At 40.3% G+C, this 288,358-nt stretch overlaps 10 protein-coding genes and 1 long non-coding RNA gene across 16 annotated transcripts; 6 read left to right on the forward strand and 5 right to left on the reverse strand.

The window, feature by feature from the left end:
• The first annotated feature begins 29,089 nt into the window (after positions 1 to 29,089).
• pleca (plectin a) lies at positions 29,090 to 71,101 on the forward strand. Its single transcript, XM_080296360.1, has 34 exons — positions 29,090 to 29,263; positions 35,502 to 35,563; positions 39,080 to 39,169; positions 41,163 to 41,240; positions 41,329 to 41,421; positions 45,164 to 45,330; positions 48,006 to 48,121; positions 48,464 to 48,570; positions 48,902 to 49,021; positions 49,130 to 49,225; positions 49,795 to 49,922; positions 50,502 to 50,595; positions 50,690 to 50,844; positions 51,004 to 51,370; positions 51,729 to 51,806; positions 51,988 to 52,149; positions 52,240 to 52,344; positions 52,447 to 52,542; positions 52,699 to 52,824; positions 53,007 to 53,159; positions 53,329 to 53,483; positions 53,576 to 53,702; positions 54,292 to 54,475; positions 54,645 to 54,665; positions 55,251 to 55,408; positions 55,498 to 55,676; positions 55,781 to 55,919; positions 56,007 to 56,363; positions 56,575 to 56,658; positions 56,744 to 56,848; positions 57,422 to 57,520; positions 59,531 to 62,878; positions 63,272 to 70,216; positions 70,309 to 71,101. Exons 1-33 carry the CDS (start codon positions 29,113 to 29,115, stop codon positions 69,467 to 69,469), a joined length of 13,698 nt encoding a protein of 4,565 aa, XP_080152486.1. The 5' UTR covers positions 29,090 to 29,112; the 3' UTR covers positions 69,470 to 70,216; positions 70,309 to 71,101.
• Positions 71,102 to 75,541: 4,440 nt separating this feature from the next.
• LOC113014970 (uncharacterized) lies at positions 75,542 to 78,428 on the forward strand. Its single transcript, XM_026156855.2, has 3 exons — positions 75,542 to 76,089; positions 77,825 to 78,012; positions 78,146 to 78,428. The coding sequence occupies exons 1-3, from the start codon at positions 75,681 to 75,683 to the stop codon at positions 78,290 to 78,292; spliced, it is 744 nt and encodes a 247-aa protein (XP_026012640.2). The 5' UTR covers positions 75,542 to 75,680; the 3' UTR covers positions 78,293 to 78,428.
• A 14,060-nt stretch (positions 78,429 to 92,488) lies between these two features.
• Positions 92,489 to 109,234, forward strand: eppk1 (epiplakin 1). Its single transcript, XM_026156773.2, has 3 exons — positions 92,489 to 92,606; positions 95,926 to 96,044; positions 96,735 to 109,234. Exon 3 carries the CDS (start codon positions 96,749 to 96,751, stop codon positions 108,497 to 108,499), a length of 11,751 nt encoding a protein of 3,916 aa, XP_026012558.2. The 5' UTR covers positions 92,489 to 92,606; positions 95,926 to 96,044; positions 96,735 to 96,748; the 3' UTR covers positions 108,500 to 109,234.
• Positions 109,235 to 109,463: 229 nt separating this feature from the next.
• On the reverse strand, positions 109,464 to 117,269 carry fbxl6 (F-box and leucine-rich repeat protein 6). Its single transcript, XM_026156816.2, has 10 exons — positions 117,167 to 117,269; positions 114,027 to 114,626; positions 113,211 to 113,369; positions 113,075 to 113,138; positions 112,207 to 112,338; positions 111,593 to 111,700; positions 111,375 to 111,488; positions 110,597 to 110,828; positions 110,137 to 110,377; positions 109,464 to 110,008 (listed from the first exon to the last, which is right to left on the reverse strand). The coding sequence occupies exons 2-10, from the start codon at positions 114,542 to 114,544 to the stop codon at positions 109,879 to 109,881; spliced, it is 1,698 nt and encodes a 565-aa protein (XP_026012601.2). The 5' UTR covers positions 114,545 to 114,626; positions 117,167 to 117,269; the 3' UTR covers positions 109,464 to 109,878.
• A 342-nt stretch (positions 117,270 to 117,611) lies between these two features.
• On the forward strand, positions 117,612 to 124,616 carry LOC113014929 (uncharacterized). 2 transcript variants are annotated; one of them, XM_026156791.2, is made up of 3 exons: positions 117,612 to 117,757; positions 120,778 to 120,844; positions 121,824 to 124,616. In XM_026156791.2, the coding sequence occupies exons 1-3, from the start codon at positions 117,704 to 117,706 to the stop codon at positions 124,379 to 124,381; spliced, it is 2,679 nt and encodes an 892-aa protein (XP_026012576.1). In that variant the 5' UTR covers positions 117,612 to 117,703; the 3' UTR covers positions 124,382 to 124,616. The 2 variants fall into 2 exon arrangements, with proteins under 2 accessions (XP_026012576.1, XP_026012577.1); XM_026156792.2 differs by having other exon boundaries at positions 117,698 to 117,850.
• Positions 124,617 to 125,712: 1,096 nt separating this feature from the next.
• LOC113014947 (solute carrier family 52, riboflavin transporter, member 2) lies at positions 125,713 to 132,909 on the forward strand. Its single transcript, XM_026156824.2, has 4 exons — positions 125,713 to 125,952; positions 128,528 to 129,398; positions 129,482 to 129,605; positions 131,500 to 132,909. Exons 1-4 carry the CDS (start codon positions 125,823 to 125,825, stop codon positions 131,707 to 131,709), a joined length of 1,335 nt encoding a protein of 444 aa, XP_026012609.2. The 5' UTR covers positions 125,713 to 125,822; the 3' UTR covers positions 131,710 to 132,909.
• A 1,454-nt stretch (positions 132,910 to 134,363) lies between these two features.
• Positions 134,364 to 140,490, forward strand: slc52a3-2a (solute carrier family 52 member 3-2a). Its single transcript, XM_026156820.2, has 4 exons — positions 134,364 to 134,495; positions 137,511 to 138,536; positions 138,856 to 138,979; positions 139,106 to 140,490. The coding sequence occupies exons 2-4, from the start codon at positions 137,527 to 137,529 to the stop codon at positions 139,313 to 139,315; spliced, it is 1,344 nt and encodes a 447-aa protein (XP_026012605.1). The 5' UTR covers positions 134,364 to 134,495; positions 137,511 to 137,526; the 3' UTR covers positions 139,316 to 140,490.
• A 9,929-nt stretch (positions 140,491 to 150,419) lies between these two features.
• Positions 150,420 to 197,269, reverse strand: nfatc1 (nuclear factor of activated T cells 1). Its single transcript, XM_026156793.2, has 10 exons — positions 196,859 to 197,269; positions 194,392 to 195,439; positions 193,927 to 194,086; positions 188,788 to 188,990; positions 186,595 to 186,767; positions 184,260 to 184,400; positions 173,314 to 173,369; positions 169,930 to 170,062; positions 165,225 to 165,842; positions 150,420 to 150,625 (listed from the first exon to the last, which is right to left on the reverse strand). The coding sequence occupies exons 1-10, from the start codon at positions 196,875 to 196,877 to the stop codon at positions 150,570 to 150,572; spliced, it is 2,607 nt and encodes an 868-aa protein (XP_026012578.2). The 5' UTR covers positions 196,878 to 197,269; the 3' UTR covers positions 150,420 to 150,569.
• A 16,541-nt stretch (positions 197,270 to 213,810) lies between these two features.
• On the reverse strand, positions 213,811 to 258,277 carry atp9b (ATPase phospholipid transporting 9B). Of its 5 annotated transcripts, XM_026156788.2 has the most exons (31): positions 257,743 to 258,277; positions 257,237 to 257,308; positions 249,382 to 249,555; positions 245,306 to 245,456; positions 244,062 to 244,175; positions 243,694 to 243,802; positions 243,042 to 243,100; positions 242,055 to 242,106; positions 240,664 to 240,758; positions 238,965 to 239,045; positions 237,109 to 237,184; positions 235,728 to 235,804; positions 232,748 to 232,908; positions 232,042 to 232,184; positions 230,222 to 230,334; positions 228,225 to 228,476; positions 224,652 to 224,813; positions 224,354 to 224,446; positions 222,672 to 222,755; positions 222,038 to 222,208; positions 221,463 to 221,561; positions 219,336 to 219,428; positions 218,880 to 219,024; positions 218,355 to 218,419; positions 217,985 to 218,140; positions 217,701 to 217,765; positions 217,412 to 217,520; positions 217,264 to 217,321; positions 216,164 to 216,367; positions 215,565 to 215,597; positions 213,811 to 215,320 (listed from the first exon to the last, which is right to left on the reverse strand). In XM_026156788.2, exons 2-31 carry the CDS (start codon positions 257,266 to 257,268, stop codon positions 215,184 to 215,186), a joined length of 3,363 nt encoding a protein of 1,120 aa, XP_026012573.1. In that variant the 5' UTR covers positions 257,269 to 257,308; positions 257,743 to 258,277; the 3' UTR covers positions 213,811 to 215,183. The 5 variants fall into 5 exon arrangements, with proteins under 5 accessions (XP_026012573.1, XP_026012567.2, XP_026012570.2 ...); XM_026156782.2 differs by lacking the exon at positions 257,237 to 257,308; XM_026156785.2 differs by lacking the exon at positions 257,237 to 257,308 and having other exon boundaries at positions 219,336 to 219,425; positions 257,743 to 258,276.
• A 450-nt stretch (positions 258,278 to 258,727) lies between these two features.
• On the reverse strand, positions 258,728 to 270,820 carry sall3b (spalt-like transcription factor 3b). The gene is made up of 4 exons (XM_026156781.2): positions 269,369 to 270,820; positions 262,534 to 265,485; positions 262,119 to 262,450; positions 258,728 to 259,580 (listed from the first exon to the last, which is right to left on the reverse strand). The coding sequence occupies exons 1-4, from the start codon at positions 269,448 to 269,450 to the stop codon at positions 259,188 to 259,190; spliced, it is 3,759 nt and encodes a 1,252-aa protein (XP_026012566.2). The 5' UTR covers positions 269,451 to 270,820; the 3' UTR covers positions 258,728 to 259,187.
• Positions 270,821 to 273,780: 2,960 nt separating this feature from the next.
• LOC145423470 (uncharacterized) lies at positions 273,781 to 283,259 on the reverse strand. The gene is made up of 3 exons (XR_013904514.1): positions 282,880 to 283,259; positions 274,472 to 280,207; positions 273,781 to 274,429 (listed from the first exon to the last, which is right to left on the reverse strand). It is a non-coding gene; the product is annotated as an uncharacterized LOC145423470 (long non-coding RNA).
• Positions 283,260 to 288,358: the final 5,099 nt, after the last annotated feature.

Consider the following 288,358-nt stretch of genomic DNA (forward strand, 5'->3'; position numbering starts at 1 on the left):
AGCCTATTACCACAACGTTGTCTGTGCTGACTCATTGCATTGTAAAGCAGATTTCTCCTTTAAGGGAGACTCTCAGGTTTAGACGAGGTTCTTGTACACATTGTGTTTCAGTGACTCATGAGTTTCACGTGTAGCTAAGCCGGCTCTCCTCGTAATCGTTACCTGTCAACTGTCATAATGCTTTGACACGTCAGCAGTAGAGAGCAGCACTGTTTCCACTCATGAACCAGAAAATGAGATTTTTCTCATCATCTTTTTTTTTTTAATGTCTTGCCATAATGTTCCCTTTTTCATGTTTTTCTGAGAACTGTTTATTGCAGCTCAGCAAATGTCTGACTCCTCACATCTGAGCACAATTTATTTCAAATATTTTTGAAATACAGTTTCCAGAAGTTCAAACAAACCCTGCAGGTATCATCACCTCCACTTACCCCCGTCCACTCCAGCCACTAGATGGGGCAGGCTCAAAGAAAAAGCCACGCAGTCATGTTTAGGCTCCCAGAGTTGCATTTAGTAGATCTGTTATCGATGTCTGGCAATTACAAATCAAAAAATAAACTTTTTGTGCTTTGCTTGAATAGTCTCACTTGATTATAGTGCAGTTACTCTGGTGTGATGCATGTCCTATCACCTGCTATGTGTTTTTGAGTACAAATAAAATCTCTTTGAACAACTAGAATTGTTCTTTATTTAGTTGCATGCATCTACTGGAATTTGAAGCAAGAAAGTTTCCTGTGCTTTTATAAAAGTTCACAGATTCTTCATACAGCCGTGTGTTATGCTGATCACTCGTCAATCCTCTGTCGGTTTATTCGTGCTTAAGCAAAAAGCATTTTTGCTGTTGCTGACTTCAGGCACAATGCAGCGATGTCAGCCGGTCACTGGAGGCTTGAGGAGACTGCTGAGTCAAAGTCAGCATAACCTTGCTGTCATCTTCTAAAATATTTCTGTCAAGGCTCTGATAATGTAAGCCCTTTGATTGTTGGTTCATTGACAGGAACTTTCTTATGCTTTATCTGATGATAAGATTGAATGCTGAGAATGGCTGTTAATCCATGAGATGAAATGATGTGATCTTAGTTTGTTTTGTGGCTTTGATTAATGACTTCATTACTGTGACCTCTGCAGAGTTGAATCATGGTAGTGCTTAAAAAGATGCACGAGTGCATTTTATTAAGGCTCCAAAATTCAGTTTCCTAAAACTGCTCTGTCATCCAAAGCACCCTGAGGTCCCCTCTGCAGTACATTTAATGAAAAATAGAGGGACTCTTCCAGTCGAGTAGTGGAATACTTTATTGGGAGATGCTGAATCATAGTTAATGTTTCAGTGCAAAAATGAACAACACAGTGACTCTTTGTCAAGTTTATCTTAATTTTAGAGTCTAGATATGTTTGCAGGGGATTTGACCTTCATTTAAAGGTTTTTTCTTCCCTCCTATCACTCACGACTCGAGTCAAAAACGCTCTGCACTGCCTGCTCGACACCAGCTGCTTGCGTGCTAGTGATGTGATGGTGGAGGATGACTGGTTGAGGCACCTCCCTGTGAAACACCACAAGGATGAGAAGGAACAGCAAGAGGGAGGGGTAGGAGCTGGAAAAGAGGGAGGTGTGCTTCCCTCTTTCACAATTTCTTTGCTGACAGGGTTTGTGTGCAAGTGGGCAGAGAGAGAGAGAGAGAGAGAGAACAAAAACACTGAGCTGCCAAGTCCTGTGGGAGCAGAGAGGGAGAGGGAGGGAGGCAGAGAGTGGTAGAAACAGACTGCCGTTAGCTGAGGGACGTTTACATCCTCCAGCGTGGTGCTTCAGGGCTGAGCTGACATTGCAGGGCTCAAACTGCTGTTTGGAGACTCAGCAGCCGTGAGAATGGATCCTGGAAGGTCTATCCAGCATGAGATCAGCTCTCTCAAAGGTACCACGCCTGACTTTATTCCATAATTTCTTTTTTTTTAACTTCCTGACTTGTCATCACCATCATATGCTTTCAGGACCGCCTTGTTTTCCCACAATCCTTCTCTGGTCAGGACCTCCTCATTTGTATAGATGCAGGGTAAAGAAAAAGTTCAGTCGTGAGCGTTTCTGGGAGTTAAATGGGGGAATTATAGTCCCCTGTTCTCCCGCCTCGTTTCTGCGGATAACAGAGGTGAAAAGCTTTTCTTCCCCTTTGATGTCCAGGCGTGACCACAGGGGTTGGAGCAGGGGTCACTGTGAGGCGGTGTCTTTTATGAGCCTGGCTGGGTGGGTGGGTGTGTGTGTGTGAGATGCTGAGGGAGGCTGGTGCTGCTGCATGCGGCACATTGAATGCGTCTGCGCCGGGAGATGCAGAACTCAACGCCTGGTGCAGAGCGGCTGCTGCATCGCCGTGGTAACAGCAGGAATTATGGTTAAGCGTGAGTCCTGAGATGGGACCGGCGATGGTGCAGAGACGGAGCTGATCACACACAGCTCTACAGCCGTAGTCTGTGTTCTGTCTGCTGCTTGTTTGGCTGCAGCGAGCTTCGGTGTTTGCTTATAATTAGTGCTTACATCATCAGAGTTTGCTCCACCCACCTTCTCTTTTCAAGTGTCTCACTCAGCTGTACTTCAGTGTCACAGACGTCATAAATACAGTACTGCAAAGTGTCATTTTAACACTTATTATCCCCATTTTGAAGATTTTGATTTTTTAAATAAATATAAAAGCAAATTCACATTTTCATCAGCTCTATTACTTTTCTTTTGTTCAGTTTTAACCTTATGTTTAATATTTTGTCATATAGAATATAATGCATCTAGATATTCCTACTTTTTAAGCAGTTCTGTTACAGATTATGATTATTAGTTTTGGCTTCTGTAACATGGGAATTTTACAGCTTTTGAGATTAAAATGAAATATGTCTTATCCTATAAATGAAGGGTATCAAAATCAACCTTTAAAAGGTTCCTAGTTATATTTTTTTGATGAGTAGTTCCTGATTTATCTAATAAATATACTCATTTTAGAAGGCTGGCAGATTTCTTGTGAAAATGTTACAGAACTCAAATGGCTTTAACACTTGAAAAAATAATAACAAGTGAATATTTCTCTCAGATTTCATCTATAAAATGAAACATATGATGCTACCTGCTGATCCTGTGTTACAAGGGAAAAGGAAAGAGTTGTAGCTTTAGCACTGATATTTAAATGTAGGTCTCGTTCAAATCAATAGTTTAGAAAATTAGAAAAAGAAAGACCTTGTTAAGTTTAGGAATTCTAGCTGCGGTTTCATAATTTATGCATTTAAATGAATGTACATTTGTTCAGGTCATGGATATTGTTGCCTACTTCATGTAAGAGACAAATATATTTATATTTAGAGAGACAGAAAGCCCCTAATTTGAGGAGAGAACAACCAGACTGTTGCAGCTTTTTCTAATGCTGGTGTCTGTGTGGAGCTGTGGTTTGTCTGCAGTATTCTGGCAAAATGTGGTAACGCTTTGGAAAAGTTTTCCAGGCAGCGGAGGCATTTAAATGATCCTGGAGAGGGATCTGAAGGAGTCCTGCCCATTTGGATAGGCTGAGAATGTGTTCCCCAGGGCTGTGGAGACAAAGGCTCTTCGCTTCACTGAGCGCTCCCAATGGAGTTACTTAATATGTCGAACACCGCTGCTTACTCAGTCAGACTGAGTTCATTTGTAAGCATGTCGTCACTGCAGGACCATCACTCCCATTGTCTCTTTGTGTCACCTATTCTCAGACACTTGGTACAGAGTCAGGAGCCTGCTGGTGATCTGCTGTATGTCTTTAGAGGTGCATAGCAGCTATTATAGAAATTAGCATATTTTTTTCCTGTCTGCTTTACTGCTTTCTACAAGCCGATTCTCAGTCTTGACCCAATTATTTTAGCCTCATTTCAGGCTTATGTTGCTCTCAGTTGAAGAAAAGTTCTAAAAAAAAGTTACATTGTGGTGCATTCACTGACTCACTGAAATCTCTGCTTTTTCACTACCTGTTTTTTTTTTTCTTAAGTATTCTTTTTTGTATCGTTTTGCTCTCTTATAAAACAGTTTCCTGGCTTACCACACTAAATAAAGTGTTACTTTTTGTTTTATTCAAAATAGAAAATAACCAGAGTGAAGACATTCTCCTTTACTTTCAGCACTTTTTCTACCCCAGGGTTTCTCAAACTCTTGTCAGCAGGTTTTCTGTTATGAATGATGCTTTCTGAAGGATACGTGCTGGTGAAAGAAAGATGGCTGTGCTTTTCAGCAGCACAGGTCCACAGGATATCCAGTTAAAAGGAGTTCGGTGCAGGAGTCAAAGTACTTGACCTCTTGTGGTATTGTGTTGCAGACAAAAAAAAAAGGTGAAGCAGGTCATTTGACAAGTCCCTACCTTTTATTAGAGGTTTATTTAATGAAATGGACTGTTATATTTTTACATAAAATAAATAAATGTGTTTTATATAGATTAGTGTTAAAATGCATTTTGGGGTATTGGGGAAATCATGACAAAGTGAGGATGTTTTTTTAAATAATGCCATCAGAAATACTTATCAGAAATGAAATAATCAAGAAAAACAACAGTTGAATATGTGGTTTGACCACCGTGCATACAAGCACACTGGAGGTTGGCGAAAACATTCACCAGAAACGTTGCTTTTTGTTCCTCTTGATGTTGAAGATAGCATCAAGATCTTATGATGTCTATGGAGATGTTTCCTTTCTAAATGAATTTAAACAGAACATGTGCTTTCCTGTTTGTAATGAATCAGGTGATCGTTATTAATCCACCAAGGAAAAGAGCTGCAAACACCACACAAGAATACAAGAAAACATTTGGAGATCCAGTGCTTAAACGGTGTATAAGACAAACTGTCATAAAAACAAAAAACATGAGATTTGGCATGATAATTCAAAAAAAAAAAAAATCTGCTTTACAGTTTTTTTTTTCTTGTTTTTTGGTAAAACAGTCAACTTGAAAATTCCTGGATGACAACAATAATTATATTTTAGCATTAAAAACATCATTTTAATTAAATGTCTTGCGCATAGTGGTGGATTTACCGTAACAGAAACATAAAACATGGCTTCGGGGTTACAGGTGCCGATGAAATAACAGTATAAACTACAACTACATCGAGTGGTCGTCTAATAAATATATAATTTGCAGTGTACTTGGCAAAAAAGCAGGTGTGCTGAGCTGCACTGTGATGTGCACTGACTCCTTAAAAACTTTAAAGCTGTCTAATGCAGTGTCAGCACTCACAATGAATGAATTTTACTTCTAATGGTCCGTAGCAACAGAAAGAAACTGATGTTCACACACATATCAATGCACCATGATGACCAACAGGTGATATTCATTAACTCCTTTAAAATAAGTATTTGAAAAAAACAATTTGACATACTAACAGAGCATGGACAGTTTGTTGATGCCCCATAATAACGCCAGCATATATCCATGTAGTGTGACTATATCCCAGCAGCTACAGGCCAGGCTGCAGAAATGTCCCTTCATTGCAATGAGACCAGGGTAGCACTATTTGTAAGCTAAAAGCAGGAAGGCAACCGCTTCTTTTCTTGACCCTGTTAGATTTATTCCTGTTCCGTCCACCGCAAAGTTATTGCTGTAGCCATGCGAAACACATAACACAACACCCACCAGTGCCGACAGCACAGCAATCCTTCAGAGATCTCACACTGCCGATGATGATATGTGAACATAATGCATAAGTGTCAAAAAAGTGCCCCAAATGCCCACATGTGTTTGTTCATAAGTAAATCTGACCATATTTGGGAAATATTAATGTTCTTAATATTACTGTAAAGAAATATCTAAACATGGTGAAGCCTTAATTCCTGATTATGGCAGAAATAATCCTCAAATGCAGGGCTGTTCAAGTGCATGTTCATTTCATGCACAGCTGCAGCATTTATGATTAATCTGCTGCCTACTTCTCCATTTCATTGACTATTTGTCTGGTTTTTAACACAGAAACAAACATGATAATTTCCCACAGCTTTCTCTGTAAAGACTAATTGTCCAGCGCGTAAATGCACTGAAATTGTTGCACCATGAATCAGGAAATGGTGCCACTGACTAATTGTTACATCAGGCTGGCACCAGTGTTGTGGGCCACATGATGCACATGGTCTTTGCTGGATTCTTGTAGTTAAATCCCCTTTTTTCCATTTACAATAACAGTAGCAGGCAGTCAGCGTCAGCCATTGTTTTTACTCTATAAAGAGTTATTTACTTTGTGTACAAAGGGCTGAAAGACCAGCAGCTGAAAGCCTGTTTGCCAGTTAGACCTGCGGCTGATCTAATCAGCAGATTAAAGGCCTGAGTGTAGATCTTTGTGACTAACGAGAACAGAGACATACAGGAGGTGCTATGTATGGTCAGATAAGATGCTTGGTGACATTGTTTTGACAATTTAAGCGACCGTAGCTTCAGTAAGACAGTAGAACATACAATAGGGACACATTTAACAGCTGGAATAAATAGATTTGTGTTGGATAGTTTGATTAGATTAAAAAGTGGACTGTGCTTCGGTGAACAGATCTGATTTCGTGAGGTTAAAACACCCTCGTCTTGATTGTCAGACCTGACTACCACATCCAGTTCAGTAATTAAACAGTACGTGGGCTCTCTTTGGCCAAATTTGACAAGTAAAATAACGTCATCATTGAGTTGTTATTAAAGACCTATATGATATAGATAGGAATCTGTAATTTAGGGATGAAGAAGTATTCCCCTTTGATTTGCTTACTCATTTTCCTAGTTTCCCGTGCTTGTGTATCTCCGGTCATGCTCTGTTTCATATCTGCAAAAGATCACAAATTTCCTCTTGCTACTGCACTTTCTGTGAAGGGTATAAATGAGGGGCTGTCATCGTTGGGACAGAGAAGAGAAGGAACGCTGTTTGAAATATTAGTTACTCATAAGTTTACATCCAGGTTTCTATACAGCTTCATTTATTCACAGTGTATTTGTGTTTCTGCACACATCCTGTCTATATTTTATGGATAGAGGGCTCATATATAGCTGTCTTAGTCTCAGTAGCTCCAAAATGCTTCAGCTGATATCTGAGCTGCAGGAATTAGTCGATAACTATATTCAAGGTTTCTCTCTCTGCAGCCAGAGTTAAGATTCACTGCAGATGTGAAATGGTAAATGGCCTGTATTTATATAGCGCTTTTCTAGTCCCTAAGGACCCCAAACCGCTTTACATATCCAGTCATCCACCCATTCACGCACACATTCACACACTGGTGATGGCAGCTACATTGTAGCCACAGCCACCCTGGGGCGCACTGACAGAGGCGAGTCTGCCGGACACTGGCGCCACCGGGCCCTCTGACCACCACCAGTAGGCAACGGGTGAAGTGTCTTGCCCAAGGACACAACGACCGAGACTGTCCAAGCCGGGGCTCGAACCGGCAACCTTCCGATTACAAGGCGAACGCCCAACTCTTGAGCCACGATCGCCCCATGTGAAGACTAGGCTTGTTGCACAAAGCATTCCCCCTACACTCTGTGCACAGACATATATAAAACATGAAATCTTTGAGATTAGCTAAACATATGTCAGTATTCAGAATTTGTACTTAAGGTTTTCTGCTTTCTTTTTTAGATGTATTTGGACTGTAAAGAAAGGATCACGTTTTATCTGAATGATCTTTAGACATCAACACACATGACAGAACTGTCTAATAAAAAAAGTTCAATCGCAAAATGAACACAAATCTCAAAATTGTTCAGCTATTATAAAATGTAATCACCCAAATTTCAGCTTTTCTTAAATAACAAGTAGTTCCAGTTAGAAACATTAGCTGACCTATATTAGTACAATTAAACAGAGGCAGTGTAGCCCCCTAATGGGGTCCTGTGTACTGAAGAGTGCTGGAGCTGTCAGCGAGGCTGTCAGTCATGCTGTTTGATAACTCTGGAAACGGTCCCCGCGAGTGCCCCCCTGAGTTGGCCGATGAGATTGCTTAATCCCATTAACCTTGGGTTTCCTGTAATTCAGAAGAGCAACTGCCTCCATAATTTGACACATCCTGTCTAATCATCCAATCCTTCCTCTAATCCCACTCTCAGTGGAGCGTAATTACATTCTTTATGCTTTGTTTTGTTAGGGAAAGGGGATTCAGCAGGGAAACTGAAACAAGGTGACTCCTGTGCCGCTTGTAAGACGGAGGGTTCACATGGCTAAGTTTCTTTCCCTAAAGTGGCCAGGAGGGGGCACTGTTAGTGCAGCTGCTGCGGCCTTAATGAGGCTATTGAGACGTCTGTTGTTAACATAGTTATTGCTGTTTGTTTGTTGATTCTTAAGATTTCAATTGTAATAAAAAATATAAAGGATTGGGTTTTAGAAATGGGAGAGAGTCTGCTTTGGAGGAAAGTTGAATTTCTCTTTTTTGCCTTTTTTTTCTCTCTTTCTAGGTAAGTTGCTGCTCCTGCCTTTTGTAACTTTGTGGGGTTCCAGGTGACAATAGGAGGCTGTCCGGTGTCACAGGACGGGTGAGCGCCTCCTGCTTGTGCATCAGATCTTTCTGTCCTTGCTTCTTACTCTAAAGTATCTTTTCATTTCTGTTAATGCAGGGGCATAATTAGACAAGCGAGTTTTGTATTTCGTTACAGTATGCAATTGTTCATTCCTCATTCCTTTGTGTGTGACAGTCTTCAAGTGAATGCTGCTTTTTATTTGGTATAATAGTCACTGGTACAACAGTGCTGTCGTTGTTTGTGGCACAAAGAGCTGCAGGCTGTTTGCCATCATGTCTTCTGTACTCTTTCTTCTGATGCCAAGCCAAGTGAGTAAACTGGATCTGCAGCTTGAGGCCATGTCTCGCTTTCCTTTTGCACTTTTATATCTCTGTCTTGTATCGTGTCTCAATCTCAATTTGCATCTCGCAATTATTTCAATATTCCGATATTTTTTGGGTCATTTTCTTGGTTTTGGTCAACAAGCAATTCCCAAATGTAAATATATTCAAGTTACAAGAGCATAAATTACTACTCCTTGAATTTCTTTCTTTATATACATGCACACACTATATTTTGCAAGTGTAAGAGTGGGCTGTATTCAAGGATCAGGGTGAAATCATATCCCTCCCACTGACATTTAACTTTGTCAGTAATTGTAAGTTTTAAAGCCCTCGAGCTTGGTGCCGTTTCCAGAAGTTGCCTGGCATGAGACGACGGTATAAAAGCTACTGAGGCTGTTTGTCCGCCAACCCTCACCGCAGGCAAAACAGCCAGCAACAGCCAGCAAGGCGCCCTGCTGTATGAAAAGCCCTGTGAGACCCCTTCACTGCCACTTTCTATGAAGCAGATAACAGTTACTATCATGCTTATTTTTTTCTCTCGTGGGAGTGACAGTCTGGGAGTGATCTAGAAAAGGCCTGAGGAGGTGGGAATGTGGACGGGATCTGGACAGAGTGGAGGTGAAGCCCCAGTCACATTGTGTCAGGGCTGAGTTTACGAGGAGGCCGAGCTGATTTATAGGACTCCTCTAATGGCACTGAACACACATCATGCTGACATGTTGCTTCGGGGGTTTCCTGAGAGCGATGTCTTGTCAAAGTGCTTTTAAGTTTTGTTCTTGCTCGCTTGGTAGTAAACAAAACCCCATTGTGGGACCATGGTGGATCTATCACCCATTACTTTAAATCACCTTGGTGGGTAACATCCCCACAGTGACTACATTTTTGGACTTCTTCAGCTGGTAGTTAGTTGGACCTGCCTGAGAAGTTTGAGAATAAGGGTCTTTTAATAAGCCATGACTGAATATCTAACAATAAGAAACACAGGAGCTGTCTGATTGAAGCCCTGCAGCCTCCATGGAGAGAAAGTCAGTGAAGCGTGACTGTGTGCTGCTGTCAACATAGAGGCCAGTGGAAATCGGCACACCTGGCTTTATACTGGACATGGTCCAATGACTTCCTTTGGTGTTGATATGCACACTGAAAAATGTTTTGGTGAATTTACTCAACGCACCAAAGAAAATCATCTACGTCTTTGCTTAGTGAGCAAAATATACATAATTAACATAGCTTTTAATATGACACACTGTCACAAACTGTGCTTTTCACACACAATATCAAGCACATGTGAAATATACTTTGGTTTTCTCGCTGATTTAATCCCTCAAACCCTTAACTCAGCCCTCAACTTGATGATTTTCAAAAACTGTTTGCATTTTATTATCAGCCGTCCCATTATTGCTCAGTACCCTTCCGCGAAAACCAGAAGCAACAACAGTACTTACAAACATGGCTGAAGAAACCTCAGAGTCTAACACTGATTTTGCTTCGGAGACCTGGGACTTGAGGAAAGGGTTTTTCCACATCCAGTTATGTGAGCACAATTCAAGGAATTTTAGTGTTTCAGCTCCTCGTCTCGTCGTGTTGTCTCCTTCAACATAATGTCCAATGTCTCCACTCTTCTTGATGAAGACATAAATATACTCGATGGTCTTATTATATTCTCCGTATTTAATTTAACTTTTAAAACACACTTTAAATGAGATTAAACGTTCCTCTCACCACACGTTTAATCTCCATGTTTTTATGGAAGGCTGTGTAAATTAAGGATTAAAATAATCTGGAATGATTTTTATCATAAAAAGAGAATAAATGCAGGTCAGCCACATTTTAACTGTTTGCCACTTGATTAATTTAATATTTGTGGTTTTGTTGGCATAATTTAGCTCTTTTAAAATGACAAAGCCCTTTCATTGCAAAGAAAAGCATCTACATCAGTCAACCACAACACTGACAGATTCAAAAGAGCCAAAGAAATGCAGTGTTATCCCTTGAATTATGACATATAATACCAGGGATGGTGTTAATTAAATTTTAGGTTCAGTTATAATTTTAGCTTTCACGGACTGTTAAAATAAGATATTAAAATAAGTTATCTTTTCGTGCTTGGCCTATTATTCTCTAAAAGTTCAAATTCACTTCCCATCAGGGTGTCGCACTGAGTTCACGCTTATTTAGTTCGTGTTCATGAAAATTTATGTAATTAAAAGACACATTTTACCTCTTTTTTTCTAATTATAATTTTTGTCACGATAAAGCACCTTGCAGGTCATCCTGCTGAAAACTGGTGCAGACTCCTAAAAACGGCTCCCCGACAGAACGATGCTCCCGACCACGCCCGAAAAACAGCTCAGGGAGAGCTTGAGGAACACAACAAAGAGCACAGTGTTGATGCTGCCTCCACACCCTCCAAGATTTTCATCCGAGAGTAAACTAGATACTCAGAGACCCCACTCTGCACCACATCAGATCTGTGTCCAGCTCTTTGATTGCACAAGGGGGTCCTGCACAGTATTTATTGTTTCTTTAACAAGGACGGTCAAAGTTATAGACATAAATATAAAATGCAAACATACCACATTTAATTGAAAGTGATAATTTAGACCTGTAGTCCCAATGCAGATCAGATAAATCTATGCAGGTGAAAATATACAGCTAATACATTACTTAAAAAACTAACATAATTAATTGTTTGAGATGTGCCTGAAGGGTTCGATCAATACACTGTCCCCTAATTATAACTGGTGAGAAGTGTTTGTTTACTCCCCTTTCCTAAGAACTTGTGGGTGATCTGTGTATAATCAGCTGGGATTCTCAGCAGTTTAAGTGCATTCCAGTGGTGAGCCAGTATCAAGGCAAAAGAAAAGAATACCAGAGAATTAAACTTGTCTCACAGCTTTTACACAGTAATCTCGATCGGTATGTTCAGTATGTTTTGAACAGTTCCTTCCTCGACAGTAAATCAATTAAAATGATATTTAGTGGTGATCCAGGGTTATGAGGAGGTCTGTCGATCCATGTTGAAGGCAAACGGAGCCTGTGGGCTCAGCAACAGGTTATATTTTAGGGGAGTATTCCTTTGAAATGCTCGAGTTGAGTTTCTTGGTTGGTGTGTGCGTGAATGGTAACGGAGCAACTCCAAAATAATGTCAAAACCAGAGTTTCTTTTGATGTTTTTATCACCTGAAACTTTTGGATCAGGTTGTGTGGTGAGCAGGAGAAGCTCTCAACATCTGGACGAGTGTGTCTGTTTCTTATTGTTGCCAGTAGCGATGCTATTGCCTCTGACCACTGTTCTGGCCTTGTACTCTATGCACTCATATTTCTTTGGTGCGTCATGTTACTGTGGCTGCAGGCATTCCTGGCCAGCCACGCCCTGCCATGGGTTTTGATGACTCATTGCAGTGGTCACTCACACACACACTTTCACATTTCCGTTGCTACGCTGTGGTTCCTCTTAATCATATGATGCTCCTATCTGATTTGGCGAAGTCTGGCGTTCATCCATTTTCTACTTTCCAAGTCGTCCATTTTAGGTTCAGGATTTTTCAAACCACCTTTGCACTGAGCTGCTTCATTCCTTCCCGTGTTGCCTCAGACTGGCTCAGAGGTCCATTAGTTTCTAACAGCATCAGCCATTTTTTTTCTCAGATGGTTTGTGATCCAAAGCTTTTATGCTGTGAACAGTATTTATAGTGGTTTGTGCATTACCAACAAAAACCTGTAGTCTAATAAGTTCGGCTTGACATTGTGATCCTTTAAAGCCAAATGAAAAACAATGCACTGATGCTGTTATCCATTTTGTGTTAATCAGTGATAAATATGCTTTTCAAATATTTGAATAGTTGCTACATTTTTCTAAAACTCACATGGTTTATGTAACCATTTCTTGTCTTAATTACATATTTGTCCACATTTACCTGTGCATGGTAGGATAAAGCATGCTACTATCAGCACTGACAAGATTTTTGCTAAAACAAACACCAGCAACAACACAATAATGTTCTGCTCTCAGGCTTTGGTCACATTAGAGATTGTGTTCAGATTAGAGATTAGATGCTACTGATCAAACATGAGAAACATAAAGCTACAGCCATCAAAAATAGCTCAGGAAAAAAATAAGGCCTTGCCAAGTAAAGCTAACATGTCACAAGTCTGCCACAGCTCTGCACAGTCAGTAGTTTCCAGTAACCATTAAATGCTTGAAATACCCTGATACCACTCATCAGCCTGCAGACCTGTTTGAGTGTCAGCGATCTTCCTCTTGTTTGTCCCTCTTCTGCAGTAGGATGCTGCAGCATCTCACTCAAGGACAGTTTGACATCGAGGTGTGAAGTCAGGAAAGCTTGAATAGCCTTGTTGGCTGCCCTCAACTTAGCTGTCTGCTCATATACAGAGATATATAATTAGTGTCAGTCCCAGGTAGGCGTAAATCAAGTAGTCATACACATTTAAGGGTGTCTAAAAGCTGTGAAAAAGTAGCTTTCTTTCTGTTATTAGCTAAGAGAACAGAAAAGTGGACAGTGGTGAGCAACAGCCCGATCATGTCTAAATTTACTTCAAACCCACGCTCTGCAACATGTATCTAATACACGTATCTAATAAACATTGAGAAGTTCAGTATATTTAGATGGTGCAATGACTCACAGGCTGTGACACAAGGCTGCGTTTCCTCTGCTGTTTGTTTACAGGCTACATCCTTCTTGGTGCTGTCATGATAACAGCATAAAGACACTTCATACAAACAAACTCCTGCTGCCACAAGCAGCTCTCTCTTTCTCCTTTGATTAAAACAATTTCATTGCAGTGGGCAGCTTTGACCTGGCCAGTGTTTGGAGCTCCATTTATAGCTTCATTCTTTCACTTTGGTTGTTTTTCTTCTGGGACAGGCCCAAATCACACAGTGTTTATTCAGCTTAACAAGGACTCGTTAATGCAGCAGAGACATGGCTCCATATGAAATTGATTAACTCCTCGCTGAGCACTGATAAAAATGCTTATGAGAAATTCTGCTTTCTCCTATGTGCATTTTTTAATGATGCTATCCGGGTAACAAGCATATACGTCCATGATGTTAAAATCAGATTTGTCAACATTAACCATCCATCAGTTCCCAAAAAACCTCTAGCTGTATTTTTGGTTTATATGGGATGTTTTAATTAAATACATAATCAAAAAGCAATATATTACATAGCCAACTGGATTTGTATTTGTATAATATTTCAACATTTGCAGTTTAATCGGGTGCGATTCATCTTTTTCTGATGAGATTTAAGTTTCCTTTTTCAAATACATTTAAACTAAACCATACTAAACTAAACTGCATTGTAGAGATTCCATCTCTAAAATTAGTATGAAACTGCTACAAGCTTTGTTGGTGAATCTTATCACTCTGTTTAGTTTAATGTTAGGTACACTTACTTTCTTGTGTGTGTTCTCTGTTTTTCACTCATATTTGTGAGTGGGCTGATGTGTAAGGGTAGAGATGTCCATATAAAGGTTCCATTATATGGAGTTTCCAGCAAATTTTAAATCCATGAGCCATTCTGCTAAAAGTTGACACCGTATCCATCTGCCTTGGGAAAAAATGTGCCTTTTAAATCACTAAAAGATTTTTGCACTCGTTTTACATGAGGTGGACAGATGTAAGTACTAACTCCAGAAGCACAGATGGATCAGAGAATAAGACGGATGACGCCTTTAATGCATACATTATCCAGAGGAATTTGGCCTCCATTGCACTGCAGACAGTTCAGTTTGCAGAATGTCCTCAGGACTTAACTGAACATCGTGTCAGGAACATGTTTTAAGTGCAATAGTTGCAGAATTTATCACCACACGTGTGTGTGAACTGTTTCAGCAATAGTCCTCCCAGCATTTTCCCACTACTCCATTTCCAAATGTCAAAATGCAGACTTGAATTTAACGACTTGGAAGACAACCATACAGCTTAAACGACTCGCTATAAAGTACGCACTGGAATGTGGAGAGCATTTATCTGCCAGTAGAGTTGAATAGGTTTATTTTAAAGCACCCAGTGTCACTTTGAGTTGTCTTCATTCCCTCGACCTCGACCATCGCCACCATGGCAATGAGCTTTCATCATGACTTGGAGAGAGCAACAATAAACATCTACATTATTTATATCCAGACAAAGGTTGAGGATGCGTATATTTTTTATTTTTCCCATCAGGCTTTTTTAAATAAGATTGACTGGAGATCGTCAATCTCTAGATTGCATTTAAGAAAGGCTATAACTGAAGCTGTTAGAGGTGTGACGCAGGTGCAGACAGCTTCACTTCACTCCATCTATGATTCTGTGTTTGAAAACCAAACAAAAACTCTATTGTTGCCGCCAGTGTGTTTGATATAGAGCCACGGACAGGTAATGGAGAACACATGGCGATTAAGTCTCTGCATCCAGTGAGCCAACACAGTCCTCAAGTTTTTTTGATGAATCCCAAGACCACTAAATTCTTGCGCTGTGAGAGGCCTGTTTTCTTTTACCAGAAGAGTTCTTACCAGCTGTGCCATGCAGCAAGAATTTATCTGTGCTAGCAAAAAGATTGTGATTCATTCTTCCAGACATCTTCACTTAACGCTTCAGTATATCATTTCGAGTTCTATGACAGCCTATCGAAATACGATGGAACTGGCAGGAGATCATTTGCCGGGTATGATCTGCAGTGGAGCCTCATCTGGCGCAAAAGTTATTTGCGCTGATTGTTGCCATGCCCCAAAAGGGCGGGGTTATATCCATCTCCAGAATTCTGATTTATCAGTGGCAGTGTTTATGTGACTGCATAATGTTGAAATAGCTTAATACTGTTTGCCCCAGACCTGCTAGAGGGAGTCATCTTCCCTCTCCTGCATGCTCTTACTCAAAGCGATTTCTTATAAAACATTGCTCCCAGTAGAGCAATCAAGTTTCTTGACAAATGGGTTTGACACAAACAGGCAAAAGCTGATTTTCATTAAGCAGATTATAAAATTGATTGTTTGGAAAAATAATTAAAAAGCTTGAACCTCTGTATTTATTTCAACACTTCACCCTAATAGGTTTTCTGTTCAGAGATTTTAATGTGATCAGCAGAGATGTGCTCCTATATTCATTATTATTATTAAATGACTGTTAAATGTTGCAGCTGTCAGAGAGAAGAGGGAAAATTAGGAAGAATTAGGGAAAATCACCATCTCCTGCAGACTTTTTCCAAACCTCCTGTTTGTATTTTTAGCTCCACTGGCAGCTGTTGTTACCCTGGACTCTTATAACTGCTGTTCAGTCTCATTTGGTCTCAGAGGAGGTTGAGTAACATGGACCTAAACACAGGCACAATTGTCTTTTCTTATGGGGAAATCCACGACTTGATGGCTTTTCCATTTAGGTTTGCAGAATTGGCTGGCCGGAGATGTGGGCTATGAGTGAGGAAAGGAAAGCATGGAGACCAAAGATTATACACTGTTTGTACTTAATGTTTGACATTTAGGTTTGGTGTCTTTGAATAGCACTGAAGAACCTTTGGAAAACATTAGTGACCATGACTGTATATTATATTGGGCAAATTCAGTAGTTTAGAATACAAAGAGAGCCTTTCATTCTGGAACCTTGTATTTCGTCAAAGTGACATTTTCAAAACCTCTTGCCTTTAAAAACACATGCCGATGATTCGCCACAGCTGTCCCTGTTTTGCACAGCATTGTATGCATGGTTGTTATCCCCTCAGGCCTGTTCGGTGTTGGTTGTGTCATCCCTGCCCCATATCAGATGTTTTAGCTTTCAGCTTGTTTTTTCCCTGTTATCTGTTACCTACACATCTGTTTGAATGTTAAAGTCTCATTTCATTCATGCATGTAACACGGTATATGTACTATTCTGCAGTGTGTCTGTCTTACAGATGATTGGATTACCACCCATCACCGCTAATTGTTGTATCCCTGTGTTATTACAGGTGTATTACTTCTAATGTCTGATGCTGTGTTAGAGTGCTGCACATTTTAAATCACCATCCTTTTACTGAAAATCTTCTGTGCAGTTATTTGTCCAAATGACTCTGAGGTATGCTAAAAGGCAGAATGTAATGTCTGGCTTTTTTGGTTTTAATTCTTTAGTTATTGCCAGGCTCCGTTTGGACTGTAGTCAACATACCACTAGCTCATTACAGTTACTCCAATCCTGCGTTATTAAGACCTTCAGTAAGTCCTGCAGTGACTTTACAAAAACTATTTTTATTGTTTTTGTCTCCAGTGCTGTTGGTAAACTCTTGTTGTTGTTCTCATCTGAGGCTGGTGAGGAAGGATTAAGATGACAACCTAGTGATGGTGAATTTGTGTGTGATGCACAGTTTTCTACACCATCAGCTCATATATGAAATAACTAATAGTACTAAAACTGGTTCACGTTAAGTAACTAGACATGAATAATATCTTGCATTTTAAATATTTATTTCATGATTATATATTGTCATACACTGTCTGATTTGTGCATAGATTTTGACGGATTATTTAGCAAAGAAAGAATTCATTGTTTGCGTTTTTATATATATAAAACCCACACTGTTTTAGCACTTTGTGTTGAAAGCTGGCTAAGGTAGCAGGGGTTTTGTAGCAGCGGCACTGCCCATTACCCACACAAGGTCCAAACCTCCTTTTCTCGTCTCTGTTTGGATCCTTTTGGTTTCTGTTTGCATCCTGTGTGCGCACACCCCTTTAGATTCTCCTCCTCTCTTCCCTCTCGCCTCTCATCCACACTGTTTCTGTTTCGACTGGGGACTGAGAAGGTAGGAGGGGTTCTGAGCATCGCTGTTTCTCCATGCTGACTCATGATGACAACTGGGTAGATAAATGCTTCATCAAAGTGAATCCAAAATTATGTAGAATTAAGAATTTTTAACAGGTCTTCTTTGTGATATATTTCTCTATGCAAATACTGCGCATTGAAGTGCTTATAGTATCTGAAGAAGGAATTCCTTGAGGATCTCAAAGAACACAAGGGAAGACATAATGGTGGCTGGAATGGTAATGCCATTAGCCAATCTGAAAGCAATCTACGAGCTTCTCTTCAAAGATGGCGTCATTGTGGTTAAGAAGGACAGGCGGCCACAGTCCATGCATCCTGATCTCAATGGGGTGAATAACCTAAAGGTGATCCGTGCCGTGGGCTCTCTCAAAACTAAAGGCTACGTCAGGGAGACTTTTGCCTGGAAACATGCCTATTATTATCTCACCAATGAAGGTATCGGGTACCTGCGAGATTACCTGCACCTGCCTCCAGAAATCATGCCTAGAACCCTTCATCGCATTTTTCGCCCTGGATTTTCTGCTCGAGTTCAAAGCGTGAAAGGCCCGAGATCTTCCATTTCAGAACTGAAGGCCCAAGGAAGAACCCAAGAGGGTGTTACGGACAGGCACGTTTACCGTCACAAGAGAGTTGAAGAAGAACAACCTGACAGACTTCCAAAAACCTTCAGAGGCTCCTACCAGATGTCCATTGGTCAGCCTAGAGATCAAAACACTACCTTGTTCAAGGTGGACAAAGACCTCTGCATAGAAGAGGAAAGTCACAGTAAAGTTTTCAATGCTTCTGTTCTCCACTATGAAGACAAAGCCACCAGAGGTCATTACTCAGTCGAGGAGGCCAAGCAAGGTTTTCATTCTCCTTCAGTTGTGATAAAGTTTCCAAAAGAAATCCAGACAGTTCAGAAGGTTCCTGGTGTTCCAGTAACAGAGGTCCTGCAGGAATCGTTTAAGAACACATGTGCTGAACCACAAACAGGTTATAAGGAGTCTGGACGTGTTGCTATGGCCACCATGAAGGTGCAGAAGACTACAACTGAGGAACCTGTAAAAGAACTGATCTTAAATGAGATGAGAAGAGAGACCAAATATCTGTTCTTGGGGGTTCTTGAAGAAGAGGTACCTGCGAGTGAATGCGGTATACAGATGGTAGCAGACCCCCAGGCAGTCCCTTTGATGGAAGAGCTTATTGATGATGAAGAGAAAGATGAAGACCTTCTCCATGAGGTTGTCAACTCAGCTCCGTTTGGATCTTCTGCTGACGTTGTGACAGAAGAATACCACAAGAAGTTGCCAGGTGATGTTGAGGAGATGAAACATGTGATGGTTGAAGTTTACAGCCCTGCAGATAAAAGTGAAACATCCAAGTGTGACACTTACAAATCTGTGCAAAATATTCCCGAGGAAAAAACAATGGAATCTGACATTACAGATACAGAGAATGAAAAAGACAGTGAGACAATAGTTTCTGCAGAAGTCATGATTTCTCATGATGCATCTGGAGCCTCCTCCACTGCAGCCACTAAAGCAGACCGTCCCGTCCCTATAGTCCCACCAGTTTACCCAGCTCTGAAGATCCCTCTGCTTCAGGTAGACTGCACCACTCTTACAGAAGAACCTGAAAAAGGTAAAGATGCTCAGAAGACCGGGCCTGACTTCCCTGAAGGTTTGAGCTTCTTCTAACTCCTCCTCCCGTTTCTTCCTCTTTCATTTGCAGTAAAGGCTATCTTGGTGTTGCTATGGCTGCTGGCTCTGTTTATGTGGATGAAGCAGAGATAATTTAATCTCGTCTCTTATTGATACAAATAATGGTCCTGTCATTTTTCATATAGCTAAATAACAACAGACTGTCAATTAGGTGTCATTTTACAGATGCGGATTGTGGCAACCAGTGGCCCACTTACACAGACAAGCTTTGTCTAAATGTGAATCATGCACATGTTTGCATACTGTATGTTAGTGAGGGTACAGTTATATTTTTAAAATGCATTAGTCCTCATTTTGTTTACTGTCACACATCTGCTTACGGGACTCACAGTAACTAAAACTCGAACTGTAGAAACATTAAGAATTTATAACAAATAAGAAAATAATGTGACTTTTATCCAACACTGATTATTGAGACACCTTGTAGATCATTCGTTTTATGTGGCCTGTGATGCTTTACCTCTGCTAGTCTTCTTAACTGGAAACACATATAACTCTTTCTTTGAGATGTTTCGAGGGTTAAAAACAAGCAAAAAGCAAAGATAACATATGAAGCTTCTACATGTTCAAACTGCATCTGTCAAGCAGATTATTACTGTCGTATATTCAGCAGAACAGGCAGTTTTGTTCTGCAGTGGTTGTGATCTATACTCAAACGAAAAACAGTGTGTTCAGTTCCCCAAGGAGAACAGCATCAACTACCCATTAATTCAATGAATATTTAATTAACGTCTTGTTATTTTTAAGGTAGCAAAATTATATTTATGTAGCACAGCAGGTACAAACTGCAGCACAACAATAGAGAGATCAAAACTAAACTGAAAGACTCACAAAAGCTCCTGAATTAATGAAAAGGGGTAAAGTTGATCATTTTAATTCATTAAAGAAATAGAAATTTAAAAAGATAATTATTAAATTAAAAATGTTTTTAAAAAAACATGTAAAAATAAAGTAAATAGTAAACTTGAGAAAACCAACAAATTAAATTAAGTAAAACAACCAGAACTCAGTTAAAATTATAATTAAGACCAGCAACTACATGACTGACAAACACAACCAAACAAGAATCTTTTAATTTCTTTTACTTATTTATTTTTGTATTTTTGAAGCCTTAAAGATCAAAGAGGCTTCTCTGGTATTGGTGGAAGAACCTGTCAGCCTGTTGAAGCTGGTTCATAGTTTACTGACACGTCTGAGAGATATTGAGATTCCAGACCAGAGAGATGTCTGCATCGTGTCAACAGACATTAAAATATTCAGATAAACTAAGTCTAAGTGGAGGCAGATACTGTAGTTACCTCTGTGTGGGTGTTATATGGTCAAATCTTCTTTTTTAACTTAAACTCTGGCAAACATGTTGTGGCGTTGTAGGGTATCTACAGGTGTCTAAACACAGTATTCAGTATTAAATCCATGCAAACATTTGTGCTGCTGCGTGCGCTACATCAATGTGGCTGATTCATTAATTCTGGCATCTGCAGTTCTGCAGCTGCATGCACTCGCGTGTCCATCTCTCTTCATCTCACAGAACATGCTGCATTTCACACGGCCCCCAAACTAGATATTAATACAGCGCATAAAGACTTATAAAAGATAAATGCTTCTGCAAATCCACGTGCTGAATTCCCTGGCTCTACCTTTTCAATATGACATCTGCCTGAGAACCTTCCATTGTCGGGCTGATATATGACTCAGCAGAGACTGGAAAAATGTGAGTGCCATTAAACCACACTCAGCTTTTCCTGTCTGTGCCTCCACAAAAAAGGGCGAAGCAGCAAAGCAGTCCAAAACACAGAGTGTGTGGCATTTGCCACCTTTCATCTAACCTCCACTTAGCCCAGCCTGCAATGAACATGAACTCCAACATTTAAAAAGACCATACTGTATTTGAGTGGGTTAGCTGCAGCAGAACACAGAGTGTGTAACCTGCTGACTCCTAATCTAGTGTGTGCTGCATTTTTCATATAATACAGTAAGAAAGAAAAATCATCAAGAAACCTGTTTTGGCTACGATGGAAATGAATTTTTCTAGAGACTTTATGGAGGCTCTGATTCAACACGGCCAAGGTAGGAAGTCTTTCTTGTTGGAACAGTTCTGTCTTCTTACCAAAAGGTGTCAGCACAGAAATACTTTATGGCCAGTCTCAGGTTATCTAGCGGACCAAAGAGGATGAAGCAGGTTAGGGTGTGTCTCGCTGCCGCAGATCAGATAACAGCTGAATACTGGCCATTGTGTCTGGGATTAAGTACACAATCTTAAACAGTGTTTAAGACGTTTTTAATATTGTTTTCTTAAAAAAACAATTGCATGTCTACCATCTAGTTTATTTTGATCCTAAAAGAACTAATGTGTTTTTTTTAAAGATTAAGAGTAAAATTTATTATAGTTCATAACTTTAACATTGAAGACCTTGAGTTAGACACCTCCCACGCTGCCTGCTGGCTGCGTCCGGGATCAAGTTTCCTGGTGTAAAATCCAGAGGGGTGTGGGCTGCAGGATGGCCCCTGACTGGCTGCTTCACCTCTCTCCTCTGCACAAAATGGTCACAGTGAAAAAGAGGCAGACCAGGCAGGGCTCGGGAGTAATGGGCAACTGAATAGATAACATATCTTAAGATGCACTTTTGCATTCTTTGTCTGTTGGGCTCTAACTAATGATCCATATCTTTATTGATTAGTTTTAGGCCACATTAATCAACCAAAAAAAGTTCAGAAAAGGTGAAAATGTTGTTTTAAAAGCAGCTTAGAATTAAAGATAGTCAACTTTTAATTATATTTAAGCCACAAAAAGAGCAAAAATGAGAGCTGGGGATTTTTTTTTGACATTTTTGTTGTGACACTTCAAACTTTTTGTGTTATTTATATCTGATGTATCATGAACATTTATTTCATTGACTTTGTCAGTTGGGCAGAACTTTAAATAGTATACGAACAACATCTTATATCGCAATTCTACACAACTACATGATAAGTGTGAAAATATTGTCCAAGAACTGAGCTAATATGTCCGACCTGTGTAGTTTTTGTGTGATCAGATTAAAATGTTCCATCTGTGACTTTAAAACAAAGCCGAGCTATAGTAGCGTAGAGTGATGCACATCCTGTGGATACGGCTGCATAATTGCACTGTTTCCAATAAATCTTTTTTTTAACGGCTTTCACAGAGCCGCCTTTGTTATAGCTGGCAAAAGTCACGTTTTCCGTTCTTTGTCTAAATCCTGTAAGAAAAAAATGTGAATGTGTCCCTGGGAGTCTCTCTGAAGCCTTGCACATGGATTCCATCCAGCGGCGCTCGCAGAAACCACCACGCATGAGATGCTGTTTCCACTGAGGAAAGCCTCACAAATTAAATCAAACTCGCAACGCTGTGTAGTTTGTACTTCCCAGCTGTGCCTCCGCTTTTCTCTCTCGCTCTCACTCTTTCCTTTTTTTTGGGTGTTTTTTCTGCACGCCCCCCCTCGTTTTTATCAGAACATAATGTCATGAGGTCAGCTCTGACTCCTTGGCAGTTCTGCATTTTCTCTAAAAGTTGTGAAGACGCTGAGAGAAGATGGAGTTGTGCTGTTGCTTCTGCCCAGGACCTCCCAACGGTAGGTTTTATTTTTACCGGAATCTTTTTTTAGACTCTTTATCAGTGAACTTAAAGATACCAGATCAAGAATAAACTATGCTGAGGTTAATTTCTTGAATTATGCTTGCCATCTGAGGACACTGCCACTCCCAGTATCAGTACTTTAGATTAAAAACATCTCTCACATTCCTCACATTGCTTCGCTAGTCTTACCTACGCTGTTATGTGAAAGTTGGGCATTAATATCGGAGGCTTTTTAAGTGAAATTCTAAGAACTTCTGAATTAATTAAATGTGTAACTTTGTGGATTTTGGCTATGTTGCTTTCGCGGGAGTATGTAGAATGTGTATCACAATATGGGAATCATTGAGCGAGTGCATACCATGTGAGAAGAGGGGGAGTGGGCTGGCTCCTCCCATGAGGGAGTGGTGAAATGAATTTATTCCAGACGTCTCTACTGCTCCCCTGGATTTATTCCCTTTGCTCAATCCTCACTGTAACTAATTGCCAAATTGCAGTGCCAGTTTCTAAGGCTTTGGGGATTTGGTTGACATTTTCAAACAAGGATCATATAAGGTCTCTCCCCAAATCAACTGCCAGCACTTTAGACTAACAACGCCCACTTTTTCTTCTACACTTTTGCTTCTGGTCTTTGTGCCTAAACATAGCTTCTTTTTTTTTTGTTTTAAATTTAGTGCAAACTATATTGTGTAAGACTATTCTGTATTCCCTTCTTTATATAGCATGACACAGTGCTCACGCTAAAGACAGCACGAGGTCGAGGCCGTCTCGACTATTTTTGCTTTCTCTATGGTGGCTGTTGGTGTGTGGCGTCGCTGTAAATGTGCGAGGGTGACACTCGTCTTGGTGTTGGGTTTCTGCACCACAGCTGATGTTCTTTTCATTTGTTCTGACAACAGAGACCTTGGCAGCGATGCTGTTTTGCCTCAAGCAATATTTTATTTTTTTAAACAGTGATGCAAACAGGTGATGTGTGCATATTTCTGCAGGTGCAGTTAGTGTTTCACAACTCTGTGTTTCGAGTTAGGCTGGTGAGGAGAAGCTCCCACAGAGGAATTTCATTGTGATCATTTAGTGACATAGAACTGTTTTAATAAAGGTGATTGACAGGTTTGAAAATGATTGCGCTTAAAGCGGCGTCCTTAAAAGGCATGCAGTCTGGTTCCAGAGGACATCTTCCCTCGAGGCTTTTCTCTGTTTTAACAACAGAGCCAGGGTAAGATGGAGAAAAATGAAAAACACTTTAGGATTTAGAGCTAACAATGCAGCTGGCAGTTCAGAGATGCTGAAACGGTTGGTTGTAAAACAGGATCCAGTTTAATCAGGTTCTAGGAAGCTTATACACACTGGTTGGGCTGTCCAAGCATAAGGAAACTATTAGAATTACGGGAAAATTGTGAAGTTACATAAGGAGAATGAATTGATAGGGAGCGGATGATTATGTGATGAGGGAAAATAAAATTGGGAGGCATGGCTTCAGTATAAATATTTGGAAAAGGCGGAAGGGGTTGGCCTGCGACTGTCTGTGACTCGTAAACCGCGATGGAAAATGGGCTTCAGTCGGTAAAAGAAAACTTATGGAGTGAATCAGTTGGAAACTTTGACTCCAGCTCACAGTGGATGTCCCTTAGTTTGCCTCTTATCAAGGCTGACCCGACTGAGCGTGCTCTGTGTGTGTGCTCGTCACACAAAACAGCCTCATATATTATTAACTCCTGCAGATAGTCTGCAGCTGGCAAGGAAAGCAGAGAGCAAGTTTCTGTAGGGCAAAACCAGTGGAGTTACTTGATCTGTGGACAAAGAGGACAAAACTTATTTTTAACAGCGTCAGAGCTCCTCGTGCTGCCAGAGTTACAGCTTTTACTTTTAAAAGAAGTGCAACTTAAACGTGAATATATGAGAAACAGAGAGAGGAATTGTAAAAGTGCAGAGGAAAAAGGGGGAGGGAAAGAGTGCCGGAGTGAGAGAGATCAGCCACTTCTGCCAGAGGACTGAGTCACAGAGCAGAGCGAGGTGTGCTCTTTCACTCGTGTCTTGTAAAAGTCGCGGACAACTTAGCTGCAGCGCTCGTTTTAAAGTCCGGGGTGACACCACACCCCTAGACGCTCCCCTACTCCTCCCCTTTACTCCCCCCCTCCACCTTACCTTCCAACTCCCCCCCCCGCCGCTACCCTCCCCAACCCTCCCACCTTTCAGAGCCTGGGACTCTCCACTTTGTACCAGGCCCGATGCCGGCAAGCCCCCCTGGAAATGTGTTCCCAGCCCTTGTGGCTGTGGGCCACATCGTTACCTTGATCGTTTTCTGGCAGTGGAGAGTACGCAAGAAGCAAGGTAAGAAAAGCTTGAAAAACTCATCGCTTCAAGGCTTGCGCAGGGAGAGCTGACGGCGAGATCGGCAGATCAAAGATTTTCCTTTGCAAACAGTTTGTTGCCGGCAGTCCTGTTCTGTCGTCTCTACTCTCTTTCGTCCTCTGTGTTTTTGCAGCACACGCTCCTCTCTCTCTCTTCCTCACTGCCCCCCCTCCTTTTTTTCCCCTCACACATCTCGGTTTCCTGTGCTATGGAGATGTTGCGATTAACCCTGTAAATGCTGGCTGGAAGGTGATGACGTCCCAAGAGCTGGAGTATTCTTGTGGAGAATGGGGTTTCGGCTTAGTCAGAGCTCTGACGGGCACTCCTCAGCTTCAGCTTTGCTCCTAAGTTGCAGTTTTTCCCTTCTGAAAACTATTCCATCATTTTTTTTTCCATCTTTGTTAAGATCTGGCTAAAGATCTATGTGTGCAGCTCTCTTAAAGTGACTGGATATAACTTTAATCTCTCCACTTTACAGACCTACCCCAGTTGTGGAGGCTGCTGTATTGTTAAAATGCTGGTTCAACCTGTTTCATCTTGGCACACTGGCGTTGTTAGGTTAACCATATCCTTTTGTTAACCAATCTTGCTGCAAGCATAGAAGAGTTACACGATGTTCAACTAAACTATGCAGCCTGAAGGTTGGTTGCATACTCTTTAATGTCATGACACACTCCTCAGGAAGGCCCACGTTATTGTTGACACAGCTTAACACTGTGGTGGTTGTCAGACACACCCCTGCAGGTGACACACCCTGAGGTGCTTTAAAGAATTTTTGACTGACAGTCTGCAGGTAAAAGAGAGAACAATTGTTGTTTTGTTTTTTTATTTTGTTTTGTCTTTCAAATGGGAAACCTGTTTGGCACTTTAAAACAACCGTGCACATTTACTGGATAATCTATTTGCACATAAAATAGCCTTTACATGAAATCTCTCTCACCTAAATACATTTTAAAAAACAAAACTAACATTTTGAAATAGTTGGCTGTTAAAGCTAAATTAGAGCACTACTGTACTATTATCTGACCAGTGCTCTCAGCTGTAAACTACACAATCAGGTTGTAGTTGGGTGGAGCAAGACACGCCTTGAGTAGATAAGAGCAGTTTTCACAACATTCCTCACATTGTTGTGAGCAGATGAATGATTTTCAAAGAATTCTGAAAAGTCTTTCCCCAAAAAGGAAAAGTCCCTGTCCAGAGACTTAATATCCAAAATATGATCAGAACATAAGCAAAACAGGAGAAATTAACAACACATGTATCCTCCTCTCCCTCTGTCTGCGTGACTCGAATGCGTGTGGTCTGTAAATTGCACGCAACTGAAGCCGCGATCAAAGGTTGCCAGGAAGTGCCGTTTGACTGGTAAATCGTGTGCCAACACTGCATTGCAAAACTAGGCCATGTATCATCACTAGCTCCTGTCGATATCAAGGTGCTTTGCATTTGGGGAAATCTGCTTTCAGCTCTGTTCTTGCCGCAGTGCAGACCGTAAGAGCTGCACATCAGGTGTGATCGTATTCCCTCTTTATAGCATATTTCTGGCGGCGGCAAGATCAATATCAGGCTGTCTGTTCATTGTTTACATTACAGATTCAGTCATTCAAGTCAAACATTTCGATTTAAGGACACAACCCGAGTCCACTTGTGTAAGTTGAACTGTAGTTTGCTGGAACACCAAGGTGCCTTTGACACAGGGGGAAGGTGGAAGTAGGTAAAAGGGACTTTACCCAGAGCCAGGTTTAAAAAAAGCTCCGTGCCACAGATGGTGACTGACTAATGGTAGTAAACTCGACACTGAGGACGGTGGCCTGCGTATCCTGGATACAGTCATAACAAACGATCATTTAGATCCTCGGGACGTTAGAAGAATCTAAGTCCTGCTTCATTAGAGGCTCCTGCTCATTTTGATCTGTTCTTTATGATCATTTAATGCCCTTCCCTGTTATTTTTGACTGCGTTTTTTTTTTTAACTTTGAGATTTCCTCTAATTGTTTTGTGCAAAGGTCTTTTTAAGACTCTCAAGATTAGGATACTGCATTCCCATCACAATAAAAGTCCTTAACAATATTGTCTAATCCATTTAGGAAACCACACCCAAATCTGCAACAGTATTAATGGCAGACTCAGACTGGCAGCCGTGTCTGCTAAACCGCGTGCCACAGACAGCACAGCGTAGGATCGGTTTCAGATTTGGTCTCGTGGTGTTCAGCCGTGACTCACTTTCCTGTCTCCTTTCACTGTGGTGGTAATAACAGACTGAGGAGGGAGGACGCCCCGCTGGGCAATAACTGAAAAACGAGAAAACATTCTGTTACTAAAGGACACAAAAACAATAAACAATGCACACCCAGCGTGTCCCTACATGCCCTTCACAATACCCAGCCTAACATAAAACACATTAGTGGTAAACCTCAATAGTAGCTGGGTTCATTGACTGTCATACACAGCATACAGTACAGCGTGTGTCTGCGCTGAGGGAGGGCCTTGGTTCTTATCCTCATCTCTGTCCTCGACTGTTTTTTCTATCTAGGCTGTTGCCGTATTGGCATCATCGTTATTAATGAAAAACGAAGCCACAGCCAATCAGATGCTTTCCGGATTGTACTGCATTCATTCTTTTTCTGCATTCATAATTCTGTCACTTTCGAAAAGATCCACAACACCACACAACACCACCTAACCATGTCAGAGCCTCCGCCATGTTTTACAGTTTTACAACAGACACTGTTGCACTGCTCTCCTGACGTCTTCAAGACCTGTTGCCACTGATTTTCAGTCTGGTTCTTGAGTAATTTAATCATAATAAAAATAATTTAGAAATAATAATTTGACATATCTCAGCCTTTCCCCACCTTCCTTAAGAATGGCTTCCTGACAGCCACCATTCACTGAGAACATTTCTGATGAGCTTCACTGAACAATAGTTGCATCAATTGAAGTCCAGATGCATCTATTTCACACCTGTCAACGTGTTGTCTTTGGTATTTTTCATAAATTAATGTAAAGAAATGGGAACTCACTCAGGCTGCTAGTAACAAAGTGCCTAAAGAAACAGTTTAAAACTTTGTTTTAGACACATCACTAGTTAATCCCGTGAGTTACTACTGGTATTATTTTATTGCTTAATCAGAAGTTTTGTTACCAGATTGTACCTTAACCCGCCCCCAATTAAAAGAAATATAACTTCTTCATAAATTAATTCATGGTCATGGCAGTTGGATTCTGTCACATGCGGATTAACGAGGAGCCAGCACCTTTTCAGTTATGTGAAGTATTTCTTAAAGTTGCGCAAAAACGGAGAGAAAATGAGCCTCCTGTGTCGGGGATATTTACGAGGCACAGCTGTTATGGATGTGAAGGGAATGTGATGATTTATTACCGGGGGTAATGTGCGCTCTGCCCTCCTGTGAACAGTCACTGCGAGACAATGCACAGAACCGTCTGTCACCGCCTGCAAGTTTCGCGCCTTCCCAGAAGTCATTCCTGTTTCTGCTTTGCATTTATGGGGCTGTCGGGGGTGTATGTTATGCAATCTTGTGAAAGGTACAGTTATCACGCGTGTTAAAATAAGGACGCGGTGTGCAGTGTCTCTCCGCGGCGCGTCTCAATGGCACAAGTCGTCTGACGGATCGGAGGAGGATGGAGCAGCCGGCAGCTCGCCACTTCTTCTCGCTAAACAAAACGAGTGGGTTGGGCTTGTGACAAAGAGTCTGCAATCTGACTCGACCCTGTTTTTTCTCCTCCATGTGGCTCTCATAGAGTACAGAGCGAAGTTTGGAGGGCTGGTACTACACACGCGAGAAACCCACGAGTGAGGGGGGCGTTTTCGAGAAAGTCCAGCGCGCTCCGCGTTTACGCGCGGCACAAACAAACCGGGATGGCCGAAGTGGACGATACGGCGCAGGCTGCCCGGCCGTCCTGGTACGGCGGGCTGGAGCGGGGATTTCTGTATCGACGGACTAATTACATCCATGAAATGAACTGCAGCGAAGTGGGGTCTCATCTGTACAGCCGAATGTGTTGCGCAGGTAGGTCCGATCACTGCGCCGCTCTATCCATCGCTCAGTGACTGTAATAGGAGGAGGCTCTGCTTGGGAGGGGCTGCTGGGGTGCTGATGGTGGTAATGTTAACCTTTTCCGTTCCTCCACCCATGATACAGCAAGCCCTGAGGGCCAAAACAGTGGACGTCCAGAACTAGATGATTGAAATTAGAGATGCTTAAAACTATTTTTAATTATTTCGTTTTTATTGTGATTTATTTCCCGCATTTAGAAAACAAACCTCAGCCTGAGATAATCAGCTTTAAAGTCTTCATTCAGGCACCACAAAATCGATGTGACACAACAGATAAACACTGGCTTGTGCCATGGTCAATACCATCCTGTTTGCTGCTGTGTACAGGCAACACTGCTTATATCTGCGTCCCTATTCAAATTCAGTAAATATATCAATGGTGTTTTAGACATATATAGAATTCAAAACTTGGAGAATGTTGTTTATTAGTAACATCAGTGATGAAAGTCTGATAATTAATTACTTTCCCACTGAGCAGATGATAAACTGTAAATCAGTTCGTCAACAGAAAGTTAATTTTGGATACTAAATCGTTTATTTAAGCATTTTTAGGTAAAAATAACTAAAAACCCTGTCAGCTTCCAGCTTCTTAAATCTTTAATTTTTAAGCCCTTTAAATGTCTCACGTTTGGCTCTTTTCAAATGTCTGCACTGGGCAGAGGTCTGTTATCTGAGAAAAGTTGATTTTACGATAACGAGGTTACTTCATGTCCTTGTATGCAGCTTCTTGACTCGATCATTTGTCTTGACGTTTGAATATAAAAGCGACTGAGTGACTCAGTACACAGTTAATTTGTCACTCTCCGGCTCACCCTGAATATTCTACAGGAATGGAAACTGTACTTGGTGTTTGTGTTTACCCTCTGATAACGCCCTGTGAATGTGTCATGTGTTTTGTGGACTTTGGCATTTTCAGTTCTAAGCAGAAATCCACTTTCCCCCTGCACTCGGGTGTTTCCCCAGATGTTCTGGGCCAAAATGGTGTTCTGATGGACTCTCAGCTTCTGTGTGTTTTTACTATGTTGTCACGGCAACCATGTACACAACACACTTTTCCCACACACAAAAATCATTTGCCCACTGACATATGTAAACACTGCAGGGCCCCAAGTGACCTTGAGCTTTCTTACCAGTAGTCTCAGGTCTCTTTAGGAGCACACAGGGATGATTGGAGCTACTAGTTGTTGTGACATTAAAATGGATTATGGCTTTAAATATTCAGCTTCCCATGTTTTGTGTTGTAGCCTTTCGACCAGAAGGGGGAGACAAACTGTGCTGAGCAGCAGTTTTCACATATGAAGATCATAAATCCAACAATTATCCAGTTCTCATCTGTTCATAACCACAAGATTGTAAACACCATGTGTGGCTGATTACGCATGTTTTTGTGCACAAAGTGCTTGCAAGTGATGCTGATATTGCAAAAGTGATGCTGAAACATAATACGAGCAAGTTTAAATGCAGCTCTAAATTGCAGTGGTGGTCAGGACATATTCCTGTGTCGCCTTTGGGGTTATTAAGTTATTTTTCCAGCTGTGTTTGCTTTTTAAAAGGAATTCATTATACCGTTCAGGTATAATAGCAGACACTACCCGGTCGTCTTCTCTGACATGTGCATGTTTTCGTGCACTTGTCATTGTCAGCTCCGGGTTGGATCTGCCCCACCATGCCCTGGGGCTTTGGCAGAGTTTCTTCGCAAGTCATCCAGCATTCGTACCATCATGAACCCTAACAGGATCTGCGAACCAGATGATACAAGGTGTTGATTAACATTCCTGTCCTCAGTGGGACTGACATCGCGTGCTGTCTCTTGCAAAAAACACAAATAGGGGTGTGTTTTTTATTTTATTTTTAAAATTCTTTTAGGAGAGAGGCGGCTCCCCCTGTCTGTGAGGAGGGTCGGCTCGCCCTCAGCAGGAATTTACAGACTTAACACGCTGAGCTGTCACCTTAAAACTCCTATCAGCTCTCACTGCTCAGGATTATCGCTGTGTGTTATCAAGGACAGGGAAAGGAGGAATATCCACACAATGCTGCACTGTGTGCACCAGAGCGTCATTTAGATACTGGATAAGACAACTGTTTTGCAGTCTTAGAATTGAGGTGCAAAAAAGCGCTTATATCTCTTTGCCACCTTTAAAGCATTTTAGCAAACTGAGCTTTAAATGAATAAATCTAGTTAATTCAATGCCGAGTTTGATTACACCAGGATTTGTTCAAAGAAGCACAAATTTAGCTTCCAGTGCTTTCATGTCTTAAAACAAATACAGTTTAGCAAGTTTGGAAACTGGAAGTGATTACTTGCGGTTTTCAGTTCTTAAGCCTGCAGACAAATACTCTTTGCATTTGAAATTGAAAACTATAATCCACAGATTTTAGATTTTAGTGTGTCGATCAAAAGCCATTTTGCACAAATTATGTTTAGCTAATTTTAGCGTTTCTGCCTAGAGTCTTTGCTTTTGTTTGTAGCCCGTTGGCGTTCAGGGTCTGTTTAAAGTCTGAAGGTGCAGTCAAGGAAGCTTTCATGCCTCAGGTCCCAACAAGTCACCTCCCTTTATAGGCATCCAAAAAAATTCCTTTTCTTTACAGTGTTATGTCGGTAACTGCACGTAAAATTGGTGTTTTGCAGGGTGAAAGGTGTTGAAGGTATTTTAGTGTGGAGGTGCTATTTGTGATCACCTGGAACCAAATGGAAAAACAAATTCTGCACCCAGTTTTTCAGGGATGTTTGACAGAAGTTATTTGCATGAAGAAGATGCAAATGATTGTTGTCATGTGCACACACTGTTCAGTCTATCCATGCGGAGCCACAATAGCTGCTTTGTGTCTCAGATAATTTTCTACTGTCTGATGCTTGTCCACCCCCTCCATCCCACACCCTCTTTTTTTTTTTTTTTTTTTGGTTTGTGGTATTGAACTGGCACGACAGGGTATTGGAGGTCCATCCAAGGGAAAATAGTCTAAATCAAATGCTTCAAATAAAACTGAAGTCTTGCAGTTTGTTCTCATTATTCTTTCTGGTGCTGAATTGTATCCCGAAGACGGCTCCCTCGGTGCCTTTTATTCCTTAATTATCTCCTGATGGTGGAAGAGCTTTCATGCTCGAGGTTTTCTTGTGATTGTACTGTTTGGGGAAATAGCTGAGGACGTTCTTTCTGATGCCTCCTGGCTTCGGCTGTGTGCTCGGGACAAGTTTTTCCATTGATGCTTTGTGGCGTTGTGGTATGTCCCGCCACTCTGCCTCTGACCACACGCTGGTTGGTCAGAGGCACCGCTAGCTTGAGCAGTGGAGTTCAGTTGGGGTTAACAAGCTTCAGTGGTCCGTTTCTGTACAGCTTAGTCTAAATGAGGGAATGTCTCCTGTTCTGGATTAGTGATCTGTGGGGTCTTTGTGAAAATGAATCTTTGAAAATGAATCTTAGTGCAATAGTTAGCTGTAGCTACAAGATGAGTGGGATTCTAAACTGTTTTTTTTTTTAATCCTCAAATTAAACAGAAAATAAAATTAAAAGTGCAAAGAATAATGTAAATTGAGGTCTGAGCTCTGGTTTGGGTGGGTGCTGTGTGAGGGTTTTTTCATGGGTGGGGTCTGGGTGTAGATAACAGGGCTGAACCAGGAGGAGAATCTTCCCTGCAGACCTCTCTGTGGTGAATGTCTCTGACATTGCTGCCTGCAGGCAGGCATTTTGCAAGAGGTGGTGAAAAAAAAATGTGGCGTTGAATGTCAGAGACAGCAAATGGAGATAGGGAGAAGAAAGGGAGCAAGTTCAGGAACTGAATCGGTGGCTTGAACACTCCCACTTAACTCCAGGAGCCCTCAGTGAGAAGCAGTGTTTCAGGCAATAAGAAAAAGTAGAAGTACACAACATCATCGCCTCTGAACCTGCAGAGGCTTCCGTGTGGTTTTGATAGCTGGCAGCATTGCGATGGAGCAGAGATTCAGAGCCTACTCCTCTGATAGTATGGGTAGTGATGGGGTGTTCGTAGAGGAGTCCTACTACCAGGGGGTGCTCAGGGCCATGGACCACAGAAAAGGTAGAGTTTATTCCAGCAGTGCTGCATTTTTGAGCTTTGTGTTTTTCTGCACTTGCATTCTTTGGTTTGAAAATGGTTCAGTCTGTATATTAGCTCTTGGCTTGGCTTTGTTGTTTCGTGTATTACGTAAAAGTCCAAAAGTTGTGTCTGGATGTCTGAATTTGCAAAGAGTCAAGTCCGGAGCCTCTCTTTTAACAGATGGGCCACACCCCTTTTTGTGTCACATCTTTTCCTTTTTTATTTTTACTGGTGAACGTTCCTGTCAGACAGAAGAAATCTGTTTTGCTTTAATGTGAAATCCTAATTTGAGGTTTTGCAGCACAGATAAAATGTAGCCTGTTAAAAAGACGTTTGAAGTGACAGAGCCACTGAAATTCTTTAGAAGAAAGAGAGCACCCTATTTTGAGCATTGCAACAAGTCCGTGTAATAACATTCAACATCCCAGTTGCAGGATTTGGCAATGTGGCTCATCCATGCACACTGTTTTTCAGGTGATCTAATATCTTGCACCTTTTTTTGTCACAAGGTGAACATATAAATCTGGGCTAAATCTGCAGCCTCAGGCTACAAAACTCAGCCAAGAAAACGCATTATTAGTCAGAGAGATCAGTAGATCTTGTGTTTCAGTGTGATGTATTCAGCCTGGTTATTTTAGGAATTTTTAGTGCTCCTTTCAGCCGACCTGAGAAACAGAAGTATCCCGAGCTGCTACATTTCATTTGTGCAGAAACGCATCTTTTATGTTTCGTAACACGTGTCCAACGTGTTTGCAAAGCCATATATGAAAAGCCCGAAATCAAAACCAGTGAAAAAGCAGAACTCATCTGTCTGCTTTTGAGGTTTATTTCACTTCTCTGTTGAGACCGCCTCGTGCGTGAGTGTGCCTGTGAGTCATGGACATAAAGCCACCGTGATTTGGGCGTTGGTGCCACGGGATGTCCTCTTCTTTGGTTCCCTCTTCATCTGATCACTTCTGTTAGCTTTGATCACAGAGCAGATAATACTATCAACTTCTTTACAGCATGTCACTGATGAGGAAAAAAACATTTGAACATTAAACATTTGTTTTGGTGAACTGCTCTGTATTTGACAAGCACCCTCATCGCCAACTGAAGCACTGCACCGAAGAGGTGAAGTGTACGTTTGATGGTTATCTCTTCAAGTGGCTGCTTAGATGGCAAAATTTAGGAAAAGCATTGCATATTATATGTTTGATACCTACTAGTATATGATAGGCTTGTTGGGAATAATCTGATTATGAAACGACTACAGCATTGCAGGCTGAAACATGTTCCAGCTGAGGTGCTGCTCCAGATGATGACAGAGATAATCTATTCAGTGTTCCCCTGATAAGCAGGGAATTCTTTGTTTTGCTGCAGTAAGTCTTCTGTAATGTGCTGTCCCTATTGGGCATCAGATGTCCGTGTCTGAGTCAAAGTCACATGTGACTTTTTGTTCTGTCCCTGGGCAAAACAAATATGTCTCACACTGTTTGTGACTCTGGGATGAAAAAACAGATAAAAAAGATTTGAAAGCGTTTTGCTGGAGGTTTTAATCTGAAGCAGGGCCATAAAGGCGGTTTAGGCTCAATAAACACAAATTATATTTAGTTTCGGCCATCATGTATCCAGGCCTATGGGTTAGATCAGCGGTCCCCAACCTTTTTTGTGCCACAGACCGGCCTTTAAGGTGTCGCGGATAAATACAACAAAATAAAATCATACGACCAAGACAAAAACTGTGGTGTTTTGTAAACATAATAATAAACGCGAATTCCCAAAAAGTTTGGGAATCATTGTTTCAGACTTCTCAAGCTTGATATGGATGTAGTTCCCGTGTCTGTGAGTTATTCAAGGAAACTAGCCTTTGATGAGTATGATATTTAAAGTGATTATCTGCCATTAAGCTAGCATGCAAAAAAGAATGACTCCTCCTGTCTGCTGGCAGGTTAGACAGTCGTAAAGTAGTTTGTTTTGGAAAAGCCAAATACAAGATTTCTTTTTGGGGGTTTTTAATAATTGTGCTTATGGTTTGTTTCCGTAAGTCTGGACCACTGAGTTTGTAATACATGATTAGTGATAGTTGTTAAAAATGCAAAATCCCTTAAATTAGCACCATAAATTAAACAGAGTGTATATTTGCTGTGTTTCCACAGATGAACGGGACAGAGTTCAGAAAAAGACCTTCACAAAATGGGTCAACAAGCACCTTGTGAAGGTAAGTTCTGCTTCAAACAACCCTCACCCATGAAAATACATACATTTCACTGCAGATAGATTAAAAATCTCCAAAAACCTATTAAAATGTTAAGTTTACGTCATGTGGAGTTTATAATTCAACTGTAATTCTCCATGGTAGGTAAAAAGGTCTCCTGCTGTCCTCAAATAACACCAAAAAGCTGGACTTTCTTTCATATCCCATCTGGTTTTAATAACTTAAATTACACAAAAACGTTTTCTTAGGAGATGCGGCGCTATCTGATCTCACTGCTGGGAAACATTACCTGAAGATAAAACTGGAAGAGAATCTGAAACTAAATCAGATTTAGATTCTCCACACCTCCTTTTAAAAGCTTTGGAAAAGGTGAACAACAGATACAATAGCAACCGCGCTCTTTCCGTTAACTGTATGCATGTGAGGGGGTGAGTCACACGCACCTGGCCTCACTTTAGCTTGGCGCTCGGGAAGAGCGGTATCGTTGCCTGGGCTCGGTCAGGTTACGCATCTGGAATCCAGATGGTCGGGGCGGCTCATCAGGACTGTGCAGGGGGACAGGAAACTCCAGGACTCCACGTTGAATTAGTATTTGATTCAGTGTGAGGCGATCAGTGTTAAATACGTCTGAAACAACACTCAACAAATGTTCTGACCCTTACCCTTAAAAGGAAATGCTTCTAACTAGGTGAGGAGCAAAGTCCTGTTACAGTAAGAAATATTTTTGGTAGCTATCACTTAGCAGATTATCCCGACTAAAACAGCTTTCATAATAGCAATAATTAAACTGATTTATTAAGCATAACACCAAGATAATAACTGGTTTCAGCTTCTTAAATCTGATTTGCTGCCCATAAATTTTACAGTCAACATAAATTTAACATATCTTAGTTTTGCACCGATGGTCTGACAAAATGAGTGATTTAATATCTAATAGATATTTTCAGTTCTGGGAACTTGTGGTTCTCTGTGTAATTCAGAGGATAATCAAGTGATTAGCAAGATATAGGAGCCCTGAGTTTCAGTTCACTTCAATTTAGATTTAGCCAAATCACAACAACGTCTCTAGGCGTGTTATGCTGGAAAATAATGGAGAAAACCTAGAGAAGGCCCCTATGAGCAGCACTAAGTGATGTGGGAAGGAAAGAACAGTGCAGAGCCAGGTTCTGGGAGGAGCAGCCATCTGCTGTGACGGAAAAGAAAAAGGAGAGCTTAGAAAGATACGAAAAAACACACACTGAAAGTGAGAGAAGACACAGTCTAATGCGAGGCAGCAGTGGTAGATAAAAACCTTGACAGAAATGCTCAGTGCATCATGGGAAGTCCACTTGCAGCCTAAGCCTAGAGCAGCATCAATAAGGGATGGCTCAGGGTCACCTGATCCATCCTTAACCACAAACTCCAAAATGAAAGTTTTTTTAAAATGTGGAGGGAGTCTGTCTCAGTAAAATGTAAGAACATTTTGAACTAATGAGCTACTGGTTCGTAATTTTTATGTAGTAATTAGAAATAAGAATAATTTAAAATGTATTTTTGCTGCCTTAAAACGTAATGATTACTTGTAATGAAATGATTTCATGGGTGCCTTTTAGTTCGTTAGTTTATTCCGAGCGACCATCCAAAACCTAAGGAAAGTCCAAATCGAATTTTCACATCTATGACATAAGACAGGAAATGTTTACATTTGAGTCATTTTATGAGTCACTGTGTTACTCATAAGTGGAGAAGGCAGGGATTTCTTAAAAGAATCCTTTAAAAAAACAAAAAAACTTGTCATGTTGCTATGACAACAGGAAAATAATAAAGAAATAAAACGCTAACTTTGTATGTTGGAATCTCAGGTTTCTAGTATTAGCAGGTGTTATATTTCTATAAGCAGATTGGTTCTGTCTCATAATTATTTTTTAAATAGCTGAAGTATAAACGTGGCCAAAGATTTAAATAATGAAGTCAGCGTGAGTCAAAAGCTCAGACCCAAGACTGCTGTAAACACTCAGCTTTAAGCATTTTTCTGCTCTTGGCTCCTTTTGATGTTAATAAGAGCTCCTATCCTTATATGATCATCCGTGTGCCTGAGGCCCCGCCCACCTGAGGATCACACCTACTGTTTGCAAAGAGCAGCCTAACAGAAGAAAGTTGCTTTTGATCAGGTTATATTAAACAAGTTATTTTTAATATTTAATTTAAAATTGAACCATCGATTAGGGAAAGAAAAAAAACCAGTCCTATCTGGGCGGTGTCAGCTGGACCTTGTTGCGTCTCTACAACACTTTCATGTTGATGAATCCTTGTTTTAACACGGGAAGTGAAACGTGTTAAAGAATGTCTGCTGACGTCCATGTGTATCCTGTGATACCGGGCTCCGTCCGAGATGACTCCCAGGCTTTGTCCATAGTCACTGTTTATTTCTCGGGTAATCCTTCTGATTTAGGTCCAAAAGACTTCAGGCAGTCTGGCCCTCGAGTCACTTTGGACTCATGGTCACAACAGAGTCATGAGATTAAACTATGAGGCCTGTAAGTCTCACGGTCAGCTGTCTGATAAATGCTATCTACTGTAGCTTGTTTTACACTTCACTTCAGATTGTGAGGAATGAAAAACAGATGCTGTTCTGTGTTTTATAAATCCTTTTTAGCTGGGTCAATCCCACTGAAACCAGTGCAGATCATAGAGAACTAAAGTACATATAATAAAATTAATACAGCGACATGCACATGTTTCTTTAGTTTGAGGGATAGAAGGAATCAAATTAAAGAATTTGAAACGGAAAGCAGCTGACTGTCCTTGTTTATCCATCAAATCACACCATCTGTCTCGCTGTTCCCACTGTCCTTTTATGTTTTACATCTTCTCACATCAAACTGTTTCTTCTTTCCATCCTTCACCCTGTCCTCCTGTTCTTTCCCACCAGCACTGGAAGGCAGAGGTAGGTGCTGTCTGTGAGCAGAGAGCTGCGTGGACACACACACATTTGTTCCTCCCTGCATGTTTGTGTTGACATTTTTACCCTCCCTTGCCCTCTCTCCCTTTCATCCACCCTCTTTTACTGCTAACCTCTGATCCTTCCCCTCGCTGACTTCAGCTCTTTTCTGTCTACTTTTGGAGCATTTTCTGCAGTGCAGCATGTGTCTGCATGTTCTTTGGCTACAACAGCTCAAAAGTGTAACTACAAATAATAGTAAGGAGCACCCCTTTTATTACTGTGGCAGGTAATAAAAGGGGTGAAATCCTTAAAAAGCCAGAGCAAATTGCTTCTGCAGAAGGCAGAGGGTAAAAGCAGTCCCCCCACTGTTGTGTGTTCACGTTTTTCTTTTTATCTTAATTTGTTTGTAGATGAGATTTGTGAGTTATAAAGTTACATTTTGTTTTCCGTTGTCAACTGTGAGGAACTCTCAGCAACTGTTTGTGTCGTGTGCAGTGATTCAGCACTGGTGCTGACATCATGGGAGTCTGAATGAAAAAATAATGTCCCTGTATGCATCAATACTGATAAAACTGGTTTCTTTCCTTTCTTTCCAGGCCCAGCGACACATCACTGACCTGTACGAGGACCTCAGAGATGGACACAACCTCATCTCCCTGTTGGAGGTGCTCTCTGGAGAGACTCTGGTAAGCTTTTGGTGGTATTTCACTTCCGATATTAGAATTTGTGCTTCTTCTGTAACCCCCTTGTCTTGTCTAGGCATTTCTTATCATCCCAGCTCTACTGCCCTACTCAGCGTATTTGCTGTAATCTTTGTTCTACTGTCCAGTCTACTCATTGTTAATTCAACCGCTTTAAATGTTTATAAGGCAGATATTACTCTGGATTTCTTCTTTCCACTTCTGCATGTGTTGACTTTAATTCTTTAGAGATTTTTGGACATTTCAGTACATGCTGAGGCTGTGCACACTCTTTTACTTTACTTAGCTTAGCACTAGTCTTTTTGGGAACACACCTTCTGGTGATGTAACCTTAAAACACTAATTTCATTCTTTGCTTCCATCGTTTAACCTCTCTGCACTGACTTGTTTGATCCCTGGTTTTTCCTTTGTCTAATTCCTGTTTGCTGACCTTTGCCCTGACCTTTCCCCCTTTGCCTCTGCCTTCCTCTCTTGCGATGCTCTTGCTGTGGTAGCCGAGGGAACGTGACGTTGTGAGGAACGTGCGGTTGGTGAGTGGCGCCTGGACTGTGGCTGGCCGCCTCCGCGGGCGTAGCATGTGTCACCACCCCAGGTGGCTGCTGGGTCGTGCATGATGATGGTCACACTCCCTGTGTATTGTCCCTTTCTGTGTCAACATTGTCCTCTTTCATTTTGTCAGTGAGTTGGCAGGTTCAGGAGCCATGATAGGAAACATGTGGTTAAATTGGTGGCTTTATTCAGAATATTTGTAGTAATTATTTTAGCGTTTTCGTAAGTAAACATTAAAGTTAGCTTTCTTTAAGAATAGAAAAGAATAAACTAGAAAAATATACTGTTTTTGTTCTTAATGTAGCTTTATGTCCTTACCTCGTTAAAGGGCTGTATCATAAAAAGTGCAAAGACTCCACCCATAAAAATTAAGAAACATGCCTGATTTAATTTGTCAAGTCTCACCTTCAAGATCTTCTCCTGGTGCACCTCTGGATCACTTCCAGGATGGATGTCACTTTTAGATCACTTCACCATGGAAACCACATTATGACTGCTCGTATTTGTGCATCAGCAGTTTCCCCAAAGACCTCAGTGTGTCAGTATGTTTAGACTTTTCATGTCATGTCTGGTCTCAGATCCAAAGACAATTATATCAATGGAAAATGGCTGAATATACCAGCAGCAGTCATAGCATGTGCTTGTGCAATGAGGATTGATTTTGAAAACATTGCTAGACATTCCTGTTATATAAAGGTTGATTGACTTGGGAGATTTCCAGGATAGAGAGTATGAATTTCTATCTTCTGTTATAATACTTATTTGTAGTTGATTGTCCTTGTCCTTTTAATAACTGTTTATTTTATTATCAGTTTCAAATGGTGGTTTCTTACACTGTAGTGAAATCAAAGTCACTACAACCTAATTCTGCAGCTTAGAACTTGGAACACGAGTGCATGTCAGGATCGCCACTCCTATAATTTCTAAGGCTTAAGAGTTCTTGAACCTTATGGAATCTGCTTGATTGGATTGCACTGCAGCTAAAAACAGAAAAGCAACATTTATCAGTCATCAGTTGACTCGGGGCAAAGTGTAATAATCCATTATCCAGGGAGCAGTGTTTGAAAGGTCTTGGAAAAAAAAGAAGAGTTGTGACTGATGATTGGGAGAATCACTGAGAATGTTTATCATTCATTATCATGCTTTCACCTGCAGACATCTTGGCTGGATCTCTGATGCACTTCAGGGTCTTGTAGGGTCAGCTCTGAACGCTTTGATCACAAACACGCAGAATTTGAATCACACTTCAAATTTGCTTTCTTTTAAATTTAAGTTTTCGAGTCCATGACTGTGAAAATATGTACAGTAGAGAATGGATCTTTGTGTTACTGGAGCCTGAAACACCTGTTCCTCAGTCATGGGGCTTTGCTGTTTGCTGACCTAAAGTGCTCCCTTCACTTCATGTTTGGTCTCATCTGGTCTCTTACAGCCTCGGGAGAAAGGCCGTATGCGCTTCCACAAGCTGCAGAATGTCCAGATCGCCCTGGACTTTCTCAAACACAGACAGGTAGTTAAGAAAAATAACAGTTTCATATTATGTTTTATTTTACTTAGTATTCAGCACAGTAAAAATATTTGTATCCACACCCTTTCAGGTCAAACTGGTCAACATCAGGAATGATGACATTGCAGATGGAAACCCCAAGCTGACCCTTGGCTTGATATGGACCATCATCCTTCACTTCCAGGTAATGTAGGACACTCATAAGTCATTTTGCTGTAAATTACTGTATGGCAGTAAAGCTAATCTAGAAGCAATTGGCAGTCACTATGATAATGCTTCTGGGCAATCTCACGTTAACAAAGCAACCTTTACTCAATGAATGTAGAGAGAACTGCAGTTTTTACTGTATATGGAACACAAGAGACACCTATAGAATCACAGGCCAAATCTAATTAAAAAACATAAATTAGATAAATGGGTAAAGGTAATTATTATCCCAAAATTAAGTTTTTTTTTGTTCCTTATTAAAACTTTATTTACAAACCACAGCTCTGACTCATTCCACAGCAGGTCTGAACAAACATGCTACTTCATGCTGAGGTTGCCATGATACCATAAATGCAGTGGTTAAAGGACTTAATGATAATTATTAGCAATGATGTTTTCACTCAAATTCATGAATAATTGCACTTAACTGTTCTTTGGAAAGGTATTAATGATTTATCATTATCAGCACGACTGTCGACAGCGACCAGCAACTGATTAGCTGTTAGCATGTCTATGCTAGCTACCTATAATTAATTTGGCTAATAACCAACAATGGGATTAGAGACCACACTTACTATTAGCTTCTCCTATTTCAGTGATGAACTGCACAAAGAAGCCTTCCTGTTATCTAAGGCTATTTTAATATGGCTTGTCTCTGTAACAGCACTCGAACACTTTAGTTCAAAACTTTCTCGATTTTTTTAGCACGAGTAGCAAAGCAAAGCAGCAGACAAACCTTATCTGTACTCTTGCATTTGTGCATAAATACAGTTGGGTCGAGTTTCCTGGCTTAGCTGTTATAAAGAAGCTGATTGTTTGTATTGATGGTGTTTCACTGTTCTGTAGCTTTACAGTCAGGATTTTGTAAGTGCCCTGGCTCTGCTCAAACTCCGAGTTCTCAGCATGTATTCAGCATGAACTGACTGATGCCTGATGGGACAGCTGAGTCGTATCTCCTCAGCTATGATGTGTTTTACTTTTAAACTGCACACTTAATAGATCTGATTATTCCACTGGATGAGTAACATGCGTTTTATACTTCATTGTAATTATTTTGCTTCTGTTTTCTGTTATTAGACGTTTGGCAGAAGATGGATTGTCACATGCCTGTGAATTTCAGATGCATTTTTATAGCTATATAGGTTTCCACCAAACTAAATATAAAGGTTTAACTTCCTATTTCATAACATAAACAGTATAAAATTGCTTATACTGCCTATAGCAACACATGCCACATTGGAAGAATCAGTCGGCAGGCAGATGTCTTCCTCATCTGGGAGAAAAGAGTGGGAGTACTTTCTTTGATGCTGTAATGACTGTGATGTTGAGATGTGCATGTGGGATCAGTCTCTGTGTCCCTCAGTATGACTCAGTGATTCCCATGGGAAAGCTGGCAGGAGACGTGGAAGCTCAGGCCTTCCTCAGAAGCTTTGCAGTGGGGAAAACAGAAATGGTCACTCACTGCTAATCAGTGCATAAAAGGTTGAATATTCTCTTTGCTGTAAAGCAGTAAAGCAAAAAAGTCATCTAGCAGACATTATTTCATCAAAACAAATCCAGAATTTTTTTCAGCACATGCTGTTATTAAAAACAATGGTGAATTTCCTCTGAGCTCCCCAGGTGCAGCTCACAGCTGACTAATGCACACAGGTGATTTGTCTATTAATAAAAAAAATAATGGTCCGGCTTCGTGACAGAGAAAGAGGAACGTTTTAAAACGAGAGGCAGCGAGGGTGGAGGTCCGATTTCCACCCGCTGTCTGAGTCATTTTGTGCCCACGTTGTAGCACAGGGGCTTCCCTCGTCAAGGAAAAATAACATAAGGAAGAAATGCCTTCTTTTTCCATTCTCCACCCTTTCCTGTCAAAAAAATGTAAGTAAAATTATTACTTCTGCTGTGACTCATCAGCCTTCCCCAAAACACTGGAAACGGATTGTGGTGGCGAAGCTGCGCTCGTTCCACTTACACACCATGAAATTTTAGAGCGATGGAAGTCACTTAACCCTAAAACAACCAAATGATTCTAGCGACTAAAACGACCAAGCGAGGTCCTGCAGGAACGCTTACTTTATGATATCCTGAAATTGTTGTAACGGCATTATGATTTTCAAGCATTTTTATGTATGAATATGAATGAACTGGCGACTCCGTAATACTTTTACTTTAATTTGATGTTGATCAAATTGTCATAAATATTTTAAATAATATGTACAGAATAAGTCAAAATATTTAAAAATACAGAAACATCTGAAAAATAGTCAGAACAAGATTCCTAGTTGAATAATTACCAACAATTACAATAAAATCGTTTAAAAAAGCCTACATCTCCATGATGACAAATGAATCCATAAAACTAACATTAGATTGACAAATCCATGGCATGTACATGTTTACTATTGAAAATATCAGAATTGCACATATGATTCCACCTGATCACTTAAAGCTTAATGCATCACCAGCAACTAAAATATAGTAGACTCATCATACTCTTGAATGTTTTCTGGGTCTTATTGTTGTTAAAAATCAGAAGGTTCTAATACAGAGACAACAAAAACTTGCTGATGTTTTGTTAAATCGTGCAGCAGGTTGTTTTTTCTGCAAAGACAAGAGGCAAAAAGAGTTTTCCAAAAGATTTCCTTTAATTGTTACAGCATGTGCGTAGTTTAGGCGAGACCTCCGCCCATCTGGTACGTGAACCAGGCAAACAAATACCAAAAACATTCAAAAGCACCATTTGTACCACACTGGGAAACTTCTGGGTGATGGATTCATGCTAATGGTCACACTCCGTCAAACAGCTTTAAAATGTGAGCAGTAAAATTCATGTCCAGGAATTCAAAAGCTGAAACTCTAAAAAGTGGTCTATTCTGTCCTTTCTCTTCTTTTATGAAGATCAACCATTTTGCTGTGGGAAACGTTGGTAGCATGCTCGTGTGACTCATGGCTTAGCCTCGCAGCTCTTAAAAAAAGACGTTTCCTGTGGTGTTTCTGCTGCACGGTCCAACTTTCGTTTACAGCTACTGAGACATTTATTGTAAAGTTTTGTTTGGCACAACAACACTGTAACTTTAGAAGATCATCAACTCAGTTGCTCATAAACAATTTCGCTCTAAAATTACTGTTTTCTGCTCGTGTAATTAAAAAGCATCCTCCAAAAAGCGAGCTTAGTGGATGTCAGGAGCTCTCCGAGCAAAAGTGCCGTGTAACATTTGAGGTTTAAAATGTGACTCATCTCAAATCTGGAAGAAATGAGCAGGGAAAGTTTTACTCTGCCCTCCAATTAGCATTTCAGTCTCAGTTAATCTTTAAATGTGAAACTCAAGACAAGTTGAAAAATAATAATCATCCCATCCATCCATTTTCTGCCGCTTACTCCGTGTTCGGGTTGTAAGCAAAGAAGTCTAAGCAGAGACATTAGAGTAAATGTCATCAGCCACCACCTCCAGGTCTTCCAGGAAAAGAAGACCTCTTAATAAATATCACCTTTTAAAATTCCTATTATATAGTGTTGCATCTCTGCCGCTTTCTTTAAAGGAAACAAGAACAGGAAAAAAATGGTAGTGTACTAGCTAATACCACCTTTGTGCAAGAACTGAATGGGAGAAAGTTGTCTAGAAAAGCCACAGACGAGCTGTGAGCACAGTAACACAAGTCTAACGGATATGAAAGGAGATCTCTGTAGTTCGTATGACTGACTGTTTGCCCGTCTTGCCCTACAGATCTCAGATATTCAGGTGAACGGTCAGTCGGACGACATGACGGCCAAAGAGAAGCTGCTGCTGTGGTCTCAGAGGATGGTGGAGGGATACCAGGGCCTGCGCTGCGACAACTTCACCGGCAGCTGGAGGGATGGCAAGCTGTTCAACGCCATCATACACAAACACAGGTGAGCAGCATCCTTAGTGAGGTGTTTTGATTTTAACTCGGCCTTGCGTGAATAGAAATCATGGCCATTTGTAGCACAGAGGTGTTTTTCAAGCGTCACAGACACATTTTCTAGTTGGAAAGACTTGCCTGGACTTGGGGATCTTGTAACACCGCAGGCAGGAATTTTACACGTTTAACCTTTTGCATATTTCACGTTGTTGTTTCTTCCTTTATTTATCGGCATAGATCCAGGCAGCAATCCTAAATTCATATTTGAATTTGGCATTCGTGCAGTGTTGGACTTGTCAGGACACAAATATGGAACACTTACTATAAATCAAACATTAAGAGAAAAGTCAAGGGAGACTTCATTCATTATTTCATTCATTCATTCTGAATTCAGATATTTTGTAACTAAAAACATTTCCTTAAACTCCAGTATTTAACATTTATGAGTTACATCTAAATGCATGATTTTCAGCAAACTGTAACTTTATTAGTATAATTTCATTAGTTAAATTATGTATTTTTGTTTGCGTCTTTAATGCTATGATTTACTGGGACACTTAATTTAACTTGTGAGCTCTTATTAAGTCCACCTGTGCGTGCCTTGCTGTGAAGGAGGTACAATAACTGAAGCAGTAATAAACTGTCTCTTCAGATATTCTGTTATGATATCTTTACTTTTCTTTTTCCTTTTTTTGTGCATCGTTTTGCACATGCTGCTTGTGCTTGAGTCACAACTGAAGAATTTGTGTTGACAGATACCTTAACAGTTGGTGATTAAATACAGTAATTAACACTTGCACAGTAAATGCTTTTAAAAGCACTAAATTTTACTTTCAGGCACAATAAACAGCTTTTAAATAAGGTAGTTTAGGCTAAAATGTGTCAGACGCTGTACTGTACGGCATAAAAGGATGCTTTAAAAACCATCTGTGGTCAGTTTGTGCAAAGCTATTTAAGTTTCTATAAGAGTAGAAAAGACGTATATAAAAGGATATAATTGACCATGTGGCTTGCAGGAGTTTTTATTGGATGTAACATAACTTCCAAAGAAGCTTAATCAGATTTTCTGCTGTTCAACATGTCCCAAACAATCTCTGGTTCATCAAAATAAGGTTAAATAGAAAGTAATTCGGATGGAAATGCTTTATTTTGTTGTATGTATGAGTAAAAAATAGAACAAAATAAACCATTTGCTGCTGTTCAAAACTGTCACTATAAGAAGTGTCGTGACTTTAAGTGTACTACAGCTGCCGTTGTCCTTGTCAGTAAGGAAACTGGTGTTTAACAGCCACCCATCAAACCCGAAGGAGGTGACTATACGCTCGAAACATGTACTTTGGGTGGAGTGCCACTTTGATTCTGTTTGCACAAACCTCCAGCTCCTGCAGCACATGGCAGACAAAACAGCACACTATTAGAAAGTCGACTTGAGCTGGCATTATTCTGTGAAATAAGAGACAGAACGGGTGTATCATATTAAATTGAGGAAAAAAGGGCTGCCCTGGAGGTGGAGGCTTGGCAGGTTACAGCAAAACGCTAGCACTCGAACTCCTCTGCCACAGTTTCTTTCTTGGTAGAGGAAGAGAAGGATGTGCTGAGGACTGCAGTGAGGACTCTAAAAAAACAAAATAAGAAAACGGACAATAACTATTTGGATCCCAGCAGGAAGCGGCAAGACTGGAATTTCTAACTGGTTTCCATTGCGTCACGTTTTGGGGTTTTTTTTAATTAGCTTCTGCTTTTGCAAAATCAAAGCTTGGAAACTTGGCTCTTACTACGATGCACAGCCTGAAGAGAAAGTTCCGCTCGAAGAGGCGTCTGAACAGCGCCTCCAGCAGCACGTTGGGCTCCCTCAGTGACCTGGATGAGCGGGTGATCATGTTCTGTGAGGATGTTCCCACCGAGAGCTCATTTGACTCGGGTCAAAGCTCGCACAGCTTATGTGCCCGCCCCAGTCGAGGCTCCCAGAGCGAGGAGCAGGAGCTAGGATCAGAGCGTCACGTCATGCACCTGAGCAGAGAAAGACACTCCTACAGACAGGCGCGCTATGGTGACAGAGAACCCCAAAAGGAGTACTACATACAGAGAGTTGTGGAAGTGTATGGAGAATTTACTGGATATTCTGTGTCCTTATGCAACCTTTCTCTCTGAAGTTTATTGGATTTTGATCCCTTAAGATGCTCTGAGCTTGTTCCCGCATGTTATTACATTGCGGTAAACTTCCTGGCAAAGTGCACAGAGAAAAAAAACTGTCTGTGTTGTTTAATTTTAATCTTCATTGTGGTAGCAAGTCTTGTCTTTGCCTGCCCTTCATATTGTAATAGAGATACTAGACGTGACCAGCTAGCCTCCAGCAACTTGACTCATGAAATATGTAACTTGTATCATTTTAACCTGTCAATAGAGCTTCAGAGATTATTTATCAATTAGTGTTTTCATGAAAAAAATGGGATTATTAAATAGTTTTCAGAAGCATTTTTGCTGATATTTATACTGAAAACCGATATTTTTTGCACATTTTAGGGCATTTTTTATAATTTAACACTCAGATTAAGCCCAACCTTGTTAATTAACCTCATGTTTTCTTGCCGTCATCTATCATTTAAATCAAATCTGGATCAGCAGTAATAAAGTGTATTGCTCTGATTCCGCTCACTGTTCTTCCTGGCTGATTACTGCCTGCAGACCCTCTCTGATCGATATGAGTCAAGTGTACCGACAGTCCAACCAGCAGAACCTGGAGCAGGCCTTCAGCGTGGCAGAGAGAGAGCTGGGTGTCACCAGACTGCTGGACCCCGAAGGTGAGCACAGTCACCCTCAAACATTTAGTTTAGGGAACACTTAAGCATGAGTTTAGTCACTTTTAATTGTAGGCAAAGCGTTTTCCCTTTCCTTTAATTCTCCTGCCTGCACTGCTGTACGAGTGGAAATCTACGTATTAGCTGTTAATAGTTTGATATTTATATGCTGCAAAACAGGAACGAATACATGAGTGAGTGTTTTTGTGTTTTAATATTTCAGAGGTCCCACAAATAGACTTGGTATTCAAGTTGGTAGCTAAGGAACTTCAAGTCACCACTCATCCATCTTTTTCATTTCCCTGAAACATGACAGTTTTTTTCCGTCTTTGTTGCTCTGTACAGATGTTGATGTGCCCCATCCAGATGAGAAATCCATCATCACATATGTGTCCTCTCTGTATGATGCCATGCCCAGGGTACCAGACGTCCAGGATGGTGTCAAAGCCAATGTGAGCCCACCTTTTTGTCATCACTGATTAATTATTCAGCAGCAGAGGCAACATCTCGGGTGCCGCCTTTTATCTGCAGCAGTAAAATGCAAAATATAAATGCAATATTAAGAGTTATTCTTATTTAAATGCCCTGAGCTTGCATTATAGTCATTATAAGCTTGCATTTACTTATTATTATTATTATTATTATTATTATATGTAAAATACATAGAAATGATCATCCTGTTAATTTTGAAGTTGCAGCCTGAGAAATTTAGCACAAAAGAAATCACATGTGGACAATCTGGAAAACATCAGCATGTAATTATTTTGAACATCTGTGCTTCAGGAGCTGGAGCTGCGTTGGCAGGAGTACTATGAGCTGGTCACCATGCTGCTGCAGTGGATCAGACACCACATCCTCGTTTTTGAGGAGAGGAAGTTCCCCACCAGCTACGAAGAGATTGAGGTGACTAGATCGCGTCCTACAATCTGAAAGAATCAGTGTGACACAGATCAAGTAGCTGACGATCAACGTGTTTTTTGTTCTTTTGTTATTTACGTTTATCATCTGCAGGTTCTTTGGCGTCAGTTTCTGAAGTTCAAGGAAACGGAGCTTCCTGCCAAAGAGGCAGACAAGAACCGCTCCAAACACATCTTCAAGTCTTTTGAGGTGAGATTTCCCAGCAGAACAAAAATCAGCAGTCACAAAAAATATGAAGGGATGAAAGGCTAATATTTTAAATAGTTATCCCACCAAACCGCAGCACATAACAAATAGTCTTGGTTCCAAATACATTTCTGTATTTGTAAACGACAGATAAAAAGAAGATAGATTTGCAAAAGCAAAGTGCAAAACAAATCAGAATCAGAATCAGAATACTTTATTCATCCCGAGGGGATAGAAAATAGTGTCCATTTATTTGCAGTAATAAACTAAAATCCCACCTGTTTTTCCACGCTTACAAAAGTCACTAAAAAAATACATAAATTAAAGGACATCTTTCCAAATACTGCTATGTCCACGGCCCACTGAGCGTACCCCTTCAGTCTGAAAATCTTTTAAGGAAAATCTTCCCACCATCAATAAATTAGACCCAGTTTTATAAATGTTTATTTTTTCCCTGGAGCACAGAATTATCGCTTAAGATAAATAATCTGAGACTGAGCAGAATTTGAGGCCTTAAATGATCACAGATATTATCTTATGTTTTTTTGTATGTTGTTTGTTATCTTTCGCAGGGTGCGGTTCAGGCTGGTCAGGTCAAAGTGCCGCCAGGTTATCACCCTTTAGATGTGGAGAAGGAATGGGGTCGTCTGCATGTCGCCATCCTGGAGAGGGAGCGTCTCCTCAGGACTGAATTTGAGAGGTAACCAGGCTGTTATCCAAACCTCATCACATGCGCTGTGTTGCCAAAGCACAAAACGGCAGCAAAACCACAAAGCATGAGGAAACTGTTCCAGTTTGACCACGAGCATGACTCATCTCCTAATGATAACGTCCACTTTGGCAATAAAATTAAACTGAGTCGGCTTTGTGGATTAGTAAGTACAGATCATATTAGGGCAAACACATGATGGCTGTGTCGTCTCCATGGCAATAGCCTTAGACTAAATAGTCTCTCATAAAGTTGTCTAATCACAAGGAAGGGAGGGCACAGCTTCTAGTTTAGTTGTTTCAGATCATCTCTGCATTGCTGGGCACACACAGCTCAAAAAGGAGCAACAACATGGCTTTCATGCATCAGGGATATGCGTTAAAGTATTTATTCCGCCAGAAGACGGAGTGAGTGCTTTAATATATCCTTTCAAAGTTTTTCTTTTTTAAATTATTATTAACATTTTTACTTTTGAGAAAGAAGAGAAAGTATCCTGTAGGGAAATCCCTGCTTGTCAGTTTGCACTGTTTGAATTCTTTTCTGACCTCTGACCTTTCATCTTCCCTGCAGGCTGGAGCGACTTCAGAGGGTTGTCAGCAAGGTCCAGATGGAGTCAGGGGTGTGCGAGGAGCAGCTCAACCAGGTGGAGACTCTGCTGCAGACGGTGAGACACAAACTCTTAAGGACAGCCAATAAAAGCATCTTTGTGCAAATTATTTGCAGTAAAATAAAGAGATGTGAAAACTTGTCTGTTGAAGGATGTGAGGCTGATGAGCTCAGGGAAACCTGCAAAGCACACAGCAGAGATGGAGGCAGATCTGGAAAAAGCAGAAGGGATGATCCGCCTCCTCTTCAATGACGTTCAGCTGCTAAAAGATGGACGCCACCTTCAAGCTGAACAAATGTATCGCAGGTACAAAAGAAATCAAGCTCTACAGACATCATGGGATTTAATCAATTTAATTAGTAATTTTTTTCCTTTCTAATTACTTTAGATGTCAAACTAGTGAATCTTAGAACTTTACATTTTAAATCGATGAACGTTTTTTTCATCACATGTTTCTGTCTTTAGAGTTTATCGCCTCCATGAGCGGCTTGTAAACCTCCGTAGCGAGTACAATCTGCGCCTCAAGTCAGGTGTGACCATCACACAAATCCCCATGACGCAGATCCCCATGACCCAAGTCCACACGACCCAGGTCCACAGCGCCCAGGTCCTGCAGCAGGCCCCCGTGAGGGTGCGGCCCGAGCTGGATGAAGTCACGCTGCGCTACATCCAGGATCTGCTGAGCTGGGTGGAGGAAAACCAGCGACGGGTGGACGAAGGGCAGTGGGGCTCGGACCTTCCCAGCGTGGAGTCCCAGCTGGGCAGCCAACGAGGCCTCCATCAGTGTGTGGAGGAGTTCCGCTCCAAGATAGACAGAGCCAAGGCTGATGAGGTATGTTGGCACCAAGTATCTGCGACAGTGTTGTAGATGAGGCAGAGAGAGATTTAATCTCAGGAGGAAAATTGGTATTTGGCAGTAGAGCGTTAGCTTAGTGTCCACCTCTGAATCGCTGCACACATCCTGGATTTTTCCGGCAATTTGTGTAAAAGAATGAGATTTTGCAAAGAGGTGGATTTAACCTGGAAGCCTTATGTTTCATAAATGAGACACCAGCAATGACAAGCAAAAAACGTGTTGGGTAGTTATGAACTGAAATGTGGACTTTCTGTGGAAATTGTTGAACAGACTGAACTCTCATCAGTAGTTCTTCTTAATGATCTCTTTCTACGGCGTCTCTCATCTGTTCCAGAGTCAGATTTCACCTGCCAGCAAAGCTGCTTACCGTGACTATCTGGGAAAACTGGAGCTACAATACGGCAAGCTCCTGGTAAATACGAACGAGTCGCTAAAATCAAAAAACACTGTTGTCTTGTAGAGAGGTCAAACTCGACAGCTGTTTTCATTGAAGTTCAGAAACACCCTGAAAAATTTCCTTGATGTTTTAAATACCATCCAGTTTTCTTCCTAACCCTGCAAAAATGTTTCCTAACGTGTCACCATTACTGTAGAACTCCTCAAAGGCTCGCCTGCGCTACATGGACCAGCTTCATGCCTTTGTCACTGCAGCAACCAAAGAGCTGATGTGGCTGAATGAGAAAGAGGAAGAGGAGGTGAACTACGACTGGAGCGAGCGAAACACCAACATGGCAGCCAAGAAAGAAAACTACTCGGTACAGTAATACTGAGATGTTCTTGTAGGTTTCTCATTTCTTGTTATGACGATGGTACTGATATGATTGGTTGTCGTTTCTGTGGAGCAGGGTTTGATGAGAGAGTTGGAGCTCCGGGAGAAGAAAGTGAACGGTGTCCAGACCACAGGAGACAAACTGCTGAGGGACGGACACCCAGCCAAGAAGACCATCGAGGTGGGACGCTGAGCACATGTTGTTGAACTTTAAATATAAATTATTATTTTCTTCTCATATGTGCTTTTTCTTCTCTCCCCTTCCATCCTTCCTCTTCCTCAGGCCTTCACTGGAGCCCTGCAGACTCAGTGGAGTTGGATCCTCCAGCTGTGCTGCTGCATTGAAACTCACCTGAAAGAAAACACTGCCTACTATCAGGTATGATTATCAGCATGACAAGGTATCCACACTTAAAGACTGCTCTCCGCATGTCTGGCGAGTTAGCTGGCCGTCACTAAATCTGTCCCTTTCTGCAGGTTTTTAATGTGTTTTAAACCACTGCAGCTTAATTGGTCTACTTTTCTCTCGATCCAGTTCTTCTCTGACGTGAAGGAGGCAGAGGAGAAGATTAAAAAGATCCAAGACACTATGAAGAGGAAGTACACCTGCGACCGCACCATCACGGTCACACGGCTGGAAGATCTGCTTCAGGATGCAGCTGTGGGTTTATTCACCAGTGTTTTGCTCCTTTAAGCTCATCCAGAAACTGTGAACTGGCAAACAAATCCACACCGTTAAAGCAGCATGAAATATTTACTCTTCTGTTTGTGGGAGCTTCGTTTTAGGCTGCATGTCTTTGAATTATTGAATTAGAGTTTGAGAATTTTATGTGCTCTTCCCAGGATGAGAAAGAGCAACTAAATGAGTTCAAAACTCACCTGGAAGGCCTGAAGCGGAGAGCCAAGACCATCGTCCAGCTGAAACCACGTAACCCTGCTACTCCGATAAAGGGAAAACTGCCCGTCCAGGCTGTTTGTGACTTCAAGCAGATGGAGGTAAGCCATAGACTTCCTAAGTTGTTTATGGTGAGTGTGAAATTCTTAATTGAGTTTCAACTTGTGTCCTGCTTTGGTTCACTTCTATTACGCTGAAAGGACATAACATTAAAAAAAATATACAGTAAAATCTAGCCAGTTATGAGCTGCTGTTTTCATCTTCTTCCAGATCACAGTCCACAGAGGCGATGAATGCGCTCTGCTGAATAACTCGCAGCCCTACAAGTGGAAGGTGCTGAATGATAAAGGCAACGAGGCGTCTGTCCCATCTATCTGCTTCCTGATTCCACCCACCAACAGGGACGCTGTGAACAGTGTTGCCGGGTGAGTCAAAGAACACCCGGCTGAATTTGTAACGCATGCGCACGTTTGTGTGTGCACACGCTGGAGACTAACCTCCACCTCACGTTCTTCAGGCTGGACGGAAACCTCCAGAGGCTGCAGAACATGTGGCAGACGCTGTTTGTGGACATGAAGAGCCTGCTGTCCTGGCAGTACCTGATGAGAGACATCCACATCATTAAAAGCTGGAACATCAGCATGGTAACAGCACAATGTGAAACCTTTCGGAAAATAGTTTTTGGTGGTATCAATGAAAGCAGGGCTGAAATGACTGCTGTTGGGGTGCATTTTACCTCATGTTGCAATAACATTAGATTTATGCCTGTGAGGCAGAAAAACTCTAATGGGGCTAATAATAGACAGCAAAACTTCAAAGATTACTCAGCTGCACATGTTATGCAGAAATGGAAGTGCGAACTGTGTCTAGATGGTATCTGAGGATACGTGGAAGGATATCTGGGTAAGACAGATTAAGATTAACTCAAGATCCTGTCAGTAGATCTGCTGAACAGAACAGTACACATTAGTTATTCTCTAGTATATCAATTTGCTGTCAAAACAGTTCATAAAAACTTCCCCCCAAAATATTGATAGGTAACGATTATGCATGTGCAGGTTTGTTGTTACGATCAATTGATTTTTCTTCAAAAACATTATGAAACATTATTTTTACTTGGTTTATAGTTGATAATTGCACTCTCCTCGGTACTGTACATACAGACACAGCTTTCTATTGAACTGCTGTTTTCATAATGTTTGATATCAGCCACCATCCTTGTTACCACTGTAGTTTAAGACGCTGAGGGTGGAGGAGTACCGACTAGCACTGAGGAACCTGGAGCAGCACTATCAGGACTTCCTGAGAGACAGCCAGGACTCCCAGATGTTTGGGGCTGAGGATCGTATGCAGGTGGAGTCCAACTACAACCTAGCCAACCAGCACTACAACACAATGGTCAGCTCTGCAGAGCAAGGTTTGCACAGTTTCTTTCTGAAACATCAGTTTCTTTTATCACCTCAGCATTTCCTGAAACATTTTCATGTCTGTGTTCTGTTTACATATTTTTAAAAAATCATTTCTCATTTGCACGAGTTGTGTTTCAGTCATTTGTGTGTAAGTTGACTGTTGCATTCACATTTCAGACTATGTGCCACCCAGAGCAGGTAAGGTGTTTCCAATAAAGTGGCCGATGTGCGCTAGGAGCTTTTGACTGGCTGAGAGCTGTTGTTCTGTCATGTTTCATTTCATGCTTCACCTCAATCAACTTAATCATCCTCATAGATTCTGGGAATCCCTCCTAACATCACTTATCAATGCATTCCTGTCTCTGTGCATGGATTTTAATGGCAGCTGATCCCCACTATTAATCAACGAATAGAAAAAGCACTTAATTGATCAAATTAACACATATGAAATATAGCCAACATGGAACAATTAATGCATGAAGAAGTACATTCAGTTTGCAGATCATGGAAAATTCTAATCTAGCTTAATGAGATTTATGATTTTTTTGAGAAATCAGAATTTTTTTTTATTCTTAGGAGATTAAATTGGTTAACAAAAATTTAACCATCCAGAGAAACACAGGCAATTCTGTGAAATAACTGCTTTAACTTTTAGGATCCTGAAACTAATACTGCACCTCTTACAGTTAGTTCAAATTCTTAAATTGCTAAAAATGGCTTATATAAAGAGATTTAGTCGTCTTTTAAATACATATAAAATCCAATATGTGTTGTTCCAACTAGGAGAGCAAGACGAGACTGTGTGCAAAACCTACCTGACGAAGATCAAGGACCTTCGGCTGAGGCTGGAAGGCTGCGAGAATCGAACGGTGACGCGTCTCCGCCAGCCTGTCGACAAGGAACCACTGAAAGCCTGCGCCCTGAAGACGGCAGAGCAAATGGTGCAAAACACAAAGATGAATGCAGAAATAAATATGAGTAAACAATAAGTGGTCGTCTAGCAAGTTATCTTCCTGTTTGTTTGTAACAGAAAGTGCAGTCTGAGCTGGAGGGCTTGAAGAACGACTTGAGCTCCATTGCTGAAAAGACCGAGGAGGTTCTGGCTTCTCCTCAGCAGTCCAGCTCCGCCCCGATGCTGCGCTCTGAACTGGACATGACTCTGAAGAAGATGGATCATGTTTACGGCCTCTCCTCGGTCTACCTGGACAAGTGAGGCTTAGCGATTCTCCCAAGAACTTGCTGATGGATTTTAAGCCACAGCTATGTGTTTGCGTTTTTTTGCTGTTCCTAAAGTGCGAACATCTTGTTTTCAGGCTGAAGACGATCGATGTCGTGATCAGAAACACTAAAGATGCAGAAGACACGCTGAAGAGTTACGAGACTCGTCTGCGCGACGTCAGTAAAGTTCCTGGTGATGAGAAGGAAGTGGAGGATCAGCGCAGTCAGCTGAAGGTATCAAGATGTTTCTGCATTTTCCAGGTTTGTTTCTGTGTCAGACTGCTTCATTTTTGTGGTAATTTTGCTGTTTTCTGTGTGCAGTCCATGCGTGCCGAAGCAGAGGCCAACCAGGTGATATTCGACCGCCTGCAGGACGAGCTTAGGAGGGCGACGGCTATGAATGACAAAATGACGAGGATTCACAGCGAGCGCGATGCTGATCTGGAGCATTACCGTCAACTGGTCGGAAGCCTCCTGGAGCGGTGGCAAGCTGTGTTTGCACAGATGGACCTGAGGCAGCGGGAGCTCGGCCTCCTGGGGCGCAACATGAACTCCTACCGCGAAAGTTACGAGTGGCTCATCCGCTGGCTCGAAGAAGCGAAGCAGAGGCAGGAGAAAATTCAGGCTGTGCCAATCGGGGACAGCAAGGCTCTCAGGGAGCAGCTGGCACAGGAGAAGGTATTGTAAAGGGAAAGAATAAGTTGTGTGGGGCAAAGCGTAGAAGAGTCATCATGCCCTCTGGTGTTCACTGGGGTGTCACAAAAAAATAAAAAAATTCACTCCACTTATATTTTTGACTCCCCTGGTGTGAATCATGCTTGGTTTGTGAAGTATGCACTGAAATAGTTTCTAATCATGATATATTCTCTGTTTTAAATCATATTTACAGAAACTCCTGGGAGAAATTGAGAAAAACAAGGAGGAGGTTGAAAATTGCCAGAAAAATGCAAAGGCTTATATCGACTCTGTCAAAGTAAATACTGAAAATTTTCAACTTTTAAAAAAATAAAAGTTTGCTGCTTAACTTAACATTAATTTTTCCCCCTTCTTGTTGTCAGGACTACGAGTTCCAGATTTTGACCTACAAAGCCCTCCAGGATCCCATAGCATCTCCTCTGAAAAAGCCCAAAATGGAGTGTGCATCCGATAACATCATTCAGGAGGTAGGCCTTACAAACACAGCTGTTGAGCTGCCAGCAGTAGGTGGACCAGGTGTTCCACTTCATGTGGACTGAACAGCGTGTTTATTTCTTATTCCTCGTCCAACATATCGGGACATGTTTTGATTGACTCTAGCTTTCAACAGTCAGACACAGCAGGACCAACAGTTTTTGAACAGTCTGGCTGTGAAGGAAGTAGGGGAAGCTTTCATGATGGTTAACCTGTCACTGTGTTTAGCTGCCAACAGGAAAAATCTGTGCAAATCTCAGCAGAACATGATGGAAACTAACAGAAGGGAAACTAAATGCAGCTTCAATAAAGATCTATAAGCTGCTTGTATTTAATTATGTTGAAGAAGACTGTTAATCAGGCATATTTGTTCTTTAAACATGAAACTAACTCAATGATTATACCGAAATTGTCACCTCTGCCCATTTTGGCATTTTGGGAATACATTCTGCTTTCTCCTCACATTAAAAGTCAAGAGGAGAGCATCGCATATGAGGATATATGACTAAAAAAAGAATAATCATTCATTCGATTTAGTGAAGTGAATTTTACTTTGTTTTTTTCAGTATGTTACGCTGAGAACACGCTACAGTGAGCTGTTGACTCTCACCAGTCAGTACATCAAATTCATCACAGACACACAGCGCCGCCTGGAGGAAGAAGAGGTAAGTGTGCACACTCAGTAGACACAACAGTGCAGTTAAGTCCTCACTAATGTAATGTATGGCAAATCGTTTTCCATCAAACAGCATCAAAATTGTGTGTCTGTTACCAAGAGTGCAGACATAATTTTAGGCATACAGTGCTGAAGCAAACAATTTCATCCTACTGTTACCGCACATCACATCCCCACTACGCTATATGTCTCTCATTCCCCGACACTATGTGTATTTAGCCAAATCATTTCACACGATCTGTAAACATGACTGTGATTTGGCCCTGAATTCAGTCACATTTTCAAACTGCTCGACTGCTTTTCCAACAATTTAAATTTGATAATCACTTCTTCATTTCTTCCTGAAACCCCCCACACTCGTATTTTAAAGGCTTCAGGCTTCCTACCTTCTCAGATGCATTATTTTAAAATTTACCTTTGCTTCCCCTCCCCGCCCTTTTTTCTTCCTTTCTAACTTTCTGTTTTGTTTGATCCCTTTGACCTGCTCGCCAGTGCTTTGTCATGATGAGTATTAATCACGTGCTTAAGAGATGAATTAACCCCAAAGCACCAGGTATTTAAAAACAATCCTCTCAGCCCATTTCATTCGTCTTCACGTCAGATTCGTGTCTGTAGTGAAGGGAAGGTTCACGCGTATTTGGAAATCTTTCATTATTGACGGTGTTCTTGGTTCAGTAATAATTTAGGAACTTTAATTTCTCTGGCTGAGCATCAGCTTACTGTAAGATGTTGGTTTTGGAAGTCTAGATATTGTCATTTAATGAGATTTGCAAGCTATTATAATTGTTTCTCTTGCCTTAATAAATCAAATTATAATGTAGCTGATTGTTGACGGTACTGTTTAGCACCACAGCAAATTAAGATTTCACATTCTGATTAGCCTTTAGATTTTTAAAATCCCTGAATGGGAGCGGTGTTTTCACACGTCCAAAACTCAAAGATTAGTTTTAAAGAGAAAGACAAGCAGCAAAGCCAGTCAATTTTTTTTGTTGTTGTTGTTTATGTTACTACTTGTTGTGCCCGATAAATCTGCCAAATCAAACACGCAGAGCTAGCTGCTGTGGCAGCCCCTTATGAACAAGGGAGCTTGATAAATGACAGTTGAGTGATTGCTTCTAATGATTTCCTCTAGCAAATAAAATGTGGAAACTATGTTCTATTACAAAAGAAATCAGCTCCTCTCTCAAACCAGACGTCAGTTTAAAGGTCAATGTGACAGGTTTCTAAAGTGTTGAACCTTCCTTGTAGGTATCAGTCACCACAACAACACCTTCTTATCTAACAGAACTCATCTCAGACTTGAGGGATCTTGGATTTGTGTCGTGTCACGTGCATTTAAATCCAAGCTTGCTGTGTTAAATGTTACATGAAGTCATGCTGTGTTTGCTGCATCACTACGCTCGATGTTCTTTTCATCCCGATTGCTGCAAAAATATATATGTTTGATTATTTAATCTGCACTCGGCACTTTTTGCATGCTGCTAATTATTTATCATTTGCCTATTTTCTTTCCTATTATTTTACACTCTTCAATAAACCTATTTATGTTAAGAAAATCAATGAGTGGTGGAGAGAAATGTATAAAATTGTGACTGAATTAAATTCTAGCGATTACATATCCAAGTTTTTCACTAAAATACATCACCAGCAACAAAACCTCCACACCTTCAAAATATTAACACTGTGATGAGTTCACTTGTAAACAGAATTTGCAGTTGTTTTTACCAACTCCACAATAATAATGACCGTATAATATTACCAGACTTTTTACACAGATTATGCATGAAAGCAACTTGTAGTGTTGTCCGGTGTTGTGAAGTAAAGTGTCATACATTGTGTGCCATACGTTAAATGAACGTGAAAAGCATTTCCCAATGCAGAATTATCTCTCCAGTTAAAAATCTGTGTTGTGTATATTTAGCCATAACTATGCCTATAGTTGTATTTTATAATCTAAAACCTCTAACATGCAGCTCCCTTCACTCTTTTATTAATGCAGAAAGCTTCTGAAAAAGTTAAAGAAGCGGAGAGGAAACGGATGGCAGAGATGCAGGCGGAATTAGATAAGCAGAAACAGTTGGCTGAAGCTCACGCTAAGTCTGTGGCCAAAGCAGAGAAAGAGGCCGAGGAGCTGAAGTTAAAGATGAAGGAAGAGGCCAATAAGAGACAAGACGTTGCAGTGGATGCTGAAAAACAGAAGCAAAACATTCAGCAGGAGCTGCATCAGCTGAAGAGTCTGTCAGAGCAGGAGATCAAGTCCAAGAGTCAGCAGCTGGAAGAGGCGCTCATCAGTCGTACCAAGATCGAGGAAGAAATCCACATAATTAGGATTCAGTTGGAGGCAACAATGAAACAGAAGGGCACAGCTGAGACTGAGTTACAGCAGCTCAGAGACAAAGCTGCTGAAGCTGAGAAGCTCAGGAAGGCTGCTCAAGACGAGGCGGAAAGGCTTCGCAAACAGGTGACTGAGGAGACTCAGAAAAAGAAAAATGCTGAAGATGAGCTAAAGCGTAAATCTGAAGCCGAAAAAGAGGCAGCCAAACAAAAGCAGAAAGCACTGGATGACCTGCAGAAATTTAAACTACAAGCCGAAGAGGCAGAGAGGCGCATGAAACAGGCTGAGGAGGAAAAACTGAGGCAGATTAAAGTTGTAGAAGAGGTGGCACAGAAGTCTGCTGCCACACAGTTGCAAACCAAAGCTATGTCATTCAATGAACAGGCAACAAAACTGGAAGAATCCCTCAAGAAAGAGCAGGGAACTGTTCTTCAGCTACAGGAGGAAGCCGAAAAACTCAGGAAACAACAAGAAGAAGCTAACAAAGCCAGGGAGCAAGCAGAGAAAGAGCTGGAAACATGGAGACAGAAAGCCAATGAAGCCCTCCGCTTGAGGCTACAAGCTGAGGAGGAAGCTCAAAAGAAGAGTCAGGCTCAAGAGGAAGCAGAGAGGCAGAAGGTTGAAGCAGAGCGAGATGCCAAGAAAAGGGCTAAAGCTGAAGATGCTGCACTTAAACAGAAGGAGAATGCAGAAACGGAGCTGGAAAAACAGAGGAAATTTGCTGAACAGATAGCCCAACAAAAACTTTCTGCAGAGCAAGAATGCATACGCTTAAAGGCTGACTTTGAACATGCTGAGCAGCAGAGGGGTCTGTTGGATAGTGAGCTCCAGCGTTTGAAGAACGAGGTGAATGCTGCAGAAAAACAGAGAAAACAGCTCGAAGACGAACTGGCTAAAGTCAGAAGTGAAATGGACGCTCTGCTACAGATGAAGACTGAAGCTGAGAAGGTGACACTGTCAAACACAGAAAAGAGCAAACAGCTTCTTGAGTCTGAAGCGCAGAAAATGAAACAACTGGCTGAGGAAGCTGCTAGACTGAGATCAGTCGCCGAAGAGGCGAAGAAGCAGAGGCAGACTGCAGAAGATGAGGCAGCCCAGCAAAGAGCTGAGGCGGAAAAAATCCTTAAGGAAAAACTGTCTGCTATCAATGAGGCAACTCGGCTAAAGACTGAAGCGGAAATCGCCCTCAAAGCTAAAGAAGCAGAGAATGAAAGACTAAAGAGAAAAGCTGAGGAGGAAGCTTATCAAAGAAAGCTGCTGGAGGACCAAGCTGCTCAGCATAAGCTAGAGATTGAGGAGAAAATCACACACCTTAAGAGCTCATCTGACTCTGAGCTGGTGAGACAAAAAACTATTGTGGAAGAAACTTTGAGGCAAAAGAAGGTGGTCGAAGAGGAGATTCATATCATCAGAATCAACTTTGAGAAAGCCTCAAAAGAGAAGTCAGATCTAGAGGGTGAATTAAAGAAACTGAAGTATCTTGCAGATGAGACTGAGAAGAGCAAACTTAAGGCTGAAAAAGAGGCAGACAAACTAAAAAAGCTTGCTGCAGAGGAAGAGAAGAAGAGGAAAGAGGCTGAGGAGAAGGTGAAGAGGATAACTGCAGCCGAAGAGGAGGCAGCTCGTCAATGCAAAGCTGCTCAGGAGGAAGTCGAACGCCTCAAAAAGAACGCAGAAGAAGCGAATAAGCAGAAAGAGCAAGCTGAGAAAGAGGCAGAAAAGCAGGTCATTGTAGCCAAAGAGGCAGCACAAAAATGCAGTGCCGCAGAGCAGAAAACTCAAGATGTTCTCAGTAAGAATAAAGAAGATAGCCTTGCTCAGGAGAAGCTTAAAGACGAATTCAAAAATGCTAAGAAACTTGCAGAAGCTGCTCAGAAAGCCAAAGAGAAAGCTGAGAAAGAGGCTGCCTTGCTCCGCCAAAAAGCAGAAGAAGCTGAAAAGCTGAAGAAAGCTGCAGAAGAAGAAGCCGCTAAACAGGCCAAAGCTCAGAAGGATGCAGAGAAACTGAGAAAAGAAGCAGAGGAAGAGGCCTCTAAGCGAGCTGCAGCTGAGCAAGCAGCACTAAAGCAGAAGCAGCAGGCTGATGCAGAGATGGCCAAGCACAAAAAAGAGGCAGAACAAGCACTTACACAGAAGTCGCAGGTGGAGAAGGAACTGACACTGGTTAAACTTCAGCTGGATGAAACTGATAAGCAGAAGAAGGTGTTGGATGAAGAGCTTCAGCGAGTTAAAGGTGAAGTAAATGACGCTGTCAAGCAAAAAGCACAGGTGGAGGATGAGTTGTCGAAAGTCAAGATCCAGATGGAAGAACTCCTGAAGCTTAAGCTCAAAATTGAGGAAGAAAACCGGCGCCTGATGAAGAAGGACAAAGACAGTACACAGAAATTACTTGCAGAGGAAGCAGAGAAAATGAAGAGCCTTGCAGAGGAAGCTGCTAGACTCAGCGTGGAAGCTGAAGAAGCTGCCAGACAAAGGCAGATTGCTGAATCTGACTTGGCTGAACAGAGGGCACTTGCAGAGAAAATGCTAAAAGAGAAAATGCAGGCCATCCAAGAGGCTACAAAACTAAAAGCTGAAGCAGAGGAACTCCAGAAACAGAAGGACCAGGCACAGGAAAAAGCTAAAAAACTTTTGGAGGACAAACAACAGATCCAACAGCGCCTTGATAAGGAGACAGAGGATTTCCAGAAATCCCTGGAAGCCGAGCGAAAGAGGCAGTTTGAAGTTGCAGCTGAAGCAGAGAAACTGAAAGTGAAGGTGAAAGAGCTCAGCGATGCTCAAGCTAAAGCTGAAACGGAGGCAAAGAAATTCAAGAAGCAAGCCGACGAAGCAAAAACTCGTCTCCAACAGACTGAAAAACAAACGACAGAAATCGTTGTGCAGAAGTTGGAGACACAGAGGCTACAGAGCACGAGAGAAGCTGATGACCTGAAGAAAGCCCTAGCAGACCTTGAAAAGGAGAAAGAGAAACTGAAAAAGGATGCAGAGGAGCTTCAGAAGAAATCTAAAGAGGTATTGTGGCCTGTATTAACACTGCTATTCAGTTTAAAGACGCTTATAGTTAATATTGTCCTGTTAAACATGTAAGTGACAGTAGAGTGTTTGTGTTAGCATGCTTAAATACATTACAGAAGGATATAGTAGCAGTACAATATGTGTGTGTGTGTGTTTTTTTTAAGGGGCTGAATTTTGTTTTTATTGGGCAAAGCTAGATTAGCAGTACCCAGTCTAGCTAAATTAACTAACTGCTAACCGTAGCTTCATAGAGACATGAAAGTGTTATTGATATTTTAAATATATAGATATACTGAGTTATTTCTTCAAATATCTAAGATGCATTTATTGATGAGTGATATTTCACTAACAGTTTACTGCCGTTTTAAAAAAATATATTTTTCTTAACAGATGGAAAATGCCCAACAAGCACAAATTGAGCAGCAGAAAGCTATACTTCAGCAGTCTTTCATCACTGAGAAGGATGTCCTGTTGAAGAGAGAAAAGGCTGTTGAAGATGAGAAAAAGAAGCTTGAAAAGCAGTTTGAGGATGAAGTAAACAAGGCCAAGGCTCTTAAAGATGAACAAGAACGTCAGCGTAAGCTAATGGACGAGGAAAGGAAGAAACTTCAGGCCATTATGGATGAAGCTGTAAAGAAACAAAAGGAGGCTGAAGCAGAGATGAAAAACAGAGAGAGAGAATTGGATGTGCTAGAAAAGAAAAGGATTGAACAAGAAAAACTTTTGGAAGAGGAGAACAAAAAGCTCAGAGAGAGACTTCAGAATCTTGAGGTTGCTTCAAAGCAGGGTTCATCAACAACAAAAGAAATCGAAGTTCAGACCGATGAGGTCCCGGAGGAACAGCTAGTTGCTATGACAATGGTAGGAACAACAAAGAAAGTTTTCAATGGCTCTGTTGAGGATGGGCTGAAGAAAGATGGAGAATCAATGTTGGCATTTGACGGAATAAGAGAGAAGGTTCCTGCTGAAAGGCTTCATGAAGTTGGTGTCTTGACCAAGAAGGAATTTGATAAATTGAAAAAGGGCAAAGTTTCTGTACAAGAACTCGGAAAAACAGAGAAGCTAAAAGCATATCTTAAGGGAGAGAGCTGTGTTGGAGGCGTCCTGACTCCTTCCAAAGAAAAAATGAGTCTCTATCAGGCCATGACAGAGAAGAAGATTACTCCAAACACTGCTACAATGCTCCTGGAAGCTCAAGCAGCATCAGGCTTCATTGTTGATCCAGTGAAAAACAAGCTTCTGTCTGTAGATGAGGCTGTTAAGGAGGAGTTAATTGGCCCTGAACTTCATGACAAGATGCTGTCTGCAGAGCGGGCAGCCACTGGTTTTAAAGATCCTTTTACTGGAGCCAAAATCTCTCTTTTTGAGGCCATGAAGAAGGGACTTATTGAGAAGGATCAGGCCACCAAATTCCTAGATGTACAGCTTGCAACTGGTGGCATTATTGACCCCATCAACAGCCACAGAGTTCCCCTTCAAACAGCCTACAAGCAGGGTCAGTTTGATGCAGATATCAACAAAAAACTCAGCGATCCCAGCGATGACTGCAAGTTATTCATTGACCCAAGCACACAGGAGCAACTCACTTATAAACAGTTACTGGAAAAATGCAAGAAGGATGCAGAGACTGGCCTGCTGATATTACCAGTGACAGAGAAAGCAGCTCAAACAGAGAGAACATACACAGATGTGGAGACTAAAGACATATTCAGTAAATCAAACGTTGATGTTCCTTTTGGAAAGTTCAAAGGAAAAACTGTCACCATTTGGGAAGTCATAAATTCAGAATACTTCACAGAAGAACAAAGAAGAGAGCTGATCCGTCAGTACAAGACTGGCAAGATCACAGTGGAAAAGATCATCAAAATTGTCATCACTGTTGTGGAAGACAAGGAGAAGAACAAGGAAAATGTGTTCAATGGCTTGAGGGCTCCAGTCTCTGCCAATGAACTGCTAGAGTCCAAGGTTATAAACAAAGATGTGTTCAACAAGTTGAGTAATGGAAAGATAACAGTTAAAGAGATCTCTGAGATGGATCCTGTGAAGAAAGCACTGAATGGGACGCCCAGCATTGCTGGACTGTTCTATGAACCAACCAAGGAGAAAATGCCTTTCTATCAAGCTATGAAAAAAGAATTACTTTCTCCAGAAACGGCCTTGAATCTTCTTGAAGCTCAAGCAGCAACAGGGTTTATAATTGATCCTGTAAAAAATGAAAGAGTCCCCGTTGATGAAGCTGTTAAGTCGAGTCTTGTTGGCCCAGAGCTGCATGAGCGTCTTCTGTCAGCAGAGAGAGCTATCAGTGGCTACAGAGATCCATACACAGGAAAAAATGTATCTCTATTTGAAGCCATGAAAAAAGGCCTTATCAAGAGAGAACATGGCATCCGTCTGCTAGAAGCACAACTTTCAACAGGTGGAATTATTGACCCCATTAAAAGCTATCGCATCCCACATGAAATCGCCTGCAAGCGTGGGTATTTTGACGAAGAAATCGGCAAGACCTTGAACACAAACACAGACGAGACAAAGGTCTTCTGTGATCCCAACTCACAAGAGGATGCAACTTATGCTCAGCTCTTGAATAAATGTGTCATAGACAAAGAAACTGGACTTCCATTGCTCTCTCTCTCAAAGAAGGCTCCAAAGCCAAAGGAAGACAAACAGATTACAGAAGCTAAAACAAAGGAAGCTTTGAACCAAGCCACCATGGAACTGGAGTATGGACCTTTCAAAGGGAGGAAAGTCACAATCTGGGAAATCATACACTCTGAATACATCACTGAGGAACAAAGGATAGAACTGATTCGCCAGTACAGAATGGGTTATGTGACAATTGAAAAGCTGATAAAGATTGTGATAACAATGGTTGATGAAAAAGAAGACAAAACAAAAGAAGAGGCCTGCTTTGAAGGCTTAAGGGCTCCAGTCACTGCCAGTTCATTACTTGATTCCAACATCATTGATAAGGCTACATTTGAGCAACTCCAAAATGGTAAAAAGACACCCAAAGAAGTCAGTGAAACTGATAAAGTCCGGAAGTACCTGCGGGGCACAGACCGCATTGATGGTATCACAATGGGAGATTCAGATGAAAAGTTAAGCATCTATCAAGCAATAAAAAAAGGTATTTTGCAACAGAGCACTGGGCTCACATTACTTGAGGCCCAAGCAGGAACTGGTTTCATAACAGATCCGGTCAAAAACCTGAAATACTCTGTAGATGATGCTGTGAAAGCTGGAGTCGTTGGTCCAGAACTTCACGAGAAACTCCTCTCAGCAGAAAAAGCAGTGACAGGATACAAAGATCCATATACAGGCAATAAAATTTCTCTGTTGCAAGCCATGAAGAAAGAGCTTGTACTGAGGGAGCATGCTATTCCTCTTCTTGAAGCCCAGTTTGCCACTGGAGGGATAATTGATCCAGTTAGCAGCCATCGTGTTCCCAATGATGTGGCCATTCAGCGTGGCTACTTCAGCAAACAAATGGCTAAATCTTTCAGTGAACCCACAGGTGATGTTAAGGGCTTCACTAATCCCAACACCAATGGAAGAGTGACCTACAAGGAGCTGCTGGAGAAATGCAAAAGAGAGCCCAACACTGGTCTGTGCTACCTCCCCCTGTCAGAGGTTGAATCTCCTGCTCCTGTTGAGAAGTCTTACCAGTACTCAGAGGAGCAAGCCCAAACAGATCTAGCTAATACTCAAATTGACATCCCACTCAAGAGTTTTGCAGGAAAGAGTATGACCATTTGGGAAGTCATGAACTCAAATTTTCTTCCAGCAGAAGAGAGGCGCCGCCTCATGGAGCAGTATCGCTTGGGGCAAATCACAAGAGAAAGAATGCTAATTGTCATCATTGAAATAATTGAACAAAGGGAGACACTAAAGTCTGAGCAGAGTATGTCATGTGATGTAATCAGAAGAAGGGTTACGATTGATGAGCTGTACAATGCCCGAATTATTGACTTGCACACATACAACCTTCTGAAACAAGAAAAGATGAATATTCGGGAAGTAATGGAAATGCCAACAGTAAAGCAGTACCTCTTTGGCACTGGTTGTATTGCTGGAATTATGTCAGACAGTCCTCCCAAGATCAGCATTTACCAGGCTATGAAGAATGGAAAGATTAAGCCCGAAGTTGCTTTGAATCTCCTTGAGGCCCAAGCTGCGACTGGATTCATGATTGATCCAGTTAAAGACGAACTTCTAACAGTTGATGAAGCTGTACGTAAGGGGCTTGTAGGTCCTGAACTCCATGATAAACTTCTCTCTGCTGAGAGAGCAGTTACAGGTTACAAGGATCCATACACTGGAAAAGTGATTTCTCTCTTTCAGGCAATGAAAAAAGACCTCATATCTGAGGATTATGCCTTAAGGCTTTTGGAGGCCCAGAATGCCACTGGAGGACTGATGGATCCTGAATACTACTTCCATCTCCCCATAGATGTTGCCATGCAGCGTGGATACATCAACAAGGAGACACTAGAGAGAATAACTGAGCCTACTGCGGATGTGCGAGGTTATACTGATCCAACAACAGATGAGAAACAGTCCTATGCTCAGCTGCTGAAAAGATGCAGAGTGGATAAAGAAAGTGGTTTGCGGCTGCTTTCACTGGCAGACAGAAGGCTTCTCTTTAAGGGTCTAAGAAAACAAATCACTGTGGATGAGCTGCTCCGCTCGCAGATTATCAACCAAAAGACATACAGTGATCTCACTGAGGGGATCATCACAGTGGAGGAGGTCAGCAGGGATGTGAAGAAGTACCTTGAGGGGACCAGCTGTATTGCTGGTGTGTTTGTAGAATCAAGCAAAGACCGTCTATCAATTTACCAAGCGATGAAGAAAAACATGATCAGACCAGGGACTGCCTTTGAGCTTCTTGAGGCTCAAGCTGCCACAGGTTATGTAATTGATCCAATTAAGAACCTAAAACTAAATGTCAATGAAGCTGTTAAAATGGGTGTTGTTGGTCCAGAGTTTAAAGACAAACTCCTCTCAGCTGAGCGAGCTGTGACAGGCTACAAAGACCCTTATTCTGGCAAGGTTATCTCTCTTTTCCAGGCAATGAAAAAGGGACTCATTCTGAAAGACCATGGCATTCGTCTGCTGGAGGCTCAGATCGCTACTGGTGGAATAATTGATCCACAAGAGAGTCTCCGATTGCCAGTAGAAACAGCCTATGAACGTGGCCTCTTTGATGAAGAAATGAATGGTATCCTCACTGACCCTTCTGATGACACCAAGGGCTTCTTTGACCCCAACACTGAGGAAAACCTCACCTACCTGCAGCTGATGGAGAGATGTATGATAGACCCAGAGACCGGCCTTGCTCTTCTGCTACTGAAAGAAAAGAAGCGTGAGAGAAAGACATCGTCCAAATCTTCTGTTCGCAAACGAAGGGTTGTCATCGTCGATCCAGAGTCTGGCAAAGAGATGTCTGTGTATGAAGCGTATCAGAAAGGACTTATTGACCACCAGACCTATCTAGAACTTGCAGAGCAGGAGTGTGAATGGGAGGAAATTACTATCACTTCATCTGACGGAGTTGTGAAATCCATGATCATTGATAGGAGGTCTGGTCGACAGTATGATATCGATGATGCAATCTCAAGGGGCTTGATTGATAAGTCGGCCCTGGATCAGTATCGATCAGGAATGCTGTCCATCACAGAATTTGCAGACATGCTATCTGGAAATATGAGCGGAAGCAGATCACGCTCATCCTCCTTTGGCTCCTCTTCTTCCTACCCCATGAGCCCAATACCTTCCATAAAAACACCAGCAACCACATGGACTGACCCAACAGAGGAAACTGGCCCTATAGCTGGTATTTTAGACACAGAGACATTAGAGAAGGTGTCTGTCACAGAGGCCATCCACAGAAACCTTGTTGATAATATAACAGGTCAAAGGCTGCTGGAAGCTCAGGCCTGCACAGGAGGCATCCTTGACCCAAACACTGGAGAGAAATTCTCAGTTGCAGATGCAATGAATAAAGGGCTTGTGGATAAAATTATGGTGGACCGTATCAGTTTAGCTCAGAAGGCGTACAATGGATTTGAAGATCCAAGGACTAAAACCAAAATGTCAGCAGCCCAAGCTCTAAAGAAAGGCTGGCTGTACTATGAGGCCGGACAACGGTTCCTAGAGGTCCAGTATCTCACCGGTGGATTGATTGAACCGGATGCTACAGGCAGAGTCTCCATAGATGAGGCCGTGAGGAAGGGCACCTTAGATGCACGCACTGCACAGAAGTTACGAGACGTTAGTGCATATTCAAAATACCTCACGTGCCCTAAAACCAAGCTGAAGATCTCCTACAAGGATGCAATTGAAAGGAGCATGACAGAGGAGGGAACTGGTCTGCGACTACTTGAAGCCTCATCTCAGTCAAGCAAAGGCCTTTACAGTCCCTATAGCATCAGTGGGTCTGGCTCTGCTTCTGGTTCACGGTCTGGCTCTAGAACTGGTTCCAGGTCAGGCTCCAGAAGAGGCAGCATGGATGCTACAGGATCAAGCTTCACAACAACCTTCTCTTCTTCTTCCTACAGTTCCCCAAGCTATGGCCGCAGATACTGATCTGTAAGGGAAGGATGTGCTATAAAGCCACAATGCTCACCAGATGCCTAACTCTCAGTGGAATAAAGACTACCTTTATTCTGCTCTGCATGGGGCTGTTACATAACTTTCAAATTGAATTATTTTGTTTATTGTATATGTCACATTTACATTTAGTGTTCATGCTTTCTCATCAGACTTTCTGATTATGTACTGTAAGCAGCTAGCAACCGCTCATTATTTTCAGTATCTATCACAGATGTTTCAAGTGTACATGATATTTTTTAAGTTTAACATCATAAGCATTTACTGTTCCAAAAACACTTAAATGAAATACCGTGTTACACTGTAACCAAAAGTGTTCATGACCCTTAGCTTAAACTGTTAGAACCAAATTGGATGTAAAAACTCAAATTCCTGTACATGTGTATATTTCTGAAAATTTTATCTAAAGAAAGATAAAAAGCAACTCTGCAGAGCAGAATATTGAGTCTCCTGAGGATTAATAAAACCGCTTTAAGGATATGCCAAGCTTCAAGATCTTTTGTCTCCTGGGCAACACTGCCGTACAGACTCTACCCGTATCTGAAGTCTTCTCCATTCCCATTTGTCTGTCTTAAAACCTGGACTTCCAAGAGCAAGCTCCCACAAATGAAACGATAATGTAGCTTAATATGACCATTAACACCGTCAGACACTTCTGGACTTTACACATCAAACTTCAAGACCAACACAATTAAATTCCAGCCTTTCTGGACACTTTAAAAGGTAGGTAGACATTTATGATTTGATTACTTACATTTTGTGATTGTGTAATTCAGGGAAGTCTAATGTTTGTGTTGAATTCTTCTGATTCACAGTTCACCTTGCTCAGATGTCTTCCAGAGACCCATGGTGTAATTTGGACTGTCACCTTCACTGTAATCAAGAATTTTATGCAACAGCACTGAAACACATTTGCGCATATAATATTTTATCAGTTTGTTTTAACAGTGGACCATTTTGAAACTTGCATCCAACCTTGAACTCATTTAAATAAAGGCCTAAACCATGCTTTGTAAGTGCCTGCAAAATACTGTTTAACACTTTACTGGGTTGATGAGTATTAGGAGACGTTTCATGCTGTAAACTGACTGAAAAAGCAGTGCTATCCATAATTTAATAAATAGTGTGTTATCAGGTAAGCCTTTTTACAGTCTGTTCCAGTATGTCACAAATACTTCAAGTATTTTTCCCCCTTCAAAGGCAAATAATGTCTGTACAGTATACTGACGATTATACAGAGCGCAGTTGCTATAAGCCATGAGTTAGCATTTCTTTGAGAAAGACCTTTAAGCTTTGCACCAGACCCAGTATTTGTATTTTACACTACGTATAGCTGTTTTCAGTTAAATCTCCTTTGTAAACACAATGGATCTGTATCATTTTATTTTCATACTCTAAACGTGCATGAATAACTAACATTTAAAAGGTGCAAAAATGAAATCCATCTGTATCCATTAAAGCGTTTTGTTTTGTTATATTTTGAAAGGTTTGAAGGATGTATTTTACTGAGGGTCGTCAAGCCTTGTTTAAAATGGTGTATTTATAATAAAAATGGTGATGAGGAATTTTAATGTAACACCCACCCTGTGTAAATAAACAGGAAAATGAAATGTTTTCTCAAGTGTATTCATTGCAATGAAGAATATTTAGCAGTTTTCAGTCAACTATGAGCAACACATTCACTGATTAAAAATGTCGGTGCATGGTCTATTATTTTTTTTTAAGTACATCAATATAGACTAGTTTACTGGGGGTTTAATCCTATAATTAAACTTTATTTTTATTCGTAGTCTTTATATGACAGTGGAGAAAGTAGCCACAGCTACAAAGTGCACTGACAGGCTGCCGGACACTGGCGCCACCGGGCCCTCTGACGGTTCTCAGTCATCCAGGTCATCGTAGTCAAAGGAGCTTGCAAAGAAAAGCATCTGGACTTCTTTAAGTTGCTTGAAGACGTTTCACCTCTCATCCAAGAAGCTTTTTAGTATCTTGCCCAAGGATATTTGGCATAAGCAGCCAGGAGGCAGCCTGGGATTGAACCACGACCTTCTGATTTGTGGCTGACCTGCTCTGCGACCTGAGCTACAGCCACAGCATGGATGTAATGCATCGATGGCCAAAACTTCATCCCCTTAGCTATAGATTGAAATAAAATTTAAAAAAAGTTATGAGAAAAGAAATACATAATTTAAACCAAATTCATTTACATTTTATTCATATGCTCAGTCTGCAACTGGATTGAAATGTGTATCAGTTACAGAGGGAGGGAGGGTTAATCTTTGGAATTGTCCGGAAAAAATTAAACATACCAAAATTACACTTTTGTACAAAAATTGCATTATTATCCAGTAGTGTGATAACGTTTCAGTGTCAAGTTACTTGATGATGATAAGAGCTCATCTGGAGCTGGGCTAACATGAGAGGTTTACTATATTTAATTTTTCTTCTTCTGCCGTGATTTAAATCTAAGGTTAAAGGTATGTTTGATTTAATTTTCCTCATGTGTGGATTGTTTTGTCAGAGGCACGTTTGATGTCCTTCGGCTACAGCTTAATTTTTCTGTGATGTAAATAAAACAAAAAACTTTAGTTACAACAAAAATAAATGAGGCAGTTGTTAATAAGTAGCAGGAAAAGAGCTATTCAGATCTAAAAAAAAATATAGATCTGTCGCGTTCCCATTTCTTGAGCTGGGGGTAGATTTGCCAGATCATGGTAAGGTTGAGGGATTTCAGGACTTTGGGTCTGTTCAAGGGTGTAGATTTGGCATGGACGGAAGGGACGTGTCCCCACCAATATCCAGCGATTATTGAATTGTCCCCACCAATAATTTGATCTCTGCGAATAAAGAAAAACAAACCCGATAGAAAGAAAAAACGATCTGTCAACGTCTCATCCATCCAGCGGTTCTCTACTGGAGTCCTACGTCATGTGACAAATCTGGCCAATGTGATTGGCTGTGCCTTTCAGGGAGCTCTGTTTAGTTTTAGCAGCGGCAAACCTGCGCTGTGAGGAGGACGGCAGGAAAACGGAAGATCCTGGATATAAGAAAGTATTTTTCAAAGAAACCTGTAAGTCGCTTAAAGTCAAGTTCACTCATAAAATGTGTCCGTCACAATAACGTTACAGGCTATGCTAGGCTTTGGCCCACATCAGTCTAAAACTGTATGCAACCATGAATAACGTGTTTTGGAAACTAACTGCACAACATGCAGCACTATTAGTTATCTCAGTCTCCCACAGTAGCATTTCTAATTTTGATTGAAACTGTCAGAGAAAACGGCAGCCTCGAGCAAGTCAGGATATTAGTTTACAGAGGCTGTTAAAATTATATGTCTAACGTTAAAATGTTGGTGACACAATAATTTCATCCTAGTGGTACTGACATATTCATAGGGTTAATTTTTGAGACAAAATATCATGAGGTAGTTATGATTTTGCAAATATTCCACCTTTTAGTGCAGTTTGCACAAATTGTTTTTAAAATGCACTCACCCTACAAACATTACTGATGAGTCAAGATCTGCACAAATTGACAGAAACACTGAAGCAACTCCACATTTTATTCTTATTGTCATGTATGTCCTATTTGTCAGGTGACAGAAGAACCAACACAAAGCTCAGAGAGCAATGGTGATACAAGATCACAGGTGAAGTTGGATGATGACTTGGTGGTTCATGACTGTATTTGAAGCACATGTGTGGCTGCATGTATTTGGAATGTCTCACTGTTATTCATCAGGTGACAGGCAGCTCTGCCATGTTGTAGCTCGGACAGAGGTGAAGAGGCAAGGTCACAGGTGACTGACTGAGGATTTGGTGCTGTAGATTAACTAGTATTTATTAAATACTAATTAATACTAAATAATTATTAACAATTGTTAGGCTGCTGGTGTAAATTGATTCATTAGTGTTTATTTGACAAAGAATCTGAATTGACACGTCTCACTTTTTATATGGCACGAATCAATGTGTTATTTTATCATGTGGCAATATGTCCTAGTGCAGTCAGAGGGGAAGAGCCAGGGCCAAAGGTGAGGCACATCAAGCACATAGTAATAATTTTAATCTGAGGATAAAACGCATATACTGAGGCTGGAAGAAGCTTCAGTGCTCTCAGAAGACTAAAAACATGGCTACAGTCAACAATGACTCAAATGAGATTAAACAATGCTGCTGTATGCCATGTCCACCAGGAGAGCTGGACAGTATAGATGTAAAACAAATATGCCAGCAGTTTATCTCAGTTAACGAGAGGAGCAGGCATGTGTTTGGCTCCTTCACATAGCGGACATTGAGTTTTTGTGTGGGACACCAACAGTCCGTGTCTGTTGCTGTAACAGTAGTTCATGTTTAGAATAAAAAAATCCCAGCTCACTGAGTTGATAGGGGCAATAGTGTGCCTAAAATGTTGCATAATTTTGCTGAGAGATCTTTTACTTTGTGGTAATCTTAGATGAGTAGTTTTATGGACAAAAACCAGCAGGTCATTCAGTGTTCCCTTAGTGCTAATGTATCAGAGATGTTGGTGTAATATAACTGAACTAATGTTGTTAATTTCTTAAAGTCATATTCTTTTATTGTCATGACTCTATTTTTATTTTTGTATGATACCTGATTTATATGGAATATGGCTGAAGTAAACTAAAGTCTAAAATACTTAAGCAATTTAACATTATATATTTCACATATAAAACTATGAATTGTAATTTTAAATGGTTTAAAAGCATGTAGAATAGCACATGTAGGCAAGTATATTTCTCCTTTTTTTTTTTATCAAGAAGCAAAGACAAAAAAGGGGGGGGGGGGGGGGGAAGAAACAGGGCAGGGTTCGGTGGTTGAATCATCCGTCCCCACCAATGCCAAAACCAAATCTACGCCCTTGGGTCTATTCATGGTAATCTTTTTTTAAAAAACAGATTTTTTTTCATGTACTCAAATTTATGGGACATTTTTATTATAATGTAGTAAAAGAAAAAAAGACCAATTCTGAGCCAGGAAATTAACATGAAAATGAAATAATTCATACAAACAGTATCTCTTCAAAAAAAAAAAGATCTACATTTTTTGTCTCTGTCTTAAATGTTAACCCTCAGGCTGTGTTTGAAAATATTTATTGTGTGTAAAAATTTGCTTAAATGTTTTTTTGTTTGTTTGTTTTTGATGGGCAGTAAGAGATAAGAGGTGTTCAACTATTTGATTTCAACATCTTATAGTTTCTCCTCAAACATTTGTGCTGCCTTCAGAGGCTCCAAATGCAATTATAAATCAGTAATTTCTTAAATAGGATTTAATTTGCATAAGTAGGCTATATATCATATTTCTATCTAGAAGATAACAAGGATCTGTTCATTTGCTCCTCCTTGAAAAAACTGCAAAAAAAAAAAAAAAAAAAAAAAACCTTAAATAAAAGTGCACGTAGCCTATTCACTTTTTCTTGGTTTCTTTGGTTCGTTCCCCAAATTATCCTTAAAAAATTTCAAAGCACCAAGTTCTTGAAATGCTTTATGCAAACCAGCACCACATCTTTTGCCTCTCAAAACTACCTCATGTCGCTTTCATCATATGCATTGTTTAAAAGAAAGTCGGAAAAACCTGCTGTCAGTTTTATTTATATAGCGCTGTTATGGAGGCTGATACAAGATTGCGCAGGGTTTCACTGCAATCAGCAGAAGAGACCCAGTTACTGAAGCAAGTGTTATAGCTGTACAGCACAGTGGAAAAAAAAACTTTGCAGCTGACACCTGCACTGGGTGGATTAAAAAAAAGTCCAAGGTTTTGGTGAGGTTTTGCAAAACTTACTCTCAAACTAACGAAATTATACGAATGACATACTGTACAAATGACATTTTGCTGTAGGTTTATCTTTACTTATAAAAAATTATCTAAAATGTACATTTCGTTCTAAGATGTAATGAGAAACATTTTTGCCCCAGAGTGACCTGACATTAGCAGCCTGCTCTGACCAATCAACTTGCCAAATTTGATTGGTCAGGCAAATTGAGAAACTCAGCACTTGATTGGCTCACTGCCCGTGGGACAATGAGAGTGACAGATTTCCCAGACTTGAAATTGATACTTTTTCCTCTGTATCTCTCTCTCGCTCTTTTTTTTTAAAACATAGTTCACGTTGGGTCACACGAGTGGGCCCATTTGGTTGATTTAGTGCGGACACCACGGTTAATGAAATGTCCGTGTCTTTACCTAAAGACTCAGCAGGGACAAACGACTACGCAGGGAAGCCAAAATGCGCCCGGTGCCGACACCACGGGATTATCGTCCCGAAGAAGGGCCACACAAAAATCTGCCCTTTCTTGAAGTGCCAGTGCTGGAAATGCTACCTGATAACGGAGAGGACGAAGATCGCCGCCCTACAGAGGGAAATGAAAAGAGCCGTGAAAGAGACCCGGCCTGGAGCCAGAAGGGTTAACGCGCAGGGGGACAAGGCTTTTGGGACCTCGAACCCAGATGGGGGTGCTCCATCCACATCTGAACCGATGTGCCCGCCACCCGCCTACCCTTGGAGTAGGCCTGAGGCGGGAGGACAGCCCGAGTCCGTCTGTCGCGACAGCAGGGATGTGCTGCCGTCGGCTGGTGGTAAATTTACACCTCTCACTAAGCTAATACTGTTAATTATGAAATATGAAACGTTGAGCTCAACGGACTGGATTAACGTGAAGTGGGAAAGTCGTTAATATAAGCAACGAATTAGCGAATTAAACGAATTAGCAAAATTAGCAAAAAATTTAAAACTCAACTGACATCTTTCTCTCTCTCCTGTATTAGCATGTATGGGAGCTTGTTTCCGCCAATAAATACGAACTTTTGACTGGCAGAATTAAGCCAACTGTCCGGTTACTATATCGCTATTAAAATTTCTTAATTGCTTAATAGCTCAAATTTTTAAGGTTATTATCTCAATTTGTAGTTATTTTCACAGAAATTTGAATTAGTAAATTGAAATTTTGAAATAATAATCTGACATTCTTATGTCCTTCATAGGATTTCAGTTGATAGATTGTTTTGGAAAAAACAAAAACAAAAAAAACCCCAATATAGTTTTGTTTTTGTCAACTTTTCAGTTCATGGATGAAGGATGACAGGCTGCCAGACTGAAGTATTAGACTTAAATGAATTAAGTTTGAGGCAATTAATCAGATCAAATCACATTTTCAAATCATGTAAAAGCTATTTTGTAATAAAACCCTTCAGTCTGGCAAAAACAATGCTAAAACGATGAGAGCCTCTGCTGAACTTCTGGACAATAGGTCCTAACATTAGTGAATTCTGAAAATGCTAAATGAATGTGTCATGCAGATAAGTGTATTACAGAAAGGGTTAGACTGTTGTTGTGTAGCATTTCCTTTTTAAAATGGACCGCTCCAACTTTATGTCAACACTTACTGAATAAAGAAAGAAAGAAAAAAAAAGATAGATTGTTTGGGTTTTTTTTTTTAAATTATTATTATTATTTGTTTTTAATGCATCTACATATGCATTAAAAACATATGCATGATTCTGAATTAAATACCTGCACAAAAAAAGAGAAAAAAGTGTGAGAGAATAGTTTGACTTGTCTTTTCACAAATGTAATATCTTTAGGACATTAAGAGGGACAGAGAGGGGCTGAAGTTAGCAGGTTTAAACCTCATGGAGCACTGATATTCTAATTCATACAAAGTGAGACATTTTACTGTGACTTATTTAAAGTATAAAAGTAATACTAATGATAATTTTGTTTATGGTCTTTGCTGATTATTCTTGTCACAAAGTTTAACAACTTGTGCCGGAGGTGCACCCACTTGATGAAATATTCAGTGTTATTGTTTCATTATATATAACAATAAACTATATAATTAAATAGTTTAAACTACATTCATAAACTGTATTTGTTAATATTTGCATAATCATTGATGTGGGTGTACATCCATGCAAACGAATCTCTTTTTTCTTTTCCACTGTGCATCTAATTTTGTGTGATTTTTTTTTTAAATATTACTGACCTACTTTGTCTTGTCTTGTATTTATTTTATTTATTTATAATATTTATTGTATTTATTGGGCTATTCTCACTATTTTTTAGGAATTTCCTGGGTAAATAAATAATATCTTATTTTTCTCATTTCATCTGATCTTTTAAATTCTGTGTGTTTTAATGTATTTTCATCTTGATCCATAGTTTTGGGTTAACCCCTAAAAAAATAAATAGACTTAATAACTCAAAATTTAGACTTACTCAGAAGTAACCTAAAAATGTCTTCAGTGTTGAGTGTGAGTAAGAGTTGTGTCTTTAAATGTACAGTAGCTTATAATGCTTTATCTTTCCTTCCAGATTCACCTTTTTTCAGTGAATTCAGGCAGATGGCACGTCTGCCTCTTGTTCACTTTCCAGTTAGCATGCCAGGCTATCAGGCCAGCAGCTATCCCTCTCCATCTCATCAATTCCTGCCCAAAATGTGGCTGCCCCCTGTACATGTTGGGTACCTTTACCCTCCCCCACTACAGCCTGGTCCTCCAGCTGTAAGCCACTGTTTCTACTACACTACATGAAAGATGTGCTGAAAAAAATGGCTGCAATGATCTTCGAAATGTTTCGTTAATATTGTTTAGACAGAGATGTGTAATGCAATAAATATGCTTGTATCTCTGTCAGGCTTGCAGGGGAGCCTTCTTTACCCATCAGTCACTGCCTGAGACTTTTAAGGAAGAGCTGATGTCACGGCAGCACCCACCACCTCCTGCACCCAGAGCCACTGAGCAGGAAGCTGCTCAGCAAGTTGATGAGGGGAATGAATCATAAAAAAAATATGTATGTATGTTTTCCCTGTTATTAAGTTATTGTGTTTCTTGTTCCCTTGTTCCAGTTCATGTTTAGGTTCTTGAATTGTTGTTGAATTGTTTAAAATTTATAGGTTACACATCTGTTTTATTTTCTGGATTTTCAAAATCAGTTGTTAAATGTTTTATTAGGATTTTATTTTATTTTTTAAAATATTTACTGTTGTTCAAATTTCCATTAAAGTATATGTCAACATATCTATGTAGCGTTTCCTTTATATATATTTTTATTTTATTATAGTTTGTTTTGTAACTGAGCCATATTGTTTGGTAGTTGTTGTTTTCTTTTGTTTGTTTGTTTTGTTGTTGTTTCCGAGCACTTTGAATTAGCCCCTGAATTCTGCAAGTTGTCCACAAGGGGGAGCAGAAACACTTTCAGTCTAATCCAGGGGTTTCAAACTGACTTCAGTGACTCCACACAGTCAAGTTATAGCTCAGTTGTTCAAATTAAACAGTTATATGTGAGTTATTCAAATTAAATAACATTATTTTTAGTGTATATAATTCATTTGATTTGTAAAGGTCAAAAATACTTTGACCATGGGGTCATTTTTGCAGATGTGTAGTAATACAGGAACAGCAGTGCAGTTTATTAGAAAACTGAAGATATTCACTGCAGTTCTCACCAAACCATCGGGTGATATCGGACTTTTCTAAAGTCTGGCTTTTATCCAGTGACTGTGAAGAAAGAAGGGAAGTTTTTTTTCTGTGTTTTTGAAGTCAAACTTACCCAAACATGCACCACTCTACCTGCAGTGGCTCTGCGGCCCAGTAGAGGGCCCTGCTGTACAGTTTGAGTCTCTTCACTCAGCAAAAAAACAAGAATGCTCCCACATTTTCCTCATTTTTTGTGTTACATTGAAAGAAGAGCCAAAAGTATTAGTGTTGTTTATTACACTTAATAGGAATAAGTAACAATGCTGGAGAAATGTCTTGACATAGCTACAGCACACTGTAAATAGGCAGATACATCAGTGGTCCAGCATTAAATCATGTCTGGTACTAAAATGAGTAACATATTAAGCACTTTGTGCTCTCTTGGCTGTCCCTGGGCATTCACTGACCCTTTCACTCATTCACGCTGATCTATTTAGCATCTTGGTGCTGTGCTTTCGCCATACTGGTGAGATTTTCATCAGAACGATCCATGTGTGCATGAGCAACTTCAAGCCAAATCCCTAAGTGCACTCAGGAGGCCGGGGATTGCCTGAATTCCTGAGAATACAGATAAATAATAGATGACATTCTTCTTTATTCGTCTTTTCTCCTCTTTCTCTTTGCATCCCAGCTGTTTTTTCCTCTTCCTTTTTTTTTTTCCTGTTTTGTCCCTTTGGACTTACAGGAAGGTCTTCAGTCAGAACTGGATTCATTTACGGCCCTTTTATTCTAACCTCCTGAGAACCGAGGAAAGGAGCAAATCTTCCCACTTAACTTTTTTGTGATTTCCTTCCTCTTTGGCGGTATTAGAGGCCACCCAAACACACGGGGGATGTCAGTGGGGAAAGCCCTGGGTGTCCTCTATTTATTACATCAGGACTTAGTAAGATAGCTCAAATAAGTCAAAAGATACAGACCAAAAACAAATGTCCATTACAAAGGACATACATGAATAGGCTTGTTCTCAGGAGGATATTATAATTTCTATAAATTGTTTGTTTTTAATGAATGCCTTAATTTTAAATAAAATAATAAAGATGCATGAAGTGTAAAACATGTGGGGGTGAAAACAGATTCTGCTCCAAGTATTTAAGAGAATAGGATTATAAGGGCAACTCATCATAAGAGCAATGAGCGCCTGTGATATTGTTTGCATGTATAAATATAAGGAAAGCACACAGGGGTGCTTCAAATACGCCAACAATAGCAAATGAAAGCCAACCTAATGCTGCTCGTTATAGCCAGTAAAAGCTGATCCAGGTGCCCAGTGAGTTCTTTTAAGGTAGTCTTTCTTAAGGAGGGAGAAGGCCTATCACCTGGCTGAAAGCATGGCTTTTAACAGTTTTGGGTAGTGCTGCTTTTCTCTTCTCAATAAAATTCAATTTTATTTACTTAGTGCCCAATCACAATGACAGTCACCCCAAGGGTTTTATGTTGCGGTAAAGACTCTACAGTAATAGAGAGAAAAGTGGGAAAGAAAAACTCCCTTTTAACAGGAAGAAATGTCAGACAGAACCAGGCTGAGGGAGGTGCAGGCAGCTGCTACGAGTGGATGGAGGTAAGGGGAGGGAGACGGGACAAAAGACACACTGTGGAAAAGTTAACAGTAACTAATTATTAAATGCAGAGTGGTGTATAAACCCATATAAACACGAGAAGCTCCCAGCAGCCAGGAAGCGTAACTAAGGGAGGGTTCTGAAATATAAAATCTGAGTTTACATCTGGACTTCAGATTTGCTCCACTGTTCACAAAGTGTCAGAGATTATAAGGATCAAAGGTTTTAAAGAAAAATTCATCAGGACAAAGAAACAAACTGAAATCAGTCATTGCAGATTAAATAAAGTGAGTTAACAGCATTACTTGCATGAATGCAGATCTGCAGAACAGGTTCTTTAGGTCAACATTACCAACACGCAATTCTTCTTCAGCATAAAACTTGCCTCACATGCCTTTAGCCCCATGATCGGAAGATTGGGGGTTCGAATCCACTGAACGACTACCCTGAGGTACCCCTGAGCGAGGTGCGATCCCTACACACTGCTCCCCAGGCGCCCGGTGGCTGCCCACTGCTTCACCGAGTGAATGGGTTAAATGCAGAGAGGAATTTCCCCACGGGGATCAATAAAGTATGCATTATTATCATTATTAAACATGACAGTGAATGTCAGCAACAAAGAACAAGCAAGTGTATTTACTTTCAACAATGCGGGGTCTCCAGGTAACTGAAAAAGCACCAACTGTGAATCTTTTGATCTTGTGTTGAATTATTCCAACTCAAACATGTTCAGATTCCTGGTGAAAAACTCAGTACGTTTGATAGAAAAAGATCAGAGACGTCTGATGTTTTGTAGGTTTTAGTCTAAAAATTGAAAAAGAAAAACAGCTAAACCAAGGCTGGGTTGATATTTATATCACGCAGTATGCTTCCAGGATTCACTTTATAATGGTTGGTAAAAATTTTCCAGTTGCCGCCTACACACAGCCCCGAGGAAAATTCATAACCTCACAGACTCTCCTGAGTTATCCAGGTATGTAAGGTTGGCGTCAGTTACAGTGAACACATAAGCAGCTTAGATGAACTTGTTTTATTGAAAGCTTAAGCTAGTGTTATGCTGCACACTGCAGAGGTGAAGCTTTTGAAACCAAAAATCAGCAATGGAAAATCACTCGGTCTATATTTTTCTTTAGTTCTGTTTGCAAAAATGCACTTAAAGAAATGCAAAAGTACTCATTATTCACCCAATGCATCATGCATTGTTTTAGTCTTGCATTATTTAACTGGTAAAAGTGATTGCTGTATGTTAAAGGTCCCCAGTTGTGTTTTCAGACATCATCACACTGTCTGTTTCACTGATGCCTAACAGTGCATTTTCTTGCATGACTGTTCAACTCGCCCAAACAAAAACAATTAGAAACTCTGCCTGTGGAACTTGTGACTGACAATAGGTTCTAAAGATAATGATCTTCAGCAGCGCTTTTAGCGAGTGCATGTAATTGTGTAGTGGTGTTTTCAGTTTTAACCAAACTTGGCAGCTTTGTGATCTCCAAAATTGAGCGTTGTTCAGACATTGTTAAGAGAACAAATCATAATGTTTTCCTAAATCAAACCATTTATTTATTGTCTTGCCGCCCCAAACTGCAAGCAAAAAGAAAACACTGACATAATGCATTAACAACATGACATGAAATAAGGATTTTAAGTCCAGTGTTCTAATGCAGAGTTTGTACCTCTTTTAACTCGTGGAATAAACAGAAGATTTATGTCCCCACTTCAGTGTTTTTGTTGCTTTTTTGCAAGCCCTTTGGATACACAGTGGAAGGAATTGTGAGCAGACTGAATGCTGACTGGTCAAAAACACGAAAAGGAAAAGGAGCAATCGCAGAGTTCTGGTGGATGTAGTGAGGGGAAAAAACACATCGAAGATCACAAACAGTGGCTACAATCAAGGCTGAAAGGACAACCCTAAGATGTAGTGCAATGGCACAGTGTGGGAGAAATATTATCTCGGATATAGGTCACAATCATTTCTATTTTGAGTGCCACTATATTACAGCACAGTCCTTCTCCGTGTCCAGGCTGACCTGTGCGGTTATTCTGAGACGCTCTGCTCTTTGTTTAGTCAGACAACTGACTTTAGCTTTTGCACACCAAATCAAATGTTTATGTTTTATAACACAATCTCGTCCATCATCACAGAAAGCATCCTCTGCAACTCAAAAATGACTTGGAAAAGAAACCTACAAACAGCATGTGAACACAAGAATCACTGCCAGTAAGAGTGAAAGACTTATTATTCCTCAGAATCTCCACCCTGAATAAGAATGTGTTGCTGTAGTGAAAGCAGATGTAGAGATAAGAGCTTTAACACTTGGCTGTGTTCCACCAGGAGGGACTTTTTAAGCTGCTTTGAAAGATTGTGTCAAATTCAGAGATAACAGATACCATCTCATCACTGCTGACAAAAGACTTTCACAAGAACTGGTGTCCTGTAAAATTCAAATTATAACAGTGGGAAAGAAACCACACCGGGTGGGTAATTTAGGATACGATAATAAGAAATCACATCTAAGAGTTTAAGTATTTTGTACAGAGTTTTTATTTAATGTCTTTCAAAATTGACATGGGTTGCTCAGCCATGAAGACAGTAACCCTCTGGGCTGTATGTGACCTTTGACACTAAGTGCTTCTATTAATGGAATGTGGCCTGATCAGGATGACTACAAACATTTACTGGATGGATAAAAATTAATTAGTTGTAGTAATTATCACTTTTTCCCAGACACAGGGTGCCTCATGTCGGGAGACCTTCTGCGTAGATGATTGTTAAAAGTTTTGCACACATTAATCTGAGCGCTTCTCTGTACAGATGTGAGAGGGGATTCAGTTGTGTTAATAAATCCTAAAGTTCAAAGTGAGTTTCAATAACTTAAAAAGAGTAGTCAGTTTATGCATAATCATTCCGACACACGTTACTTACGCAACAGGTTTCCTGCAGCGTTTCAATGAGGTAATGAACTTTTAAAGCATGATTCAAGATAGAACAACAATTTATTTTACGCAAGCATCTTTAATTTGTGAGCCAGTAGCAGATCTGTGCATCGCTCAGTGGCTGAAAAATGTCTGTGTAGCTCTGTGACAAAGTTCAGCTGTCATGCTCAGTACTCGCTGGCCGCTCCATGAAAGAGTGGATCTTGCCTTGTATTAACAGTTAGGTTAGTGATGTTGGATCACCTATACCAGCTGAGAATTATCGAAACTGGTTTCTTGAACATGACGAGGCACATGGATGTGCAGCACAGAAATCTGCAGAATAAATATGACGGATGGTCTGTGTGGGCAGAAGTCTTTCTTTTTGAAAGCACTTGCACATTTTTGGAGACTTAACGCTTCTCCTGCATTTATTTTGAGTGCAAAAGCTCATCAGTTAAAAATTAAAGTGTTGAACACTGTCACTTCTCATCCTCAGCTCACTACAGCAAAAAGAATGGTGCCACCAAACTTTTGCAACAATCATGCTCAACTATTTCAATCATCAACTCCAGTCAGAGATAACACCACTGCACTCTTATAATCAGGTATGACCTCAGAAAATGTGCGATTTCAGGAATGGTTCAATAACTGCTTGTGTGTTTGGATTTTTGGGGTGGAATATTTCTGAAACGGGATCTTCTGGTCTAAGCTCAGAGGAGTGTTTTCCAGTGAAGAACTGTGAGTTTTGGATAAGAGATATTTTTTGAATACAAGCATGATCAGCAAAGGGAAACTCTCGGAATGGAAATAATCAAAAGAAAAGCACAGTCGGGGTTATTTTTGAATCCTTCTGCACAAAAGTGGACAGGTATTAATGACGAGAAGCATTTGGGGGCTGCTGGAGCAGAACGAGCTGGGTGTGGCGCTGACATGAACAAACAATGAAAACACTGTTGAAGAAACATTCCTGGCCTTGTCCTTTAGTTTCAAGCATAATGAAAAAGTTGAGCAATATCCTGCAGGACTGTTAACAAAGGGGAGCAAAAAAAGGAGTTCCTTGTCAGATAAGGGAGCAAAGAAAGACAGAAGTGACGTTTGAAATGAGATTTTGATTCTGTAAATACTATAAATAACAATTAAATACTGTGGGCTTTTTAAAAGACAGGCAGTCTAAGAGCTCTCGTCATGCATCTGTACACTTGCATCAGACGCTCAGTTTTCTGAATGATGCTGTCATAATTTTAAGGCTATCAATATTTACAATAGTGAACTGTTTTGTAAGTTCGATCTTTAGGGTTGACCAGATCCGCCGGAGCCGCTGAAAGACCGTACCTGCTTTTACAATTCGACACACAACGTCATGCTCAGCATCTCCATCACTTGCCAGGATGCTGCCCAGCAGCTCCAGCAGTTGCAGTCCTGCCGTAATGGGGTCCTGTATCGTCACCTAACCTGTCCTCATGACCTTTGTCTTGTTTCCACTGATCCGTAAGCCCACTTTGGCTGCCTCTTGCTCCAAGCATGATGTCATATTAGTCATGTTTTTCCGATCGTCACCCAACAAAGCGATGTTGTTTGGCGAAGTTGAGGTCCTTCAGGTATTTTGGTGGATGGCAAGGTATCCCAAAGCCGTCTTGGTCCATGGCACTCCACATAACAAAGTCGATGGCAAGAAGGAAGAGGAAGGGAGAGAGGATACACCCTTGCCTCACACCAGTCTTAGTGTTGAAGAAATCTGTGTAGCCATCCTCTGTAAGGACGCAGCAACTGGATTGAAGGTAGAGAGTTTGAAATATTTTGACTAACTTTTCAGGGATGCCATATGACGGGGCAATGCTCCAGAGGGAATCTCGATGGACACCATCAAATCCCTTTGTGAAATCGACGAAAGTAATCGAGAGACACTGTTGGTATTCCAAACTCTGTTTGATGATGATGATGCACAAGATGAAGATCTGTTCTATGCATGACCAGCCACTGCGAAATCCAGCTTGTTCTTCCCGGAGTTTCTGATCCACCGCCTTATGGAGTCTTTGGAGGAGGACAAAGCTCAACACTTTGCCCAGTTGATTCCTTGCCAGTTGCTGCAGTCTGGCACTCACATCGATGACCAGCATGAATTGAAAAGGTCCGTTATTTCATTGACGAGGCATTGTCTGCCGTGCTTAAGCATTTCTGCAGAAACCATGTCCAAACCTGGCACTTTGCCATTTTTGAGGAATTTGATAGCAGCTGCTGTTTCCTCAGTGATTATGGCGCCTGTCCTCACGTCTAAGTCGTTGGCTTGGTTGGGCGTGTTGAAGACAAATGAATTATCGAGGGGTACTGATTCAAGGTCTCTTTGAAGTGTCCACTCAACTGGCGTCTCGTTCCAATTTGGCCAGCAGCGGCTTGCCATTTTTGTCTTTGACAGGTACTGCCTGCCCACTCTTCACACCAGTGCACAGACGATGCAATAGAGGGTCTTCGTGTCATTTTTCTTAACTGCTTCTTGCGCTTCATGTCACTTCTGGTCTATCCAGTCTCGCTTGTCCTGTCTACAGCTCCGCTTCACTCTGCGATCTAATTCCATGTAAGCCATTTCAGTGTTTTCATTGTTGGGCATGCTTCCGTTCATCAGTTAGAACCCAGGTCCGTTCCACTTCTCCTCAGCATCTTCTACCTCCACCAGCGCCTCAAGACGATTACGGAGTTCGATCTTAAACTGCTCACCACCTTTCCACCACAAATGGACGTGGTCGCTGTTGCTGTATTTGACTACGCTTCAAACGAAGATGGTACTTTGCGAGGAGCAGGTAATGGTCAGACCCAACATCTGCTCCTTTACATGGCAGCACCATCATGGGGGAGGGGGGGAGGGTGTTCAAACGGATCAGAATCAGGAAGAAAGATGACTGAATGCGACAGGTTTGTTGATGTCAGAGGGGCTGGTGTGATTATTCCAGACACTGCTGATGTACTGGGATTTTTCCACACAGACAGAACAAAGTAACAAATATATTTAGTAGTGACATATATGTAGAACTCTGTTCACAATAGAGAGAATGACTTTTAGTTGAACAACAGCGACATTGGTCTACGTCTGTAAAAGATTTGCTTTGTTAGTGTCTATACAGTAGTATGTTCATGACAGGACTTCAGGTGTATTCATTTTGGCTTAGGACCATCCAACATGCCCAGATCTGTGTTTTACAATTCAGTAGAAGTGTGTCTTGGTGTTTCGCAAGGTACTGACATTTGCAATTAAGAAACAAAGCTGTACCGGTGTAACAAAAAGCGATTAACATGAAATGATATGTCACATGGCAAACTTGAAAGCTTTATTCTTTAATGGTTTCTATAAAACAGTTACTCATTATACAGCACATGTGAAACATACAACTTTTATGGAATTATGAAAATGTGTAAGATTATTTTTTTCATCTAATAAATTTAATGTGTCAAAATCTAATTATTTGAGAAAACCTGACATGTAGAGATTTGCGCCACAGGCATTTTTGGTCTAGGTGGCCCACTATGGTCGGTATAGTGGTATGTGTGTTATAGCATTACATTGTGTGTATGTGGTTTTAATTCATTGAAAGTCAAAGTATTGAAACACTGCAATACTTAAAGAGAACCATTTTCATTTTCTGTTAGCCTGTATCCAGGAAAATGTACATCAAACTATAATTCTTAGTATTCAGTATTTTTTTTTTAAAAGCTTTTCTGGAAGTTTTTAATGACATTTTTGCACGAGTTTAACAAGGAATTTGTTCTCTTATGGTTTTTTTTCTTTTTCGTTGCTCTTGGTGTTGCTACTGCTTTATCTTCAGCACTCCTACCGTTACCATTTTCATCCAAAATCTCTTATTTGTGTTTGTTTGTGTCCAGTATTCTACCATGTTCTCCTAGCCAACAGCCCAGTTTTCTAAATTCAGTCTGTTCCATCATTCTCCCTTTTCTGGCCATTTGTCTGCAACTCTGCTCCTGCCCACCCTCACCACGCAGTTTGTCCAAATTCTCTCCTTCAGCCACCTGCCTCCTCTGATCCACTATCACTCTACTCATTTTACATATTGACAAAAAAATAAAAATAAATGTTGCCCTCTTCTTTTTACTTTTTAAGATACCAAACCTAACTATGCATTTCATGCACATCTTGCATAAGGTTGCAGTTAAAGTCATTAGTTAGGTGAGGCTATTTTATAACTTTAGTGACTAATTCAAAAAAAACATAGTTGTCATTTCTATCTCAACTGTTCCTTCATTGACTCATGCCAGCTTAGTCTCAGCTTGCCCACATGTGTCCCAGTGTGTCAGATGAAATGCTAACTCCTGTTCAAGTCCACAGTCAAAGCCTGTCAGTGTGACCTCTTAAGAATGAATCAGCCTAATTTATATTCATACAAAGCTGTGTTCCCGTATTTAAACCAAAGTTCCTTCTCCATGATGATTTTCACACATCCTTTCTTCAGAGGTGTGTGATCACCACACCCAGGTTTTGCCACGCAACACTGAACATGATGATGATGGTTGATAAGTGTAAAAAAATGCAAATTTGGCACAGGAGAGCAAGTCGCTTTAGCTGCCACAAAAGCCTGGGCCGGGCTGGTCTTTGGATTATGTGATTAGCTTCGATGTAAAACATGGAGAGGGTCCCAAGAAGGAACTCTAGCTTTGGCAAAATAGAGTCTTAAATGACGGCTCCAATTTTTAGCTCAGACTGGTGTTTTAAACGAACTAAAATGGAACAAAGCATGTCGTAATTATATTTAATGATGAAGAGTCATTTACTTACACATACTTCAGCACAATATATCATCCTTGGGTCTGCGTCATATATTCCTTGATTGCATAATCTTGATTACACTTAATTAATCGTTACTAAACCCTGTAACTGCAAATGCACCAGGTAGAAAAAAAGTCTTGTATTAAACATTAAAAACAAGTGTGTGACGTTCCCATATAAATCCCCAGGATAAACAGGTTAGTTTGCTGTACTGTGATGGATTGAAAGTAAAGAACAGTGTGTGAGTGGTGCACAGTGGCTGTGGTTTCATGGTCAGAGTTAAGTTACGTCAAGTGTAGCGGAGATGAATTTATAGTTAAACTGAGATAAACTTAGATTCAGCCTCACATTTATGCAATTGCTATTACTAGGGAGAACACACATGAGGTTTTAAGGCCTGGACAAAATGAAAACCTTTTTAGATTGCTGAAAATAAAAAGGTATCACTATAGCCAGGTCCTAATTTTATAATTTCTTCACTCAGCTTTCCAGTCTCCAATATCATTGAAATGCAGCCAGATGCTACTCGTTTTATGCTTTTGCTCATTTTTTCACTTTTTCCTGACACACTTGCATTTATCTCTGTGCACCTGGCCTGCACACCTGCTGTCTTTGGAACATCTGCCCCCTTGTTTCCTTTTGATGGTGTGCCCATCAAAATAAAGTCCCACCCCTGCCTGCATGGAGTTTCAGCAGGGCTGAAGATTAAGCTCCCACATACCAACAAGCCATTATTAACTGACATACATGAAATGATCTCTTATACAATAATATCCGGCCCGTGAGCCGCACGTTTGACACTCCTGCACTAAACTGTTGAAGTTTCGATATTGTAAGTAGATCATTATATTGTTGCTTGAAATTTGTGATTGAAAAAATTGTCCTGAAAAAGAGAGCGAGAGTTGCATCTTCATTAAATATGCTGAAGTTGCCCCCTCGCAGCTGATCTGGTCGGAGATGGAAGGTACTTTTGAATTTTGCCTGAAAAGATCTGTCGGCATTTCTACCAAAACTCTGTTAAGTGGAAGGTTGCAGGATTTTACCAGGGAATCAATAAAAGTGAAATTTCTCTGTCATCCAATTAAAACAAAAAATCTATGCTCATGAAAACTTTTTGCCTATGGTTGGCTTTGGTTGATGAGGTGGATTTGATCATTTGCCAATCAGAAATTTTGCTCCTCCACTCTGCATGTTGGATTTTTCCTCACTCCTGAAATGCTGAAAATTATGCACATCTTTAGAGCAGTTAGTGTTGGAAACATATGTCAATATGTTTACACCTGTAGATAGTATTGCACTTGTAGATTAAGTATTCATAAACACAGTAAATACAGTGCTGAAGCCCTTTTTTTTTTTGTATTTATTCTTAACTCAGAGCTTATGGATAAGAAATTTCCCATTAACACTTTAAATAATATTTCACAAACAACTGTAACAGATTAAATGCACAACCGTGCACTAAATACACCTTACAATTTTCCTTAGAAAGACCTGGCTGCTTTTTTGGCAACATCCTTAGACCCATGCTTTGGATTTAAGTGGAAGCTTGCAGGATTTTAGCAGGTAAACAATAAAAGCGAAATTCATCACGTCCGCAGAGCTGTGAAAAGAAAAAATTTGTGAAAACCCAGGGCCTAGGGCCGCTGTGGTTTAGGAGTTAGAATAAATCTCCAGTCTTCATATCAATATATTTTTGGCTAAGATACTGAACCCTAAGTTGCCCTCGATGTTTCCATCGGAGTGTGAGTGTGACCATTAGACAAGATGCTCAGGTATACCGTGAAAAGCAAGCTAGTACAAATGGGTTAAAAAGGGTTAAAGAGTGTTGGAGCAGTACATCGAGTAGAAAAGTGCCATATAAATGTCAGTCCATTTATTAATAAGCTGTTAAAATAACACAGACATATTTTTCATGTTTTTTCAAATAGTTGCCTACTCACACATTCACCTGACACAAATCAACACTGGAACTAAACTAGATCTGTTTCTCCCACATTATTTAACTTTATTTACCTCTCATTGTCCTTCGCACGTGTCGGATCCGGACTTTTTTGGTTTGGGTCTTTAAATCCTTGTTTATTTGGAATTCTCTGTCTGTGCATTTTTTATGTTCTCATTTTGTAGTTTTCAGGTTTTGCTTTCTTTTTCCAAACCAATCCAACTTTTTTATATAACACTTTAAAAACAACAAAGTTGACCAAAGTGCTTTCCAATAATAAAACAGAGATAGCAGTTAAAACCATACATTAAGCAGACAAAGAAATAAATTGAAATAACAATAAAACAAATACATAAGTGAAAAAGAAGATAAAAACAAATCAGTATATATATTAAATATTAAAACATGAGTAAATTAGACAATAAGATATACAATGAATAAAATTAACAAAATAAAAAGATTAAGAGTGACCAACAGCTGACTAAAACTTTCTCATATATTTTTTAAATTTTCTTATATTTTGGCACCGTTTCAGCCTCTTAGTACCAACTGAGCATTGTGCAAACCTCACAAATATATTCAGTATTCAGCTCTTAGACTGGTTTCTTGAACATGATAGTGAGTTCAAATGGTTTCCACAGTCACCAGATCTCAATCCAGTAGAGCACCTTTGGGCTATGGTGGATGAGCCATATAAGTACCACACATGTACCAGTCACATCACATTCACATCATATGCTACTGCAAGGTGTTACTAATGAAATGGCCATTGAGTATATATTTTGGTCTGTGACAGAAACTATTGAAAAGGCACATCATAAGAAACATTTGTAGAGTTTTGGTTAAATTCACTGCGCTTTTTCAGATATTTTATTCACTACTTTGTACTTGCTTTGAATCCTTTACGTATATTATGTTGCATGAACAAAGTTAAATTAATCTGTTTTGTAAGTTACTTGTTCTGATGAATTATGAGTGACATTTTAATAATTGGGTGTCCTTGGCTCACCAACCTAGTTTCCTGCATATTTGTGGTGATATATCTGTCATTCTTTGCCAATTCAAATGTTAGCAAAGCAAAGCTATTATTATGCAGTGATTTGTCTCTTAGCCTACAGCAGAAATTCTAGTTTGTTCTATTATAATGTCACTCTCTGAGATTTCAAGTCACGCAGAGGGAGTGCTCTCATCTGTAATCTTTGAAGGCCACTTGCATGTTTTTGACACATTGTGTTCTTGAGAAACTTGAGACCACCACACCTGACTTTTGCCACTCGACAACAACAGTGAAAAATGTAAGAATACTCAAAACTTAACTTTAATCTTCATTGTCTGTTTGTTCTTGGTGTGAAAATCCACACGTAGGTGATGGAAACAAATGGCAGTTTCCTTATATACTCATTTGACATTACTTGGTAATTACATGCGAAACTTTGCACACAATGTTCCGTCCGTTTAAAGGATATGCAATATGTTCTCTTGTAGAAGCTAAGCTGTTTGTATTTGGGTTTTATTTTAGATTATAGATATAGTTAAAATATAAACAAGCCAATTTGTCTAATAACTTTGGAGCGTGCATGTAAAAATTGTCAAACAAACCCATTAATTACTTACCCATAACATGTTCTCACATGCATCTGTGGAATTTGATTTATCACAAGGTTTTCAGACAGTTTCCACAAACATGTCAGTCATAAGACATTGACGTTATCATTTTTATGTGACTAATGTCTTTGCATCTGGTTTACAACAAACAACAGGTGTTTTCCGTACAGTCTGTTTTGTGACACACTTTTTCTTGTTAGTAAGATAGAAAAGCCAATCACGCCTGTCGGGTTTCTTCTTTCCACACTTGAAAACCTGCCAAACCTGAGGGAAGCTGTAATACAAGGACAAAGCTCAGTGTAATCAGAGGGCATCCGGCTCTGCATGTCACAACCTGGCCGGCTTGATAAGGAAGCTTCGCACCAAGTCCAGTTTACACATTGCAAAAAGTAAAAAATATTGACTAGGAAAGTGAATGAAACCCTTGTGAAGAACCTTCACGACTCTTAAGAATCTGTACAGTCAACAAAGCTTACTTTATCTTATGCATAACTTTAATAAATCTCCTTACCTTTTGTACACTTAGAAAGAATCAATTTGCTCACCCTTATTGTTTTAGAGCACAATAGACATGCTCCGTGGAAGTCTGCAGGAATTCCTGGCATCCTGAGCTCAGTGCAAAGGATCTCCGGCTGTCTCACTCTCACACCCCCAGGCGAGGAGGCTGAACCTCAACAGGGGAGGGGCTTAGCTGGCCCTGCCTTATATCTGACCACTGAGGAGTGAATACCTCTGAGATGCTGGGAGCACTTCAGGGTTGTGGTATCTTTCATACCAGCTGAAGCTGAACGCTCGCCGGTGCAGAGCTGGGATATCATCCAAGCACGTTTGGGTAAGAGCAAGTTTATTTAAAATCTTTTTTTAGTTTGGTTGTGTAAAAATCAGCAGTGTCTTTGTTTTGGTTTTTCTAAAGAAAACAAACTTTTTCCTTGAGTTGCGTTTACATAAAACTGGAACCACATTTAGAAAATTATTTTCTTCAGAGTGAGAAAGTGGAGACTGCATTGGCAAAGTAAAACGAGAGGAAGCAGAACGTGTGTCTATCCTGTCCTGTTAGCCAACACCCTCAGATAAAAGGGAATGCGCACATTCCTCACTGATCACCTTTGACCGCCGCTGGTAAAATAAATGTGCCTGTATGTCACTAATGAGGCTTTCAACAAGTCTAAACACTGTGCTGACATCACCCTGGGATCTATTTACACAATGACTCCAAGACTTTCCGCAGTTACAGCTACAAAAACTGTTGTGCAACGCCTGAATCAGTGGTACTATGTTGCCTCATTCATTCCTAGCCAGTAAGTTGTATTTTATTGCTGGGGTGGCATTAAAAATGCACCACAATGGCTGAAGTGCACATAGGATGTAATTAGGCTTGTTGCTACAAGTGAGAGAAAGTTGTGAGCAATTTGCAGTTCAGTGTCAATCTTAAAACTGCTCTATTGATTCTCCACAAAAGCATGCTAGATTAGCTGTTTATCAATGCCAACATCTTGTCATCCAGACAGATCCTTGGCTCAACCTAAAGATTTACAGTTAGAATTATCATAACTTGTTCATGTCACGTGATTATATATTCCTTAGGAAGTATATAGTCCACTTTCTTACTGAACTGGTACTATTTTATATCAGTTGTTACTTGTGGTTCTTAAGACTTTCCTCATCTAAAATCAAAGTAAATAATTTAACTTTACAAGAAAATACAGAAGTCAGAGCTCACAAAAGTGATTCTTTGTTATGGTACTACTGTATAGTCTAATGTAACTAAATGCTCTTTTAACTTTAGTTCTACATTAGTGAGGCCTCTAATTAGTTCTCCTTAACACCATCACACAGCTGTGAAGTCAATTATGTTTTTTAGCACTGAGGTTCCAGAGTTGTTTGCTGGAGTCTGGTATGTTCAGGGGTGTGTCATGTATGCTGGTGCCAACAATAAAGCCCAGAAACACCTCTGCAAACCAAGTCTGACTAAGATCAACTGTAACTAAGAGTACTAGATAATTCTATTTCCACATTTGCAACAGTGTCACTAAAAATGGAACTTTATGATGAAATACACACGTGGCAGATCATACCTAATAAAGAGGCCTCTGAATATACACTCAGTTGTGCTTAGAGGTCTTATAAAGACAAAAAAGAAAGCGAAATCTTTTAAAAAGTCATTTATTTTATATCTGCTCTTGCATTGAACGGACAGTGCCTTCCTTCACTGAGGAAAAGGCATTTAGTGGAGAGACCAGTAAACAGTGAAGCTGTGTTTGCAGAGTTAGGTAACTTGTTAACTTTGTGCAGGAAATTTGCCTTTATGATATGACAAGCAAATTCAGATGGTGCCATAAATGTACAGTAAATGCTTGACAGCTTCAAAAACATTCAAATATTTACAAAGTGGGTGACGAACTCAAGATGTAAATTGAGCACTTGCAGGTAGAGATACCGAACTGCCACAGACCTGCTGCTCTTGTACAAATAAAGAGTTCAGCAGACCTCAGATCCACAGCTGTTTGTGTTACTCTGCTTATCTTGGTTACTTGGAGCATCTTTTTGCCACTTTATCAATAACAGCTGTTAAATACACTTCTCAGGTAGAGCAGCTCACACAGCCTAAACCAAACATTTTACCACAGTAAACAAGTGAAAATAATCACATACACAGTGGAGCTTTATCTGTGACTTAACAGTTAACATGTTTCTGAGTAGATTGGCTGAGTTTCAGTTCACACCCTTTTTTTCTGAGCCTTATTGTGTTGACTCCCACAGGTGTTATGACATCATTTGTGACAGTTACCAACCCCCACAAGGCTGAAAGACTGGTTCTCAGAAAATTGTGAAATCACTACATTTTTTTTTTGACACTTTTTATTTGTTTAGGAACATTTTTATGCAACAAGATAAAATAAAAAAAGAAAAAGAAAAAACAGAAACAGTATGAGGTCATGGGAAGCTAACATGCACCTGTACATACATCTGCACATCCACACATACATAGAAATCACTACATTTTTGTATGCAATAGTAATTACTAGCTATGAGAATAATTAACTGAGATTTTTTTGAAAATCTCTTTGTAAAGCTTTTTCAGTACAGTAACATCTCATGTACCACATAAGAATATGCTTAAAGGTTATACATTTGCTTTTATTATTCCCTGTTTTTCAGTTTAGTACCCTAAGTACAAGTGGATGTGTATAAATTTGGGTTATGTTGTAGAATTTGTAAACAAGCTCTTTATAAGTTCTTTAAATGGGGATTCTTTAAATTTAAAAGGGATTAATAAAGTTTTATCTAATCTAATCTCTAATCTAAATAATACTGGACCGGAATGCAAATCGATTCAGTTTTTTAAAACATTTATATATTATTTTACCTTGAAGCTGATATTTTTATGCCATGGTGACTTTAGCTCTTTTGTGACTTTTCTGGCTGACATAAAAAATGAGGGTCTAACAAGCAAACAAAACTCAGCCACAAGTTTATAAAACTTTTAATCTCTACTGGAACCCAAAACAAAGTTCTGCAGATTTAGACTTTGGTGCACAGGATTGCAAGAGATATGAACTCTTGTACTTGCAGTTATTGGTTTTCCTTTGCATGTTGTTGCAAAACAGGGCATCTGGCTGTTCCAGTTTTGACACACCATTAATATTGCCAAAAGCAAATGGGGGACGTTCTCACACATTATGTAATTAATAGCTTCTTTTGTTGTTGAATCTGTGCAGGGACATGATGAAATGATAAGAAAAACTATTAGAAAACAAAAAACAAAAGAGAGTATTGATGCATTAGAAACCTGCCCACATGGGTTTATAAGACACATACACACAGACTGTACAGTTAGGCTTTATTTTTATGGGGTGGGTGGGTCAGTCATGGACAGTAGTTGTTTGCAAGCAAGCCATACAGACTTGAATAATTGTCATGGTAACAACTTATAATTAAAGTATTACTAACATAGTAGGAAAAAAAAACATTTTACCTACATCCTGTGGATTGTCTCATATGCAGTCTGCATAGGTCAGTGATGAAATGGTGAGTATTTTACCCATATGTGATTTAGAAAGTTCATGAGAAATGTCATAAACTAATTTCAATATCAAATCATTAACACAAAGTTTAAGATCAAACTTATTACAACCGCCTTATCTTTCCAGGGACGGAGTTTCAAAGCCCTGAGATCGTAAAAACCAGGAAGCCACTGGCGTTGGATCTTGTATTTTGGAACAACAGAGAGCATCCAAGGCTGTCCACGTACTCCTAAGGAAATTGAAAGGTTTGATATTACAGTTGGAAGATAATATATTCCAAAACTTACACTACAATTAATAGAAATAAAACTAATTACCATCTATTTCAATTTCAATTGCTCCAGACTAGTTATTAAGTTATTTAAGCGATTCAGAGTTATGCTGGATACTAATGTGTTAATTTTACCAGACTTCAGTACTATTTGTCATTGCAAACTATTCTACAACCTTCTCTACCTTGCTGGAGTATATTCTCTATCACATTAGTCTCTATTACTAGTGAAAGGTCACTGTTGCATCCAGCATAAAACTCTGCCCAATTAATCTTGTGGTGCTCGCTGCTGTGGCGACCCCTTGTGGCAAGGGAAAAGCTGAAAATAGCTTTACAGTTAGTACATAACAATGTCACTGTCAAACATGTAACGTTAGAAATTGCATTATGGCGCAAAACAGCAGTAGTAAAAGAAATTTTTCGACAAAATGTCTTACTGCATCTAATTTGGTGAACGTCTGAATAATTTGTGTATAAAAAAATAACTGTATAAAAACCTGACAAGTTTTTTTTTTTTAACATACAAATCAATACATGTGTATTTTATAAGCAGTTTAACTGCAGTGTGCCCAAATGTATCTTAGAGCTGTGCTTTACAATTACTTACAATGCATAAAATACCATATACAAAACAAGCTCTGTAACTGTTTATGTGTTAACACAGCCCTTTAGGTCAAGATGGACACCAACCTTAAGGACGGCGGTGTGAAGCAAAATGCCTGCACAAAAGTCCATGAACCTGTGGCTGGTATATTTCTGGAAAAGACAAAGACAAAGATAACCATATATGAAGCCATGAAGAAGCGTATGCTTAAGCCAGGAACAGCACTGGCTCTGCTTGAAGCACAAGCTGCCACAGTAGGTATTGTAGATCCAGTAAGCAACCAAAAGCTTCCTGTAGAGGATGCTGTTAAAAAGGGAATAGTTGGATCAGAGATGAAAGACAAACTCCTTAAAGCAGAAAAAGCCATCACTGGGTATGTAGACCCCTACACCAACCAAATGATATCTGTATTCCAAGCTATGCAAAAAGATTTAGTTCCAAAAGATTATGGATTGAGGCTGCTGGAAGCACAGATAGCCACAAAAGGCCTGTTTGATCCTGTCGATAAGACAAATATTTCAGTTGACTCTGCAATTCAGAAGGGCTACTATGAAAAAGATTTGCTGAAGGACCAAATGTCAGAGCTCAGAGTGTTTTATCATCCAACTTTGCAACAAAATCTTAACTACAGAGGCCTCCAAAAGCAATGCATCGTGGAGCCCGATACAGGCCTGTTGCTTCTTCCTGTCTGCATCACCTTCAAAGGTCTGCGCAAAGGCATTTCCTCCACCGAGCTCCTTGAATCAAAGATCATCGACAAAGAAACATATGATAACCTGCAAAAGGGGAAGACCACAACACAGGACGTGATGTTGATTGAAACAGTGAAAGAATACCTGGAAGGCAAAGGCAGCATTGCAGGCATTGCTATACTCTCAACCAATCAGAGAATGAGCATTTATAAAGCCATGAAGCAAGGCATACTGATGCCTGGGACATCACTTGTTCTCTTGGAGGCACAAGCTGCTACTGGATACATGATTGATCCTGTAGAAAATAAAAAGTACACTGTGGATGAAGCTGTCAAAAGCAAACTTATTGGCCCAGAATATCATGCAAAGCTGCTCTCTGCTGAGCGGGCAGTAACCGGATACAAAGACCCATACACCAGTGAAACTATATCCCTGTTTCAAGCACTCTCAAAAGACCTCATCGTCAAACAACATGGAATCCGCCTACTTGAAGCACAAATTGCTACAGGTGGAATAATTGATCCAATCAACAGTCACAGACTTCCTACAGAAGTGGCCTTTAAGAGAGGTTATTTTGATGAACAAATGAATGCCATATTGGAGGATTCAGGGGATGACACAAAAGGCTTTTTTGATCCAAACACAGAAGAAAATCTAACCTATCTTCAGTTGATGGAAAGGTGTGTCACTGATCCTGCTACTGGACTCTGCCTCCTTCCTTTGCGTGATAAATCAGATGGGCTAAATTTTGATTTCATTGACTACCAAACTAAAACAGCCTTCAAGATGGAGAAAGTGAAAGTGACATATGGCAAATATACAGGAATGACAGTATCTCTGTGGGAACTTCTGATGTCAGAATATTTTGATGAAAACCAGAGGCAAGACATCTTTCGAAAATACAGAGAGGGGAAGATAACTATCAAGATGATCATTTCAACAGTTCTGGAAGTGATAGAAAAGTCAGTGAAAACAACTCAAGTCGTCTTTGAAGGTATCAGAGACACTGTTACAGCCAAGCAGCTTGTGGAAGCAGATATCATTAGTCAGGAGGTCCTAGAGGACCTGAAGAAGGGAAAGAAGTCAGTGAAGGAAGTCATTGAAGATGAAAATGTAAATGTGTACTTAAAAGGTAAAGACAGCATCGCAGGTATTATGCTTCCTGATTCTCAAATCATGACCATCTACCAGGCCAAACAGAAAGGAAAGCTGATGCCAGGAACTGCTCTGATTCTACTGGAGGCACAGGCAGCAACAGGGTTCATTATTGACCCTATTGGAAATAGAAAGTTTTCAGTTGATGATGCTGTCAAAGCAAAGATTGTGGGGCCTGATGTGTGTCAAAAGCTGCGATCGGCAGAGAAAGCGGTTACTGGATACAAAGATCCATACACTGGAGAAATAATTTCTTTGTTCCAAGCAATGCAAAAAGACCTGATCCTAAAAGACCATGGCATTAGGCTCCTGGAGGCCCAAATTGCCACTGGTGGGATCATCGACCCAGTGAACAGCCATCGCATACCTGTCCATGTGGCCTATAAGAAGGGGTACTTTAATGAAGAAATGAATCAGATCCTGGATGATCCAAGTGATGACACCAAGGGATTCTTTGACCCCAACACCCACGAGAACCTGACATACTTGCAGCTCATGGCCAGATGTGTAACAGATCCTAGTACAGGCCTGTGCCTCTTACCTCTCAAAGGCAAGAGCAACAAAATAAAGATAGATGACAACATTAGGGAATTGTTTAAAACAACAATAGTTACTGTAAAGTACGGTAGGTTCAAGGGCAAACGCACAACATTGTGGGATCTTATCAACTCAGAATATCTGTCTGAAGACAAACGACAGGAGTTTTTCAAGCTCTTCAGGTCAAAGAAAATCACAATTCAGCAACTAACTGAGACCATTGTAGAGATCATTGAGAGTAAGGAGATACGACAGCAAGAAGGACTGAAGTTTGAAGGTCTCAGAGGAGAAGTCTCTGCTGTGGATCTTTTGGATCTTAAAATTGTGGATAAAAACACCTACAACAGTTTGATCACTGGAAACATGACAAGCAGTGATGTGATGAAAATGGACAGTGTGAGAGCCTACCTACAAGGAAAAAGCTGTGTAGCTGGGTTGATACTGCAACCTTCAAATAAAAAACTAAGCATTCACGAGGCACAGAGAATTGGCATTCTTGCACCTGGGACTGCCCTTTGCCTCCTTGAAGCACAAGCAGCTACAGGATTTGTTGTTGATCCTCTGAATAACAAAAAACTTACAGTTGAACAAGCTCTCAAAGAAAAGTTGATTAGTCCACAGATGTATGAAAAACTTTTGTCTGCGGAAAGAGCAGTCACTGGTTACAAAGATCCATACACAGGTCAGAAGATCTCGCTCTTCCAAGCGTTGAAAAAAGATCTTATTGTCAACCAGCATGGCATTCGTTTACTTGAGGCCCAGATTGCTACAGGTGGTATCATCGATCCCTTAAAGTGTCTCCACTTACCCCTTGAAGTTGCATACAAGAAGGGATATTTTGATGAAGAACTTAATCAAATCCTAACAGACCCAACTGATGACACAAAGGGCTTTTTTGACCCAAACACAAAAGAAAATCTGACATACATGGAGATGTTGGGGAGATGTGTGAAAGACAAGGAAACTGGACTGTTTCTCCTGCCACTGAATGACACACCAAAAGCTACAGCTACAAAGATAAAGATATATTCTGACACAGAGATTAAGGAAGAGTTTGAAAAGACAAGTGTCAGCATATCTGTAGGACACTATTCTGGAAAATCGGTTACTCTATGGGACTTGATTCATTCTGGCTACTTTACTGAGGATCAGCGACTTGAACTGATTGAAAAGTACAGAACAAGGCAGATTAGTACCCAGACCATAATCACATTAGTGATTACCACAATAGAAAAACTGGAGAAGACTGAAACTCCCAAAATGATAATGGGTCTGAGAAAGCATGTCACTGCAAAACAACTACTGGATTCTGAAATCATTGATGCAGAAACATTTAAACAGGTGAAAGAAGGAAAACTCAATTTAGAAACAATAGCGCAGAGTGAACCTGTGAGAGGATACCTAAAAGGATCTGGAAGCATTGCTGGAGTGAAGGTTTATCCATCCCAGAAAGTGATGAGCATATATGAAGCAAGAAATGAAGACCTGTTGACACCTGGCATTGCACTTCTACTACTTGAAGCTCAAGCTGCAACAGGATGGATCATTGATCCCCTCAAAAATGAGTTCCATGCTGTGGAAGAGGCTGTAAAAGGAAGACTGATTGGGCCAGATGTACGTGAGCAACTTCTCTCAGCTGAACGAGCTGTCACTGGGTATAAAGATCCATATACAGATGTGACAATATCACTGTTTGAAGCCATGCAAAAAAAGCTGAGAGAAAGAACCTATGGCCTTCGGATACTTGATGTGCAGATAGCAACAGGAGGAATTATTGACCCAAATCAAAGTCACAGACTGCCAATTCATATTGCTATCAAAAAAGGATGTCTGGATGAAGAAACTCAAAAAATTCTGTTGAACCCCACAGATGATGAAAAAGGATTCTTTGACCCAAATACCAAAGAAAAACTGTCATACAGTCCGCTCATGAATAGATGTGAGAAAGATGATAAAACTGGGCTACTTCTCCTACCGCTGCATGAAGAAAAAGCCCGTGTATTTCACACAGATGAGCAAATCGAGCATGCTTTGAAAAACAAAATGATGACCTTGAATGTGGGAAAATTTAAAAACAAGGAGGTCACACTGTGGGAAGTGCTGCTATCTGAATACATATCAGAACAAAAAAGGGAGCAGCTTATACAGCAATACCGGACAGGAGTGACCAAAATTGAGGAGATGATTGAAATACTCACAGTTATAGTCACAGAGGTATCATCCAAGGAAAGAAAGTTCAAAGGACTACGAAAACAAGTCTCAGCCAGTGAATTATTTGAGTCAAAGATCATCTCAAAGGACCTTTTCACCCAAATTATAAAAGGTGAAGTAACAGAAGAAACTGTTGTCAAAATGGAAAATATTCAGAAGTATCTTGGAGCAACAAACTGTATAGCAGGTGTGAGAGTTGAATCAACAAAAAAGATGATGAGTATCTATGAAGCTAAAAGCAAAGGTCTGCTGACTCCAGGTACCTCTCTGGTTCTGCTGGAAGCCCAAGCTGCCACAGGCTTCATCATTGACCCAATCAACAACAAGAAACTTTCTGTAGAAGAAGCTGTGGCTCAAGGAGTGGTTGGGAAGGAGTGGGAAAAAAAACTGATCTCAGCAGAAAGGGCAGTGACAGGATACAAAGATCCGTACACTGGACAAACAATTTCTTTGTTCCAGGCCTTGAAAAAGGATCTCATTGTGAAAGATCATGGAATTCGTCTCCTTGAAGCTCAAATTGCAACTGGAGGCATAATCGATCCAGTCCATAGCCATCGAGTCCCCATACAGGTGGCATATCAGAGAGGTTACTTTGATGAAGAAATGAACCAGATTTTATCTGATGCTGATGATGACACCAAGGGCTTCTTTGACCCCAACACTCAGGAGAACCTCACATATCTCCAGCTGATTGAGAGGTGCGTCAGAGACCCAAATACAGAGCTTAACTTACTGTCTATTGTGAAGAAAGGAGAGTTTTACTTCTTTGTGGATGAGGCAACTAAATGTATTCTGAAGTCTACAACAACAACCCGAGCTGAAGGAAAATACAGAGGTCAAACAGTGTCTCTCTGGGATCTGCTCTATTCCAAATACATCACTGAGGAGAAGCGGAGAGACCTTGTGCAACAGTACAAGGCTGGATCAATCACAATAGAGCGCTTTTTAGAAATCATCCTGACAATCATTGAGCAGCATACACAAGACACAACCTCATCATCTTCTTCAATTGTCATGTCCCAACCACCAGAAACTAAAGTAGATGGTAGCACAACAAAAACTACTGTAACCACAACAATTACAGAAACTAGTGAAGTTGAAAAGTTCCATGGAATCAGAAAAGATGTCTCTGCTACTGAGCTGCTCAAATCCAAAATCATTGATGAGAAACTCTACAAAGATCTTAGCGCTGGAAAAGTTACAGTAACAGAAGTAAGTGAAATGGATTCAGTGCGCAAATACCTTGAGGGGACCAACAGCATTGCAGGAGTTTATCTTCAGTCCACCCACGAAACCCTCAGTATCTATGAAGCTAAAAGCAAAGGTCTGCTGACTCCAGGTACATCTCTGGTTCTGCTGGAAGCCCAAGCTGCCACAGGCTTTATCATTGACCCAGTCAACAACAAAAAGCTTTCTGTAGAGGAAGCTGTGGCTCAAGGAGTGGTTGGGAAAGACTGGGAAAAAAAACTGATCTCAGCAGAAAAGGCAGTGACAGGATACAAAGATCCGTACACTGGAAAAACAATTTCTTTGTTCCAGGCCTTGAAAAAAGATCTCATTGTGAAAGATCATGGAATTCGTCTCCTTGAAGCTCAAATTGCAACTGGAGGAATAATTGACCCAGTGCACAGTCACAGAGTGCCTGTACAAGTGGCATATGAAAGAGGTTACTTTGATGAAGAAATGAACCAGATTTTATCGGATCCTGATGATGACACCAAGGGCTTCTTTGACCCCAACACTAAGGAGAACCTCACATACCTCCATCTAGTTGAGAGGTGTATTACAGATCCCATTACAGGCCTCAGTTTACTTGTCATTGTCAAGAAAGGAGAGTTTTACTTCTTTGTGGATGAGGCAACTAAACGTATTCTGAAGTCTACAACAACAACCCGAGCTGGAGGAAAATACAGAGGAAAAACAGTGTCTCTCTGGGATCTACTCTACTCCAAATATATAATTGAAGAGAAGCGGAGAGACCTTGTGCAACAGTACAAGGGTGGATCAATCACAATAGAGCGCTTTTTAGAAATCATCCTGACAATCATTGAGCAGCATACACAAGACACAACCTCATCATCTTCTTCAATTGTCATGTCCCAACCACCAGAAACTAAAGTAGACAGTAGCACAACAAAAACTACCATCACCACTACAATTACAGAAACTAGTGAAGTTGAAAAGTTCCATGGAATCAGAAAGGATGTCTCTGCTACTGAGCTGCTCAAATCCAAAATCATTGATGAGAAACTCTACAAAGATCTTAGCGCTGGAAAAGTTACAGTAACAGAAGTAAGTGAAATGGATTCAGTGCGCAAATACCTTGAGGGGACCAACAGCATTGCAGGAGTTTATCTTCAGTCCACCAAAAAGATAATGAGTATCTATGAAGCTAAAAGCAAAGGTCTGCTGACTCCAGGTACATCTCTGGTTCTGCTGGAAGCCCAAGCTTCCACAGGCTTTATCATTGACCCAGTCAACAACAAAAAGCTTTCTGTAGAGGAAGCTGTGGCTCAAGGAGTGGTTGGGAAAGAGTGGAAAAACAAACTGATCTCAGCAGAAAGGGCAGTGACAGGATACAAAGATCCGTACACTGGAAAAACAATTTCTTTGTTCCAGGCCTTGAAAAAAGATCTCATTGTGAAAGATCATGGAATTCGTCTCCTTGAAGCTCAAATTGCAACTGGAGGAATAATTGACCCAGTGCACAGTCACAGAGTGCCTGTACAAGTGGCATATGAAAGAGGTTACTTTGATGAAGAAATGAACCAGATTTTATCGGATCCTGATGATGACACCAAGGGCTTCTTTGACCCCAACACTAAGGAGAACCTCACATACCTCCATCTAGTTGAGAGGTGTATTACAGATCCCATTACAGGCCTCAGTTTACTTGTCATTGTCAAGAAAGGAGAGTTTTACTTCTTTGTGGATGAGGCAACTAAACGTATTCTGAAGTCTACAACAACAACCCGAGCTGGAGGAAAATACAGAGGTCAAACAGTGTCTCTCTGGGATCTACTCTACTCCAAATACATCACTGAGGAGAAGCGGAGAGACCTTGTGCAACAGTACAAGGCTGGATCAATCACAATAGAGCGCTTTTTAGAAATCATCCTGACAATCATTGAGCAGCATACACAAGACACAACCTCATCATCTTCTTCAATTGTCATGTCCCAACCACCAGAAACTAAAGTAGACAGTAGCACAACAAAAACTAGCATTACCACTACAATTACAGAAACTAGTGAAGTTGAAAAGTTCCATGGAATCAGAAAAGATGTCTCTGCTACTGAGCTGCTCAAATCCAAAATCATTGATGAGAAACTCTACAAAGATCTTAGCGCTGGAAAAGTTACAGTAACAGAAGTAAGTGAAATGGATTCAGTGCGCAAATACCTTGAGGGGACCAACAGCATTGCAGGAGTTTATGTTCAGTCCACCAAAAAGACAATGAGTATCTATGAAGCTAAAAGCAAAGGTCTGCTGACTCCAGGTACATCTCTGGTTCTGCTGGAAGCCCAAGCTGCCACAGGCTTTATCATTGACCCAGTCAACAACAAAAAGCTTTCTGTAGAGGAAGCTGTGGCTCAAGGAGTGGTTGGGAAAGAGTGGAAAAACAAACTGATCTCAGCAGAAAGGGCAGTGACAGGATACAAAGATCCGTACACTGGAAAAACAATTTCTTTGTTCCAGGCCTTGAAAAAAGATCTCATTGTGAAAGATCATGGAATTCGTCTCCTTGAAGCTCAAATTGCAACTGGAGGAATAATTGACCCAGTGCACAGTCACAGAGTGCCTGTACAAGTGGCATATGAAAGAGGTTACTTTGATGAAGAAATGAACCAGATTTTATCGGATCCTGATGATGACACCAAGGGCTTCTTTGACCCCAACACTAAGGAGAACCTCACATACCTCCAGCTGGTTGAGAGGTGTATTACAGATCCCATTACAGGCCTCAGTTTACTTGTCATTGTCAAGAAAGGAGAGTTTTACTTCTTTGTGGACGAGGCAACTAAACGTATTCTGAAGTCTACAACAACAACCCGAGCTGGAGGAAAATACAGAGGAAAAACTGTGACTCTCTGGGATCTACTCTACTCCAAATACATCACTGAGGAGAAGCGGAGAGACCTTGTGCAACAGTACAAGGCTGGATCAATCACAATAGAGCGCTTTTTAGAAATCATCCTGACAATCATTGAGCAGCATACACAAGACACAACCTCATCATCTTCTTCAATTGTCATGTCCCAGCCACCAGAAACTAAAGTAGACAGTAGCACAACAAAAACTACCATCACCACTACAATTACAGAAACTAGTGAAGTTGAAAAGTTCCATGGAATCAGAAAAGATGTCTCTGCTACTGAGCTGCTCAAATCCAAAATCATTGATGAGAAACTCTACAAAGATCTTAGCGCTGGAAAAGTTACAGTAACAGAAGTAAGTGAAATGGATTCAGTGCGCAAATACCTTGAGGGGACCAACAGCATTGCAGGAGTTTATCTTCAGTCCACCAAAAAGACAATGAGTATCTATGAAGCTAAAAGCAAAGGTCTGCTGACTCCAGGTACATCTCTGGTTCTGCTGGAAGCCCAAGCTGCCACAGGCTTTATCATTGACCCAGTCAACAACAAAAAGCTTTCTGTAGAGGAAGCTGTGGCTCAAGGAGTGGTTGGGAAAGAGTGGAAAAACAAACTGATCTCAGCAGAAAGGGCAGTGACAGGATACAAAGATCCGTACACTGGAAAAACAATTTCTTTGTTCCAGGCCTTGAAAAAAGATCTCATTGTGAAAGATCATGGAATTCGTCTCCTTGAAGCTCAAATTGCAACTGGAGGAATAATTGACCCAGTGCACAGTCACAGAGTGCCTGTACAAGTGGCATATGAAAGAGGTTACTTTGATGAAGAAATGAACCAGATTTTATCGGATCCTGATGATGACACCAAGGGCTTCTTTGACCCCAACACTAAGGAGAACCTCACATACCTCCATCTAGTTGAGAGGTGTATTACAGATCCCATTACAGGCCTCAGTTTACTTGTCATTGTCAAGAAAGGAGAGTTTTACTTCTTTGTGGACGAGGCAACTAAACGTATTCTGAAGTCTACAACAACAACCCGAGCTGGAGGAAAATACAGAGGTCAAACAGTGTCTCTCTGGGATCTACTCTACTCCAAATACATCACTGAGGAGAAGCGGAGAGACCTTGTGCAACAGTACAAGGGTGGATCAATCACAAAAGAGCGCTTTTTGGAAATCATCCTGACAATCATTGAGCAGCATACACAAGACACAACCTCATCATCTTCTTCAATTGTCATGTCCCAACCACCAGAAACTAAAGCAGATAGTAGCACAACAAAAACTACTGTAACCACAACAATTACAGAAACTAGTGAAGTTGAAAAGTTCCATGGAATCAGAAAAGATGTCTCTGCTACTGAGCTGCTCAAATCCAAAATCATCGATGAGAAGCTCTACAAAGATCTTAGCGCTGGAAAAGTTACAGTAACAGAAGTAAGTGAAATGGATTCAGTGCGCAAATACCTTGAGGGGACCAACAGCATTGCAGGAGTTTATCTTCAGTCCACCCACGAAACCCTCAGTATCTATGAAGCTAAAAGCAAAGGTCTGCTGACTCCAGGTACATCTCTGGTTCTGCTGGAAGCCCAAGCTGCCACAGGCTTTATCATTGACCCAGTCAACAACAAAAAGCTTTCTGTAGAGGAAGCTGTGGCTCAAGGAGTGGTTGGGAAAGACTGGGAAAAAAAACTGATCTCAGCAGAAAAGGCAGTGACAGGATACAAAGATCCGTACACTGGAAAAACAATTTCTTTGTTCCAGGCCTTGAAAAAAGATCTCATTGTGAAAGATCATGGAATTCGTCTCCTTGAAGCTCAAATTGCAACTGGAGGAATAATTGACCCAGTGCACAGTCACAGAGTGCCTGTACAAGTGGCATATGAAAGAGGTTACTTTGATGAAGAAATGAACCAGATTTTATCGGATCCTGATGATGACACCAAGGGCTTCTTTGACCCCAACACTAAGGAGAACCTCACATACTTCCAGCTGGTTGAGAGGTGTATTACAGATCCCATTACAGGCCTCAGTTTACTTGTCATTGTCAAGAAAGGAGAGTTTTACTTCTTTGTGGACGAGGCAACTAAACGTATTCTGAAGTCTACAACAACAACCCGAGCTGGAGGAAAATACAGAGGAAAAACTGTGACTCTCTGGGATCTACTCTACTCCAAATATATAATTGAAGAGAAGCGGAGAGACCTTGTGCAACAGTACAAGGGTGGATCAATCACAATAGAGCGCTTTTTAGAAATCATCCTGACAATCATTGAGCAGCATACACAAGACACAACCTCATCATCTTCTTCAATTGTCATGTCCCAACCACCAGAAACTAAAGTAGACAGTAGCACAACAAAAACTACCATCACCACTACAATTACAGAAACTAGTGAAGTTGAAAAGTTCCATGGAATCAGAAAAGATGTCTCTGCTACTGAGCTGCTCAAATCCAAAATCATTGATGAGAAACTCTACAAAGATCTTAGCGCTGGAAAAGTTACAGTAACAGAAGTAAGTGAAATGGATTCAGTGCGCAAATACCTTGAGGGGACCAACAGCATTGCAGGAGTTTATCTTCAGTCCACCAAAAAGACAATGAGTATCTATGAAGCTAAAAGCAAAGGTCTGCTGACTCCTGGTACATCTCTGGTTCTGCTGGAAGCCCAAGCTGCCACAGGCTTTATCATTGACCCAGTCAACAACAAAAAGCTTTCTGTAGAGGAAGCTGTGGCTCAAAGAGTGGTTGGGAAAGAGTGGAAAAACAAACTGATCTCAGCAGAAAAGGCAGTGACAGGATACAAAGATCCGTACACTGGAAAAACAATTTCTTTGTTCCAGGCCTTGAAAAAAGATCTCATTGTGAAAGATCATGGAATTCGTCTCCTTGAAGCTCAAATTGCAACTGGAGGAATAATTGACCCAGTGCACAGTCACAGAGTGCCTGTACAAGTGGCATATGAAAGAGGTTACTTTGATGAAGAAATGAACCAGATTTTATCGGATCCTGATGATGACACCAAGGGCTTCTTTGACCCCAACACTAAGGAGAACCTCACATACCTCCATCTGGTTGAGAGGTGTATTACAGATCCCATTACAGGCCTCAGTTTATTCCCACTACAGAAGTGAACAGCAATTCGCTTCTTTAATAACTGAATATAGCATAAAAAAAAGCTTCTTTCTGAACTAAAAAAAAGATACTTTAGAAGTTGTACTTAACATGTGAAGACAATATACTGCAATATTATCATTACTAAAATATGAACCAGGAGATTGATTACAAAAGACCTTTGCCTATTTGCTTTTATTGTACAATTTTGGAAGTGTAATAAATGCATATATGTTTTTTTTTTAAAGAAAAAAACCCATTTATAATTACCAAAGAAAATGGAACAATTGTTTTTATTGTAGAAAGTGGTCACAGAACTGACATACACAATGGAATTAATACATTTTTAATTGAGAGACATAAACCAAAGACTGTGCTTACAACCACTATTGTAACCAAAATTCAGCATTTACATTTAATTTGCACCTAGTAAAGCTGAAAATCCCGGCTTTATATAAATCAATATACATAGTAAAGAGGTCTTAAGTCTCTTTATGTCTTTGCTTTTTAAAATGTTGAATTTTTAATGCTGTTTTTATGGTTTACCATTTTTCATGTTGTTGTGGGACATATGACTCTGTTTCTTTTACACTCATGGAAGTAGTTGAGTCAAGACAGACCCAAGTTTAATTAACCTAAATGGGTAGTGCTGTTTCAAATTTGGGCAAAAATTGAATGTGGGTACATTTAAAATACTTTTTTTGCCCTTGTTTTTGTTTAGTCTGTTATTTGGCCCAATAAACAAGTGAATACTATATTGTGTCTTTTATTATCAAACACTCTCCTTTGACCATGTTTACATTATTGGAAAAATCATATAGGCACTTAGATCCATTCATGTATTTACATGTATTTGCTATTCTTAAACATGTTGCTACAAGCAAGGTATGAATCCAGTATGACCAGTCCCTTAAGATGACAAATGTAAATTTATACTGACAGGACAGCACTCTCTAGTGGAAATAAAGACCAATACAACCCTGATTCTCTTGTGACATGTTAAACATTTATTTTTGATCAAAAAAAAAAAAATCAGAAATCACATTTAAAAAAAAAAGATACACGCAAATGAATATTTAGTTTTACAAATAAAATGATCTATATACAGTACTAGGTGTCACGCATTGTGTGTTGGTTATTGTCAAAACAAAAAACAAAACCCCCCACCTGACATTAATGCGGTAGTAACAGGTTTGCAAACTACTGCTTCTTGCATTCAAACACAGAAATGTCAATTTCGTACCAACAACAGACAGAAAAAATGTCTATCGAAAAAGTCCTGAGGGCAAAATATTCACATCGATTAGACAATATAACCCACAGCGAGGCCTGCATTAAGATATTCAAGTCTGCCTTGTAAACTTGGTTTCTCATTTCTGGAACCACATGAATGTGAGAGCTATTCCAATTTGTCCAGCAGCTGCCGGATGTCTTCTTGGCCACGATAAATCCTCTTTACACCTCTTGGGAGATAGCGGCAGGATGAAAGGTTGAGGTAGTCTAGAGCAGTCATTTGTCCAATGACTGGCCTGCAAAACAAAGCACAGACGTGAATGGGAACGACTGATTAATTCTCAGTTCTTTTTGGATGCACTTTGTCTAATAAAGAGGTTATTTTGGATTTGCGGCGCTACTGAGGTAAGTACAAAACAACTACCTGAGTGCACGTGGTGTAATTCTGGTCCCACTCAAGTTCAGTGAGCGCAGTGTGTCTGCCTCAGCTTGACAAAGGTAACTCATTGCTAACTCCAAGTCTTCCTCAGTGAAGAGCTGATGTGCAATGTCCAGCTGTTGCAAAGTTCGACTCCATTTTTGGGTCAACGTGTGAAGTCCTTTCTTAAGCGATGACAGCCCAACATGGCTGCTGAAATATTGTCCCCAGAACAAACATTCAAGCTCTGCCAAATACAAGACAGTAAAATAAAGCAGATAAATGTTTGAAATGGTTTTAAAATGTGAAGCCTTCAAATAATTCAGACACATTTTGTGTACAAACTGTACTAAACTGTCCTGACTCCGACTTCCAGGTCATCATAGATTCATTCTGAAAAAGCCAAACTGAGCTGCTCGGTATTGGTGACATAAAGCAAAAAGCATTAATTTCCTGACAAACATACCTAGACAGGGTAAATCTGCAAGACCAGACGCTGTGATTCGAGAACAGCCTCGCAGGTCCAGCACTCGCAGTTTGGGGGAATCGAAGAGAATGTCCCTCAAATCTCTGTCGGTCAAATAGGAAAACGATGTGGTTGCGATACAAAGCTCCTCCAGTAATGGGAAGCCTGATGTTGGGTCGATACCAAAACGCATTCCCTTATGAAGAGGTTGGACGTTCATCATTCGGAAGGTCTGATGGGAAGCAGTACGTAAGCGTCACGGGAGAACAAGTAACCTTTAGCAAAGTGCAAACTCTGCCAGTAGATAAGAAATTACAGCTACTGGCTTTAGTGCTACTTGGGCGTTTCCTTATTTTCTGTCACATACATGCTGCACAGTAGCCAAGTATAAGAGGAATAAGAACTACTTTAGACTGTCAATGAAATAAAGTCATTCTACTAGAGTCCAAGAATAAAAGGTGGAGCAGGAATTGTGAAGAACATGCTCACTTAAATAACTGTTCTGTAGCATTTCAAAAAAAAAATAAAAAAAAATCAAATTATATAAAACCAGGGTTCATAACGATAATTTCAAATGCACCTTGTTTTTTCAACCAGCAGTCAAGAACCAAGAGATCCAAAAAGTCTTTGAAAAGCTGGAATTTAAATATTAACAATAAACAATCAATCAACAATTAATAAAACGCCTGCTTTTCTTCATCTTCTTAATTAAGAGTTTAAACTTTAATGTAAAAAAGCTAATGTAGTCACACTAAAACAGAGAAGACCTTTGTTTTACCTTGAGCTTAGGGCATGCCATCTGTAGTGCCTGGATGCAAACAGGAAGTTGGCAGTCTTTACTGTCAAGCTTGGTGTTGACCTCCAGCATCTCCAAATCGGGACAGCATCCCCGCTGGAAAAACAAAAAGCAATGCTATGCATTTATTAAGCTCATTTGTCCAGTAGCACTGACTTTGTGTAGCACGTGTTTCACAAACAAAGAGAGAAAAGTCTTACAGTGATTGCAGCCAGAAGTCTGTCATTCTTTAGTCCATGACTGAACAATATTTGCCTGATCTGGCTCCCATGGTTTTCAAGATACTCAAGGAGTCCTTCAACCTGGAACTACAGCAAAAGCAAGTTATCCTGCAAATTCTCTACATGCAATCATGCCTGGATGAAAAAAGATCTCCTTATGATATATCACCTATATTAAGTGGATGAAGTTTCTTATGAATAAAAAAAATGATAATCTGCATTGGGAAAATACCCTTAAAGCTCATATAGTTAATATAAGACAAGTAAAAACAGTTGAGATATTTTTCATCATAAATATCTGCTTATCTTGTTTAAAGTGCTTAACTCATTCACTGCCATTGACGTCTATAGCCGTCAATTGCAGTGTATGAGTCAGTGGGTTTAACTCATTCACTGCCAATGGCTGGCAGTGAATGACTTAACATTAAATTCTTGACAAACCCTTAAAGTTACACTTTAAATTTAGAGCAAGCATAGAGAAACTTTCCCTGTACTGTAAAACACTGCACATTCATTGCACTGTGTAACTTCATTACACAGTGAAAGATCTTTGCATGGCTTCTATTAGAAAATCTCTACACAGGTCCACGTACCTCTGAATACTGGAGATTTAAGCTGTGCAGGGAGCGGCTGTGCAGACCGAGGCAGCGAAAGGCCGCCGCTGTCACTCCTGTGCAGTAAGAAAGCTTGAGGGAGCAAAGATCAGGGCAGTACTGCGACACAACCTGATGATGATTTCAAAAAAAGCCACATACTAAGTATTAAATAATACAGATAAACCAAAATTTTAATAAAACATTTATTCCTTTATATATTGTTTTTAAGTGAACTGTAATTTATGTATGAACAGGATCCAAAATGAACAAACACCAGTGTGTGAAGGGGAGTTTCTCAGTTTAAGACTTATTTTGTATTCAGGCTTGTTAAATTTTGCCTGGTCTTGTCAGGCTAGGAAGAAAATATTTGCAACCAGTGTGGTTTTTTTAATGTAATGTAATCAATATGCTGGAAAATCAAAAATACTCTCTGGACAAAAACAATATCCTATTGGGATATGGGGCTTATGGGATCAGACTATATTTAATGATGGACATCTTAGTTCATTTTTCACTACAGGTTGTCATCAATATGTTCACTGTAAAATATAAAAGGGAGTTACTTCAAATTGCCTCCAACAAACACCAGAAATATTCTTTAACTTTACACTCTCTAAGCTTGAGAAGCTGAAACCAACTTATTACCAAGAAATAAAAATAATCAATGATTATCAAAACAGTTGCCAAGAAAACGTAAGTCTTGACTATTACTGTATTTTTAAAAATACATTAAGAAATGATTTTTATGTTCTTTTCTTTGAACTTGTGTGAGGAGAGCTTGTTTGTGGATTTGTATGTGTATGAATGTACTAATCATTTCAGATGAGAAGGTCTTTCAAATAATGTTTAATTCTCGATGACTTACCTCTAATGCATAATCAACGTTCTTTGTCCAGTGACACAGAGAAAAGTCTCGCAGCTGAGAGAATCTAGAAAACAACACAGTTTAGAATTCATTTACATGATTAAGACTTAAGCAAAAAGCTAAATAAAGTACAAACCTGCTGTGTGCCAGCCAGTCCAAAGTGTCCTTAATCTTCTTCTGAGTTTTTGGTAGTTGGCTCCTCCCTGGTGCAATCCAGCAGTGACCGACAGTCACTCTGTGCCACAGGATCGGACTGGAGGCAGCGGCGTTCCACAGACGACAAACTCTCCCCACCCTGCACCGAAAACACCAGGAAGAATTAAACGGTGCGGTGCTTAGGACTGTCACTTGACCTCAAGAAGGTTCTCTGGGTCGGTATGCTGGCTTCCTCACACTGAGTGTCTCTATATGTTAGCCCAGTGACACACTATCGACACTTCCAGAGTGTGCCCTGCCTCTGACCCTATGAATGACAGCTGGGATAGCCTCCAGCCTCATCACAAGTCATCATTTGTGAATTGAATTAAATGGAAGAAGATGGATTCATTGACTTTTACTTCCCAAAGTAGAGCTGAAAAATGCATATCCAACACAGCTTTTTAAATGTGAGTATCTCCTTGTTCTATCATAATAATGTGAATGCGTTAAACTGTTCAATCGCACAAAACAAACATGTAAAGAAATTTCCTTGAAGGGCGTTTTATCAGTTTTCTTAATGTTTATCCATAAAGTTAAATAACTTACAGTCTTAATAATAATAATAGTAATAATAATAATAAAGGTTATGTAGAGAGATTCAGACTTTAAGTTATGAGATTGATATCCAAGGTATTGAAGTAAGTGAAAGATAATTAACTTGCATGAAATGATTTTGATTAAAATAGTGTATGCAACATTTCAGTCTTAATCTCATAGGTTTAATTACAAATAAATCACATGTACGACACAATACCTGCATAAAAAGGGCACTGCTCCCTCTTGAATGACCACAATCTGAAAAATATTAATTAGCATCTCCTCAGGCAGGCTGTGGCCCCATCTGTGGTCGTCTTCTTCCTGAGTTATAAAGAAATTTGCGACTTTTTCTTCTTTTTCTATAACTGGTTTACTTTCCAGTTTGGGCTTGGCATTGACTGGCTTCTTTTTCTTGACCTGACTGGCTTTTCCTTTTCCTTTTGCCAACTTCTTCTTTTTGCTCCCCTTCTTTTTCTTAAGAGTCCACACTGACCCGTCATACTGGGAGGTGGAACTCGATATAACGAGAAGCATATCTTCCCCTTGATGGACAGTATAACCAGGCCGGGCAGGTCTGGACACTCGAGCCTTTTTGTGCTTCTTTTTTGCTTTGGCATCTGCAGCTCTTTTCAAAGATGCCTTTTTTGGTCTTGCTCCAGCATCTCCTTGAGCTGATGATGCACCTTCCTCTTTTCCCTGATTCTGTGTTGAGGCTTCTGCTTCAGATGCATCCATAGTTGCTGCTATCTTGAGTTTACAGTGAGATTAAATCCAGGAAAACCAGTTATCAACATGATAGTCTCATAGGTGGTAATGTCTGGAATGAGAAGCAGATCAAGATAAGTCTGTGAGAGTAATCTGATCTCCACTGGGGGTAAAACAAAACACACATAGTGAAGTGAGAAAAGTGGCAACAAAAACAAAACTGTAAAAGTCACGTCTAAATTATGGTTAGATAAAGTGAACGAGGATGTATCAACATGACTTTAAATTGACCTCCCTATTTGCATATTGTAGACTGCACATAAAATATCAGATTGCTTAAGAATTGATTGTTCAGAACTCCCAATATTTAGACACAAAATTCCCACTCAGCTGTACAGATGCAAAACACCCTGCACCAGGTCTGTTTCTGCAAATAAGTAATGAGGAGTTTTTATACACAGAACACTTGTAACTATTCACAATAGGTAATCTCACTAAAGTAAAAGTTCGAATAACTACACAGTTGGCATGCTCAGAGTTGAACAGGTTTGTTGATAAAAGTCTTTCTTGACGAGCTTGGGTGTGTCAATAGATGGGGGAAGAGATTTGGTGTGAAAATGTGTTGTTTTCCTCTGCAGAGGATACATTTTTGTGACATACTGCTCCATCTGTAAACTTTACTTAGACTACAGACATCTGTTTTTAAACTAAGACATCTGATGTATTTTGATAACAAAGGGTAAGCAAATTACAGCTGCAGGGTTCAAAATAACTAGTGGCCCACTGGGGCCAGTTTCCATGTATCAATTCACTGGCCAAAAATGAACCGACAAATTAGTATTTTTTTCATGCAGGTAGTATTTGAAAAGTGCGACTAAATAAAGCAGAGCTGTCTGTATGCAGTCTGTTTATTCAGTTTGAAATGATCGTTAAAAAAAGGCAGATTTTATAGCCGAAGGCTAACAGCTGTGATTCCTGCAGGGAAAGAGGGGTAGATAATGTTATACATGACAATTATTTTACAGCTTTAGCTACCATTTACTTGGGAGATGTAACTTTATAAAATATAAGTCTACTATTATTTTATACTACATTATTAAAGATAGAGCTTCCAGTATTGAAAACAATTAAATTGGCTTCTTTGGGTCATTAAAAATATTGTAGAGGCCAGTGAAAGTTTGTTATACAGGCCCGTAAGTCAAAACGTGGTATTGTGAATAGTGAACATTAACAGGCTTTTTTTCTGATTTTTTAATTAATTCTACACAAGCTGAAATATTCAAAGCCAATATATGATAGTTAAAGCTGGGATAACATATAAATACAAAAATCTACTGTGGTATGACCAAACATCTAGAAAGTTGCTATTTATGTTAGTCACCTTCTTTACCTGCTTCCATCTGCCTCCATCTCACCCTCTCCCTACCATCATCTGTCACACCCACCCTTCTGTATGTCCTCCTTCAATGCATCCATGGATCTCCTCTGCAGTCTTCCTCCTGTCTGGCATTTCCATATTCAGCATCCCTTGTAAAATATATTCACTATCCCTCCGCTGCACATGCCCAAACCATTTTTAGCTTTGCCTATCAAACGTGTTCTCCAAATGACTGTCCCTCTGATATCCATCCTAGTCCCTTCCAAAGAAAATCTTCCAACTCTAACACCTTCAGCTCCAACATCTTCAAACCATAAATCCTAGCAGGTCTCACTACCATCTTGTAAACCTTCCATTTAAGTCTTGCTGCTATGCTTCTGTCACAAATCACCCCATCTCCACCCACTCCATCTTCTTCATCTCTCTTGTGCACTGTCCTTAGGATGATTGACCCCAGGTATTTAAACTAACACTAACTTCACTAACTCTATACCTTGCAACTTCTCTATCACACCAGTCTCCATCTCATTCACAAACGTGGATATGTCTAGCTTCTGCTGACTTTCATTTCTCTTAAGAGCATAGCTCCACCTCTCCAAACTCACTTACACCTTCTACCTACCTTCACTACATCTCACATTGTCCTCTGCAAATATCACAATGATGACCACATCTATAACAATGCCGAGTTGTTACAGCCACATGAAGCCAAGGATCCAATATTGCGCTGCAGAACTGTAATTTATTTAATTTGTCCCTGTTTTCTATTGTTTGGAGTTTCAATGTGGGGTACAGTAACTGCATCCTGAAAGAGGCTAAGGTGGATTTTACTGAATGCATTTGTAGTTTTGTTGTTGTTTTATGTAACGATATGAGCCATATTAACAGAAATTTGTTGCTCACGTTTGCTAACAAGCCGTTTTCCACTTCAAAACTGCGCGCGCATGTTCATTGTTTGCAAACAGAAAACGGCTCTACCGACGACTTTATGTGAAGCACGAGAAATGACGATCAAACACAATATATTAACATTTTATTATTACTAAGCTCTTACCTACCTAGCCATCGTTTAGAGAGTTAGCTAACGCTACCTGACACCAGTTAACTGAGCTAGTTCCCACAAATCGCCCTGGAGCACAATATGACAAAATACGGCATGGAAATCATTGCGACGGCGGCAGTAAGCATTATCAGAGCCTGTCGATAATTAAACAAATGTTATTAACAGAAATGCTTTTTAAACAATACATTCATAAATTGCTGTTTTACATTACCTGCCGCTAGATCACGAAGACAACTGCAATAAGTGGACCCATAATGCACTTCGCATTGTTGGTATTTTTTTTTAAACCACAAACTTTATTAAATGTCTTCAAGTAACAAAATATTACCGTCGTTATAACACATTCAGCTGCAATTCCACGCAGACTAAATATAAATATATATTTTTTAAAAAAACTTTAAATCATTTATTTACTTTTAGAGTTGCATTTCCCACAAAACTGAGAGCATTTAAAAAAATCCACCTACTCATTATGAAAAAATAAATAAAAATTTAAAATCATTATTTGCATAGAAACACGCAATTTAACAATAAATATATAAAAGTGCAGTCTTTTCAATGAAAACTAACATCCTATAGGATAACACGTTAACCAACAACACAGTTAAAGTTGAAAATCTGTCGTTCCCAGTTTCTTCTTCTGTGGGGCTTCACGGCCGTTTCGCAGCAATGATTCGTTGAGACCTCGACAAATGCCCGCCTTCTGTAAAACCAGCCAATCGTTGCAGCGCACGGTCTCCACCCCTTCATGGTGTATTCTGAGAGGGAGCGTGTCCCAGGCGCCTGGTATTTTTGTTTCTGGGTAAGAACTTGTACTACTAAATCATAGATTTACAGCGCATACAGTTCAAATTATTTGGGAACGCTACAGAACCCAGCACATCTTTCTGCTCAGGTATTAATCACGGATTATTGCACTTTTGCATGCTTAGTTTTGTGCTAGTAAAGTAGGTGCTAATAGTAGCATGTTGCTCAGAAGGCTAGCATTAGCATGTAGATTTAGTCCAGCATTAGCATTCACTTAGAGATGTAGCTACAATCCTTTTTTTCCGAAAAACCTGCTTATAACGCCATTAAATCACAGGAATAGTCACATATTTCGATGTATTTATACATGTTAGGGATTAATTATGCATGTTTACTGATAATAAAACACACATAGTATCCAATAAGGATTCTTTACATAGCTTAGCCCCTCTCACAAGATAAATTAGTATGTGATATACATGTTCGTCATACAAGTGCACTTAAATATATTATTTCTGCAGAATGTTTAGTTGTTGTTTTGTACTTTTGATCTGCTATGACATGCACCCCTGTAGTATTTAACAGCCATAGATATGGTAATTTTATTTATTCATCTATATTTTGACTAGTTATAATTACAGACCAACTTTTTAGAAATTCACTTTGATAAGTAACATCTATAATTAGATACCCAGAGATCTTTTTTATTTTTCAACATGTTATTAATAACTTTGTCTTTGCATAACTTTAATAGCTAGTCAAAAACTTATAACTGACATGTATTCAAACACCATTGCAGGCATTTATATTTTATATTTTTATTTTATAATTTACATGTTTGTTACCTACTTTAGACTAGTTGTAGTTCTCTTTAATTCAGTTTTAATCAGTTAAAAATAATTATGATGATCACTTAAGTTGCTCCTGAAAACAGTGTTTACTGTAGATCATTAAATGTTATTTGAGAAGTAAAAATTAAACTATGAATATGTCGTTTTGGAATTTTAACTAGTTAGAATATATGTCACACAGTTTTGTAACATTACATTTTTTACTAGTACCAGCTATATTTAGAAAAATGGGTAATGGGTACAACAAATCACTGTAACATATGTAAACATATGTGGAAATGTAATATACAAGGTAAAAACTGAGTTTCTACAATTCTAACAAGTTTGAAAGTCAATGTTTGATAGGACCATCTATATTCTTCAATGCAGCCTTGATTGTTTTAGACATGCTTTATTGTCATTTCTTTAAGAAATCTTCTCCAGGCTTCTTGAAGGGCATTCAAAGGTTTTCTTTGGAAGTTGCTTGCTCTTTGTTCCGTTCTCTGCCAATATCATCCCACACTGCTTCAGTAATGTTGAGGTCAGCCTGTGACTGATAGTGTTCAGTTGTGTGCTTTTCTATCCAGGTGTGCTTTTACTACATTGACAGGGATCATTGTCATGCTGAAAAATGAAGTTGTAGCCAATCAGATGCTTTCCAAATTGTATCGCATTGTGGTAAAAATCTGTGTGCATTCTATCAGTTTTGACAAGATCCAGCTTCCTCAGATTTATTAAAGACACAACGCACACCATGCTGAGATGTACTATATCTCAGCATATATGTTTGGACAACAGCTCTTTTGGAATCACCTTGTTCATCCAAAAATACTATTATATGTCTGTCAGACTGTGCTATCATTGTCATTTTTCATAAGCTCAAACAAACTAAAACTAAATGACAACACATAAGGTTTTGTGACAGGCTGCTAATAAGTAGTCTGATATGCATAAACATGCTGTCATCGCTTCACTTAGGTTTGTTTTTATACTCAAATAATTCAATAATTAAGCTAAATGGCTTGAAAACAAAAATACTCTGAAGGTGGTACAGAAATGGATGAAAATGCTCCCAGTGTCCAAAGAAACACTTTGAAAGAGCTTCAGAAAGCCTGGTAGTGTTGAAAACCACTTTAAAAATTACAGGAAAGTCTGGTTGAGACAACACACAAAGAGATTTGGGGGGGGGGTTGAATCACAGATGAACAAATGAACTGGGCATATGCTTGATAAAATACAGACATATTAGAAATGTAGTTGCTGATATATGCAATTCTTACAAGTGAAAAGTAAACTGTTTCTCTGTGTGCAAATGTAATTTTGTAAAAACAAAGAATTTAATGTGTTTTGTTTGAAAGTCAGATTGTTAGTAATAAGTCTGATTGATTAACTGAAAAGATTCAATTTAGTAACATAAAATTTTATTATAATGAGAATAAGATATAAACAACTTGTTTTCTTTTTTAGGGAATACAGAGTGTCAGTGTTGTTTCTTTGCAGATGCTTAAAGCAAAGTCTCACATTTGTCTGAAAAAACTCAGGCCAAATATTTTCATCTTTATTAGAGTTATGTCAAATTTCAGGTCCATTCTGAAATAATAGTTTTCTGAAAAAAGCATTTTAATGGATGATGGTAGTGGTGTTGAGCCATAGTACCCTAAATATTCGAAGGGCCGTGCTCAAGTAGTTTTCCAGATAGTGAAATTTCAAATTCCCTCTGAAAAGATGAAAACTAATGACAGTAGGGACCTGAAATTTTTAACACTAATGTGATTTTTTTCAGAGAAATTTGACATGGCCTGGATCCAAGACATTTTATGAAAATACAAAACATAAAATAAAACGACATGATGCGATAAGGAAATGGTTGTTACTTGTTGTTTGTGCCATGATGCACTTTTTCTCACTGTGATGTATTAGAACTATTACTCTTTATGGGTTTTAGTAGGGGAAGATAAAAAATGTGCAAGAAAAACGTAAATAATTATTATTAAGATCATAACATTTTGAAATATCAGCTACAGTTTTAACTGTTTAGTTTCAGTCATTCATCTTCATACAAATTTAGGACAAATTTGTCATTGTAAAAGCAGGGAAACGTTCTCGTCCACTGTTATTTTGTTTGGTCTGTCAGATCTTAATCATGCTGATTTGTCATGCATTATCCATCCAGTTTTTGTCTTGAAAGCGTCGTCTTCTGTAGACTGAGGACTGAAGAATTTCATCTCTGTCTCTTTTAAAACAGCATACAATGGAGGATGGTCAAGATTTTTCTCTTTGTGGGAAAGCAGCTGTGACTGAAGCCAATCTAAGTAAGTCTGAATGCATTGCAAGTAAACAGCTACTTAGTAAAGCTTGTATTTAAGTCACTTTTGCTGATAAACCTTCACATAGTGACTGTGCCTAATACTAGGGCTGCACGATTAATCGTTAGAAAATCGCGATCTCGATTCATACTTATGTGCGATCTCATTTCCAAATGACAACGATTAAAAAAAAAAAAAAAAAAAAGATGACGACGACGATTGTACCTCATTTTGATCCGGGACGTAATCTGTATGAAAACAAGCGCTCACTCTTCCTGCTCAACAAATGACAAGGGCGGAGCCTTATACCACGTGATACAGAAGCTGTGCCGTGTGATGCTAAAATTAGCAGGGAAAAAAAACAACGGCGAGCACGTCAGGGATGACGAGAAAGTGACAGGAGAAAATCCGTCCCGGTCAACCACCCAAACATCAATAACGGGAACCTTATACAGCGCTTCCCTATACCCGTCGAACTCCCGCAGGCACAAAGAAATTACAGAGGCTATCACTTATCACCTGACCAAAGATATGGCTTCCATCAACACTGTGCAAAACGAGGGATTTAGGAAAATGATCAACACCCTAGACAAACGCTACACAGTGCTGTCCCGCAACAATTTTTCTATTGTTGCACTACCTGCTCTATACACGCAGTGTCGAGCAACGGTGGAGACGGAATTTCAAGCAGTACAACATTTTGCGGCAACAACAAAACGTGAGACATTTGTTGTTTTTATGTTTATTTATTGTTTTTATGTTCAGTCTCAACTGTTACGAAGTTGATGTGCAGTTAATAAGTGCAATAAATATTTATACTGGAAAAGAAAATCGTGAGAGAATCGTGATCTCAATTCTAAGCCAAAAAATCGTGATTCTCATTTTATGCAAAATCGTGCAGCCCTACCTAATACCAGTTCATTTAAAAAGCCTTACCTCTTCGTAAAGGTTTACATTTCTGATTACTTTGATTTCTATTTTTCAGGAGATGAATACTACTGGAAGCTCGTTGCGGACTTCATTGGTCCTCAATCAGGAGAAGAATTAGAGCTTGAAAAGGGCCCCTGCAAGAACAGATTTATGATCCAAGTAGGACTTTTGAGAGAGGACAATAATTTTCCGTGGATCGCCATTGTGGATTGGCTCAAGAGGATCTTCCCCGCACATCAGTCAGCAGATTTTCGCCGTTTGATTGGAAGAGGCATTGCCACAACACTGAGTCTTGGATATGATGCAAGGCTGGTCTTCCTGGAATCAGATGTCAATTTTAATTTTGTTGGACCAATATGTGATAGCATTGGAGTCGAGCGGCAAGATCTTTTGGAAATGAGAGATTTTTCAGATCGGGCAAAGTCGATCGAAGTCACAAACGGCTTGATTCTTGAACTAAGCAACTTTGTGAGCAGGGAGAAAATTTCCCCAATTGTTCTAGTAAGTTGGCTTAGAAACTTCAACTCACAGTACTGTAAGAATGGCAATGTTCAAAGGGCATATCAAGTCCTCAAAGCCAAAATAAAAAAGTTAAAGGCGTTTTGCTGCAATTCAGAAACAAGAAGTAACAGGAGGAATGCATTGGTTGAAAATATGCTTCAAAGTCCGTTTGAACTGGTTCAGATAAAAGAGCCAAAGCTTATTGTAAAGAAACGCATGAGAAGAGATGAGAGCATATATTATGAAAAAGTTATAATCAAAGAGGAAGACGAGATTTTTGAAATCATGGAAAGTGAGGAGCCTGAGATGGACAGAGATGAAATACGAGGACAAAACGATCATGCTGCTGTACATAGAAATTATGAGGATATGGATGTTTCCAACAGTGGAGACGAAACCTCGGGTAACACAGCAGAGTCTATGACTGTTCTTGACATCGCAATGCTGACTGTCCATAAACTGTCCAGTGTGTACAGTGGGAAAACAGAAGTGTGCAAGCAGGTTTCCCTGGATCTCCTTAAAAATCAGTACGCTCTGACATTCAAAGACAATCCAGCTATGGCAGTGTTTGAGAAGAAGCTCGAGGCAATGCATGAACACATTTCCCTTGTCTCTCCTGTCATGTTTCTAAACTACAATGCCAATTTCCTCGTTGATGTTCACGATGTAGTGGAACAGCACATATTTGACTTTGAAAAGGAGATCATTGAGTCAGCGGGAGAGAAACTAGGCCGTGATAAGCTCCCTAAATTCAAGAACTTTGTCAATTTTCCAGAAAGCGCCACCTCACGGTATATTCACATGGCTTGTGATATCCTGAGCCCTCGCACCCCCGAGAAGAAAAACTACAGGAAGTACTGGGTGGCTTTCTGTGAGGAAAAGAATAATCCCTCCAGACTGGCGGTAAATCACTCAAACAGATTCAACACCTACTTTGAAGCTGCTGCGGGTCTTATCCACCACCACAAAGAGATCGCTCTCTTCTTCTCAGATTTGCTGTCGCTGAACAATGATAAATGCCCGAACATTATTCTGGAGAGTGTTGCCGCAGATGCGAACGACACTGTGATTCAGAGCCTCGTATGTGTTCTGGCAATTGTGTACTGCAAAATCCTCGGTCCTTACTGGCAGCTTCTGAAGAGTGGAGGAGAGTACGCTCTCTACAGCCAGTACTTACTCTATCTCTACCAAAAATTTCTCGATTGGTCCAAAGATCCTTCAACTCTGCTGGAACCAGAGGAGGCTACGGATGTCTTTCTGCAGTACCCACTGCAAGAGAAAACCTTTGACGGAGTGTTTCACTACTGTGGGCAGTGGCACACGAATCGAGATCTGATCAGAGCTTGCTTGAAGAGGACGATAAAGGTGATTGCTTCAGTCACTGAAGAACACCTCAAGGATTTTCTGCCAGGAGGAAAATTTTCCCAAATTCCTTCCACCAATTTGAGCTTGCAGTTGGTCAGTTGCACATTCTCTGTTTTGATGGCGGAGTACCCTTTTGGCCACACATACCCCTACAAGAGGAAAAGGCCTGAGAAGTCAACAAAGTACTCTGTAGATGAGAACTTGTCATCAGGCAGCTCCCAAGAAGACAAATACCAATCTGCTTCATCTGATGAGAGCTCTGACGACTCTGACTTTTCCATTTTGGAAGTTAGAAGGAGGACCTCAAAAGAAACCCGCAGTCCACAGATGAGAAAAGGTTATGCCAGCAAAATAGAAAAGGCAATAAAGGTGTACGAGGAGATAGAGGAGAACATGGACAGGGATTACATAATAGCTCAAGTGAATAGAAACGGAGGGCCATGCAAAACTCAGCAGGATGTCGATAAAATGATGCTGCGTTTCGATGGAAAATCCCGAGCTGAGAAACGGGAGGGGCTGCGCTGCGAGATCGTGTATCAGAAAATGATTCTGAACAACACAAACTCTCACCTGGATATGGTTTTCCACAACAGCACACAAATGGCACTGAAGCTGAAGCTTGCACTTCCGCGCGTAAAGCCTGGCTACTCTATCGTTTTGGCGCCTAGAAGGACCAAAAAGAAGCCGGTGCTCCAGGACACGACGGAAGCTGCGACCGGTCCGAGTCAAAGCAGCAGCGGCACATGAGTGCTTTAACTGTATGATATCTAGAGAAGAGGTCAAGAGGATGAAATCTTATCATGTGACTTCCTCATGTGACTGCATGGCTTCGGACTAAGCAAAAACACACTTATCACATAATGTATTATTTTGTACATGCCATTAGTTGGAAAGACTGGATATTTTTATAAGTTTTTTTTTTTTTTTTGCGACAATGTCGATGAGTTTGTAACTAATCCTTACATAAAAGATGTGAAATTGACCACTGTCAAATTATTTTACTTAATTTATCAACCAAACGACAAAATGTCTGGATGTTGTTGTTGGTGACCTCGTGTTTGTCAGATCTGAAGGGCATTTGTGTTTGTATCACAAGCCTCAGTGTGAGTGAGTTAATCAGCGACAGTTAGTCGTGTCAAGTTGAGCTGAGTTAATCATGTCAACGAGTTCATGATCATAAACTCTTGCGCCCCCTTGTCCTTTAACCCTTGTGTATTGTTTGGGTCTGCTGGATCCATTTTCTGAATTCACTATAAAGAAAATCATTGTGTTTATTGTTTTAACCTTAAACTCAGAACACAAAACAACATAAAGGGTTAAATAAATCTAAATTATTTAAAGCTAAATAAACACCACACAAAGGTAAAAAACAAAAATAGGGTGGCAGTGGGATTGCTGTATCGAAAGTCATAGTATTGGGATCTTCTCTTCTTTTTTTTTTAATTATTAAAATGCTAGAGAAGAGCAGCAAAGCCCATTGTTTGGCTGAAATGAATCTAATTAGCTGTTAAAGTAGAGGGCGATAGTGTCGCAATTTAAGCAACAATCAGTGTTAACTTCCCACAAAAACAAAAAAACAAGCAACCCCCCCTTTAATTATTTTAAAGGTAACAGTTGTTTACAATGAGCCGTCTGTGAGTTGCCCGCTGGATCGCAAACGAGAGAACTCCAAGGCAGATGGTGCCTTCACGGTTGTCGGAATGTCTAGAATTCCTTATCGAGTATGAAAACGCTCCAACAGAGTTAATGTCCAAACGTGTTATATTATACGCTGCTTTAAAAAATTTGGAGCTTGTATGTGTCAGAGAACCACTGTAAGAATAGGGAAAACCCGCGGTGCTGTAGGAAATGGCAGCATACCAGAGAGCGGTAATTAAAAATGACTTGGAGGTCATAAACCACCTTTACAATTCACGATACAACTTTGCAGCGAACCTAGTGTGGAATGTGTGCTTTGCTTAAGTAGAAAAAATGCAAAATTGAAGCACATAAAAGCCGAAATAAAAAAATTGAAACCGATTATTAAAGTTCCGAACAGTTTCGAAGGCAGCCGAAGGGGCGGAACTTTGCGTAAGCGTCCTCTGTTTCGAGTCCCTGATAGGGAGGTATGGAGGAACACGCTGGACACAAGCTGAGGCAAGCGTTTTATTAGCGTTTCTCTGTTGAATTAGCCGGACTAAGCGCGACCATGTCCGGTGGGTGGTGGAGCAGTGCCGCGGTGAGCCACGGGCTCATGGCTCTGTTCGCCATGGGTTCCTGGATTTCTGTCAACAGTCTGTGGGTCGAGCTCCCGGTGATTGTCGGCGTGCTGCCCGAAGGTAGGTTGTAGGAAGCTCCAACAACCCCACGCTTCCCCGCTTTGACCTTTCCCCTACTAATCCATAGCGTGTATCACAGCGTTTCCACATTATTTGAGTTCATTGGTTTTATTATATAGGCTCTGGAGGCGGTGGTGGACAATAACAGCTAGCTCCACCTTATTGTTACATTATCAGTCTATGCATTCAAAATTGGTTAGGTGTAGCGTTCAAATGTAGTTGTGTTTTCGAGTTTTTTAAGAGATGGCGCTCTTACTTAGTTCCTGAGCTGTTGTTAATGTGCAGGTTTAGACTTTACATACTAAACTGCTAAACCTGTCATCATTATCTGCAGTATAGTTTATATGCTGTTATATCCGATGTTATGTAGTTATAACTCCTGCATTAATACTGAAATGCTTCAGTGTTATATATTTACAATATTATTTCTGAAGCCCAACATTTACTCCATGGTCTCTATAATTTCATTTGTTTTGGAACTTTTCACCACCAAAATTGAAAATTAACTATAACAGATGATACCAGTTTACATTTTAACTATGTTTTAAGCAAATTGCTTCTTTATACCTTTGTCGTAAATGATAAAATAATGATAGACTGAAAGGTAACCTTTATTATTCCATTGTTTTTCTATAGCCACGCTGTACATATTTAGATGTTTGTTTACTTATTACTTCAATTTTGCATACTTTACTATTTTTCCACATTGCCTGGTGCAAACCAAATGCTTCCTATAGATTTACTCATTTACCTATGTACACTCAGTGGTTACTTTGTTAGGTACACCTGTTCAGCTGTCAGTCACGTAGCAACAACTCATTGGATTCAGGTATGTAAACATGGCAAAAATGATGTTGAAGTTCAAACTGAGAATCACAATGGAAGGAAAAAAGATGATTTAAGTGCCTTTGTTGGTGTCACTGAATTGAAACTGCTTATCTACTGGAAGTTTCCCCATGAACATCTCTGGAGTTTCCAGAAAATTATTTAAAAGTGAAAAGCTGTCTACTGTGTAGCTCAGCAGCTGCACAAACTTGAAACCTTAGCAGCCAAAACAACATTGGATCACAGTCCTGTTGTCTAAGAACAGGAAACTTAGTCTACAGTTCACACAGGCTAAACCCCCCCCCCCAAAACTGGACAGCAGAAGATTGGAAAATGTTTCTTCATCTGATGAGTCTCAATTTCTGCTGCAAAATTTAGATGACAGGGTCTCAATTAGGCGTAAAAACATGAAAGCATGGATCCATTCTGCCTTGCATCAATGAGGCTGCTGGTGTAATAAGGTTAGGGATATTTACTTGGCAAAGTTTGGGTCTCTTAGTACCAACTGAGAATCATTTAAATGCCACAGTCTGAGTACTGCTGCTCACCGTGTCCATCACTTTAGGACCACAGTCTACCCATCTTCTGATGAGTCATGTGTCATGTCACAGTGCTCAAATAATCTCAAACTGGTTACTTGAACATGACAGTGAGTTCACTGTACACTAATGGCCTCCAGTCACCAGATCCCAGTGCAATAGAGTTCATCTGGGATGTGGTGGAGATTCTCATCGTGGATGTGCAGCTGACAAATCTGCATTATCTGTGTGATCCTATCATGTCAATATGGACCAAAACTCTGAGAAATGTTTCCAGCATGCATGAATTCTAAGGGCAGTAAGGGATCCAACCCAGTACTTGCATGGTGTACCAATTGAAGTGATTGGTGAATGTATAATATCAGTATAATAGCCCAACGATATACTGTCAGAATTAAGTGCTTCATCATGGGATGATATTTATGAGAAAACTTCAGTGGGTTCATCACATATTTGTAGGGGTGTTATGACCCAGTCATGATCAAGAGACCAGGTGTATGTTTGTTTTAGTTTTTAAGCTATTTTTTTAAAATTATTCATCCACTCAAAGTCAAAACTGAGGTATGAACATAACCGTGGTTTTCAATAAATGTTACACAGCTGCATGTTAGATATAACTAAACTTTATTACAGGCTAAGTGTCATCTTGATCTAAAACTCAAATCTACAACTAAAATTTTCACTAAATGCATTCCTCTGTTTGACACATATTAGGGCCAATCTGAGAAAACACACAAAAAAACACAAACTAAAAATTTCCTGTGTTGCAGTTTATGTTTGAAAATGGCTAATATTCTGTGAGACTGGCTCATATCCAGCTTACTTACACTTTCACTGGTCAGAGGTTTCTTGCTTATATCCATTTAATGTCTTTGTGGTTATCCAAAGGATAAGAGTTTACTGCCTGATGAGGGCAGCAAACTCACAATATTGAACTTACTCAGGGAGTAGGTCGCAGCATCACTCTATAACAAAATAACTCTTGATGCAATAAAAACAGATTAGCATCGTTTAATAGAAACATACATGCACAAAATTGTTTTGGAAAAGCACCTTAAGATCAGCAGAATAATGTGGTATCCTTATTTTTTTTAAAAAGAACACAAATATGAATTCGAAAGAATCAAAACACATTTATTAAACAAAATTGTAAAAATGTGTTCTTATTGAGATCTTATTACTTTAACTTGTTTGTTTTGCTTCTCTTTTAGGCTGGAACCTGCCTGCTTACCTCTCAGTGCTTATAGCATTTGGGAACCTGGGACCAATAGCAGTGACCATCACACACCACTGTGCGCCTGGGCGCTTAAACGAACGCCTCGCCATCCACTGCATCCAGATACTGGCAGTGGTGGCGTCCGCTTTTCTGGCCGTCTTCTGGTGCCACACTGTCATGGTGGCAGGAGAGCAGAGATCCGTACCGTTCCTGGTCTTGACTTTCGTGTTATCGATTGTTTGCTGTACGTCCAACGTGACCTTTCTGCCTTTCATGTTCCGGTACCCACCTCAGTATATCCGTACTTTCTTCATTGGTCAGGGTTTCAGCGCCTTGTTCCCTTGTATTGTGGCGTTGGGACAAGGTGTTGGCAAGCTGGAGTGTAAAACTGTGAACGGCACAGTGCAACCAGAGTATTTGAAAGAGAACTTTCCCGCCCAGAATTTCTTCTGGTTCTTGTTTGTGATGCTCTCAATCTCTGCTCTGAGTTTCCTGGCTTTGACGCGAAGACCGTCAGAGTCAACGCAGGGTTCACAGCCACCGCCACCGCAGGAGTCTGACAGTGGTGCAGCAGCAAAGGATGAAGAAGAGACGCACCGGCTGTACAACGGAGGGACGCCAGTGTCTGAGGAGCAGGTGCAGGTGCGGGTGGAGGAGCAGCCACCGGCTCAGACATTTTGGACACCACGAAACATCTTCCTGCTTGTGCTGCTCGCCATCTCCAACGCCCTCACCAATGGAGTCCTCCCATCTGTGCAGAGCTTCTCCTGCCTGCCCTATGGCACCATGACCTTCCACCTCTCTGTGGTCCTTGGAAACATAGCGAATCCCGTAGCGTGTTTTCTGGCCATGTTCGTTGTCCTCAGGTGAGAACATAGAAATAAAGACTTATTTGTGAGATTTCATTGTTATATTTGGACTTCTTCTCATGAAAACTTGTCTTTTCCAGATCCTCTACACCTCTGGGATTTTTGGCTTTGGTGGGTGGTGTATTTGCTGCTTATCTCATGGCGTTAGCGGCCCTCAGCCCCTGCCCGCCGCTCCTAGGAAGCCATGCTGGTGTGGCTTTAGTGGTGAGTGGGTTCATATATTTCTGGGCTGGGGTGTTACATCCCGTCAAGGAGGCTGAGACACATCCTGAAAATGTCGTACGCAGCCACAAAAACAACTTTGAACAAAGAGTAGATGTTGTGTTTATTATTTCAGCAGAAATAATCTGGTCTGTAAGCCAAGGCCAGAAATAACAAGCAAACAAAGCTGTTTATAGAGGCAACAAATGTTGGATGGGTGATGGGGAAGGGAATGATCCTCTGGAAGTGGTGGCCATCTTAGCTCCTTACGTAGCCTGTGGTTCTCAGTTAGGAGCTGTAAACATGAGCAATTTGATTTATTTATTTAAACAAATAAATGAATCAAAATTACTATTTTTAAGCTTAATGTTTAAATAAAATTAGTTAACATCTATAGTATAACAACAATGGATACATTTCTAAATGGGCATGATAAATAAAAATAAAGCTGATTTTATATAAAGAAAGAAAACGAATTCCCAAATTTAAACTAGTAATTTTAGGGAATATCATTAAGCCCTTCCTGGTTCGACCCTCAAAGGGATTTGTGTCTCCTCCCTGAGGATCTTTTCGCTTTTAGGTGAATGTACAATGCGCCAAATCAGAGCAAACTAGGAACTAGAAATTTTAAGGTTAAAGAGTGCCTTCATAGAGCCTTTGATTATGCAGGTCTGCAAAAAAAAAAATTCAGCTTCATGGGATATTTTTGTTAAATTTTATGTTTGTTATGCTTCTGAATCCAAAAATGATTTCCACTTCCCTCTATCATGTACAGTTTTGCAAAACATGAGGAGTTTACATTAAAAAAAAGCACAACAGCGATGAAAAAAAAAATCAATATTTTATTAAAATGAACCATGCATACTTTTTCTGAGATTTCTTACCTTTCACTATGAACAAAATAAACCTGTTGGGATGTGATCATCTGAGCTCCTCACACCGCCAAACCCACCCTACCCCCCTCCTTCTGACCCCCCTCAATTCCTCACATTTTCTATTTGTATTTCTCTCGAGTCTCACGCTTAGAAATATTAAATTACTGTAAGAAATCATTATTGGATATGTTTTTCTGACTCAAGTATAAGACACCAGATTTCAGTTTGAAAAGGGAAATTGTACACGTACCGGTAATTAAACTAAAAAACTGACGTGATGGAATTTTAAAGAGATTTTTCACGGTTTCAGTGAAAATCTATAAGAAACAGTCAACATATCCTATGCAGTTTTTTGGTTGCAGACCTGCATTATTTAGTACTGGATGATCAGTTGTCTTTGTGTTTAAGAATCAAAAATCCCAAGAGATTTTTTTTCACTTCATATTTAACATTTCTGCATGTTTTTATTTATTTAAACATTTTTCCTATATATAGTCATCACATTTTTTGCTGTGATGCATCTTGTATAAAAATTGTTTTAAATTTTACCCCTGAACTTGTACTGAATACTTTTCTGACCTTTAATAATCATGATTAAGAAGTCTACTAATGACAGCTTCCTGAGAATAATAGCCCATCTTTATAGTGAGCTTTAAATATAGCCTGCTAGCTGTGTTAGTGTCATAAAACCTCACAATCAGTGAAATCTTGTTGCTTGCTCAGTAACGATACCTGGAGCAGGTTGCGATATGCCGATCGGTGATTATAGGAGTGTAAATTACACTCACGCGCACCCAGTTCCTCAGTCAGTGTACTTTATGAAGCAAAACAGTACATTGGTATAACTTTACCTCTGAAAATGAATCCAAATGCCTTCATAAGCAGTGAGAATTGTAGACAGGAGTCCACATGAGTTACAACAGATCTTTAGAGGCCCACACTCCTTCAGTCTCATCACATTTTCTTCTGTTTTTAAATAATATCCTTCACTGATTTCACCTGCCCATTTGTGCCCCCTACAGGTCATCTCCTGGATTTTTTTCACTGGTGCCTTTTCCTATCTGAAGGTGGTGATTGGTACGTTGCTTCACGAGGCGGGTCACGCCGCCCTGCTGTGGTGCGGCATCTCCATCCAAGCCGGCTCTCTTATCGGAGCTCTCGTCATGTTTCCTCTGGTCAACATCTACAACGTGTTTACCAGAGGCCAAGAATGTGTCCAAGAATGCAGTTAGCAGGAGTGAGATGAGTGCAGTTTTTCTGTAAGCACACACGCCTCTCGTTCCTGCCCCATGGGAAATGGCCAAATGAATTCTGTTTTTGTGGTTCCTGAGAGATGTATTGTGTATTTCTTGCAGCTACTTCTTCTTGAGGATCATGTCTCACATGAGGCAGCCTCTCCTGATTCAGAGGTCTCAAGTCTGTGGAAGTAAAAACATTCCCAAATAATGGGAGCATTGTGTTGCAGGATTGGCCATGGGGGATGTAAAATGCATATGATGCTGTAAAACCTTTAAAGTGCTTTGTGCTTTTTATAATGAACCTTTGTAGGTCAGGTTGTTTATCGCAGCAGAGGAGCTGCTGATGGACTTTTCCCATCTCAGCTATCACGTGAAAGGTTATTTGCACTCAGACACAACAGCTAACTTGTTCGTCCTCATGTACTGATGCTGAACCGAATGATTCACTAACTACATTCTTTCAATGTAGAAAGGCAGCATTAATGTTTTATTTTATATTCAGATGTGTTGCTACCTCCTTTTTATGCCAGGAATAGATTTTTTTAAAACAGATTATGATTTTCTGTTAAGCTCCTCATGAAAATGGTAGAATTTATAACGAAGTAACTTTTTGCAGTCAGATCCATTCAGTTCTTGATCTCTCGGCTGAACTGGGAACACCTTGGTGTTCTCCTGGGCAAGATGGAGGCGGCAGCTGGGGAGAGGGAGGTCTGGGCTTCTCTGCTTAGGCTGCTGCCTCTGCAACCTGGCCCTGGATAAGCGGAAGAAATGGATGGATGGAAAGTTTTCTTTAGATTTAAGTTTACTTGACATTTGGGATGTTATCTTAAGGGAACGATACATGCCTGACAGTCACTAATCAGTGAACAAGGAATTTTATTTCTAAGTCCTTAAAGTAATGATTTTGCGTCTTTGATATGCAGTTAATGTAATTTTACTAACCATGCTGCTACCCAGCATCAGCTTTATTAAACTCTTCTGTTTACACAGGAAGAACATCTGTTAAGCTGCCTTGAGGATTTCGATGTAATACTGGGCTTTTTGTTTTATTACCAATGAAATGTTATTTGGTAATTTCAAATGGATTGAATTTTGCATTTATGTAATTCATGGATTTTGTTTTATTTTGTTTTTTTCTTCTTTTTACGTTGTCTTGTATAACAATGTTATGAATAAAACTGTTCATGGGTAAAACTGCTCTTTGTTGTTTTAAAATATCAGTATTGAGGATAGTTTGGTTTTTGCGTTTTGTATTTTTGAGCTTGCAGTTTGTTCTGGAAAGAGTTTTTTTTTAAACATAAGTCATCTACACTCATATGTCATGAATGAGTCAACTTTTAAAATGTTAAATGTCTTTGTGCCATATATAAACATCATTTCTAAAATAATTTGCACATCTGGCATAGTTGTAGAGACAGTAGCTAACATTAGGCTTCAGTCACACAGGATTTGAGACAATCACCAGTTGCCAAGGGAAAAATGTGTGTGAAAAAGGTGTGTAACCTCTTTGGCTGCTACAGATTTGCAGCGCTCGCCTGTGGAAGCCGCCATCCTGTCCGCAGATACTTGCAGAACAGTAGTGAAAACAGACAGTACAGACTGTAAAGTAGAACACTGGAAAACTGCAATGAAAGATTTATTTTAACAATGTAAGAATACTAAAGTGACTTGAAATTTATTTCCATATTTTATAGGCACACAGCTGATGGCTTTGAGCTTTTATCCACATTCACTTTGCCAAATAAAGAAAGTACGTTGGTCAAATTCAGTAAATCAGGTGTCCAGTTATACAATGTTGCATTTTGCTCCTTTGGTCAGTAAACTGCTGCAGTGGTGTGGAGGGATTATCCCTTTTCCCCACCAGGTTTGGACATACAACATCCATCCAGTGTCAATTCACGAACCTGTCACGCACTTAATTCACACGCAGCTTCTAACTATCGTCTGACCATCTTTAATAATTTATCTAATTCTACTCCTGTTGACGCCACCACCAGCTGCTTGGGAAAAATTAGAACGGTAACAATACTAACCACTGAAATGATTTCATTTCAAAATGTGAAATAAACCTGAAGCTACTAAAAAAAGCCAGATTGTGGTTTTTACAGCTGAAGGATGAGAGGTTGGTGTGTGCAAATGTAAAGCCGTTCCTTTAAAGCAGGGTTTAAAGGTTCCCTTCTCATCCTCCAGTGCTTTATAATGCATGACTTGTAGATAAATGAAATGAGTGTACAGTAGAGTGCATTCTTCCCTTGCTTTTGCCAAAGACCACATAAAGTGTTGCCATGGGCCAACTTTTTCTCGTGCGCCCCACTTTGAGAACCCTGGCTTTACATTAATGTAAGAAAATCAGCTGATGAATAAAATTAACAAGTTACAGCACTTGTTTTTCATGCAGTTTTTGTAACTCAGCCACGTAAACACCCATTTCCCCCTCTGCTCCCATGATCCCCTTAAGCAGAATTAATGGATTCTGTAGATTCTTGAGTGCCGACTCAACGATTCCTTCAAGGCAAAAGAAACAGTTGCTGTGACTTGAAATCCTAACATGTGATGATGCAAAAGCCCTGAGAGTGAAGATATGTAAAGTTAGGACAATGATCAGTTAACCCAACGTGTGTCATGGTTGGTTACATGCTCGCACACCCACTCGCCCCAAGCAGGATTTAATCCTTTGGCGCACACACACGCACACACACACACAGTTTATTGAGCAGGACTTTGGCTTCTCCTTTCCTTTGTGTCTGCAGATTTCTTCAAACAACTCCACCAAACTGAATGTGAGTATCTGCAGCGATGCATATTCTGAGTTTAACGATGAAAGTATTTAAAAATTGTAAAAAAAAGTTTGTTTTTTTCATTATGCTCATAGCCATTTATTCAGAATAGTTTATTTTGAGACTATTTGACTTTTTTTTAATAATAATAATGTGTTCATAAGGTAAAGGAACAAATTCAGGGACTTGGAGAACTGTCTTTTGTAGCACTGGTTTCAAACTATTATTTTACAGTTTCTTTGATCAGTGTCTCCACTGCATGAAGTTTCTATTTAAATAAACAATGCACTGGTCAGATGTTTTCTCAGGTTATGTAATAGATCACAGTGCGGTAGGTGGTCGTGTTTTGTTTGCTGTATGTTTCATATCTGACGCAGATTGAAGCCAGACTATTTAAACATCTTCTTATACGCTGCACTTTGCATGTAACTTGTTCCATCTCACAGAAGTGACTGTCTGAATAAAACAATGAAAAGATAAGCTCCTTAAAATAGGAGTAAACATTAGCCCAGTAGTTAAGTGCTGGACCTTTACTGGGATGCTTCATGATGGTGACACATTATCAGATCTGGGATCTTAAGGTTTTATTCAGTTTAATTATTTCCAGTTCTTTGCAGATGGAATGACACAGCTAAGCCAATAAAGTATTTTCTCCATGAGAGCTATCGGAACAGTCAAATAAACATAGAAGGTCACGCATTACTTTAACTGGAAGCACTGCTTGCCAAGTTTGATCCTAATCAGAACCTCAAACCATAAAGTCTTAATACTTTATGGTTAAACTTTTTGTCCCCACCATACACCATTTTTCAGCCTTTGGCTCTCGGAGGAGGCGGACGCACTTTTCTCCTCTCCCTTATCTTTCCTGCTAGTTCTTATGTCCTTGTCTAGTCTCGTGTCTTTTTTGTATTACTTTCCCTGGAACACTCTCTCACAGTCTGTGTCTAAAACCTAAAAGAGAATTATGGATTTGATCAACTGGTCTCTGAATGCTATTAACACCCTTTAACGAGAACTCTGGGCTCGGGAGAGCCCGAGTGCCCTGGAGGGACTTTCCCTGCCGGATAGACGATGGACGGGTGGCAGAGGATCGGCCAGGACGCTGAAGATATCTACCTATTCGGAACCATGATAACAGGGTTCTTGCTGATCGGAGCTGGCTTGGCCCTGGCTTATCGGAGAATTAAGAAAGCGGAACTGGCTGTTCAAACCCCCACAAGGCTGCCCGCTGGGATTGGAACGACAGGTATGACTTCTCAGAAAGGGCTCACTGAAGGCAGCATGGTTAAGAGCTTGGAGGCGCTTATGACAGCAGTGAATGCTCAGAATAACACCTTTGAGCGTATGTATGTTGGATTACATCAGGAAAGAATCAACTCAGAACAACATCTCTGGGCGGAGCTGGATTACACCTCGGATCAGTTGGCTGCGGTCGTGAGGTCTCAGAATCTGCTATGTGAGCAAAAAGAGTGACAAGACCACAGAATCGACGGCTAATAACACCACGGAGAAGCTCGCAGCTATTAACGGGAGACTGAGAGACCAGTGTCGGAGTGTTAAAAAACAGCTTGAAATTCTCAATTACCATCATAACCCGGCTACCCCTTCGGCGCCAGCTCAAGGCTGGAGCCGAACAACAACTCCCTGATAACGACTGTGTTGAGTCTGTTCCTTCCCATTCCCTACAAGGCCACCTGGGTTGGCTGGAAGACCGTTTACTTAGCCTGGCAGGGCGAAGGACACTGTCTCAGCTGAACTATGGACACGCACACACATACATATACTGATACTGATAAGCACTCACTGACGCATCACCCTCTCTACCCCGGATCCAACGCCACCTCCAACGCTTACCTCCCCCATGATGTGGACATCGGGTCAGCTGGAGGCGCAGTCGAAAGATTGTAGCGGTCCCAGATCAGATGTACACACTGGAACTCTTTCCCATGTTGCTTGTCTGTGTTTATTGTGTTATGGTGTGTTGATACCTGTGCATTCCTGTATTATCCTTTTGTGTTGCACATTTCAATGTTTTTTTTCCTCGCTACCTGGCCTGACCTGTCTCCATATTATATTAACTTAATGAAAAATGTTCTAAAAGACACAAACACATTCAACAGGTCCAGCTCAATAAGTGCAATACACCAGTTCAAGAAAGCAAAGGTCCCAGTTTCAGACTTCATCAATATCCAAATAAATAGGTTATTCAAAAATCGCCACTGTTATAGTTGTTGTGATGAGGAAAATTAGGCACAGAGGCCAAAATCACTGTGTCTTTCAAAGTTTGTTTCTCTGGACATTGGCTGGTTTTTCAGTACAGTCCTAGACCTTTGATGCATTCATGCATTAAAGAAAAAACACACATCAAAGGATGAACCAGTGACTTGGCTTTGCAAAACAGCCAAGTTAGCAAAGAACCATTTTAGCTTGTATCTTTAGGCACTTTGTTACTAGCAGCCTGTTGCAAACACATCATTTGTTCTCATTTCTTTACTTGAATCTATGAAATATCAACAACACAACAGAGACAAAATAGCATTATGGTACCAAAGAGCAATTAGATGATCAGTGCATCCTTTCAAGCAAAACCTTTGCACAATACTGCATGACACTGTATAAGAGCTATAGTTTAACATTAGAGGATATGGGGACAATTTTGAGCTAGGCTGAGGTGTTTACTACGGTAACTGCAGTTTTTGAGAGGTTCCTTCCTCATTTTATTGGGTTTCTTTCATTAATAATGTTCTTTGTGTAGAGTAAATCATCAATATATACATTATATGGTATCTATATCATTTATAATATGAGTGATCACAGATATTCTTACAACATTTCAGAATTTTAGATGCTGAACCCAGAAAACATTTAAGAGCAATTTGAGGTCTATTTGTTAAAAAAGCTAGAATGAAACACAACAGCTAATGTTCTGAGTCATCAAATTTTATTGTTAAATATGAGATTTCATTATAAATAAAATAAGTAAGGTCTACTTTAAACATCTTGTTTGTCTCATTCTAGAAACCCACCTAGCAACATGTCCCTTCTCACTCACCTGTTGGCATGTTTGTTCGGTATGGGCTCCTGGGTCTCCATCAACGGTCTGTGGGTGGAGCTGCCTCTGATTGTCCCCCAGATCCCAGAGGCTTGGTACCTGCCCTCCTACCTCTCAGTCATCATCCAGATGGCCAACATCGGGCCTCTCTTCGTCACTCTGATGCATCGTTTCCGACCAGGCACCCTGAACGAGAGAGCTGTCATATATGTGATCATCGGCCTGGGCACTGTAGCAACTTTCCTGCTGGGATTCTTCTGGAAGGAGACTGTGGTTGTAGCAGGTGTGGCTCGCAGCGTGCCTCTCCTTGTTTTAACTTTCTTCCTCGCTGCTGTTGACTGCACTTCCTCCGTCACCTTCCTGCCCTTCATGATGCGTCTCAAGTCTCAGTATCTGACCACCTACTACATCGGGGAGGGTGTGAGTGGCCTGCTGCCGTCTCTTGTGGCTTTGATCCAAGGTGCAGGGATCGTCCACTGCATAAACAGCACACAGTCTGTGAACTACACCCTCAACATTCCCAACGGTTCTGTGACCTCTAACCTCCAGGCCCAGTATCAGCCTGCAAACTTCTCGACTGAGGTGTTTTTCTTCTTCCTCAGTGCCATGATGCTGGTGTGCCTGGGGGCTTTCCTGCTCCTGAACTACCATCCATCTGTGGCCAGGGAGCAGCCAAACAGCAGATACACCAACAGAGTGAAACAAAAAACAAAAAACAGGGAGTTGGTCGAGCAGAAGCCAATGATGGATCCTTACAGACCAGAAAACCAGAAGCCCAGAAGCAGCTTTGGCACCGGCTCTTACAGCTGGATGGAGGTGTTTTATATCTTTGGGATTCTGGCCTGGGTGAACGCTCTGAGCAACACGGTTCTTCCCTCGGTGCAGTCCTACTCGTGCATGCCGTACGGGAACAACGCCTACCACCTGTCGGCCAGTTTAGCTGCGTTGTCCAACCCTCTGGCATGCTTCATCGCCATGTTCTTACCAATCAGGTAAGTGTGCCATTGGCAATTTTAACAAGGTAAATGCTAAAACAATAATAAATCTTCAGGACTCTTTCATATTCTCCATAGTTTTTAATGCAAAAATAATGGAAATGTTTGAATAAAACTTGCTTAAACCCTCTTACAGGAGACACTTTTATATTTTTCTAATGCTATTTAGCTTTTTCTCTGTTTAAGCACAACTAATGTCAAATTCCTTTATAGTTCATCTGGCCCCTCCCCCACAGCTTCACATGTTTGTGCCACATTATATCAACCTTAGAGCATCTGTAACTGCAGTCGGGATGTCATTTGTTTCATTTCACAGATCCCTGCTGTTCATGGGAGCCCTCACAGTGATTGGCACTGGAGTTGGAGTTTATATTATGATCATGGCAGTGCTGAGTCCATGCCCAGTGCTGGTTAATGATACCTCAGGTGGTGTTATCATTGTGAGTGCACTGGTAGACGTCTGTTACTCAAACAATTCACAGTGTTTCCTGTTGGGAGACAAGTTGCACTTCTTTACCTTGTGATAAGCAGAAACACAGCAGCACTCACCTACTTCTGTTCCACAGGTGTTGGCCTGGGTCCTCTTTATTCTCACCCTGTCCTATGTGAAGGTGATTATTGGGGTGATCCTCCGTGATGAAGGCCACAGCGCCCTCGTGTGGTGTGGAGCTGTAGTGCAGCTGGGCTCTCTGCTGGGAGCTGTGACCATGTTTCCTCTGGTCAGTGTGTACGACTACTTTTCATCCGGAGACCCGTGCAACACAAAATGCTCCTGAAGTCACAAAGAAGACACTGGAAACAGACTCAGTAATGACTCGCATGTTTGTGAGTGAAATGAGAAAAATCTGTTTATATATTCCTGCTTTTGCTATGATCCAACGAGTACATGTATGTATGTATTGAGCCAGATAAGTATGATGTTCAACATGGGACAGGTCAACAGTGCTAGTTAGTCTGAGTTAGTCTGAATCCCAGAATCTTATTTCAGTTAGTTTGGCTGATCTTCTGTCTGATAACAGCTTTGGGATTTTCACATGTTCTGGAGCATGAGCAGTGCGCTATAAATTATGTTTAAAAGTGGGGACAATAACAAACTTTGAGCCATATTAAATGGGGCAACTTAGGCACAATCACCCAGAAGTGCGTACGGGCGTTCTGCAGGTGATCCATGCACTAATTTAAATAATAACCATTATTTTGCTGACTGCAGCGCAAATTAGCAACCAAAAGCCAGCAGACCTGATGTGTGAGCAACTTATCTGCGAACCATCTGGGTGAACTCTTCTGCTACAAACTGCTGGGCCTGTGTGGTCCTGGCCGATGGCAGATGACGTATGATCAGGTACTTATTAAAGTCACTATTAGATACCGTAACCCACAGACAATCTATCACACTGACACAGCTCTATTATCAGCAGCATTTCGAGAGACATTTCAATTTTGCATGTGAGCGGTGTGATACGAGAAAGAAGTCAAATAAAATGTGTGGGAAGTGCTGAAAGAAGAAACACAGAGAATTTCTTATTGTACACTGATTTTTTGTAGGTTAAAACCAACAACATTGCAAATCCACTGGCTGGCTGTAAAAGCCAACTTAGCTGTCTCTGAAACAAAATGCATCTATTGCAGGTGTTTGGGATCCTCCTGTTTAAACCATTCAGTCATGCCAGTTATAAACACCTTTTAACAATGAAGGAGGTTTTTTTTTTTTTTTTGCAGGAGCAGAGCACCAATAGAACTGCTCCTGTGTAATTAAAGGAGTAAAGTTGGTCCCAAAGAAATGGAACTACATTTACTGTTTCAGTTTGTGGTTTTAGTGTAGTGACTACTGTAATGATTAAGCAATGTAACATTTTATTGGTTTTTAATAAGATGTTTTAATCATGCTGTGTACAGTATTACATAAATAACATAATTATTACATTAAAGCAACAATTTTTTTTAAACTGCACATGACCTGATTTTTATTTATTTTAAGTAAACAACTCATAAATACAACATGATTCTTACAACCTACACTTAAACATCGGCTCCTCTAAATTTACGTGATATTCTCAAAACAACAAGCAAAGCAGAAGGAATCTCAACACACAGTTTCTTGTGGCCATTTTCATGTGAATGTACAGGAACAGCACAATATTACTTCTGTTCTATTAAATATTATACCACTGCACAAAGTCATTTATGAATATAGACAGTACTAAAATCTGATCATTCAGCTTTCCCTCTCTACTTGTCAAAGTCAGCAGCACACAGTATTAGTACAGATCAGGCTGTGACATAATCAAATAAAAAAAAAAAAGAACATTTACGGTAAACAGCAACTCTGAAATTCATCCTGTGTTACTAACAGACAAAATATTTTACCCCACATGGTGTAATGTGTATTATAATATATAAAAAACAGTTAAACAGCACACAGTTCATTAAATAGTTTAAAGAAGGCCTCCTATTGAAAACAAATCTCTGCATTTGCTAACAGAAAGACATTTCTAAATAAGGAGCTGAGACTATTTCTTACAGCTCCTTGCTTTAGCTAACCTCTGTATTCATCTTACTCTATCCTTAGCATCCTCCTCTGTAACAGCCTTCTCCATGTCCCTTTTCACTGCACTGAATCTTCTGAGGTCTTCCTATTTTTTTCCTGCCTGGAGGCTCCATATTCAACATCCTTTGGCCAGTATATCCACTCTCTCCTGATTGATAGATAGATAGATAGATAGATAGATAGATAGATAGATAGATAGATAGATAGATAGATAGATAGATAGATAGATAGATAGATAGATAGATAGATAGATAGATAGATAGATAGATAGATAGATAGATAGATAGATAGATAGATAGATAGATAGATAGATAGATAGATAGATAGATAGATAGATAGATAGATAGATAGATAGATAGATAGATAGATAGATAGATAGATAGATAGATAGATAGATCTTAATTAATCCCTCAGGTAGGTTTCTCTGAGAAACAGCCTCTCTAACAATGTCTCCAAAGTCAAACTGAGTCGTCCCTCTGAAATAATTATTAATCTTTTCCATTCTGCTTAAACCAAACCATAGCAGGTCTCACGACCATCTTTTAAACCTCTTTCACTCTTGAAAGTTTCCTCTTTCATCTCTAAGACTCATTTTCACCCACTCCACGCTGCCTGCACTCCCATCCTCATCCATCTGGTCCCCATTGCTTCGGATGGTTGACCTCAGGTATTTAAATGTATCTACTTTACGTTATTTGGAGTTGTGGTTGCTCGTTTTCCTTTTGTTTGCTTTGTTCATTTGTCTCTTTTAATTCTATTTTTTTTATACTTTTTCAACATGTTCAAAATAAAGATTCAATTAATCAAAACTTTCACTATTTCTGCTCCTTGCATCTTTGCTGTTATACCCATCACCCTCCCATACATATACCTGTCTATCACTCTATCTAAATGCCCTTAACTTGAGTTTAAATGACAAGAATGGACTGATAGACAGTCATCTGGCTTTCATTTCTCTCTTTAAGCAGAGGCGCAGCTTCCTTTGGGTTGACAGGTAAAACAATGGATGTCCAAGACTAGCAATAGACACTAATGTTATACACATAGGTATTACTGAACAACTATATGCAGGTTGGTGCAGATACATGAACATTTGCAATATGATTACTGGAATATAACATGACAAGTTGATGAATGTGGTAGCCCGGATGGTTAGGAAGGCTCTTTTCTTGGCAGGATGCAGCTCATCTTTTTCTGGTGCTGATTTCATCAGTGTTATCAAGATGTTTCTGTTGTAGTAGATCATCATTGTGCAACTGAATAACACCAGAAAACGTGGGATAGCTCCTAATACCTTAGCTGTCAGAGAGGGGATATTAATTAGATTACTTGTCAAAACAGTAACTGCAGTAAGGAGCCACACTGTCAGAGCACACATCTCCCTGAATTTGTATTTATTCAGCAGATGGTAAGATGTGGGGTAAACCACAGCAATATATCTCTCCATGCATATAAAAACCAAACTTGATGCGCCTCCTGTTTGTGCGTAGGTAAGCAAAACCTTGAGCAGTATTATCTGGTACTGTGGTAGCAAAAACAGGTAAATTAAATGAACAAAGGATGTAAAATAATGCACAGTGTGGAAGATAGCTAAATTACAGTTGAGGATATCTATAGCCTTCTTGGATGTGAAGATGATCCACAGCAGTTTCCCTACCACTGCTTCCCCGATGATAAAAGTAAAGATGTCAATCACTGAGAGCATCACTATGTGAGTTGGTGCAAAAAGACATTGCTCAGCTTTGCTGGAGTTGAATGTGGCATTGCTGGATAAATTCTCCATCTTACCAGACTGTAGTTGAAAACAGAGAGAAGAAAAATCAGTGAAAAGCTGCCAATAGAGGTTTAAAGATTCAAATGTTTTACATATCCACTCACCAAACACTATTAGGTACACTATGTATTTGAAACCACCTCCCTCTTCTCCTTCCCTTTAGCACTGCCTTAATTATTATAACAATTATTACAATAAGGCATTTTTGCCCAGAGGACTGCCGCTCATTGGATATCTTTTCATTTTCAAACTATTCTCTGTAAATTCCAGAAATGTTCATGGGGAAAGACCAGCAGACCAGCGTGTCTGGCACCAGCAACTATGCATCATTCAGAGTCATTTAAATCACCTTTCTTCTCAACTTCAGCAGATGGTCTTGATCATTCTACAAGCCTAAATGTATTGAGATGCTGGCATGTGATTGGCTGACTAGATATCAGCGTCAACGAACAGTTAAACAGGTGTACCTAATAAAGAGACCAATAAGTCTATATGTTGTAATATAAATGCTAGGGTATTATATAAATACAGAAATGCCTACTGTATAAAAAAATGTGTTTTAATCATTTACATTTTTATATTTTTTGATACAGTTTCAACTTAGTTGTCCTACCAGGAAATAAAAAAAACATATGCAACTTTATTTATTGATTTTGATCTTCAAAAAGATTTTTTAAAAAAAGAGAAGAGAATCTTTACTGTACTAACGGAGTTTTCAAAACACAAGCATTTTTGAGAATCAGTTGTAACATTGTGACCTTAAAAATCTGTGTATTATTAACTTTTTCTTTAAAAATAAGGCTTAAATAAGAAGACGACAACAGACATGACATGAAATGACATTTATGAATATAATCAGACAACAAAAAACACTGAAACTCAAAGTCTGTGCTTACCAGGTGTGTAAAGCTGCTGCTTGAAGGCCAACAAAAATGACAGACTTTACAGCGCACACAGTACAAATGACACCTGATTTCCCTAAAAGGCGACAACTGGGTTAAAGGCAGGCAAGCAAAACACGTCCTGATTTTCCTACTGGCAAAGTGTGAAGGATGTTCGTGACGGTACTGGCTGTGACATTCTCAAACATAAAGGAAAAACAAATGTAAAGAAACCAGCAGCTGAGTGCTGAGATTTATTGTGTTAGGCAAAGCAGAAATCCCACAGACCACAAGGTGTCAGTGTGGACCATAACTGAGAAAGAAATCCTGCACGCTGCACTGAAAGCACTATCAGGAGCACACAGGTTATCACACAAGACTCAGAACAGTACTTTTATTTTTCTTTCTGAATATACATTTTATGTTGCTGCATCACAAATGTTTCTGCTTTGGAAATGAATGGTTATGTTATTTATTTATTTTTAGCTCCAATCAAACACATTTGTTAATGAAGAGCAGATACTGGTTAACACTGGACGAGTCAGGAGTTAATGGTTGCAGGATTGATTTCTGCTTTCACGCAAGAGCTCTGATAATCCCAAGAACACTTAGTTGTTGTAAAAAGTATCAATATTTTTTCTGGTTATATCATGTCACTTTATATTAATGATGTTTCTCTGTTAGTGTGATAAATGTAGCCTATATGAGAGATGTAGCCACTGTGATTTTAACATCGCTGTTTCCATATCAGATTTTCAGAGTCAGACGAAATCATGCTTGGATGGTTGTTCTAGTATTTTATGTCCCCATTACTTTGCAGGTATCTGTTAATGTGCATCGCTAACCGAGCTTACTAAAGTTAGGGGGTAATTTCCCGTATATAATGTACATAGCATGCTAGTGAACATGTCATGGTCACTTTTGGATCAAGAAAATGAAGATAAATGAAGATACATCAGCTATAAACTTAAAGTTCAGACTTCAAAATGGACAAAGTGATGACTTCACAGTGCCAGCATCCACCTTTTTATACAGTCAATGGTCAGATTTCTCAAACTTAAGCCGAAGGAGAAAGGAGCTTTTCTCTTTATTTTCACCTTGACCTTTATAGTCCTTATAACCTTCCTAACACTGATGAATACATCTGTTGGCAAGAAATGCCACCGCAATAATGGCTAAACAGCTATGAACCAGTACATCAATGATGCAGACATTAATCTGGAACATTTTTCCTTGTAAAATAACAAAAAAGGTCCTCAGTCATACGTTGGCTTCCTAAACTGGCACTCTCAAAACTTAAGAAGTCAACGTCTAAATGTTAACTCACTGAGGGCTAGAATCATCCAGGCTTCCACCCCACACTGCAAACACAACCGCCGAATTTTGGATTCAGTATGTAAAATAAACACTGCATTTGGTTGTTAGAACTAAAATAAATACAATAAAAAATACTGCGAGTTGGCAAAAGTACTCGTTTGAATCACGAACACCCCAATTTATATATAAGTGTGTGTTTATCACGAACGCGTAAAATAAACACACTGACAACTATAGTAAGACTCAGTATAAAGAACTTATAAACACTGTCACTCACTGTTTCACTGCTTAAATTTAATTCTGACTTAGGAAAAAACACACATGCAATGTATCAAGGTTTGAGAAGTTTTTTTTTAACAGATATTTTTACTGAGAATTTTTCTTTAGTGTTCATATTTTACTTTTACCGTAATAAAAGGCACCCTTTGCCCTCCATTCATTTCAATTCATTCAAATTCAAATTTTTATTTGTCACGTACACAGTCATACACAGTACGATATGTAGTGAAATGCTTGGACAACTGCTCGTGACCTAAAGAAAACAAAAAAGGAAAAGGCTATGAATAAGATAGGAAATAAATATGAAAAATTAAAAAGGGTAAATTTAACTAGGAAGGAATAGAATATAAATTAAGGTTAAAAATGAAATAACTGTACAACACAAATTAGAATGAAGGGTAAATTTAACTGGGAAGAATAAGATAAAGATAAATATATAAATTAAAGTTGAAAATAAAATAACTGTACAACAAAATACACAATATAGAACTATATAAGAATGTATGAAGAAATCTAAATATAAATAAATATATACACAATAACAGCAGCTGTACAAGTATTAACCGGAAATGAAGAATATAGTGACCAGTGTTGTGCAAAACCAAAGTCCAGAAAGTCCAGTGTGTGTGTAAGAACTATATGTGTGGGTCAGTACTGTGTGGTGGTGTGATTGAGAGACCGTATCGCCTGCGGGAAGAAGCTCCTCCTCAGTCTCTCTGTGTTGGTCTTCAGGGAGCGGAATCGCTTTCCTGACCTCAACAGAGAGAACAGTCTGTTGTTGGGATGGCTGAGGTCCTTCACCATCTTCCTGGCCTTGGTCCAGCACCGCCTGCTGTAGATTGAGTGCAGGTGTGTGTGACATGGACCATGACAGGTCCTGCGTGATGTGAACTCCGAGGTATTTGAAGCTGTCCACTCTCTCCACTGGGCACTCGTTGATGACGGGGGTCTGGTAGTTCCTCTCCTGCTTAGTGCTGAAGTCCACTATCAGCTCCTTTGTCTTACTGACGTTTAGAAGGAGGTTGTTCCTCTGGCACCAGTTCTCCAGATTCCTAATCTCCTTCAGGTAGGCCGTCTCGCTGTTATCAGAGATCAGGCCCACCACGACGGTGTCGTCAGCAAACTTGATGATGGTGGTGGAGCTGGTAGTGGCCACACAGTCATATGTGTACAAAGAGTACAGCAGGGGGCTCAGAACACACCCCTGGGGGGCTCCAGTGCTGAGAGTGGTGGAGGCTGAGACATGTCCGCCCATCCTTACTGCCTGTGGTCTGCCAGTTAGGAAGTTGGAGATCCACTGACACATAGATGAGCTGAGTCCCAGATGCTCCAGCTTGGTGGTGAGTGTGGAGGGAATTATGGTGTTAAATTCATAACATATTTAAATGAATACACTCTTGGAACCTGATTTGTATATGATGTGTAACATGGAACATGACTGACATGACCTAGTTACCTTCAACAACAACATTTGACCCAGTGCTTAAAGCAAATATCAGCTGAGGTTGATCTTTATGCACAAACCGAGGTGAAGTGGAGCCTAACATGATCGTCTCACGATTTAGAGGATGTTTCAGAGCAAGGAAACTCAGATTACAGCCCCTCCCATGTAGATAACTCTGAGCCAGCAAGCGAGACATTTATCCTGAAGGCTTTTGTGACTCCTTGCATGCAAAAAGCGACACCACCTTTTTACAGCAGCTTCAGCGGCACCGGTAAAAGGATCACAGCGTGGGTCTGGCCTTAATCAAGAAGTCACAAAAGAAGCCAACATAAGAGGACAGGAAAGGTGGAGATGCAACTTCTGCTCTGCAAAAATAAAACAAAATGAGGAACAAATGTGGGAAACACATGCAGTACTTCAAGGTTTCCTACCACTGCTATGAATCCACAGATTGACAACTGAAGTCGAGTTAGAATTGACAATTATAAATGACAGTTATGAAAAGTTTTTTTTTTTTAAAAAGATATAGCAGCGAGGGCAGCATTTAATGGTTGTAATGATTATACACAGTTATCTAATGAATCCCAACAGCTGGCTGTTATGTTTTCATATCTTTGGTAAAAGAGGAGAGGATATTGTGTGCTGTGAAAGCTAAAATAACACACTCTCTGTGCTCTTTGAAACATTGAGGATTAATAATAAATGTATTTATGCCAGATATTATAAATTCTGAACAGATCTGTAGTTCAAAGTTCAGTATAACAAACTTATTACGAGGGAACCTTTGGTCCATTACCTTTACCATATTACCAGTATGTAAACTAATGATTTCTTTTAGTCTTTTTTCTAACCTAAGGCGATGAGACAAATTGCCGCCTTTGTTGTGACAACACACATAATGTACATATAAAACTGCTGATTTCATTCCTACAGTAAAACTGAGACAACGCAGATCAAAGAGATGAAGGCTTATTTATTGACAAGTACACAAAATATGACAAAGGAGAGTTATGAGTTACTGACAAAGAGTAACCTTCTCCTCTGAAACATTTCAGTATGGCTTCTCTCATGCTCTTCAGTTACACAGATTAAGACTCATAAATACATATAAAACTGGGAACAAGTGTGCGAGCGCTGACAAATTAGCAGGTAAACCACAGTATGCAGTATGTAACCGTCTAAAACAAGCTGTATGATAAACGTGAATAAACGTTGAGCTCATGCTAAGAGAATAAATATGAAAATACAAAAACAAAAATGTGTGTATATTCGTATTGCTGTTCACCGCTGCAAAGTAATCTTTGGATTAGAGATATGACGGTGAATGTTTACATTCTCTCAGAGATTAATGCTACCTGCATGTTGCATAGCTTCCAGGGAGTAATAAAAGTCAAGCTTCATCAAAACTGAGATGATTTTTTTTAAAAAGTCGAACCAGTATTACTGCAGCTAACATTTTATTTGTTACTTTTCAAGTCTGTATGTATTCTTTTTTATTAAAAATGACTAAAAAAAGGTGTAAAAAGCAGTTAACGGCTGGGTTGGAGGAAATGACTTGTCAACTTAATGCAGTGGCTGAGCCAGACAAGTTTATGGGGTGGCCAGGCAGAAACAGATGACTATTTATTTTTCCAGCTTAGCATTTTTTTTGTGTCACTTATCATTTGCTTATGCAGGCATGTAGTAGCACATTATGAGGGCTCATTTAACACTCAGTTACAATTAGAAAGTCTTATGCTGCTAAATTGAAGCTAAAGTTCATAAGATAATTACAATTTCAACTGATGGATGAGCTGTTAAAATGGTCATGGTGTTTACAAAAAAAGTTCTGCTAGAAAAATAGAGGTTACTAAATGTAACTCCAGTTCTGTGATTATTTGCATCCCTCTTAAACAAGCTGAGAGCCATTCAAAGAGAAATATTCCACTTCCTATTAATGCTATTGCACAAAAACTGGTTTGCAGCCGGGCTTGCAACAGATAGTCATCAATGATTAGGATTCAGTGGATGGCTAAGATAATTATTTATACAAGCATGCTAGACAAAACCCCCATTTCTACTTTGCTTTTTGCTGATACAGTACCGATAATGGATGAAAGTATTGGGACACAGCTCTCAATCGTTCAGGTGTTTTCAGTCTCATTGCCACAGGTGTATGAAATTAAGCACCTAGCCATGCATTCTGCCTTTGCAAACATTTGTGAATGAATGTGTTGTTCTAAAGAGCTCACTGAATTTGAGTGTGGTACTGTAAGGGGATGCCACTCTTACAAACAAGTCAGTTGCTTTCTTCCCTCCACAATCAACTATAAGTTGTATTACTGCAAAGCGGAGGTGTGTCAGACCACGTCAAGCTACAGAGCAGGTTTGCTGTGCATTCTGGGTACAAGTCGCCAATGCATAACTGCAGAGCTCCAAACCTCCTCTCACATTAACAGCACAAAAACTGTGTACCAGGAGTTTCGTGGTGTGGGTTTTAATGGCTGAGCAGCTCCTGTAAGTGTAATGTGTAGGTGGTCCAGTGCTTTTGTTCATAAGCTGTATGCCCAAATTGAAATAAAATAACACACTCGCTTTTTGGTTTTTCTGAAAGGAAACCAATTTTGCCCAAAACACTAGCCATTTGCTAGTTGTCTGTTAAGGATGTAAGTCAGGACGCCGCTGCTGCCCACTTCATGGCTGAAATCAATACAGCAGTTGCCATAATGTGTCAAATTGTGCTGACACACAGAAAGGTATTTAACTACAACATACAAATTGAACTACATCTATAGTCTGTCAGGAAAAACCTTTACCCTGCAAACTTTCACTTTTGGGATACGGCTTCAGTTCATCCAGGACTATCGCTAGTGCCATTTTTTTTGTTTATAGTTTTTCGAAGTCCTGGTTGGCTTCACCTTTGGCTGTCCTTGGCTCCACCCCTGCATTAATGAAACATTGACAGGAAATGCCACTAGTTTAGTGGATAAGTGCTTGTTGTTGGTTCTCTGCAAGAAAATTATGTCTGAACAGTATGATGATGGGGAAAAATCCAACTTTCCATTTCCAAAATGAAAGGCTGAACTCCAGACAGACATCACAGTATAACAGACAACATAGTTTGCTGACTACATGCAAGTTACGCTGCATGTACTCTATCTTCTTGCATTCGCCATAATCCCTTAATTGTCACTTTTGCCCACAGTATCCACTGTTCAGGAAAATGTAAGTTAAGTTGCCCCTAAAATATATTTAATTTGAAATTTTGAGGTTGAATATGTGAAGCCAAGGCCATGTCTTTTTGCTTCCAGTCAAAAAGGCACTTGTCTTTTAAATGGTTTCTCTGTAAAGCCAGATATGCAAACTGGAGCACTACACATCCAAATTTATATACAAATGACACAACTCATGGGCACCGACTCATTTACAAACCGCAGCCATACAAACAAAACCCCCAAAACAACAAAAAAACCCAAAGAAAACAACAACAACAAAGCAAATCTTGGTCCTCTAAAAGCACACTTTCTTGTAAAGGCTGGAAATGGCAGGTTTGGTTGCTACATACTTAACTTACATGTCAGTCATGTAATCTATACCTTGGATAGGTTCTATGTAACGTTATTATATATGAAAAACAAGGCACACGTTGGACCCTGATCATCTGGACAATAGATTTAGAATTGTTCTCCTTGCGTTTCCTTTTGCTGCTTCCTGCATGCCTTAGTCCAAACATGTGGAGCATAATGTCAAATTCATTTGGTGCTTCCCTTTTTAAAAAAAAATTCCTGTCACTTGTGGTGACGGGAAACTACGCGTGGCTGTGGACGGAGATGCTCGACAAGTCGTTCCTGATGATCTCGTTTACTGCAAAAGGAAAAGAGAGAAAAGGATGATCAGGATTTCAGGTTTCCTCCAAAATACCTAAAAAGGCCTGTTCTAAGTCTCTTTTTCACTTCTTATTCAGTCCAAGCTTGAAACATTGATGCAATGTTTTTTTTTGGTCACTTTTCAGTTCTTTTCGCAGTTTTGTCTCGGAGTGTTTTCATCAAAGTGGGCAGTGTGTCACCTTTATGCACACAGTGTTAATTTGGCAGGGTTACTGCTCCTGAAGGGAATTATTCTGAACCTGAACCTAACAAAGAGGCTATAGTGCATTGATATAACCAAATAAAAACCAAGAAAAACAGTTGGTGCAGTAAAGTTCAGCACAAAAATGTCAACTGATAAACATTCATGATAAAACCTGATAAAGTCTTTAAAACACACGGATTAATTCTTGGCTCATTTTTATTGTTACTTTTGAATTTCTAATGTTCATTTAATTCTTGCAGCAAGTTTGCATAAGATGAGCCTGAAATAGTTTCAGCAATCACACAAAAACAAACACTGACATTTTATAACATCTAACACACACAGAGTTTTCATTCATCTCAATTCAAATTTATTTATATAGTGCCAAATCACACCAACAGCTTCCTAATGGTGCTGCAACGTAAGAAGCTACGCAGTAATGGAGAAAACCCCCTACAATCAGACAATCTCCTTTAAGTAGCACTAGGAGACGCCTCCCAGGCTCAAAGGGGCACCTCCCCGAGCCTGGGTCTGCAGGTTTCTTTCTGTTAGGAAGAAAATAAAGAGCATAGGGAGACAGGAAAAACACATGCAGCAGTGACATATAAACACCTGGGGAGGGAAAAGAGGAGGAGGCGAGAGAAGAAGAAATGCTCAGTACATCACAGAGTATAACATGAAGCTCCCCAGCTGTCTGAGCCTATAGGAGCAAAGCTTCCAGCTCTATCTGTAAGCTTTATGAAAAAAAATGAAGGTTTTAATAAAGTTTTTGTTTTTTAAAGGCTTGGTCTAACTTTGCCTGTTCGCTGTTGGGTTCATCAAATACATGCATTTTTTAAAATGATGCCCTTATAAGGATAACTAGAGAGCCCAGAAAAAGTAAATGTGCTTAGTAAAACTTTGCTTTTCTCATTGCACAAGGCTATTATACACTTGTTAGTACATCTATAAGGTGCTATTTCTGCCAGTGTGAGCAAAACTCCTCTGAGCCATACAGAACCTGTTATTTCCTCTGAGTCAGTCTGATAGAATCACTTTACACTGGAGGTCCCCAGGCATTTTTTATCAGGAGAGATGATGCAACATCCTGCTGCCTCCAGGTGCACTTGTTTATCTCTTTTTATCAGCTGTGTACAGATGGTGTGCCGTGTTCAAAGAGCAGCTACACAGTCTGACTGACTGTAGCTGCTACACAAGAAAAACCTATACGTACATATGAATGCACCGACATCAGTCATTTTTGGTTACTATAATTGATTGTGTTGTTTTTCGTCTGTCTTGATTTTTACTGTTCTTTAAACTGTGAATGTAAACACATTTATTACTTGGAAGTCAGTTTCTCCCTCATTAGTCTGCTGTTTACGGTTTAACCCAGTATCTAGGTTAAGCCCACGTCCGCTCCCCTTTCATAATGATGAGAAATGTGAGAGGGGAAGGGGAAGACCCCTGGATCTGGCCTGAAGAAACCAAGCCAGAGGGCTGAGAGAGGAATTCCCTCTGTCTGGCTGGTCAGAGCAGCAGCCTCCCATCCCCAACGCACACACACAATGGAAGATGTTTTTTTTTCCTTCTTAAAACCATCTATTTTCATTGCAGGCAACAGAGCAGCTCTTTCCTCAGTGACCCAGCACTGGCACGGACACTTCCTACCAGAAATACCCCACACTTCCTATCGCAAAAATATAATGGGTTGCATGTGTTGCTCAATGTCAGCATACACACATACCCACCAAAAAGGAATCAGTGTGCGTGGGAGGCTGTCATGGTGAAAAACAAAATAATAAAAGTGTGTCATAATCACCTAAATGTGTGGATGCAAAACCTTCGTACCAAAACGCCAAAATCATCTAGATTCTCACCGAAGCTGTTTACAATTACAGAGAGATACGTTACGCTCGTCTAGACATGAAGTAAACGTGCTTGGCTCGCTGACGGACTGCGATTAATAAAGGAACAATGAGATCTGTTTGGCATGTTTGATATCTACAGTACAGCAGCGGTAACTCCTGCTCGTAGCACAGAAACACATGGACACACTGAAGCTATTATGCAAATATGAGGCTGAGATTCACAGCAATGTGTCCTCATAAGAAACAAAGTCGGTGAAAGGCAAGGAGGCAAGGCAGCAGGTGCTTTAAATCACTTCCTGTCGACAAGCTTCCCCGGCATTATTAAAATGTAAAATTAGAGGTAAAATCTTCGCATTTCCTCTTCTTCTAGGTCAAAGGTATTTGATCTAATCTTTCACTTTTGTACCAAAATCATCTTGCAGACATTAAACAGAAGGCTGCAAAGGAACCTTTTAGGTTTTAGCTGCATGCTGATGAACGGGGCTGAAATGATTTGCCAGTTAATGAATTAGCGGATCCATAAAAATGAAAATACACACACTTTATTAAGAACATCTGTTCTGCTGCTCATTAACACAAATAACTAATCAGCCAGTCAAACAGAAACTCAACTCAGTGCATTTAGGCATGTGGTCAGGATGACGTGCTGAAGTTCAAATAATAAATCAAGGCATTTTTCTTCACTCAGAATATTGCTGACTACAACTTTTCAAATTTAAGGATTTTCTACTTATCCTTGAAAATTGAACCATTTGTCAGACCTGCTTGGCATCGTGAAAATTATGACTGCGGCGGCAACAATTTAAATCAACGACATAGCCGAACATTGTGCAATAACAGCAGCACAGTTTTGGTGCTTAAACAACGTTGACAAGTTGATCACCTCAGCAAATGTAGGAAAAAGACTGGAAAATAAACCTACAGCTAATCATCGGCTACTTTTATTCGTGCTTCATTTGAAATTCGTTGCAAAGCCTCTAATGATTCATCAGTGCAAACCGGCAGTGACTTCTTGTGCAGTGGACTCCATCTTGCAGCTGAGGTCATGAAATCGTCTTGAAGGAGGCTTGACTTGGCTGCACGCAATCTAAACTCTCCAGAATTTAGCTTCAGGTTCTGTTGTTGTAACAGTAGAATCAGAACGGTCTGTTCTTGTGTGCATATGGTAAGGCGAGATGCTTTTGACGTGCGTCACCAGGACAGCGTACTGCCACCACTCATGCGAATGTGAGACCGGTGTTACCAGAAGACATACTTGAACCTGAAGAAATAAACTCCCAAACCCTCATCTCCACCCTCCTACAGTCTGTCGCTCCACCGCCATGTGTGCTCTCCTGGCCCGACTGAACCGACTGACCTCCTCTCCTCTATTTGATCTGGCTTTGACCTTCTGTGCATCTGGAGGTGGAAGGATATAACAGCCGAGTTCAGGGCTCAGGGGCACGTTATTACACCGACTTCTCAACGCGCGCGTCGAGCCAGGCCGCCGGCTGTAAATTTAGGACATCAAGACATCGTCAGGCCTCCACATCATGTCATCACCTGTCCGGTAACTATCCAAATCATGGATGAATTATGCCGTGCAGATGTTTTTCTTACGCATCATCATGCGCCACATCTGGCTCAATGGCTTTCACATGAGACTGAAACAGTAAAAAAGACATAATTCAGTTTATTCTGATATGAAACAAAGGAAGGGCAGGCAGTAAAAATTTATCTTTTGCCTCAGTGAGGCCACGGCATGTACTGTTTATGTGCCTGTTACCATGGCCTACTTTTCGTTGTGGTGTCACATTTGATGTGGAGGGTCTAATTGAAAGAAAAAATAAAGTCAATCTATCGATCTCTAAGTGTGTTTACAACAAAGCTCTAAAAATAGGCCCAGCACTAGTGTGACATCTGTGTCATGTGGGTCACATTGATTTGCTTAAGAGAGCTGAGCGACAGAGACGCTTCAAACAAGTCCACAAACACACAGAGACGCATGGTAACATCTGCCCTTATTTTATTTCACAAAAGGAAATAAATATGTGGTTTTGATCAAAACTTTGAGGGAACTAAATTTGTTTTTAACGCCATAATCTGGAAAGGGAGGTTGCTAAACAAGATTTTCGTGGAAGAATCAAAGAAATTGAATTGAAGCATTATAGTGGTTAATATATTTGATATGTTGGTCTATTAAAGATAGCCTGTAGCAGTATAGGCATATACTCATCAGTGCATTGACTGTGGGTTATTTGCAGCAGAGTAAGTTAACAACGGGGCAGACAGGGTTACAGAGTGAAGCTCACGGCAGCTTGTGAAATAAGTTTTCTCGGGTGGAAAAGGCCAATTTTCTGCTCTGCATTGAAAGGAGGATTTCAAGTTAGGGATTTCTTTGTAAGGTGGGGGACACAAACTGATGGTTTGGTCACCTTTACTATTGTTCGTCCCTCACCTATGGACTTAAACTGTGAATAGTGTACGACTAGAAACCAGGAGTGATTAAGGAGCAGCTGAAATGAGTGACTAATTCATTCATTCATTCACGAGGGGTTGTTCTCTAACAGAGTATGTTGAGGTGGTTCAAGAATCTGATTAGAATGAATCTTGGATGCCTTCTAGGTGAGATGTTTTGAGATTCTCCAATTAGGAGACAAGCCCAAGACAAATCCAGGACACGATGGACGGATTATGTCTGCCAACTGACTTTGAAAGGCCTCGATTTTCCCTGTAGCAGCTGAAGGAGGAGCTATGGGGAGGAGCGTCTGGGTCCTAACAAATGCCAAAACATGCTCTGACTAACTGACAACAGCAGGCCCGGCTCGAGTGTCTAAAAAGAATATCAGCTGACATATTGATGGATCATTTTTGGGTTCCAAAAATCAATATAGGCACTAGCATCAGCCACAACTTGGAGTATTGAGCAGGCTCTAAAATAAACACGAGCTCTGTTCAGTAGCTGCCTTGAGGCTTTCAGTCTTATCACATGTTCATTATCAGCAGATGCTGCTTTGGTTCAGTCGTCACTGAATTACTCAAGTTTTCATTTTTCAAATTTTCACATGACAACAACTTAATCTTTTGATTAAGATCAGGAGTTTATTTTAAATAATAAATACTTTTACCGGCATGTTCATGCATCTAACTCTAACCCAAACTCAAAGATAATCATCAATATGAATATGATTTAACGGAAGATACTGAGGCAATTTTTATCAAGCGTTACATCTGCTGTAGAGCGTGGATGTTGGGGTTTGATATGAAGTAATCCAGGAACTGGTTTCCTCTCCCATGGTGGCTGACAGCAGCTGGATCGGACTGATATAGCCCGGCTCTCCAACCAGGAAACCCCAAGGAACTCCCAAACAATTAGCAGGACAGCGCTGTTTGCCTCATTAAAGGCTGGAAGCTGCCAACACGAACCAGCCTGTAATAATACAAGGCTACAGACGAGGCGATCCGGCAGCGAGATATCCAGCAGCCTCGCTGAACGAAGGGAATACGTCAGCTTGGAGAGTTGCGCTGATACAATGAGAAAAAAAAAGTTGGGGGGCAGAAAACACCACGAACCCTCCCCCAGTTTACTGCCACGTCAAATCCAGGCCACAAGCCACAAGATGTTCTTGGCCCACATTATGAGGCTCCTACTGGGTTACTGCAAGTCAGTCCCACAGAGCGGTTCTTTAGTTCACCACAGATTCAGCCAAGTTTTTCTTTTAAACTCAGGTATTATTTAAAAATGTCTGAACAATAGATTACTGGAAACTTTTTATGTCTAAATAAAATAGAATTACAGAAAGGGAGAGGAAACCGTGATCTTGTATTTATATCCTTTGTCAAATTTTGGTTGTCGACATTTTCGCCAAATGTTGTTAGTTCAAATGTGGAATCGTCTTTAGCCATGCCAGCAGCAGCCTCGGAGGAGGCTGAAATATCTCAAGAGCTCTTGGACAGATCGCCTGTAGATTTCTTGCAGGCAGTTATGGCCCTCGTAGGAAGAGTCTAACAGACTCCGGCGATGGCCTGACTTTTTATCTACTGTCACCGTGAGATTGATATTTTTGTTTTTTAGTGAAAATGTCTCAGGAAGGAGGAGATTGATGCTATCGGGGTGAATTTTAATAACATGGTGATCTCTCACCATGTTCTCTGATGACTCTGCAATAGTCGGCCTCATCACTGATGGGGACGACAAGGAGTACAGAGGTCTGACCCAAACTGTATATAGTATTTTATTTTATTCTATTCTGTACAGTTGTGTACTGTATTTATTCTTATTGTATTCTAATTTTTGCCTCATAACTTTTGCACTGTCCACTTCCTGCTGTGACAAAACAAATTTCCCACGTGTGGGACTAATAAAGGTTATCTTATCTTATCTTATCCAGCAAAGTCACAAAGATTCGTTTTTCTGGTATCTAAATCCAAGTATCTGTAAAACCAATAACATTCCTCTAAACCTCAGCTGCACTTTGCATTTAGTGCCGATCAATAAATGTTAGTTTGTCTCTGCACACGAGACAGAAAAAAGGTTGGATTCATCTTTCAGTATAACTTAGGCAAAGGAGAGAAAAAGCAATTACAGCAGCAAATAGACTGCATTCATACAGTGCTTTAACCTAAAAGCTCATCAAAAGGACACATATGTAAATCCAGTGTCTTTTACACTGTAGCTTCAATGCTTCTTCTGTCACACACACTGATTCCCAGCAACTTTTTAGACCGTAAAGACCGCCTCTTCAATTATAACTGCCCTACCAAATTCGTAAAGTAGTCTCTACATCTATTTTCACTCGTCTCCATCACCTCAGGCAGGTATTCAGTGCATAGAATCACCTGGTAATCTAATAAACTGTTTCTGGACTGCAGAAGGACACCAGGGCACTCACTCCACACGACGAGGAAAGGTGCAGTTTTGCAGGCGACAGTATTAACCGCTGCACCAAACTTTACATAATTAAGATAAATCTTTACCCTGGGACTTTTCCACTGCATTACAGCATATTTTGTGTGTGCTTTTTATTGAGTTTAATGATGCACCAGTAAATGAGCAATGAGTAACACATGGCAGATGTGAATATTGGTGAATAGAGCACAAACAAATAAAAAGAAAGCTAACAATTCCTTCTAAACATAATAAAATTTGTAAAACTGCCTTTTACTGTATAAAATCTGAGTGATTTAACAGAGTCAGGTATGACTCACAGATTTATTCCAAAATATTTTTCCTCTGATAGCCTAAATCTCTGGTCATCAATTGTACATTTCTGACATCTAACAAGCCACAACACGCCATAAAAAGCATTTCATAATGCGCTGGCTCACATCGGGCTCAAATGCTTTGCTCGTGTTACCTCATCACTGACAAAAGTGTTGGACACACTACTGTGCAGTATAACGTATGGCTTTCGCCACCTCATCCAGACTCATTCTGAGCTAAAGGGAAGCATGCAAACCTCTCCAGTCAGCAAGTTTTATAGCAGTGTGGCAGACCTCCATCTCCCTCAGCAGCACCCTGCAGCCTATACTGTACCTTTGGCTCCAGACTACGCGAGTCAGACTTTCCACGAACAGATATGTTTGTGGCCTCTCGGGGGACGGTGTGAAAAAATGCGCAGCAGAGGGGGGTCCTGATGAATATTAGAGGCTGTGCAAACACGGATAAAAAGACGAAAACAGTACCAGTGGAAGAGGGAGACGAAAACCACCTGTGCCACTTTCAGTTAAAAATGAAGCATAGTGTGGCTGTTTAACAGGATAAGTGTTTAAATTTCTGTGAAATTAAATCAAATTGAGCAAAGACTACTCGTTACATACTAAAAAAAATAAAATCTACCCGCGATCATATTTCAGAAAGGACTCTGTATGAGCAAAAAAGCCTCAGATACGGATGTCTGTGGTTTAACAAGCACGCTCGACATCACACCTGAGCGAGGCCGTAAAGCTGTATCAAACCATGCCAAAGGTTTAATGAAGTGAGAAGCCACAATAACGAAGGAATGTTTAGCAAAATTTCCCTCAATTTGCCAGCGAAAACACGTCTAACAAGGATACCCTTCAGGAATATCCATTATGACTGTGATGGCGTAGTTAAATACTTTGATTTCATTAACTACACCTGGCTGGAACGTTAGAACCTGAAAAAAAGCACATTAACAAATCAAATCTGGAGCTCCAGCCTGCCAAATATTACCGCAGACGGGGTAAAGAAGTGATAATGTATTTATCCAGACTGTTCGGAGGAAGTGGCATGAGAACAGTCTGAGTGCCGCAATCTGAGGCCCAACAACAGCATCTCACTCTCCATCATCACAAAGCTCGGCCAGACGATTCAGCGGGGGCTCTGGTGATGGATCAAAGCTGCGCTGCTCCGTCTGCTGATAGCTGCTGGTTAGTGTTTCTTCATCTACTGAACTCTTTCCGCTGTGGACCTTACACACAGCCACAAACTGGGGTTTTTTTCTGCCCCGAGGAAGATCACTTATCCAATTTATTTCCAATCACCACAATGCAGCGCACAAAGCCCCCAAAACCTCAGTGGTGAGCGCAGAGGGCCAGAGCAGTGAGATCACAGAGTTAGTGCTACTAAAATCCTGCCTTCTGTGACATAAATAAAGGGCGATGCAAAAAGGGCATTTATTTTTTCAGTGAGGTTTGAGCCGAATCGTCTTATTCTGTGTTTAAAGTCAATTATATCAAATTCTAGACCACCAGAGCTTAGGCAGCGAAGAAAGAAATACTTTAAAGCATTGCAACAGCAGTGATAAACATCTTGGCACACCGTCTCATCACTCCCACTACCATCTACTGCCTCAGCAGGCTGTAACTGACACAAGCTGTAACAGTGCAGAAGTACTGCCCAAAGTGAGAATTTAAATATTTCTTTCATAATTTCGACGCTGATACGTGGATCTGAAATTTGGATTTCTTTTATTTTTTGTAGACATATAAGCAGGATGTTTTGTAGTGGACATAAAAACTTATTACACTTCAGTTTTGTACTGATTACCCAAAGAAAAATAGCTGGGTTTGGCTAAATGTATCTGTGGGGCCATTGGTGGATGTTTTTTGGGCTGTACTGAGGATTGACAAAGTGCAGTTTTACACCACGTGAGGGGACCTTGAGAAGAAGCCAGTGCATGTCAGTGATTGCATGCAGTAGCACGCTGCTGCAGTGGACAGCTCTACTGCCTTTCTGTGTTGACTATACATGCTGTCTGTGTGGCTGTATGGATTTCCTCTGGGGTAGACGTGTCCTGTGATGGACTAACACCCTGTCTGGGGTGTACCCTATGACAGCTGTGATTGACTCAAACACCCCTGCCACCATAAGTTGGCTAATCGGTTAAGTAAATGAATGTAAGAATGTCACTCTGAATACACTCCCAGATAAGTGGGGACTTCCAGTTCAGTGCAGTTCAGAGCACATTGCAAAATTAAGCTCGTGTAACAGAAACGTGGTTATAAAGGCCACGTGCCGAAAAGGCTTAAGTGCATTTTTACTGTGATGTGAACTAATAATAGAAGATTTTTGTCCTGATGTTGTCTGTTGCAAAGCTCTTTGGCTGAGAAATAAGGGATTAAAGGAATTCAAGCAACTCAGAGGCTAACAGAGACGTTCTTGTAAGTCAGCTGTGTGTAGACCATCAAATGCAGATTTGGCTTAAACAGAGATCAATATAGTTAATTGTGAAGAGGAAGAAGCATAAAAAAAATCCATCACAGATTAAAAAAAGCACTAACAATGGCTGCTGTTGATCATTGTCATTATTTTTAACACTGTTTCACTTCGCTACAAAAATGTTCTTTGTCTCGTATGACTTCTACCTTCTCTGCAGCTAAGCTAAGGCCCCAGTCACGCTAGAGGAAAAACAGGTCAGCAAAATGAAAAATAATACAAATAAACAAATAAACATCAATAAAATAAAATGCTTCCAATCATGTGGGACTGATTGGAAATAGCTGCACTGACAAACTGATCAGATGCGTGCAGCATCCTTGTCCTCTGGTTGACCAATTGTTTTGTCACAAGGCGATTGCATGCAAGGTTGTGTGGAAGGAGGCAACCCGTCTCTCTCAGAATCAGAATCAGAATCAGAATGGGGTTTATTGCCAAATGTTGAGCAGGTTTACAACATTAGGAAATTGCTGCGGTGCTTCAGTGCAAACATGCTGTCATAAATAGCACTTAAATAGACATGGAAAAAAATAAAAGTAGGGATAAGAATTAAAAGTGCTACGTGGAAAGATATGTGCATGAGATATACATGAGATATATACATGAGAATAAGAATTAAGAGTGCTACGTGGAAAGATATGTGCATGAGATATACATGAGATATATACATGAGAATAAGAATTAAGAGTGCTACGTTGAAAGATATATACATGAGTGCAGGTGGAGATCAGTGCCAAACATAGAATGATGCAGTGAACACAGCGTAGGGTCATGTGTTAGTGGCGGGGACAATCATGTGGTTATTGTTCATGTGTCCAACAGCAGAGGGGAAGAAACTGTTCTTATGGCGAGAGGCTCTGGTGCGAATGGACCGGAGCCTCCTGCCTGAGGGGAGCAGGTCAAACAGACTGTGTCCAGGTTGAGAAGGGTCAGCTGAGATCCGAGCTGCACGCCGCAATGTCCTGGAGGTGTACAGGTCCTGCAAAGATGGGAGTCTGCAGCCAATCACCTTCTCAGCAGAGCGCACAACACGCTGCAGTCTCTGTTTGTCCCTGATAGTGGCTCCAGCGTACCACACGGTGATGGAGGAGGTGAGGATGGACTCGATGATTGCAGTGTAGAACTGCATCATCGTCCGTGTTGGCAGGTTGAATTTCTTCAGCTGCCTCAGGAAGTACATCCTCTGCTGGGCTTTCTTGATGACGGAGGTGATGGTGGGCTCCCACTTCAGGTCCTGGGTGATGGTGGTACCCAGGAAGCGGAATGAGTCCACAGAGGTGATGGGGGTGTCAGTCAGGATGATGGGGGGGAGTGGGGCTGTGTGCTTCCTGAAGTCCACAATAATCTCCACTGTCTTCTGGGCATTCAGCACCAGGTTGTTGTGGCTGCACCAGGACACCAGACGTTCAACCTCCCTCCTGTAGGCAGACTCATCCCTGTCAGAGATGAGCCCAATGACGGTGGTGTCATCTGCAAACTTGATTAGCTTGACAGACTGGTGGGTGGAGGTGCAGCAGTTGGTGTACAGGGAGAAGAGCAGAGGAGAAAGAACACAGCCCTGAGGGGAGCCGGTGCTGATGGTCCGGGAGTCCGAGACATTCTTTCCCAGCCTCACATGCTGCTTCCTGTCCGTCAGGAAGTCAGTGATCCACCGGCAGATGGGGTCAGGCACATTCATCTGGGAAAGCTTGTCTCGGAGATGGTCTGGAAGCATGGTGTTGAAGGCAGAGCTGAAGTCCACAAACAGGATCCTGGCGTAGGTTCCTGGGGAGTCCAGATGCTGCAGGATGAAGTGTAGGGCCATGTTGATGGCGTCGTCTACAGACCTGTTGGCTCTATATGCAAACTGCAGGGGGTCCAGGAGGGGGGCCGTGAGGGTCCTGAGATGGGAGAGAACTAGGCGCTCAAAAGACTTCATGACCACAGATGTCAGAGCCACGGGTCTGTAGTCATTTAGTCCAGTGATCCTAGGTTTCTTGGGGACAGGGATTATGGTGGAGGACTTGAAGCAGGCAGGCACATGACATGCCTGCAGTGAGGAGTTGAAAATGCCAGAAAACACTGGGGCCAGCTCGTTTGCACAGCTCTCTGACTCATTCCGACTGCAATCAAATGCAGGCAAAGGTCTGCAATTAATCGCCATCAACTCTATAAATGGCAGACAAAATGCCAACTCACTGACTCAGTCGGAGTCAATCTGCGGCTGTGAGAAGCTGCTCTGCTCAGTCATTTATTTCTCCAAGTGAGGACACAGAGTAAGGAATCACACAAGCCTAAGTTACTGAGGTTTGTGGTGGAAAATTTACTGTAAATTGTGCTAAATTTAACACTGAAAAGAAGGCTTTATTTTGCCCCCGATATGTGTGTGAGAGTTACCGGTGGTTATTTATTTGGAATAAAAGACAGAGATGTTATCAGAACAAGTACGTAATTGGCACGGCTGGATGGTTCAAAGTTGTGGGCGCAGCTCCAAAATTCTTTACTCAGTGCTGACTCGGAGTGTTTAGAGCCGAGGCACACGTATTCCTGCTCTGCAGTAATGCTGGGATTTTACTGAAATAGAGCAGAACTGAGCTGAACTTAACGGAGCATTGGAAGGAGGCAGGAACAAGGATACATCTGGTTTTCCTTTTTATACTGAACAGAGGAGGTTTCCACACTGAGACCCGCACACACAGCAGCGTTCGTGTTTCTTTATCTTACTTTACTTGATAGGCGGTATTACAAATGTCAGAAAGAACTCAGTTATTAATTGATCTGTTAGAATATTGTCAGAATGTTACAGTGTGCTAAGTAAATTAATATTAATATATCTCACAGTTTCCTCTTCAAAAACTCAAAGTTAAAAGCTGAATGAAACCTCCTATCTACTGCCCCTTAACCTAAACATTTAATTTGAAATAATGTCAAAATGCAACAGCACAAAATGCTGCCAGTTTACGAAATATTACACTGAGAAAATTCCTCAGAAACCAGTTTGCTTTGATGAGGGATTTGTTTCTGTTTACCCTGTACAGGAAAGGAGGCATCTTGTTCTATTTACTGAAATCAGCAGCAGACTTTCTGACTTTTAGACCTAACAAATATGTGAAAATCACTCGTAACATGTAACGTGTTTTAAGTTGCTCTAAATGTGAGTGATGCGGCGGTGAGGTTAGGGTTGAGCTTTTCATTCAAGGGTGTGGCTGCTCCTCTCCATCGGCCAGTGACAGGAGCGACAGTAGCAGATGCATAACCAGCAAATGTATGCGTAACATATTAAAGCTTTGTAATAAAGCACCTTATCTCTGGATAAATCCCACGCTCCACCTGAGTCTCAGTTCTCAGGACCTCACATGGCCGCCAACAATTTCTAACAGAAGATTTCACCCTTATATCATAAACATTCATTCTTCAGCCTCACTCTTGTCAGAGAGAGAAACATGAGTAAAACCTGCGCTTACAGCGAGTACAACATTCACTCCCTGAGCTTCTGGTAGAGTGCTGGTCATTAATGAAATTTACTTACAGCATCTGTTTGTTTACAAGTTTATAAATGTGCCTCATTTGGATCAGGCCCAAGTTGTTACTGAGAGTCATGCCTGATGTGTGGATTCTGCTCAGTCTGCAACAAATGTTTCTGGCAAAACTTCACCTACTTCCAAGATGCATGGAGAAGACAAAGATCTGATGACATGAAGACTCCACGACACTTAAAGTATTAGGGAACAGCTTTATTAAGCTATTCCCTAATACGGTGGAGTGTGTCGGTGGAGTCTTCACATCATCAGATTCTGCTCAGCCCACTGTTGTTGAGTCCACCTCGGCAGTGTTGCAACAGATTTGAGATTTACCACAGTTAACTGTAAACAGATTGCATGTAAGTGCCAACTTGACCCTGTTAATTAAAAAAATGATTGAAGCAGACTGTCACCGCCTTATTGCCAATTTATCCCCATTTTATCGCTGTTCTGATACACCAATGCTGCTTTGAAGAGTGAAACTGACTGGGAGTCATCACAGACCAGTTCCCCATCCCTGACCACTTCAAGCAGGGCCATTACAAGTTGATTGCACATGGTCACTATAATTTTGATCGCGTTGCGGTTTCAACCACTGTTTTTGCTAGTGCGACTGTAGCTTAAGCTACCGGTAATAGAATAAAAGCAAAGCTAAACGAGTACACACACACACACATGTTGCTGGTTGTGCCACATATTTTTGACTGCATGCATCTTAGGCATGTAGATCTGAGTCTGAAAAGCTCTAATTAACACACAGAGACTACCAGTCATTTTTTGAAACACATTCTGGATCTTGGGTGTAGCGCTACACTATAAGTTTTATTACTGAAGCTCAAATGTTTTATTTCAACAACCTATAAGACAAAGAAGGTGTAGTCAGTGCACTTTAGATGTGCTTGGAGGATTTTGTGCTTCCAGGTTTCCATGCTAGTAGTTTCCCACACTTCCCCTCTCCTTACTATGATAAAACCCTAAATCCTCCACTTGCTATGACTTTGTATTTACCAAAGACAAATGAGATCAATCTTATCTCTTAAGTCTCAGCAACAAAGCAAACAAACATTTTCCACAAATGTTTAACTGTTCTTTTAAATGACTATGAGTCAGAGGATTTCCACACAAAAAAAAGAGGAAAAAACTTCTAAGTTGTGATTTGATGGCCAAAAATTTCCTGGCAAAAGTGATAAGTGAGTCATATGATAATCAAAAATGCTATCAGTGCCTGGAGATATAGTACGGTCGTTTTGTGCTGGAGGGTAATAAAAACCATATTGTTTCATCAATTAGGGGGCTCGATGGGGATTTCGCTCTATAATTTTTTCCATGCAGTGGATTAGAAGTATTTAAATTCTGTCTTGTAAAAGTAAAAAAAGTCTCACCATCATCAAGGTACATCTGGTCCAGCTCTTGTGGTTCTTGTTTGATGCTGACAGCCAGTGGCGAGGGACTGCCATCCTCCTGCAGGGAAGAGCGAGCCCTCTCTGGCACTTTGGGGTGCTGCTGAGCGGCTGGGCTTGTGCTGCCGCTCACCGGCTGCGCTGGTGTCATGCAGTGGGTTGGAGAAAAGGGGGCGTCAGTCGGGCTGGAGGCCTGCGAGGTTGGGGAGGAGGAGCAGCTGCTGGGCGAGTAGAGGTTGGGTGGCTGGTAGCGCCCGGGAGTCTCCTGAATGATAGAGACGTGCGGGATCGGGGACTGCGAGCCCGGCTGTTGGACGGCCGGGCTCGCAGGGAGGCATTTTGAGAAGGGTGAGGGTGGGAGATCGTGCTGTTTAGGGCTGGTGCTCGGAGGTGAGGAGGAGGAGGGCTTGGCTGCAAGTTTCTGCTGGCTGGCTGAATAAGGCCCGCCAACAACACATGGCCTGAGGTCAGAGGTCATCATCGGAGCCATGACTTGTGAGGGGTAATATGGCTTTGGGAGTAAGGACAAGCCAGGGCCATGTTGGGTGCACATCAGAGGAGCATCATAGTCATCGCGAGGCTCCGTCTTTATTGTTGGAACTGAAGGAAAACAGAAGGAAAAGCTAAATGAGTAAACACATATTCCAACCATCCTGCAAGTGTGAGTGAGCGAGTGAGTTAGTGAGTGGGTTTGTGGCTAGGATACACACTGCCAAACAAACACTCTCATCAATGAGTCTCTGTGTTAGGGCCTGAGCTCCCCCACCCAACAGAAAACATTCACAAAAGTAGAAAAAAGAAGTAAAAAAAGGGATGAGTCATCAACACGAGAAAAATCTGGCTGCTTCTATAATAAAAGCCCTGTTTTCTTTGGATCCTGTTCTGGTGCTAATATCCACTACAGTACATGTGCGATATGATATATGTTGCAGCAGCAGCAGCAGCTTCGTGCTCAGCAGGGTTCAGTAATTTCAAAGAAAATTACTGCCTCCTTACCGAGACAAAGCAAGAGTTTAACTGAACGCAAACACATGAAATTGGGTCTTTGGGGTGTCGGAGGATTGCGGAGGACCAACGCTGAGTTCAAATGAGCCACGTCTTGTTTTCAGTCGCTGTCATCTTGGCCATCCGTCCAGATTTCACAGCGAAACATATTGGACACAAAGTTTCAAAATGCGGGCCATCAATCAGCTGCAGCCAATGACACCACATCAATCTTATATAACAAGCGTTTCAGTGCGGTTACAAGCACACGACAGCACAGCTTTGACCCTGAACTGCATCACTGCATCATCAAACTGGATCTATTTCTTCTACTTTTTTTCTGCCGAGCATATTTTAGATCATAATATGAAGCATGTGCTTGAAATAGAAGCTGAAATACTTAATAACTCATGCTTTATTCTTCTTGTTCTTGTCACGCTTGTTTGATTTGCCGACTGTCTACTGATTTTATGTAATTCTGCATCTTTCTCGGGGATGTCTCTTTAAAAAGATATTTTTAATCTTAGAGGGAGTTCCCGAGCTAAATAAAAAGGCTAATTAGATTAAAAGGAGTGAAACTAGGACGTGTCATGCATGGTGAAGCCTCGCCTGTCAACAACTGTAAAAGAGGAACTGCAATGAGATAGTTACACAAACCGCACGACTAAAATAGCAAACGCACCCCTATTTTGGGTCTGTTTGGAGGAAGTGTGTCTGCCTGCTTGTGGAGGGTAGATGCATGCATGTGCAAAGAAGGGTGCAGAAGAAGTGCAAATAGTTTGTTTTGCCAGAAAAGAGAGCCTGCCCTTGGGTTTCCGGAGTGAGAAGATCAACCATGTGTACTACGTGTCCCAAAATAAATCTGTTGTTTTTGTGTGAGCTGTTGAAACACCTGCTGTTGATGAAAAAAAGAGAAAAAGGTACAGATGTGATTTCTTCAAAACAGAAGCAAAGAACCTGAGGCGTAAATCAGAGCGGAACAAAACGATTTACAGATTTCTTTAATTGATTATTTCGCTTAAACGCATCAAATTTAGAAATGTGATTGAAAAAAAAAATCACGCGCATTTTGAATTTGACGTCAGCAATGCATTTAAAAATGTTGGAGGACGACAAAAGACTGGAAAAGGGTTGTAATGCTAAAAAAAGCTCTACACAGCCCACAACATGTTAGCGATGTGTAAAAACTGCTTTTCAAAATATAGATACTGTGAAAGACTACATGAGAATAAGCTTTTCAATCTAAACCTTTCATCATCTGCGTTCATACTAACATCAAATGATCCAAAGAATCTGTAGAAAACTCCAGATTTCAGTCAAAGACGATGCTGAAAACAACGCCAAATAGTGAATGGTTGTGATCGTCAGGTCAGATGTGAAGAACAGATATAAAAAAAAAACCCCATAAATGCTGCTGCCTTCTCTTTTTAGATTAACTTGGGTGAAGGGGAAAACTTCAAAATCTTAGGTTGTTTTTGGAAAACACTGACACAATACCCTTCAAGGATCAGTGATGACATCGGGGGTCCATCTTACTCGCACGTCTGTGAAGGCTTCATTAATGCTACATCATTTAACTGTCAGCCTGCTCACGTTACAATGGCACAACTCCATAGCAAAAGAGTGCGGGTACCAAACTGGTGCTCATCCAGTCCTAGTTTGGCATTTGGCGCTTTATGAAACAAAAAACAATGACAAAGAAAACACCTGAGGCGAAAATCCCATATTTAGGAAAAATGGGGAACTTTTACTTTCAAAAGTGCAGCAAAGACCTCCCTCAGTCCTCCTTTTCTTAAACAAATTGCTGTAATCAAATTCAAAACGAGTATTTTTTTTAGCAAACAATAAAACAATTGAGCCTCAACATCTGAAAGGTTGTCTTTGTATTATTTTCAATTAACCATCAGGCTGAAAAGATTGGGAAATGACTGCATTCTGTCCAGACATCTCATTGAGGAACTGAGGCCTTGATCATTTTTTCCAGCTGTGTTTTTACTCAGTCTGTCCATTTGTTTAAACTTTCTCAATGATTTTCTCCCTTTCTAGAAGACTGGCAGATTATATTGTTCAGCCTGCTGGCTTGCTGCCTTAAAAGCTTTCACCTTCTAGGAGACACTGACCACACTTGCTGTCCCACAGTCTGTCCACTCCCTTACACTCTGCAGCCCGAGGACAATGCTCCACTTTCACGGCGGGGCAATCCGTCGCCCACGTACAGGGCCGGGCCAGTTCAGCTGAATCGCAGCTTTGAACCACCCACTGGATTTTCACTCCAAGCCTGGAGTGCAATTAGCAGTGGTTTTTACATTTCAGTTGGTGGGTCAATGTTTATATTTAGCTTGGCAAAAGGCTCTCTATTCAAATAACATGTTTTTCCCATGCCCCTTTCCCCACCCTCGTGTGTCCAGTTGCCTCAGCATTCATGCAGCAACAGGTATGGAAAAGAACAGATTTTATGGATTTCTTTTTACAATGGAGGAATAATAGCGTTGCTTTGTTCCTCCCTAGAAAACCACCAGACAAGGGGGGAATACAAACTGTTTGTTCTCGTCTTCAGAAGTAAAATCCCAGCGAAAATGTTTCTAATTAGTCTGTGATGTGGAAGGAAAAGAGCAGACTGAGAGTAGTGAGGGGCTGGCATGGTGACAAAAAAGTCAAAAACAAAAAATTAACCAAAAGTCTGGAGATTAATGGAGGGTTATATATGTATATTTTATTTTACTTTGTGACCAAAATGGTTTGACTATTTGGGTTTCAAGCTGACGGGACTGTTTTGTTAAATTAGCAAAAACGCAACTCTACACTAAATGATAATGAAAGCAGCTGTTTTTTTTTTAATTATTAAAACATGAACAAGACTAAATGGTGAGTGATACTATTGACCCCCAGCTTAACATATATCTGAAGACAGTTTTTACCTTATTCACACTATATTTTCCCTTTTTTTGCAGCTTCATCACATCAAAATTTGCTGAAAAAGAAGTTACAACATAAAGTGGATCCACTATGCTAATGTCCATTCACAGAGAATATTTTGCTGATTCAAAATAAATTCATCCAGAGTTCATGTTCAGGCTAAAACAAGTTGCTTTAGATCCCTTCCCCCTCCCTTTAAGATGGTAGTTCTCATGATTTGGACCTCATTTGTGAGGTATAGAGCCACTACAAAAAAGATGTTTAATGAATCAAAAAAAAATTGACATTTTTTCTAATGCTGTGGTGCTCACACTTTTTATTGTTAGTAAAAAGGGTCCGGAAAAGCTTTGAGATAAATGTTTTAAGTGATTTTCTTCTGATTGGCTGCTCCTCTAAACATTGACAGCAGGTGGGTGGGGCTTGTGTGCTCACAACCAGATTCAGGAGTAGAAAAAGGCAACTTGAAACAAAGCTTCTGGCTAAGAGTGAACATAGACTGACAGACTATTTTGAACTTTAGCCATTTTTATGAGCATCGTTTTATGAGCAGTGAGCATCCCTCACTGTAAGAGTATATGTAGGTAGCTTGATTTGGCTCTTACGAGCCTACAGGGATTTGGAGCTCCCCCTGAAATTGAACCAGAGAACTTTTTGTATGGCTAAAAAAATGTGTAAGCCACCACACTATGGACTCACTGTAACAGCAAACATATGAAAGGAGTTTAACATTTTATGAAGGACAGCGATGACCAAACCTATAAATTGCAGACTATAAAGACAAGTTTACCGGTGGCAGGGACGTAGGTGAAGCGCTGGTACTGGCTTCTTTTCCTCTTGCCATTGCAGATGTAGAAGTTCACGTGGACGGGAGTGGACAGTCTTTGGTTTCGGTAGGGAGGGATTTCAACAAGAAGCGAATTCTGCAACACAGAACAAGTTCTGTCATTAAAAACACACCATCTATTTAAATATCCATTTAATTAGCTTATAGCTTTGCATTTGCACTTAAACTTCTTAATTAGTACATATAAAAGGGGGAAGTCGTCACTGTGGCTTTACTTCTCTTGTTTGTCATATTGAAGAGGTAGTTGTGACAAAGAAACTGAGAACACTACATGCCCGTCTGTGCCAATTTGACAATCACAGGTAAACCCTGACAGCTACACAATCTGATTATTTTGGCAACATGTGTGTCACCCCCTGTTGGCCATTAGAAGGGGGAAAGGGGAACACAAAATCCAGGCTGCAGTCCCTTCCACTATATTGTAGCTTAAATTTAAGGGGCGGCAGATACAATGTAAAAATCTGGTTGTCATCTGAAAGCCACAAAGAGGCCATGAAGTAAGGTTAGAGGGAACTCTGGTTGTTTGCACAATGAATAACTCAGTCAAAGTGAATAAATTGAACCTGGGAGTGTCCAGATAGTTTATTTCCCCAGCAGAGCTTCCTGCTGAGAGTGAAGGCCAGAAGTGACCACACTCCTGGGTTCAGCCTGTGGACACATGAGCCCCATGTGTGTGTTTCTGTGCATGTGTGTGGGAATATATATGACCGAGTGTGTTGGAGGCGCTGCTCAGTAGTCAGGGAGGAAGTCATCCGTCTGCAAAACTGAGCTTCGGAGGACGGCCGGGCCTGACATGTACAGGTGAGAGCTGACACACGTTATATTAAATCACTACCACTGTAAAGCTAAGTGGAGCCAGATGAGGCTTTTCTACTTTTCTTACTCCCTGAAATCCATCGGCCCTTCAGAGAAATAGCAATTAAATTTCAGGAAAGGGTTCCTCATTTGGACTGTGTAAACTGTGTCCCGGTTAGGCAGCTGTATTTGCAGGATTCCACTGGTGTCACATGTAATTGAAGTCATTCAAATATTTCTGAAAGTTTTATGCCTGCATTTTGTGTGTTACATCATAAAATTGCAAATTGAGTTAAAACAAACACAAAAAGCAAAAGAAAATCTCAAAACAAGGTCTGGGAGGTTTAATATAATAAAACTGGTTCCTATCATGCAAACAGTGGGAAGGAAAAAAATGTGACAAATTGAACATAGAGGAGCATTTTTGGACTCCCTAAGTGAGTGCGTCAAGACCATCTATCTAGGTTTATATGAGAAATCTGTATCTAATTATAAGTAATTCTTAAAAAGAAAACGTAATCATCCCTCGTCTTCCCAGATCTGCGCTCATTGGGGCAGATCAGTCTGTTCAGGTGACGTATTCTGGATTCGTTGTTTGGCCTGAGATTAAACTTGGCCAAAGCAGCATCAGTGTTTGAAATGGGACCAATCCAGCAGACTGGACTGAGTGGGGAGGGACGGAGAGAGGGAGGCCCTTTGTCTATTCAAGCAGACAGATGTGCCCCAGCAGCCACTCTAAGTGAGTGTGTGTCTGTGTTTTGTAGAGGGAAGACACTGGGAGCAGGTGCAGAGCTTCACATTTATACACGCTCTAATCCCCTCGTCTATCTCCCAGACTCCCACCACGTCTCTGGCTCTGTCTTTCCCTCAGCTGTCTGAGCGCAAGACAGGATACACTGCCAGGCTCAAACCCCCACAGGTGGAGGGCTGAACTTTTGAACACCTTTTCCACACATTTCAAACACAACACTGAAGCTTCTGTCCTGGGTTGAGGAAATCAGCGCTGTTGTTACAGTCACAGTTTACTGATTCAGAACAAAAGGCAACGCTGGTATTGATACTTCATTAGGCATTTCATTAGGTACACCTGTTTGGTTGCTTGTTAATGTAAATGTGTAATCAACCAATCACATACCATCAGCACAAATAGACATGTAGACATGGTCAAGGTGATCTGCTGAGATGATTTAAGTGACTCTCAATCGCATCATTGTTGCTGCCATTTGAGAAACTGCTGATCTACTGCATCTAGTGCAGAGAATGGCTTGAAAACCAGACAATATCTGATGAGCAGCAGTTCTCTGGGTGAAAAAATGCCTTCTGGTTAATGCCAGAAGTCAGAGGAGAACTGCCAGACTGCTTTGAGATCTCAGGAAGGCAAAAGTAACTCAAATAACCACTTGTTACAACCAAAGTAAGCAGAAGATCATCTCTGAATGTGAAACCTTGCAGCAGATGGGCTACAGCAGAAGAAGACCACACCGGCTGCCACTCCTGTCAGCTAAGAATAGGAAGCCAAGGCTGCACTTCACACGGACTCATCACAACATGAAAGCATGGATCCATCCTGTCTGGTAACAACCATCAGGCTGGTGTAATGATGTGGGGGATGTTTTCTCGACACACTTCAGGAGTGTCACATAAACACCTGAACATTGTTAGTGGCCTTGTCAATCTTTTTACGACCACAGTGTATCCAACTTCTGATGCCTGCTTTGAGCAGGATAACAAACCATGTCACAAAACTCAAATAATCTCAAACTGGTGTCTTGAACATGACATTGAGTTTACTGCACTCAAATTGCCTCCACAGTCACCAGATCTCAATCCAATAGAGCACCATTGAGACGTGGTGGAACAACAGATTCATGTCGTGAATGTGCAGGAACTGTGCGATGCTGTCGTGTCATTATGGACCAAAAATATATGAGGAATGTTTTCAGCCCCTTGTTGAATCTATGCTATGAAAAACTGAGGAATTAAGGCAGTTGTGAAGGCAAAAGTGTGTCCAGTACAGAGACAGGAAGTGTTTGGTAAGTGCCCTCTTAGTTTCTTCCAGCCCTGTAAAATATTTCTTGTAAATAAATAAGAGATCAGATATAAAAAGTATAACAGTTGAATAATGAACACACATTCTTTTTGTAGTATTAGCTAAGGGGTTGGGTTATTTTGCCTTTCCTTACAGGTTTATGCTAAGCTAGTAGATGAATGACTAGAATAGTTTACAAATTTTAAAGACTTCTTGAACTTCCCATCTAATTATGTATAAGTTTACAGCAGATTTGTGATTCAATAAAAAAAAACAAATGCGTTGTTGTTGCTAAGGCAGGTTGTTCTTCATCACACTGAGTGGGGCTCCAGTCGCTCTCGGCTCTCTTAATTTAGACGTTAGATTGTTTTTCAGATGCGAAGACTAAACATTTTGGCATCGAGTTCAGATAAATGATTGGGAACAGCTGCTCTTTACACAGCGCTTTAATCCTGAAATGAGATCAGCTTTGTCACGATCACTGTGTCACATGTATCACTTACAGGCTTCGAGGCGTCTCTCTCAACCTTGGCCTCAGTCTCCCAGATGTGGTGACCGTCTAAAAGAAAGGACAGGAAAGAGAGAAAGACTTAGCAACGACGGTTCAGAAAATAACCCACCTACTTGGCTCCCAGCAGAAATGAAGAAATGCAATGAGTGTTGTTATTATTATCGGTTACATCAGTGATGTATAAAACAGCTCCGGAGAGCGGAGGATATCACGAACGTCACACTGTCTGACCCACGGCTCATGAGCTCATATCCTCGGTCTAACAAACCGGGGACAGACTTCGAGACAACAAAATCGCACAGAGAGAAATCTGATGCAATCCTGAAAAAAAAGAAAAGAAAAGCAGTCATACCAAAGAGATGAGCGACATCTTTGGTGGATGAGAGAAAGCTTGACTTCATCGCTGTGTGGAATCCCAACATGCTTGAGCAGCTGGTTGGCTCGTTAATGCGCAGCGACTGGAAACTGACAACTCGCCTCGACTTTCAAACCTCTCATTTCTTCTGTTCTCATAGGAATCTTTCCGCTATCCCCATATAATGATTGTTAAACGGTACTGGTACTTTTTTCTCTTCTTTTCTGGTAATGTGCGTTTTCTTCTGTTTAGCTGCCACAATAAAAATGGTTTTCCCATCAGGCAATAAAACGAGGCATCATGTGAACTGCTGGAAACACAGGCCTGCTAAAAAAAGCTCGGGTTTGATTTGTCATTTTGCCCAATGAGGTGTGAGTAAAACTATAATTTTCAACCAATTTATTAGACAGAGGGAAACCGCTGTGATTTCTTTAGACCCCTGACTCATTAACAAGGCTCTAAATTGACATTAAAGGGCTGTGAAATTGAAAACTTTACTTTAAAAGAAAGAAAAAGTCAGCCATGGCCAAATTTTTTTTGAAGAAAATTGACTCAGTGTCGCTCAACATGATGCCTGCAGTTTGACAAGTGGAGCGTTTGAATGGAGCAGACAGCTCAGTGGAGACGGACGGGACGCTCGGTGTTTGAGTAGACGGGAGTTGTGAGGTGGCACAGATGGAGGAGGTGCAGCTTGGCACTGACTGGAGAGCCGGAGACCTCTCTCTGCTCTGTTTGATCTCACTTTCATTTTTCTTATAGCTGCTGCACATGCCTGACACTTAGCATTAGAGTTTCAGGGTTGCTGCTCTCCAGGAAGAAGCGATAACATTCGTTTCGAATGAGTAATAGGGCTACAAATTCCTCTCAGACGATTTGAATCTTCGAGTGTCAAGTTTACGCTCATTATTTCAACTTTAACTCTAAACACAAAATAAAAGTCTTTTTTTTTTTTTACCAAATGTTTCCACAGAACTCCTTCATATGAAACAGACGGACTATCATCCAAGAAAAACCAACAAAAAAGGCTGAGATAGAGTGTGCTGTCACTTTAGTAATAACTCGAGGGAAACCTGAGAGGGGCTCAACTGAGAGCTGAGCTGTCACTTCTGGAGACATATTTTCAAACTCTTCAACAATCAGAAGCCTGTCTCAAATACTGTTTTTACAATACAGGCTCTGCTTGTACTAATTTAGTCAATTTTTCAGTGCACCTGCTGTAAGTAAGAATGTGGAACTGGGGCTGAGCTATTCTGAGCTATTAGAGCAAAGTTTTCTTTTTAAACCTGCTCTGTTAGACATTTAAAAGATCACTTATTATTTCTGCTAAATATCAAACATCTGACATGGTTTCTGCTGCCATTAGCCACACAGTGCTTAATAATGCATAATGTTTATGCTACAGTCAATATACACATGTAAATGTAAGTGGTTGAAATGACTTCAAAGGGATGGAAAGAACATTTCTGACGAGCTGCAAACCAGAAAAGAAAAAAGGAAACAATGCAACGCAGCCTGTGAATGCTGCAGATACATCAACAGGTTCGACTTGTCTTCCAGATGACACTTAATACGTCTCTTCGTGCAACCTTGTTGCGTGCAACTCAACATATATCATAAAACCTTGCTATTACTTGTTGTATGTTTGTCTTTTTTCACTGGTAAAATATTTTAATTCCATTTCAAGTAAATTTTCCCTACACGGTCTCTTTAGTACTTTAAAAACCCAGTGTAAATATTACATTATCATAGAAAGAAAGCCCACAATACAATAATTAGTATAAGTAAGCACTTATACAAAAAACAAAATGAAAAAAAAACAAAACTACTTCATCATTCAAATCTTCATCCTCGTGACCGTTCTAGATGAAACATGAAGGTATGAGAGGAAGACAGAAGGGGAATATACGACAACCTCCTACGTGAAATATTTATAACTTACTGACAGGAACAGTATGAAACTTCTGAGAAAAAAGTGACAGCTTATGACAATAAATTTTTCGTTACCTAAATTTTTCACTCTCTCTGTGGACGCTCATTATGTTCATGTCTGGCTCCACATTTCTCTTCTTGGACTCTACTAGAGATGCTTTGCATGATTCACAGTTCAAAATAATCATCAATCATCTCCAACTGGGCCTCCCCTCAGCTCATCCTCTGTCTGAAACAACACTTGTTACCTTTAAAATAACTTTCTTCTGATTGGTTGCCCCTCAAAAGAGTTGTGGGTGGGGCCACTGTGCTCACAGCCCGAGCTGTGTGCTACTGACATCATAAAGATCCAAAAGTAAGAAAGACTGTCTGAAACGAAGCCTTAGCTTTTGCCTCGAGGGGATTGCTTCTACATATAGTTAATTAATTATTCAACTTTGGATATGTTCAGTAGGAGCATTCGTCACTGTAAAGATACAGGTATGAGAGAAATGAAGGGAAGCATAAATGGTCTACTTTCATTCTAAAAACAAAATGAAATCTGAGAGTTAATAAATGTAAACAGCATTCTGAAAGCTTCAAGATAATCTGGTACAGATGCAAGGTGTAGAGTTATGGGAAGTGCACACACACACACACACACACACACACACACACACACACAGACTGGTGTGTGGTATTATGATTCAAACATAAGATTTATAAACAATATGGCAAAGAAACCTCCCTATAAACAGAAAAGAGAAGAAAAACAGCTCGTCATACAGGAAGTTCTCAGTGAAAAGAATATCTTTACGTAAGCAGCGCTGACAAACTTTAAAAATAGTTAACGTGACTAACACTAAAATCTGCGCGTTTGTCTGTTTTCTCAACCCCACTCTGTCTCCTCACTTCGGGAAGCTCTCCAGAAGGGAAGCCTTTCCAGTCATTGTCAATCCACAGGAGATGAACATGTTTTTTAGATCTCCCTCAATGTCTCTGTCTGTTTCTCCCCGTCTGCTTTTGCCTTCGCTCTCTCTGACTCACGCACATCATTTTTCACATCATCACAGAGATAGAAAATTTGAATTGAGCAATTTGTTCTCGGTGCCCAGCTACCTACTGCCAGGAAACTTCTCAAGAGCTAAAAAAAAGAGAGAGAAAGAGCTTTGAAAAGTTGAATGCGTGGGATGCCTTTGTTTGAAAAGACTGTACCGGATAATTGATAACCACAGAATGTAATTGATAACCACAGAATGTTCCAGAGTTATAGGGCAACATCTGCGCAAAGCCTGCACCGATCCAATGAAAAACTTCGGCAGCAGTTTCTCTCCAGCTCCCCTCCCACCAAATTTCAGCGAGCACAATTTGGTTTCTAACTCTCTGGCCCACTGTGCTGGATGATATCCAATATTATCTAAGTTAAACAACTCAGCCTAAAACCACCTCGACCATATAAACCCAGCACCCCTCCCCAGCTCTCACAACGCCCAAGCTCCACCGGCCTTGGCACCGTCCCAGCCTCTCAGAAGTCGTACAATTCACATTTTGTTAGCAACGGTCTACACAAATCATTACTTTCTCAGAGCAGACATAACACAGAGCAGTCAATGACACAGCGGTGGTGTGCTGCAAAGAGTCATGGCAGCCGAGGGGGATCAAACAATATACAATACAGTTATTTGTCATGTTGTGTTTAGAAAGAGATTCAAACAGCTCCTTGTGTGTCTTAATTGAGGCTGGGTGGAGTAAAACTCTGGTGCCCAGAGTGAAACAGCGGGGTGGCATGTGCCCAAGCCCTCATAACGTACAGTAAATATAAACATATGCTCTACCCAAGTCCATGTGGCACACTGAAAGAGTTCCCTTGTCCTCTGACTGACGACTGAGACCTCTTCCTTACCACCCTGAAAACATTTGGATTTTGGAAGCTGCTTGCAAACTGAGGCCAGCTCAAATCTGATAAATGGCAGCAGATACTGACATCCAGCCCTCAAGAACACCACTTAAAGCTACAGCGGCGCCTGCCACTACACAACGTCACCCGTTTCATAGAGAAATCAATCTCTGGAGTTTCTCAAAAAAGCTGTCTTTTTCTTTCTTTTTTAAGAAATCATACCCTATAATTTATGAAAACATCATCTCATCTGTTTATGTGACTGTAATTGATTTGTTTATGAAAAATAGCCATTGTTCTCAAAAGTGTCCGAAGCAGCCAAACCGCTGAACAGCCATTGTTCTGTTAATCTAATGAAAGTGAAGTGCGCCGACCATGCGCACCACCAAAGCAAAGGAACCCTCCCTCCAAACCAAACCACCGCTCAAAAGATAGCACAGCTAACAGAGCGTGCAAGTTAAAACAAACTCATTCACCCCAAGGTACATTACTGTCATTACGCTACTGTCATCTCGCTCACAGCTCTCATTAGTTTAAAGAAGGAGGGCTGTCTGCAGTTTTCTACCGGTAATTTTAGAAACCATCTCACAGCAACGCAGCGCGGTCAAGTTCAATTTTCAGCTCGTCTTACTTGCTGCTCTGACCAAGAACGATTAGACAAAATTGTTTGGGTGTTCCCGTCAGACGAGGAAAGCTCGGCTTTTCTACCTGCTCGGAGCTCCAACTCGTCGGCTCACAGAAAGAGCGACGGGTGAGGAAGATGGTTCAAGGAAAACATAGCTGTAGGTTTGATGGATCAGGGAAATTGTTATTCGCAGCGATGCTGATTGCAGCCGACCAGGCAGCTCTCCAGAATACCAGGCCAGATGTGAAAGTGCTCTTTTCATTTGGGGTTTTTCCTCTGAAAGGATTTCCTCCAGGATCTCTCGCTATTATCAATCATTGAAGGGAAACACTGTGCAGAACCACACTTGATTAAAAATACTCCAGCAAATAAAAGGAGGGACCCGGTGAAAGTAATCAACGGTGTGCATTATTTTCAGATAACTGCAGTTGTGAAACAGTCCAGTTGTTATCGTTTCAAATGGACGCTTTCTGAACTATACAGTTATCATCAAATTTGGGGGGGAAATGTCAGCATCCAGGTGACGCAGCAGGCCTCGCTAAAATCTAATACTGTAGACAGAAAAAACCCCAAGAAGATCCTTTTTTAGCTTCATTAGTCAACACCATTTACTAAATGAAGACCATGTGATGCAGCTGGAAACTAGTAAGTGGGTCTGAGAGGTTTGTTTATCATGTTAGTCATATAGTCCAAGCATGATTAAAACAGATTAAAAAAAACAGTTGGGAGAATGAAATCAAACCAGCTTCTTAAACCAAAACAAAAACAGCAACAACAAAAACAAGACTACAACAAAACTTAGAACTTGGTCATAAAGGGGCGTAACTCTCCACATCGCTGGATCCCAAGCAACAGCAGTTCTCATTCAAATTCAAATACTCAACCCTAGCATGCTATTGGAGAACTTATGTTTAACTTTAATAACTTTTTTCTATTTTCTTTTTCATTGTTCAGATGCAATAGGGTAGCACATATGGTCCCTTGGCCAATAAAGGGTTAAGAGGAAGAAATGTTCAGCAGAATCAAGCTCATCGAGGGCGTATCTCCAATGACTGGTTGGGATTAAACATGAAGGTTTAAGAGAGAGAGAGAAAGATCCTGGCTGGTTATGAGGTTATGAGGTAAGGTTATGAAACATCTTATAACTTAACAACAAACTTGTCACATTTTGTAACCTTATATTGGACCTGCGATGCTCACTTCTAGCTCCATTTTCTTTGAGTCGCAGCTCGGAATAATCCTTGTTTATCTTTAGCTGGGCTTCGGCGCAGAGCCTCAGATCATCGCCCTTAAAGATAGCTTTCTTTTTAAGGGTATGCAGTCTTCTGATTAGCAGCCCTTCATAAACAGAAGTTTTGAGCACAGGCGGGTGGAGCTTCTGACAAAACCACATTAGAGATATCCGCTCTCTTTGACATCATCCAGAGCCAAGAGTAGAAAAATCTGTCTGAGCCTAAGCTTTTAGAGCGGCCTGAAACCCAAAGCCTTGTTTCACAGGGATTATTAGTACATACGCTGACTCCAATATGTCTACGTTTGCCCACGTTTAACATAAGCATCCACACTACAACAGCATAAACGGAACATAATGTGTCTACTTTTATCGGTGCATATCTATTTTTTAAATAACCAAGGTACAGTTTATACTCCTGCTGACAACAAATGAAGTCTTCCAGTACTAATCAACACAAAGAGGTGACTAGAGGACAGCAGGGCCTAATTTCCCACATGGAGTGGCTGCGACTTATCACAGAAAGCATCTCCTGGGCAGTAATTTTGCAAATGAAAGCAAGGTGAGATCGAGTTAGGTTTAGATTACAGGCTGATGTCTGCAGCACCAAAGCCATACAGTAATCTCTTATGACTGATTGGCTGTAGTCACGAGTGGCAGCTGAACCGATGTTATCTTGGCCATTTCTGCTAAAGGCGGGACATGCAGGCAAGATAAAGCAAAGCCAGTTTGTGTTTTCAGACTGTGTGTTAAAGAGCAGGTGACAGAGTGTGCAGGTCTCTATGGGAAAACAGGGATTTCCTTCATGAGCGTGAGTCACGGGCAGCAACAAAAACAAACTCAAAAACATGAAACTGCACATGCACAAAAAACACGAGGTCTCAAGGTCACCCTCTCTTGTCACGTTCGCACTCCAGAAGGTTTTCATTATTTACCGCAAGAGGGGAAAAAAATCCATCGGACATTAAAACAAAAACCAAAACAAATTGATTTTTTTTTAGCAAGTTGGCATCTCAAGGCAGGGTCACTCATCCCGGCTATAATTGCAGGGGAAACTCTGACTAAAACACACACACACACACAGACGTATTCACTTGCAAGTACAGGACGGATGCAAAAACACAACTCTCAGGAATATTTGCATCTGTCAGCGTCCGCATGTTCTGTTACCGCAGCTTTGTGAGAGCGCTTTATTGGAAGATTTGCAGGAAAATTGTCCATCGGTAAAAATAAATGCTTAAGCCCTTTATGGCAACAAAATCCACCACTCCGGATTTATGAGTTTGATTGTTAAATGGTTTCTCAGAGCTCCGCTTTGGCACGAGTAAAAAAAAACAATAAAAGTCTATAACTTTTCCAGAGCGTACATGTTCTACATGAAGATTTGAAAACAGAGATGAGTTGTATATTTTTTTTAAATATGCAGATTTGAGCCTTTAGTCCTTGGCCTTATTAGTTAGTATCTTATTATATCAGTGATGCCGTTTCACCCCAGAGAGTAATGACGTCTCTACTAGTCTACTGTTTCTATTTATCTGTGTGTTTATACAGGGAGCAGCTGTAAAGAAGAACCAGTTTGATCCACAGGGAGATCGCAGCTCATAGAGTTAATGAACTGAGAGCTGGTGGCAAAGAAGCAGCTTGGATAAAGAGGTGGACGGATGGAGGGAAGTGGAGGGGGGGCAGTGTTGTGGAAGCCTGGCTCAAGGGTGTTTCCATGGTAGGATTGCCCAGGAATCTGATGCTGGTGCCAGACGCAGGGAAACCCTCATCAAAAACAAGGGAGCACACCCATAAGCATCAGTCCACGAGGCCCTAAAGACGGCTAGATTCAAAGCTCAAGGAGAACCAGAGCAGCTAAAGACCCAAACATGTTGGACGTTTCTGTTTTGTTTCCTTTGTAAATGAACCAGATGAATGTATTTACAATGAGCTCAGAGTTTGGGTCAAACAGAAACACACAATTCAGTCAGATCTGCTTCAGCCAAATTGTTATTAATTTATATTCAGCAACATGGTTCTGTTCTGGAACCTCTCCACCCTTTCGAGAGGATACGTGGAAAGCATAAGGCGTGGTCACTGCATCTTCCTGCTCTTTCATACATGGAAAACAGGAGGCAGCAGAAACAGCAGCAAACCAGCCATTCAAAGCAGAGCAAGCATCAGAGATGACACATGCATTTAATGAGTCAGAGACAGCATGGAAAGGAAGAGCTGGGCTGGGGATGGGTTGCCAAGTTGCTTATAGATGTCCAGCAACTGACGGCAGGTTAAAGCAGATAAAATAGTCCACTCTGAAGCTTATCTTAAATATCAGTTCAATATCAACTGGACGATCAGCTACTGTGGAGCGGCTCTGAGAGCAGCTCATCTGGCGAGTTTACAGCTGAGGCAGATTTCACGGCTTGTTCGAACTAATGCTTTGCTCAATTTAGGATCAAAAATATGTGGTTTGCCAAGCAGGACACACTGATTGGATGAAACGCCAGGAGGCAGAGCTAAAAAGGTTACATTTATAGAGATAATTGGTATTGATGAAAAGGTTAGGTAGTAGACAGTAGTTTGACAGCACTTTCACACTTGTGTCTGAAGCTTTCAACCACATTTCATATCTACCTGCAATGTGGTTTATCTAAATATTCAACAAGCTATATATTTTTTAAATAATTTAATACACTATGGCTATACATTTGAAATGTGAGATAAAGGAAGAAAGTTTGTTAGATTAAAATTCAGCCAGTATCACTTTACACAAAGGAAGATTTCCATCTACATTATTGTGGTATTATTGTATTTGGGGACATCCATCTTTTCCATGTGAATATATGGAAAGCATAAGGCAGGGGTGAAAGCTCGGTACACAACAGAACAGACATCAGCGATAACAAGGATGACGCTCATTCAGTCAGGCACAGCACTGAAACGAAGAGGTGGGTTGTGAAGCAGCTTGCAGAGGCAGAATCAACTAGAAGCAGGGTAAATCAGCTTAAAGAAAATGTGCCTACAAAATGTTCAAAGACGTGTCAACTGATAGCTCTGCTGTGGGCTAGCACTGAGATCAGCTGTTATCAGCTCATACTCCAGGACTGCAGGCAAAGCCTTGTTTTGTAACCTGCCTTAAGTGAGTAAGTAATGCTATACTCACTTTATGCATCACTTTAATGCTAAATTTAAAAAACAGAATGGACCTTTCTATTAAATTCAAGTCAAATTTACAGTCCCCGGTTTGTTTTGCAGCATGTTTCACAAATGAAAAATACGTAATGTACAGAGCCAATATCAGATTTAAAAACAGGAGGACTTAATGTAAACTTTAAATTTCAAGTTTATCAAGCGCTCTTCTTCCTGTCTTTCTTATCTTTCTCCATCTCTGAGTGAAGTTTGCTCTCTTTCCCTTCTCTCCCTGTGAAATACAGGAGCTGGACCTTTAGCTAGCAACACACTGTGTGACAACTGCACGTAAATTCAGTTCTGGTTTTAACAATGAGCCAGTGAAGAGAAGCTAATATGGGAGCAACATGAACTTTATCCTCTTAGTACCCTAACTGCAGGGTTTTAATCAACTGAAGGCTTTTCGGGGAAATTTTATGTTAGCCTGATAATAATGAATTACAATAGTTCAGTCTAGGGATAGAAAAATGCATGATTTTTTTTTTCAGCATGACAGGATGGCAGAGGATGTTTCTGTTTTAGTAAAGCTGTCCTAAATATTAGTTTAATGTCTGCATAGAAACATATATCCTGGTGAAAAATGAGTCCCAGGTTCTTTACAACAGTAGGACACAATTTTTATGAGGTTGTTTGGGGTTATTACAAACCTTTATGTCTTCAAGACATGCACAAACTAATTTTTGTTATCAGGTCTCATTAATAAATATAGATCGGTATCATCTGCATAACAATGAAAATGCATCCACTGTTGTTTTTAACTACACTATATGGAGGAAGCGTGTATAACATGAAAAGTATAGGTGTCAGGACAATTCCTATGAGACTCCAAGGCTAACATCAGTTTATTACAAAGTGGATATTGCATATTTTTCATTTCTGTTCAACCCAGAGTTTCATGTCGTGCTCCAAAAAGTGGTTCTGGTGTCAGCTCTAATTCATCACATGACATTAGTTCTGCCTCTGATCTGCCCTTTTCACCTCATGAGATCAGAGTTAAACAAAGAGTTTGCGCAGAGAGGAAAAAGATTCTTCTTCCGAGTGTTAATAAACAATCTCACTACTCCATCGTACAGTGCTGGAGGCGGGCTGCCTGTGTGCCCGTGCAGCTTTGAATTCCTTCTTCCACAGGTGGAACAATGAAAAGGCTTCCTTTCTTTTTCTTTTTTTTGAATGAGTCACCGTCGTGATAGGATCACACGTGTTTACATTGCTCAGCCTTGGCCCAAACTGTACCTCACGTTGCTTTGCTAAAGCTAATCAAGGAAATTGCTGTTTGTAAACGTTGTCGTATCAACATCTGGGAGCAGTCCCCGCTCCCTCCTAACCAAAACGGCTTAACGTAAGAAAAAGAGAAACAAATACTGATGCAAGGCACACACACACACACACACACACAAAAGTGTCCACACCACGTGCACAGCCACCCACCTACATGCGCACGCACACACATACGCAACACATGCTGCATTTGTGATCCATTCCTCTGCTGAACAGGCAATGGAAACTTCTGCAAAAGTAAATCTGCTGGGTTAAAAATACAGCGCATTAATGTGCACCACATGTGGCACTCTGGCAGAATGGAGGATATTTTGACGGCGGGGGGAGGAGAGGAGCTGGGAGGGGAGGAGCAGTCCTGGGGTTTCTCCAACAGCAGAGAAAGGGAGACACACACTCACACACACACGCACACATACACACACTGCTGCACTGAGATGAAACAGCGCAAACTCCCAAATCTCCTCCGGCTTTACCTTGAGCCTTTTCCACGAACACCACCTTGGAGTCGTGCTGGAAGTTGTGTCCATCGAGGAGCATCCTCTCCCCTCCGGGGGCGGGACACGTCTCCAGGCTCTGCTTATCCACCAGCGGCAGCTCTTGGGCTGATCTCTGAGCTGTGGGAGGGAAAAAACAAACCGGGCTTCATCGCTCAGCTAATACACACCCACTCCCCATGCAGACCTGAGCATCCAGACCGAGGCTGAATCACTACCTAGACAGCTTTCACAGAGCTGTAAACCTCAACTTCTCCATGTTAAAATTAAGATCCCTGTTTGGCAGTAAGCATAGAGAGGCTTCATGTTGTGTTTATTTGTGTTTCCCTTAAATTATAGAGGATGTTTCCTCTCAAATATTTCCTCTCCTGATCCTCCTTACGCCTCACTCTTAACTTTTGGCCTGTCTTTCTCATTCCTTGTTTGCCTTCATTTTTTTCTCCCCCCTCCAAAACGTTCTATCACACGCCACAAAATACTCACAAACCTTGTTCTGTCTTCAGCTAGATGTAAAGCTGATGTCTTAGCCAAGTTTAGCCCATGTAATTTCATTCTGATTGACCTGGATAAATAAACAGAGGCTGAATATTCGCCTCACATGAGAATCATCTTTTTGTAATTTGATGCTGCTGTTTTCTGATTTTGATAAAACTCTAATTCCCTGTCTTTGGAAACGATCAATCTCTCCCACATCTCTCTGCTGCTCTTCGCCTGTGTGTCATTTTCAGCCTCGCTCACACACCAGGCGAATTTTGGTCAAAAACAATTGCTTTGTGGCAGTCATTCAAAAACTAACAATGGTCTATTTCAAGGGGTTGAGCTCATGGTTTAACTACTGTCTTTCATTTACCTCATAAGACTTAATCTGTGTGGCAGCCCTTGGTGCCAGAACCACATGAAGTGGCTGATCTGCCTGAATTTAGCCCGGTCCATTGAAAGGTCAACTCCAGTGCAGTGCAGTCAATGGGGTTTATCGAGCCAGGCTTAAAACGCTTTTACAGGGTTAATACCATTACATTAAAGTGTAGTTCACTATCACATGAACCGCATTCAGTGGCTCTCGTTACATGGCTGCATCTTTTCCTTTTATCTTTATCAGGGAATCTACAGCTTTTCTCTTCTTTCATAATTTTGACTCAGTCCAACGTTGCTCATTAATATTCTCTGATCTGGTCGAGAAACGGATAACGAAATTTGATTTGCAAAGAAAAAACGGACATTTTCAGATTTGAGAAGCTTACGTCAATTTGGTTAATCAATTAAGGATTAATCAGTTCTCATCGTTTCTGATTAATCTACTGCCCAGTCCTTCGGTCTTGTGATCTTTTTGAATCGAGCGGCATCCACTTACAACCACCAGTCACATGGACTTTTGTTATCTTTCTAATCTCACTCCATTTGATTTGAGGAATTATTAAAAGTCTAAAACTGGAACACGATACAGTATTTCACAAAAACAAGCCTGTCTGCATCCCCATCAGCAGCTGTGTGAGTGTCTGTCTATCCAATAAATGTTGAGATATTCGTCTGGTACAAAGCACCCATTCACACGGAAGAGTTGTCTCACACTGATTAAGTTAAATATAGTGGATACTTCTGACCCTTTAGAGGGGTGTGACAGCCATTTAGGCAGCACAAGGCTCAGTGGTCAGCACTGCGCCTTGTGGTAAAAGGGTGCTAGGCTGTATGAGTTCCCTATGATTTCTCCTGCCATCACAAACTTGTTAGGTGAATTTGCCTATCAAAGGAACTTAAACAAATAACTGGTCTAATTGTTAACGCTATATTTATCACATAATCCAGATAATTTTTCAAGAAATTAAAAAAAAATCACTGATTTTGCATCTTTTAAATCATAATTCTACTTGTAGTGCTTTTATTTTGAAGGACAAGCTTGTTTATATGTCTTGTTGCACTGCAGGTATGTGAGGAGATTCTTACACCATACCTGTGAGCCAGCAGCCAGTCACAGTTAGAAGGAAATCTCTGGAGACTGTAGTCTATTTTCTTTATTTACTTTATTTTGTTAGAATTCGGTGCTCAGTTGGAATAAAGTCTTCAAATGAACCGGTATTAACAAAATGACTTTTTAGAAAATTACAACTGGAAATGATGCATCATGGTGGATGCTCATTGCTTGTAATACTTAGAGTCTGTTAAATGCACAGAATGAGTTTCCCTGCTGGGATCAGTGACACCATCTTACGCTTCTACCCGTGTGCACGCTAATGGAGCCCTTTAAACGACTGTAGAAGGCTGATGAGTTCAAGTTTGGCATTTTCAAAGCAGGACAAATATGAGTGGATGTACTTACAGCACTCGATGGGGTTTGATGCCACCTGCAAAGACACCGTTCTCCCCGTGGCTTGGTTGATGTGAACCCTGAACACCATCCGCACACGCGTGTTCTTGCGTCCGATGTCGGTCTCCCCCTTCCTCAGCTCTATGTCCGAGTTACGCAGCTTCAAGATTCCCGCGCAGTCGATTCTGTGTTTGCAAAGACACAAGACAAAGAGTCTGCTGGGTCCGTTTATGACATATATAATCTCACACTTAATCAGGATTTATGTAGCAAAGACTTTCACTCTGGACTTCATCACTGTAGCCCCGAAGAAGGCTGTCAACAGAAGATTAACATCCCCACTCCCAGCAGAGCTTTTACGCCTCAGTGGACCTGCTCTGGGGTAAAACTGAAGCTCTAAAGAAAAAAACGCCTGGAAGCATTCAATTTTTCATGAATCTGTTTGATTCACATGAGCCGGCTCCTTAAATATTGTTGCCCCTGCACAAATCTCACCACCAGGAATTGGCTATAAGATGTATTTTGAGGAGTCAAAGTCTTCATCGGACACTTAATAAGCCCCTTCTTCACTGAACTCCTCTAACTTTTTCATACTTCAGTACCTCAGGCCTTTCCAAACGGTTTCTGGCTTTTCCATCGCTCTGCTACTTGATGCTGCATTCCTCAAAGCCTACTTAATGTCAACTTTTACACACACTCGGACACTCCCTTACATTCTTCTGGGCAGACACCAGGGTCTGCTTTACTGGTGAAGTAATCAGGTGTTGATGCTAAGGACCCCAGCTGTTCTGCTCTCTGCCTACACAAACAGACTGACTGCAAAAAATCACATACTGAGGGATCTCGTCAGTGAGTTTTGGGGTTTTTTCATTTTTTTAGAAGACGAGGACAAAAAAAAGACACTTTTATTTCTTTTAAGGCACTAATTTATGAAGAGTTAATTGAATTCATACCAACTCGACTCTTGTGGCTTCATTAGCCGCAAAAAACAAATCTGCGTTGGTGTTGCTTAACAATTTAATTTAAAACTTTTCCTCCTAAATCATCATGATTAACTATTCCAGGGATATAATAACGCCTGTATCCTATACCGCATTATGAAACATATATACGTCACACTGGACTGGAGCACATGTCAAATCCACCACAAAACCCTTCGTGTACTCTGTCAGTACTGTGAAGAAACCCCGAGGTGAAGTCGTTGTATAAGTGGAGCTTATGTGTTACATCCATTAAAAAGCAGGGGAAGTGCTGATGGTAGCAGGATGTTACTACCTGCAGCACAGACAGAGACCCCGGGTCCCCTGTTAGCAGCCCGAAGACTTCCCAGTAATCTGATCTCTGAAGCTCATAAAATGGGAAAAGCCACCCATCTGTGTGCGGAGAGTAACACTTCAAGAGCAAAACTAAAGCCCTAAAGGAGACGTGCAAGCTCAAAGACATGCACAGATAAATCAAAAGCAGCAATCTAACATGCTTTGATGAGGCTTTAGAAGCTCGAGAGGAGTGAAATTCCCCTCTCACCAGACCAGACTGATGCCTCTGTTGAAATAAATTCCCGTGATTTTAGTATCCCTTTAATATGATAACAGTGAAGATGCATTTTTACAGCTACCACAGCAGCTGGTGTTTACTGGCTGCACTAAACTCCATCATAGCAAGAATTATTATTTCAAGTCTTTTGGACTCGTTGTGTACTTGCTGTGAAATCTAAGTCATTCATTTAAGATTTAAATGTTAAAATATTCAAGTCGAATGTTGACTTGAAAGCAAAATCAAACAAGTCAAAGGACTTGATTGCGAGAGCTTTGAGGGAACATTGACGAAATTGTCCACTCTTAACTTGCAGCTTGCTCGTGGACAATTAAAAGATTTGACTTGGACTTGTTTCAGCTGACTCAATGCATGGCATGACTTTTCTTGATGGACTTGAAGGAAATTTCTCAAGGGACAGCAGATTTCACTTGGATTTCCTGTCAGTGACCGAACGTGACATGGGCTTGTACAAAATGTGCTTTCTTGGTTAATGACTTGAGACTGGCATTGCCATTGTCTCAAATTACTCTTTAAAAGGTTTCACTGGCAATCAGATTCATCCCAGTTTAAAACCAGTGCTTCATTCCAGTGCACGCCAGTTCTTAAACAATTTGAGACTGGATGTCCAAGTCAAGTCTTGAGCTGTTTTTTTAGTCTGGCGATACTCACATGGCCCGCATGTTGTTCTCTGGTAGCAGTGGGATCTCCAGAACCTTGGTGTTGTTATGCATGGCCTCGTGGCTCGGGGTGGACACCGTCTTGCCTGTGATCCGGTGGACCTGGTAGAAGGCGTGTGGCCTCAGCAGCCTGTCATCAGCTGTGCCGATGAACAGCTGCAAAGTCAGGGGTTCGCTCTCCATGTACCCGTGAAGCTAAGAGACAAAGAAACGACGGACATGTGCGGTCAAGCTTACAAACTGTCAGAACGTAACGCAGGTCTTTCAGAGGTCAGGCTTTCCAACAAAGTAGCCTTTTAGGACCGTGTAATCATCACCCTTTTCATCTTTAATTTACTACCAACAGCCTGTGCCCACTTCCTCTACGAGTTCATGTCAGGTCTGCCAAGATGTTGATCCAACAGTGGCTCAATCTCATGGGGCCAAAGAGCGGTAAAATACACCTACAGTCTGCAGCTTTGTGATTTGTGAGCACCATGCTTGCCTTGTGACATGACTGAGGCAGTGTTTTGGAAAAGTCAAGGTCGAGCCGTTTAGACCCAAACAGGGACAATCAGGGTCAAGTTAACTGCTTGCTACAGTTGGTGGGCTCGTCCCAGAGCATCTAAAGTAATCCCAGACCTTCATAGGTGTTGCCTGACAAGAGGCCTCCTGCCAGGATGACCTCAACCTCCCAGACTGCAGAGTGCAGTCTGGGAGTGCAGTGCTGAAATTTGAGAACAGCGGCTACTATTGACACTCTGTCAGAGAGTTATGTATGTTATCCATACAATGCAGCAGAAGAATTACAGCAGAATATTTAACATTAGTTTTATGTTTACATCTAAGTAAATATGAGTGAGGCTCGACATTTTACACCACTGTCAATTTAAACTGAGGAAACTAAACAGAGAAAAGCAACATTTTTTTTATTTTTAAACCATGATTAATATGTTTCAGCAAACATCAACATGTGGATTAATATAAAAATGAACTTTCTTTTTTTTTTTTAAGTGCTCTTTTTTTCCAATCTGTAATTTTTTAGGCTCTTAAATTTCCTCCATCTTTAACCAAAACATCCCAGCTGGACTTGCTCCTGTTTGGCTAAACAGTCTTAAAGTTTTTCCATCTTTTAAATTACATTAAGCAATTCTGCTTCACTTGAAATGCCTCCAGTAATCAGGTTTGAATTAGTGTCGGCCATTCAGGGTCAAGTATTGGGACGTTTTTTTCCTCTCTCTATGGGCTATTAGTATTCAAATGTATTCAAAAATACAGTTTAACTAAGTAGACTTTATTGCATGCTATCACGCAGAACAGCACTTTATCTTGACTGATTAAGAGCTTCTAAGAGTCAAACTGGTCTGAGTCTGCAAGCAAAGTGTTATAAAACGAGCACTATACGCACATCGTCATCCACAAACCCGTCAAAGCGTAATAGAGGCCGACACTCAACCCCGACTAATTATAAGGCACTTTGGAAAAGAGTGTCGGCTGAAACAATCAGTGTGGAAATGTTGAAATGAAGACCGCACTTTTCACTTACATAAGGGGAGCACTCGAGGCGAGCAGCGCCCACAATGAGAGTGAAAGCCTCAGACTGGGGAGGCATAACATGTGATTTGGAGGAGGATCCCTGTCAGGGTTAAGAGCCTGCGAAAGCCCCGTATATTTGTGTAAGGAAATGGGTTGCTGCCTAGCAATGCTGTTTATTCAGGCAGCAGGAAGGAGTGTGATGAAGTGAGGTAGTCTGCTCGCGAGGTTAGTTACTCTCAAACTGTAATTACTTACAGATTACTGATTATCTGCTTTGAATTATTATCAGCAACAAAGTCTAGACAAATAGAAATAATCAAACTTGATAATATCATCTGACTGCTTTCAGCTGTTTTTGGTTTCTTTGCTTCCAAACCTTTACAAAGCATCCATTTAGAAATGCTCGTAATTTATGTCAGCATCATCATCCATCATTTTAAGACACAAGCAGCAATCATGAAATTAAGAAACCTTTCCCTTTTAGTTTTTCTGCTCCGTGATCTGAATCATATGTTTTTACAAAGCAATTCAAGCAGACAACAGTTATGATTTGTTGATGCAATTAAAATCACTGAGATACAGCTTCATGTAAATCCACTGCTCTTTCACTCTGGCAGTTTGACGCTGGCGAAGCAGCCAAGCCTCCCCAGTTCACATTATCACCCACAAGAGGAATGCCGAGACTCCGGCCGGGTGAGGGTGACCAGCGCTTCCTTTCCATTCCTGTGATGCCCCAGCAACTCTAAAATGGTTATAAATGGGAATCCTCCATCTTTATTTTCAAAGAGAGATAACCCAGTATGTCTCAGATGGCATTTGCTAATTACACAGGCCAAGAAAAAGCACATGACGCCAAAATAACAGCATCTAAATCTACAAAAACATACTTCAAAAGAGCATGTTGGGTACTTTTTGGTCAGATCATAAAAGCTTACTTCAGTCAGGGTGAAAAAGAGGACCTCACAGACATGAATACAGAGCATTTCCTCTCCACCAAAGTACAGCTTGAAACCCTGAGCATAAGCTGCGGTGAGGACTGGACGCAGCACTTCAGAGGGGCATTCTTCAGTCTGCTGCTGGTGCAAGGGCGGGTGTGGTTGAGGCAGGCAGCAGTGATGGCATTGAAAAAGAACAGAAAACAGCCAGCTTAACTGTGCTGATGCTAGGGGTGGAGAAAACGTGTACCACACTGAACAGGACCTTCCAGAATAAACTCTGTAAAGTCTGGGCAGGTTTTGAGTCAGAAAAGCGACGGGACGAGCCGCAGAGGCTTCGTCAGCCAGCGTCCGCGGCAGAGGCTGCGCGCACCGTGTAATCAGGAAGTCGCAGAGATGGAGCTGCCTTGTCTGAGGCTCCCTCCAATATCTCCATCACAGCCTGCCAGAAACGTGTGTGGTTTAGCTTGCTGCCGCCTCCGCAGGACGCAGGGCGCGATGATGTCAGCCGTACAGAGAGGAACTTTCCTAAACAAAGGGAAGTCTGTGTGGTTGGGGTGGTAGCTGGCAGAAAAAGTTGGGGGGGAGGTTTAAAGAGAACACACACTCTCTATTTCAGTTGAGGTGAACCCAGACCCCTGTCATTAAATCATTAGCACCTTCTCATGGTGAGCCTCGCACAGATGTGCGGCTGTAGTTGCGACACTATGGCTAATACAACGTGTTTTGCTTTCCAGATTTTTCTATTCCAACGCTGCATACAAATGTAATATTTCTGTCCAACAAACAGAAGACTTCCATTCAAACACTATTACTTTTAACCTTTTAGTAAGATCACTCCAGGAAAAAAGACGTCACTACATCCTATTTTTAATACCAACTGTGACGAATGCTGTTTGCAATCAATCACAGGCAAACTTTTTCAACTACAAAATTAGCAACAGGAAAAAAAACAAAACATCCTAAAATTGAGTATTTGTATATTGTTTCCTGGTGCTCCTCCATCCTCACCATCACTAGCCACAGCTAGCTCCTCCTCATCCGTGACGCACTCAAAGGTCGAGAGTTTTAACTTGTGTTGACAGACTTTTTGTCACTATTGCGCAGTTTGCGCACTCAACAAAAATGCCAAAATTCTCTCTCAGATAAATACACAGTTGTATAAGCTCTTTGTTAAATAGATTTAAGGGCTCTTTGACTAGAATGCTGCTGGTTCTTTCCCTTTCATGATACAAAATAAAACTTTATATCACATAGTTATCAATATCCAGTCCAGCTTATTTTATTATCACTTATTTTAATGCACTTAAGTCCAAATGTGTTGAGAGTGAACATGTTGCATGGATATGAAATCAAACAGCAACCTCAGCAGCAGAAAAACTGCAGTTCTTCTAATGGCCACTTGAGGCTGATGAGTTAATAGCCACTGGATTAAATGGGCAAGTTTGGAGACGGGATTTTTTATAACCAGTTTAAATTGTATTCATGTTAGTAAAGGCTGCTTTGAGTAATCGGCGCCGTATCATATTGTTCAGTATTTGGTTGGATTAAAACAGACAAAGGAGTCAGAGTCAGTTTGTGAGGGAAGGAAACCTTCATGCCACAGTTTGCATCTAATTCTATCCCAGTGAAATGCAGATACACCTTGCTAACCAAGGTAGTAGTTAGCACTCCCTGACAACTAATCTAAACATGGGCATGTCTTCATCACAACAAAACAAACAAAAAACAAGAAAGCAATGCCCCATATACCAACGTCAGGGCTTCAAAACAGCAGTTCACAAACTGGCTACATTAAAATCACTCTTTAGCAATGTAAGAATTCCCTGATGCCCGAAGAAACATGCAAAACTGCTTAGTCTAAAAAAATATTTTATCAAAAGCGAAGGAAAAACACAAGAGTGTCTAGTAAATTCGTTGACTTTTTGTAACGTGTTAAGAAAAAGCCAGAATGTGTTAATAAAACCAACAGAACTCCCTACACTCGCTTTGTCTAACGCCTCTCTGCAGACCCTTTATTTATTCAAACACTGAGGTCAGCGGTGTGGCGTAATGGTTGGGGGGACCAGATGGGTTTATAACCAAAACATCTGCAGATGTCCACATTTTTTCTTCTTGGACTCAACCACCACAGCTACTGTGGTTAAAGCTCATGACTAAGCTCTTACTGGCCATGCTACATTAGTTCGTAACTGTCTGCGTTGCACTTGAAAACGCAATGGAAAAATCTGAGTCACCCTCGTCTGGACAGGAACTGACTGCCTGAGTGGACTGGTCTGTCTAATAGCATACCTATGGTATTCCATTCAGAAATGTTACATCTTTAAATAACATAAGAGGCAGGTCATGAAACACATGTCGCTCTAATCTTTTTTAACACATGAGGTAAAAGACAAGAGGAGGGAGGTGTTGAGGTGAGAAGTGACGAGGTAAGGAGCCGGAGTAAAAATGAGCCTAATGGTCGAACCATGTGTTGCTCCGATTACCGCAGGAAACCGAAGCTTCGTTCCCAGTCAGTGGATGATAAATGTGAATCTCTTTGTTTTTCAAGTCACTTTCTTTTGAAATTCTAGATTGCGTTGCATATTAAAATGCTCATATGATACAAAGGAAAAACATTATTCTTCACATAAAGTCACTGTAAGTCAAAATACAAATAAGAAGCACTGGTTCTAGCAGACCTGAATGACTGGGTGTCCTCCCGCCAGAGCCTTCACTGCTCCCCTGCTGCCCTCTGTCTCGTAATGGGCTCGGTGGTGGGACTTGGGCTGCACTTCGATCTGCAGGCTGTACGGCCCGGAGCTGGATGGCAGCTGCCAGTCGAGAGCTGGCAAAGATGGGCTGTAGTGGCAAAAAAAAAATACATGTTCAACATGTCACCTTAACAAGAGGAGGGCTTATTTTAGATGGGCTTATCAAGGTAGAATGTGCAGAATGTGGACACTGCGATACGCCAGAGCATGTGATAAAGCCAGTAGCTTAAAGATACTTAAACACACTAATCCTTACTCAAAATTCACTCCGGTTCCAGACATAGTGAAAGAATAACGGTCTTTGAACAACACATCTGATCAAATGCCAGAAATACTAAAAGAATTTTACATTTAAATGCATTTTTTCATGCTTGAGTAAACCACCATCCTTACCTGACATACTGTTTTGGCTTTGACCAGGAATATGGGTGTTGTGGTACATCCAGAAACCCACCGCAGTAGCCCTCCTTCTTCAGGGACATGCGATTTGCTGGGTGCTCATCCTGACACAGCTCCCTAGGGCTCAGCTCCTCACCTCTAGGCTCCACCTTCAGGTTGATGGTGGTGCTGGGCTCCAGGCTGGTTTTTCGGGCCTTCATGGGGATTCCCTCTCCAAGGTCAGTCATTCCATCTGTGGTCAAGGCATTGATGGCTGCCAGGATGGCTGAGTTGGTGTACTGGTTGGTGTTTGGCAGCCAGGTCTCCTCTGTGACACTGAGGCGAGGAGATGTCTGTGGGGACAGACCTGGGGAGTGGTTGGGTGAATAAGGGAAGTGCTTTTGTGGCGCTCCGCTGCCATTTAAGCTGTACTTCCTCTTTGCACCACAGGGGGAATTGGACCTGGAGCCACGCTGTCCCATCCAGCTGTCGTCCGTTATACTCGTGCGAGGGGACGTGGAGGGGGAGTGACGAGGAGAGCCACCGGAGGCGCAGCCGTCGCTGGGGAGGGTGAGGGTGGAGCCCTTGGGGGACACAGAGGGAGACTGCCAGGGGGAGTTCTGGGGTGAGTTGTCGTAATTGTAGGAGAAGCTTGACTCATAGGAGGATGCATCGGACAGGTTGCTACGTGATGAGACGCTGCTGGCCGGACTCAGGCAGCTGGGGTCACGGTAGCCATCTGCACTAGGGATGGTCAGTGTCACTATGGAGTTGACTCTCTTAGCAACAGGAAGGCTGCTTTCCTCCACCTCATCCTCAGGAAACTGACCGTAAGCTGTGATCTCGATACGAGGGCTCTCCAAGGTCGGGGCTCCGTTTGGGCGGATGCTTGTGGATGAAAAGTATCCGGCCGCTCTCATGTCATCCTGGGAGTCATAACTGTGAGGCTCGCTGACAGAGACAGATATGGCAGGGCTGGACTGCAGGCTGTGGTACTGGGAGGGAAGACAAGGGTTGCCCAATGGGAGAGAGAGACTGACGTTTGGCGTGTAGCCATATGCATCTGGAAAGCAAACAGATTGAGTTTGTTACCATGATAATCAAACACACATTCACTGGCTGCACTCACTGTGAGGGAGACCGATGCCAAAGTTAAGTCTTATGAGAGCTGTTGCAGAGGCGTTGGCTGTAATGGCAAAAGAACAGCTTGCCTACTGGATCTGGCCTTGACCATTTCCTGAGGCAGAAGGTTTGCAAGTTGAAAAGGTATCGCCTCATCTGAAAAGGATCTCAAAACACGCCAGTCAGGCCAGTGATACAAACTCTTTCTGAATGGCCCAAATTGTACAAAGCAAATTGGGTGGGAAATCCGAATAAAGGAGCCAAAAATAACTCCAGTCTAAAAATAACCAAAAGCAAAACCAGGTAATTTTTTTCCACTCCACATTTGCCAGATTTATACCACTTAATGCACACGGTGCCCATAAACTGTAACATTATGAAAACACACTGATGCTTTTGTTGGCCCGTTTCATGTTGTAGCAGCCATCGAAAATAAACACAGGAGGGACATGACTCGTTTATTTGCATGCCGTAAAGGTGCACGCTGTACCAAGCCAGGAGAAGCTTGTGGTGTTGTGCCAGTGCTCCCGCTGGGACACATGAAACTCTGCCCATCTGTGGTGATGGCTGAGGTCACAATTAGGTGCAGAGGGCGGGGGGGTTGACATGGGAAAGGCAGTTGTGGTTATATGGTGCATGAAGCCGGCTGAGTGTGACCACAGCATGCAGGGCACATTGATACGCATGGAGACGGCGGCTGCAGACAGACATATGCAGTCACCGCAGCTCCTGTCTGCTGTAAATTAGAGAGAATTAGGGGCCCAGCCATAAAGACTATGACATCAATGCAGCACCATATGACTCCTTGTAATAAAAGAAAATTATGCCTACATTTAAAATCCTGCTTGTGGTGAGTGATACAGTAGCACTGAAGTGTGTGTTTTCTAAAATTAGCTGACATCCTGACAGTTTGCCTTGAGGGGAGGGGGGCTAGCTGCACCATCAAACGACTCTGCTCAATACTGTCCTCTGAAGCACTAGCACACTGTTACCCACAATGCCCTGTCAGTCCTCAGCGACTAACATTATTGGGCGCACTTTTTAGTCATGAGAGATTCACAGCAACAGAACCACGCCCACCTCGTCCAAATCAGCAGGGAGGGGCACTCACTAAATAGCTACACCGCTGCTTTAATACTGTAATTAACTACAATATACTGAGATAGTGTAGATAAGACCCACGGTTCAACGACACATCCCAGTTTAATGTGTTGCATGCGGGTGTAAAGTGTCAGGCACTGACAAGAAGCTAAAAAAAAATGCCACGTTAATAGCCGCACCTCGCTGTGATTAAAAATAAATAAATAAAATATAAACTAAACACTCTGATGGGGAAGCCTAGACAAAAAGTCAAACTCACCCTCTTCAGCAGATTTCATTTTCCCCTTTGAGCAGAGCAACTTCTGAGATCAAACTCTGAGTACAGCTGCAGGCGGATACGATTCCTTATCCATATAGTGGAGCGGATAAATTCCCCCAGCTGTTGCTCAGGATCCTCTCTCGCTGTTTCACCACGATCAGAAATCACAAATTATTTCGGTGGAAGGGAAAAACGATGGTTCTCTATTCTTTCAGATACAGGAGGGGGGGGAAATGCATTCAAAGTGGGGGGAAGAAAAATAAGCGACGAAATGTTAAAACACGTGGAATAAGGTCATGACTAGGATGCAGACGTTTGCGCTAAGAAAGGCTATCTTCGTCGCTGTGCTGAGATATCTGACTCTTTGTTGGGGGATCCTGCCTCTGTTGGGTCTCCGTGACGCACTGCTTCGGCGCACAGAGAACTTGTGCGCTTTTAAAGCTGGGGATCACCTCAGCACCGACGCGCCGCCCTTCCTTCGCTCTGACGCATCTGCGCGTCCGACCACCGCACGGGTCCAGCGGAGATCCTCTCTCTCACTGGGGGTTTCCAGAGGCAAAAGAGGCCAATTAGAGAAGCTGGCAGAGAACCTCGAAAGATCCGAGAGAGTAAAACAAGCCACGCCAAACTGCCGAGCTCCGAGTGATTGGAATGAAACATCCAATGCAAAAGCTAATCCTGCACAATGTGAGCCAGGGCGAGCATCCTGTTGAATATAAACAGTGGAATAACTTGAGTTGGAATGACACAGCACAGCACAACACGCTATGAAATGTTAAGGTAACAGATCTTAAAAGAAAACGTGCCACTCAAACTGTGCCCTCGTCATCTATTACTGACTAAATGAGCATAAACAGCGTTAATCTGCAGTTTCCACCCACTTTATCTGCTGAATCTGTTCCTCTTGGCGTCACTTGCAAAGGAGTGATCAGCGCGCTGCTGTAAGACACTGCACATGGAAATCAAGATTTATGTGCAGTCTAATCCTCACGAGCATTTTACATTAAACTGCTGCCATTTTCACCCTGAAAGAGCCATTCATCATCTGGTTAGCGTAGGATGTTAAGTTAAAGACTGCCTGCTTGTGGAATTTCAGATGGGGCTGCAGAAGCAGCAGAGCAGGTGTGCTGGTACATGCAAGAACATATAGTGACCACCTTGTGCACTTTCATGACCAACATATAAAGCATGAGAAATCCTTGAGATCTTGTTTAGGCCTCTCGTGGGTTTTTGAAGTTATTGCAAAGGCAAATAATTGTTTTTCCATTTCCCCCTCCCTGACAGAATGCAGGTCTGTGGGGCACAAACACATATAATTATGTGTTTGCATAGGACTTGCATATCAGAATCAGAATCAGAATCAGAATACTTTATTCATCCCGAGGGAAATTAGGGGTTACAGCAGGCAGCACGCTAATGGCGCATGCGCACTCACAGAGGAACCTTCTGACCAACTTTACACAAACATCACATTGGGGAGACATGTCAGAAAGGTAGGCTGATAGGAAAAACAACGAAAATACACTACATGAGGTAAGAGGAGCACTATATAAAAATCAAGTGCTATACCCAGTCATTTGACACGCTGAACTGAGAATGTTCATAGAGTTTTCCACAGGCCGCTCCGTGGTCGGTGTAGACTTATTCGGCTTCCCTATCCTCAGCACTCGCAGGCTGGGTTGTTGCTATCTTTGGAAGGTCTGGACCTTCCAGTAGCTGGCAGCAGGCCCGAGGTTTCTTTGACGACAACAGTCACATGAGGCTCTCTAACGGTCTGTCTATCCCTGGAGGTGGGAAGCTACTTTACAGAATCATATCAGCAGGCCCTGTTTGGTGTGATACTGGTGGTGTCAGGCTAAGGCCACTCTCAGTTTGGACGTGTTATGGTGCACCTTTATTTAAAGGTCACTCTTTTATCTTTTCATTTTAACTCGAGTGTCTGAAGCATTATCTTTCCAGGAACACTTTACCCATCTCTCAGGTAATCCTGGAGTGTGCTTTGCTGAAAGATTTCTCACCGTGACGACGAGTAACACATCTAATATGTTGGTATGTAGAAAAGGGGGCTTTTGCAGAATGCTTTTTGCATTCAAGACATTGTTATATCAGACTGATTCTACCCTTTAGTCCTGTGTGCAAGAGCAAAACTGCAGCTCAACCAAGCTACATTCCACCATTTTTAAAAGTTTGTTCACAAATATACTGTATTAACATAAATAAGGCAACTGGTTTCAAAATTTGGGAGACAAAGCATTTTAAATTCACAGTTAGATATGGTAACTGATGCAAGTAGCAACTCTAGTATCAGATAACTTTGTTTGATATTTGCTTTTTGCTTTTTCTGACTGCAAAGATGAAAAAATTAAATATTGCCATCCTGCAGACTCTCCTCAGAGTGGAAACCTTTTTAAAAAAAAATAAAAAATAGAGATTTCACCAAAGCATTGTCTGAACATTTACCTCCCAGATTTCATGGCAATAGTCATGACATTTCACTCAAAACTACAAAGGAGGTTTTAGGCTGTTCTAAAGCATAGTTTCCTGTCAGACAAGGTAACACAAACTTGCTACCTTTACTGTACATGAACTGTTTGTACTAACATACATACACAGCCGCCTGTCTAAAGGCCTGCTCTAAGCCAGGAAAAACTCTGATATAGTAATCGCATGGCAGTACTGCGGGAAATGTGAGAGGACCAACAGAGTCAACAGGTTTCATCTTGTGAGAAACATGAGCATTTGATAGAAATCCATTTGACAACTGTTTAGATATGTCGGTCTGAGCTGACTAACACCAGTGGGAGTAAAAAGCCTCAATTTCACCAGAGAGAAATATTTAGAATAAAAATAGGCCAATTAATATGTTCTCACTTAGTTTGCATATAGTTAGCAGCCCATTTCCTAAATTAAATGCAGAAGGTGCAAACTCCACTACTTCTGTGTGCGTGTTCCGCACCCATTAGTTTATCTGTGTCAAGGTGCAAACTACATCATGCACAATTTTCCTCACAGTACGACTCCTTCCCTGCACTTTGTGGGACTTTGTGCGACTGGCTGTTAGAGAAACAGTTTTAGAAATCAGCTCTTAATCCACATTTATCTCCATTATGCAACATCATGGCATGCATGCCCCCACATCCAAAGCAATATTCCCTCCTCACCCACTGGGATCTCATTTTGGCCGAGCTTTCTCTCCTCACCAGAATATCTGCGGGAGTGACGGCACTTGTGAAACCCTAGCCGTCTGTTTCATCACGGGGACGTGGCTCGGTGGCTCTCCAGTCATTTAAAGAGCCCCACTCGTTTCTTTGACCTCATGGAAAGCTCTTGTGGGGCTGTGTGTGTGTGTGTGTGTGGGGGGGGGGCCCTAACTGGGGCAAAAAAGGGGGGCCGGGTTGCCACTCCACAACTATGTGTAACTGAAACATGTGCTGCAGTAAACACTTCCACCACTCCGCAGTTAATAAATAGCTCTGCTGCTGATTGACTCGTAGACTCTTCTACGTCAGCGAGGTGCTGGGGCTCGTAGTTTTTCCAGCGATGCCTGTTGTTGGTTTGTGGACCAGCCTTAGTAACAGGCCACTAAAGACCGGATGGGTCCAAAGCCACAACTGAAAGAAGAATACAGCAGATAATGAGAAACAACGCCAACATCCTGCCCTGATAATGTAGGCAGAGCATGGCAAACAGAAGAACTTCTTTGATATCAGCAAAGCTACTTGTCACTATTGATGCAAAGTGACACAACATATGTTGACCGGATGGACTCATAGAGCTGTTTTAGCTCTATGGGATGGCTCCGAATTAAGCTTCAAATATGTTAAGACACCATCAAAGTCCACATCAGATCTTGGTATTTGAAACATTGGTAAAAAAACAGGTCTCAAACACAGATCTGATTCTAAATAAAACCTTTGCTCGCAAGTTTGTTTAGTTTTTTATTATGACAAGGCATTTGTTTCCTCTGAAGCCCTTTTCAAGTTCTCTGATTTAAGGTGGAGCTTCCTTTCTGGCATGTGGACAACATTTCATATTTAAGGTGGGTATCTGATGAATTCATGCATTTCTGCAGCCATTGGCAAGGCTTAGAGTGTTTTTGTGATATGCAGACATCCAACTTTTTTTTTTTTTTTTACTATGAGTTAGTTTAGTGTAGTAGCGAAGGCCTTACTGGTAAAGCAGAACCAAGCAGAACCAAGCAGAACCAAGCAGGAACCCCCCCCCGGCTAAAAAAACAACATAGAGGTGCCTGTGAGTGCAGTTCTTCAAATGGCCACTTGAGGCTAGCTCCAGCTGGGTCAGTCCCAATAGACTCCCATGTTAAAAACCTGCTAAAGTCATGTCATGAAAGATGAAATTATTAGGAATCTAGCCACATTATTATTCTTATTCTTCTTCTTCTTCTTCTTATTATTATTATTATTATTACAGAGTTATTACAGTCTTGTAATTTGTAATTAGTCTTCATTTTGACTTAAAAAAATCGGTTTAATTTCTGTTAATTCCCAGAGTGGATTTCTTGTTTAATTTGAGTTTTTAGTGTTTGAAAATGTTTAGTTTTAGTTTATTTTTTATTAGTTTCATGTCTTTTTCGCCCCTCCCTGAGCCTGGTTCTGCTGGAGGTTTCTTCCTGTTAAAAGGGAGTTTTTCCTTCCCACTGTTGCCAAAGTGCTTGTTTATAGGGAGTCATATAATTGTTGGGGTTTTCTCTGTTTTCTTTGCATTATTGTAGGGTCTTTACCTTGAGGCAATTGTTGTTGTGATTCCAGTTGTGAAAATCAGTACAGGTCTTACTGGTCTAAATAAATACATCTATCAAACTCTCATGAAGCAATTTTTGATGAAAATATTTTAACTAACAAACACTAAAATTAAGGATATTTCCTAATTTCAATTAGTTTTTATTTTTTTCAAAAGTCTAGCTTTTATTTTTACTTTTTAACCTGTTTTTATTCACATTTAGTTTTTCGTTCAAGTTATCTATAATAACCGTGGTGTCAACATATGGCCAGATTGCTAACGCAGACCAAACTGGGTTTTGGCGTAAAAAAGAGCACTTTAGGTGTTTACGAAGAGAGCGCAGCAGTAAGATTATACGTAAGAGGAGGGAACTCAGAGTAACTGAACCTGTTGCATATGTATTTCTGGGAGTTGATGCATCACTGCTTCCAACACGCAATCTACTGTTAATTACATCAATATTTAACGCCGGGAAAAAAGCACGTCTTATTTTTTACGCTTGATGTTGAAATGAACTTGAACTCTAAACTGCGTGTAGAAAACAGCACAACTTTTGTAAATGACCCATAAAACTAACCACACCTATTAACACTATTTGTGGATTGCCCTTATTACCTACTCAGACAATTCAAATCACCAATTTAGACCTGCTGATTTTACCTTTAGTAGCTTTTTTTTAATGTTATCACTGATCAATGATATGTCAGGATGTGTGCGAAACTGCACTAACAAACTGTCGATGGATGCATAACTCAGGATCCACCCATCAACCATCCACCCACACAACCAAACATGGTTACTTCAGGCTAAAAACAAACTAACAAAAACATCATACCAACAGCCAAAATCTTACAATCCAGGAGGTCAAAAACCAGTGGGTCATGTCACGGTGTCTGTGTCCATCATCTATCTAAGGTCTACGGGTGTTTCATTAACCACACTCATTTTCTGTGTCACAATGCACTGACACTGACTCCAGCAACATAAGAAGGAAGCAAAACACAGTAGGTGAGTTAAAAACAGATATTCAGCTGCAGTTAGGCTGCTCTTTAATGTAAAGATTGACTTTGTAATACAGTAGCATATTGAGGGTTAAGAGCAGTAAAACACAGGGCACTTGTTGGGCAATAAAGATTGGCAGCAAGCAGCTGGCTCAAACTTTAATCCCAAATGAACATCTTGTAACAAGGGAACAGTCCCTGTGGCACACTTGAGTTGTTTGCCAGCCAGTTAAAAGTCTTAAGGTGGTGTACATGTGAAATCACGACATGACTGCAGCAGGTTTGAATCCCTGGACTTAAAGTGCATTTAAAGGGAGGCCTTCGCACTGCACGGTTGTGTGACCTTCGCTGTGAACCAGCGGCGTGACTTCGTTTGGACAGCACAAACACAAACACAAAGCAGCGCGCTGAACATTTTCTTTATGGTGCAATCTCTCGGCTAATGAGTGACACAATCACATTGCTAATTTAATCAGGCTGTAAATCATGTTTGTGTCCAGGAAACTTTTAAATACATGTTTGACCCCACGTCTCCGTGTTCCCTGCTGGGAGCGCTGCCGAGCTGCTTTTCCCAGAGTTTCATGTGGTATATCATTTTAAGGGTCTAAGAGGGAGGGGTAAATCCGATCAGGGGGTTGGGGGTGGTCTCCCTATCACAAACCCACAGATTTTTGTCGTCTGCCATCCCGTGTGCGGCCGCTGCCAAATTTTTGCGAGCGCTCTGCCTGGTATGACGTGGTTTGGACACAGCGAGGTGGAAAAGACCTCGACTGGATTTTCTTTCCACAGTTCTAACCCTCAAACTCCAGAGCCCGGCTTTATTTGGGTCTGAACAAAAACATGATGGAACATTGGGCGGCATTGTAAGTTATACAAAAACCGAGAAACAACTGGCCCAAAATACCAGCTTTCCCACTGCTCAATCACCTGTTTGTTTTGGAAAAATAATTTGGAAGGAAAGTGAAAAATTAATACTGTAGGTCTTTGTGTTTTTAAGCTTCCTCACACACCCCTGTCACCATATGTGCTTTCATAACTGCTATTTTATAAAGTGTTTCTTGATGTAGAATAATAAAACATTAAAAATAGTCCCTGTGACCAAGAGTTGAGTTCAGACTGTGACCAGAAAACTGGTTTCAAGGGACATGAAGTAATCTGGTACTGGCACAGCTTTACAGTGGCCTGAAAAGACACGAGAGCGATGAAAAGAAAGGTATTCAGAGCTGAGATCAAACAAAAATGTGAGAGTGTAAAAGTATTATATCACCATGAATACACTCTATGAACAATTCTGCTTTATAACTGCTTAAGATTGAAGCATTGGAAGCCAGATGTCTCACTACCTGGTTGAATCATTGGTACTGAGTGAACCCTGTACTCTTATTATCACCTGTTTGAGCTATAAGGGAGTAAAAACAGAAACATTTTTGGAGTTTTTGGACCATAAAAACTTTGTTCAACATTCACCCTGTCAGAGGAGTGGTGACCCCTCACCACACCCCACCACCATGCCCGCTCTTTCTTACAGTCAGACTTCCTGTCTCCCGTCAATGTTCTCCTTTTTTCTCGACCGCCGTGACGGAATCCCCTGCTCTGTTTCCTGTTTTGAAGGCCTGTTGCTTAGTTACATGCAAGGGAGGGGTTTTTAGAGCTGAGGGAGCGTTTGCAGCAGACGGCCGGGAGGTTCGTTCTCCCTCGCTCTCTCTCTAACAGTCCCAGAGCTGGCATGAGGCTCAGGCATAACAAGGATTGAGCAACAGCTCCCTGAGGCACACAGCCGGTTACTGTCTCTTAACTGTTGGTCAGTGGTAGGGACACCGTGTCCGAAGGTCATTTACATAAGTGAAGAATGGCGATAGTGTAACTGCAGGGGAGTGCGGTTACCAACAGACTAGTTTGTTACTGTGGTACAAACCGAAGGAGAAGAAGCCTATTGGCCCAAGAGGAAGTTTGCACTCGGATGATTCTGGTCTGCAAATTCTTCAGTTAGTGCAACAACCTCAACGCATATCTGTGCTCTCATCACAAGATACAAGTTTTTATTTTTACTGTACATGGAAAAATATTGCAGCAGTACGAAAAGTATTAGAAGTAGATACTGTATTCATTATGATTATCACAGAAAGTCTAAGTGAAAATCTAAGTACAACTTTACTGCTTCCATAAGAATTAAGAGGGTAAGCAGCAGCCAGGTGCTGCTAATCAAATGCACTTAACTGCTCATCAGCAAGTGTGAGCGCCTCTATAAAAGCAGACGTTTTGGCAGTTTGCTGGAGCATTCAGGTGCCAAGGAGGAATAACATTAGCAATGATCATACAGAAGTACTTGTTGCTGCCCTTCAATCTGGGAAGGATCATAAGGCCATTTCCAAACAGTCTGACATCCATCATTCTGCAGTGAGGAAGATTATTTACACGTGGAAAACATTTGCCAATCTTCCCGGATGTCCCGGCAAATTCAGTCCAAAGTCACTCAGAGAAATTGCAAAAAAACCCCTGAGAGCTACATCTCAGACACTAAGGGGGTCAGTTAGCATGTTAAATGTTAAAGTTCATGACAATACAATTAGAATAAGACTGATCAAGCATGGCTTATTTGGAGGGCTTGCTCTAAAAAAAACAAGCAAACCTGGCAACCCTGCTTACGTTTGGAAAATGTTTGCATCAAAGTATTTTAAACTCAAATGTCAGACCACCTGTCCAATAACTGAAGCTTAGCTGAAACTGGTCGTGCAGCAGGACGTCTCAAACACAACAGCAAATCAACAGAATAGCAGAAAAAGAAAATAATCAATATGTTGCAATGATCCAGTCAAACTTCAGACCTCAGCTCGATTAAAATGTTGTGTACCTTTGATTAAATGAGTTGTGCATATAGGTGACAATAATTTGTATGTAGAATCTCCAATAAATACATCAAGAAATGCTGCACTTGCTCCCACCAAAAAGCAGCATATAAAGTCAATATTGTTTCTTTAAGGTGCCAAATGGAGTTAAAGCATTTTAAATGCTAGCTGACAATGAAGCTCTAAATGGGTTTGAGTATCTCTAGTAGCAGCTTTAAAGAATATAATTAATTACAATGTAAAGTTTAAACACTTCAGGTTCTGGCACTGACAGTTTGTATATAAGTAATGAAAATAGTTGAAGAATGCATGGAGCATTTGTGCCTAACACTGTATGATCTTTACCTTATATTTTAAATGACCTTATGGGAACTGTTGTTATGAATTTGCACTATATGAACAAAACTGAATTGGCATTCAAACAAGAGGAAGAGGAAAGAGATGAAATGTTGGCAGAAGCTAGAGATGGAAAAAAATCATGTGAAATTTAAGCTGATCAGCAAATAATGACAGAAACTCAAATTTAAGGTGGAGCTGGAAGTGCCAGAAATAGTTGAAGGGGTTAAAATATTGTGAAATATTTACAACCGAGATGGTTTATAAAAGAGCCGGAGTCAAAGCAGTCGTTTTATTCTAGTCTTAATGAGTGAGCTCTGAAAAAAATCTTTAACACATCAGTTTACCTGAAAGTTAAACTGTTTGAATGGCACAAACTCAGCGTGACCACTGTTGGTATTTAAGGAGTGAACAACAGTTAAAACACCAGCTGGTGTATCTCACATCTTGACATCTGAAAAATTCCAGCTGAATATTTGAACTGGTGTTTGAAGGTTGAATGCCACCTGATGTCAGTGCACCAAAAACAGCTGCCAAGAAAAACAAGCAAACAATTTAACAGCAAAACAGTGTGTGTATGGAGGTGTGATACCACCTGATGTGTGAGCTTTCCCTTATTGTCTGTCATACATAAATTTAAAATGTTGGACACTCATGTCAAACAATGTCCAAAGTTTTGCATAACAAGGTGAGTGTATGCGAGTCAAATCTTTAGGGTTCAGACAGATCTAAAAAGTCAGTTTTGCACCGTTTTTTTCCTATTCTTGAGTCTGAGTGATGTCAAAGAGCAGTGACTTTGTAAATGAGCAGCCGTGCTGTTTAAACCTTCTCTTTGTAAGGGGCAGCCAATCAAAGGAAAGTTGTCTGAGAGCCTACACTAAGGCCCAGTGTACCAATCTAGCCCAAGAGCCCAGATACAAAAACAGCGCTGATATGGAGATAACAGATCATCTTTAAAGTGTTGATGTGTTAATGATGAGATTCTCTCTGTATGACTCTTTTTTCCTGCCTCTCAACCAACCTATATTGGTGATTGGCTGCCTCTCCTTGACCCTGGTTCTTCCTGTTATAAAGGGAGTTCTTCCTTCCCACTGTCGCCAAGCGGTTGTTCATAGAGGGTCATGTGATTTGGGGGGTTTCTTTCTAATACTGTAAGGTCTTTACCTTAGAATATAAAGCACATTGAGGTGACTGTTATTGTGATTTGGCGCTATATACATAAAACTGATTGAACTGAACTGAAATGACTGTTTTTTTAAATATACATTTCCTAGAAACAACGTCTCACAGTTATACAGAGACTGATTCTCGGTACAGCTAAAGTCTGTTGAGCTGCTCCGCTGGGTGCATTTCGGAGTTTGTGGCTTTATTAATGATTATTCCTGCTGGTCTTAGGATTGAACCAGCAATCCCCAGCATCACCCAAAAAAACAATATCTGAAAAGCTGGAGTGCCTTTCTGGCAAGGATGCAGATTCTGTAATTTCAGCAGTTAATAATGCATTTTTTAACGTATGGATAAATAATTAAACGTTGGACCCCTGGAATGAAAAATAGTCTCGTCTTCCTTAAGGCACTTTAAAGTCCTCTCCCCCATTAAGCAAGTCAGGGAATATCATTAACAGTAACTTTATCTCTGCTCGTTGCTGTTTCTTAATTCAAACAGGGTGCTGTGGAATTTTATAATAAGCCCAGTCGGAGGGAATATGGCTACAGAAGCCACTTAGCCGCTTAGTAACAAGATAGCATAATGGCATAATGGCAGGGCTCTCCCTCCAGCAAATAAAAAAAGCTGCAAAAAAGTGAAAAAATGTACTAATTTGACAAATGCTCCATGCGTCTGAACTTTCTGCTGTGTAAGTGTTTTGTATTCCACTTACGGGTTGGCTAAAATCGAGTTAGGTCAAGAAGTGTTTTGCAAAAACGTCTCATCCTGGAGGGCTTCAAATTAAGTTATGGAGTCATTTTTTTATGACATGAGACAATTTGTTGTATACGAGAGACGAAACATTAGATTATTAACTTCCACTCCGACAGTGTAACAGCTTCACTGTTGTGTTTCTGCACTCACACTATTAAATCTGAGCTTGCAGCGGTTTCAGCAGCTAAAACAAAAAACGGCTCGGGATGTTGAAGTTGCAGTCCACGTGTGAATTCTCCTGTCTATGGGTTTTACATAAAGTTTACTGAATGCATGTAAACCACATTTGACTATCAAAGTGTTGCAGGGACTGAAAACAGAAAATGCATGCTTGGTTGTACGCTATACAACTGATTCTAAACCCCAACAGACAGAAATATTGTCAATTCACTGAGTAAAATTAATAGTGATCGCTTAATTTTAATTAAATTCAGTTAAATATACCTGCAAAAGGTTCTAGCATATTCCAAACCTTTAATTTACTTGCCAGAAGAGTCATTTCCACCAAAATGGTAAATGGACTTCTTACATAGTGCTTTTCTGCTCTAATTCAGCACTCAGAACGCATGCCACATTCATGCCAGCACTTTGGCGACAGTTGGAAGGAAAAACTTCCTTTTAACAGGAAGAAACCTCCAGTAGAACCAGGTTCAGAGAGGGGGCGGGGCCATCTGCCATGACCGGTTGACATGAGGGGAAGAAGGCGGGACAAACGACACGCTGTGGAAGAGAGCAATCTAATGACAAATCTCTCACAGCGTGGTCAAAATGTTTGGATACTTTGTTAAAATGACTTTACAACTGTGTTTCTCATTCTTTCACTTTATGTTTTAAGTGCCTACTTTACTGTACCAGACTACAGATTCTTCACAGGATACCTAAATATTGAGTTTAAGACTGGGAGCTGGTTAGCCACACAGCAAGAAGGTCCTGGGTTCAAATCCACCATCTGGCAGGGACCTTTCTGAATGAGGGGACATCCAACACATCACTGGAAACGAAAGTTAATGGGTAAAATGCTAAAAATCTATGTGGACAATCTGTACCAAAAACAAGCACTGTGGGAAAAAAAAAACAATGGGTCTACTACACACAACACTATATAATAATAAAAAGATGTTGCTGGGTTTCTTGTTGCTTCAGTTTGTGGACAAAGAGACAATATGCTGTATCCATACTCTTTGCTGTTCTCCATCTCATCTCAGCTGTCACAGGGCGAGAGGCAAGGTACATCGTGGATATATTTCCGGTCTGTCACAGACATTCACGCTCACAAGTCGCACCTATTTAACCTAACATATATGTGTCTGGACTGCAGGACGAAGCCTAACAAGAGAGAACCCACGCAGGCACAGGGAGGACACAGAAAGACCCCAGCTAGCTGGTGGATCATATCCAGAAGCTTCTGGCTGTGCCATCAGCATCTCCCTGTATCCATCCATCCATTCATTCTCTGCTGCTTATCCTTTTTCAGGATTCGTGGGGGGCCAGGAGCCTATCCCAGCTGTCTTAGGGCGAGAGGCAGGGTAAACCTGGACAGTCTGTCGCAGGAGACACAGACATTCACACCCTATGGGCGATTTAGAGTTTCCAATTAACCTATCCCCACTAACTGCATGTCTTTGGACTGTGGGAGGAAGCTGGAGTACCCGGAGTGAACCCATGCAAACACAGGGAGAATATGCAAACTCCACACAGAAAGACCCCAGCCGGATGGTGGAATTGAATATAAATATTCTGACTCCTTTTCCTCTCTTCCTCCACTTCCCTTGCAAAATATTTATATGAGCAGCTTCTACCATCTTCACAAATGGTTGTACCTCAGTTGTTCTAAAATGTTTTTGCAGTACTTACAGTGGGATGCAAAAGTTTGGGCAACCTTGTTAATAGTCATTATTTTCCTGTATAAATCGTCTGTTGTTACAATAAAAAATGTCAGTTAAATATATCATATAGGAGACACACACAGTGTTATTTGAGAAGTGAAATGAAGTTTATTGGATTTACAGAAAGTGTGCAATAATTGTTTAAACAAAATCAGGCAGGTGCATAAATTTGGGCACCACAAAAAAAGAAATGAAATCAATATTTAGTAGATCTGCCTTTTGCAGAAATTACAGCCTCTAAACGCTTCCTGTAGGTTCCAATGAGAGTCTGGATTGTGGTTGAAGGTATTTTGGACCATTCCTCTTTACAAAACATCTCTAGTTCATTCAGGTTTGATGGCTTCCGAGCATGGACAGCTCTCTCTAACTCACACCACAAATTTTCAATAATATTCAGGTCTGGGGACTGAGATGAACGTTCCAGAACATTGCACTTGTTCCTCTGCATGAAAGTCTTAGTGGGTTTTGAGCAGTGTTTCGGGTCATTGTCTTGTTGAAAAATCCAGCCCCGGCGCAGCTTCAGCTTTGTCACTGATTCCTGGACATTTGTCTCCAGAATCTGCTGATATTGAGTGGAATCCATGTGTCCCTCATCTTTGACAAGATTCCCAGTCCCTGCACTGGCCACACAGCCCCACAGCAGGATGGAACCACCACCATATTTCACTGTAGGTAGCAGGTGTTTTTCTTTGAATGCTGTGTTCTTTTTCCTCCATGCATAACGCCCCTTTGTTATGCCCAAATACCTCAATCTTAGTTTCATCAGTCCCCAGCACCTTATTCCAGAATGAAGCTGGCTTGTCCAAATGTGCTTTAGCAAACCTCAAGCGGCTCTGTTTGCGCTGTGGGTGGAGAAAAGGCTTCTCTGCATCACTCTCATATACAGCATCTCCTTGTGTAAAGTGCGCTGAATGGTTGAACGATGCACAGTGACTCCATCTGCTGCAAGATGATGTTGTAGGTCTTTGGTGCTGGTCTGTGGGTTGACTGACGGTTCTCACCATTCGTCGTTTCTGTCTATCCGAGATTTTTCTTGGTCTGCCACTTCGAGCCTTAACTTGAACTGAGCCTGTGGTCTTCCATTTTCTCAATATGTTCCTAACTGTGGAAACAGACAGCTTAAATCTCTGAGACATCTTTCTGTATCCTTCCCCTAAACCATGATGGTGAACAATCTTTGTCTTCAGGTCATTTGAGAGTTGCTTTGAGACCCCCATGTTGCTACTCTTCAGAGGAAATTAAAAGAGGAGGGAAACTTACAATTGACCCCCTTAAATACTCTTTCTCATTATTGGATTCACCTGTGTATGTAGGTCAGGGGTCGCTGAGCTTACCAAGCCAACTTGAGTTCCAATAATTAGTTCTAAAGGTTTTGGAATCAATAAAATGACAGCAGTGCCTAAATTTATGCACCTGCCTGATTTTGTTTAAACAATTATTGCACACTTTCTGTAAATCCAAAAAAACTTCATTTCACTTCTCAAATATCACTGTGTGTGTCTCCTATATGATATATTTAACTGACATTTTTTATTGTAACAACCAACGATTTATACAGGAAAATAATGACTATTAACAAGGCTGCCCAAACTTTTGCATCCCACTGTATATTCATGACTTACAGCTGTGTTCTCATCAGATCTGAACTATCAGACAATTTGTAGACACCTGTCTTAGTTAATTGTATAAATATCCTAAAACGTTTTCAAATGCTAGCAAAGAATGAGAAGTGCTCTTTCTGATGTGCACAATAACAAACTAAACCCAAGTAAATGAGAAAAACTGAGAAGAACGATTTGATGAAAGTGCACCAGACGTGATTTGTGTGGCCAGTAGTTTAAAAAGAAAATCAATATTCTCACATTAATGTGATCATTTCTAAACACATTCTTTTCCCTGACCGCTTTTTTAACCTTCAGAAGCACTTTAATGTTTTCTGTGCTTACTTCTGTACATCTGAACAGAGCAGAGCACTTAGGCTCTTCTGCCTCTGTTTATATAAGGAGATGTTTATTTATCAACCAATGACTTAGAGCACTTCAGCTCTCTTGTTTCTGCCTCACTCGGGAGCAAATTTTGAGCTTCTGGGTGAACACCGTTCTGCTGCACGGCCAACTCATCCTTGACGCTAATACGCTTCTAATCTAGGTGTTTAGCCGATGCTTGCTACTGTCACTGTGCTAAAAGGGTTCTCCGTTTTTTGTTTCTCTTTTCTCTTTGCATAACTGGTCATGTGTCATCTAGCAGTGTTAAATATTACTCAGTGCTAGGCAACTAATAACTTACCCAAGTTACATAGCAGTAGTTTTGTTGTACCTCGATTGAAGTGACTGATATTGAAACAGATTGATCTGATGTGTCGTTGGAGTTTTTCTAAAAGAAAAAAAAAGCATTGGATGATTACCTGTATGCTCAAACTATGCTTGTTTTATTGGTGAACCTGTGCCTTTGGACCGAGATTAACAAACCCCTGGTGGTCTGAAGCCAACACACAAGTGCATTAAACCTGCAGTCTTTCTAATGGCCACTAGGGGGTGAAGCCTCTGGTTGCTAGATGAAGTTTACTTAATAACAGACTATGAGGAAAATCTCCTCATTCATTCATTCGATACACATTTTTCTGATGAGTTCATGGTCTCGGTTGCTAGTTTCAGGGCTTGGTGAATACAACGTGTTGTTCATTTTACGTGAGGGTGAGTGTTCATGTTTCTAAATCATTAGTTTAAAAACACAATGCTGCTTTTCTTGAGGCTTCACAACACGACCTCAGTAACTATGGGTGATGGGGCGCTGTCCATCTTTTATATACAGTCTAATTCCAGCTAAGTCAAAATCACAGTTTCTGTAACGCAATTACATTTAAAACCACTTTAAAGGTGTTTTTCTTTTGGTTTGTTTTTTAAGAAACAATTCTAATTCTTTTTTTTCCACCCCATAAAACAAACAAACAGTGACTGTACCATTACTCAGTTTCATCAAGAACACAAATGAATCTAAGAAATCTGCAGCGGTTCTCCTTTTAGTACAATAAATCATTAGTCCCACGAGCATTATCCGGTCCATCAAAGCTCCTTGTGCAGCACATTAACTCTATACTTTTGCTGGTCTGGGAAACAAACCACAATAACTCTTTCATAAATGTTGCAAGAAGAGTAAAACACAACCTGCAGTGCAGCACTTCTTCCCCTCCCCACAAAGTGAAAAGCGTGAGATGAAAGAACTTTTCTTAACATGTCGAAGTCATCGGACCATCACATTCATCACTGGGTCACCCTCCATCAGCAAAGTACTTCCTGCTCCATGGGGAGAAAAATTGATAGCACATTGTCTGTTTGCTCAATGGCTGCCTTAGATTACATGGTAAAACATATAGTTTCTTTTAAAGAGTCATTAAAGCTTCCTCCATGCGGCTCACATTTAAAAGCACCGACGTTTCCTCTTGTTGTACATAGAGTAGAGTAGACATTTCTCAGGTGAGGGATATTTTAATACAAAAATGGAAACGTGGGCCAATTACAGGTTTGGGTGCTTGAAGTGATTTAAAACATGCATGTAATTCATCTTAGGTAGTCTGAAACTTTAGCATCAACACAGATGAAAATGGCATTTTTAATTTCATATATAAGTTAAATAATTGCTAAAACTCCAATGCATTTTTTTGCTGGTTTGAAAAGGTTCATAAACAATTCTACAACTACATGTGGCGACATAAGTGAAGGATTCCAAACTTCACACTTAATTTTTCTAAATAATTTATTTAACATGAACATTTCTTAGCAGTAAGGCGAATCACTTAATTGTCTAAACTTTAACTAAATGCTCCATATGTGCGCCCTAGTCCCTTCTTTCCTTAAGTTTGGTAATATCCAGCTGAGATGCACCTGATACACTTTGGTGGAATACAGCTTTAGTTTAATAATAATTTGATTAGGAGTTTTTGAAAATTCTGGTCACAGATTTTAAATCATTTTTCATCATTTGAGCCTCAGAAACAAATAGATGCTATTTGCAATCTGTTACAGAAACTTTGTTTTGTTTTTAAATGTAAAAAAAAAACAAAAAACAAACACCTAAGGTTCAACACTCAAGTTCATACATGACTGAAACTCATTTGCTCTCCAGTATTTAGTCTCTGTCTCCATCTAGTGGCCAGATGATAAACCTAACAATGAATATATCCTTGGCTGCCTCTGCTTTCAGTTAGAAAAATCCAAACAGGAACATTTTTAGTATTCATTGTCTTTTTATTACTCCTTAATCAATACCAGTTTTTATAAATAACAGACATACGGTTAGAAATTGCTGTGTCAGCCATGGAAAGTAAGATCATAAGAAACTTGACAGAAAACAGGAATCAACAACTGGAATTGCTGCTTGTAAGAATGAAAATCGCAATTTCAAACATTCAATGCAATTTGCATCAAAGTATTTTTTTCCCCAAAGAACTACAATGATAAAACTCATTCCTCCTTAAAAAGGGATGAATGTCAAAGTCCACTGCAGGTCAAAGTCAAACCGGAGCAAAAGAGTCGAATTGTCAATAAAGCCCTAAAAGCTTTCAGCCAGCGAGTTTAATCAGGGCCCTTATTATAGTTTGCCATCATGAAAAAACTTGTTCTCCAAGAAAAGCAGCAGGATTCAAGTTCAGATATGGCTGTGGAGGCAAAGAAACCGAACCTAAACCTCTGAGATGCAGATTGAATACATGAACATCATAATGAGGCACAGAGCTGCCACGCTGACAGGAGGACTGACGGCCACAGACGCACACAAGTGTGAAATTATACAATCAAAGCCAAACATGGAAACATTTAGGAGTTCTGATTCTACACTACAAAGACTACAGATTGATGTCTTAAAAATGTAAAGTTCACTTCAAAGCCAGTCCCAGGAAGCTTCGACCCTCAACACATCAACAGCATTTTCTCTCGAATGATTTTTGGTTAATGCACGTCTGTATGAGATTGAAACACAGCGAGTTTTACATTAAGTCCAGTAACAATCAAAGCTGCATGTAAAGACTTTATTTACAGTAACACAAGAAACCAGTGAATCATCCTTTTCTCCCTTACTGCAGCTCAACACTGTTCAAACACACCGCCCAGCAACTGTAATTAATACCATAAAAAAAAAAAAAAAAAAAAAAAAAAAAAAAGGTGACACTTATAGTAAAAAAGTTTCCAAACGCCACAAATAAAAATCTAAACACTGAAAGTAATGCATCTGAACTGTATAAAATGACGAGCTGATGTATTTAAATGCTTTAAAACAAACGAAGGCAGGTCGACCCCCTTTGGGAAAAAGTGGGGTCAAGTGTTTCGGGCCTTCCAAGTGCAGTCACCGCGCCTGTACCCCTCCTCTGACAGTCTTTTATTATGTGCTCAATCTTTTCAAGTAATTCCATGTATCAGTGGCAAACCCCCCCTAAAAAAAACCCAACAACTTTCTTTCAGTTTTTTTTTTTTTTTTTTTTTTGATTGTTCCAGTGTTTCCTCTGTCCATCACTGAGGACCAGTGTGTACAAAAAGTGCGAAAATTACAAAGCTCATTGCTGCACAGAACTACAAACCTAACAAAAACATAATCCCAGTTTGGCTCATGAGGAGAGCTTGGAGTAGCTTGGTGGTGAAAATTTGCGCTTCAGGTATTTGATTATGTAGAGAGGAAGACAGCTGACGAGTGTGATGGCGGACACCTTCCACAGGAAAGGCCAAGTCGTGATGAAGGACGAGTCTGGGAGAAGGAAAGATAAAGACTTTATCACAGCGACATGATCGCGCTCTAAAATTATGTTGGTGATTGCGTATTGGTCAAAGCATGAAAATAAAAACTTAAACACGTGAGATGAAAACGACCCACACGACAAAATAAACCCAAGAACATAAGATGATGCAAACATACAGATGCAAGACCAGATACATAATATCAGAGACAGATGAAGGAGAAAGGGGTGTGAATTCACAGGCTGTACACCTACCAAGGAAAGCTCCCAAAGACACCCTGCCTATGCCTGTTGCCGACACACAGAAGCAAAAGAAGTGCAGCAGAAACAGTGAGTGCAGTGCAAAAAGTTAGCAGTGAAGAAATAAATAAAAATAGGACAGACAGAGAGAAGAAAAAGACTGAGGAGGGAATAAAAGCACAGAGCTGAGGGTTTAAACAACAGCGCAACACTTAGGTGCCAAGTAGTGTTACATCAAACTAAACAGAGCGGGCACAGCGAAGAAGAAGGCGGTTCCTTGAAGTACTCAGACCAATCAATACTGGACGTATCAAACCAAAAGTAAAAGCCTCACACCAACTGTTCAAGCTGTTCACAAGCAGGTTAGTTGACTATTTAGCAACTGAAAAATAGCATATTAGCATCACTCTTCATGGTTGTTCAGACTAAGGTTTTATTTTAATGAGAAAATATTCAGTAGATTAAAGTACAACAAGAAGTTCTCATACAAGCTTTCATATAACTATTTGATAGGATTTTTAAATATAAAGATATTCTTATTATCTCCTGAAACCTTAAATGTTTAAAAGGTCAGTAAACCAGTAGTGAAAAACTCAGAGGAAAGGTATACCTACCAAAGTACTCGTTGAGGAAGGCGAGTGAGGCGAGGTAGCAACCCAGGCTGAAGAACTCAGCCACCACCATGAGCCAGTGCCAAGTGCGGATCGTCAGCGCCACCATCAGCAGCTCAGTCAGGATGAGTGCCGTGAAGGAGATGGCAACCACGTGAACGAACTCCGACTCAAACAGCACCAACGCGCTGTACATGAGGATGCCCCCTGGTGGCGCCAAAGGAAACATGCGGACTTTAAAAACTTTTTTGCGCGATTAGGTCTGGTCTAAGTGTCTGGGCTTAACTAAAATTACATTACTCATTATTCATTCAGGACTTGCTGTGCACCAGATCTCCCTTTAAGAAATCACGATTGTTTTCTAAAGATTAACTGGCCCAGTCTATCAGTTTCATCAACAGTGGTCTGCGACACTGAGTTAAGGATTATGGTGTCTGCAGATAAGGACTGATTCAATAACATTATTTATGAGGCTGAAGGATCCACAATGACTTCCAGTGTGTCTCACTCTTGAGTGTCCAGACACACACTCATCTTTGGGCGCCTGCTGTATCTTGATAGCCTTTCATTTTATCATAACACTACACAAATTGAGCTTAATAGCCTATAACTGATCACGTAATTGCTTTTTCATATTGGCTTAATACAGCGCATTCCACCGACTCAACGTCTGTAATAAATTATGCCCGATCAGTTCCTAATATTTACTTCCTTTCATATTGCTTTTTTTCCTTTCCACATACCGAGTATTGGCCTTTAATTAAAAACCTCGAGCTGTCAGGAAGTCACGCTTGAGCAAGAACATAGATCTTTCTCACTCGCTGCATGGCTTAGCGATTACAGAAATATCGATTTACTGGACAGACAAAAGCTTGCATGTAAAAGCGGATGGCAGTTGGAAACCTTAGATACTGAGAAACGGACTGTGCAAGGGTTTGAAGGGGCCCTGGGACTGTGCTACTAGACAATGCACAAATGATGAAATGGTGGCTGAAGAGTTGCTCTGACAGTTTAAAGATAGAATCACGCTGTAGATGGTTCTGCTATAACTTGAAAGTTGATTTTAGGAAGCAAATGTGAGTGAATGATAAGGAAAAACACACCTTGATAGACACTGATCAAAACCCAAATGAGGAAAGTCTTGAAAGACAATGAACGTCCCTGAAAGAGAGAAAGACATGTTGTTACTTGTTTAAATTCTAACGAAGGAAAGCTGTCAAAACCAAAGATTAAAAAAAAATGGGATTAAACCTTAGTGAGGTCCTTATAAAGCTCTGGGTAGAGCAGGGCCATTTCTGGCTTCACATCTTGGTCCAGGACCAGGGAGAATACAGGAAACATGGTGTAGATAGTAGCATACCTACACACAAAGTATAAAAAAAATAAATTAAAAAAAAAAAAAAAGAGAAAAATGAGAGACGAAGACAGGAGAGGCAACAAAACTGAAGGTTATATGATCGAATACTGTAGAAGCTTGCATCAGGGTTATGCTGTTGTGAAGCTGTCCTTACACTGGCCCCATGAGACTTCAGGTACTCACCCGACCATGAGGAAACCCTGGTACAGAGGCACAGAGGCAAAGTAGAAGACGGAGGAGAAGACGGCCTGAGGACAGGACACAAAACTGGTGTCATAAAGTCACCAAATGAGGAATTTTAATGTCCCCGCTGTGGGGAATTTGTAATTTCGTTTTAACCGCAAAACAACTTTCATGATGAACTCATTAGGAACGATCAAAAGCAAAATATAGGCTCAAAATATGTAACAAGAAACATACAGCATTTGTAGTGTTTTGTCTGTGTTTTAATTTAACTATCGCTGTACCTGCATGGTGGAGATGATCATGCCCCTGTGCATGACAAACTGGCCAAGCGCTGCAGAACGCTTGTAGCTGTTCCTGCCGTGAACCATGAGCAGGCGGCCAATGTGCTTAAACTGAGTGATGGAGAAGTCTGCAGCCAGCGACGCCTGCTTCCCTTCCTATGTGAAACAAACAGAATAAAGATGCTAAGCTAAAGTAGAACAACCGTTTTCTTTTTTCTTCACATTTAAAGACATGCCACTTCGTTTTACCAGTTTTATAACTGAGGGATCTGAGTCAAGGTTTTTAGAGTTTTTATGACCAAATTAAGTTATTGGACCTAATCCAGGATAAGACACACAAGGTCTGAATGAAATGTGCAGCAGGCTTTACCTTTCCTTCAATCCCGATGCCACAGTCTGCAGCCTGGATCATACTGACATCATTTCCTCCATCACCTGCCACAAAATTACAAATTACATGATGCAGTTTCTAGAAGTAGCAGCTGGAATGGGCATTTTTAAATCAGTGAGTTTTCACTGCCATCTTGTGGACACATGCAGTAATACTCTGTCTAAGACCACATGAATCTTCCTCTAACCCAACTAAAATCAGTGATGTTAAATGGTCACATCTGGAATGGGACGGTTAAGAGACTGTGAAATTATGTGTTTTTCTCTGAAGCATTTTACAAACCAGTTCAGCTTGTATCCCAAACACGAGTATGAAATCGGTCTGGTTTAATTTGTCTGTTCACCAGAGTTTTATAAATGGTAAACACTTTCCTCTCGAAAAGATGGGGCTAAATTCACACAGATATTTTCTCCCGCTAACAGATTTTCCCAGGCTGTCCGTGGATCGTAGCCAAATGCCTTGTGGGCAAGCAGGTCTGCCGCCCCTGTATCTGTCAACACTTACCTATGGCGCAGGTTCTGTTGGCTGTGTGCTGTTGGAGGAGTCTGACGATTTGAGCTTTCTGAGTTGGAGAGCAGCGACAGCAGACCACCGCCGGACACTGACACGCCAGCTCCACAAACTCGTGCTCATAGTACCTCAGACACACCTGTAGCACCACAAAGGAAGTAGCATACATTTAAAAAAAACTAACAAAAAAACCAAAAAAAACCCCCAAAGGTTGTGTGACATAAATTAACTTGTTGACCAGAAAACACAGTGAAAATGTTAAATTCCTGCTTAACTTCATTTTTTTTTTTTTTTTTTTTTAAATTCAGCTCACTGTTCCAGTTGTTTTTATTATCTTTCCCTCTCCAACTCCTCCACTTCTTGGGTGAACTCCAAAGTGTTCGTTTTGGCTAAGAAGTACACCCTCAACATCATCGGCTGTGCAAGCGTCACTGCACTGCGCTGTAGTACCTCTAAGGAGTCTCCTGAGATGACCAGAGCACAGTCATGTTTCCTTCTGAAGGCGTTCAGCTCCAGATGGGCCTCTCCTCTGTTTGAGACCTGCTTGAGAGCCACACAATACAATTATCCACAAGATCATTTAGGCTTTTTGTTATCGCACATTTAATCTTAGTGAACAGCTATCTGTTTTGGAAAATGCAAAGTGGACAAGACTGCCATAAGCTTTCCATTTACTCTTTGAAGTTTACTTATAGACACATTTCTACTAATCAGGCAGGCAGGCTTCTCTTACATGCAGGTAGACAGTCTGTATAGAGGCAAAATGCAATCGTGAAATGAAGAGCTAACATAATATATATGCTTTTAGAAAAGTGGATAGAAAAGTACCGTAATTGTCGGGCTATAAGCCGCTACTTTTTGCACAAGCTTTGAACCCTGCGGCTTTTAGTCAGGTGCGGCTTTTCTATGGATTTTCCATGATTTTTGTCATATCGTAAGACGATTTGTTTTGTTTGTTCCGCTGTTGTACGGCACTACGTTGCCTGGCGGAAGGATCGGGGTTCAAGAGTGGTATGTTAGTCACATGTCCGTCCACCAGGCAACGTAGTGCCGTACGAAGTAGCGCGAAAAACAAACTTCAAAGTAGCGCTACGCATTCAGCGGGAGGCGTGGATGACGAGCGGCGATAAACTTGCGAAAAGCAAGTTATGCCCAACTCCACCGGTGGATTCTGACAGCGTGGAAAAGTGCGAAAACATCCACGATCACCAACGGATTTTGAAGGGCTGGACTGCTGCATGATGGAGAGGAGGACACCGCCACGGCCCTTCTGAGGGTGTTCGACTCTGACACTGACAACGAGGATTTCTTTGGTTTTGAAAGTGACAACGAAGGAGAGAAGCGGAGAGTGGATGACGAAGCCATCCTGAGCCTGTTCGTTTCCGACATTGGAGAAGAGGACTTTGGTGGTTTTAGAGCGCAGGAAGAAGAGAAAGATGGTGAATGACTGACTTTTCTTCTTGTTACAGCCGTGTCACTGCACCTGAGCCTAAAAGGTAGTCCGAATCTATTTTTCTGGTGTGCTGTAGGTTACTGTTATGTACTACATGTGCAAATATGTACCCATAACTTGTTTTTCAAAATATTAATAAAAGGGGTGTGTCTCCAAACAGCCATCTCTTTCCTGACAATTCCCTTTGTGCATATTCTCTTACATATGATAAGTCAACATTGAAACACCTGCGGCTTTTAGTCAGGTGCGGCTAATGTATGTACAAAACAGGATTTTCCCCTGATTTTAGCTTGTGCGGCTAATATTCAGGTGCGCTTTGTAGTCCGGGAAATACGGTAGTTTTTAATACAGCCATACACACCTGCCCACTCCCTTAGGTCTGCCAATCAGCAGCTCTTTAAGGTGCCAAACACCAAGGGTAAATTTAGAGGTGACCGTGCTTTTGCTGTAGCTGCTCCAAAGTTGTAGCATGATTGGCCCTTGCACGTTAGGCAGACCTCTGCTCTTTCTGAGTTTATAACTCTTCTTAAAACATATTTATTTGCTGAAGCCTTTGGCACATTTTAAGAGATTGACTCTATTTGTTTTACTATTTTTTCTAATTCCCTAATTTTTAACATGTTTTATTGTTTATGCTATTTGTATATGTGGTTCAGGGGGTTTGGAAGCTCATCTCGTAACCTGAAGGTTGCCGGTTCGATCCCCAGCTCTGTCTGTCCTGGTTGTTGTGTCCCTGGGCAAGACACCTACTGGTGTTGGCCAGAGGGGCCGATATGGCAGCCTCGCTTCTGTCAGTCTGCCCCAGGGCAGCTGTGGCTACAACTGTAGCTTGCCTCCACCAGTGTGTGAATGTGAGAGTGAATGAGTAGTCGAATTGTAATGTAAAGCACTTTGAGGGTCTCGAAAAGCGCTATATAAATGCAATCCATTATAATTGTTATTATTACAGCGATTTAAAACAGTAGTTTTATTTTAAACTGCTTTAAAAATAAAGGTGGTATGGTAACCATAATCTCTTATCCACCCTCCCTGAAAAACTGAGTTACACCCAGAGTGTGAAGCAGCCAACTAGCCGACAGGTCCTTTTATGCAAACACTTCATGTTTTCAAATAAAACAGCGTACCGGTCTGAAGACGTGGATGTCTTGGTTCCTGGAAACCAAATGAGAGCTTTTAGCGATGCACGTAGCCGTCTCAAGCTTGTCCCCAGTCAGCATCCAGATCTGAGAAGAAAACAACATGAAGAAACACAAAGTGTTACAGAAACAGCACAAAAATGGAGTAAAATTAAACAAATAAGATCTTCAGTTATCTCCAACACTTTATGGTTAATTAACATGAAAATACATCAAATTCTGATTAGGTGTAATATTATAGTTTTCCTGCTTTTTATCCCTCCTGAAGTAATTATTAAGCAACTTTCCTTCAAGGTATCAATATTGTTGTTTAAACATAATGCTAACAAGCAGCAAAATGAATTTTTCTTCAGTCTCAATTGAGAAAAATTAAGTTGTTTTAATCTTTTAATTATTTCTTCCACCTTTTTCTTTTACTCCCTTGCACTAACACTACCATGTCACTATTACTTTAATAGTTTTGTTGGACTGCAACAAAGTAAATAAATCAAAGTGGAGATGATCTGACGAAAAAAAAAAAAAAAAAGCATCGGTCTGGCGTCCAGTTTTATTTCTGCACCGACCTTGATGCCAGCATTTCTAAGCAGCTCCAGCGTGGGCCTGACGTCTGCTTGTAGCTGGTCTTCCACACCAGTCAGACACAGAAGCTCCATCTCTCGCTCGAGACTCTCCACCACTGCTGCGACCTTCAGGGTTCGATCGTGGATACTCAGTTTCGCTTGATTGTAGCGATTCTGCACAAAAAAAGGAGAAAGAACAAAAATAACGAATAAAATCATGAAGCGATTCAGAGCTTCAGAACCGCAAATAGTGGACACGCCTGTTAGTCTCCCTTTAGAGTAGTTTGAACTGCAGAGACTACAAAAACCAATAAATGTATTTACAGGCAAACATGAAAGTGATCTGAGGATTATGATGGGTTTGTGGTTGTTTACTAATGTCAAAGAATTCCTTTTTTTTATGAGTTACTTAAACATTTGTTTCATCTACTCTTCTTTCATTATGTTGTTTATGACAGTTATATCAGTAAGTGTAAGTTAAAAGTCCAGAGGAACCACGAACTTCACCCTCAAAAATGACCGTACAGTGAAAACACATATTTAGATTTTCATTTGGAGGGCTGTCAAAGCAGACTATATTAGATTTAAAGAGGTACACATCGTTCCTTATAAACCAACAACTGATAAACCTGCATACCTCAAAGTCCTGATACTGCTCCTCAGATAAACACTTCTTCGCCACCACCAGAGTCCTCAGGCCCTCTCTGGCCATGTTCCCACACTGAAAGGAAGGAGATCAGAGATCTATTTCAGGGGTGTTTTCAGTCTCAAGTATCTTTCAAAAGCTTCATCGCTCTTGACTGAAGTAGAAGATGTTGTGTATTTACAATAAATGTTTGCGAATGTTTCCCTGAGATGAATTTCAATCAAATCTAGGGCAGATAAGTTCTTTTATTAGAGCAGCTGCTGTGCAAGTACACCATGCAGACACTACTGTCAATAACAGCATATTGTTACCAACACCAAAAGAAATCAATATTGAATAACATACCCTGTGGTGAAATTCAGAGGACAGTAAAACAAAGGGATGGATGGCAGTTTATTTTTGATATGAAACACCAATAGGGGCAATCTGTCCACTTGATTGGTTATTGACAAGCTGAGTAACTGCAGCGCGTTGATCTGACAACGGGATATTACGGCCAACAGGACATCATTAGCACCATTGTTCAAGAATATGACATACTGTAATTACTTCAACTTTATCTAGGTCACTAATTAAATCAAAAGCTGCCCCCGGTGCTAAATGACTCAATAATGCCAATATAATTATGAACATATGCGCACAAGACCTTCGACCACCAAACTGGTGTAGGTGGCCTGTTGATCTTTTGATGAAATGTCCCCATTAATAGAGATGCCATAAGCAGCTAAGCTCTCGTATATTTGGTATTCATGTTGGTTATTTTATTACTTCACATAAGTAGAAACAAATGAGAAAAATACTGGCAGAGTTCCCACATGTGACAATGTTTAAGACTTAAACAGTAGATTCAACATGTATCATCTTTATTATAGAAAGACTACATTTAGTATACATTAAATTAACATGCCTTTTTAAGACATGAAATTGCATAACATTTTTAAAGCAGGTGTTTTTCAGCATAACTTTTATTTATTTAGTTTGAGTTCAACAACTGTATTTAAAATCTTTTATATTTAAAGCTCCACAATCCCTTAACTATTATGTTATGTGAGAACAGCATGCGTCAACAGTTCACACAAAAATGTTTTGAGGATGCGCACAGACTGATTAGAGCACGATGTTTCTTGTCCCTGCTCCAAAACCTGTAATTATGCTGTCTGCCCATCATTTTACATAGACTGTAATTACAAGTAGCCAAGAAGAAAAACTGGTTACATCAGCCCTAACTCCAATTCTGAGCCAGAGATATTGAGAATTTCGGGTAGTGACAATCTAAAAGATCTACAAATCGGGGACCTATCCGGGAGTCAGTTAAACCAGGTTCCTTCAGCATAAGCAAAGTTATATTCAAGACCTTTTTAATGGTGTTTAGAATGAAACTGAATCTTAGAAAGACCAATCAGGTAACAGTCTTTATCTGGCACTAGCTGAGGCACTAATTTGACAAACTGCACCAATCCAAGCGTGCTGCCTTATAGTAACCGTGTGCAAACACATGGAACACTTAAGAGTGCAGGAATAGTGTCACCGACTCACTGTTGTGATTCTCATCCTGAACCAAAATTTGGTTAAGACTAACTTTAATGGAATTTGCGCTTCTTTGATCCAGTTCTGTCCAAACTATATTTACAGGAAGTATCCAGTAAAATCTTTAATATGACTCAAATTTGTACCTCTTCTTCCAACCAGTCGTTATACTGGACGATGCTCGCCATGGCAACATCAGCACCCTTCATGTAGAAAGTGATATCCCCCGTTGACTCCTCCTAAATAGTTGGAAAATAAAAATAGCTACGTTTCTTCTAAATTTGAAGGCATTACTGTGGAAACTAAGCTAAACAGAAGCAACAATAAACAGAATTACAAGATTAGGTTCAAACCTATCTTAAAAATTAGCCCTCATTATGTGCAGGAATAACAGAAACAGGCATGACTCAGACCACACAACAAGGAGGATATCATTATACACACCCGAACAATGATGCCCATCCTTTTGCTCTCAGAGGTGAAGGGGAAGATCTGCAGGATGTAAAAGGAGAGAATCTGTCCAGAGGGAGTCTTCAGCTGCAGGGAGGTCAGGTCTCTGTTCACCAGGGTCAAACCAACGCTTTCTGTCCACCGCACCAGCGCCACCTGAGGAAGATTCGATGCTTTGACTTTAATAAAACAGCAGACAAGATATACTTGTTCACAATGTTTGAGGATCAAATTAAAATACTTAAAATCTTTATTTTAGGATGAATGTTTACTAAAACTAACAGGTTAATGAGAAAATCACTTTATGTAGGAAAGAAAATGATGAAAGTTGACAACATGTAAGCTGATTAAATGTACTTTCACATGCACTTAAAGGATGAGAGTGTGTTACGGCATCTCCAGAGCTGCTGAGCTCTTCCCATTCAGCTCCACATAAGTGTTTTTCTGTTTCTCTTTCCTCTTTTTCCCCTCAGCAGGAACTGCGGCCCCCGAGTGAGTGTTCAGCTGCACACGACTCAATCCTCAATGGGTTCATTTTCAATTTGCTCACTCAAAGGTTGTTATTATACTCCGACCTACAAATTAGAACTTCCTGTTAATACCCCATCATTTCTCCTGCTCCCCCTTTGAGCTCCGTAAAAAGGCTGCCTATATTTACTTAACACACATCTGTGTGCCATTATCCTGTGTGTGTGTTCACATAGCTGCACATGGACACACATGAATTGACACACAACATGTGCTGACATTAAACAGAGTCCTTTTAATCTACTTTATCAGCTCTACAAAAACTATTTAAAGCTTTGTCAACTTTGATACAAATTGCATGTGATTCAAACTGCGTGTGTTACAACATTACTAAAAAAAACGACTGCAGCTGACTAGTTTACTGCAATGGCAGACGTTCTTAAATAACACGATCAATCATTTCAACTGTGTTCACTGTGTTTTAGCAGCCATGTAAATCACAATAGCGGCAAGTGGACTCTTAACAGTTAAATTCTTTTTTCTGCTGTAATGTCACTGGTAACATAAAAGGGTGCACCCTGAAGAGCTCAATTTATTTTGGGATCATTTGACACACTTTAGATTTGAAAGAGTATCTCAAGACAGAGCAGAAATTGTGCATCTGGATTCATGAGAAACTTCTGTTGGTAACTTGTTTATCCCAAATACAAAACTATAAATCGTCTAGTTTGCGTCTTCTTTTTGCATTTGAGTAAAAGTTCTTGCATAACCAGTTTAACAAACCTTCACAGCCGTCCTGCTATTTGTACACATTTTTAACTGTTATTGATAAGCACACAGGGACACATGCAAACTTAACGGGAAGGAAAAGTATATTTACTTGATTATCATTGTGGTGTAATCGACACCATTTAATTAGCGAGGAAGCATTGCAGTTTGGTGATTTTAGAACTGAATGAATTGAACCTAAATTCTTTTTTTTGTAACTTTGGAAATTGGATTTACCTGAGAATCTGCAAAGCTAAATTAAAAAGCAATGTCCCAGCATGTTCATATTGTTTACATAATGTATCTCACCTTTTTTTGACACAGAGTTATCTTCACAAAGCTTTTGATTTTAGCTCCAAATAAAAATTATCAACACTATGACAGAGTCTAAGAAGTCAAATATTAATAGCCAGTGACCACCAGCTCAGCTGCTTTTCAACTGCAGGAACTGAATGGATCCAACCTGGTGTTTCCCATGACATGAATCTTAGGGGGAATTTCACAAAGATTTCTCTTTTTCTTGGCTTTTCAACAGAATTTTGCAAACTTGGAAGGATCAGGCACTATCAAATTGACGTGCCTTGCATGTATGCCATTAAAAAGGAAGTAGCAAAGAAATATTTTTTATAAAGGAGAATATTAAATGTGAAATAGCAGCTGCTGCAATGCTTTTCTTTTCTTGCATTGGAGATGAAGTGACACAATTTTCCTGATCTTAATGACAGCTGAACAATAATTGTCAAACTTCTCAATCCAGAAAGACCAAGTGTGTAATTTAATACGAGCTCCTGAAAGGTGACAAAATGTAGGAAAGAAAAAAAAAGCCACACACATTTAAAGGCTACACTCAAATATTTTTTTCTAATCAGACCACAGGTCGGACGACCTTTGTTCTGATCCCAGTAGCTTCCACTTTATGACTGCTTATGATATCCGAAATGATGAGCGGGCCAAACAAACTAAGAGAAGTATAGCGGCTGAGATCGGATGCTGCATTCAATGAGACGAAGGATTCAAAAGAAGAGGGAAATGAAAGACAGAGAAAGAACAAAGGAGAGAGTGAAAGGGGAAGGGAGAGTTCTACCAACAATCACAGATCTACACCTCTCATCCTCCCAGTGAGAAAATTAAATATTGATCAATCCAAGCAGTGTGAGACAATAGAGGGAGGAGAGACAGAGCAGAAAGAGGGGATATAAATAAATATACCCATCAACTTGGAGGGAGGTAGTGCAGGTAAAACAGAAAAATTAGATTTATCTTTTAATACGCTTTTATCTTTATTTTGATTGCCAAAGGTGGCAGGGGGTAAAAAGAAACTCTGCCAGTCTCACATAGGCTTTACGAACCTTCACATGTCAGTGGTGATAAACATGCCAATAATGCTGCAGTGGGCCTTTAAGGGTAGATTAACTCCCCTCCAATCTGCATTAAACTACTGTTAAAAAAAACAAAACAAAACAAAAGCCTGACTTTTTTTGTCGTTTTCCTTCTGTGTTTTATGTGTTCTCCATGTAATCCAGCTCTCGTGTTACATGGAGAAAGGAAACACTGAGGATCCTCGTGGGGACCGGGCTGCATTCTTCCTTCAGTTACAGCAGTAAATTCTCAGGCAGCTAATATAGACAATTAAAAAGCTTAACCTCTAAAAAGAGTTCATGACCTTTGACTTTCTGCCAGTGAAATGATAATTATGACTAAGCAGGATTATTTAGGATGGCTAATAAATGACACAGAAAGAGATTAGAAATATTTTTACAATGAGTGTTTCAAAAGCAAAATCTCCCTTTTCCGCATCCTTTTGTTTAGTATATGCATGTTTTCTCCTACAAAAATATTAAAAGGTGCTAAAATAAAGATTGAAGCTGACTTTAAAATATATTATGGGTTTTTCCAAAGACTCTGAATGAGCTGGGAATCACCCAGAAACGTCACTCATGACAAGGGCGGTATTGTGACAATTTGTCACACACAGATTATTTAAACACATCTGTGTGACTGTAGAAAAAATGGACTCTAAAAGGTAAAGAAAATAATTTTATGTAGTGCACTGTAATGTGTTCAATTCAGACAGTTATTCAATCTTAACAATGTGCTGATTTAATTCATTAGCTTTCTATTTTATGTTCCCTGCCAGCTTCCAACTCCAAATGTAATCTGCATCACAACAAGTTAACCTCTGTTAACCCAAAGTAGTCATAAAATATTGTTTTTGACAAGTGAGGAAAACTGTGACCCACCCAAATTAGATAAGTTTGCTAAATACGAGGTGGAAATAGAGCTATAATCTAATCTTTGACGACCAGGATAACCACTGTGCTTTATATCTACCTCATCTGGGCTGGAGGCTTGATACGTGCGGTTGTCATCACTGAAGTCCTGGTCGGCTTCTGCAGATTCAGTCTCCCCGTTTACTCCGGCATGCGACTCGTACACCGGTGTGACGTTGTGGCACAGGGCGATGGCTTTCACGGCCTCGTGGATCCGGCTGCTAACGCTCTTACGAACCTTTGGGCCTGATGCCTGGGTCTTCCGCGATGGCGTGGCACCAGTGGCACTACCACTGGATGGCTGGGAAGTTGCCTGAAGTAAGAACAAACAGTCTGCAGCTGACAACAGTTTCTGTCCAGACTTGTATTAAATATTTAGTTTTTTAAAAGAACTTTATAGATTTGGGCTCGGCTGTTCCTGTGTTATGGCACTGAGTAAAGGAACAATGGCCAGCATAGTGTTGCACAGTTACATGAACCTTTGAGCTGTTGTATACAAAATGTCATCACTTTATCCTTTTAAACATTTTTGTGAAATATTGAAATATCCATGTGAATTCATGAGTTATGGCTAAAAATGTGTTTGCAAGGTACCAGATCCAGTGCCTAAAAGAACTGAATCTGGAGTATATTTATATATATTTATCCCTGCAGACACAGTAAGAAACAGCTAGTTCTTATCAATCTGACACACCTGTTCAAGCTAGATGACACAGCGAGGAGAGGACTGCAGCATAGTCTCCATCTTGTTATATTTGGTTTGAGGGCTTTTACATTTTCATCTCTTTTGACAAGAACCATCAGTTTAAGTGTGCGATTACTGAGCATGACAACAGTCCACAGAGCCAGCTGTAGTTGACAGGAGGACTGCACTCTACTGAGCATTAGACTTTGGTTTATTATTAGACTTGACTCCTGCTGAGCAGAGAAAGGGGCTGACAGGAGTACAGTAAGTACACAAACTTTATCTAAAGGGACTGAAAGATCTACAGGCAGAGATTATTATGCCATTCAGCCAGATAAACACAGTGTCACAGATATAAATGGAGGATTTCTTCTAAATGTACAACAGATACTTGTAGGCAAAAGTTGTGATTAAATTAAGACCTTTAGGTGGGTTTTTTTAGACTATATTATAAATGATCCTCTTTAAATTTTACACATCACTGTGACAGTACAGTACAGAAAAAAGTATTGTATAGCACAAATGAGAGAGGCACTGCTGATCAGCACTGCTTCAGCTGTCCTGCGCTAAAAAGACTAGTCATTTTTCATTAGCTGAGATTAGACATAAGGGTGCGGGGCAGATGGTTTCAGCCTCGACCAGCTGTTTGGAGCTGGCTGAGAGCGAACAATATCATTCTGTCAAGACTGCAGCCAGATCTGAGCCACCCAGTGAGGAAACACTTGCTTACAGTACAGGGAGTCTCTCAGGGACGCCGCATGATGAATGGACAATATGGGCTTCTTTCCTGGAAAACTTATTCTTAGCTCAATATAAAAATTGATTAAACTGATCCGCAGAGAGGGGCAGGAATAAGCGGGAAAACACTGAGGGAAAAAAAGTATTAATTTTAACTGGATACGCGCCCATGCTGGGCACAAATTTTCAAAAGTCAAGTAAATTGTGTACCCAGTGTCTATCGTTAGGCATATGTGTTATAGTTTTAAAGTAATACTGAGCGAACACTCACACTAAACAATCATTATTCTGAAATTTACAAAAGAAAAAAAAAAGAAAAAAAAAGTCTTTTTTCATAATATGGATGCTAAAAAAATTAGTGCTAAAAATTTTTACATAGATTTTATTTTTAGTGAATTAAAATATTGGACGTTATTTTCATATACACAAATACACTCACACCAATTAATGCACACAAACAAATCAGCATGGAGGTGAGCTGAAGGCAACCAGACTTCTTTTTTAGGTTCATGAAGAGATTTTACCTCTAATCCAAAAGGCTTAAAAGTCCAGATGCCTTTAACTCGGGTGCTTAAGACATACACAGACTAACAGTAGCTGGGTTTTCTCAACCACACGTCATTAAGGTTGCTCACCTGTGCGTATGACTGGACTATATGGCTTTGGATCTCATCCATGGTGTCTGTGCCATAGGATACTGTTCCCAGGTGGAGTCGCTTGAATATCATTTCGTTTTGTGTCAGAGTGCCTGCAGTTCAGAAGATTATTTAGACATTACCATATAAAACAAACAGAACATCCACAGCACCTGAATCACAATTCAACAAACTCTCAAAAGATAATGTTTAAGACCCATCGCAAGTGTAGAATATCAGTACTGTGTTTACTATCATTATGTCATGTGTTTTAACAAGACAAGACATAAATAACATTTTCGGTACAAATCCGCAGTCTTTGTTATTGCTGGTCACAACTGTGATGAAATCCTCCCTGAGAGAAACTGAGCAGCTCCTAATTTGGCATCTCTGAACTCCAGCTTCTTGTATCATCTTACATATACACAGATACCCATCAAGCTACAACAGTATCAGATGCCTTATTTATTGTGCAAGCTCTAATCGCTTCCCAAAATTAATAGCTAAAATCGTCCTTGCTTTAAATGTGCAAGCAATCCCCTTCAAGGTTGACACCTTGTGCTCCCAGCCATCCTGCAAAGTTTGGATCACCACCTAGATCTCCAGAGGCAGGTCTGTGACTACAGCACAGAAAACAATCTGTTTATTTGACTATGCTTCTAAGAACCTTATGTTAGGTTTGTGCTCTATATAAATAAACCATGTCTCCACCTTATATCATCCAGAGTTTCTTATTACACAACTGTATACAATAGCAAAATTAAGAGAAATTCAGCCTTTCTGAAAGCACACACACACACACACACACACACACACACACACACACAGCGGTCGTCTTCATAAGACAGTTTCCAATATATCATGGGACCTGCAGGGTAGTGCATTTGCCTTCTCACTGACCTAATCGCATTACCAGTATGGACTGCGTGTCCTTTCTAACTATCAGACAAGACTGCATACAAAAAGACTGAGTGAATGTTCAGACACTAAAAGCAAAAGAAAAAAGAAAAATCCTTGAAAATGGGGGCAATGGCCTTGTTTAATGGATGTTGGTTGCCAGAACGTGTGCTGATAGAGCGTAAAGCTGATTAGAGGGCATCTAACTTCCAAAAACATTAGAGGCACAGAGTTAACCAATTCTAATGGATTGATTGTTTGTTCTTTTTTCCATGTACTTTAACTACCAACCTGGATAAATAGGCTCTAAAGCTAATCTATTCCTACCTAGATCAGTGGGGGAAGACAAAGAAGCATATTAGGACCCCAGCAGGAGTTTATCACTCTGACACACCGTCTAGAATTAGAAAAGAGCAGCCATTTGTTTATTAGTGAAACACGCCACAATAGGGAAATAAGAAAACTTGAGGACTCCTGAGAAGCACCTGAAAACGCTGGATTTTTCCTCAGTTCTCCGTTTTAACTCACACATGCCCACAGTGTCAAATGTTTCTACTTCAGTTATCATCAAATGTGCTTAATTCATAAAGGAAAAATTAATGTGGCTGCATTAAAGACTCATTCTCAGTTTTTTTTGTTTTTCCTTTTGGTTAATGTGCTTTGATCAGGTAACATCACTTTCTAATCTGCAAGTAGGGATCTAGACACCTTAAAAATGTTAACATTAAAAACCCATAAATGCTATAATACACACGTGTCACACACTTTGTGTAGACCTTCCACCTTCTTTGATGGTATGATAAGGCTTTCACAGTCTCTCCCATTTGAAGATGCACAGCCTAAACCAGCATCCAAATCATTTCTCCTCTTGAAGCAAATAATTTCAGTCAAACTCAGATTGTCAGTAAAATCTTAAACACTACCTGTCTTGTCTGTCAGCAGATAGACAAGCCGGCCCAGTTCCTCGGGGATGGTGCTGGTCCTCACAACAGTGCCGGGGATGTTTTCATCTTTCATTATCATCCAACCGTAGGCCGACTTTCCCATGTCCAAGTTTACACGCAAACTAAACAAAAAAAAAAACGAAATTAAATAAAATGACTGTAACCCACCACCAGTAAAACAACAAAACTGTATTAAAGACCAAATAAAAAGAAAAAATGGCTACCCAAAAAAAAAAAAAAAAAAAAAAAGAAAAGAGAAAGAAAAAGAAAAAAGGGGGAAAACAGATTAAGAGTTTTAAGAGTATCTTTGTCTCACCAGTCACAGTAAGGCTACATAAACTAAGAAATAAGAAAACACTGGCTAATTCTTTTTTCTTCTTAAATAACTTGTCCTTTTGTCCACTGTTCACTGGTTTTAGTAAACCTTAACTGAAATAAAAAAAGAATACTTTGAATTCAACAACTGAAGCAAAATAAATTCAACATAAAAAAAATCTATTTAACGTTGAACACAAAGATTTGATAGGAAATCTGTTTTGAATGTACTGTAAGATCAAGCTTCAAAATATTATTTTTTCTAAAATAATATTATTAAAAATAATATCATTATATCTATTTTGGTAAGAACATTTACACCTGCCAGTGTGGGAGGATCGACATCTGAGGTTTGTATTTGAGACTGTACCTGATGGGGATGATGTAGGAGAAAAGCACAACAAATCGGAAGAGATTGCGGAACCAAGGACCCACAAACCCTTGCAGTGCAACCATCACCACAGAGAGAACCACCTGGGCCAGGAACAGGGCTTTGGTGAGACGGTTCAGCTCCAGGTCCAGCAGGCCAACCTTTGGGGAAAAGATAGACGTCAAAATGGGCCGATTACAACATAGCTGTCATGCTTCATCGATTAGAGAGTAATTTCTGTAAAATCTGATTAAGTGTGGCATTTGTTTTTAGCAATTTTTCTCTAATGTAGGACACTTTTTCAATTAACTTGAAATACAAAGCCAGATAAAACATCTTATTCCTTTTCTGGCAACTTAAAAAGAAAAGAAAAGGGTCTTTGCTACTTTCCCATCTGCTACAAAAACCTTACAATATGCGACACATGGGCAAAAACAAAGCCAATCAAACTCTCAGCTGCAGGATTTTAACATGCAAACTGTGTATACAGCATAAGTAAGTTTATTGGTGCTGCCACTTTGTGCTAAACTTCAAATTGCATTATTGTCATGCTGAAGTATTGTCTTTCAGTGCAACAAATAGAAGGTCAAAAGGCCTCAAAAACAGAGAAAGTTCCCATATTGAGATGGCTCTCAAGAAAAACAGACAAAAAAGGGGGTCAGAATTGTCTTTTATTTTTCGAGTGTATCTCCCAGCCAATGAAGCATGTGGGAAAAAGATGTCAAATAAAGAAGCGCCCTTCCCCTTTCTGGCAGTGCTCGCAGCAAAGCCCTGTACACAGAGGGCTTTCATCTGACGCACCACGCTTACAAAAACAGCAGAACATAACATCTCTCCTCTCTCAAATAAAGGAACTGCTCTGAAAAGGAGGGGAGGGGGCAGGCATATATAAAAAGCAGCAAAATTCCTCCACTGCCTAAACCCCCACCAAAACCATTCCCCTGAGGACTGGGAGAGCTGGGAGACCAGTGTGACTGATTTATCAGTTGGTGTTAAACTCCCAGTAGCAGAGTGGGGAAAGGGGAAGGGGTCCGAGTGAGCGGGTGGGCATCTCCCCACCCCAGTGCCTCACTACATGGTTCATGGTTGAGCTATTGAGAAAAATAGCGGGTTTGGGTGGATTAAAATGAAGAAAAATTAAGACAGAGAGAACAGTGCACGCCTGAAAAGCAAAGGATCGCCTTCTGCTTGAACAATGGCTAGTCTAAATTTTCCAAGCCTTGCCGGGGATCAGATGAAGTCATTATTCATTCAGTCAAGGGGGGAAAAAGGACTCAATTACCTCAACCTAAAGATGCTATCAATGAATAAAAGTGCATATTTTACTCCATTCATCTCCAAGCCATTAAAACTGAAAGGAATGATTCGATCTGCCTGTGTGGCTTGTATTTTAGCATGTGTGTGAAATCTGATGACGGACTGCAGACGTGGGACATGAATATTCATGAAATTAAACCCAAAGAATATCAGAGCTTCAGTCTTAGTGAACGGTTAAAGCTTAGAAATCTGGCCAAGAAGAAAGTCAAGAAAAATAAAATTGATCTTTGAGAAATTAGTAAACAAGTTTAGGTTTCTATTTTTCCAGAGCAACTCGCCCTGAGAAACACACGAGGAGAGCTGAGTATTGGAACTTGGATATAAACTTCAAAGAATCCTTATTGAGAAGTGGCCTCTTGTCAAATGACAATGTTCTCCCTCTTTACTCAGACAGGAGTTTGTAACTATACTGCAACAAAGGGTGAATCTACGCCTGACGTCCTGTCAGATTGATCAAGCGCGGGCATCGTCCTGGTCGGTGTCACAACAGATTATATGAGACCAAAACGTTCTTGTGACTTTAGCCGCACTGTATCGACTTTCTCCCCCAATCTCCAGTCTCCATATTGGCACTTCTGACATCATCTCCTTGAAATATTGAATTCCTCTCAGCTGTCAGGCTTACACAAAACACTGGCCGGCTGTTCGACCGGCCACATCAGCGTTCTAAATAAAAGACACTGGTGTCAAAATGGTGCTGCAGCAGGACGGGGTTATGTTATGCCACGGAGAGCTTTAGTAGGTGACAGCTGGAAGTGACAACTTTGTGTGTTAAAGTCACTGCATGGTAGATTCAGTTTAGCTAGAAAAGGAAAAAAAAAAAAAAAACCTCTGAGATCTTGTTTATTGCTGCCTCTATCAGATGACCTCTGTCTATCTAGCCAAAACATCTTCCAGGTAAAATCGTATATTTAGCATAAAATTATTCACTTCAATCCGGAGACAAAACGCTCAATGGGGATTCTATGAGATTAACTTGGTGTTGAAAATGTCATTTAAATCCTCAGTTAGTTAATTTCCCTTTTGGTTAATTAGCAAATGGTACTGACCTTTCGCGCTGACAGGCCCAACTTTATCTAGAAAGTCAAGGTTAAAAAACCACCTTGTCGTAGTGATTGATTAGTGATCAGAGGTGAGAGGGAACGAGATGGCATGAGGAGAATTTGGGATAGAAGATACTTTGTTTGAGGTGATTTATCCACTAGAGCTTTTAAACGTTTATGATGGAAACACCACAAGGGGACTCCATGTTTCTGAGTTATACCTTGCAAGCTGGTTTAAAACCTATAGAGGATATGCTTACAAGAACATTTTATTTTGTCCAAAATTCTGCTGACATCAGCAATGTGACTTTAAAAACAGCCAAAATAAATCATTATTTGATACAATACAGAAGCACTTAAAACAAAACTAGATCCAGTGTAAAAAATTATGATTGTTTCTTCTGCCGTTTGTCTTAATTTTAGTGAGGTAACTAAATCAAATGGGGGAAACAGGAGGATCTTAAGCAAATTTCAGACATTTTTAACAATTAAGCATTAATTGTAACAGTTTAAATATTTATAATTATATTTCTAGTATACCACTTGACATTATTTGTATAGGAAACTAGAAAAAAAAACCCTTAGATTCAAAGCTACAAAAAACAAAAAAAAGCATTCACCTTGTTCTTGGCATAGGACGTGTTCAGTACGCTTCTGGTCTCTTTGCCTGTGTAGATCACCACCCCTATCACCGTGCCTGCCAAAGATAGAGACAAGGAAAGTAATGCTGCTCATTAACTGAACCTCACCCCCACCATCTCACACGCACACGGACACACAAACACGCACACAACACACACAAATATGCATGCACACACTCATCTTGGTCAAGTAAGACGAACTGCATGAGAGGAAACACAATAAGGCTGAGCTGAGGCAGTTTTGTCTCATTGCCACTCAAGCCAACAGACAGGAGTTTAATACGCTTAGACACTCGGGGCCTTCAGCCACCCTATGGAAGCTCATAAAAGCTGATCAATACGCTGCCATCTTTATTTGCCAATTCATTACAGTGGCCTTATTAAAAAGGATTAATGAGTCATTAATATTAAATGAGCCTAATGGCAGAGCAAAGACACTAATAAACCTAAATACAGGCTCTGAAATCCCCAAACTATAAAAATGGCAAGAAAGTTACAAATGGATAAAAAAACAAAACAAGGAAAGTAAAGTGCAGGCACAACAGAGACCAGCAGCCACAGGATCAGAGGAGAAAGGTGATGAATTGCTCCTGTTGACTTCTAACTCCAGAAATATTGAGCGGTGTGACAAATGGTCTGTGTGGCTCAGCATGCAGAGGGGCTTCAATCTGAATATGCGAGCAACTAATTCTCCTGTCACAGCTGGACTGAGGCCCGTAACCGTGTGAATACACAGTGATCTGGGCCAGATCAAACGCCCTGAACGCTACTGTAGAGGAGAGAGGTGTCTGTCAGGAAGAGTCTTGTGAGGGACAATGACATTTCTAAGCAGAGATGATGTAACGAGTCTAAGTCAGGCTTTCTGTGCCACTGTGTGTGTTTGCTCTTCTGGTCAAGGTCAGGCCAGAGGGGAGAGCAACACCACAGATCAATGCTGTGGCCATCACTGGGAGCGTCACAAACACTCTCAACTGACACAACCATTTCTGCCAGAATGGCTTGGCTGAACTGAAGGAGGACCACCTCCATCGTGGGTTTTATTAAGCAAATATCTATTAAATCAAACCGATTGCTCAAGGTTTAAACCCATGAATTCTCTTTGCAAAACTTGAGCACTGCACTCAGGAAGTGTGAGCAACAAATTTAGAAAATAAGAAAAATGAAATATGAGTCAGTGCATGTTTCTGAAAACATTTACACAGACATGCATTCACATCTTTAGGTTGATGTTTAGCAATAATAAAAAGTGTCAGAAGGTGAAATTAAACTGGATGTTTTTTTAAAAAGCAATATTTTTGTGATTCACTTTAATTTAAAAAAAAAAAAAATGAAAAGGCTACAATAGCTTTCATTTACTTACCAGATGCAACTACGGTGCTGGCCCAAAGAGTGTTTTCAATGCTGAGACTCTCATGGATCTGTGGGTCCGTGTCTTCCTGCAAATAAACAAATTGGCATAATTAGGACTTTAAATAACTTAACTGGTGGTTTGAAATGAAATTATATTTAGATACAAATTAAATTCTACATATTACTAGTACAAACTTAATATGCTTTTTGTTTCTTCCTTTTTGTGACACTTTGTTGTGTGTGAGAAAAAACAAAGCAAACAAGAATCCTAAGACATGGAAAACTTCAACCAAAGAAGCTTCGAGCTTCAAAGAAATACCTCGACGCAGTGAATTTATTTCTGCAATTAGCCACCTTCTAATTAGTATTTCTCAGTGTGGCCCTCAGGCAAACAAACACAAAAGTAGCACCACAGATGAATTTCACTCCAGTGACTTTAATAGTAAAAGACAATTTACTGCAGTTAAACATTTTATTCTCACCAAAAATAAAATAAAGACAAATTTTATTTCAGCTTTTACAAACTGTAAAAAACATTAATCTGATTTCTAATAATTGAAATCTTTGTTTTGTGCAAGAGGCTCTAAGATCACCACCAGTGGGTCTACACTTTATTTTTTAATAACAATAATGATCTTAGATTTATTACATAAAAGTGTGTACTATCTGATAACCATTATTTAATAAAATTGCAATGAAAAAACTACATTTCCCAATTGATTGATAGATTTTTTGACAATAATTAAAAGGAAAAAGCTGAAAAGTTTGTTTGGGCAGAACCGAAATGGTTAAGAGACCCCAGCTCAGACGGTGCATAGCTTGACCAGGATGGCTGAGCTCTGCTGTGCCATTAATTTTCTCAAGCACCCTGCACAGTTGTGCCGACTATAGCAATACAGTAGTCCTCTTACCTATACTTTCACTAGATTTGGCATGGCGATAGAGGCTCCTTTTAAAAAAAAAAAAAACAGTATAGAGTGTTCAAGTAGATGAGATTTTAGTGATAAATAAGCCCCTTGAGAGCCTCTTGTTTCACCCTCCCCGTTTCACCCTTCTCTCTTAAATAAAGACAAATGCTGAAAATGGCTTGAGTCAGGAGTGCAGAGTCAAGGCTCCAGTTTCGGCTCAAATTGCCTGCCCGATATGATAATTATGATACCTAAGCACCCACATCCTGTCAATCCACTCAAACATGGGAAGAGGTGCATGAAAAATAAATGGCAGTTTGCAGAATGCTTGACCGCTCTGACATTGGCATCACAGTACGGTGTTCATAACTGCAGAGGGTCTCAATGAAGACCACAGAAACAAAGCCACTATATCCGTCTCAGGAAAAAAAAAGAAAAAAGAAAGAAACTCTCATAAATAGGTAAGTTCATTTGCTGCGGATCTGTGGGAACCCATTTTTTTCCCATCCTGCTCAGACTAAAAGCACACGCTATGCAAAGGAAGGCCGTGGAGGATGAATGAGCGCAGGAAGTGCTCGCTCACTAAGCCTGGTGTGTGGCCAAGAGTGAAGACGGACCACAAAGCCCCCCTTTGTACTGGAGCTCTCCTCTCTGTGGGGGCTGCGCTAATCTGCTATTAATAAAAAAAAAAAAAAAAAAAAAGGAAAAAAAAAATCACTGAGCAACAAGCAAGACAGGATGGATAGAGCTGGAGCTGCAAGAACCTGCCTGTGATGTAAGAGGCATGCCTGCTGGAGATAACAACAGGCCCAGATGGACACACAAGCCCCTATTGTTGTCACTTGTCAACACATTGCGGTGATACACATCTTCTATGTCAATCCACGTTCTATAGAAAAATCTGCATTTCTTTGAGATTTGTTTTACAGGTTATAAATATGTCAACGAGCTACTGTACCCTTGTGAAATTCCCCTCGAAACTGTGGATGTCCAGCTGAGGCTTCTGGGCGTAGACATAGGCGCTGATAGAGAAGAGATCCTGAGACAAGAAGACACGACAGAGGTGCCATTTAATTAGTTTGAAAATGAGACACAGCCTCATTTAACTAGGTTATATGAGTGAGCAATTCTTCTGAAAACTACAAATGGAAAAGAGACCAGCTGTTTTCAAGGGAGAGTAAAAACTGTGTTAGCATTTCAGTATTTTACAGTCTGTTGCACTCAAACTAAACACCTTATTTGGAAGTGAAAATATGTTAGAAAAATATACTTTAAATTTGAAAATAAAAGCCTCACTAATTCCTATTAGAGCAGAATAATTGGATATTGCAGCAAATATTGTTTAAAATAACATATTGCTGGAACTTAAGTCTTAGTTAATATATATGTGATGTACTATAAAGCGTGTTGTGCAATAATAACTTTAGCACAGTTGCTCAAATAAATAAGACCGATCTTGCTACACGAGCAAAACCTTTAGTATGATCTTTTGTTTCTTTGGCAAGATTTAGTAAAACAAACAGAGAATCAACAGAGTCAATGAAGGGAGTACTAAGATAACAGCACTTCCATAAATGTAGGATCTGGCTTCTTAACAAAAGAAGGAAACAACCTCAGGAAGTCACAACAATCACCACTGAATCACGACCATTCAATCATCTGTTCTCTCAGTCACCCTGACAAATAAGACTGCAGCCTAAGGCCTGTCAAGCACCCAATAGCAGCCTTCCCCCCTCTTAGTGGAACAAAAATTGATTGTAAATATTAAATTATTCAGGCAGGAATGCAGCGCGTGGAGCCTCGGCAGCAGTTAGGCAGGCCTCAGCTGTGCTCAGATAGTGTTCTCCTATCGAGAACATGGGCAGAGCGGTTAAAGAGGAGCAGGGAAGATTATTTTACTGAACCCCCAATGGAGAGTTATGTTGCTCCAGCATTTTAGAGACAAAAGCACAGAGTTGGTGCAGCGATGATTTAGAGACAGCAAGTGTGGATGGTGATGGAGGAACAATACATGACCCTGATGAAAGTCATTAGTTTAAATATAGAAACAACAGCATAATTAGCAGATGTTTTACTGGAGTTGTGAACATATAAACTATTATACCTTCTCAGTGGGTGTAGACATGATGATAATTTAGTGCTTATATTATAAAAGTTTCTACGTAAGATGGGGTGACATACTTGATTAGTTAGGACCTCAACTATTCAGTCAGCAACCCTTCTTGTTGTGAAAGCGCATCAAACCAATTTACTTTAGCTCCTAATATTCTCTGGCAAATGAACAATCTTTTAATGAAGTATAAAAGCGAGGCGTGTTAACAACGCGAAAACTGGCTCAACTAAAGACAGCTTGTGCCATCTTCGGGTGCCTTGAAACCCAATACAGAAGCCGTGGCTCAATCATCAAATGACTTGCTGAAACTTTAATTATCTGATTGCATTAAGTGGCAACAAAAAAACAAAAACTCAAATCTGAAGTGTTAGGTATCATCTCCAGTTAAAGGAAGCTGCTGTCAGGTTCAGACTGTTCCTGTCGTCTGTCATCAATGATTAGGTTTCCATCACAGCACAGACATTCGATGAGCAGCGCTGTTAGTGATAACTCAACACTCATTCACAGACAGTTTGTTACCAGAGATTCACTAACGTATCCATACCCCTACTGCTGGCAGTCGTTGTGTGCAGCCAACAGCAACTTTCAGTTTCCAGTCTGTTTCTCCGTCCAGCTGATCTGTTCTGATAAAACACGAACCTGGAAAAACACAAAAGCTCTCAAAGACTGCACAGTTGTTGTGATTGCATACTTTGCATTGCTCTTTCACACTGAAAGTGGGGTACAGATACTTATTCATGTAGCCATGCTTACTGGTTTGTTGTGTTAATTGACTTTCCCATATAAGACAAATAGATTATAACTCACGTTTAATCCAAAAAGCTTTTCTTCTGAAAATGACAATTTTTCTGTGGCATTTTGCATGTTTTAACACACATTATAATGTTATTACTTATTAGCAATAGACTTTTTTAACATTTGCATTTTTAGAAACCTGACAGTGACCAAAGTTTAAAAAGTATATCCTGTGGATTAAACAATTAAAGGCCAAAACCATGAGACTGCTTTGTTGAACCAAAAAACATGCTTGAAAAGCATGCTTCCACATTACCATGTGCTAAAGAACGTAAACATATTCGCAGCACATAGAAATTGTCTTAATCTAATAACTTGAGCATTAATACAGAACCTGTAGCACAACAGAAAGCCTCTGTGGTTGCTGTGAACACCGCAAAGCCTGATAAAAATTGAGCAGTGGTGACCTGTATTGATCTGAGGCAATATTACATATGAAACTGATGGATGAGAGCAACTATCTGACAGAGAGGGTAAAAGGGCAACTATAAACCATCCCTGGAGGGTAAAGTATCATGGAAAACATTAACACAAGTGGGATGATTCATGCTTTCCCTCTGCAGTAATGGCAGGTCAGCTTCTCACGTGACACCACTGGGATGTGAGGGTGTATATGAGTATGTGAAAGACAAAATATACGAGCCTGTGTGCGAAAGAGAAATATGTTATTTTATGTGGATGTGTGTGTGGGCGTGTGAGTTAGAGACAAAGACATCAACAACTTCCTGCCAAGCTTATTGACATATCAAAGATTGATGGAAATGATGCCACTCAGAAAAGAGCCAGGATCTGATGCAGTTCATTGATTAATTAGAATTTGCATCGTCAGTCACCCGAACAAATCATATGAATCACAGGGTGACTTGTCAAAGGACTAGAAGTGTAGGGAAAAGTCACATTTCTCACCTAAATACACTTGACTCAGCTGGCTGAACTGCCACAGAGAACACAAAAGTTCAACTGTAAGCATTCTTTGTGTTATTTTTTTGGAAAACATACCGTTACAGGTGTGTACAGGTAATGCTGATCTACTTGCGTCTCCAGCATATTTTGTCCTGCTTTACAATGGCTGATTAAAAAAAAATAAATAAATAAATAAAAAATAAAAAAATAAAACAGACCCGGAGTTCATCTGCTCACCAGTTTTTTCAGATGTCCTCAGGAAAATCATATCTGCAGGAATCCTTTGGTTCTAGGAAAAGAAGAAGAAGAAAGGAGGAAAATGTTAAAGGTGGTGTGTCATTGAGCACTATCCCCTCCAAATCGTCCTGAATAATTAAATATGGTCAATACCCTGACGTGAACTTCACTTTACGTGAATCTAATGCACAGCAATGAAAATTTTAAAATTTTAAAATGGACTTAGTGTGCTTTTCACCATTTTACTTCACATATATCACTGTAACAGTGGTGTATAGGAAAGGACCCAAAAAAGCACAAGTTTCACCCTAAACACTCTGTTTTAGACAGTTTTTTTTTATACTCTTGGCTGTGTTTGATGTCAGTGAGAGAGGATTTCCCTCAGACAGTTATTTCAGGTGCACAGCTCTGGGGTTTTGAGCACAGAAACCAACTCCTAGTAAACAAACCAATTTGTTTGGGAATAGCAGCCAATCAGATGAAAGTGGTCTAGAAAGACAGGGTGGCATTAAAGGAAGAGAAGGAAAAAAAAATATTAAGAGTCCAAGAATAAAAATTTGGAGCTGGAATTGACCTAGAACCAAACATCACAAATTGATCATTTTTAATTAAATTTTTAGAATTGAGAATGTATCTTAAGTTTCAAAAAAATAAAACACATTTCCCACCGTACTGTTTAAATCAAATCCATTAATCTGTTTTATAATATCTGCCTGTTAGCAAAGATGCAAATGCTTATAAAATAAGCTCAAGCTAATGTTTTGAAGGATTTAGAACCTTTTTTGTGGTTGCTTTTACTTTTAAACAAACATCTTTTCATCGTATATGAAAATAAATTCCAAAAATGTCGGCTAAACTATCAAATTCCTATTTTATATATTTTAAATAGCTTAAAAAAATGAGTCAAATCAGCACCTATCAAGCAAATACACCTAACTGAATCCTTCCGTGCAGAGGCATCTAGAGGTAAAGACAGGAGAGATTTACCTTCTCCACGATGATCAGGTCTCCAACTTGTATGTCTGAACTTTTCACTTGAATTTTACCTAAGGAAAAGCACAGAAATTGTGAAAGACTCTAGACTTGTATTCTGAAATACCTTCAAACTAAATTATGTCATGAAATAAAATGCAGATATTGATTTTTGGCCCATGGAAATGATGCCGACTCTTAAAACCACAGCCCACTTTTTGCTATTGCTCTTTTTTCCCCCCCTTCTCACCTTCTAATTGATTGATTATCTCCAGCTTGATAACGTAATACCCTTTTGTTTTCATCTCTGGTCAGAGTCAGACAAAAACAATGACATAGAAGGTCACTCTCAATTAAACCACCCCAATATCCGCTGAGAACCTTCCTCTTTCACTGCGCTTGCATGCACAAACATGTACATATGTACACGGTGGCTGTGAAGTGCTACAATCAACACAAGGCACAGATCTTAGGTGTTTATAAATTTGAAGGGAAAAAAAAAAAGACTCAATGCAATTACAGTGAGAAGAATGACTTCTGTTGCAAGTGTAAAGCCATCTTTTAATTGCATGGAGCCTCAATCATTGGAATAAGAGTCTTCATAATGTCAGCAAACAGCTAGACGAATAAGGTGGAAGGTGAATAGGTCTCTAGTTGTCTCACTAACCTCTCACTGTCAGTTTGCTGTAGAGTTGAGAGTTCATCTCTTTGTCTCGCTGATAACGTCTCACTTCGTCCACAGCCTCCCGCACCATTGTGACAGCTAGCACAAAACCCTGATCGACAAAGGAGTGCTTTAAAAACGGAGTTTTATCAATAATAAAATCCATTCATTTAAACTACACTGGCATTTGCTTAACATTAACAAATTGGAGCAGGTTCTCACTTAAAACTGTTGCAATAGTAAAAAGTGGAAAAATATGGGTTTATTCTCTTGCTGAATTCCAATAGTACGACTAATTTGGCTTCACTGTACATTTAATTTAGTTGCAAACAACTTGATAGATCAAAAATAAATACATAAAAACCATTTACCAGAGGTGCCCAATATGTGTACAAGTATCCGATTTTCAGTGATGGCACAAACTGCGAGCAGGCCACCACTAGAAAATAAAGATTGAGGAAGAACTTGAACTGCTGGTAGAGAACCTGAGAGGGGACAGAAGACAAAGATTCAGCGAGGTGAGTGAACATGTCAGCAAGGTGAGTCAAAGATGACGACAGCTGCAGACAAGATAAAAGAGGATGCAGCAGCAGAAACAAACCAGACGGGATGGGTTACTGTACACGTTCCAAGAGGGAACAAGATACATGTTAATGCTGTTAACTTTACATTAACCTAATGGAAACTCTGACACTTTGAGAACGTCTGTTTCAAATGGCACGCAGGGTGCAGATTTCAAATGTAAGGGCAACTAGGTACGATGTCAGTGCCTAAAACTTTCAAGAATAATCCTGCACTGCGTGACCAAAGCTTCAAATGAAGGAGGAAAACAGGCACATTGTGTTGATAAATCAACATGAGGTTGACTCAATCAGATACCATTTCAGGTGGAAATCACCAGAGACGCTCTTATATTACACATACCAAAGTAGCTCTTGTGAGCGGCTCAAGCTTCTTTGCTAATGTGCCATCTATCACCAGGGAGATCGCAGTATTCTAGTCATCTAAGGTCAAATTTTGAATAATGTTTGCAATAATGAGAGTCCAGTGTCTAGTCACAGATTATCAGAGACAATGGGATCAATGCACGACGCTCTACAGTTAATGAACCTCCTGACCTTTAGGGGAAAATGCATACTGCTAACTCAATTCGTGTGTATTTAATAATTCAAAGTGGAGGGAGAAAAACAGCCGTTTTGTTCACCGTCGACGAGAATATCTACGTCTCTAATAGACAGTTGACATTTAATGGCCTGGGCTGAAGGCAGCCCTCTTAATCAAGGAACCATTTGCTTTTTAATAAGTAACTCTGATGGATCTCTATTGTTCCCTACAGAGTAAACCCTTAACTTAATGACAGAATAGTTAACAATGAGATCCAGTGAAAGCTCCTGTGCATTACAGTCTGTTAATCAGTGAAAATAAATGACTGATTTCAACTGAAAGGATGAATTTGTACTGTAGACACTATAAAGACTGGGAGCATGGACTCGATAAAAGAAAAAACTGCTGCGTTAAGAGCAAAGATCAGGGCACGAAATGCGAATTCAGTTACCAAAGCAAGACAGTTCATTTGAAGCAGGCTACAGGTTGTGTGGGAGCTACTGCCACTCACCCCAGGCACAAAGGTGATGATGTTGTATTTCTGGTTTTTGATGGCATTTTTGGGGTACTTCTCTTCACACTTCTCAGGGCAGCCGAGCCAAACTGTCCTTGCCTTCAGCTCCTTCTTCCTCCGACATATATGAGCCAGACAGTCACAGCAGCTTACAAAAGAAGATGTCAATATGATTAAAAACAGACCAAAAAAAAAAAAAAGAAGCAAAAATTACAACAACAAGACAGAACTGCCTTTATGGCTTTTTGGGGATTTTTTTTGTACCAGGGGAGTCAGAAAGTTCCACACTAGGTCACAAAATAAATTTAACAGATGATTAAAAGGAAACATCTTACATATATAAAACAGTTTATTTTTTCAGGTTTTAATGTTAGCATGTGGTGAGCTACACACTGCTTCAAGGGCTTTTTGGAAACCATTCTGTATTTTTAAAGAAACATACTGACTGTCAATATTTGTAATATATGGGTTGTGGTAAAGGGATGAAGGAGAAGTAGATGGTGCAAGAAAAGGGCATCCAAGTAATAAAATGCGCTGTAGTGACTTTATTTAAAAAAAAAAAAAAAAAAAAAAAAAAAAAAAAAAGGAGCATAGGTAAGGCTATTGAAAAAATATGCAGCTTGAAAAAGATTAACAAATTAATCATTAAACTTCTCCTTATTTTACTTTTTTACACTTTACTACAACTGCCTGACAGCTTTAGTAACATTTTAACAGATTACCAACCAGAACCTGCGCAGAATATGATTTTTTCAAAATAAGAAAAAACATTTTTGAAAACCTAAAATTCAACTTAATATTTGTCACAGCAACCAGAGTCTAAAACGTATTTTCAGCCTTCTTACATTTCAGTAATCACTCTGTAACTGCGCGAGTTTGTTTTTAAATCATTATTGATGTCACAAATTCTCAAAATTTTCTCCAGACACATAGAGCTTAAAATAATAAAGATAAAAATATAACCAATAAACAGAAAATAAACTCTGTGGTAATACACGACTTTGAGGATCTCTGTCGAGTTTGCACAACACAGGATACAAATTTAAGCAATACATAGAAAAAGCGATTAAAGCAAATCTGTGATTTTGCCCTTCCTTGCTTACAATGCTTAAACAGTGCCAGCTCTAGCACTGTGCAGTAACGCCACTAATAGCTCCCTACTAATTATATCAGTACATGTGGTAATCCATTGGGCTTTTGTAACTGGAGGTGGGGGTTTCCAAAGTAAAGCCAGCTTCTTTGTGGCAACAGTGGTGCACACTGAGTGAATATGTCTATTCAAACATGTTCATTTAAATGAGGGGGTTGTGCAATGGGAGAGGATGGTATGGCTGCTGCTGATACATCGAGACAACACAACTGTCTTCCCTTAAAAATGAAACAAAAATTTACATTAGTAATATAAATGTGAGCGATAGAGAGACTCAACTAGCTCTATAAATATCAATAACTCACAATTCAACAGCAACTGTGTGTGTAAACATATATAAAAAAAAATACTATATATAAAAGAAAAACAATTCTTATCCAAACTGCAAACACGAACCAAACAGCAGGCCATCTTATTCTCTTCATTTATATTCTGCAATAAATAAAGAAGCAGAAAAAGACATTTTTACTTTTTCCTTAGATTCACCAGTTTTCTTGCATCTTTCACCAGTTTCCTGTTTTTCTGCAACTACAGTGACGCAACCGTGACGTCCACTTCAAATTGGTTTATTCATTCTCATTAACGTTCTCAGCTGTTAAACCATTAGTAGCCATGGAGCCTCACAGCTGTGTTCTGCTGCATCCTACAGTACTGATGTGATTTATATTCCAGGTCTCATCAGTGTAAATTAGATCTTCAAGGCTTTTTTTTGACCCACTTGTATAAAGAGGTCCTTTGCTTTTAACGCTATGAATCATCTAAAAAGGTTAGCATCTCTCCTGGTGGGAAATCCCTTGCTAATTATGTTAAAAGTCAGACAAGTTCAGAGCTGGATAATCAATTTAAGCCTAAGAGTCAAACATGTTGCATGTATATAACCAAACTACTGCATGAAATTGGTTGACACGCATTAGTTTTGTTAGTTTTACCCAAACAGCAACCTCTGAGGTTAAAAAGAAGGCAACATAAAAAAAAGCTAAAAACTGCAGTTCTACCAGTGGCCACTTGGGGCTGATTCAAAAAGTGAATCAATTCCCATGATATACATGTTAAAATGTAAGTTTGCAATCTGGTACAATTGGTAATTTCCTCCATCATAACAACTCCACACTGAATAATTTTTGGATACTATCAAGGCTTAAAAATAGTGGAGCGTTGCTTCGACTGACACGCGTGCCTGTGCCTTACTTTTACTGAACTTCCATTTTTAATATTTTATTAGTTTGGTACTGAGCACTGAGAAGCCGATATTTATGTTTATGTGTTGCACCTCCACAGTTAACAAATGCCAACACAGCAGCAGATGTAACAACTTGACTTTTATATGCAGTTTGTAGTTTTACCCCTAGTCCATTTCTGCTTGTATGCACTAACATCATTACCACCATATTATCAAAACTCAATAACGACAGACGGGTTCAGATTGACATTTACTTTTCAAAAAGTAAGTGACTTTCCATCAACCTGGTAATGACTACAATGGGGGCTTATCTCCCATATCTGATATCAAACGCAAACAGTGGCATAGTGTGCGGGTAAATTTCAATGAGAGCAGCGTGATCTGAGCATGACCTAAACTGGCACCTGGGGGGAAAGAGGGGAGAGTGTCAGTGTATACCGTCATGCTGAACGGCTTGGCTTTTCCACATTTTAAGCAACTTGGCAAAACATGAAACTAAATAAATCAACTTTGGTAAAAAGTCCTGTTTGTATTGGCCTCGACGTTCTCTGTCTCTGTGCACTCTGAGTCCAGATTCATAAGAGCGATTATTTGAGCAAATGAATGCTATTCAAATAATATGCCATTTGAACAGTCGGGGCTTATTCACTGTGAATTATTTGTGTTTTATAATCCCACACTATGCACACATAAAATTACTGGAAAGCATCAAACTGGTCAGCTGTGAAAAATCCGATTTGTTCATTAGTGGGGGGATGGGGAGGGGGATCAATATGCAGCTTCAATTGGACACGTACCACTACCAACAAAACTGAACTGAAAACCGAATATGCTATGAAATTGCAGCAGCGGTGAATGTTACGTTTTGGGCACTGGAGTACTACACAAACAAGTGTTTATAAATGTACACAAACAAACAGTCCTCTTAGCCTGAAAGGAGCGTCGTTAGAGGGCAAAACCTGTCAAATAAATCATTAGTCGGATAAACCACCCTGTTCTGTTTGACCTGAAAATCTTTTTGGACTGATGGTGCGCATCGAGGAACCCGACCAAAAAACATGCCCTTATCCTCTCTTTGCACTTCATGCACAGCTACCGGTGCGTTTGAAATCCAAACTGATCATCACAAGCATGCTTGCTGACATTATACAATACGCTTGCATTTACAGAAAGACTCTCGGAAATGTTAAATGTCCAGTTGGACTACTCTAGTCTGTAGATTAAAAATAAGGCGACATCAGTAAAGCATTTGGCAAAACATATCCGAGTATTTTGCTATGAAAATATGTTATTTAGCAAAGACTACTGGGCTACAAGCACAATCCATTTTATATCCCAGAGTGAACTTGCAATCTATTTTTGTGTGTTTACAGATCTGTTATGGACAAGCTTCTATTACAAATATTATTCAAGTAGTCTAATTGCTAGAAACTTATATTACAGGTTCCTTTAAGTTTATTTAGAAAACATACAAGAAGGTGGTGCAGTGTTTGGCAGAAGGTAAAAAATATGTGGTTGCAGCAGAGGTCAGAAATAGAAACTTCACTAAAAACATGGTTAATCTATTTTTGCTTTAAAATGCTTTCATTGAATTTTCCTATTAAAAAATAGCAGGGCTTGAGTGAATAATCAGAAAACACCCAGATACATAAACCCAAAATGTAAACTATCAATATTTTGCCTAAACCGTCACTATAAAAAAATCATTAAATCAACATATTAACAACAATGGTGCAGAGGTACCTCCCACACAGGACTTTCCATCCTCCCAGGAGGAACCAGGCGAGGCCACTCTGTCTCTGATTGACTCTGGCCCGGGGTAGAGTCTGGTAGTCGCTCTCGTCATTCTCAAAGCCTTCCTCCGACATCATCAGGGGCATTTCATCCAAGTTAGAGGGCTCATCTTCTAAAGAGTATCTGAAAGAACAGTAAGCTGTGTTAGGAAGACTCAGTTACTTTGAACGAGGGTAAGTATGTGTGTTGGAGAACAATTTTAGAAACATGCTGAAATGGATAAACAATTTAAATATAAAATTATGACAACACGATAAAGCAACTCTTGTGCTTCATTCCTTTTTGTAACAGTGTTTTCATTTGTTTTAGTTGTAAAATTCAGCATCTCATAACTGTGCCAACCACTGCACATGAAGTCTGATGTGTACAACTCAATCTGTGGTCCCTGACGTGAGTGGCAAAAAAAAAAAAACAACTTGTGTTCAGATTGTGTCCAAAAACACAAATGAATAAGGTCTTAAGTATTCACATTCTCTGCTGAGACTGTACTAAAAATAAATAAATTTTGAAAAAAAACTGTCAAAGTTCACTTTACTAGTTTAAAAAAAGAAAAAAGTGCTCTATTCATTACATTAAACTCAACCTTTTTTATCTTAAATCGCAAAAACAGTATATCCAAGCAGTGTGAACAAGTAACAGCATCTATGACCAACTTTATACTTAAGGACATCTCAAGGTAAAAAAATAAATAAATACTAAAAAAGCACTTCAAAGTACAAGATGTGCAAGATTCAGTGAGAAAAGCCAAGATTAAAGCTAGTTAGAAGGGCAGAGCCAACAGCACTTTCACATAATAAACACTAAAAACACCGTTGAGAAGATATACTACCTTATTCATGAGACGCTCTCTAATAAATGTCTAGATTCTTATAAGAAAAAAAAAACAAAAAACACATTGTGGTCACGTCAACCCTGCAATGACCTCAATAATATTTATAGTTGCCAGATTACGTGATGAAAATGAGGATGCCAATTAAATATAGCATTAAAAGATTCAGAGTCTCATATCAGCAACAGGCAAAATAAAGCTGAAAAGATTAATAACATTTTTCTGATCAATGTCACATACAAGTACTGATCTTCCATGTATTATACTGAGGTGGATGTTCTGAGTAAATAAAATTTACTGTACTAAAAAAAAACAAAAACAAAAAAAAAAAACCTAACAAACAAATCTGAATTAATTCAAATTTAACATCATTCAATTTTAACATTTGGGGAGGTTTGTGTTTTGCTTAGATTTTTTTTTAATTAAACTTCAAATCTCATTTTAGAAACCAGAACTTATTTTTATCAAATACATTCAGAAAAAAAAATACAATATAAGCAGACTGAAAGGTCACTCCACTGTACAAGAGTGTCCTTTATTGAAAATAAATAAATAAACGTGGACATGCGCGCAAGCAAACGTAGCATGAGCAGGATTAAGAGCTTAAGGTCCAAACTCACAGATGCGGCCCTCCCCAGCAGTAAAACATTTAGACGCCTGCTGTAGCCAGACTTTGTTTGAGCTGAGAGCGTCTGCAACTTTAGTTGAAGGACCGGAGATAATGCCACTTGTAGGACTTTCTGCTACAAAACAACCTGTTACCTATTTATAACCCATATGAACAGAAACTCCCAAAGCTCTGTTTCTGAACAAGGGAAGAAGGTGTGCACCACCAGGCTTGGCTGGTTTATACATTCACTTCATTGTCTCCACAAAATCAACACCCTCTATGATGATGGTGTTTTCCATAAAATACAACCCTATTAACACAATTCAGCCTCACCACAAATAGAAATAGAAATTTTACAAGAGTAAAATTCATCATACAAATCATAAAACAAATATTTGTTATAATTATTTCTTGTGTAGCAACTACTACCAGTTAATGTATTTGTTTTGGTTCCTCACTTCTAAAAATCACAGTTTGGACAGATCACAGTCCAGACCATTCCCCCCCCCCCCACATGCTTATAGTATTTGTTTCTTTATTTATCATTTAAAAAAAAAAAAAAAAAAAAAGTATTTTCTGTCAAATAAAATTTGGTAGAACTAATCTTAAAGTTTGTTTCATTTATATGAGATTTTGAACCAAAAAAAATAAAATAAAAATTGCAGCGCTTTTTTTTGTAAGTCCAACAACATCTGAGCCAAGAGAAACATGCCGGTAACAAATGCTGTAACTTAGCCAAACAGGAATCTGTTCATGCTTATATCCTGTCATGATACACCCATATTTCTGCACATCAAAGTGCTTATCACATATAGTTTGGTACAAAAAATAAAGTTCCTCATACAACATCCTGATCATTTTCAAATAACTGAGTCATAATGAGAAGAAAGTTCTCCTGAGTTGTTCAAAGTTTTCTTTTGGCACTTTGAGCATCAAAAAGAGGTGCCATTTATTCTAAGGGACTACAACAGGGGGGTTCATGAATATGGCATTTACTTTTTTTAAACACCAAAACGAGTATCCTACTCTTTCTGTTAAATGAAGGTAAGCTAAATAACTCTGTCTCTATATAGTAATGAAGTTCAGCTGCAAGCAATTAATTTTTAATTGTCATATAAGAGTGTAACCCAGTTCATTTTTGTAGCAACAATTTAAAGATGTCCACTAAAAACACAAACAAACACACACACTAAGTTATTATTTTAAAAGTCCAGTTACATGTATACACATACCAAATGTGTTTGAGTGATTACGGCTATTGAAAATATAAACTGCTTATTAAAATAACATAAGTGAGTGAAGGTATTTAGTATTGCAGGCCTGCTGATGGATGGATTAAATCCCTAAAGAAGTTTGATAAACTGTAACACCAACAAATGTCCTGGATTTGCAGCATGATCTCAGGAGCCTTTTTATAGCATGAGGCACTAAACTAAATACATTTATGTTCAGCTGTATTTGCAAGAACCCGTTTGAGTTTATTACTATCAGAAAGAACAAACCTAAGAAAAGAGTTTTTTTTAGGGTTAAAATTTAAGATTTAAGTCAGGATTTTGGCATTTAGTTGTCATGTCCAAAATTAAGGTTCTGAGACTTGGGAATGCAAGATTTTCATTCAATATCTTCACAAGCACAGTCAAACACATGGCTGCTGTCACTGTAGGGGAAATACTGACATTCAAGAACAACTTCTAGTGAGAAACAAAAGTAAGACCTGTTCATTCAAATGACTTCACACACTCAGCACTGCACTTCAGTGTCTTGTAAAGGTTGTGTATTGATCCTACACAGAGCTTTGCAGACTAGTATCCGCATGTTGCATCAGTGTGTTGTCATCAATGGTTATGTCAAAAATACAACTACTACTGGCTACTTTTTGTTTGTTTTGGGTGTTTCTTTTGATTACAGAAGTGAAAACATACAAAGAAACCAAATGTTCAAAACCACCAGAACAGTTCACTCCAAACACCATTTGTACTTCTTTATTTTTGACCTTTGATTCTTTTCACACTTTTTCCCCTTCATGGTGAACTCTGCTGTCAATCCATTGTTTGTTCAAGCAAATCTTTCAATCAGCACACATCCACCACCTTCAGAGTAAGCAGTGTTTTTTTGTTTTTTTTAGAGCACTGCATCCAAGGACACTTGCATTGGTCACATACCCCAAATCCTTCCCTTCATAGCCAAAGACCCAGCTATGCCAAGTCTGAACCTGATGAGCAGAACAGTCGATACAGGTACACAGATTTCTCAAGTTATAACTAAACAAACACTGATTGAATGACAATATGCAGGGAGATGAACTGTTAAAGAGGATAAGAAAAAAAAAGACTGTTTTAGACAGATCTATAAACATAAAGGTAGTAGTGTTAAACTGTAAATATTGTGCTCAAAGCTTTGAGTCATATGATCTGGGAAATGTTTCACTGTTACCAAAATGTGCGATATGTTTACACACCATTCGAACTTGCTAAAAAAAAAAAAAGAGTGGATTATTAGCCAGTGTTTCTTGCGATGGAACACCCACATCTGATTACATAATAACTCAAGCCTGTGGGAAACGTGGGCTGCTTTGTAAAAATGTTTTCTGCCTCTCCGGTGCAGCGTTGACGGTGTTGCCAACAGTTGCTCAGAGTGTCAGTGGGAAAGCATTCTCCATCAGCTTCAGGACAAATGCTTTGGAACAGTTTGAGAAAATCAGCTCTCATCATTCCTCTACAGGGATCAATAAACTGCCACATTAATTTCATCACTATCATGAGAAACGAGTTCAGCGTGGCAGAGGATTTTCTCAGGAAGTCCAAGTTTAAATGTACTTTTAGCCATAGTAGGAGATATAGTAAAATTAGACACAACTTACAGGTCTTAGAAACAAAGTGGGATTTATTGTCCTGTCCTGAATCCCTGCCCTCGTGGCAACATAGCCGTTTGCGTTTTTACACTGGTGTGCACTGGTGTTTCTGCTTCGATGCACTTCAAGTGAAACTAAGCTCTTTATTTTAGACTTGGTGCTGACAAATTTAGAGAAATAGACTCAGTCTAACATGAACTGCCAGAGCTACACTGGCAGAATACAAGCCATTTTATCGGCATAATAAGCAAGCTAGATACAACTCTACCATTTTTCTTTCAGTGAGGTACCATCCCCTCACCCTTCGAGTCAGTCACAGCAGATAGATGCCCCTTGCTGGTTCTGCTGGATATCTGTTCCTATTAAAAAGGAGTTCTACCTTCCTACTGTCGCCAAGTGTTAACCATAAGGGATCTGATTGGTGGGGTTTTATTTTTAATATCATATGGTTTTTTACCCTTGAATGTAAATGCCTTGAAGAGATTACTGTTGTGAACTGCAACTACAGGGAGTGCAGAATTATTAGGCAAGTTGTATTTTTGAGGAATAATTTTATTATTGAACAACAACCATGTTCTCAATGAACGCAAAAAACTCATTAATATCAAAGCTGAATGTTTTTGGAAGTAGTTTTTAGTTTTAGCTATTTTAGGGGGATATCTGTGTGTGCAGGTGACTGTTACTGTGCATAATTATTAGGCAACTCAACAAAAAACAAATATATACCCATTTCAATTATTTATTTTTACCAGTGAAACCAATATAACATCTCCACATTCACAAATATAAATTTCTGACATTCAAGAACAAATCAGCGACCAATATAGCCACCTTTCTTTGCAAGGACACTCAAAAGCCTGCCATCCATGGATTCTGTCAGTGTTTTGATCTGTTCACCATCAACATTGCGTGCAGCAGCAACCACAGCCTCCCAGACACTGTTCAGAGAGGTGTACTGTTTTCCCTCCTTGTAAATCTCACATTTGATGATGGACCACAGGTTCTCAATGGGGTTCAGATCAGGTGAACAAGGAGGCCATGTCATTAGTTTTTCTTCTTTTATACCCCTTCTTGCCAGCCACGCTGTGGAGTACTTGGACGCGTGTGATGGAGCATTGTCCTGCATGAAAATCATGTTTTTCTTGAAGGATGCAGACTTCTTCCTGTACCACTGCTTGAAGAAGGTGTCTTCCAGAAACTGGCAGTAGGACTGGGAGTTGAGCTTGACTCCATCCTCAACCCGAAAAGGCCCCACAAGCTCATCTTTGATGATACCAGCCCAAACCAGTACTCCACCTCCACCTTGCTGGCGTCTGAGTCGGACTGGAGCTCTCTGCCCTTTACCAATCCAGCCACGGGCCCATCCATCTGGCCCATCAAGACTCACTCACTCATCAGTCCATAAAACCTTAGAAAAACCAGTCTTGAGATATTTCTTGGCCCAGTCTTGACGTTTCAGTTTGTGTGTCTTGTTCAGTGGTGGTCGTCTTTCAGCCTTTCTTACCTTGGCCACGTCTCTGAGTATTGCACACCTTGTGCTTTTGGGCACTCCAGTGATGTTGCAGCTCTGAAATATGGCCAAACTGGTGGCAAGTGGCATCTTGGCAGCTGCACGCTTGACTTTTCTCAGTTCATGGGCAGTTATTTTGCGCCTTGGTTTTTCCCACACGCTTCTTGCGACCCTGTTGACTATTTTGAATGAAAATGCACATCCCCTAACATGCTTAATTGGTAGTAGGCTTTCGAGCCTATACAGCTTGGAGTAAGACAACATGCGTGAAGAGGATGATGTAGACAAAATACTCATTTGCCTAATAATTCTGCACTCCTTGTATATAAAACTGAATACTTTTGCCTTTTAATATACTGCAGTTGAATTGCACATTACTACCACCCACTACAAAACACCTTTTACAGTTGCTGAGGTCTGTGATTTATGTGTGCACATGGGACAATACAATCCTTCTAAGGTTGTGCCACCTTCCACAATAATATGGGGTACATATTTTTACATTATAAAAATGTGTCATTAATGTGATATCAAGGATAGAGCTGTGCCAGGTGTTTACAATACTTAGTGCGAACAACAACAAGTGTAGCCCAGACATCTCTGACAGCAAGAGCCACATATCAGCCTCTGACGACATTTTAGAAACGAACTACTTCAACAGCCTCCAAAAAAAAAAAAAAAAAAAAAAAAAAGCACAATGCTTTGCAGAATAAGCAAGAAAACTGTCTCTGCTAAAGGTGGAAACAAACTCGTTTCTCCACTTGAAGCAAAAAACACACCATCCAGTAAAACCAGGCTATGAAAGACGAGATAATAGCAGCTGGTGAGGAGTGACCCAAAAGTAAACAAATGACTCACTGGAGCACTCACTAGTTGCACTTCATATGACAGGAAGAGCTAGTGGAAAAGTAGGGTTTTAAGCAACTGGCTGATAAGTCTGACCCAAGACACAACATCCCCAAGTATAAAATATATTTTAATTTCAATACTGTGGAGGCTCCTGAGATGTTGCATGGTTTATTTGATTTAGTTATTGTTGAACTAAAGGATAAAGCATTTATGTTATAGTTTGACTTAAAATTCCCATTAAAAACACTACCTAGGCCACTTTTTTTTTTTGCTTACAGTTGATTTAAACTGTGTTGCTACATATAATGTTTTGTCACTGTTATTGCATTGTAATGTTAGTGCTGCTGTTGGCACCTCGGAGCAACAAGTTTCAGACTTTGATTTAGGCAGTCTGTCATCAATGACTGAAGCTCACTGAAAAAGAAGGCTGGAAAATTCTGTTTACTTTGTTTGATGAATGATAAATTGACCTGTACCCTCAGTAAACACTTTACTGACCCATTTATGGTTTCACTTAAGTTTTAATCCTTTCCACCACAACTTGATGTTTTTTGTAAAACGTGGTCCCTATTAGTGTAAAAAAAAAAAAAAAAAAAGATAAAGATAAAGCAGTCTTTTCACTACGGCATACCTGTCTTGTATTAGCAAGCAGTACCTCTCTGTTTCTCAGCCCATAAGGCATCTTAAACTGCTAAACCATCATGTACTACTAGAAAACCTTTAGTTTAGCTTTAGATTTTTAAACAAGTCCCTGTTTTGATTACTTGATTACAGTGGTGTACAGCACTCAAAAATCTACCATAGGAATTCAACTAGGTTGTAATCTTGTGTTATTGAAACTATAACATTCTAATACTCATTAAACTAACCAGCCAATCCTTGTGCCCTATGGGTGGAGGCATTGTCATCCTAAAGAAGATCACTAGATGTTTTTCACCACAGGAAGAAGAGAAATTTTTATTATGTTTGCCGTGACCAAAGGAGACAAGTGGACGTGAAACATACTAGGACATTTTCTACTTAAATCTTAACTTGGCCACCAAATTCTAACCCTGCAGGGGTCGAGGTTTTACCTTCCACCTTTAATTAGCCACTTGCCTATACGTTAACATGACCCAAAGCTATTTGCTGTGGATGCTCTTGAACTACAAGTACCTTGTTATGCGCCTACTTCGCTTCCTGTCCATTCCTCACCCTGAGGACTGTGTTAGCTCATCTTCCTCCATTCTGAAAGATGAGCAAGATGGTGAATCACGACTACAGAAAGTAACTATCTTCATATATCATGTGACGTAGTACGCCAGCACAGCTATCGTGTGACTTTAAATGAAAAGCCCGAGGGAACACAGCAGATAACTATCACTAACATATGCTACACTGACAGGCTGAATTATGGAACTTGTAAAAAAACAAAAGCACATATTGCGCAGGTTTCTAGCTTTACCTGGGGCGGTGTGATAAAATCAAACAGCTGTCAAAGCAGAAACCGCTAATGAGCTGTCAACAGCACTACTAGCAAAACAAGCTAACAAGCACGACCCCCGTACACAGATCCGAGCCCCGGGAAGCAAAAGCAAAGCAAAAACACATAAACGTGTCAGACAACAAGACTGTCGCTTTAGTGCGAGACAGAAAAAACAGCTCAGCTACCCCGTCCATACCTTGAAAGCCTGGCTGAGTTGTAATACGGGATTCTCTTCGAGTTCTTCCGCACCGGATTTAACGGGATGCTGTCAGCCATCTTGGCTGGGCAGTACCTATGCGATGCCACGCAAAAAGCGTAGGGATTTGTGCTGCATTCGCGTGGCATTTAAAAATGTCGTAGTGATGAATGTCAAGCCAAGAAAAAATTGCTTCACTAATTTAAGATTAGAGAGCACAAACTGGGTGGGCGGGGGGTTCATCTCACGCAACGCTTGTTTTGCGCAGCGTGTGTGCAAAAAAAACAAAAATAAACAAAGTGGGCTTTTTCTGAATGTAGCAATGCGAAAACTGCGCTTTCAAGATGTAACCGAAGGTTGCACGCGGATTTAATCAGTGTAGTGAAATAATAAATATAGCTTACGCTAAAATAAGACTTTGGAGGATGATACGATACCTTTAATAGGTGGTATATTTTGCATTTTGCATATGATTTTGAAATTATTTGAGAAGCAGCTGTTCTAATCCGAATTTATAGAAACTACTTAACAAAATATACGCCTTTATTTTGTTCCTAAAGTTTTGATTTGAAACTGGCTGACATGGTCTCCCTTTATGAAATCTAGTGTTGACTGCTGACTTACTTTTCTGTTATTTTCTTTGATTTAAATAATTACAGATAACACAACTCATTGACCTGTTTAAATACTACAATTATTATTATTATTATTATTATTATTACTGATGGTTGTTTTTAGATTTAATTGAAAACTTCAGACGTAGCTTTGCAGTTCTACTAAAATGATAAAATATAGTCAAGCTAAAGAATCAATTTGTTAAAGCTGTTAGTTTATGAGGGCCATTTTATTGTTTGCCAAAAAAAAAATCCTTGCTGAAAGAGATAAAAGTAAATGAAAAAGCTTATTCTTGGCTGTGATTTCTAAGCAAAAAAAAAAAAGTGCTGTAATAACTAAGGAGTGTCACGTATAGATCTGAACATACAGGTGGTGTGTTCTGATTTTTATTCGGTCCGACTGTTGTTTAAGAAAGACAATTTCTCACCATAACACTGACAACGTATCTTTTCAGTTCATAGATGTGGATGTTCACGAGCATATTTTGTGCTTTGCTCTCACTGTAGCAGCAGCGGGCAGGTGTCCGGAGGAGAAAGCAGACTCTTTGCATTATTGATTATCGGACATATGTTCCCTTCTTCAGAGCAACCATACATCTAAGGAATTGTCAATTACAGTATGAGTTGAACAACTTCTTTACTGTGTAGAAAAACACATTCACAAATGACTGCAAAGTAAAATAGCAAAATGTGAATAACCTACTATTCTCTGTTGAGTCATAAAAAGTTCTTTTTCAAGTCTATATATAATACATAAGAACAAACAAGGTGTTTTACAAATATTTTAATGTCCATAATAACTTGCATAATTTCACAACGTTTGTCTTTTTTTCAATTGATTCCAATTTCTTTACTGTCATCAATCAGCAGAGAAAAATGTCTGTTGTTTCCCAGGTCGATGCCTGTCTTGGTTAGACTGGTAATTGGACCTCCTGCGGTGCTCACTCTGTCCATGCCTGCCGAGAGGGGGTGAAGCTGAGGGATGCCTCTGTTCTGGATCACCGAGATCTCGTTGTTCTTCATGGCCAAGCTGTTGGTGATAGCTGTCGCGTAACGGTTCCAGAATCCTGGGTCTACATTCATGGCTCGAGCTGCCAGGTCCTTCTGAAACATCTCTCCAAACTTCACTGCCTCTCCACCCAGCAAAGCCATGGGGTTGTCCACAGAAAGCCGCCGGCCTCTCCTTGCCGGTGCATTGTTCCACATGTGAGTTCCCATATGAACCTGAAAATGGCATTTAAAGTGTTATGTGGTAATCTTTTTCAAAATACAAACATAGTTATACAGTGGGGCAAAAAAGTATTTAGTCAGCCACCGATTGTGCAAGTTCCCCCACCTAAAATGATGACAGAGATCAGTAATTTGCACCAGAGATACACTTCAACTGTGAGAGACAGAATGTGAAAAAAAAAAATCCATGAATCCACATGGTAGGATTTGTAAAGAATTTATTCGTAAATTAGGGTAGAAAATAAGTATTTGGTCAATAACAAAAATACAACTCAATACTTTGTAACATAACCTTTGTTGGCAATAACAGAGGTCAAACGTTTACTATAGGTCTTTACCAGGTTTGCACACACAGTAGCTGGTATTTTGGCCCATTCCTCCATGCAGATCTTCTCGAGAGCAGTGATGTTTTGGGGCTGTCGCCGAGCAACACGGACTTTCAACTCCCGCCACAGATTTTCTATGGGGTTGAGGTCTGGAGACTGGCTAGGCCACTCCAGGACTTTCAAATGCTTCTTACGGAGCCACTCCTTTGTTGCCCGGGCGGTGTGTTCTGGATCATTGTCATGTTGGAAGACCCAGCCTCGTTTCATCTTCAAAGTTCTCACTGATGGAAGGAGGTTTTGGCTCAAAATCTCACGATACATGGCCCCATTCATTCTGTCCATAAGACGGATCAGTCGTCCTGTCCCCTTGGCAGAAAAACAGCCCCATAGCATGATGTTTCCACCCCCATGCTTCACAGTAGGTATGGTGTTCTTGGGATGCAACTCAGTATTCTTCTTCCTCCAAACACGACGAGTTGAGTTTATACCAAAAAGTTCTACTTTGGTTTCATCTGACCACATGACATTCTCCCAATCCTCTGCTGTATCATCCATGTGCTCTCTGGCAAACTTCAGACGGGCCTGGACATGCACTGGCTTCAGCAGCGGAACACGTCTGGCACTGCGGGATTTGATTCCCTGCCGTTGTAGTGTGTTACTGATGGTGACCTTTGTTACTTTGGTCCCAGCTCTCTGCAGGTCATTCACCAGGTCCCCCCGTGTGGTTCTGGGATCTTTGCTCACCGTTCTCATGATCATTTTGACCCCACGGGATGAGATCTTGCGTGGAGCCCCAGATCGAGGGAGATTATCAGTGGTCTTGTATGTCTTCCATTTACTGATGATTGCTCCCACAGTTGATTTTTTCACACCAAGCTGCTTGCCTATTGTAGATTCACTCTTCCCAGTCTGGTGCAGGTCTACAATACTTTTCCTGGTGTCCTTCGAAAGCTCTTTGGTCTTGGCCATGGCGGAGTTTGGAGTGTGACTGTTTGAGGCTGTGGACAGGTGTCTTTTATACAGATGATGAGTTCAAACAGGTGCCATTCATACAGGTAACGAGTGGGGGACAGAAAAGCTTCTTACAGAAGACGTTACAGGTCTGTGAGAGCCAGAGATTTTCCTTGTTTGAGGTGACCAAATACTTATTTTCCACCCTAATTTACGAATAAATTCTTTACAAATCCTACCATGTGGATTCATGGATTTTTTTTTCACATTCTGTCTCTCACAGTTGAAGTGTACCTCTGGTGCAAATTACTGACCTCTGTCATCATTTTAAGTGGGGGAACTTGCACAATCGGTGGCTGACTAAATACTTTTTTGCCCCACTGTATATCACCTATAGGACAGCTGACAGTTTATTCATGTTAGATCTTTTGATTTTTTTCAAACACACCCTGATGGTTCAAATACATTTATTTAAACGTCATTTTTAGGCTCTGACAAAATAAAAGTTTGAACAGCAAGTTTTTATTGTTTGATCCAGAATCGATTTGTTGATTAATAATTAATCAGAAACCTTTCTGATTATTCAATACTGTAAAATATTTGTTTGTTTTTGGACAAAAACAAACATTATGAAGGTGCAATCTGGGGTTCTAAGGAATTCTAATGGGAATTACTTTTGATACTTCTTAACATTTAAGAAGTAAAAGTAATAATCAGTTATGATTTTTAAGATCCAAGTGGTGAATAGCAGAGATTTTGTCAGTGTTAGTATGATGTTGCACTAAATGATGAACAAAGTTTTAATCCTACAGAAACCTGTATAGTCTAAGCAGTCTTTTATTTTGAAAGGTGCATGATTTAAGCTTCCATCGATATGCTTCCTAATTCGCGTTAATGGATTCTTATAAGCAAAGATACCATGTAGAGAAGAATATGTATGCTTGGTAAATGTTCTGTTTTCGTTTAGTTCATCTGTCTCTGTTTTTCAATATGGACTGTTTTACTTTTAGACACATTTGAACAAGAGATCCTCTGAATGCTTTGTTTCTCTAAAACTGAAACCAGGTTCTTGGTCTAAAGGATTCCCGTCTTGCAGGAAGTCTTGTCTTATCCAATATTCACCACAGTAAAATGAGTCCTGGTTCACCTACTGTGCACTTTTTAAAACTTAATAGCAATAGGGAACAGTTTTCCTTGATAAGGTCCTAACACAACACAACACAACACACCAGAAAAAACATCAGTTTTTATCTACCTTCAGATTGCCTTTTGTGGTGAAAGCTCTACCACAGATCGAGCAGACAAACGGTTTCTCTCCGGTGTGAGTCCGCTCGTGGATCTGCAGGGCGCTGGCTGAGGAGAAGTTCTTCCCACAGACATTGCAGTTGTGCTGCTTTGGGGTTCGCCGAGGAGGCGCAGGGCCTAGCAGGGAGGTCATACCTTGGCTACCAACTGACGGATACGCTGGGGTGATGTGGATGCTAAACGGAGGATGGTGCCCTTCCATCGGGGTGCTCGGTTGACTGTGACCATTCACCTCAGTTTTTATCAAGCCCGATGAAGTGCTGGTAATCAGGCTTGGAATACCTGCAGTATAAAGTTATCTTTACAAAACTAAACTGTTTTTTAAGGTTATTATAATAAACATTTACATGGCATTTTTAGCTTACCTCTCTCTCTGCTCAGCTGGAATGACATACTGTAAGGCATCTCCTCTTTCACACATAGTTTGCCGGGCTGTGTTCCTCTCGGCTCTTGGGCAGCTGCTGGTGCAGAGGCAGGAGACTCAAATTGCTCTCTCTTCACTGAGGCTGCCAAAGGCTCCTGGGATTCTGGCCTGCTGTTGTCAACTGCCGGTGATTTGATCGTCATGCTTTCTGAGTTGCTTTGAAAGGGAGACGCTGATACACAAGGCGAACAGGAGGACTCGGACACATGTGGGCTGTTTTCACTACAGTTCTCCACCCTTTTCTCTGATAAAGCGCCTTCAATATTGAGCTGGCTGCTGTCTTTAAAACCATTAATTAGGGGTTTTGTACCAAATGACTGGTTTAGGCTTACAGCAGAGTCAATCATTCTCATTTGTCTCTCCAGAGCTGCTATACTTGACACAATGGCTAAAGACTTGGGGGGAGAATTACAATCAGAGATTAAGGGTTTAGATGTATATGCGCCTTCCTCCATATTTTCCACTTCCTCTTCACCATCCTCATTATCCTCTTCCATTGAAATATCATCAATGAGGTCATTGCCATTGCTGCTCAGGCTGTCAAAGTTGTTCTCATTGAAAGACACGTTGCTGTCCACCTCCTGCAGCCCGTCCACCGCGGCTGACTCTGAAATCTGACCAACCATGTGCATGCGGATATGCTGCTGAAGAACAACAGCATTGGTGAACTTCTTCTGACAAATGGGACACGAGTGTTGCACCTGCACTGGGAGAGTTTCTCGGTGAACGCCAATGTGAGTCTTCAGGTTTCCTTTGGTGGTGAAAGCCCTGCCGCACACTTTGCATTTAAAGGGTCTTTCGCCTGTGTGGATGCGATAGTGCATCTTGAGCGCGCTCTGACAGCTGAGGACACGGTGACAGAGGACACACTGGTTGGGATCTGTAATCTTTTTGTCAATATTCTCCACCAGCTGCTGAAGCTTTGAGGTCTCAGATGTTTGCATAGAATCCAGGAGGCCACACGATGGGAGTCTTATTTCGTCTGAGTTTAATGAGAGAGAAGGAGAGTTGGAGGCAGGAGATGCTGAGGCGATGGGTTCAGGTGTGGTGGTCACAGATGGGATGGTGGTGCTGGTTGTTTCAGAGGCAAGGTTGGGTCTCAGATTACTGGTGCAGCTCTGGGGCAGGTGCACCCCCTCTGTTTTCAGCACACTGGAGGCTTCTAAAACGGGAGAGAAACGAGCCTCGCTGCCTCTGTGGTTAGGTGACACAGATACACATTCACCAGGAGCTGGCTCATAGGAAGATTTAACAGATGGTGTTACACTTACAGGGTCATTTGAGCCGCCGATACTAGTAATAGTGGAGGAAAGCGGAAGACCCAGAGTGGCTGGCAGAGTTGCTACAACCGGCTTGCTATCCAGCCAGGAGGAGACAGGTTTTTCTGGAGGGATGGACATTCCATAGGGAATCCCAGAACTTGTTGGCACATTATCCAGATATTCTGGCACTGGGAAGGGGTTCATCTGAATATGAGGATACTTCTCTTTGTGCCGTTGAAAGTGCACCTTTAAGTTCCCCTTTGTAGAAAATCGGTTGCCGCAGATGTTGCATTTGAAGGGCCGCTCTCCTGTATGGGAGCGCAGGTGGATCTGCAGAGCACTGTCGCTGCCAAACACTTTGGCACAGAACCTGCATTTATGCTTGAAGAAGGGCTCCTCTGGGCTGGGCTTCGTTTCGAACAAGGACACATTAGGCAGTTTCGCTTTCCTGTGCTTCATCAAGGCTGCGAGAGGGTCAAGTGCATTAGCTGTGGCGGCAATGCTAGCCAGGGGATTGGGAAAAATGACGCTGCTGGGGGGGCTCTGAGGTAGAAATGGCAGGCTAGAAGAAGAGCTGAGTAGACTGCTCTGTGCCAGCGAAATGGGGCTGGAGGAGCTCAGTGTCTGAGTACTGCTAACACTGCTGGTGTGTGAGCCTGTGTAAGGAGGCAGCAACGTGGAGATGCTGCTGCTGCTGCAGCTGGAGAGAGATGGGGTCGTGTTTTCTGAGGAGGCTGAGGTACATGTGACATCCTTAAATGTGGGCTGTCCACATATAGTTTGTGAGGGCAGGGTTTGCGACCTTTCAAGCACAGAAGACAAAGAAACAGCCGCCTGTCCGTTAATGGCGGAGGGAATCGTTCCTGACAGTGGCAGGACGGGAGGAGGGATGATGCCTTGTGAGGGGAAAGGGTTAGGAGCCAAAGACAGGGACCTGGAGACTGGGTTTAATGCTGCTTGTGTTGGTTGTCTGTTCATGACAGCTACCTGGCTGCAGATCTGCTCTATAAGCTGCAGCTGGTGGACCTGTTGTTGCTGCAGAGCTAGCAGGTGTTCCAGGATCACCGGGATAGCTGCTGAAGCTGCCTTCCCTCCTGGACCGCTGCTATTGATCCCCTGGGAAAACTGGGCAACAGCCACCCTGGTGCTGTGAAGGATCTCAAGTGTCACGTTGGTGCTCGGCATGCTGTAGCTGGCAGCTGCAGACATCTGGGAAGGAGTGGACTCAGCTGAATCCGGGGGATGGGGGCTAGGCGTTGTAGTGTATTTGTCCTGTGGGCAATGTTCAAGCTCCATAGCTTCATCCCGCTCCCTCCCTTCCTCCAAATTATCCAGACTGTCGTTGTCATTCACCAGTGTTTCTCCCAGCTCAAAGCCGGCATCCGTGGACTCTGCAGCAGATGAGTCACTGGACGCTACGCTGGGAACTGGAGACGGCCCGACAGGAGATTCCTCCGGTGCAGGCATCCCCTCGCTGTCCTTCACTATCAGCACCAAGGGATCCTCAGTGCAGACTTTGTGGTGCTCTAACAGTTCGGTCCAAGTGAAGAACTGAGCACAGCATTTATCACAGATGTGTGTTTCCTCACTGTCTTCATTGGCCTTCTCTCGCTCCATGCCAGCCAAAATCCCTGAGAAGGAAAAAAAACAAGAGTAGAATGGGAAACTGATAACTGAATGTCCCGATGTTTCGTCGGTGGGACGAATTTTCTCTATATCACCTTTCACCTATGGTCCCTTCCCCCTCTCACTCGTGCGTGCACACACACACACACACACACACACACACACACACACACACGCACACACACACACACACGCACACACGCAAACACACACACACACACACACACACACACACACACACAGCGGTGAGTCCATCTTTCCAATCTCGTGTTGTGCGGACAACCATTGTTTAACTCCACTGAACGTTGAAATCCACAAGACACCCTGCAGCGTCCAAAGATAACAAACATGTCAAGCTGAAACGGGACGGTTTGTCAAGGAATTATCTAAAACAAATTTAGATTAAACTGCATATGTGCCGTAAACGTTATGCACACACGTGCATTTGTATGTGAGAAGAAATTATGAACCACAGGAGGAAAGGTTTGGGGCATTTTAAGGTTTATTTTTAATATAAAAAACTGCATTTAACCAAAGACCATGCTCAGCTACTTCAAAGTTTACAGCTGTGGAGTGTGTGTTCATTTTTAATGAGACGTGACTCTAAAAGACTGCTTTTAAGTGTCTGACAGAAGTTTTCAACTCACACTTAAAGTAAAATTAAAGTAAAAGTAAAGAGTGTGTGAAAACACATATTTGTCAAAATTTCTATTTGGAAAAAGTGAAGTGAATTAACCTAAACTTAAAAAAACTGTTGTAACATTTAATAATCTACACAACCTGAAACACATGTTATACCCTGATTGTTATTAAAACATCGTGTTCGCTCTCAGGGTCTGATAAATTTAATTGTCTTCTCAAATTTCTTCAGGAACACATCTGTGAATCTGCATCAGCAACACCTCTTTTTTATTTTTGTATTTCATGCATCTAAATACCAAAAATACAAAATACATATAAAAATAAAAATACTAAAAAATACCCTGACGTGAACAGGACGTAAGAGCGTGCCTTGTCGTCCTCGTTTCCAGACTTTTCCTGATGTATTTTCTCATATTTTAGCACAATTCTTTATTTTGAAATCTTCATTTCATTTTGCCCCGTTTCAGTAGCTGATATGTGACATTCCTTATGACAGGATTTCACACTTTATGATCACTGTTGCATCTGTTCAGGTTTTGCCCCATTAGGAAACAGACAGTAATGCCAGATGGGAAGTTTTGGGGAAATCACTACTGAATTATTGCACATATATCCGGGTATTGCTACACTAATTTAAGGATAACAATTTTTAAAAACTGACTATTTAGACGGATGGATATTTTCAGGGATTAGGAACGACTGTAATTGGATTTTGTTAACTGAGTATCTTTACAAACTTCCATTCTTGTAAGCATCACACGTTAAAGACACGTTCACAGGGACTGTCAGCGTTTTTTCCTTAAGCAAACTAAATGTGAATTTTAAATAATTTTAGATTGAAAGATGTGTGTTTGTGCTAAATTTGACACGAACGTGTGTCTGTGTGGCCCCATATGTGCACATAATTCGTGTGTGTGTGCACACGCGTGTGTGTTTGTGTTTCCGACTTAAATCAATAAACTCCAATTATCACATTTCACCACCTAAAAGAATTACTCCCAGTGTGCTGGAGCTAAAAGCAGCCGGAGACGTCTGTTATATTTACAATTATACGAACACACTGAACAAATCCTCACGCAAACACGCAGAACAATGTCTGCATTAAGGAGGAAATTAGTTCACTAACCTATTATAGACATGTAGCTCCAAATGTGGCACGTCAGAGATTTTATAAAAAGAATTTTTTACAGACTTTTTTTCAGTTTAAGAAGTAAGAGTGTAACCAGAGCAGAGTAGAAAAATCTATTTGAAAGTCAAACTTGTCATGGGTAAATAATCAGAGTCCTTGCCTCACAAAGTGGGTGGTCTGAGGATCACCAGGGCGATTCAGCAAACACAGGAGTGAAAACACTTCCACTGTTTTAGCACAGGATTTTGTCTGCTCTCTGTAAGATTTACTTCCAATGAAAACAAAGAAAAGATCGGATTTGATTTAAACCTTTAAATATATTTCCAAATGTAATAACACGTGATGGGAATTTATTTAAAAATGTCACCCTCACTCAATCCATAATGTCAGGAACAGTAAACAGATTTATGTTGGTTTCTTGTGTGGTTTGGCGATGAGAGGAGAGAGGGGGAAAAAAATCATGAAGCTGCAGCTGAAAAGCAAACAGATTCGCAGCCCAGCATTAATGCTTCTGTGACTCTCTGCGCGACCTCTGGGTCGCAGAGGTCAATGGTTCAGATGTACTAATTGTATTGTGATCCAGACATGGACCACTTGCCCCTCTCAGGGTGATGCTGCCAAAGGTTAAGTCAGCAGGCTCAATCAAAGCCCAGCTCATAGTGGCGGAGCCCCCTGCTTGGCTGGAGGGCGGTGGGAGGGCCCGAGTCAGGAGGGCCTCTTCCACACTCGACACCTTTTCACAGCCACGCATAAAAACAAAGTCACATATAATTCAATGAAAAATACGCAACAAAAACGGCAATGATGATAAAAATTGCGATTCCACCAGTGAAGCTGATTTTTTCATTTACAGGCCTTTTACTTTTCAGGGTTATGCAAACAATAATAAAAAACCCTCCATCAACATTAACATAATTAAAATAAGTCAAATGAATGATATTACATCAGCATTATTTGGATGAATTTATATTTACGTCCCTGGTGGAATGTAAAAGTATTTCAGCTGATTCTGCACCAAATTGAGAGGCCAAAGATTAATTTTAAAATTCTGTTAAATTTCAGTAAACATTTTGGCCTCTTCCAGCAGTTTAAAGGTTGATTTACACTTAAAATATTAATGCTGATACAATTTAATGCTCAGCTTCTTTGTTGATTAAACGGTTGAATGAGGATTTCCTGCAAGCACACCAGATTAAATCCTGACACTGAAAATATACAAGATAAGAGTTATAGTGTACTCTAACATGGGATGGTCATATGTTTTAATGATTTTGTTCTGTTTACAAATGATATGAAATGCGCTGATAATCCCTAGTCATTATTTTATTCATGGACTTCCCTAATGTTATAATTAAAAACTTTAAATCAATATACATATATATTTAAAAAAGGGTCTTGACTTACTTAAACGTCTTACTTTATTAAGAAGCCTCTTTTAAGACTATTTCTATTTGATTTATAATATGAATGTTTATCATTAAAAGTTTAATAGTTGGCAGGAGGACTTTGCCCCCCAAATTAAAAGAATACAATAAAATAAAATATGAACATAATGTGAAACAAAATATAAGATTTCCGTGCGTTTCTTGCTTCATGTGGGGGTTTTGTTTCGGCGCAGTCCTTCACAGCAGGTCCTGTTTCTTCAACATTTAAACACCAAGCAAATAAACTATTACATTGAACTTGGTTCATAAAGAAAAATGTTAAAAGATTTCAGTCTACAGTTGCTACTCCATATTGTGTCAACATCTTCTCCAGCTGTTAAATCTCGACCTGCACGAGTCAAAGTAAAGTTAAAACTAAATGAAAAAAGCTTCCTTGTGATCAAATCATGAACTTTTTCGGATTTTATCTTTAAAAAGTTTCCCTAATGAGACTTGAAAGCTAAACAGTGTTATACAGAAATAATGCTAAAATAATAGGTGTGTTTCCGCAGAAAATGGTAAGTAAAATTGTTTAAATTAATTTGCATTCTATTTTATTTTACAAATTGCCTAAAAAGTTTTTTTTGTAACAGAATAAATCATTTTGAATAAACCGTCTAAGACGACAGTTCTTCTTCACGCAGCAGCCTAAACCCCCCCTGAAAAGTCGTCCAAAGCTCCCCGGACACTTACCATTATTGCAGAGCAGTCCGGTCTGTATCGCCTCCTCATCTGACTTGAGGTGCTGCGGCTTGGCTTGCTTTCGCCGGGACATGTTGATCTGTTTGTGCGCCTCGCTGCTGCCTTTCGCCGAATCATCTACAAGCAGCGAATGGGACGCTTCGTGGAGAGCGGGTTCGGTGAAATAAGAGATCGGAGGATGGTGTTGATGCCCGAGTGCAGATTGCGCATGTCAGTGTAATTATGATGGAGGAAGGATAATGCTTTTACGACTCTAGCTGCCTTTCGATGGGTGATTGGCTGCCGTCCAGCCAACTCACGGTAGATATGGAAATGAGGGATGGTGTTTAATAATAATTAGTTCACTTCCTGTCCGGTGTGCGGCTGATTTTACGCACATCTCCGAGCAGCCAACATGGTTTAGTCCGATCTGAACTCCTGAGAGTCTTAAGCGTTTTGGAACGGTCTTGGTTTTAACTCTGTGGTCAAATGCTGCATCTTTAGATAGTCCGTTTGAGTCTAAGATTGTTTTATTTCCTTTCTCAGCTCTTGGATTGGCTTAGACATTCCACTTTGAGTTGACTCCTCGGGAGGTGGATGGCTCGATGTCCCAGCTGAATCCCTCACACACACTCGCGGCAAAAGCGTAACACTAGCAGGAGCACCCTCAGAGAAAATAGGCTGAACACCTAAAACTGCCTCAAGCCCAGAATCAACGCGACGGAAGAGGTAACTCCCTAACAGATCAGATTTCGCAGGATTGGATACGTGCGTAAAGTCAAACTTTGTGCGTAAAAATCTCACTCAGGTCGTACGTAGATCCGATCTTGCACTGGTGACTATCGGAAGTGAGATCCCTGGTTTATCCGAGCTACCGGCGCTCTCCTTGTTGCCTCCGCCTCCGGTCCATCATTAGATGCCCTTCAGCCGCCTGCGATAGGCTACTGCCAGGATACCACAGGAGGTGTTGGAGCCCTTGCTTCATTTGTTACGACCTCCCACAATTTGGCGCCATAATAGACTGAAAAATGTGTCGGAGAAGAAATCCTCCCTCGAGTGAGCATCAGGGAAGTGTATAAGATAAACCCAGATGAGCTCAGTTTGAAAATAAAACTAGGCTGAATACACCTTTTTTGTAGCTTGTATATATGTTTTACCGGTTGGTTGACATAATAGCAGCCAATACAGACCAGAGTTTAAACTTAAATCCAGCTCAGTTATCGATAAATTAAAAAATCCTTTAAAAAAGAAAGTATGCAAGAGTATGAGGTGTATAATAAAATGTGTTTGAAACCCTTCCACAGACTGTAGCTATTTCAAAGCTGGGAGAAGAATGAAGCATACTTCAGCAAAGCTGTAATCCCCTTTCACCAGACATTGTCCCCAAACTTGTAATTATGTGGTATTAAAAGATGCAGCTGGGGGACGACAGAATCAGCTGTTGATAATTGCAAGTACTACACAACAGCCTGGTATTGATCGGCATGTCTCCTATTCCCCTGCTATAGAGAGATAAGGAGGCCCCACTCTTGCTCGAATATAATTTCTTCTGACCTATCAGGTTTCTACAGACTTATGATGAATAGCCAGAGTGGCCGAGAACGCTTATCTAGAAACTCAACCCTCCTTGATTCGATATTGATTCTTTGTAACCAGCGTCAGCACACAAAATCAAACTAGCAACTACTTGACCATGATCTCTTCCAGATTCTAACTTGGCCTCCACCCGTGCAGACTCCACTCTATGCCCGAAGCACCACTTGATTTTAATCATTGTGAACATCTGTTAGACAAACAAATGTATCAGTTTATATTGTTTAATATGAGGAGGAAAGGTAATCCAGCTGAGCCACTTAAATAAATTATATTCATTAATAAATAAGTGCTGAAAGTAAGCAATTACACTAAAAATACACAAATCACTTAATTAATAATGAAACAAAAAAGGCACTTGGGAGTTATTCATGATGCTATTTTGGCGACCTATGCTGCTAAAACTGCTTCGCTTTTTTTCAGCAGGGCAGAAGAAGTCTCCAGTTAATTTTGGGGCAGCAGTAAGTGGAGTTGTGGTGTTAGATTGCAATACAAACACTGGCTTAATTTAAGAAACAAAGAGGTCCTGAATCCTGGATGAAGCTATTACACAGGATTTCAGTAGAATTTTTGTTTTCAGTGGTTTTGTTGGAAAAACAACTGACCAGTAGTATTCCAGGCTATTTAATGAAGAGAAGTCTAAAAATAACTTTTAAAGCTGTAAATACTGCAAAAATACAGCAATAGCATATAAGGATGGGTAAAGAAGAAAACAACATAAAGTACCTTTGTTTTGGTTTGGACCACAGCATCAGTGAGTACCTTTTAAACATGACTTTAAAGGCCATATCACATGATTCACAACACTTTTAAGCCACTATTGATTCATGCGGATGAAGGCATTGTTGTTCTGGAAGAGAACACAGTTAAAAGTGATCTTTCAGAACAAGTATGTATTCATGTGCGCTCAACCTTAATTTCCTCCTGCAACCTTTTTTTCCACCAATCCAGTACCAGTGCCAAATCTAGAACCAGCTGTTTGCATTTCCAGTAAAAAAAAAAGACCTGCGCTGGTGCCAAAAAACTGGCACAAGTACTGCACCACAAAATTGCTGGGCCCAGATTTGGACCCACTGAAGTAAGTAACTAAGGGAGGGGTTATGGCAAGAAACTCACAGATGATTTGCAGATTTTGTCCACTATAATTTTCATCACATGGATTTATGAACATGACGTTTTGCCACTTAATTCAATGTTATACTCAGTTCTTAAACCTGCAGAAATGTGGGCTGGTATAACCAGGCATCAGCATCACATCTGTAGAAACCAGGCATCATGGCACAAAGGACCCAAACCATTACCACCGGATGCCTCGCTGTCAGGGCCAGTGACTCATGGTTTTCTTTTTTTGTGTCATGCTTCCTTGTGTTACATAATGTTCATTTTGTTGTACAAATCAAACCGTACCCGCCTATAATTATATGCCAAAATATCTGATATAAATGAGGAAAAGGATTAAATTTCCAAACATGGGCTGTTATAGTCAGTAATAATCATTCTAGCCTGAAATCCACTAACAACTGAAAAAACACAGGAAATGTGATATCAGTGGCTATGGCATGAATAACATAGAAGGTATTTCTTTTCTTTCAGGAGCCTGGAAATGATAAATACCAACAAATCAACAAGCACATCTCCTAAAAACAACATCACATTTAATACAGATTACATTCATTCATGTTTTGTCCACTACACAAGAACTTGGAAAAGATATCAATTAATATAACAAAGTGTTTGCGTGTCTGAAAATAGGCCAAATACACTATTATGTTTGAATTAATATAAAATGAAAGTTAAAATCTGTCATTTGTAATGTTTAAGTTCTTTGCACATTTGCGTATCAGTCATTTGTGAGCAAGAAATTGACAGTGAGGTCGACGTACTCGCCAAGATTACAATTTGATGCTTCAGAATTGAGAAGCTTCTCTGCAGCCACATTTTCTGTATGAAAATTACAGTAGGCAGCGATTTACTAGCAACTAAAAGGAGGAGCAGATACACCAGCGGCTCATCAGCCGGTGCCAACTGAGGAATGTGAAGGCTGCTGTACAGAGCATGAGGCCACAGATGGAGATATGACAAGCTAATGGCCCCTGAAGACAGTGATCAGCCACGAGAAAAATGCAAAACTTTCCAGAGATATATCAGGCTGAAAGACACGGCAAGACTTTGAAACTATCTATTCATACTGAGGTATTTACTGACTAACAGGAAAAGCCTCGCAGAGAATCTGCAGGGAATAATAAAAATGTTTATGCACAGATTTTTACCTAAAGAGCTTCAATGTGTTCACTGAAACTTGACTGGCCTACGTGGTGGTGATTGTGGAGCCAAAAACTGGTTAAACTCACTAAAATGTTTTTAAAATGTTATTTTTAATGATCCTAATATGAGCAGAAGATTTACAGTGAGCTTTAAAGTGAAGTTGATAGACTGTTAGATCGTCTTAAAATAATTTAATACATGCTTAGGAGGACATTGGTGTTAAATTCTTCAAATATTCTTTTAAAAGCTCTTTTAGCTAAGCCTGATTTCCTAAGAAGTTCATTGATAATGGACAAATCTACAGATCAAATTACATTCTGTGCTAATAAGGAAAGTAAGAGCCACATATGTTCTGTGGTATGATAAATATGTGAGGATGTAACCAGAGGATGCTATTGTTTGCCTTTTTTGACTTATTGTAGTGACTAAAATGACAGAGTGAGGTGATTTATTAGCTTTTTATATTTTATATAAGAACTGATATAAGACTGATATTCTAAAATAAGCCATTAATTATTGTTTTTACAATACTTTTTGTTATGCATGAAGAGGTTACTCTGACTCAGTAGAGCCGTTTTCATTGTCAGGCATTTGTATTTGCCTCCTGTCTTCTCTTACATCTGTTAGCCATGGCTCAGAGAAAAACATTAAAACGTGGTAATTACAAGGGAACGATTGTGTTAAAATAAAGCTTATGATGTTAAAAAAAACAAACCAAAACTTGATGCCTACATAACTTTCCATTATTCTCACCATACCAATGGGACAATTCCTTTAAAAACTATAAAAAGTTAAAGCAGAAATGGACTGAAAAAATTGTGGTACAGTAGAAAACATCTTTTATTGTTAGAAATATCAGCTGGGGTCATAAACTACCTCACTGGGTTACTTGAAGGTTAAACATATCACAGCTGCCCAGCAAATACAGTGGAAAAACTGGACTGTACAGTTTCTGGAGAAATTGCTGTTGCATTGTTGCTACGCACAGAGATCGTTGCTTTGTCTCCTGTAGGTTGAGGTTAAAGTTTGGTAGGGTGTATGTACCCAATAAAATGGCACATACACCCTACCTAAAATGGCTAAAATGGTGTACCTAAAACGTGGCCAGGTACACAAGTGTGCCTAATAAAGTGGCCACGCACAGGTGTACCCAATTAAGTGGCTGACTCCGTTTTTACGCACACGGTGTACCTAATAAAGTGACCACAGGTGTAACTAATAAAGGGGACAGCCATTTAATTAGGCACATAAGTGTACCAAATAAAGCGGTCACAGATGTGCCTAATTAAGTGGCCAGCCACCTTTTCAGGCACACAGGTGTACGTAGTAAAACGGTCAGCATCTTTACAGAGCTCCAGGATGTCACAGCATCGATACCTGACCCACAAAATCACAAACAGCCAGGGACACTAACAGAAAAATAAATAGTAGCTTTATGTGGTAGGACTCGACTTAAGCGGTCAAAGAAGTGCAGGAGACTGATGCTGTCCAGTGTAGCAAGTGATTTATTCACCATTCTGTGGCCCAACAATATTTACAAAGAAACAAATAAGAAACTCAACTCTATAATTAACTCAATTCAAATAAACATAACTGAACTTAAATCAACGGAAATTAAGGTCAAACTGCACACATCTACACTGACCTGAACCTTTCTTCCGAAACACCTGAGTTCGTCTGCTTAAATAGTCCCCTTAATCAAACACTTTCTCCTCTGGACTATTCCATTCAGTAGGTAGGTGAGATGAACATGATTATATTCATCCTCTACTTTCTCCTCTTGACTGGCAACATAAACTCTGGTGTAATCAATACATATCACAACATTAAATCTATTTCTTTATAAACCCTTTAAAATCAACTTTATTAAATTATAAGAATTCTTCCCCTCCTGCGCTTGGTCCCTTCCTGTGACCTCAGATGAACCCAGAAGGTATAAAGCAGGAAGTAGAACTACATTTCCTCCTTTTGCTTCTGGAAGACAGGTAGGTAAAGGTAAGTTCAAACAATACAAATTAACAGTTGAAAGAAATAACTTGTTAACTTAACAAACTTGTATGAATTGATTTAAACCAAGATGTTATATAATCTGTAAAAGTGCAGAACATAAACAAACCCGGGATAGTAGATGTTTGCCTATTGCAGATTACATGTGAAATATGGTTAAATCAAAACAAGAATGTTAACTAAGAATGTAGACAAATGGTCTTCTCACCCACTTTGTCACACTTTAAATCAGTTCCTGTGTGAAAATGAAGGTTTAGTTTAAAAATTCTGAAATTTTACATCATATTGGTCTTTGATTAAAAAAAAAAAGGACTTTTATTTAGAAATTTGACACACACACACTTAGTCCTTGTCAGGGCCTACGACTGTTGTCTGTTGTCCTTCTGTGTTTGTTTGTGAATGACAGTATTTTCAGTGTATTTTGGAACAAGCAGCATTGTGCTGCAAGTAGTTAACGTATGACATCATGAAAATGTTTGTCCAAGCGGCTTATTTTACTCAATCATTGTCAGTTTTACAGCCTTCTTGCTGACAAAGTCATCGCATATGGCTCGCCATAGCACACTGAAGTGAGGTGGTTCAGCTCAGGAGGCATGCCAGAGAGTTTCTTTGATTTATGACTGTAGTGTTTCTTCACAGTGACAGCGCACTGACTCAGTGTGGAAATATTGTTCTTTACTTTTAAGGTTTTTGTTTTGTAAATGACAGATTTGTTAAATGTTAAAGTTTTCAGATCACACTTGCACGTCTTTAAACTAAAAGAAGGGGAAAATTGGAGGTGTTTTGTAGGTAATTATGCAATGTTTTTACCCACGAGCGAGAATGAGTTTTAAAAGTATATTTTGGGAATGTAGTCAAGCTCATTAATAGGGTGGGATTTCTAAATTACCCACATTATCTAAGAGGTGCAATGTTGAAAGCCACAGGCAGCAGCCGCAGTTTGTAACTCATGAGTGTGTGGAGCCAGCTGCTTCCTTTGATTTACTTTTCATTGAAACCAACAGGATCATAACAATTTTTCTAGTTGAAAATATCTCTCCTGTGAGGGGCTTCAGGGTGGCAGTCTGTTTAGCCCTCCACCACTGGCACTGTGCTCTATAATATCTCTAAAAGAATTGCACTCACTCAGGCTCTGTTTCCTCATATAATCACACAAAGGGATTTTTCTAGAAAATGATCGTAAATCACAGGCTGGATCAATACAGCAAGCCCAGGCTGCACTAGCCTGATAACACAATCAATAGGGGTATTTGGATTTTAATTAATACATGACGGCACCTCAGCCCTGAAACAGTGAAATATGACCCCAAACCCTTTTGAAATACACCCTTCAGAGCATCACATACAACCCTGATATCTGCTACAACTCATCAGTTGTCGATGTGATCTGGTACCTGAGGAGCTGAAGGAACAGAGGGCTGCGGGAAAGAGGGGATGGGGGTGAAAATACAAGTGGACACACAGGATTTGAAAAAGAAGCATGTAAAACAAAAGAAGTCAAGATAGTAGAGACAGGATTCAGGCCAAGTGATTCTTTTAAATGCTAACCATAGCATGACAGTAGATAAATAGGGTAATATGAAGGTAATTACATTACTAATGGCATTTCCCATAGGTTTGCATAGTGTTAGTCTTGTATAGTCTTTGTATAGTCTGACATTTTTGTCTTTTAGACAAAATCTGTGAAATAGCAGGTACAATGTTCATCACGTTTGCCATCTTAGTACATCTTTAACTAGGTGCCAGACCAGGGGAGGCAACCTTTCTGATGGCGAGTGCCATTTAAAATTTTCTCAGAAGTCAGTGTGCCATATTATGTGCCATATTAGCAATAAATTTAATAATGCTCTATATGAACAATTACACAATATATAGAACCACTTTATAGAATCATATTTGTTTGCAGATGTTGGCAGCTATCAGTGAATAGTTATCAGCTATTTTGAAACAAAAAAAAAGACCAGCTGTCAGCTACTTAGAAACAGATCCTGGTGTTATTTGTCTCTCAGAAACAGTTCATAACTTCCCTTCAACTCATTCCTGTCACCTAAAAGGTAAACCTGTTTCTCCATCACCTGTTCAGCTCTGATGATTCAGTAAGGACATCTCCTGGTTTCATCTTCATGTTTCCCTCTCACCAGATAACCAAACCATATCATGACCAGCAGCTTTTTTGCAGCTGTGGCTCCAGCAAACATCAGCTGATACTAGAAATTAATATTAAATAAATTCTAACAACAGCTGATCAAGCTTAAACGTGCTGCTGTTGTTTAGCACAACATCCGGCGGTTTCTTCTTTCTGGTGCAAAGTGGGCGATAAACAAACGAGAGAGAAAAGCCGATCAGCTGATCATTGATCAGTTTCATGATTGAAGTAGCAACAGGAGAGAGAGGTGAGAGAATGAGAGGAGAAGAGGCAGCTGTGCAGCGTAACGACAGAATAACTTCAGCTTTGTTTCTTTTTCCATCCTAGACAAACTGCGTCCCCTCTCAGCTCAACACGAAACGCATGATATTTTCTCTGAATGCGGGACGACTCCGTCTTTTTATGGGACGGTTGGCAACTCTACTAACTAACCTTATGAATAAAATAAAGTTCACTATCAGTAACATCAAAGCACCCAACCAGCTGTATAGAAACTCCATCATGCTAGCTAGCACACAGTACGAGTTATTGTAACTGACTGTAAAAAGTCAGCACAACGAAAATAAACTCCACCTAAACTTGGTTTATGTCTGACCCAGATAGACTGCAGGTCATAACTTCTTACCTGAAGTTCAGTTAGCCTGATACTCGGACCGGTGCTGCCTCGGGGCTGTCCTCCTCCTGCCTCCCCTTCCCTCATCCACCTGCTGGCCTCCACCACTTGCTAATTTTACTGAATCTGAGGAAGCACAGCCACCACCAAACAACTTGAGTTATTTTTACACACCGACCAGCATCTGGCTAATCCACCACCTTTCATTGTTCATACCATTACAAAAAAAAAATAAAAAAATAAAAAATCATCGGGCCACTGAGCAAATGCCCGGTATGCCCGATGGCCAGTCCAGCTATGGTCGTGCCATCAGTTAACCCTTCGCGTGCCAAGTGTGGCACGCGTGCCTAGGGTTGCCGACCCCTGTGCTAGACTAAAGGTTGAGCAGAGTATGGAGTTCATCTCTGGTAGATATTTGTTCGTAAACCAAAGTAAACATTTTTTTGACAATGATGATGATGAGGAATTAATTTTTACAATTGATCCCACTTTTTCCAAATGTATGAAAATATGCAATTCTTAGACCTCACCAGGAAATCGTCAGTAATAGTCGAAAGTGGATGAAACCACAGCTGCTCACATTGGAGATCTTTTGTATCATCTAACTCAACTATCTTTCACCTTTATAATCCAGAATATGGAAACGATTGTTGTACACAGAAGGAATTTGTTTCCTAGACATAAACTATATATAAAAGATGGGCTTACAGTAGCTAATTTGACATAACCCATTAGTTTTTATTTTGCATTTTGAATACTCAGCGTTAAGCTTCACCCACACTGGAAGCAACGCGGCGACAGGAGACCACATAAAGTGAATGACATTCAGCAACTGTTTCCCTGTGGCAGGCCTGATGTACCTCAATTTCTCAGTCATTCGTGAAGTTGGTTTTCTTGGTGCAAAGACAGTGACTCCAGATTGCTGAGGCCACAGTGGTTGTAGCCATCTTTTATATACAGTCTGAGTTTTTAACTTGACTAATATACAACCGATTTTTAAAAACCCAAATCATGCTTTTCCTGAAGTATGTCATTGCATAAATGAACTAAACAGAAAATAAAAGTATTAATGTCAAATTACACAAAAACTATTCTTGGCCCCCATAAACAGAAATTCTACTGAAATATATACAATCATAGATTTATTCCATTAAAATGAATGGTTTACATTGTACTCATGTAACATAATTACATGAAAAATTAACACGTACTCAAAAAACTTAAAGTAACCATTTGTGTATTTTAAATACTTTTGTGTATTTTAAAGTGAAGTCACAGTGGAGTCATTAGCAGTTAGCATGTTCTGGCGTTTATATTCACCTAATTAAACATTTGCCAATCACAAATACTGATTAAACCTAATGGTGACAAGTGAGAAGCTAGCATGCGTATTTACTTTAGATTATGACGCTCGGTTCAGAATTTTATGGCAATCGCCTCAATAGTTCTTGAGATTTTTCAGTTTTTCAGTAAAACTGAATAAAGTCAGACATTCATGTTCCTCTGGGGTCCTCCATGAACGTCTGTGCAAAAGCTTTTTTCAATCCATCCAGTAAATGCTGAGAAATAGTCTTATGGAATGACTAGCCAACACCACCATCTCTAACTGCTAGTTCTGCTTTAAAACAAGAGGCCCGATGACTCCACACGGTCACGTCCCTTAAGAGAATCCAGCAATCGTCAAAGCTGAGATGGAGACTCAGACCCAGACAGTCTCCCCTGCAATAGCCAAAACCTTCACTCAGCAGTTATTGTGGTTGAATGGGATCTGGTTCTTCATCCCAAAACACAAAGCAAACGGAGAATAGACCAAAAAGAAATCAAAAGCGAACAAAGAGGGATTGAACGGAGAGCGCAGAGTGACAGACAGCACCAAGGCAGGGCTGTTAGGTTATGTAGACTGAGGGCTGAGTGTCGGGGAAATTTCTGATCGCTTTAATTCACTACACCTAACTTGGCTCGGCTCTTTCCCCCCTTTCTGCTTTTATCTAACACTGTGTTTCTGTATTGATTTTTTTTCTTTATCTTCAAGGCTGGATAAGAGGACACAGAAGTGCGGGAGTGAGAGTGAATGGAGAACTTTCCTGAAGATTGCTGCTATTCTCCGGCTTATTGCCTCCTGTCCTTCATGGTTTCACATGACGTCCCGGGTGTCAGGATCGCCTTCAAGCTGGAAATGAGGAAAGTGATGATACCAGTGGGCTGGGATCAGAAAAGAGGAAATTGGCTAAGGTAGAAAAAAAATGACAAAATAAAGTTAAAGTGCAGAATGACATAAAATAGGTGTAAATATTTGTAAACTTTTGCTGTATGAGGAAACTCAAAGGGTGCACCCATTTAGAGGAGGATGAGAGAAACAGGGACACAGAATAAAACATCCCCTCAGCTGCTGTTTTCTTACACATAAAAGCTTCATAATTATGTGTTTGGGGCTTTGTTGACATGAAAACCTACATGAAAAGCACCTAACGGCAAAAAAGCTGCAGATTTCAGGAAAAAAAGGAAATCATTCCTTCTTAAAACTTGCATGCAGATTAGAACAAAGGAGGCAATAAAACAGAAGCTAATTACAACCTTCATGCACATAAAATCTAAGGCAGGTAAAAGGAAGACTCAGAGTACAATATGCCTTTCCTTTCCTTGTGTGTTTCCTTAAACACACTGCCCTGTCGTAGGACAGAAAATCTTTTGTGGAATAAATAATTTCTTCGGTGAATTAAAGCTACAAGTGTTTGAATTGAAAGTGAAGAGAAAGGCAAAACCCCTGGGTAATAGATTTCTTAAAAGAAAGAAGAGGAGGACTTAAACGTACCAGCAGGATGCCCTTTTCTTATCTCTGAAACAATTAAGCAACACAGTTGTTTAGAATAAGAATAGATTGTTTCAGATTCAGGTCTTTTCCCAGCTGAGTAACAAAGCAGGCTACCTACAGCTAAGCCTTTTGTTTCACCAAGCATCAGCAGAAATAGATTTTCACATCAGCTCTCTTACAAATAATCCAGTTAGCTCTCTCTTAATCTGAAAAACAAGTAAAGCTGGCCCTGCCCTCACCCCGCTTATTATTCTCCAGCTGAGTTCGAATTTCAGCTCTTGCAGCAATGACGAGTGTGCGGACTCAAATATGGATAAAATAATGCCGAGTAAACTGTAGAAAGTCAGCGACGCCTTTTTCTTTTCACTAAAATGAGGTCAAATGCATTATCCCCTGATGATTTACATTTTTAAACTTGTCCTGGTTACAAAAGAGGCCGACAAGTTAAAGACTGTACATCTAAATTAACTTAAAAAAAACATATTCAAAAACTTTTTGAACTATTTTGCTTCCATAACGTATCTTCTTGCACTAATGGAAAGAATATGTCCAAAATACACATTCCAGTTTCAGAAGTCAGTGTACGTCTAATGAGACTATGCTTCGTTTGCATATCTATACATACACTTTTATAAACTTGGCCCTATAACACAATACAAAAGATCATTCTCATAATGTAAGCAATTCCCAAACAAGTGTCAGGGTCATCTCTGTTCGAACAGTATTGGAAAAACAATGGAATTTAATAACACACATTAACAGAAGCTTTCTTAAAATGCATTAGTCTCATATTTGGAGCCAGAAATCCTCATTTAAGTAACTCCTAACTCTCCATTTTTCTTCTTGTTTAGGATTTTACACGAGCGTTTGATATATATCACTCCAAACCTGTTTTATAGAAAGATTTAATCCTTAAAACATTACTACTGTAGGACGAATGATGACTGGAAACAAATCAAAATGGAATCAGTTCCGACCTTTTGCTTTAATGCAAAAATGAAAAATGAAGACTTTGCTTTAGTCAGTATTTACAACTGTGTTTTGACAAATATGCAAATAAGCATTAAATTAAAAACATTTGCATTCTAACAAATATGCTAATTTTCAATATGCAGCAATAAAACTTTCAGAAAACCTACAAAATTTAAACTTAGCGTCAAATATTCAGCTGAGGAGGTTTGTTGGAATTTTAACCTGTAGTGTTTCTGCTAAATGTTGTTTAAGAAAAATCCCAAAATCCCTAAAAATATATAAACGGGAAATTCTGAAAATTTTGAAGACACATTCTAATGAGCGCTTTAAAAACCTAAAAATCCCCCCAAGTACTCGTCTGTTTCCTTTTTTCCCGTAGTCTCGGCTCGGTACTTTTACCGAACAGCTACAAGTTACCCAAAGATAGATACAGATAACATACAACCATATGATTAGTTTGTAAAAGTGCGACACACTTGAGAAGTACATGATTTATCTCCGACTTCTTCATCTGCTTTAATATCAGTAACAAAACTGCATTATAAAGGAAGTATTTCAGTATTAGTATCATAACAGTTTTGACTTAAGCTCACTTTCTTAATAAAGCTTTTAATCTAACACTTCTAGACATAATGGAGTACTTTCAGATCGCCGTATCACCTCCTTTTCTGATGTTAAAGATCTAAATACTTGTTCCACTGCTAGCAGAAAAACATACTGAAGCAGTAAGAGGAGCCCTGCAGGCGACTTTCACACATTAAAGCAACATATGTGAAGATTTTCTAAGCCTCCTCCTTCAGCGTGTCTCTCAGTGGGAGGCAGACAGTGGACAGAATAATTATTAGGAAACTCAACGTAAAGCACACCAGGAGAAACTCATGACTGTCCTCATAACTTAGACCAATAAATGCTCGTAGCCACAGCCTAAATCTTGCCATGCCACATCATCATTAGAGCACAAAACTGGACAAAAAAAGAAAAAAGAAAAACAGTTTCACATGCACTATTATATCAGCGTCAGAGGACTGCGTCACTGCTCTGAACTGTAATTCCCGTATAAACTAAAATAAATCATTTGACTTCTGTGTAATCGTAAATTAAAAGGTCTGGCTTACTCGTGTCCGTGAAAAGTTGCAGATCCTTGTGAAATTTGAAGGAAAACCTCACAAAGATCCTGCAAGCAAATAAAGGTGTTGTCTCCCACCAAGTCAAACAGTAAAGCTCCTCAGCTCTCTGCACACAATGAAAAGGAGATGAGGAAAAAGAGAAAACTAAACGAAAAGGGCCCAGGCTGATTTTTATGTGAATGTTGACTAAGAATGGTCTCCATCTGTGCAAACCAACTCAAACAGTTACTTCCTGTGAGTCACAGTCTGAAGCCTGGAGCAAATCACTGATATTTATCATGCAAGATGGCACACATTCCCAGGGTTATACTTTCTGCTGCTGGTCTCACAGTCAGGCTCTGGCCTGCTGAGAGAGGCTACTTTTCAATCATGTGAGGAGCTGGTTTTTAAAGTTGCAGGTAAGATTGTCTTTATTGATCAAAGGTAGACTGAACTTCTGTGACTTACTTCAGACGTTGTAGGGAACCGTTTTGGGTCTTAAGTATTGCGTAGCACCCGATTAGCAAAAAAGTTCCTGAACTCAGCTCAAGATGCTCGACCAGTAATGCTTTAGCGGCTGTTAGATGCCGTCGTATATAGAAATCAGGCAAGTTAATCAATTTTGTGGCGAGGAACCAAAACTTGGGAAAATCCACAAATATCAACACATTGTTCACTTTTGAAGTCAAGCTTGTGCTACACCTGTTAGCAACATGCTAATGAAAGGAAGTAAGTATAAATATGAGCTATGCACACTAAAATTTCTCGATGATTTTTGGACATATCGTTTGCTGTATACTTATCATGATATTTAGCAGGTTGCACACATGGAGGAGCAGGTTTTGATGGCCATCCAATGATAACAAAACTGAACTGAAGTGATTTTTAGCTAATGTGAATCTGTACTGGATAGTCCTTCTTTGCAATTACAATAATATTATATGATATTAATATTCATTAGTATACCCCCTGCACAGATTTTGTAGACACACTGCGTAAAACAATATTTGTGCCCACTATTCACATTTTAACTGTGGAAATTTAGAACCCAGTAAAAACTTTCCACGAGTCTTTTCTTATGAGAAACACAAAATGCTTCCTTTGTTTCCCAAAGTAGCACTTTATGACGTTCTTCTGCAGTTATTATCGTCCTTAATTCTACCCAAACATACTCAAGAGGTAGCACTGAGGGTACAGCAGATATAAGCAAAAGGTAGCTGCCCTCCACTGATGTGAACTTTTTAGATTCCAAGGTTATTCTTTTGTCTTAGTTCCTTTAAAACTGTCTCGGTATGAAAACCACAGTTGAGCTCAAACATAAGGTCGATGGGAAACTTGTGATTTGTTTGCATTATTTTTGGTTTCCTCTGTTAAAGCTCTGACTTGCTCTTGTTTTGTTGCATTTCGGCACGTTTCATGTAAACCGCTCCATGCTGGGATTTTTCAGAGTTGCTGTCACCCTCAGTCGTCGACCAAACTCCCCCCAACTTTAATGATGCAATAAAACGCAGGACGTAAGTTACGGATAATTGCAAAAGTCATGCTCCGTGGGGCTGGTGTGGTTTATTTGATTAACCTATAGTGACAGGTCAGATGCTGGGAATATGTTTTTCAGGCACATGATCATGGGTCATTTATGACCTCCTGCTGAAGGATAATCAATCGCTGGACAGACAGACAGCCAGGCAGCTGACAAAGTCTGTCATTAGGGTGATGTTTGTGTTATGTCTGCTCCTGAGGCAAAGTAACGGGCAATATCAAGACGCTGCAGAGGCTCGTTGACACTTTCTGACGGGGATGGTGTTTATAGAGAAAAGGAAAGGGAGAAAGAGAGTCGAATTTTCTCACAACAGTGGTATTTAAACCCCGTAAATGCTTCTGTTTCTATACATGCCACACACCCTTTTTCCTCTCACAGCAAAACCATGTCGCAAAATGGCAGCATGTGCGTCAAACAGCCTTTTCAAAGAGAGAGGCAAGGGGAGGGGACAACAGGAGGAGTGGGGAAAGAGAAAAACAAATGTCATGCAATGCAAACAGTAAAGAGAGCCCAGTCTTTACAACAGTTTTACAGCACATCCTGGGCCGAGCTTCAGCAGCTGCCTGCAGACAAACCTTCCCTGCTCGCTGCAGCCTCTGCAGCTCTCTGCTGTCCTCCCAACAGCAACTCTTTTAGAGCTCCTAGTGGCTGTAAGCAGATGCAATTTTGCATTTCCGGTAGTCTAGACATAACCGAGGCAGAGTGGCAGCACAGCTCATTTTGTCCAATGTGCAATAAAAGTTTTACAACAAATTTAAAAAAAGAAAAAAAAGAAACAAAAAAGATTAATTACTAAGTTTATGTAAGAGAAGAATGTTGGTTAATTAAATAGTCACAGCAGGTAAAATACACAGAGTGTCTTTACACTTTAGATTACAGACTATATTTAAAGAGAACATGGTAAAAATCTATAAAAAAAATTGTAATCATTCTTTCAAAAAAATACTAAATACATTTAAAAAAAAATGTAAAGATAAAATCAATTTAAAAAAAAAAAACCTTTAAAATTCTCAATAAAAAATCCCCTTAAGTCTTTAATTTAAAATGAAAATAATTTTAAATAAGACTAGAAAAATTACTTTCTGCAAAACTAAATCAAACAAAACAACAGAACCCCTCCATCCCAAAATATCCTGTCCATCAAAATTATAAACACAAATATCCAACGATACAAAAAAAGGAAATATGCAAGTCCTCAGCAAGGTAAATACTAATATATTGTACTGTGAGAATCCCAGTAAGTGGACCTTGATTTTGATTTTGTCACACACGTTCTGAGCAGTCAAAGTTTAATGTGCGCACGATTTTATTCTTTCCAACTCTTCTTGTTTTTCAACATAATCCACAATTTACAATCCTTGAAGAGGCAATAATGCATTTTCCAGGCTTGTTTGTGGACAGTGAACGTGTCACGTCTTTGACATGCAGCCTGTGTAAATTATCCCTTTGCTGCCGAGACACCCTGGTCTGTTCTGCTGTGCAGCCAAACGAGAACGAATCAAAGAGCTTTCGCAGAGATGATCATTGATTTAATCACATCATCGACTGCAGCCACTTCAGGGCCAAAGTAGCTAATCCATAACCAGCCAAACAGATTTACGCCAACGCCTGCAATCATAGCTAAATGGGGATCAGAAGGTGTCACGCAGCATATCAGCTTCTATCACACCTCAGATGTGTTATGAAGTGTCTCAGTATTGATCAGGAATAACAACGACACGTCCATCGACCACGTAAGACATAACTGTATCGACATGAGAATTAGAGGGATAATTGTTCCTCTGTCATCTAACTCCAGCATGACTGCGCTTCCCTTTCTGTGTGTGAGCTGCAGTAACAAGAGTGACATTAAGACTTTGTTAAAGGACCAAAACTGAAACGATGCTGCTTTAAAAATCCTGCAAGAAAAGGACATAAAATGAACAAAACAGACAGAAATTATGACAGGAAAACCTGATTTGTATCATTTAGATTGTATAAGGAGGCTTTACTGCTCTAACCACTTTGTATATAGTTTTATAGTTTAAAATGGGAATAATGGTACCTCTGGGGGTACACCGTAGTACTACAGCAAGTGTTTTCCTTTCATTTTTCCTTTTTTGTTTAAGTCAATAAAAACATTTTCAGTCATGGATAATTTCCAAAATAATTAAAATACAACAACCCGGTGCAGTGAAAATGAACTGCATGGCAAAATCTGACATATATCCAGGATATTTAATGTTCACTGTCACGTTTTAATAAAATAAAAAGAAATGCAATTTTGATAAACTTTTTATTCCTGATTGTAATAAGGCTGTAAGCTTTCAACTGCTGTAAAGCCTCATCCCAACACATAACGCACTCATGTTAACTGCAAGTTTCTGGTCTTTAAGGCAAAAAAAAAAAAAAAACATCAAAAAAGATTACATTTAGCAGCAATACAAGTGAAAACGAAATATTCACAGAACAGCGATCCACATATTCAGACTGGAGCACTGATACAGATCGTGCCTGGAAACAGGAGTTTGATCACTGCACAGTCACAAAGATCCCCAGTGAGGCACAAGCCCATGCTTCACATTTAATTTTAAATGCATCTTATCATAAATAGTCAGATCTTAGTTTCAGAAATTAGCGATGGATTATGAAACTTTGAACTTCAGCACTGAAGCGTTTTCCAGCAATATGTTTGTTGTTAACAGATCAGACATTGACGCCTCAGTCCTGCGCTGCAGACGCTTTTCTGCACCGAAAATGTTTTGTTCTGGGGGAGGCACTTGGCTGAAAAATGAGGGGTACATGCATTACTGAAAAGCATCTGAGAACTGCTGTTTTTTTTCTTTGCTTTCATCACAGGGGTCTAATTCTTCAAAGGGGTCATAAGATTGTCTGATAACAGAGATTAAAAGAAGTTACATATGCATTAGTTTTATTTTACTCGGCTCTGCTTTATTTCTTGTGAAAAACTTGATAGGTTTTAGCACTTTTGGCTTTTTCAGCAAAGTTTAAAGGGCAAGTGTCCCTTCAGCGTTGCTATTAACGATTCGGGAAGAGTTTGAGAGGCAAATAAGTGTGTGTGGGGGGGTTTCTGACAATTTGCCATGCTTGTTGTGTGTTTTCTAATTTACGCTCTTGGTTTAAAGATTAATTGTAGTCTTTAAATAAATGTAGTGTAATAAAAAAGTGCAATATTTGCCTTTAAACTGTTGCAAAGCACAAGAAAAGAAGTATCTTTAATTACTGACATGCAGTATTACCTCCGAGCACCACCGTGCTGCTTCCCCAAATCTCATTCTGAGCGTAAAGTGCCAAATATTATTGCTCTCGTTTAATTTCAAATGCTCGCTACTCATTAGTTTCTCAGGACGCCGCACAAAGCAAAATCAGGGAGAAAGAGCGTTTGAAGAGAAAGAATGCTACTTCCTTTTTATCTGATATCTGGTTCAGAAAAGACTTCTTTCGTTCCCCCTCTTGGGTGAAAATACAGCCCTGGGAAAGCTTTGGGTTATTATTGGATGTCCACTCTAAAAGTATTTCCAAACAATCCAATGTTGTGCTCTAATAGAAATCTATGAATGCTTCTCAGGGCCAGAGGACAAAGCTACAGCCGGCCTGTACATCTGTGAGTTTAGAAACAAAGCTTTGTTTGTGAGCCTCAATCACTTGTGCTCATGAAAGCAGACACTTACTTGAAAAACTTTCTTTTTCTTTCAGGGGAGGTGGGGGGGAGAACACTCTAAACCTACATCCTGGTATAAATTTGCAAAACGCAATACAGGCCTGATTGTGTGTGGAGCAGACGCAGGATGCATACAAATAGAATCCCTTCTGAAATGTCCTCTTCCTTGCATGGCTCAGTGGCTAATGTACAATAAATCAACAAAAGGGGGCTTTAATACCAGCAACGGGCAGGTCCAGGGTACTGTTATTTTATCTTTTTACAGTATTTAATTGGAAGTTTTCCCT

The sequence above is a fragment of the Astatotilapia calliptera genome, chromosome 22 (assembly GCF_964374335.1).
Source record: "Astatotilapia calliptera chromosome 22, fAstCal68.1, whole genome shotgun sequence".
NCBI lineage: Eukaryota > Metazoa > Chordata > Actinopteri > Cichliformes > Cichlidae > Astatotilapia > Astatotilapia calliptera.

Bases quoted from the DNA above. Each gene is read 5' to 3' on its own strand.
- pleca (XM_080296360.1), top strand. From the start codon at position 29,113: ATGGCCGAAGTGGACGATACGGCGCAGGCTGCCCGGCCGTCCTGGTAC. The intron at 53,484-53,575 runs GTGAGTCAAAGA...CACGTTCTTCAG, and splicing joins GCTGTGAACAGTGTTGCCGG to GCTGGACGGAAACCTCCAGA. The intron at 55,920-56,006 runs GTATCAAGATGT...TTCTGTGTGCAG, and splicing joins ATCAGCGCAGTCAGCTGAAG to TCCATGCGTGCCGAAGCAGA.
- LOC113014970 (XM_026156855.2), top strand. From the start codon at position 75,681: ATGTCCGTGTCTTTACCTAAAGACTCAGCAGGGACAAACGACTACGCA. The intron at 76,090-77,824 runs GTAAATTTACAC...CTTTCCTTCCAG, and splicing joins TGTGCTGCCGTCGGCTGGTG to ATTCACCTTTTTTCAGTGAA. The intron at 78,013-78,145 runs GTAAGCCACTGT...TATCTCTGTCAG, and splicing joins TACAGCCTGGTCCTCCAGCT to GCTTGCAGGGGAGCCTTCTT.
- eppk1 (XM_026156773.2), top strand. From the start codon at position 96,749: ATGGACACCAACCTTAAGGACGGCGGTGTGAAGCAAAATGCCTGCACA.
- fbxl6 (XM_026156816.2), bottom strand. From the start codon at position 114,544: ATGGATGCATCTGAAGCAGAAGCCTCAACACAGAATCAGGGAAAAGAG. The intron at 113,139-113,210 runs GTTTGTACTTTA...GTTGTTTTCTAG, and splicing joins GACTGGCTGGCACACAGCAG to ATTCTCTCAGCTGCGAGACT. The intron at 111,701-112,206 runs GTACGTGGACCT...CTTTTGCTGTAG, and splicing joins TAAATCTCCAGTATTCAGAG to TTCCAGGTTGAAGGACTCCT.
- LOC113014929 (XM_026156791.2), top strand. From the start codon at position 117,704: ATGGTGTATTCTGAGAGGGAGCGTGTCCCAGGCGCCTGGTATTTTTGT. The intron at 117,758-120,777 runs GTAAGAACTTGT...CTTTTAAAACAG, and splicing joins CCTGGTATTTTTGTTTCTGG to CATACAATGGAGGATGGTCA. The intron at 120,845-121,823 runs GTAAGTCTGAAT...TCTATTTTTCAG, and splicing joins TGTGACTGAAGCCAATCTAA to GAGATGAATACTACTGGAAG.
- LOC113014947 (XM_026156824.2), top strand. From the start codon at position 125,823: ATGTCCGGTGGGTGGTGGAGCAGTGCCGCGGTGAGCCACGGGCTCATG. The intron at 125,953-128,527 runs GTAGGTTGTAGG...CTTCTCTTTTAG, and splicing joins TGTCGGCGTGCTGCCCGAAG to GCTGGAACCTGCCTGCTTAC. The intron at 129,399-129,481 runs GTGAGAACATAG...TGTCTTTTCCAG, and splicing joins GCCATGTTCGTTGTCCTCAG to ATCCTCTACACCTCTGGGAT.
- slc52a3-2a (XM_026156820.2), top strand. From the start codon at position 137,527: ATGTCCCTTCTCACTCACCTGTTGGCATGTTTGTTCGGTATGGGCTCC. The intron at 138,537-138,855 runs GTAAGTGTGCCA...TTCATTTCACAG, and splicing joins GCCATGTTCTTACCAATCAG to ATCCCTGCTGTTCATGGGAG. The intron at 138,980-139,105 runs GTGAGTGCACTG...TCTGTTCCACAG, and splicing joins CCTCAGGTGGTGTTATCATT to GTGTTGGCCTGGGTCCTCTT.
- nfatc1 (XM_026156793.2), bottom strand. The intron at 184,401-186,594 runs GTAAGTACATCC...TCCCTCCCACAG, and splicing joins ATCAAACCCCATCGAGTGCT to CTCAGAGATCAGCCCAAGAG. The intron at 150,626-165,224 runs GTGAGACTTTTT...TTCCTTTTGCAG, and splicing joins CCAGATGTACCTTGATGATG to TAAACGAGATCATCAGGAAC.
- atp9b (XM_026156782.2), bottom strand. From the start codon at position 257,891: ATGCCACGCGAATGCAGCACAAATCCCTACGCTTTTTGCGTGGCATCG. The intron at 237,185-238,964 runs GTACAGTAGCTC...GTTTATTTGCAG, and splicing joins TCGAGGGGAATTTCACAAGG to GAAGACACGGACCCACAGAT. The intron at 230,335-232,041 runs GTAGTGTTTAAG...TCTGAACTGCAG, and splicing joins TCTGCTGACAGACAAGACAG to GCACTCTGACACAAAACGAA.
- sall3b (XM_026156781.2), bottom strand. From the start codon at position 269,450: ATGTCCCGGCGAAAGCAAGCCAAGCCGCAGCACCTCAAGTCAGATGAG. The intron at 265,486-269,368 runs GTAAGTGTCCGG...TTTCCTTCTCAG, and splicing joins CGGACTGCTCTGCAATAATG to GGATTTTGGCTGGCATGGAG. The intron at 259,581-262,118 runs GTAGATAAAAAC...TGCCATTTTCAG, and splicing joins CCACAAAAGGCAATCTGAAG to GTTCATATGGGAACTCACAT.